General features: G+C 37.7%; 16 protein-coding genes and 1 long non-coding RNA gene across 29 annotated transcripts in view; 7 read left to right on the top strand and 10 right to left on the bottom strand.

Moving 5' to 3' along the window:
- rogdi (rogdi atypical leucine zipper) overlaps window positions 1-474 on the bottom strand; it is a 7184-nt gene extending 6710 nt beyond the window's left edge. The window contains exon 1 of one of the 2 annotated variants that reach the window (XM_081385399.1): window positions 238-474. In XM_081385399.1, the coding sequence (XP_081241525.1) occupies window positions 238-315 (78 nt within the window). In that variant the 5' untranslated portion in view covers window positions 316-474. The remainder of the gene's footprint in view (window positions 1-237) is intronic. The other variant, XM_081385400.1, reaches the window with a different exon arrangement.
- A 910-nt stretch (window positions 475-1384) lies between these two features.
- glyr1 (glyoxylate reductase 1 homolog (Arabidopsis)) lies at window positions 1385-17853 on the bottom strand. 4 transcript variants are annotated; one of them, XM_081382686.1, is made up of 16 exons: window positions 17699-17853; window positions 17184-17220; window positions 16818-16897; window positions 16573-16711; window positions 11557-11667; window positions 11134-11217; window positions 10741-10794; window positions 9272-9322; window positions 9090-9163; window positions 7674-7773; window positions 7464-7574; window positions 7271-7372; window positions 7030-7192; window positions 6764-6946; window positions 5267-5391; window positions 1385-2973 (listed from the first exon to the last, which is right to left on the bottom strand). In XM_081382686.1, the coding sequence occupies exons 1-16, from the start codon at window positions 17734-17736 to the stop codon at window positions 2899-2901; spliced, it is 1527 nt and encodes a 508-aa protein (XP_081238812.1). In that variant the 5' UTR covers window positions 17737-17853; the 3' UTR covers window positions 1385-2898. The 4 variants fall into 4 exon arrangements, with proteins under 4 accessions (XP_081238812.1, XP_081238813.1, XP_081238814.1 ...); XM_081382687.1 differs by having other exon boundaries at window positions 6764-6943; XM_081382688.1 differs by lacking the exon at window positions 11134-11217 and having other exon boundaries at window positions 17699-17808.
- Window positions 17766-82889, top strand: LOC308700840 (syntaxin-binding protein 4; the record flags this gene model as incomplete). 3 transcript variants are annotated; one of them, XM_081382654.1, is made up of 24 exons in its annotated part: window positions 17766-17998; window positions 26895-27049; window positions 38700-38821; window positions 52843-52916; window positions 56809-56904; window positions 60914-60983; window positions 61180-61254; window positions 64074-64153; window positions 65159-65282; window positions 65414-65555; window positions 68770-68876; window positions 68989-69130; window positions 69279-69351; window positions 72133-72221; window positions 74022-74118; window positions 75545-75672; window positions 76053-76145; window positions 78374-78439; window positions 78646-78834; window positions 79813-79929; window positions 80038-80087; window positions 80169-80299; window positions 80514-80571; window positions 81551-82889. In XM_081382654.1, the coding sequence occupies 22 exons, from the start codon at window positions 38772-38774 to the stop codon at window positions 81612-81614; spliced, it is 2115 nt and encodes a 704-aa protein (XP_081238780.1). In that variant the 3' UTR covers window positions 81615-82889. The 3 variants fall into 3 exon arrangements, with proteins under 3 accessions (XP_081238780.1, XP_081238779.1, XP_081238781.1); XM_081382653.1 differs by lacking the exons at window positions 17766-17998; window positions 26895-27049; window positions 38700-38821 and adding an exon at window positions 41730-41794; XM_081382655.1 differs by lacking the exons at window positions 17766-17998; window positions 26895-27049; window positions 38700-38821 and adding an exon at window positions 50787-50925.
- ppl (periplakin) lies at window positions 20512-33234 on the bottom strand. Its single transcript, XM_081382638.1, has 22 exons — window positions 33040-33234; window positions 30861-30960; window positions 29891-30045; window positions 29631-29751; window positions 29414-29533; window positions 29257-29298; window positions 28968-29129; window positions 28713-28820; window positions 28245-28340; window positions 28040-28162; window positions 27766-27912; window positions 27305-27456; window positions 27125-27228; window positions 26880-27037; window positions 25645-25823; window positions 25418-25556; window positions 25080-25273; window positions 24586-24736; window positions 24410-24493; window positions 24201-24317; window positions 23991-24083; window positions 20512-23530 (listed from the first exon to the last, which is right to left on the bottom strand). Exons 1-22 carry the CDS (start codon window positions 33087-33089, stop codon window positions 20861-20863), a joined length of 5265 nt encoding a protein of 1754 aa, XP_081238764.1. The 5' UTR covers window positions 33090-33234; the 3' UTR covers window positions 20512-20860.
- Window positions 82890-83722: 833 nt separating the features above from the next.
- rrn3 (RRN3 homolog, RNA polymerase I transcription factor) lies at window positions 83723-91757 on the bottom strand. The gene is made up of 18 exons (XM_081371950.1): window positions 91642-91757; window positions 91304-91422; window positions 91155-91211; window positions 90753-90842; window positions 90538-90667; window positions 90381-90440; window positions 89107-89170; window positions 88961-89030; window positions 88763-88861; window positions 88556-88648; window positions 87912-88041; window positions 87190-87320; window positions 86980-87110; window positions 86568-86752; window positions 85180-85288; window positions 84937-85089; window positions 84758-84845; window positions 83723-84381 (listed from the first exon to the last, which is right to left on the bottom strand). Exons 2-18 carry the CDS (start codon window positions 91397-91399, stop codon window positions 84229-84231), a joined length of 1839 nt encoding a protein of 612 aa, XP_081228076.1. The 5' UTR covers window positions 91400-91422; window positions 91642-91757; the 3' UTR covers window positions 83723-84228.
- Window positions 91758-94106: 2349 nt separating this feature from the next.
- Window positions 94107-95611, bottom strand: LOC308687637 (transmembrane protein 238). Its single transcript, XM_081360321.1, has 2 exons — window positions 95005-95611; window positions 94107-94350 (listed from the first exon to the last, which is right to left on the bottom strand). The coding sequence occupies exon 1, from the start codon at window positions 95490-95492 to the stop codon at window positions 95025-95027; it is 468 nt and encodes a 155-aa protein (XP_081216447.1). The 5' UTR covers window positions 95493-95611; the 3' UTR covers window positions 94107-94350; window positions 95005-95024.
- A 3806-nt stretch (window positions 95612-99417) lies between these two features.
- On the bottom strand, window positions 99418-103033 carry mpv17l (MPV17 mitochondrial membrane protein like). Its single transcript, XM_081388019.1, has 4 exons — window positions 102257-103033; window positions 102106-102176; window positions 100987-101016; window positions 99418-100866 (listed from the first exon to the last, which is right to left on the bottom strand). Exons 1-4 carry the CDS (start codon window positions 102558-102560, stop codon window positions 100681-100683), a joined length of 591 nt encoding a protein of 196 aa, XP_081244145.1. The 5' UTR covers window positions 102561-103033; the 3' UTR covers window positions 99418-100680.
- A 4768-nt stretch (window positions 103034-107801) lies between these two features.
- On the top strand, window positions 107802-125344 carry pdxdc1 (pyridoxal-dependent decarboxylase domain containing 1). Of its 4 annotated transcripts, none has more exons than XM_081387408.1 (24): window positions 107997-108192; window positions 109008-109081; window positions 109243-109311; window positions 109482-109556; window positions 110224-110370; window positions 112860-113049; window positions 113177-113245; window positions 113801-113879; window positions 113963-114047; window positions 114132-114180; window positions 114270-114371; window positions 114508-114633; window positions 114750-114800; window positions 118405-118485; window positions 120113-120173; window positions 121090-121160; window positions 121346-121451; window positions 121750-121921; window positions 122207-122325; window positions 122410-122531; window positions 122638-122730; window positions 123440-123536; window positions 123626-123724; window positions 123860-125344. In XM_081387408.1, exons 1-24 carry the CDS (start codon window positions 108172-108174, stop codon window positions 124090-124092), a joined length of 2391 nt encoding a protein of 796 aa, XP_081243534.1. In that variant the 5' UTR covers window positions 107997-108171; the 3' UTR covers window positions 124093-125344. The 4 variants fall into 4 exon arrangements, with proteins under 4 accessions (XP_081243536.1, XP_081243535.1, XP_081243534.1 ...); XM_081387407.1 differs by having other exon boundaries at window positions 110221-110370; window positions 123860-125341; XM_081387410.1 differs by lacking the exon at window positions 118405-118485 and having other exon boundaries at window positions 107802-108192; window positions 123860-125341.
- A 213-nt stretch (window positions 125345-125557) lies between these two features.
- Window positions 125558-136714, top strand: gspt1l (G1 to S phase transition 1, like). The gene is made up of 14 exons (XM_081366286.1): window positions 125558-126100; window positions 127558-127599; window positions 130394-130639; window positions 131221-131254; window positions 131346-131423; window positions 131569-131749; window positions 132007-132161; window positions 132245-132385; window positions 134127-134220; window positions 134417-134497; window positions 134581-134754; window positions 135515-135604; window positions 135766-135934; window positions 136056-136714. The coding sequence occupies exons 1-14, from the start codon at window positions 125905-125907 to the stop codon at window positions 136106-136108; spliced, it is 1734 nt and encodes a 577-aa protein (XP_081222412.1). The 5' UTR covers window positions 125558-125904; the 3' UTR covers window positions 136109-136714.
- A 2698-nt stretch (window positions 136715-139412) lies between these two features.
- On the top strand, window positions 139413-148862 carry nde1 (nudE neurodevelopment protein 1). Of its 2 annotated transcripts, XM_081382600.1 has the most exons (10): window positions 139608-139721; window positions 139809-139858; window positions 140706-140810; window positions 140987-141140; window positions 142790-142938; window positions 143043-143179; window positions 143357-143542; window positions 143627-143712; window positions 146446-146579; window positions 146706-148862. In XM_081382600.1, the coding sequence occupies exons 3-10, from the start codon at window positions 140725-140727 to the stop codon at window positions 146752-146754; spliced, it is 981 nt and encodes a 326-aa protein (XP_081238726.1). In that variant the 5' UTR covers window positions 139608-139721; window positions 139809-139858; window positions 140706-140724; the 3' UTR covers window positions 146755-148862. The 2 variants fall into 2 exon arrangements, with proteins under 2 accessions (XP_081238725.1, XP_081238726.1); XM_081382599.1 differs by having other exon boundaries at window positions 139413-139858.
- A 28-nt stretch (window positions 148863-148890) lies between these two features.
- Window positions 148891-163524, bottom strand: myh11b (myosin, heavy chain 11b, smooth muscle; the record flags this gene model as incomplete). Its single annotated transcript, XM_081382586.1, has 41 exons — window positions 148891-149071; window positions 149242-149414; window positions 149500-149608; window positions 149680-149888; window positions 149988-150111; window positions 150196-150284; window positions 150363-150491; window positions 150576-150737; window positions 150889-151101; window positions 151209-151421; window positions 151504-151752; window positions 151880-152032; window positions 152328-152432; window positions 152546-152752; window positions 152955-153099; window positions 153186-153398; window positions 153487-153658; window positions 153739-153862; window positions 153960-154097; window positions 154295-154501; window positions 154608-154739; window positions 154825-154933; window positions 155015-155175; window positions 155269-155338; window positions 155447-155568; window positions 155846-156045; window positions 156204-156318; window positions 156471-156644; window positions 156753-156926; window positions 157018-157170; window positions 158043-158161; window positions 158255-158350; window positions 158433-158576; window positions 158755-158853; window positions 159003-159066; window positions 159161-159253; window positions 161015-161041; window positions 161521-161620; window positions 161972-161999; window positions 162541-162697; window positions 163414-163524. The coding sequence occupies 41 exons, from the start codon at window positions 163522-163524 to the stop codon at window positions 148891-148893; spliced, it is 5763 nt and encodes a 1920-aa protein (XP_081238712.1).
- A 2022-nt stretch (window positions 163525-165546) lies between these two features.
- abcc1 (ATP binding cassette subfamily C member 1 (ABCC1 blood group)) lies at window positions 165547-187639 on the top strand. Of its 2 annotated transcripts, XM_081384584.1 has the most exons (32): window positions 165547-165694; window positions 167787-167963; window positions 168073-168198; window positions 168751-168888; window positions 169465-169590; window positions 169680-169741; window positions 171272-171403; window positions 171534-171761; window positions 172207-172384; window positions 173057-173218; window positions 173326-173418; window positions 173510-173713; window positions 173849-173995; window positions 174210-174297; window positions 174555-174624; window positions 175451-175577; window positions 176066-176242; window positions 177560-177727; window positions 177809-177995; window positions 178221-178262; window positions 179514-179565; window positions 181584-181722; window positions 181901-182108; window positions 182916-183226; window positions 183379-183578; window positions 183695-183821; window positions 183893-183994; window positions 185018-185164; window positions 185293-185451; window positions 185622-185788; window positions 185863-186057; window positions 186207-187639. In XM_081384584.1, exons 1-32 carry the CDS (start codon window positions 165647-165649, stop codon window positions 186313-186315), a joined length of 4596 nt encoding a protein of 1531 aa, XP_081240710.1. In that variant the 5' UTR covers window positions 165547-165646; the 3' UTR covers window positions 186316-187639. The 2 variants fall into 2 exon arrangements, with proteins under 2 accessions (XP_081240710.1, XP_081240711.1); XM_081384585.1 differs by lacking the exon at window positions 178221-178262.
- An 84-nt stretch (window positions 187640-187723) lies between these two features.
- LOC308702029 (multidrug resistance-associated protein 1) lies at window positions 187724-210281 on the bottom strand. The gene is made up of 31 exons (XM_081384609.1): window positions 210112-210281; window positions 205015-205191; window positions 203292-203417; window positions 202602-202739; window positions 198312-198437; window positions 198148-198209; window positions 197918-198049; window positions 197479-197685; window positions 196029-196206; window positions 195792-195953; window positions 195529-195621; window positions 195004-195207; window positions 194759-194905; window positions 194575-194662; window positions 193211-193280; window positions 193008-193134; window positions 192748-192924; window positions 192413-192580; window positions 191762-191945; window positions 191613-191685; window positions 191415-191532; window positions 190919-191126; window positions 190519-190829; window positions 190230-190429; window positions 190017-190143; window positions 189827-189928; window positions 189555-189701; window positions 189314-189472; window positions 189041-189207; window positions 188772-188966; window positions 187724-188679 (listed from the first exon to the last, which is right to left on the bottom strand). The coding sequence occupies exons 1-31, from the start codon at window positions 210151-210153 to the stop codon at window positions 188571-188573; spliced, it is 4524 nt and encodes a 1507-aa protein (XP_081240735.1). The 5' UTR covers window positions 210154-210281; the 3' UTR covers window positions 187724-188570.
- LOC308702034 lies at window positions 192915-198613 on the top strand. Its single transcript, XR_014031557.1, has 6 exons — window positions 192915-193304; window positions 195776-195973; window positions 196087-196154; window positions 197860-198023; window positions 198106-198234; window positions 198326-198613. It is a non-coding gene; the product is annotated as an uncharacterized lncRNA (long non-coding RNA).
- A 14887-nt stretch (window positions 210282-225168) lies between the features above and the next one.
- Window positions 225169-233081, bottom strand: ramp2 (receptor (G protein-coupled) activity modifying protein 2). Of its 2 annotated transcripts, none has more exons than XM_081382619.1 (6): window positions 232902-233081; window positions 232121-232185; window positions 231919-231976; window positions 227258-227287; window positions 226922-227090; window positions 225169-226829 (listed from the first exon to the last, which is right to left on the bottom strand). In XM_081382619.1, the coding sequence occupies exons 1-6, from the start codon at window positions 232954-232956 to the stop codon at window positions 226580-226582; spliced, it is 627 nt and encodes a 208-aa protein (XP_081238745.1). In that variant the 5' UTR covers window positions 232957-233081; the 3' UTR covers window positions 225169-226579. The 2 variants fall into 2 exon arrangements, with proteins under 2 accessions (XP_081238745.1, XP_081238746.1); XM_081382620.1 differs by having other exon boundaries at window positions 232121-232431; window positions 232902-233040.
- Window positions 233082-239300: 6219 nt separating this feature from the next.
- ezh1 (enhancer of zeste 1 polycomb repressive complex 2 subunit) lies at window positions 239301-255530 on the top strand. The gene is made up of 20 exons (XM_081378872.1): window positions 239301-239631; window positions 240972-241119; window positions 243597-243716; window positions 245732-245854; window positions 246257-246374; window positions 246954-247163; window positions 247734-247836; window positions 249488-249651; window positions 249966-250057; window positions 250162-250315; window positions 250848-251029; window positions 251542-251633; window positions 251761-251789; window positions 252281-252406; window positions 252680-252858; window positions 253183-253278; window positions 253369-253450; window positions 253577-253657; window positions 253747-253831; window positions 253914-255530. The coding sequence occupies exons 2-20, from the start codon at window positions 240985-240987 to the stop codon at window positions 253969-253971; spliced, it is 2229 nt and encodes a 742-aa protein (XP_081234998.1). The 5' UTR covers window positions 239301-239631; window positions 240972-240984; the 3' UTR covers window positions 253972-255530.
- A 4518-nt stretch (window positions 255531-260048) lies between these two features.
- cntnap1 (contactin associated protein 1) lies at window positions 260049-280433 on the bottom strand (the record flags this gene model as incomplete). Its single annotated transcript, XM_081386069.1, has 24 exons — window positions 260049-260248; window positions 261583-261627; window positions 262084-262314; window positions 262795-262888; window positions 262975-263102; window positions 263190-263432; window positions 265105-265344; window positions 265439-265657; window positions 265781-265954; window positions 266211-266338; window positions 266925-267081; window positions 268149-268352; window positions 268448-268567; window positions 268678-268784; window positions 269298-269469; window positions 269764-269913; window positions 270079-270340; window positions 270455-270607; window positions 270926-271110; window positions 271326-271529; window positions 272048-272201; window positions 272479-272672; window positions 273343-273444; window positions 280370-280433. The coding sequence occupies 24 exons, from the start codon at window positions 280431-280433 to the stop codon at window positions 260049-260051; spliced, it is 3930 nt and encodes a 1309-aa protein (XP_081242195.1).
- Window positions 280434-288358: the final 7925 nt, after the last annotated feature.

The following is a 288358-nucleotide window of genomic DNA, read 5'->3' as shown; positions in this document are numbered from 1 at the left end:
ATGATAAGGCAGAACAAATCACTGTTTCGATTGTTTAATCATTCACACTGGGATGCATTTAAACTTTGTCCCTGGAGCTACGCTGCAAAATTGCACCAACAATCTCAGTCTGCATCGTAAAGCAATATGCACATAAATCTACAGCTGAATATATGGCTGTTCATAATAAAACCACAACGACTTCGCATGTCTGTAATGCATCTGGTCCATGTATTTAAACACAAATTAATCTCTCACCAGCACAGTCCTCTCTGCTTGACTCGCGGCGGTCATTTTCGCTAATTCAGACATAGAAGATAGCTCTGCTCCGAGCATTACAATTCAATAAAGCTGTCCAAAATCTGTTAAAAATGACATGAGCAGTCAGCTATTTGGTGTGACGGGCTAGATGATCACACATAAACAATTAGGCTTTTGACACCGCCTCCTTTCTCCCAAACTTCCGGTTTGTGTAACCTTGAAATCTTCCGGATTGGTTGGAGCCTGGAGGATTTTCCATTTATTCAAAATGTACTTGAATATTTATTTCTGTAAATTAAAAACAATACATAAATAATATGTAGGCCTAATGGCATTGCAGTTAAAAAAAATCACTGAGTTTTACAGCATTTTTGTGTAGTGTTAATGATTCCAAATGGCGTGACAAAAATTGTAGTTCGTAACGTAATCCATTACATTACACATTTTAGTTAATATAATCTGACTAGTTTTTGATTAATTTTAGATTACTTTTGACCTTATTTATCACACTGAATTGAACAAGATAATCTTGTACCATGTCGATATATAAATACAAAGAGAAAGAAAATATTCCATTATTTGAACAACATGAAGTAGTGCATTAAACATACGTCAGGTTTTCCCAAACTGGGGTTCGTGAAGAAACTGCATACATTTAAAATTGAAATAAACAATTATAATAAAAATGTGTTTGAAACACAAAAGCCTTCCAAAGACATAGCAGTATATGGTTAAAAATGACTTACTGAGTCATTCAAATGTGCTCGTCAGGAGTTGATTCGATATACAATGTTGAGAAAACATTTCTTAAAAGTTAAATGATTTCCGTAAATCCAGTGGTCAAATGCTTTGTGGCCTCTCAATTTTCCATGTAATTATGGCCACATGACTAGTGGCTGGCCTGTGTGTGCAATTTTACAAAACTAGAAGACTTTCTGAATGCATGTACTCCAAGCAATATTTAAATTGAAAACAAATGATTTACTGCCATTGTGTGAATAATATGCAATCAATAAAAAGTATTTCAAATGTAACAATCTGATTAGGAGTACTTTTTTGTAATCCAGATTACATGTAATCAGTTATGTATATATATGGCATGTATTATTGTTGAGTTATTTGTGAACAAAAAACAACAACATAATATGGACATGAAAGTTGGACTTTCGGTTTGTTTATTCAGAGGGTTCAGTTGACCGCACAAACAAAAAAGAAATGAAATTTCACATTTACATGAAATTATAAATAACTCCGATTATAACACTAATACCTTCCTTGCACAACTGGAATCAAGTTGTCAGTATGTCATTACCAACTGTGTTTAAGCCACAAAAATCAAACCATTTACAGTAAATAAACCCATTAGCTAAGACAAAAGAACAGCATACAATATTAAGACACCATGTTTAATAAATTCAGTAGAGTCAAACTGAAAGCATGTCAATCCATGTGTTCGAATAACCCAACCCTTTCATGGGGATATATACAACGTCTTAATCTTACAGAGTCCTTATTAAATCACAAAATTCTCATCTATAATCAAGCATAATCAATTTTTTTTTTTTTGGCAGAACAACAATTTATAGAAAATTAATCACCCTGTATTTGTTTTGAGTTTTAAACAAAATACCAAAATTACCAAATTATACGCCACTGAATTTATCTCTTGTAATATAACTTAAAATAAACTAATGCAGACATAATTTAGGGGTAAAATGCAGCGATAATTGAAACTTTTACATTTTTCTTTCTAATTAGTCACAGCGGAAATTAAAAATTTACAAGAAAATCAAAAGGCAGCATATCAATTTGCCAGATGACTGGCTTGGACAAAATATGAGAAGCCCAATTTAAAAACGTAAAAAAATAATAAAAAATTTCAAATGTCAAATTTTTTTTCACAGCCCAGTTGAAGATCTGTGATACAAATCCAACCCTAAAGTAGTCAAGCTGGAAAACAAGTTGTTCAATTGCGGTCAAGACTCAATCTATTTTTAGGATTAACTTCACTGTAAATGAAAAATAATTACTGTTACTGTTACACACCCAACTTAAAAACACTGCATTTCTGATAAGGCAATAAAAACAAAAATCATTAACTAGTGAACAGGGGACCTCCAAAAATGAGAAAAAATTAAATAAAATGTACAGCCAAATTGCACCTGACATGATCTTTAGAGATAAAATAAATAAATACATCTATCTTATATGGGTATTAAGGCAATGCAGTGGCTTTTATCTTCGTCGTGCTCCTCAAGTCTGTTTGTGATCAGAACTTCATACTTTACAGATTTCTGAACGTCGAAAATTACAACGAGGGAATTAATTTGTAAAGAAATGAATGATAAATAAAAACCTAGCCTCTTCAAACAACACTGCATTGTATGCAGTAGCCTTAACAAAATGCGGATATAATACACTGCACAGTCTATCATAAAAATAATCATTCGCTGGGAGTTTAATAACCTCCCATTGAGTGTACGTGCAGCAATATTACAGTCAGTGCAATGCTCAGATTAGGCTGCTAAAGAGATCCCATTATACATGGGAAAACATATCACTGGTGCCCAACAAAATTCATCAGCAGAGAAGAGAAAGACAGAGGAACAAAGAAGTAGGTGAGGTTTGTGGTCTAGGACATAGAGCACATCTACAGGATTAGTGAATATAAGCTCTGTAGACTGCAGACATGTCATTGTCCGACTGGTCCAATGCTTTTGCTCTCTTGTACACCTGCAGAAGTATGAAATAATACATTATTTTAATGGAAGTATACGCAGAAATTGCATTTGAGAAAACATTTACGGTTTTAATGTTACTGATTATTTACATATAAGCAGAGGTGTAAAAAGTACTAAAAAATGTTACTCAAGTGAAAGTACAAGTACTGAGGGAAAATATTACTCAATTAAAAGTAAAAGTATCTGGCCAGAATCGTACTCGAGTAAAAGTAAAAAAGTACCACATAAAAATTGTACTTGAGTATTAAAGAAGTAAAAGTAATAGCAAGAATGAAAACTAGAGATTCTTGTTTAAGCTTTTAATCTCTAAAATCATGAAGTGAATGAACCACATACAAGGTTTTATCCTGCTTTAGAACTGTTTGTATTTAATTGTATTTATTTATCAAACTATAAGACTACTATCTAATGCCAGTATGCAACATTATTTAAACAATCAACTAAACATGCTTTTACCACTAAAAGAAAAGAATTCGCTAAGGTACAGCCACTGGTGCTCTTGATCCTGTGGCTGATTTTGGACCATAAACAATGGACAAATGGAGTCTTCAAACGCCTCAGATGTAAAGTTATTCGCTTTCAAAGTGACGCCAAAATGTAGGGGTGTAACGATACACGTATTCGTAGAACGGTTCGGTTCGTTGGACCATTTTTCCTGCCGACCAAAATTTTGTTATTTCAAATGTAGGCGTGTTGCACGTGGCAAGCGCACTCATAATGTAAGAGACGCCGGCACGACCACAACATTTCCCAACATCAAATGGCAAACGTAATGCAAGAGGAACGAAACTGCTCGTTATTGTGTGGTTGAAGGACCGTTTATCAGTTTGAATCAAAGCAGCGCGAGCCGATCTTGATCAAGCGACACTGTTATTACACAGCGCTAATAAGATATCCAGTAAAGAAAGCATTTGAATTCGCCACAGAAGTAATAACATCGCTGCGAGATCTAGTGAGAAACATTCACATTTCTCCGTTATTAAAACCAGGAAGAAACCAGGAAGCCAGGAAACCAGGAAGAAACATTGTGCCATGAATGAACTATCCAGTGTCCACAGATCAACAGTTTGACAGGAATAGTAGGCTATAATGCCTTCAATGCCATTGAATGCCAATCAATGCCATTACGTCGGTTTTATTTTGACATTATGAATACAATTGCTGCCCTCAAATGTTAATCTGAACTAAAATAAACCTTTGTTTATAACTACTACAATATTAAATTTCATTTTTTCCAAGGAGCTGTTTTGTTTTATATGCTCCTAAGAGGAGTGAATTATAGCTCTAGAATTGCTCAAAGTAAAAAAAAAATCATACTTTATGATGTTAGTTTTAATAATAAAAAAAAATGTAATCAAGGAAATTTCTCTGGCATTTCTTTCTTTTTGCTGTATCGAACCGTACCGAACCAAACCGAACCGTGAATTTTGTGAACCGTTACACTCCTACCAAAATGAATGGAAGTCAATGGAATGCTAACAGCAGGTGATGGCTTGTTAGCCAATGGCGGCCCCCGGGGGTGGTATGCTCTTCGGCTGCTGGATTGTCCCCCTGAGAATAACTGTTATAATTTCTCTAATTTCTAGGTCAAGGTGCTGTGCATTGTGGTAATAGATGCGACATGACGTCACTTCCAAAGGACCAATGAACATGTCTGACCAATTTGGTGAAATGTGAAAACAAATCTCATTAAATTAGACTAGACACTTAACTTAATTAAACTAGGCATCAGTGCAATTCAATTGGTTTGGTAATAGCAAGGAAAAATAGAATGAAGTGATCTCCAAAAAAGAAGTACTTTTTGACTGTAAATAAAATTGTAAGGAGTAAAAAGTACTTTTTTTTCTTAAAAAATGTAATTAAGTAAAAGTAAAAGTACCGATTTTTAATTGTACTCAAGTAAAGTAAAAATCCCCCAAAATAATACTTAAGTACAGTAATCAAGTAAAATTACTCAAGTATTTTACACCTCTGCATATAAGCTGATAAAGGCCATTTTATGGTCGATATTGATAAACAGCAAAAAATTTAATTCAATATTACAACTACACACCAGATAATATAAAAATAAACCACTAAAAAGATATTCATTTGGAGATTAGCTAATGATTATATTTAAGCGTGTTGTTATATAATTGGTGCTTTTCAATATGAATGTTAGATTACAACAAAAGGTAATCGAATTGTAAAAATAGGGAAAATGAGCAGCACAATAAAATATCCAATAAATTAATTCACAGATGACACTCCAAAATAATCCATTCAGTTACCAAATGTGGTCTTACCTCATTTGCAGCAGCCGCCATTGGTGTTGGATGATTTACCGAATCTCCCATTGAAATGGCTAATCTCAGATCTTTCTGAATATGTTTCAGGTAGTAATCAGGTTTGAAGTTACCCTGCAAGATATCTGCAAAGAAACAAAATCAATGATAAATTAATAAGGTAATTTTTTGTATATTTTATTAGGGCTGTCATAATTCCTTAATTAAATTTGAGTACTCAATGTACGACAATGTCGAGTAACCGCCAAAATACCAGAAGTGGAGCATTCTACAGACGAGAATCCATGAGCCGCATTATTAGGCCATTTTCAAAGGCTGCATGATGTATAAAAAACATTTAAAAACCATACTATAGCATAGTGCAATTGTGAATTCACAAAAGATGGGATTTAATTAAATAAATATGTCCTGCAGGTTTATTATTCATTTACATGCGTCTCAGAGCGGCTTTGTTCACAGTAAATGCTGCTCCACATCAACTGTTATGATTTACATGCGCATTTCTGCATATGCTGTAAGTTTAGGTTGCTTATAATGTTCATCTGGGAATGCAATGTGTGCCATTTCATCATTTTGTAACGTAAATCACTTATAAACTTACACAAACACAGGAGAACACATCAAAAGTTTTCTAAAAATGCTAAATGTTCATCGTGATTTCAAAATAAAAGTTTAAATCTTCGCTCTGAGTTTGCATGTTTAATGTCCACATATTCTTGTTCAGTAAATTACTGTGGTTATAAGTGGAAATTACAATTATCTGCTGGGTAAAGTGCAACAACAACAATAACCCTGGTGCCCTCTGCAGGCATGTGTTATAATACATCATGTACATAAGATGATTGTTAATATGTATATTATGTATTTTAACAGTGTTGCTCTATAAAACCATATGATTACTTGATTTTGATTCCTTATTTGAACCAATTATTATTGCCTCTATTATATATGTAGTTTAAGTCATTTTAAAGGCTTAGGTCTTTGCTTGAGTGGACAGTAGAGAGGGGACAGGATCGGGAAAGGTCCACGAGCCGGGACTCGAACTCAGGTCGCCCGAAGCACAACGGCGCTACATGTCGGCGCACTTGCCCACGAGGCTATCGGCGCCGACATGATTACTTGAGTTATCATCAAAATAATCGACTGATTACCAAAATAATCGTTAGTGACAGCCTAATTTGAATTGTTCCAAAGGTTAAATTGCCATAGTGTTGCATCTAGATTCTAATAGTTACTAATAGTCTAAAAGTTTTGCAATGTTCCTAAATTTTTTCACAATGGATGACTAAATGGCAGAGTTTGACTAAAGGTTACGATCTACGAGCAGCACCATGTTACAGAAAATGGTTAAAGGCAGGAGGATTCAAAGGCAGCAACTTACAACTTGTAACTACTAGTAACTACTATCATAAATGTCCAGCATAAAGATAAACAAAACACTTCATTGTAATCACTTATGTTTAGTAGAATCTTTGAAACATTTACAAGTAAACCTACTCTGGCATTTCTGGTCCACAAACGTGCTTGCCATTTGTCCATGGCAAAGAATATCCAAGAATGTTTGTTGTGACTGTCCTGTGGCCTGCGCCAAGGTCAATCCCTCTGCGATGGTTGCCATGAAACTGCCTTGAACCATGTTAAGGATCAGCATCATTCTTGCAGCATTTCCTGCTTCCCCTGCTTCGTTGGAGAGGACAAAGTTAATATCATCACATAACATCAATCTCATACAGCCACAAGCCACAAATGAAAGGTGGCAGTACCTATGAAGAAAGACGTCTTCCCCATTGCCTGGAAGCAGCTGCTACAATCTTCATAAACACTACGGTCTCCTGCAGCAACAATGACCAGCATACCGTCATTGGAAAGTTGCTGGCTGCCCGAAACTGGGGCTTCTAGGAATCTGCCGCCTCTGGACGTGATGACCTACAGATTCAAACGAACCTTAGTTACAGACTTCCTCCATTCATATCCCGACAGACTCGTCTGGATGATGTTGGTTACCTGTGAGAGCTCTGTGATGGTTTCTGGATCAACCGTGGACATCTCCACGTAACATTTGCCTGGTCTGATTCCCTGTAGGACTCCACTAGGACCTAACACAAGCTGAACAGAAATAACACTGTATATGTAAACCAAAGAAAAGCAGCTTGACAGATTGAAAACAAAGAGAGCCATTTACAAAACATTGACCTACATCTCTGGCAGCTTTTGGGTCTGATACGCAGGAAAATGTGATGTCGCACATGGACACAACCTCTGCAGGCGTTCGTCCTAATCTGGCACCTTCTTGGATGAACAAATCACACTGCAGAATGAAAAACAAAACAAAAAACACAAGTTGAAAAATCATTCAAACTTAGTGTAACTTCAGAAAGCGACTATATTTAAACCCCTTTGTTTGTACCTTTTCTGCAGTGCGATTCCAAACGGTCACAACATGCCCCATCTTCAACAAATTAGAAACCACACCACTTCCCATCAGTCCTAGTCCAAGGAACCCTATCCTGTTGTGAAAACAAATAAACTACATTACAAACATTATAGGTACTGTCAGTATAACAATTTAAGTGAAGTTTAAATAGGAAATTAACTTAAATTTCAGATTCAGGCTACACAGTATTTTCTCTAAAATGAACCTGCTCATTAGAGTTATCTGTTTGTTAATCAAATTACACTGGTTGCGTAGAGCGCTTGTTTTTGCATGCAATCAAAACACAGCTCAGCAGAACACGGTGACATCAGCAGTACAGGAAGCTCTGTGCAAGCTGAAAACAGGTCGGGGATTTTAAGAATGTAGAGTCACTGAAATGAAGATTGCAATCAGTGTTATTGTTAACAAAAACTATTAAATTTTTTACCGAAATAAAGTATAAATATTGAAAGAAAATTTTTATTATTAATTATTATTACAAATGAGAAATATTGCCTTGAAACCTAACTGAAATAAGTTGAAGTTGAAAAAAAGCTAAAAGATTTTACTAAAACTAAATTTTTTAAATAAAAGCTCATTCAAAATATTAATGAACACTATATTAGTGTAGAAATATTAAAACAACAATAGCCGCATTTCCATTACCCTGCAAATTGCGCAAATTGAAAATTAAAAATATGCCAAATGAAAACACGTCAATTTCGCAAAAACTCCCATATATATCGCATAAAAGTTTATACGCTTGCATGAGGTGGCTTTTCAGGGCAATCGAATAAGGAATAGTTTTTTTTCGCATTTACAGGTCACCTGGCGTACGTAAAAGTTGATCATTCTTTAAAGGCGGCGCAGGCAGTATGTTTGGACAGAAGACAAGACAGTTCTTTGTTAAACTCATTTAAAGACAAAAGAATTACGGGAATACTGGATTCTAAACAAAGAAATGCCACAATTTATCAAGACATTGAAGCAGATAGGAGGGAAAAACACTCATAAGTGCTGCTCCCAAGAATAAGGGGCTTTCCTTACCATTAATGTGTGGAAAACACCTTCGATTAAAAATAATGGCTAGTACGGTGGCTGGTATATACGTAAACCTACCAACATCCGTTGCCATGATTTTTGGAAAGACTTATCACGCGAAGAAAAAAAAAAGTTTTTGTTGCAGAACATCAGTTAATGGAAAAGCCGCCATTTCGCGAAAGTTTTTTTATATTGACATTTAGAAAATATCGTAAACCTGTAATGGAAACGCGGCTACTGATCACGATTATTTGGAAAATGAATCAATTGCCTAAAATAGCACAGAATCCTGAATAAACCTTTATTTCTAAGTTTTTCATTTCAATGTGGCCCAATTTTCAGACCACTAAAAATATGATTCTTTATTACCTTTTGTCTGTAGGAGTAATGCTGCCATTGATGGCTGTGCTGTCTGCTGCTTGAATAGAAGTTGATCTTGTGTCCTTTTCAAAAATAAAACAAAATTATTACAATTACTAAGCAATTCTAGCCGGCTAATATATCAGGTTATTGAAGAAACCACAAGCTGTGAATTTCTAGGCAGTGCTCACCTCCTCGATTATCTTTAAACGCTTGGTGATGGGCTCCATTGATGAAGCTGGCTGTAAGGAAAGGGGAGGGGTTTTTTTGTAAATCAAAGTCAATTCAACATTCATTTCAGATTTTCTAGAAAGAGCAAAAAGTCTTGCACTCAAAGGATCCTAGATACAAATTAAGGTGAAAACACCAAGTAGAGAGCCAGGGAAGGAAAACCAGGTGGAAACCCTTTGGCCCAACAGTCACAAATGATCTTAAGTGCATGTTATTTATTACTCTGCCAGCTTCCTGTAAGGATTGCACTTATATTATCCTCTGCTGTCATGTCACGCGGCTCATACTGCCATATCTGATGTGAGAGCCAGGAGCAAAGCCAGTGTTAGGAACTGAAAATCAAGTTAATATGCTCAGTTTCAGTTTAACTGCAACTTATACAGGGCAAGAAAACGGCTGACACAGCCTACATGAACATTTTTTGAGAAAAGCCTCAGGCAATTAAGATCTCAGTGTCTCCGTTTTGGAGATATAAATTTAAGATCAATTTGTTCTGACTGTGGCGCCTGAAAGCAAAAGGGCAGAAGGACAAGCAAGAAAGAAATGTTCCTCTGAAGAGGAAGTGCCAAGAGGAAAGGAAGAGTCATTTCAACAGTTTGCTAGTATAACTGGCACATGAACAGCAGCACAAGAGTAACTTGGCCGGGCGTTTCTGCTGGCTGAAAGCTGCATTTATTTGAGCAAAAATAACAGTAATATTGTGAAATGATTACAATTCAAAATTACTTTTTTTTAAATATAATTTAAAACGTAATTTATTCCTGTGATGCAAAGCTGAATTTTTAGCATCATTACTCCAGTTTCACATGATCCTTCAGAAATCATTATAATATGATGATTTTCTGCTCAAGAAACATCTCTTAAAATTTTTAAAGGATTCTTTAATGAATAGAAACCTCAAAAGAACAGCATTTATTTGGAGTAGAAATCTGTGACATTCTAAATGTTTTACTGTCAATTCTGATCAATTTAAGGTGTTCTTGCTAAATGAAAGCATTTTTAAAAAATCTTAATTCATCTAAATAAATCATTTTTAAAAACCCAAATTGGAAGTGTAAATGTTTAGCCATGTGGAGTTCTGCAGTAAAATAACAAGTGTTCATTTTGGACCCTGACCACAGCCCAGACAAAGACCTTTTACACATGACTTCAAAACCATAGCCAAAAATAGGTTAAGAAGTACACGTCAGCTCATAATTAGAGGGTCAACCAATAAGCTCAACAACAACATACTCTGTTCTGATAAGTAACAAATTCAGTAAAACTGCCATGCTGCAGATTTGGCCAAATAGCATCGCCAGAAGCAGTTTGGGGGAGGGAATTATTCAGAGATTATTAGAGCAGCCATTGTGTGCAATGTGCAAGAGACAGGGGTAAGGTTGCACTAACTAGAAAATCATTTAGCATCCCAGTAAAATTGTCTCCTTACCTTCTCAGACTGGCTGAGCAGAAAGTGATGGAAATGTGGGTCATCCTTTACTGGCTATAATGGAAGAGAGTTAAATTGGAAACTATTCTCCAAAGAGACTTGCTGACCTGAGAGCCGTTTAATCTGCAACTAATTAAAGTGACATGGTGGAAGGTGCAACTATACAGTGAAGGAAAAAATTAGGGTATTTTCACACCAGCTCAATTTAAGTGACTTAAAAAAACCTTATTGGATGTGTTTGTGCAGTTGCTATGAAAATTCACAGCTGTGACTGCACCTAACTCCATCAACCAACCGTGGATAAGTCTTACTGCTAACTAAAAAAAAAAAAAAAAGGGTATTTTATGTGAACAACCCATAAAAGTGCAGAAACAAACTGTGAATGTAACCTACACTGCTCTCCCATTTGAATCCTGATACTGTTCCAGCGACCAGCCGTTGTACAGAGGATGGCTCTGGGTCAGAATCAGTCTGTTCCTTAAGGGAAAGAGAGACACATTCACCTTGTGTACAGAATGGCTTTATCTCATGAAACAAAGCCCTAAAATAGCTGCATCTCTACCCAGTCAAAATTGACAAGGTGGATGCATTGGTCGCACTGCAAAAGATGACATCAGTCTCAATGAATGGGTGGGTCCCACTTGACAATTCCGATACCAAAACATACAATTGTAACCTGACTCCACAGCAGGTGCAACAGCAAATGGCCTTAGCAAAGGACTTTGGTGAAGCTGACCAAAAAAAACAAAGCGTCAGGTTATGATCTAACCCTTGCCCTCCATACTACTGTTTAATGGTAAAGCATTATCTCCCAACCTTGTCCGACGAGCCACCCTTAAAGGCGTCTTCATCATCCTCTTCAATGATCTTCATTGGTTTAGCTGCTTTACGCCCTTTATCTGACTTGCTTTTGTCATCAGAGTGTGTCTGTAAAACAAAAAGTTTTATGCAACAGGAGCAATTATTGCTGAAACACTTCTACTACATACAATTTCAAAGAACCTTTTTACACCTGGTACCAATGTATTCTGGGTGTCAATCATAACAAGTGGACAACATTAAATAAAGGTTTAGGTTTGTGATCTGATCGCTCAGATTCACAGGTAATCATCCTGTTTACAGTGAGATTTATATACTGTTAATTTTTATTTGAAAACAACAGCATACTGTCTCTGTGATGTGCTTTTTAACAGTTACACACTGGTGTTGCGAGTCATGAATCTGATCCTCGAAATCTGCTCACAAGTGGTGACATTTAAAATGCACATTAATATCAGGTGTTAAAAAAAAAGAAAAAAGTTATCCGTCTCATGGTCTTGATGTCCTGTTACTAAGTGAAACCAGGCCCTTTAGAGTAACATTTTGCCCAAAAATGAAAATGTACTCACACTCATGTTGTTCGAAACCTGTATGACTTTCTCAGGGATTAAAGTGAAAAAAATTCTTCTGACTGAAATTTTTTTTTAGGCCAAGTCATATGCCTTTAACTTTTTAAATAGTCGAGACCAATAGCGTTTTAAGGGGAGACGTTTTAAACCGCTTTAATATTGCCAGTAGGCGTATTTTAAAAGCTATATTTTAATCTATGAAAACCAGGCATGGAACATACTAATATAATTAATAATTTGCATATATATATATATATATATATATATATATATATATATATATATATATATATATATATATATATATATATATATATATATATATATATGCAAATTATAACACGTTTACACAAAATTTGTTAACACACAAGTAAGTTACTTTTCCCCTTTACTTAACATAAATTGTAAGAATATGACTAATAGTAAAGACTAGTACTAATAAATACAGTGCTATGCATAAGTTTAGACACCCATGCTAAAGTTGACTAAAAAGAGGAATAAAAAATCATCTTTTGGAAATTGAACGTAAAGGTATAGCGGAGGATCTTTCCGAATTTTAGATAAGTCCCGCCCTCTCCACTTTTTGAAAAGTTTGATTGATTCACCAGAATGATTGACAATTAGGAGGACCAATAGTATAGGGTATCCACCCGGAAGTAAAAAGATCCTCCGCTATACCTTTAATGCCTTAATTTAAAAAATTAGGAATACAACTGAAATACAACCATGCCAATCTCTAGGTATGGTGAAGGCTATTTGATGATGTGGGGCTATTTTAATTCCAAAGGCCAAGGGAACTTTATCAGGATGCATAGTATCCTAAAAAATAAATAAAAAAAAATACTTAAAAATAAAAATCTGCCTGCCTCTATGGGAATTTAACATAGGGGTGTACTCACTTATGCACCATATATTTTAAGGAAGAACATTTATTTATTTACGATACATTATTTATTCACAAAGAAAATTGGTGTCCTTTAAGGTTGGATTTTTCCTAATTTTTCAAATTAAGGCATTAAGTTCAGTTTCCAAAAGATGATTTTTTATTCCTCTTTTTAGTCAACTTTAGTATGGGTGTCTAAACTTATGTATAGCACTGTAAACATTAGGCCTAGGCTAAAGCTATTAAATAGCAGTCCCAAACTAGTTTTTGTTAATACAATGTTGGTATGAGCCACTACAGTCATTTAAAAATATAAAAAATAACACAAAGAAAAATAGTGGCATTTTGGGGTTATATGGAAACGACAGTTACCATGGTGAATACACAATATTAACAATAACTGTTAATGAAACATGGAAACTGGTGAATAGAATGAGAATCATACCTGCATTACTTTTATTTCGTGTAATTTACAACGTAACGGCGTTGCATGCTCGTAGTTTCTTTTGCACTTGATCAGTGAAGCAATACAGCGCGCGCCGCTGAATTTGCGCGTGCAATTGAGTGTGCGCTACGAGAACAGGATAACGACTGACAGGACAAGAAAGTCCGTTTTTCTGAGGTGAAAAACTTTCAGCGTACACTTATGTCACTGCCTGCCTGATAGTTCCTATTGTGCTGGGTTTTCTGAAGTAGTCATGATTCGCCTCTCATAACATAACATGCTCTAAACACGCACGCAGTGTGGAAAAGGAGGAGCGGAGGCGCGGGGAGCAAGGATCACAGCGCAAATTTGAACTATATCGATGTGATATGGTCTAATTCCATATCGCATTTAAAAAATATATCGATATATTTTTTATATCGATATCGCCCAGCCCTACCTGCATTATAAGTGTGTCACTGAAATATAGTTCTACCTCAGCGCTCAGCTGTAGCCTGACATGCACTTTCCGTGAGCGGTAATTGAAAACCCGGAGTGGACTACGAGCGAAGTGATTACAGAGTGCTTAGAGTGGAGAGAGGAACGTGCTTTTGCTCCACTCCAGGCTTTGATCACATCCCCCTCAGCAGGGTGAATACACCTCGTCTTTCCTTAATTTAAGACCTATTCAAGCTAAAATTAAGATATTTATTACACTATTTGAGAAATGAAAGCCTATTTACAGCCTTAAAAATTATGAAAAGTGAATTTAAGACTTTAAGGACAGACTGGAACCCGCAATGACGGAAATCCGTCGTGGACTTGCTGCAATTAACGGAAATTCGTCGTAGCGACGGAGAACTTTAATCCCTGCTTTCTTCTGTGGAACAGAGTTATTCTCAAAAATGTTAGTAATGGTTACCAAACACTTTTGGTGCTCACTGACACCCATTATATGGACAAAAAAAGAGACATCTCTCGAAAGATCTAATTTTACATTCCGCCGATGAAAAAGTCAAAGGTTTGGAACAACATGAGGGTGAGTAAATGGTCACTTTAATTTTAGAGCAAACTACCCCTTTAAAAACAAAAACAGCAGACCATATGGTTCTTATAGGCCTTGTTGACACCTGGTATTAAGATGTGTTTGTCAACCCTATCACAAGAGGGCGGTGCTAAATAAATGAGTCTAAAACGTTTTAAACTTGTCCACTTTCAACAAATTCAACCAGATTGCTTTGGTAGTGTAGAGGCTCATGTGATAGAACGTGTTCAAACAGACTGCCTACTCGCCTGATACGTAATCATTGTGGGACGTGTTGAGAGAAAGCACACTAATTCAAATTTCACTGCATTTACCAAAACATGTTAATTACGGTTGAAATCGTAGCTGCTTTTTTATTATTTTCATCTGTTCCCGATCCTCGTAATCTGCATAACACCGTTCAGCCGTTCAGTCAATAGTAAGTGTGTTTACGTGAAAGTGATGTACAGTGAGATGAAATAAGAGGGGAGCATCTTGAGGATATACGAACAGTGGTCACATTTGAAATTAGGGCTGTCACTTTTGTGAAAAAATCCTATTTGACTTTTGAGACATGTGTGTTCATTGAATCGATTGTAAAATCGATTTTCCATGTCTAAAGACGTTTCCATTTTAAACGCCAAATATGGGCAAATCCACGGACAACGAACAGACATTAGGACGAACGTAAAGAGGGCGCTTGAGACGTGCACAAGTCACCAATATTCCTGTTGATTTATTGGTATTGATTTAAGTTTCGTGCACAATGACAAACAGGAGTGCAACATTCTCGAAAAGCAATAAGCAGAGTGGACTGCCATAACATCAATGAAAAACATTACTGCAGTCTTCAACATGGCTGTGTTTACGGTTAGAAAAGTCAAACAAATGTTGCCTATGTAGGCTATTGTTGACCGTAGCCTGAATCTGTATCTGTATGCATGAGACTGTCTGAATACCGGCAGAATTCACATTTTTGTAGTAAAAATAGAAACATTATGCAGAAGTATAATGTGTGTTTGTCATGGTGCGTTCAGACCGGACGCGAATAGCGCATCAGGCGCGAGTGATTTCAATGTTAAGTCAATGCAAAGACGCGTTACGCGCGTAAAAAATTCCTGCGGCGCGAATGAGGCGTCAGAGTTGCTGTGTGATACGCGTTCGCTTCGGGCGTATCGTGACGAGCTGGACGCGTTCCGAGAAAAGACCGTTAAAATCGATTCCCTATTTTCGTTTTCGAAACTTGTGTTGGTTGGTCCGATCGATTGTGCAATCGATTTTCGAACGTAAAGTGACAGCCCTATTTGAAATGCATTTAATACCAAACAGTGTGTGTCTCACAGACCACTTGTGGTGGAATCACTGAAAACCAATCATGATACAGGTCTTTGCTGGCAGGGTAGTTGATTTGTTCCAGTAACAGTTTTTTTTTTATGCTGGTTGAAAGTCTCTTCACATCCTGATAGCAATAACTAAGTTAAGTGGTCTATATGATTTGCATCTCATCTGTGGAAGGCATAGGACCATAAAATGTTCCTCCAATCATTGTATTCGGTCCGATACGATGCCCTACTTGCCTGTCAACATATGTATTTTCATACCGCCGTGCACCCTCCTTGCGCAGACATCACACGTCATCAGCGCATTTCATGCTATGAGTTAGACAGACGTCAGTCACCAAGCAGCACTGCAACTGAGACAGCAGCCATAGTTCCTCCTGAACCAAAACAACGAGCTTATGCCGAGTTCACACCATAACTACTGTAATTTGGAAGAGACGGAAACCCGTGATGTTATACTCGGAGGGGTTTGTGACTCAAATCTATGCGTTTCAATGGCAACACAACGCCGAAATAAATTTGCAGTACAGGTAAGAGCTCTTTAAGTTGTTTATGTTCATTATTATTGTAATGTTATATGCTTTGAGACATGAGGTAATTTAACGCAGTCTCTCGTGACACTTTTGTTTGCTCCTTGCTGTGTGCGTTCATGTGTTTTGGAGGAGGTGTGGCTTTGTAGAGCGCTCTGAAGGGAGGGTGGGATCGTATGCTTTCAAAACAATCTCTCCAAAAAAAATTACCTACACTACCTTTAAATTTGTGAACATACTAACCTGATCTTTCCCCTTGGCCTTCTTTAGGTACTCCTCAACTGCATCAACAGCCTGTTGGAAGCGCTTGCCTTTGTTTATCTTGATCATCTCCTCTTTGTGGGGGTGGTACGGCTTCAGCTGCTCTACCTTAATCCAGGCGCTAAAATGGCAACGCATATCAAAAGTCAACATCTGCTTGGTTTAAACTCTCAAAACCTCTGCAAGCAAGAGGAAGTGATGGCTATCATCATTTTTTTTTAACTCACTGATCTTCAGTCCCAAAGAACTTGACAAAGAAACATTTTTTGCCTCTTGGCTTTTTCAGATCCTTCGGAGGACTGACAACCTGAAAACACAATGGTTGGGGATTAGTAAATAAACATTAACCACAATAGTCTACTGATTCAGTAACTGTATCTCAAGCTACCTACATAAAACATAATTTATTTACACATTTGAACGTTTAATTTGGAGCATTTTTGCTTTGGTTGGATTAATAGCAACCAAAAACTCTTTTAAGATAGCTAGGTTTTAAACACAGCCGGTTGATTCGAGCTCTATATGCATTATCCAACAGCTGACCACAGGAAAAACAAGTTCAACTCAATCGTTTACATGCACACAGGTCTCACCTTTCCTGGCCAAGGTGGATAGCGTCCAAGCTTACCCCTGAAAATATATTGAGAGGAGAAATTAGTGTTTTAAACGACCGTGGCTCGATTGAGAGGTTTATTAAAATAAAGCTATCGTGCCTCGAAACTAGCTAAGTTAGCTAACGTTAGTGTATAGCGTAACCCGTTTCGATCCCATCAGCAAACAACCATCTTAACTGCACTTAAACTTGTATTATATTCCGTATTCATATAAAAACACAGTTAAAAGTAAGTTGAAACCCCCTTATAGCGTTAAACACATTAAGATCAAGTGTTTTCCTCCCCAAAAGAGCATGGAAAGTAATCGTTAGCGTGCATGCTAAGCTCTCTCGGTGTTTCAGTGTTTGGCTTGACGACACATAAACTGGGCCATATGCTCGATTTTTAACAAAAAAAATTATTGCAGCCACGATAATTTGTCTTCCACGTGCTCGAAAAAGGTATTCAACCTCGACGTGAAATTAAATTGTAAAAAGTTAAATTTGTTATCTCACCAAACCAGATCCCCGATCCTGAGATGCACGGTCGCCATCTTAAACTGTTAGTGAGAAACGTCGCACTGAATGCAGGGAATGAACACACCCACTACACCCATCACCCATCTAACGTTACCAGTACAAGCGACGCGACAATGTAGGGCGCTCTCGTCTCGTAGATGGGGATAGCTGCTCTTTTAATTCATGTAACAGTTACCTCTAAACAGCTGGTCCTGGACATGAGAAGTTATACAAAGTTTAAAGTTCTCCAATGAAAATTCAGATAACCCTCTTGACGAGAAATATGAATTTACTACGGTAAGCTTTGAAAACGGAAACTGTTAAATTTGTTCCCGAGTCAAGTTTATTACACTAGTCAAAAAAAGTTAAAAATAGTTTAATTGGTCCGTGTGTGGGTATTTATTTTTCTTCAAACCTTTAACTAAGAAAAAAAGATTCATGTAAACCAATTAAAAGTTAAATTTAATATTTACATTTAACCCCCCAACATAATCAATTTTGTAGAACACATTTGAGATGTAATGTGTGGTGCAAATCAATGCAAGTATTACTTGTGAATATTATTTTTTTTTTGTCAAATTGTGTAAAAAGTGTGAACATTACTAGCTATTTGTGTTTATTTAGGATAAAATGCTAGCCAAAAATTTAGCATTAGGAAAACGGAGGCCATTTTATTCCAAACATTTTTATAAATGAAACTCCCAATGGCACTAAAACACAATACAATTTGAGATGTTTTGGAAATGGCACTGTGTTGTTATACTGGTGTACACAACAGTTTAACACAAACCTGCTCAGATTTAACTTTTTGCAGGTAAATTCAGACAATATCAGCTTTTGATAAAGCTCATGTGAAATTACAAAACTGCAGTTGTGGTCATAATCCACTTAAAGGTCAGATCATCAGTCTGAATGCTTAATTCATATTTAAATCTACTTTACTGCAGATTATCAACTACCCCGGCTTATAAGACCCCCTGTGGTGAAAATCATGTTTTTAATGTTGTTTATGTTGTCAATGTGGTGTTTTTAATATGCTTTAAAGGGGTGGTTGATTATGATTTCACTTTTCTAACTTTAGTTAGTGTGTAATGTTGCTGTTTGAGCACAAACAACATCAGCGGAGTTCAACGCTCAAAGTTCAAAGCAGAAGAAGATATTTGTTTTGAAAGAAGGACATTTTTAAGGACTACAACGAATGGCTGGTAGGGACAAAAATAACATTCTTCCCAGGTTAGTGACATCACTAACCCTAAAATGTACATAAACCCCGCCCCCAGCTCCATGTTGAGAAGAGGAAGAGTTGTTGTAGTGCTGTACATTTGTGAGTCTGCTCAAGCTGTCGCATCTGTCTTTTCACATGCAATACAGTACGTAACACAAATGCAACTCTGTAGGCATCTTACAACAGTTCCCACACAAGCAATTTTATAGATTATCATGACAGAATATACTAATTAAAGATACTTAACTCCGCATCAGCAACATAAATTCATCAATAACCATTCAGAAACGTCCTGTTGCATTCTACATGTTGTCACTTCTTCTTGAGTCTCTCCATCATTGTCCGACTTTAGTTTAACCATAAAAGGCAGAACAGTTTCTGACATTTTAGTGCATGTCTGCGTGAGGTAATCGGAGCTGCTAACACACAGGAGCTATTGAAGCTCCGCCCTCTGTGCCTGGAGCAGCAGCTCATTTGCATTTAAAGGGACAGACACACAAAACAACGCTTTTTACTGACCCTCAAAAAGGGACAATTTTAACATGCTGTAAAAATTATCCGTGGGGTATTTTGAGCTAAAACTTCACATACACACTCTGGGGACAACATAGACTTATTTTACATATTGTAAATAGGGGTATTGTACCACCCCTTTAAGACAAAACATGTGCAAATTCATGTCAACACCATTGTATTTTCTTCTTAAAACTGCAGTGAAAAAAGACAGTCAAAGAGGTTTGAAATAGCTGGTGTTTCTTACGTCACGAACTACCTTGTAACCAATCACGTCAGGGGAGTCTCAAGAGAGGCTAAGTTAACCCTGTGTATTTTTCTGTTGACACGAAAAATCGTGTACATTTAGCAATATAGCGGGTGTATATGACGTATATTGCACGTTATGATGAACTATATGCCTTTCTCCACTGATGCTCTATGGTGTTCAAAACATTTGAAGGATGCTGATTTTCAGAAGGCAGCTGTGACTCTGAGATGGTGAACGGGAACATGGTTTGTGTAACATTAGCAACACATTATTTGCTGTTTGATAGTCGAGTAAAAGGCTAATCATATAAATTACCGTTACTGTCCAATGTTATAGAGAACGATACATAAAACACGTTACCATGCTGATACATCAACTTGTGGACGACCCTGGAGTGAGTGGAGTTAGGGCTCATTTGCATATTCATGGTTAGGCGTACAGTATAATAAATTAAGCAAGGGTGTAGTTATATTTAAGCTATTTTAAGGCATGAATACTTTTTTTCACAGGAAAAAAACTTTTTGGTGCCTTTTTGGTGATCAAAGATGAGTTTGAATGGATACAATTATTGACTTCAGGGGGGCTTTAAATTCCTGCAAAACAAATGTCAATTTTTTGAATAAAAAAAAATGTTTTACTCTTTTTAAGAGTAATATTTTAAGCTAATTTATTGTGTAATGTTTGGTAATCATTTAAACCATAGATGAAAGACACCCAATGGTTTTGTGATCTAAAAAGTGATTGTAAAGATAGTTTGAGCTTTTATTGCTTTATGATAAAGATGAAGGGAAAGAACACGCAGTACTCAGGTTTATTCACATTTCATTCATGTTTTAATCTCAAATCAAACACATGAAAGGAGAATAGATTCATCTGACTAGCGAAAAGTGCATGAAAAGCGAGACAGGGCTGTAACTTTATCATTAAGGCGCACACTTTATATGCATGTCTTAGATCAGATTACAGTGAAACTGAACTAGATTTCAGTAATACATCCTCAAAGTGCTAATCTTTAATGAAAACACTTCAGGAATAGTGATAGAAACATTAAACCAGATTCAGCACCATGACCATAAAGGAACACCATCTTGCATTGATATAAAAATGCTTTTTTAAAATAAATACATACTGTATTGAGAAAGGGAAAATAAAAAGAGATTTCCGGTGCAATTTATATGCCTCTGCCTGACAGCATGACACCGAACTCCTGGATGCTTATCTCTTTGTTCTGATATTGTTGCAGCTGACGGTTTGTGATGTTTCCTGCCCTCAGAGCTTCATCAATGGCAAACTTCTTGCCTGATTTTCTGTCGTGGAGAACAGAAGACTCGCCATTCGGACCCTTGACGGTGATCTCCTCCCAGTCGCACTCTTGACTCTGAAGGTTGACGAACATTTTCCAGTCGATTAGACCAAGCTTGTAAGCCTCCTCAGGCCTCATCTCCTTTCCAGTGTCTGGGTCGATGACGACAATTGAACGGCGGAGGTGACTTTCTCGCTGCTCCCTCTTCACTCTCGATGCAGAGAGACTCTTCTGAAGCTTTTCAATCTCTTCGTCCTTCTCCATTCTGATGCGTTTAAGGTCAGTGAGTTCTCTCTGCAAGGATTCCAGTCGAATTTCTAGGTTCCTGCTATTCTCCGCCGGAGAAGACTCAGTGATTTGTCTGGTTTCTTTTGATGTGATCTGGATTTCGGATTGAAGCTTCCTTAATTCGTTCTGTAGGCGCTGGTTCTCCTGCTGTAGCTTGTTGCTTTCATCGCGAATGTAGTCGACTTCTTTAGATGATTTTGTATTGGTAAACTCCACCTCAGAAAGCTTAGAGTTTAGGATGATAATCTGTTGGTCCAGCTCACGACGTCGCCTTTCCTCTTCTTCAAGGCTTTTCTTCAGCCTTATAATGTCCATCTCGGCATCTGGGTCTCGCTCGACTTGGACTTTTTCGGTTCGCACAACTTTTTCACGCACTTCCGTTCGCTCAAGTATTTCTTGTTGCTGCAACAAGGCGTTGTACTCCTTCTCCAAGAGCATACGCTTGTGCCTCTCCTCTTCAACCTGAAGACGAAGGATAGAGTGCTCTTTTTCTTGCTGAGGGTCCTGCTGGAGTACAACCTTTTGCTTTACTGTAACCTTTTCTCTGTTTTCCTTGTCCCTAATCTCTAGTTCATTGAGCCGCACTCTCAACCTCTGAATTTCAAGCTCAGCATCTCTGCGTGCTCTGCGTTCACGTTCCAGCTCCTCAAGCTGGAGTTCCAATTCAGCCTTTTGATGCTGCAGCCTTATCAGCTCTTCTTTCAAGATCTCTCTCTGTTTCTGCTCATTGTTGATATTTAAAGTGAAGGTGTCACATTCTGACATCAGGATTGGATCCCTCTCCATCTTCACAACTTCTTGCTGGACAATCTTTTCCCTCACCTGTGACAAGTCGATCTTCTTGAGCCTGATCCTTTCTTCATTTGCAGCCCTTTCGTTTTCCAGGTCCAAACGTTTCCTCTGCTCCTCAGCCAGTTTCCGCTTGAGACTCTCAATCTCCTCCTTGGTTTTAGGATCTTCTCTGTATTGCATGATCTCATTTACGACCTCTTTGGTCTGAATCTGAGGCTTGGTGTCTTTCCATCTTTGAATCTCCTCTTTGAGTTGGAGGATCTCCATCTCGAACTTCTCTGTTTGGTGGGATTTATCCACAATTTCATTCCTGAGTTTCTCCAGTTCTCTTTCTGTTTCTGGGTCAATCTTGTATTTGACGACCTCTTTGATTAACTCTTTGTATTCAATTTGTGGGCCTCTGTTTCTTAGCATTGTCAGTTCATCCTGAAGGGACCTCAGCTGCTGCTCTGAATCTCTGCACCTTCTCTGCTGCTCCACCAGTTCAAGTCGAAGATTTGCCACCTCTGTTTCTGCCTTCGGATCAGGTCGAACAATCTCACGGACTTTCTCCTGAATTATGACCTTTGACTTCTCTTCCTCCAGACTGGTAATCTTGCGGGTAAGGTCTGTTTTCTCTCTCAGTGAGGTGCTGCGCCTTGTTTTTTCATCTTCATACTGTCTTCTCAGATTCTCTACCTCTCTCTCTAAAGCAATATCTTTCTCAACCTTCACGACTTCTTTGATGGAGATCTTTTCCTCAGCCATTGCCTTTTCTTTTTCAAGACGCCTTAATCTCTCCTGCAGGAATCGAAGCTCATCTTCAAGTTCTTTTCGGGTGTTTATTTCTTTTTGTTTCTGGTCAAGCAACAATCTGTACTCACTCTCAAGTCGAGGGTCATTTTGAACCTTAATGACTTCCTCCTCAGTGATTATTTCCTGCTCCTTGCTTTTCTCCTCTGCAAGAATAGTCACTTGCTTTTGAATCTGAATGATTTCATTCTCTCTGACCATCTTTAGCCGCTTGACTTCCTCTAGCTCTTCTCTTAGTCTCCTAAGTTCTTCTTCCTGCCCCCTGTCCTTCTCAATGCGGAGCACCTCTTTGACTGTATACTGCTGAGCTCCCTCTTTCATTTCGGTCTCAATCCCACGCAGCTTTATACGCAGAGTGTCCAGTTCACTCTCTAAGACACGAGTGGTCCTGCTTTCATCTAAGAGCTTCTGCTGGATCCTGTGATATTCTTCATCCAGTTGAGGGTCAGGCACCTGCTTGATGAGCTCTTTCTTGACGATAGTATCCTGCGGTTTCTGGCCCTCTAGTAAATAGATGTCAGTCTGTACACTTTCAATTTCCTTTTCCAGTTGGTCTCTACGCTGAATTTCTTCCTGAAGCTGTTTTCTGATTCTCCAGGGCTCTTCGCCTGGGGCTGATGATCTCACAGTCTGGACTTCTTGCTTGATTATTGAAACTTCTGGTTGCTATAAAGAATTATAAAATATTGAATGTGTGTAATAAGTAAAAAGAATAAAGAAGTGCTGTCAAATCGATTAATCACATAAAACACAAAAGTTTGTTTTCATAATATATGTTTTTGTGTGTATATATATATATATATATATACACATATATATATATATATATATATATATATATATATATATATATATATATGAGGCTCTGGCATAGGTCCAACGCAGAAGTATAAATCAGCCTTAAAACTGATAAGACTTTTTATGACCCCCAAATGAATTTGCAGAGAGTTGTGAATCTCACTTAATTGAATATATATATATATATATATATATATATACATATATTATGTAAACACAAACCTTTATGTTAGATGTGATTAATCGCGAGTAATTGATTTGACAGCACTAAAAGGCCATGCTTATATCATGCTATTGTTATTTTGTAGCATATGATAATGTGTTTTACCTGGTTAAGAAGGCTTTGAGCAAACTCAAGGTTCTGCAGTCTCTGTTTGTTCACAGCATTCACTTCAGTGAATCTAGCCTCAATTGCAGATTCCTTTAGAACACAAGATGTTTAAACTTCAACAGTCAGAAAAACTGTTCTCATTAAAAAGACTATAAAAGGTTCTAATTACTTGATCCAGGAAACTGTTTACTTTTCAAAAATATTCACCTCTCTATTCACTTTTAAGGCAGGAGATTCAAGTCTGGTCCTTTTGTATGTCTGGGGAACCAAGCCATCTTCAAGGTCAAGGATGGATTTAAACCGCTCTGCTTCATTTTCATAGTCCTGAAAGCCACGGCACAAAGGAGTTCACACAGCTTTGCATAAACATGATAGTAGGATAATTCTCTGCAAGTAATACACTGAGATTTTAGTACCTTGACTGCTTGCTGATAAAGCTGTGCATTTCTTGACACATTGTTCAGGTCTGATTCCTTTCTTGTGATGTCAGAGAGCAGAATCTGTACATTTCAAACATGGTTTTGGTAAATAAATATAATTTGTAATATTACAATGCAATTATTATAATGACGGAAATGACTATAGAACTTACTCTTTGATTTTTCAGTTTTGCATCAATCTGTTTGATGTCATCAGTTTCACGTGGCTCATAGTTTGGTACTCGAGAAAGCCAGCTATTGAGGTTGTCATAGTCATTGTGGTAGTTGGCGTAGGCGATTTTGGCTCTTTGCAGACTTTGTGATCTGTAAATTTTTAATAATTCTATTAATTTCAAGTTGTATAAATTAACATTAATGTATGTATTATGAACAAACATGAATTAACAGTGAACAATAGTAAATGTATATATGAAAATGGATTATTAAATGATGTTCATGTTACTAAATTTATCAACTAATATCAACAAATTGCTGTAAAGTGTAACAAACACTAATAGGGAAAACAATCCAATTCATTTTAGATGCAATATAAATAATATAAATCACAGAACGCAGTATACTAAAGACTAATCTGAATTAAATTCTTATCACATTTTTTTAAAAGTACACTCGCATTTGAAATAACTTTGGTTTAATATGAACTCACCTGGCTTCAGTCTGTCTGTTCAGGTTGTCAAAGCGTTTGCTGAGTTTCTGAACATCAGCTTCTTGCCTCTCAATATCAGGGCAATGCTCTTGCACTTTGCTGGCCATATTGCTGCAGCTGGCCTTGGCATCTCTCAGGTTCTGCTCAGACTCTGTGATAATAGCTCTTTTGCTCCTTAGCTCAGATGTAATGTCCTGGAGACAAGAATACATCAGACATCAATCATGAGTAAATCTTGGAAAAAACATCAATCATATAGCAGGGTGTCCGCGGATCCTAGTGAATCTTGGAAAAAAAGATCATGAGAAAAAAAAAGTGGCATGGATTACGAAGCTTACCGCCAACTCGCGCTGGGTCTTCTCCAGTGAGGTGGGGTCGGATGGGGCAACCTCCTCTCTTGCCAGTTTGTTTTCATAGGTGGACAGTAGAGCTTTGCCATTCTGCAGAGAATTCTCCAGCTGATAGGAGTTCTGCAGTCTACAAAAGTAACATTTTTAGGCTCACAATTCAGGTTCTCATTTAGCATGACATTCTTGAAAAAAAAAGAAAAAAGAGGTGCACTTACTTGTCACCTGCACACTTCAACAGCAGATCGACTTTGTTGTATTTTTTGTTAGTCTCATCCACCTTGGAGTAGAGCTGTGGTGCACTTGAACATTTGGGAGATGATCTGAGGAAAGTCTCAGCCTCCTGTAATTTTGCAGACTTTTCTGGCTCTATCTTGCGAACAGCAGAAGTAATTTCCTATGAAGAAAATACTGGATTAAGGCAAGGTCAAAATGCCATTTGCCACTGAAATACAGGGTCAGAGTCATTTCAGATGCTTGCTCACTTTTACACATTTAAGTCTACTGTGTTGATGATAGACAAGAGAACAAATGAGGTGTATGTGCAGTTTATTATTCACATTTTATTGGATTTGAATGCCTGTTATTTTGAATACCACCAAGAATGATAACTATAAAGATAACGGTAAGACTTTAGTTGAGTCCAATTCTCACTTTTAACTATTAGTTTTATTAGTTTCTTATTAGCATGCATATTACTAGGATATTGGCTGTTTATTAGTACTTATAAAGTACATATTAATGCCTTATTCTGCATGACCATATCCTACATCTCTAATCCTATCCAATGTCTAAACTTAACAACTACCTTACAAACTACTAATAAGCAGTAATTTGGAGTTTATTGAGGCAAAAGTCATAGTTAGTTAATCGTGAGAATTGGACCCTAAACTAGTGTGACCAAGATAACTTTAACAATAGCTATATTAGATTCCACACCAGCGGATGATATTGTTCTGTTGTTTCTTAGTGCATGCTGCAGTTTATGTTGTCTGTTGCTTGAACTGTTTGAGGTCTTAAACCAGGATGGATTCTGATTGGCTTTCACTGCTTTTATCGTTCATCAGCTAGAAAAAAATTATTCTGAAAGCGATTCCAATGAAATTGTTTCACTGTGCTGCTAATCGATATAGTGGACTCTGCTATCCTTTTATATTTAAAATGATTTTTAAAAATACATCTTATCCTATGTCGTTAACTTTATAGTTATCGTTCTTAGTGTGAACGAGCCTTATGACCATCAAATGTGCACTCAAGATTCAAACTAACATTTTTATTCTTTAAAAGTGGACGGACATCACCAAAAACAATTGAGAACCACTGTACTAATGTGACTGAAATATAATGATAATGAATATTATTAGATTGTACTTTTTATAATGAGAACATTTAGTCAGACACATGACACTTGTTGTCCACTACAGAATTAACATTAAGACACCAAACTTTGTACCTTTATGTCCTGTAGCCTGTCAGAGCTGTCTTGAACAGGACGTGTTTGCTCCAGTGGGGGGCGCACTCGAGAGTAAATGGCCTTCTCCTGCTTATCCAGATCACTGACCACTTTATCCAGTCCTGCCATCAGCTGACGGCATTGCTGCTCTTGTTTATCTGAGGATGGAGGTAAGAATGAATGAAGTATTTAACTCTCTTTAGGAGAGCTTTGCATCTAAGTTTATCATAACGTAAGAGACAAACCTTGACCTCCTGTACTCTCCTTCCTTAGCTCTGACAGTCGTGCCTGTAGTGCAGATTTGCTACTGGCTACTTTCTGTTTGATGCTTTTGTGCTGGTTTATCAGACTACAAAAAATGTTTTCATATTAGACACAACTGACACATTCACACATGACATACACAGATATCAAGGAATACCCACTTGTCAGCAACGGCCACAGCCTCAGGGTCGGTTGGCGGGATTACGAAGCACACTCCTGGAGCACTCATGGTGCGGCCATTTGCATCCTTCACGTCCCATTTGGGCCCATTGTTCCTGAGCAGGGTGTACCGCTCTCCTCGCAAAATTGAACCCTGTGTCGTTCAAAATAAGCAAAGTAAGCTCTGTTTCAACTTGATATTGCAGCTAAAAAAAACACAAATGTGAAATCCGTACAAAATCCCCTGCACACGTCTCCAGAGGTTTATATGAGATGAATCGTTTGGGTGAAGGCCGTCTTAAGGATTTAAATACATTAGATGGGGGACTCCGAAAACCCGAGCAGAGACAGAGTGTAACGGTTTTCTGTGCTTACTCATGATAATAGCTGATGTTTCACTGACTTGGTATTAGCGGAGCTCTAAGCTGCATGCATACAGTGATCGAGAGCTCAAACTCCATACCTCATTAGCCTCATATTCACACAGAGCCTCGATAGGAAGCAGTTTCTGAGGAGTATCCCTGCGGTACTTCAGAGGGAGCACCAGCAGGCTGCGCTTCTGAAGACCTTTCAGTCGCTCGTCAAAATGACCCATGGCCTTTGCCTGATCCTGGCAATACAAACACAGACAGCCTTAGATAGCGAAGACACCTTTTAATTCATTAATAATTTAATATACACATTATATGAATTAAAAAGGAATTCAATATAGGTGCCAAACTAAACAATATATTTACATCCAGGTCAGCAATGAGCCCCTCCATCTGGTACATGTCTTTAAACTCTGGATTATACTTCTGGTTGATCTCGGTCTCCAGGCGCTTCAACAAATCGTTGGTGTCTCTTGCATCCTTGTGGAACTGTAAAAAAAAAAAGGAATAATGCAACTGATAGCAATATAGAATATGGAACAGGAAATTAGTGTGTAAAATGTAGACTGACTTTGTGATAGTCATCCATGTTCTTGAGGTGGTTCTCTTCACAGATGAGCAGGTTGAGGTACTCCTTCCAATCCGCATGCACGGCATCCATGTGTGCCTAAAACCAAGACATGCTTTAGAATAAGCATTTACAGTACGGCTATACCACAGTAGTATGCGTCTTTTTTTTATTAAATTTAGTTTATATACAGTCATTACAAGTGTAACATATAAAAGACCCATTTGCCACAAGTTGAAATTTCACAGGATTAATTACCCTTATAAACACAACCTCAATGAATTACAAACAATAAAACAGTAAAATACCCTGAAAAAATGTAATTATAAAGAATAATACATAAAAACACAAACACATTTACAAATAAATAATTTTATAAATAATAAAATGAAATAAATTGAAAAAATAAAACTGTCTACAGAGTCAGCAAGTTATCAATTAATCATTATAGCGAACGGCTTGTAATATTACCCCAATGACATTTTTTCCCGGATGGTTCTGCTCAATAAATTCCTCTCCATCTTCGTTCAGCTGGGTGATGGTTTTCTCCTTAGACTCCAGACACTTGCTGATGAAGTTCTGATGAAGATGTCAAGCAGCATGTTAAAAAATATTTATTAGTACTTTATTTATAAAGTAGGAGGTTTGAATAATGAAAGCATATTCGAAAGTCTTAGTGCCATCTAGACTCGTAATACCAATCATTAAATGGCTTCCAAGCCTTACCTCGTACTGCCTCTTTCGGGCAGGGTAGTCCAGGTTGTTGTCGCTCCAGTCATATGTGATTCGCTCTTCAGCTTGCTGGTCCATCCAGTAGAGCTCGTTGGTGCAGCGCTGCATGTAATCTCTCAGACTGAGCAGGTTCTTCTGACGTGCTGCGGAGCTCGCCTGTAATGGACAATTGGTGAAATCCAGTGTTTTTAGACATGTGAATTGACAACTAACTCAGTCTTTTACTAGTACAACTTCAGTGCAATAACTAGGTAGCAAATTCAATCCAGAAAGTGAGTCTCACCAGTAGTCTGTTGTACTTCGCCTGCTGGCCATCCAAACCGTCCTGTTATGCAAGTAAACAAATAAGTCACAGATGCCACTCGCATGACTGTTCAAAACAGTCAAATATTCTTCTTGTATTGCATTTCATTTTAAAACCATCAGTTAAACAAATTTACCCGGTCTGCAGTGATATACGGAGCCAATGCCTCCACTTCACTGTGGAAGATATTGTGCTCCTCCACTTCATTCTCGATGGTGGGCAGATCTTCTCCGAATCCTTTGTTGTTCAGATTTGCCTACATCCAAAAATATTTGACCATGAATCATTTGCATTTGAAATCATTTATTCGAGAAAAAAAAAAGAAACAGAGAGAGGTATGCTTAGATACACACCAGTTTCTCATCAATCATCTTTCCCCAGTTGACGGTGGGAACCTGCTCAGATCGTGTGATGTTGTAAATGCGATCATGATCATCGCGGTGCTTCATCACACGCACCCGCAGCTGTTTCATACTTTTTCATAGAGGAGAAAAAAAATGAGTCAGCCACAATCCCATAGCATAAGCATTCACAGCATATAATTCTGTTTGCATGGCATATAGCATGAGATGCTATCAGATATTTCAGTTTGAAGGTGGCTATAAAAACGTACTCCTTCTCAATCATCTCAGCCTGAGGGTGCTGCAAACGGGTGGCTTGGGATGCATCATCATCCAGGCTTTTCAGGAGCTCCAGTGAGTTCTGGATCCTCTTGTTGGTGTCCTCCTGGTACAGGGGCGGCTTGCCCTCATTGATCTTCTTGATATCCTAGAAACGTCAATGTGCAACACAATTTATGATAGTTATGTAACAATAGTTAAAGGGATAGTTCACACTCATGTCATTCCAAACCTGTATGACTTTCATCTGTGTAACACAAAAGAGGATATTTCTGAAAATGTATAAGATTTTTTGTTTTCCATATCAAGAAAGTCAATGAGGTCCAATGTTGTTTTGAACGCCACTGACTTTCACTGTAGAGAAATTTTTTTTTTTTAACGATTAAAATATCTTCTTTTGTGTTACATAGAAAAAAAAAAGGTTTTGAATTACATGAGGGTAAATGATAACAATTTTGGGTGTACTATTCCTTTAAAGATTATTTTTCCATTGGTATACACCAGTGTTGTTAATGCTAACTAAAACTATTACAAATTGTTTCTTGAATCGTTAATTGAAATAAAGCTGGGATAAAATAAAATATAAATATTAGATGGAAAAACTTTAACAAAAAAAAAAAACTTTAAACCAAATTAAAATGTAGACTTGGCAACTAACTGATATCAAATAAGTTTAAGTTGAAGTACTAAAATAATTTAAACTTAAACTGAAATAATAATGAATTAAAGCCATGTAAAATTATTTATATAAATATATAAAACAAAAACGAATTAAATGACAAAAATACATAACAAAAATCACTTTTTTTAAGATACTGATAGTATATAAATAATACTAAAGTAACACTGGCATAAACTTTCCACTATTTTAACCCAAATAACCCCAATGGACATATTTAAAGATGACATTAACATGCTTAACGGCTTTTATTTGTAATCCACGGACGCGTTTACTGTACCTACCCTATTGAGATTCTGTTCTGTCTCAATGATGTTCTTTTCCACCTTGTCTGCATTCCTCTGCAACTTGTCAATCAGGGTCACCAAATCAGTTTCAGTTGGTCTGAGGTGAAATTAAAGGAAATTAGTTTTTGTTGGTGCAGTTTGATATAGTTACAGTGAGCCAAATGTACAATTTTCGGTCTGCATTTTCCCAAAATACTGCAGCAAATGTAGTAGATTTGTTATGTTGAATCTCTGGATGTAGAACATAACACCTCACTTCACTTATCAGTCATGCTGAGATGCTCTGAAAATAAACACAGGACTTGAAACACTTTCATTCCACATCATCTGGCACAGACTTCAGATCTGTTAAGAGAACCTTGGTGCTATCAAAAAATATTGTCTCAGCTGAACCGTACTGAAAAAAAAGTGCTGTTCAACATAACTCCAGCCTAGCACAGTTTTAGTGCATTCTATGAATTCTAGAAAAATACAGTGTGACAGTGCACGGTGGACATGACTAAACTTGATCAGAAAACAAATTACACACCTAGGGCCGTATTTGCCTTAAGGACAAGGCATGTTATTTGAACATACAATAGCATGAATCATTAATAATAAGGTTAGTGCATGGCAGTTATAAATATCTTAAACTGATTAAATGATAATGTCATGAATAAGAAAACACAACACAGTTTTGTGTTAATTTGAGCTGTAAAACAACAACAACCGTAGAACTGAGTTATGAGTGAGATATGTAAATGAGAATGATAATTACAACAAGAAGGTGGCTTTAATGAGGGCGTTAGAAACTCAAACAGGTCTAACTGGTTTTATTCATACATGCAAGAAGGTTAAAAAGACTGTCTATGTCACCTCAAATAAATGCATTTGTATGTGAAACCCATCAAAAGGTGTGGCAAAACACAGCTGGACTGTTAAAGAAAGAGATTATGCAACCAAATGCTGTTGTAATGTATTTAATCAAAAACAACCATTAAAGCAAAATAGAAAAACAAAGCTCTATCTATCTATTAATTTTTAGCTGTCAAGAGAAAATGATTTAATCTGATTCGAGGAGAAGCTCTGGGTCTGGCAAGTAATTATTTGATGCTCGCTTCCCTTCCCTAGAGGTGTTCCCATATACAAAATATACAAATGCAAAAACATAAACTATGAAATCCGGATATCTTAAGAACAGTGTTATGAAATAGACTAAGGTTTTGTCCTTTTATAGTTCACTGCAAGCAAACGGCCCATATCTCTGTATGTCATGCCTTGTTTCTGTTAAAAGCAGACTGTTAAAAGCAGCACATTTGACACTGAGAGACCCATTGCGCGTAGCACAGTCAAACGACACCAAAAGATGACCTAAACAGAAAACTATGCGTTTAGGAAAACTTGTTTTTTTTTTTTTTTTTTTTTTTTTTTTACATCTGTAACCAATAAAATAATTTTGACTCAAACTGAAAACATATTCCAAGAGTAAAATCTTCCATAGTTGCAGTGAACTACCCTACTATATTAGTGTCCTATATAGAGTCCTGCAGGAACAAAGCTCGAGGCAAGACTCATCTATCAAACCATCAGTAGTTTGTGCTTGTTTGAACTTGAAAGTGTCACTCTGATTAAACTTTTACACTTAATCAATCAACATTCCCTACATATGTTGACTGACTCCAGCCTGTACTGATACAGATGTAATTTGAGAACTATATATGCAACAAGATATAATATAAAATATAATATAGGCCTAATAAAATGTTGTTTAGTGTTAAATAATATATAGCCTATTGATATTAACAATAAATTATAAATAATAATAAAACATAAATAATACATTCAAATGACTACTGTATATTCCTCTAATATCAATTTACATCAGTCTACTCTGTTTAGTACAGAATAATCCCGCAAGTCAAGCAATATGGATCTCAGTGAAAAGTTATCCAACCTGTTACAGCGCCACACCCTTTACTACAGTAACCGCACGTCAAGCAAGACCAAAGCAGAAACTGATATTTTAAATTTCAGGTTATATTGTGCACCGTGGCTAATGTAGCTACTACAAACCAAAGACAATGAAACGTGACAGAGTTAAAACACTCGCGCGCGCCGCTCCGTACGACTCCTCAGTGACGCGAATGAAAGTCCTCATCCCAACAAAAACGTATAAGTGTATCCGGTTGCCACCGACCTTTTTTCAGTGATGGTCACATTGCTCTTTGAAGGCTTTTTCTTGAACATGATGACAGTTGCGGTGTTTCTCCAACACCAGTCTAGCTGTTAAAATGGCTCAGATAGGATCCCACTCTGGTGTCTGTCGTTCAACTACCTGTAGCGTCTTCCAGGACAGCTACACCTCACATACAACGCCCACAATGAACGAAACCGCAACTATCCTCCCACGAACAGGAGCTCTCAAGGTTAGCCGTGCTAAAAGACATCAAGCCCATTTAAAGCACGGGCTGGTGTCCGCCCCTTTCTGAGAGACATACCTGCAGCCTATCGAAACAGAGGCGTCGTCCCTGTTACTTCTGTACTTTCGTGGGATGCATTTAACAGGCTTAAATGAAGACTTAAGTGCAAACTTTTAATCAATAGTAGGCTATGTTGTTTCGTTCAGAAAAGTAAGCAACATCAGCGTTTACTGTGATTATGTGGATAGAAATGGCCATAGGGTGTGTAGCATAACTAAGGCTCAGTCCACAACAATTACGATACTTTTGGGTATCTCATGATTTAAAATAAATAAATAAATTAGAAGCGTGCTTGAGGCCTATTCAATGTTTGATAAACTATCATTTAACATAAACATATTCAAAATTATTAACTAATTTAATACAGTTTTACTTTAGGCAAAAAAGGTAGAATTACAAAAAAAAAAATTGTTTAAAGTCTTGTTTTAATTTAAATATAATATTTTAACATTATAACATAGTTCAAACAGCATTCATCATAACATGATTGAATTGTAACTAAAGAGAGTACCTATCAAAAGGAATTTGATCCAGTTGGATTGCTTGGGTTCCTAACAGATACCCGATTTCAAGGAAGGACCTGATTTTTCACTCGGATGTACATCAAAATAGGGATGAAAAGACTATTGCAACTTCTGTTTCATGGCGACTTTAATTTTGATGTTTATTTAATGTTTAGCTAAAAAAGGGCAAAAAGAAAAAAGAAAAAAAAGAAAGAAAACTTTTTAAAATTCATAATGACTCTTGCTTCTCATGAACACATGCACCACAGTACAAATTAGCATGTCTTATTTATTGATGGCTTTTGTTTTAGCCATAAAGTTTTGGGTGGACATAAATCTTTCTCTCATATAGAGTGTCAGCTAACAGAGAGTTTACATAACCAGACCGACTTTTGTTTGGGATGCAGCTACTTTGTGAGACTTCGTTTCATGAAGAGTTTTAAAAGCCAGACCTTTTGTTAGACTGATTGCTGATGTGCTTGTTAAACTGCAGAGCAGTTTTCATTTTTATAGCCATTGTACATATCTGAAACAGATTTAAAACATCGCAATTGTCTCTGAACATGCAGGCCCTCATGCTAAGAAGTCACTAGGGGACCCTTCTTAATGCCAACAGAGGAACAAGTAATGAGAACCGGGTATTGTTGGGATGGCTAAACAGTGAGTCATCAGGGGAGGTGTGTGTGTGCATTTGTGTGTCTTTTTTTACTGTCTGTTTTTGGATGGAAGCAGATGGAAAAGCAACAGCAATATTAGTTTGGTGTTAAGTATCTCTCTTACTATTCAATTTTCCAGCATGCCTGAAGCCTCACACTGTATAAATAATGTATTTTTCAAAGACCAATTCAACAGGTGTCAGGTGAAGATTGCGGTGTAATCACACGTAAACCATAAAGCACAAACAAGTAAACAGAGCACAGGACAAATTATTTTTGAGGACGTATAATTTCAAGTTGACCCAGGATGCATTTTGGTTATCTGAATTACAGTTAAACATGAATGAAAAACAAGAATAATATTACACAGGGTTAGCTGAATAAGTGCAGTAGACTAAAACAAATAGCAAAATGTCCACCGGTGTCAACAGGCTTTAGCCTTCAAATACATTGATCAGCTGCACTGACCTCAAACCAAATTCAAATATTTGAATATTTTATGCTAATGTTTATGCTGCTATAACTACCTGAATATCGTCAGAGTCAAAGAAGCTTCGAGCCTTTTAAAAACTGTAAAGTGCACATAAACATGTACAAGTGTGAACTAGTGTGTTGTCACAGTTGGTTGCAAAAACGATGACGAGAAGGCTCTAATTGCAGCAGTATCAAAGTTTATTAAACAAACACCAAAGTCCCTTTCAAGGAAAGTCTGTTCACTCGGCCATGTTCATTTTGCCATATTTGCAAGGCCTCCAGGCAGCTATTTCAGGCATCTCAAAAACTGATTGCCGAACTCACAATTAAATAACATATTTCAAATCAGCAACAAAATCTGACATGAACTGTCCCATAGATACTGTTTGTGCTCAAATAGCGCTAAAAATGGGAACTATTTCTATGGGAACCGGAGCTTCTTACAGCAGCTGCAGTGATTCAATGACTTTACCAATCAGCGATTGGCTCTTTTACTTAGAAGCGACGTAATCCGTCATATTGCACGTTGCAGTTTCTCCCATTCATAAGTGATATAATAATCTATAGTCTTGGCAAACATTCAGAAAACTAGGAACTTGAAAACAGAACAACTGGTGTAATCATGACGAGAACTGACAATGAACTGACAGAAACACAGGGCTTAAATACACTAGTAAATGTAACTAAATTAACAACAGGTGTAGCCTAAAACATAAATCAATGAGAAAGCATAGCAATGAACTAAAAACTAGGACACAGAACTTTACACATATAGCAAACCCAGACAATCCCTTACATGTTAAATACTGTCAGAAATAAAATGTGAACTATTAAATTGCTTTTAATTGAAATAAAGCTGAAATAAAATATAAATATTATATTAAAAAATGTAAAGTAAACTTAAATGAAAATATTGCCTCATGGCAACAAACTGAAATAGAATAGGTTTGAGTTAAAATGACAAAAAAATTTAATTTAAAAATAAATTCAAGCTAAATAGAAATAGAAAAAACAACTAATAAAATGACAAAAGCACATAACCAAAATCACTAAAACGTAAATTTAAATGAAAACTGAAAATATAAAACAAAAGCTAATTTCAAATATTATTAAATACTACAATATGTCACTAAAATAACACTAATGTGTATGCAATTAATGTGATCTGGGGTCTGGGTGAAGCAAAGGGGTGCTAGGGGCTCTGTGTAAAATGTAAATGAAAAGAAAACTATTTTTATAATGTATTTTTGGGTCAGTCAAAGTTGAAAAGAGCTTTACAAATAAATCTGAAATTAATTAACAGTGTTTCTCAACAATGGTTTTTACATCAACTATTAATATTGGGGAAAAATAGACAAAGTTGGTATATCAACTTGATACAAAGTAAATATTTTTCAGAGAATATTTTAATAATCGGATTTGCTTTCAGTACAGTGACAATATATTTAATTTGATAATGTTGTTTATGATAAATGGATCTTAACATTTTGCAAAAGTAAGTGAAAAAATATTGAGTATCCTGTAAAAAGAGCCTAAAGCCTGACGCTGCAGAAGTCATTAAATGTGTTATAGCCGCCTATCTTACTATGGATATAATGAATACAGCTGCGATGCACTATTATATCACATCTCTAAAGGAATGCCCGAAGATAAGCTACAACTGTGGAGTCCTTGTGTGAAATTGGCTAAATGTGAACACAGTCCATTCCAAGGGCTTAAATATTAACTTTGACATGTAGTCATACTTCTCAAACAGTGTTTATATAGAACACTTCCTAATGATCTTAATGTGCGAATGGGTATTTGTCTATCATTTACATTTAGATCTGCACCATATTAGAGTCATTTTCATTAGCTGCAGAGTTACTTCTGTACCTGATGTGCTTGTATCAAGTCTCTTTTCAATTGTTGTTGCCACATTCTAGCTGCTACATATTCTACAAGTGAAAAGGGCAAGAAATTAATCTGTCATCACACGTTATATGCAAATGAATAGATATTTGCATGCACTGCTAATGAATAATACTGTAATACTGTGTAAGTGGGTTTGGAACCAGGAATTTATGAAACAGGTGAAAGGCCGGAATTCCCTTACACACCCATAGTGAAGGTGATATTGACGGACGTGTGTGGAACATTATCTGAACACAATTCAGCAGCGAGAGCTGTGCTGCCTGCCAGATTTGAAATACCGTAGTGTATTTATCCTTGTGGGTTTCTTAGCATTCCTCTGCCAGGATGGGCCTTCTTTGGAACTCAACACACATAATTCAAAGTTGTAATGATGAGCTTGTGTGCAATTAGCCATCGTGAAGTAAACTTTTTAGTGGTGGGGGGTACAAATGACCGTTCATTCTCCTCCGGGGGAGACTCTAGTCTGTGATAAATGTGTATGGACTATGGGGTGTGTACTGCATTGCACTGAGCATTTCTTTCAGTGCAAGGTGCATTATCCAAACATGGGTGGAGAGACCAAAGCATTTTAAATATGTAGTTTTGAGCTATCGACCAAAATAGACTGCCCTACCTGACAGTTTAAGAATAAAGCATGAGTCTCATATCAAGGATTTCTTCAAATCCTCCACTAATAGGCAAACCAGTTGATTAAAACATGAAAAACCAAGTCACTTATATTACATTACCATATACATTTATAAAACTCATGTAGAAATTTAATTCATCAATCTTCTGATTTCTAATGAAAGAGGAGTGTCAGTTTTTCCGGGTGTGAAGATTTAAGGTTCAATGGCAGGAGTGTCAGCACCTGCTTTGTTAAATACACAACTGCATTTTCTAGTCGCTAAAGGTGTGTCGCGCAGTTTCTCTTTGCAATATGTCCCAAAAAATGCACCTAGAAACCATAAGATGCAAATATGCTAGCCATCCGCTGAGGTATGTTAGGACATTGTTGGTGACAACATGGCTTTACAACTTTTGTCTCTGAAGGGGATACGCTTTGCAGTCGTAAAGTCTTGCATTACACCTGTTTTTCTTTCAGATAAAGGTGACACTTGGGTTCATAGCCTCATTACTTATCCTCCCTTTCTTTAGGTCAAAGAGGAACATTTACAAAACCACTGAAAATGCTGTTTCAGTGAGAGGCCAAGAAAGATCATTACTTTAAATGTTCTGTTTCAGCTAAAACAGTAATTCACCATGTAAATGCTTTAGTCTGAATTTGTACCAGTTGGATGATTCAGTTTGTGAAGTTGGTCGAACAGACCAAGAGGTGAGGCAGAAGTGGCGCTCAGCATGTATTTCATCCTTAAAACAGTCTTTGTGTCACGTACACTTGAAAAGACGAACAGATGGAGACTGTAGCTTTGAGACTGCACATGTAAACGTACTTATTTATTGACATTGGGATGAATGTCACTCCAAACTTATTATTTCTCTGCATTATTCACCTTTTGGAACGGGCAAAAGAGGTACATTGTCCATTGTCAGCAGTGATGCACAAAGCACAGAAGTCACTTTCAAACCAAGTAGAGTTTTGTTGGTTAACGTGGGGAAAACTTGAACCTGATGCGAAATTCCCAGTCACGTAAATTCCAATTGAAATGACTGGATATCACCCATGAAATTTCACCAAGCAACAGTAAATGTGACCGCACCTTTAGGGTTCAAGTTTTGTTTGGTTATCGTATCGTTATCATATTGTATCGTATCGTTGGGTTATCATTACCAGTACAAGTTTCCAGTTTCTATACTACAAACTAAAGATTCTGTTTAACTGTGTTTTAGGTTTCTCAGTACTGCATTTCCATGCTGTTCGGGAACTCTTTCGGGCATGCAGAGTGAGTCCAGCCTCAGAGAATGGCTGAATCCTCCCTGAGACTGTGGACAAAGCAGGAAGCCAAGGCTCAGTGAGTTTGAAAACCCCCCAAAGACCCTTTGACACACAAAACTGCTGTGTTGCAGCAATCCTGTTATGGCCCAGCCACAGTTCAGCAAACCAGACTGCCCATGGCCTCAAATCCCCAGCAGAAAATCTCAACAGAGCAATAATTTTCAGCCACCATTGGCTAATCACTCTATTTATCCCTTCAGAATTTCCTATTGTTTTTGTCTTTGTAGGATGACAAAATGCCTGATTAGAAAATGTACAGCTGAAAGTGGCTATGTCAGTGTAACAAGTATGTATAAAAGAGTCATGGAGTGGCATTGACACATAGAGTACAGGTGACAACCACACCCAGGTCAAGAATGAGATTCAGAACGAACCTGCTTGGCTGGGTCTGATGACAGACGGTGCAGCCCCACCTACATTCTACTACGGGGAGGGTCTGAGAAAACCAGCCAATCCTGCCTGGGCCAAGCCATTTCATTTATTTAGAAAGAGTGTTAAACATGCTTTTTAAGAAGCCATAAGTGTTCTGTGACCAATATGATGTGTTATTGAAAATGTCACTTTAGGGAATCTGCTGTCGAAAGCTGTAATTCCTCTCTGCTTGCTTAAGACGGACAAGGAACACTGCCTTTCAGATAAGGAGGAATGTTGACAGAATGACTGTGAACGGGCAGTTATGTGCACTGATCTACTGTTATCTAAAAACACGCTCCCACACCCTTTCTGTCACTCTCTCTGTATCTTTACGCCGCACATGATCTCATTCAAAGTATGTCAAGCATTGTAGTCAGCATGGCACTGAACTTAGTGACTCTTTTCTTTCCAAGGCAGGATGTCAATATCGCTAACTCTCAGACCTGCTGAAATGATGGACAGCAGTGTGTAAACATACTGATTAAGTGCCAGTCATCTGCAACTTGCGACACACTTTAAATACTGAGTATAAGTAATGTAAAGTATGTATGCCAGGAGTCTGGAGGATGACATGGCTAACTGCACTGACGTCTCACTAAAGTTGTCTCAGCAATTAGCCTGTAGATGTGCGCTTCCCTGCGTTACCAAACTTCACCACTAGGGGGAGACTTGGAAAAGGTGCATCAGGTACTAACACCTCTAAATTTTGCACCATCATTTAGAAAACAGAATATACAATAATATGCTTGTTTGAAGCTAAATAAGACACATTTAAAGGCAAATTTGCGATCATTTACTTATTCTGGGATAATGTATGATGGCCAGTAAACAGAACTGAATCATTTTTACTTGAAGCAAAAGACTAGTTTTCATTGTAAAACCGTAGTTAAGAGAATACCATATCATACTAAATTATTGTTTCCACAATAAAATAGTGGTAACTTGATACAGTCACCAGTGTCCTCCTCATAGATAGATTCAGCAGCCTCTTTTTTTTATAGTGGCAAGAAAAGAAAGGCCAAACAGAATTTGGTTTGCAAACAGATGCAAGATCAGAATTCTGTATGCAAATTACATTGATCATGAATGTTGAAAATTCTTTCAATGTAGGACAAAGGGATATTTTCTGATTTTAGTTTTGTTAATAAATTTATAATAAATTTAAATTTAAACTTATTTTTTCAAAAGAACAACAACCAACAGAGTTTTAATTTGACCAGGAGTGTTGCTTTGATTCATATCAACCTATTCAAGCTTATTTACACTATTTGAGTCCTTGGCCTCTATTAATTTATTATGATTTTACATTAGTAACAATAACTGCAATAGGTGAAAGTGAATACCATGGTAAATGTGTGTAACGGTTTTTACTATATCAGAGTTTCTCAAGAAAAAGACAGCAAATCCTATTTCGTTAAGACTTGATGAATTTACAGTCACACAAATCACTCTCGTCACTTCTCTGGTTCATATGTACCGGCAGGTCTAAATGAAGGAGGAGTTAGTAGTGTCCTTTATGAGTTTGTCACACAAAAGGTGACTGAGCAATGACTGTGTAGTGTATAAGGCAGAAAATGGCCTCATGGCAGAACTAGTTCTAAAGCACAAAACAAATTGGGACTAGTTGATTTATTTATTTTTCATCATATTTTATACCCATGATCATTCTTGCATGTAAAAGGTATTGCAGTTTCCTTTAAATAACTGAGGGCCTACTGGTTTTGAGTTCTAATTAAGTAATTATAAAGAGTGATGGGTTATGCACCAAAAGAACAAATGTAGACAGGTTTTGATTTGACTTATGAAGCTACAGGGACAGATATTGGTGTTACAAACAAATGTCTATGTGAGGAAATCGGAAACCCTTCTGGTGTTTAGGCTGCAGTGCAGCGATCTCGAACAGGTCAACAGCCGCACTATTCATCTCAATTACCTGAAGCTGAACGGTCATTGGCTTTACCTCATTTTGACTGCACATAGGCCTAGACAAAGTTTATCTCTGTATCAACCAATCAAAGCTTAGTTACCTGATGCCCTAAAATGCTCTCTAGGTAGACAGGTCATGGTTCTTGAGAGGCAGCCAGAGACTCACACATCCTAGTATAACCTACATACACAGACATTAGCCTACCTGTAGTTTGGCAAAGTCAAAGTAATGTGACCAGAGGGCTGTCGACAAGATGTAGATTTTCTAACAGACGACCAGGTCAGCATGAAAACCACGTGTTTTACAGATTAGAAACTGGCATAGTTGAGTCTCTCTCTCTCTCTCTCTCTCTCTCTCTCTCTCTCTCTCTCTCTCTCTCTCTCTCTCTCTCTCCCCTCTGGCAGTTGCTGTATCATTGATTTAATGCTGAATGAACGCTGACTCTTGAGCGAAGCTGCATGCGCGAACCACAAGCATGACATGAAATCGCGGTGATGTGTCTGGTGGTCATATTTGGAGGAGGCAGCATATAATTCCGTTTCCAGAGCAGGCTATTTCAACCTTAACGTTTGAGTTGGATGCAATGTCCTATCTGAACCCCGGGGGAAGACAGCTCGAGCGTTTTGATGGACTTTCGCTCATTTACTGGTAAGAATTGAATTTGGTTTTAAATTAAATTAAACAGTAAAATTAAATTAAACTCTAAACTTTACAAGTATTCATGTAAACGACTTAAGTTTCTAACTGTGTATGTGACAAGTAAAGAGCAGCATTATTAATGAAGAGCATGTAGTACGCTACATACAGTAGGCTACTGTTCACACAATGTTCTTGACGACGAGGTTTCGCTATTTCCACAAAGTAAAGGTAGCTGTGAGCATTTTAAAACATATTCCCGGATTAACAAAGATTAGGTTGGCTACAGATTTGTGGCATTGACATTTTTTGAGTAATGATATTAGATATTTTGGACAGTCTCTTCAAAAACTGAGGCGTCAAGTTCGTGCGCAATGTCTGTAATAGCCTGTAATTATTAAACAAAAAAGTAGGCTACTAGCCTACTGACAAAAACGTGTTGCGTTTATATAGCCTGTACAGATGAAGTTATACGTATCTTCATCTTCTTTTAGACCAGGGTTTTTTTTATGCCAAGGACCCCACAGATAATGATCCCTTTGCGAGAGAACCTGCAGCCGGTTATTATAGGCTATAAAGGCAGATTTATATTTTCATAGGCTCATTTGTACTGAAAACTCTTTTTGTACGGAAAATATTAAGCCTTACATAATAAAGCCAATATGTTGTTATAGCAAAATTAAATAATTGTTGTAAATAACTGATATTGTCAGTGTAATAAAGCAAAAGAGACGATGAAAACAGTATCTGGATGATGTTTTCTATGTAGCCTATATTTTCTACCCACTAAAAATAATGTAAAATGTTAAAACTTGACTTATTACATTTAAAAACCGGGGCTGATAAAAGATTAGTAATTAAAATTGATTTAATCTAATGATTTCAACAAATTTTTTGGAATGCACATGAACCGTATTCAACGTATTTAATCAATTTCTTAAGTTAACACGATAACTTTTACAGTCCTAAAATTACATTTAGGTAAATTGTCTTTTTTTTCCTCTCAGATTTTTCGTGGATGCCCAAGCAACTCCTTGAGCCTTCATGGGGTTCCCAGACCCCAGTTTGAGAACAGTATATGGCAGGGTTTTTTGTTTGTTTGTTTACATCTAAGGCATTACACAAATGTAGAGGTTAAGTAAGGTGAACAAACACTCTGAAAGGATTTGAACACTGTTTGTGATTGTCAGCAGCCTTCAAGTTCAAATGAAAGTCAGTAGTTGCATCACCAGTATCAGGCATCATAGCAGGTGTGTGATTGACAGGTGGAAACATTCTTGAATATTCTACTGAAGGCACATTCATTTAATATTATAGCCATGAAATATAGGAATAGCTGGTTGTGTAGCCTACCTGAGAATGAATCTGCCCAGTGACGTGCTAAATTTAGAGTTTGGTGACCGGTACTTTAGTGATGACCTGAAGAAACAGTCTGAACAACTGAAGCATGTTGTTTGCAAATGTAACAAAATAAAATCTTTTACATATAACAAAAGCTGCATGATATTATAACACAAGTACAAGTACATCCTTTGATTTTCAAGCTTATTTTCCTCAAGATACTACAGTTTAGTTGTCTTTTTTTATTTTATTCTCTTTTGATGTTGTTGTACATTAAATGAGTACTCAAAGAAAAGAAGTCTGTATTTTGATCTTTTTCATTTATTTTTGTCACTTTTCATCACTTTTTTATCAATAACTTCTTATTCTATGCTAAAATCGATGCTAAAAACTTAAATATAATTTCGACTTGAGCATTTATGTATATCTGGAGGAAAAACTTAAACAAATGTACATGTGTAAATAGTCGATCTGATCATGGACATGGTGTCCGAGTCTCAGCATTGTGTCCATGTGAGCGCTGTAAACCCAAATACATGTCCTGGCTGTCACCTGAACACCTAAGAAATTAACCTAATGGCTTTAAGATACTATCAGTGTGTTTGATGCTATATCAGCTCAACCTCACGAATGAGATGACTTTGTATACCAATAGTTTTACCTTTAATCAATCAGTGCATAGTGTTTCACAAACAGGGCATTGTGTCCTCGTGTTCTTAACGTTGTGGATTTGCGCGGATGTTACACTATGAAAATTACTGTGTTTCTATTGACTTTGAATTCCTTATTTGAAACAAATATAAACCAATGCATGTAGTGTACAACATCATGCTTCTGGTTTGAAGTGTCTTTTTACAGACGATGTATGAGGCTTCAGAGAAGATTCTGCAGCATTTATCTCATAGCCAGCATAGAAGTTTTGGATCTGTATAAAAGTTTTACAGGAAAGGGCTCCCTCTACCAGCCTGTGTGTTTTTCAGTGTAACTGCAGGAATCTGTGATTTATGTCAATGTCTGTGGATTAAATGCTCGACAGCATTATAATGGCACACTATGTGCCTTCTACAGTATGCATAAATGAATGAAGCTAGACACAAATAAGGGGTCATTAAGAGTTCAGTGCGATGTTTAAATGCAGTGTAATCAAATTAAATGTGCAATTAATGAGTAGAATAATTTGTATTGGATGCAAACTTTGATTATACAACAGACACAGTCAGCTAACACCTAAGACACAATTATTTTTTTAAAACATTATTTTAAAGCCTTGATTTTATACTTTGACAACACGTCCTATAGCAAATCTTTATCTGCATCGTTGTTTTTTATTGATTTAGTTTTTGCATGTTTTTCGCTAATAACCATTATCAATGGTTGAATCAACATCATAATTTTGCCGACTTTGCTGTTTTGTTATCTTGTTTGTCAGAGTCCTGCCTAATAATGAGGTCTTGTTAACCGGTCTGTTGCGTCAGCTTTTCTGTGGTTTATTGATTTCTACGCTATTTGCAACACTGTTATAGATTCATAAAAAACAGGCATGTTTTTACATTAGTTGTCCTGCAAAGAGTCAGCTTTTGTACTTACCAGAAAAAGAACACAAACATATATGTTATGGTGCACCTATACGTAATACTGACAGTTCATACACCTTATTGTCATTAAAAGTTTTAAAAGTCATATTATCACCTGCAGGTGATAGGTGCGTGGGAAAAAAAGACCATATAAGTAGGTCAAAAAATCTACTAAAAACAAGGAACTCCCGCACACTATCAGTACTTGCAAATGAGTATCAAAATTTTATTCGCAACGTTTGGGTCATGATGATGTGGTGTTAATTATGTATTCAGTCATTGAGCCTAATTGGTTACAAATGGATCTTTACATTGATTGGTCATGTGTTTATTTTAAATGGGATTGAGTTTGAATGTTTGTATATGCCTGATGAAGGTCGTGAGACCGAAACGTTGCTAATACAATTTTGATACTCATTTGCGAGTACTGATAGTGTGTGGGAGTTCCTTGTTTTTTTGTCGATTTTGTCGGTTTAAAATATTCTGTGAATATGTGAATTTTTCTCTTCTCTGATTTGATCAAAAATTAGACCATTAATAGACTTGTTGGTCCAAAGCCGTCTCATTAAATAATAATCTCTGTCCTTCTGTAACATGAGAAAAACAATTTCAACAATCCCTTCATGATTGTTCATCCCATTCAGTGTTGTTTTTATGCTGACAGCATCAAGCATGATTAAAAGTGGATAATGATATGTTGTGACATTTCCTGGGATGCGCTTCTGTTTGTTACCTATGGAGGGCAGTCATGGGCCCAGAATGCAGCTGTTAGTAAACAGGTCAGACTGGCCTGTCAGACTGTTTCAGATTAACCCATTTCACCACACTCGGTGGTCCAGCATGGAAACTTGGCTCCTGAGTAAAGCTGCCACTCTCATTTCCCATTCTTCATTACTGCAAAGGGTGGCACGTTTACTGAGCTTTTCCTAGATGAAAAACAAGAAGCGGGACTGGCCAAAAACGGTTCGCTGTTGTGATTTCTCAATGTGGACTGGATTATCCGATAATCTGATAACAACCCACTGTGCAGATTTGGTGATTAAACTTCTGATGCAATGGGTAGTTGCCATGGCTGCTGGAAGGAGAAGCGATAGTGTTCGTATGTGTATTGTGGTGGTGCATAAATGTATTTGCATACAGAGACATGAATACATTTATTTCTTTTGAGGGGCTGACATGATGTGCTTTTTCGATGTCCTCTGAGTGTAAATGCTCTTTTATAATATAGATTTGTTATTCAAACATTGTTTTGAACAAACATTGCTCGAGCAAATATTTAAAAAATTACAAAGATTTATCTAACTACAAAAAGTGAAATTTTAAAGCTACACTGTGTAGGATTTTCTCCCATCTAGCGGTGAAATTGTTTGTGACTACCAACTGAATATTACTTTCTAGCCCCTCCCATTCCGAGGGCGTTTTAACTCCTGCGGTGGCCATATTATTTCAAATCTGCCGGCAGTCGCGAGTAATCTCCCCCTCGCATTCGTCACGGTGCCACTGAGTGTAAAAACGCCAAAGGCGAAGTTTGAATTTCCAGTTATCTCCCTCTTTGTCTAATGTATTTTCAAGATGGAGGCGCAACATGGCTTCCGCCATTCAAGCGACTCGCTCGTATGTATTCTAAATTGCAGATTCTACGCTTACGAGAATACTTGATTAGTTGGTGGAAGTAATTACACATTAATGAGCACATATCATTTTGAAAGAACAAAGTGTTTTTTGCTAAGAATCAACTTAAAAATATATACAGTGTAGCTTTAAAATTGATTGAAAACTAAATCCTAAAATGAAGACAAACACGTTTTTAACAAAACTATGAACAAATCCAAGAATTTATTTAGAAATCCAAGAAATCCAAATTTATTTATTTAGTAAGTAATGTGTTTTATATTATGTATGTATTTTGTTTTTGAGGACTCTTGTCCTCTGTCTTTCACGCCACAGCTCAGGATTTTAGGACTGTGTGATTTCATCAGTCAATCACTATAAGCCAACAAGCAAAGATGACAGATATCATATAACATTCAAATTATTATCCATGCAGTTTTCATATTACTTGGGATAATATTAACTATGTAGAATATTCATACTTTTAACTGCAGGATCATTGGAATTAAAATAAAATAGCATTATTATATATATATATATACATGTTGGCCTGTATATACATACATATATGCCAATAAATGTAGAAACAGCCCATATGAATTAAGTCTCTGCATCATGAGAAATCACATGGACAATCTGTCATGAATCATCATTCATAGGATTTACAGCTTCAGTGATTTAAGAGGGGTGAAGGGCTGTTGGCTTTCTGAGATTCTTGAGTGGTGAGATAAATGATACTTCGGAGCAAGATTTAGTGAAATTCACAACATTAATTTAATAGTCATCTTCATCCAAAGCTTGAATGGGAAAAAAACTACAGCACAATGTAAGTACTGCAACTGCAACATACTCTTTTACTCACTCGTTTTGTTGTGTTGTCAAATATGTTTGAGCATGTTGCGCTGTAGTGCTATATAATCTGCAAATGCCTGACAGGCAGTGTTTATCAGAAGTGGTTGGAGGGTGTTTTTAGTGCTGGTAGAATATTATATGAAAGACACTGCAGACACAGCATAAGTGAGTTATATATTCCTAAATAGTTTTGTCTGATGAATAAAAGATGATTTCAGTTTTTAAAATGTAGGATTTTTCAGGCTGTTCTCGGTGACATTTCAATAGCTCATCTCAAATTGTCTCAAGCCTTTGCTAAGCCTTCCAGTGCTAAATATCTGCCATTCTGCCTGAGCTTTACTGTTCTGCTATTCTCGGCAATAGCAGATTCTTGAATAAAGAACAGCTGTCTCCTGTATCACAGTGGCTGCTCTGAAAGGATATTTATAGCCTTTTAGTATCAGGCTTTATAAATGTAGGCACATTTTGCCTTTTTAGAGCAAATGAGATGAAAACTGTTCTATTTCAGTCGTCACAGACTCATCGTAATAATACATAGTATACAAATACATCAGTAATACACTAGTCATGATTTCGATCACTCATGAAGTTTGACAGGGTCCCTACGCAGTGTTCACTGCTCCCTACTCCCTGAGCACAGGATATCTGTTAAAGTTCACTTCCCTTAACAAAATGTGTTTATTCAGAACACCCTGCAACGTCATCAAACAGACGAAACTCAAGTCATGCATACTAAAGGAGGTTTGATGCCATAAAACATTTCTGTAAATAAATATATAAGGCTATAAATTACCATACTTTCATTTAATATTGGCATCCTTCTGTCTCGAAAGACAATGGAGACATTTGTTGAGTTACAGCGCCTGACTGTAGAGCCCGTTTCTTGTTCTGTTGCAATTACTGCAATTGAAGATCATGCCTGTCTCATTGGATGTTGGTGTAATAATTTATATAATACATCCATATAAATATTAAAGGGATAGTTCACCCAAATATGAAAATTCTGTCATCATTTACTCACCCTCAAGTTGTTCCAAACCTGTATGAGTTTCTTTCTTCAGTTGAACACAAAAAAAGATCATTTGAAAGAATTTGGGTAACCACCAAACAGTTGATGGGTCAAGTCAAGTCATCTTCATTTATGTAGCGCTTTTAACAATGTAGATTGTTTCAAAGCAGCTTTACAGAGATAAACGTATAATTTAAGGTAACAGAGATTGTTTTGGCTTTATAGCGGTTCTTTAATAAAGTTATTTTCCAGCTGAAGTTAGTTATGATTGATTTGCTTCCGTCGCAACGATCATTTGTTATTAAATTAGGGGCCGCTAAGACGACACAATTCTCTCTACATAGACTTTAAACGCGAATTCAAGGGTGAGTAAATGATTTTTTAAGAAACCATTTTTGGATGAACTATACAATTTTAGAAAAATTTTACTTTCAATGCTGTATCTACTAATCAATCAATGCAAAGGAACCCAACTGTACAACCAATCAAACAGATTGCACACCTGTGTGCACACTAAAATGCTTAAAATTTGTGTAGGCTACTATCTTTTTATTTTTTATAGTCTACAAAAACATACATTTCTTCTGTTTTTTTTTTAGCCAAATCACTCTCTTGTAGTTTAACATTGGATAAGGTGTCTGTGAAGAGGGGCGGTTGAGGGTCGGGGCCCAGGGATCTCGTGGGACCATGAATTGGCCCTGTACGCAGATGCCTGTCCTGCAGAGATTATTTCCAACCTGAATCAGCAGACTTGCCTGTGATTTTCAAGCGACCCTGGCAAGCTTGATTAGCTGGTTCAGGTGTGTTTGATTAGGGATGGAGCTAAACTCTGCAGGACAGTGGTTCTCCAAGAGCAGGGTCGAAGACCTTTGCTGTACGCGGTTGATTGACAGGTTGTCCTTGCAGATTATTGTGCACTATGAAGTACTCTGCCCAGTCATGACTTGATATGTGAATGTGCAAATTACACTTGACATATTAACCTCATGAGAGAGTTCTGTAAGTCAGTGTAGTTTGGTGTGATCATTTTGAAAATATAGCTTATCATGGCTGTGTGTGTAAAAGCTAGTCCACAAATTACATCATTACAGCCTGTGAGTTTGGCACAAGAAAGCTTAAGTCTGGTCACACTGATTGTCATATGGTACTTGACAGATTGTGGACAGCAGCAGATACATTATTTACATTATTAACTAAGACAATAACAATAAATGCACATATTTCCACTTTGCATGATAACATATCCAAGATTCTGTATTGTTACAGGTATGACTCAAACAACAGAAAATCTAAAGCAAACAGTCCTAAGAAGCTTTTTGAACAACCCTGTGTACCTTGTTTTGGACTGTAGCTCATGTCGGACATGTGTCGAGGTAAATGACAGCGAGGAGTTACACAGTGACAATGCATTTAAAGCAAAGTGTCACTCTGACTCTAACTAGGGCGCAAGCAACACTGTTTGTTGAGCACTAAATGACAATGATCTCTTTTAACAGGTTGTCTCTTCATTACATTATGCATGCAGTTAGTCTTTTCAAGGAATGTTTTTTTCAGCCCACTTACTTAACATTGAAAATGTTACACGTATTGTAAGAATACAAAAAGCTGAGTAAATTTGGACAGTGTAATCCACCCATTGTGTAATTTTACCTCTAGTATCCGTGTATAAATCTGATTGCTGCATGAGAGAAAAGCACTCTTGCGTCGCATGGGATGACCATAGACAATAACGCTGGCTAAAAATGGAAACGGTTGAGAGATTAAATATGTCTTTCTGAGTGGACAAGGATTTAGAGTTTTCTGCTTTTGCTCAAATGTTGCCCCCCCCCCCCAAAGCATCAGCATTTCCTATTTTTTTCATGACTCATAAAATAACTAGTGGCAGTGTGATTCCACACCATCAGAGGTTAAGAAACCACAACCATCCTTCAGTAGGATACTGTAAAACTGAAAATATGTCATTAAGGAGCTATTTCTGTCTGACCTGACTCTTACCAATGACGTTTCTTGGTGTAACCAAATGTAGTAAGGTTGATTTAATTATATATTTTTAGATGTTGCCACCTAAGAGGATGCATTCAGCACACTGTTTTTATATACAGTTTATTGTAGTAATAGTATAACATTTATCTACTTCTTCACTAGACTATGGACAGTGTGATTATTTTGTTTCGTTCACCCTGTGTTTTGTCTGGAGACTCTGGATAGATATCGATAGATTAAAGTTGCTTATCAGTTTCAATTCCCAAATCAGGTCTAATTTGATGAAAAATATATCTTTTTATAATAGCCTACATAATAGAAATATATTTCTATAATAGACTTCAGCCCGGTGTCCTTGAAAGACCCCATGGATTGAAATATCTTAATGTCAGTAAGACTTTGCAGCATATATCACGTAAACCTTTAAAGTCCTTTCATAAATGTGGATATTTATTTGGGAACCACCTGTTCAGTGTTAAACAATGGCCAAAAAGAAAATCTCTACCTCTAAACTGCCTGTGTCTATATAAAAAACACGAGCCCCCATTCCTGTTGCATAAGATTTAATCTGTGGGCAAAGTTGGTGATGTTTAGGATCATCTGTATTAGAGCTGCATGTAGCAGTGAATCATGTGGCTCGCGCTGTGTCGGACCTCCGCGAGGCGCTGATCACGAGAGGAATGGGCATACGCTACGCGTTGCTGGATGCGCAAAAACCGCTTCAAAATGCCAACATTTTCGGTCATGTACAAGGGAGCAGTCATGATTAGCAGGTAAAAACGTTTGTTTTGTCATTTTGTGGTTGTTGAGCTCGTTTTTTTCAGCTCATTAGTTCCAGTGAGTGATAAGCGCTCGCGTGTTTTCCAGAGAAGCGTCGACACAAGCGCGCTGCCACTTTTGTCCTCTACTGAAGGTTTCGGTGACTTTTGGGTACTTTGTTTTACATGTGCTGTGCTCAGGTGTGTCACTTATAAAGCGTGCTTGTTTCGTACTTACTAATATAACTGGTGAGAGAATGAAAAACGTTAGTAAAATGCGTTAAACGACGGTTTCTTCACCATTCCTTTTATATGCTAACCTACAAATTTGCACCGACCGTAGAGTGTGAAAAGGGCATATTTGAAATTATTTGCCCGCTATATTTTGAAGAATTCAAAACACTTTAAAGGATGTACTAATAATGTGCTCTAATCACCCGGAGATTATAATGTGTTTGTGCGTACTCACTAAATCCATGCATACATGCCTCATGGAATTCATAAAACTTCCTTTTATGTGCTTTTAGCTGCCTATTGATCAGAGGTTGGTATCAAACTTATTGATGCTTATGCTGCCTTCACATGCTATCAAAATGATTGTACTAGTTTACTAGTAAAAAAAAATTAGATATGAACGCCCTCAAGTCAAAATTTGAAGAGGATGAGCTCACAATCACGACTTGGCAAAGTCGTGCCTCAGAAGTAGCAAATTTCCGATAGCACCTGAAGGCAGCATAAGGCATGATGTTAGGCATGAAGTTTGCTAAATTAAATGATTGGCTTTTATATTTTCATTAGCCTACACTAAAACTAAAAGAAATCATTAAAATATTATGAATATTTACTCAAGGTATTAGGGTGACTGTGACAGTGTTTTTTTTTTATTATTATTATTACCATTTATGGTAACGATTCTTGATATATAAATGCTATATGCGACTTTTTTTTTTCTTACTGTCAACAAACAAGAATTATTATTAGAATAAAGTAACCATAATTAGTTTCAGGATTTCTGAATTCTTTGAATTAGAAATAATATAAAAAAGTATGTGATACATTATTGCATTAAGCATATTTATTTAATATATTTAAATGATTGCAATAGCCATTTTATTAAAATCACAAGTTAACTTTAACAACCCTAAAAAGTACAATTTATATATTTATTGATTTCCACAGACCCCCTATCATTTTAAAAGGCTGTTTTAGAGGGTGCTGTGTTGGGGACAGCGGACACTCTTTGTTTATGGTTAGCTTTAATTTGAGCCTCAGACGAAGTCTTAGGTTCTGACAATCAAAAGTACAGTTTCAAGGACAGTGCATCGAGCCTGCAGGAAATACTGGAATGGATGCTTGTAATCTTTCTGGTGTAGTGCTGGTGAACAACATAACGCCCTGTTAGTGTCCTGATATACTGTATTTCCTACAAAAAGACAATATTTTGTTCTTTCAATTGCATAGTAACAGTGTTTCCATTGCCAACCAGGTTGAGTTCCTTTAATTAATAACATCATTTTACGTAATGATTTAAGCATGTAAGTAAAACTTAATCCCTGTTATGTGACTGAAAAACTTAATCACTGTTATGTTCTCAAAAATCAGAATCATACACAGATTCTGAGTTCATTTGAAAGGGTAAATTTTTAGGAGCCTGTCCAAAGCAGGACATTCATGCTAAATAATTAATACTGATTCCCCACTGGAAATAACTGGTCTTGATGCTAAGAACAGTCCACAAGCACAGCACGTACAGTGATATTTTGTTTACAATATTTAGATATGAACTGAATGTTACCTGCTTCAAATTGAACTGAATTCAGAGAGAAGTTTGATTCTTAAAAAAAGACTTATCTGAATCGAACAGGTCTCACTATGTTACTAAGTTTTTTTTTTTCTTTCCATGTTTCCACTTCTTTTCTCTGTGCTGCACAGGACACTTATGGGTCCGTATGGAGTAGATCGAGCAGTGCATTCTATGGAGTTTTCAGACTGTGAGAATGGATTAGGTAAGTGCCTCACAAGATGTGCCTCTCTTTTAACATTTGTGTGTTTGTATAATTTACTAAATATCCTGTCATATCTTGATATAATTTAAAACACTGTCTTCAGTCTGTGCAGACCACCTCAGAAGGCATTTTATTATAAATACTCTTAGAATGGTGTGGATTGAGACTGAAGGATTACTAAAATTTATTCAAGACCCTTTCACACAGCAATCCTGGTAAATTACCGTAAAATTACCAGAATGACTTTTTCGGTAAATACACAAATGTGCTGTCAACGTCATTCCAACTTTTTCCCCGGTAAGATACCATTTACACATCAGTACCAGAGTACAGGTAAACTCTGTGATGTCAATCATCGGAAATGACCTTTAAACGCTGAGCTGTTTTCTTCTTCCTCCTGGATGAGTAGAAGTGCCTTAGATTTATTTTAGTTACTATTTTTTCCTTTTTATCTGAGTGACAGTTGTAAGGGGATGAGTTCACAGAACGCGGTTTGGCTCTTAAAAACACGAGACACATAATAGTTACCATAGTAAGTAAGCACTGATGAATGGAAAAGAAGGCAGGGTCTCGAGCACAAGACGCAGAGCAATGTTCAGATGTTCGTCTAGTGCATGTTTACATAGAAAAACAGTTAAAAGCAGCAGAATTTACCATAAACCGCTCTGACAGAACTTTATGGGCCTGTCCAAATACCCACACTTAACCACTTGTCTACATACAAGACTTATTTCCTATATTTGGCCCAAGTGGGCATGAAGACCGCAAGTGTGTGTAGAACTTTTGATTACCCAATGGGACACACTTATAGTGTTGTAAAGTTCCAAGGGTTTACAGAGTAAATATCTTGATTTCAATACTTTGCAATTTAAAATAAACGTCTAAATATCTGTTCAGTAGTCCCTATGTCCATTTAGTAATGGTGGTGCTTCTAAATAAGTGATACAAAGCAGTTGCAATTGTTGCACAAAATACACATACTCATCTTTGCACCAATAGAATGTGCAACACTTTGGTTTACTACCAAATTATATGTAATATATAATTAATTTTACCTACAGTGGAATGTTTTTCTCGATATCTCGCGATTTCGGGGCACGTGAGTTCCTGAACGTGATCTCTTAACGGTAATTTACTAGTAAAGACTGTATGTGTGAAAGGGGCTGTAGACTCTTCTTTATTAGCATCTGTGGTTCCATGTAGAACTTTTAACATCCATTGAACCATTCCATTGCACAAAAGATGCTTTATAGTGGAAAAAGGCTCTTTAGATTATTAAAATATTCTTCATATTAAGAATGGTTATTTTAAGATGTTTAATGTTCTTTGAAGAACCAATGGTTCTATTATGGCATCACTGCAAAAGAAAACCTTTCAGAACCTTTGTCTTTTAAAACGTATGGCGAAGTCTGGAAGCAAACATAGGCATAGGTTTAGGGTACGGTTGTTTTCCAGTCTTTTAAGTCTTGCGCTGTCTTCATTATATTTATACCGCAGCCTGATCTCCCTCTTCACAATAGATCAAAAACATTATTTGAAGGCAGCTCTAAGCTCCTTAAACCTGTCCTTCTTACATCCCAACTTGCACAGTCAACAATCCATTGTGTTACTAGACGATTCTCTTTTAGGAGACATTTTCATGAATACAGACTCAGGAGTGGTGCTCTGAATAAAAACGTCACCGCTAAATCAAATATTTTACAACGCATTTTTGCAATTCTATCAGGTACAGAGTTAAAAGTGTGACACTGTGTTTTTTTCTGGACACAGTCCTTACTTTGCATTTACTGAGTATATGAAAAATGTTGAGTTTAAGTTTAGCACGTGTTTTGGGGATAACCGGGTTGCAGTTCTTCTCATTAAAGATTCATCTTAAAGTGAATCCATTAATATGCAATATCAGCTCAAAACTCAATTAGTGCCAATACATTGTCTTTCTATTAATAACAGATAAGCCTGAAGCAAAAAGAGGATATTTATTATTCCATGAGTGTGACTAAAATGCGCGACCAAAGCGAATCTAAAGAATCTGTACTGTCCATCAAGGGAAGTGTATTCTGCTTCTGAACTGCCTGCAAATGAACGTTTTAGTGCTGGCAGGAGGTCAATATTGTATATTTCAGTGTCTATGGAAATGTAAATAACTGTACGTGTGATAAAACCACACTTTACGTAAAATACTTTCAAATACTCATGAGATTACGTTGGGTGTGAAAGATGCTCATCTCATTAAAGGCTTTCATGCTTTGTTGGCGTCAAAGCTTATTCCTGTTGTATCAACAATTAATGACCTGACAACACTGTCCAATTTGCTGTTGGTCTCTCAAATAAGGGATCTGCCATCCTTTCATGTTGGCATTTAGACAATGACTCTATTCAATATATTGTTTTTTACAGTCAACATGAAATGTGATCTTTTTTTCTAAATGCTTCTTTAAAAAATAAGAATTTAACCTCATTATGTTCAACCTCAATGGAGTAAAACAGAATTCCTGTGTTTTTAATGGATTCAGTGCTAAGCGCTCGTCTCAGAATGCTGACTGTTTCCATAGCAAACCAGAGCGATGACTTTACCAATCAGCGAATGGCTATTTTATTTAGAAGGTGGGACTTATTCCACCATATTGATCCTTTTCACATTTCCAGGTTTCTCAGAAGCGGAAGGAGTCATAGTTGGGTAAACTTCTGTAGCAGGGAATGAGAGAAAACATTAAATATAATTTTTGTGTTCCCATTTGCTCAAATATCAAAAGAAAAACTCCCTGCAGGGGGATTCAAGCCTCACAGCATTTACCTGCAACTCTGAAAGTTGAAGTTTCTATGTATGTAATGCTTAGAAGTAAATACTGACCAGAGTCAGTTGTAAATCCTAATTTTAGGGAGACCGGTTTGAACATAAGCTGTTTAAAACCTCATTTATCTGACTTGAAATCAGACACAAATGGGAACACACTACAGCAGCTGGGCTGCACTATTTAGTCATCATGCATTTATTTGGATTACCAAAGTGAAAAATAACCAAAAGTAAACTACCGTACTATACCTTTCTTAAAATAAGTCTCTTATGCTCACTAAGGCTGCATTATTTGACTAAAGAAAGTTCAAAACAACAGTATTTAATTGAAATCTATTTGATATCTATTATATATCTTTTGTATTATAATAAATGCCTTTACTGTCAGTTTTGATTAATTTAACGCATTCTTTCTGAATAGAAGTATTAATTTTAAAAACTCTTACAAGCCCCAAACTTTTGGACAATATTGTATGTTACAATTTACACAATACAAAGTACATTAAATTTTGAACATTTCTCTGAAATATTTTGTTCAGATCATAACCCAGTAGAATATTGAAGCTTTGTCTGTTATATCACAAAGTGCACTCTTAAGAAATTGGTCCTATAATCAAGCAATTGTCTATAATCAGTTCCCATAAAAAAGTCAAAGTTAAGTAAGGTTTCTAACTATTAAAATGGCTTTTGGAGTCTCTCAGAACACAAATAAAACTTTAGAGCTAAAGTTCTTTCAGCATGCATCAGATAAAGCTGTCTAATGTTCATGGTAAACATGATAGATCTGATTTATCTGCTCTTGTTTGGATAGAGAAAGAAGGAATCATAGTCTGTTTTGTCAGAATAACATAAGTGAATGTTTAGATCTTTCATTTCACAATCACCTGTCATCAAATTGTCAGTGAGTACTGGCAATGCAATCAGAATGGCCATAAAATCCTGTTGTCGGGGACTGTGGTATGATTTCTGGGTTTTGTTTAAATTGTTTGATTTATAAATAATAAATTTGATTGATAAATACAATATCAACAGCAATATTAATGTAAGAATAATATTTTACAGCGTCTTACTTTGAGTGATGCTTTGTCTCTTCTAAAGGAATCAAAGTGATCGGTGGTGTGAAAGAACAAACAGGAGAGGAATATGGCGTTTATGTCAAGAGGATCTTACCTGGTGGCCTTGCTTCCAGTGATGGTAAGTTTTGTCATAGATATTTTATCACAGATTGAAAGTTTTTTTTTTTTTGTCTTAAAGGGATAGTTCACTTTGAAATTAAATGTTGGTATGTTTTAGCTTACCTCAAGGGCATCCAAGATGTAGGTGTCTTTTTTTCTGCAGTAGTTTCAATTTTGATATTTTTAGGTCAAACCGTTCTTGTCTGTCGGTCATATAATGCAGGTCTATGGTCACTGTCTCAAAGAGCATGCACAGAGAACACATTGATGGCCTAAGACACGAAACGAGCGGTTTGTGTGAGAAAACGAACAGTATTTATATTGTTTTTACCTCTACACAACCACGTCCAAGTGATCTGAGGGCGCGTGCGCTTCCTGGTGTGTGACGTGTGCGCGCGTTCTGGCTTAGTCTGCGCAAGCGCCGGAAAGTGTACAAGAGGTAAAAACGATATAAATACTGTTCGTTTTCTCTCACAAACCACTCGTTTCGTGTCTTAGGCCATCAATGTGTACTTACGATGGGGAATTGTTTAATTTGGACTTCTCTGTGCATGCTCTTTGAGACAGTGACCATAGACCTACATTATATGACTGACAGACAAGAACGGTTTGACCTAAAAATAGCAAAATTGAAACTACTGCGGAAACAAAGACACCTACATCTTGGATGCCCTTGAGGTAAGCTAAAACATACCAGAATTTAATTTCAAAGTGAACTATCCCTTTAAAGTGTGTCCTCACGTAATGACGTCAGCGGATAAAAATACATTCAAATAAAGGCATTTGTAATCATAACTTCAGTTAAATAATAGTAATCATCATCATAATCATCTTGGATAAGTTTCTTACATTTACGTTTTGCAAATGAACCCTACAGGCTATGAGAAAACGCAGATGTTTCACATGTCTTAAAGATATAAAGTGAATAAACTGGTCTTCATCAATTTTATTTTATTTGTTATTAAATAAACTTACATTTCGCCGAATTCGGCCCCTCATTTAAGTCCAGTTGGCCGAAACAAAGTTTGGTTCAGAGACGTGCTATCAAGCATGCTCAGTATCTCCAGCTCATCGGTTCTCTGTATCGAACGTGTCCGAAAGAAACAGTTCTCGGTTCTGTACTGGTGATTCGAGAACCGCTGCAGCAACCAGTTCTTGTCTTGACTCGAGAAACTCTGTTGCAGTAGGTCGGTATGTGCTGAGCTGAGAACTGCTGAAACCTTACTGTACAATCGACAAAACTAACAAGTCGATGCATGTCTCCAGTATGTTTAATACGTTATATTTTGATGAACACATTATAAACATTTACTAAGCACCCTTAAAACCTTGGCAAGAGTTTACGTCAAAGTTTTATATCAACTTAGAAATGAAATGAGCTGTTCCTGAAAATGATGTTTTAGTATAATAATAAATGTTTAGTTTTACAATCCATTCATTGTGTTTCCAATCTTTAAAATAATACAGAGATAAGACAGCAATTATGTGATAAACATGTTTCATTTTGTTACACTTATTGATGTTCAACAATTAAGAAACATGCATTTCGTCCCTCTGAAAAAATTGCACGCATACTCAGCTCATCAGTTCTCAGTATGTCGAACATGTCTGAAAGAAACAGTTCTCGGTTCTGTACTGGTGATCCGAGAACCGCTGTACCTGTACGTTCGGTAGTGCGCGCATGCTCAGTATCAGCTGCTCGTGCTCATCACTTCGCTCAGCACAACATGTCTCAGTTCAGTGAACTGCTGGAGTTACTGCAGTAACATATACTCCGGGATATTGTTTATTTCGAGGGACTGTGTCAGGCATGTCCAAAAGTGAGTAACTTTAGTAACTTGTGGATCAGCGCTGACACACAAACTGTTTTGAACGATTCAGTCCGATTTAGTGTACTGGTTTGACCGGTTCACTAAAAAGAACCGGTTCAAAAGAACGATTCATTCACGAACCGGACATCACTACTTTATCAAGCTATTTTAGACACTGTGAGAAAACAGGTGATGAGCATGCAAGTGTTTTTTGACCTTGGATGCATATAAACCTATTGTAGGAGACCTACAGAATTAGTAACCTTTAAAGTAGCATAATAGGGGAACTTTATACATTTATCCAGGTGGTCTCCTAAAAGTTTTAAACAATGTAATTTATAGTCTCTCAAAACCTAAAAAAAAAAAGCAGCTCAGAAAGGCATGAATTTTCCATGCTGGTTTAGCTTTTAGACTGGCATAATCACATTGTTACCAGCAAAACCTAGGTGGTGAGGCTCAGGCTAGTCAACAATGGGAGGTTGAAATCTGCTCTGACCAGCGAGCTTGATTAAATTGCTTTGATCCACATTATAGTCAACAGCTTTTGCTAATGAACAAAGTGAATCAATCTTGTTATTATGAATCAAATAATTTACTGTAATTGGAGATAAGCTTTACATTTAAACCAAAATCAGAATTTGAATGTGAAACAGAAATTCAAAAGTTAAGGCATAAATTTAGAAAGGAAACTGTGTCAGTGCAGCTGTTTACATTTCTATGAAACAGATTGTCTGTCTCACTGCGTATACCTCTGCTTAAGTCTCTCACGTGTGAAGGGGAGTTTAGCATCATCCCTCTGCTTAGAGTTAATGCCCCTGACGGACTGGAATTAGAGTCTGTCTCCCATTCTGCTGCTACAGAGCACGGGGTGTGGGAGCTTATATGGGCGCATGCGCTCTGCGGGGTCTTTGCTTGTTTTTAGCCGTCTCACACGATTGCTGTTAGCTCGCCATTCAGAGAACTTTGCTAGCTTTCTGGCTGCTCTCTTTGGTTTAGTGGAAAGACATTATAAACATGCTGGTATTTAACTGGGAGACGGATATTCTGAGGGAATCTAGACAGATTTTCACAGTACTGATGATAATCCAGGGTGACTGTAAAATCGGATATCCGAAAAGTGGTATTTGGCTAAAGTGCTCTGACACAAAGTAAGACATAGGTGACCCCTTTGAGACTTTGCAGCTTGTTCCATTCCGGATTTGATTTGCTCTGACAAGATATCACTGAAGTGAAGGTAGAAGACATAACCCTGACCTACATCTGAGAGAGATGTTCTTAATATGTCCTACGGAAAGGTTTGAGGGCCGTATGCTGTCTCTTCTGCTGCCACAATTTGCTAAAACACACGAGAAGTTGCTAAATTATGAAAATAAAAAAATTTAACACTTGAATGATAACCATCTCTTAAATCAAAATGCAGTTTGGACTTTTTCTGGGCTTTTTACACTTTTTATGTTGTATAAAGCTGTGAAACGTTATCGTTTTGACAAAATTCGAGTTTATGGTCACAGCTAACAGAGTAGTCAACAACATTAAAGTCATGGTAAATTTACAAGAACCCTAGTGTGACAAAACAAAAGTATATATTTCATTTATTTAGGTGATCAACATTAGCTGCTTATGTTTTTAGTTCTTAAATGCCTGTACTTTTGAATCTTTCATAGTGGACTACAGATTTAATGAGTACATATATTATCTTTCAAAAGTTTGGGGTCAGTAAGAAATATATTTGAATATATTTTAAAATGTAATTCATTCCTGTGACGGTAAAACTCATCATTACTATAGTCTTCAGTGTCACATGATCCTTCAGGAATCATTCTAGTATAATGATTTGATGCTCAAGAATCATGTATTATTGTTATCAGTGTTGAAAACAGTTGTGCTGCTTGATATTTTTGTTGAAACTGCTACATTTTATTCAGGATACTTTGATGACTAGAAAGTTCTAAAGAACAATATTTATCTGAAATCTTATGGAATATATTTTTAAATGTCTTTACTGTCACTTTTGATCAATTTAATGAATCTATGCTGAATATACATACATTGGAAGTTTACATTTCTTTAGAAGGAAAAAAAAGTACAGACCCCAAACCTTTTGATGATAGAAATGGAAAAAGATTAAGAATATTATAATGTAGTATGTAATAGTAATATATTTGTCAAGTCATTTTATGGGTCTTAATAGTTTTTATTTTGCAAATGTTTCAATAGGAAGCCTGCAGCCTGGAGACCAAATATTGGAGGTGAATGGCGAAAGCTTGATTGGCGTGACAAGTGAACGGTACATACTACACTCTCTTTATTTTTTTAATTAATTTGTTCTTCTATTCTTCATGTATGTACTTATTGTGATAACTTCAAAATAAATTAAGTCTTAAAATACCTCAAGGACTGTTTATTAAGCTTGTGTTCACTTTTACCTATGAAACTGCAAACTGTTAAAACACTTGATGCCTGATATTGTTCTTTGATTGTAGAGCGGTGGACATTCTTAGATCAGCATCCTCAACCAATCACATGCGCCTTCTCATTGCCAGAGATGAGGAAGCCAGGTAAGCCCCTGATCCATCCATTATAACATCTGCTCTGAAGATCACAAACTTCATGTCCATTTAGACATTTAAAAAGTTGCTTTTAAATGTTGCTTCAAAAAACAAAAACAAAAAGAACATTAGATTCAAAGCACATTGATAATCATTATCAAAGAATACTGAAAAAAACACATCATGGTTTTCCCCAAAAAAAATGTTAACCTGCACAATTGTTTTTAACATTGATGATAATAATAAATGTTTCTTAAGTTTAAAATCATCTTGTTAGAGTGATTTGCGACAATTCAGTGAAAATTCAGCTTTGGAATAAATGACATTTTAAAATATATTCTAAAATAGAAAAAGTTATTTTAAATTGTAATAATATTTCATAATATTACTGTTTTTACTGTATATCAAATAAAGGCAGCCTTGGTGAGCATAAGAGACTTCTTTAAAAAAACATTTTTAAAATCCTTTTGAGCCCACACAAGTGTATATGTAAAAAATAATTGGAAAGAAAAAAGGAATGTTTTTTGGTTTTCCTTTCCATCTCTACTGCTGATAGTCAATTTCATTGCCAACCTGCCACTTACTTGGTGACATTTAATCAACCTAAACACTTGCCATCACTTAAACACACTCATCCACTGATATTGATCTATGGTTGTCTGACCTGAGTACATTTCATTTGAATGTCCACCCCTTAGAAGACACGTTAAATAATTCAATAAAAGATGAATAATTTTGTTCATAAACTAGATCTGACTGAGTTTTGGCAGTGCCTGTGAGTCTCTTGGCGAGCTATTCAAAGACGAGTCTCTGGCCCGCACGGCTCCCATATACTGTTCATTTCGCTCACTAGAAAAAACTATCAATGGAAAATCAGTATCACTGCGTATGGCAATGCTAGTAGTGACTTTTCACTTTCTAAAACTTCAGTTAAATTAGGTCTATTGCCTTTTAGTAATGAGCAATCATTTTTCAGTCATGAGCATTTTTAATGCTCTAATGTTTTTAATTTATTTGAAATAGAAATCTTTTGTAACATTATAAATGGCTTTACTGTCACTTTTGATCAATTTAATGCATGTTTCATGAATAGAAATATACATTTCTTTTAAAAAAAACGTATAGACCCCAAAATATTTAAAAAACTTTTGAACAGATTAGTGCAAACACTAATAAATTTTACATTGCTGAATGTAATCTTTAGCAAATCTCAAAATAAATATGAGTCTGTGAGAGTCAGTGGCATGACCGCAGTGTACTTTTGAACTTTACACATAGACAGATTGGCAGGAGATTCAGTCCCATGGCTCTGGACTGGCAGCCCAGGGATTGTATGAATGAAGGAAAAAGCCATTCCATGCATGGAGATATGGAGGGAGCGAGTGCGAGGGAGAATGGGAACAGACTCACATTTTAAGCCATGATGAGATGAGTCCTTGCGTCTCCATGCTTTAATCTGCGTTCTGCCCTTAACCAATGCGCACTGAGGGGATTACGCCTCTGCCTCCATGCAAAGACCTCCGCTGCCTTCACTCGCATATCAACAACCTGGAAGTCTTCAGGGACCGAAAGACTGAGCACAGCATTTCTGGGCTTTTTGTTTGTGTGTATTTATGAGGAAGATGGTTTAGAATGTGCATGTACACACAGTGGTTTATTGAGACGGCATCATGCCTTTTAGAGTCAGCTCCTTACCATATGCATCACAACCTTGTGTGACCTGCTTCCCTTTAATCCGCACTGATAACCTGTCCTGAGGACGGAGGAAAAAGAGGAAAAAGCTCTTTTTGCATTGAATCACTCACTTCGAAAGCTGTCACTTTGAGTACACCTAGATATTTTAGGCTTAGAGTAAATATGATTCGGCTCTGATAAGGAGGAATGCAAAGAATTATGGGTCTAGTTATTGAAGGCTTGGCTGTGTTTATATAGTCTTCTGAACCCACATAGTCTTTGTATTGTGGTTAAAACAAGCAAAGATCTGGGATCACTCAGGGACACCTGCATGTAGGTAAAGAGGCCAGTGGCTGAGCCTGTGCACCAGTGCGTAATGAACACGTCCATAACTGAATAAGGTTTGAGTCCAGTGACAGGACATTTCTGTTGACCTATATCTGACATTCAAGAGGTGTCTGGTGGAAAAATGGCTTGGGAACTAAAGAGAACTCAGCATGTTTATTTTTACTCAATAGGCTGATCACAAAATCCATTTACATTGCTTTATCTTTCAGTAACAGAACAATGATATATCTATCTATCTATCTATCTATCTATCTATATATCTATCTATTTTCTAAAGAAAATATGTTTCTGGGACATATAATAATACATTTCTAAAAGTAAAATGTAATTATTATTATTTTTTACTTTTTTTTGTGGTTGAACCAATGAAAACTTTGGCAGGGAAAGTACAATTTTGAATTATTGGCCTTATTGTTGAGCCCTATATTGCCATTGGCAGTCAATCAGACTACTTGCAGCAGAATGAAAAGTTTAGAGTAGATTTATAACATTGGTCATGCTTTTTCCTTCTAGTAATGATGGGGAATAATTTTAATCACTGTATTCAGCCCTCTAGAGAGTACCTGTATCTGCTTAGAGCATATTTGGATTGTGTAGATAGATAACATGTGAACATAATTACATTCCGTCCTAAACTAATTAACTGATGTGTTATTATTTTGGAATAGTGCAAGCTGTTACTGAAGTAAGGACTGTTATGTCATTTAGGTGTCTACATTTTTTTTTTATTATTATGTTTTTGAAGGTTTAAATTTTTTTTCTTGGACGGTTGCATTATTGTTATTTATTCTTTTGTCTTTGTGTAGTCGAGAATTTGCAGAGCTCCTTGAAAAATATGGCTCGAACGGAAGCACAGGATCTACCAGGAATTCTCCTATTCAGCAAAGTATGTATATTCTCTCAAGTTTACATGAAATGCACATAATATAAATCCTTTTTATTCATTCATTTTTTGTGCTCGTGTTTAGAATATCTCTCTTTCATAACCTCACTACTTCCTGACATGACAAAGGTTATGAAATGCTGATTCATGCAATATGATCCTCACAACTGGCTAACAAACGGGAGGAATAGAGAAAGAAATTCACATCATCATCCCTAACCATTTTAACTTCTACATTCATACTCTTTCTCAAATATAAATGAAAAACAGGAGACAAACAAACTGTGTTTTCAAAAAACAGTCTCTTTTTTTGAGGGGCTCAAGTCAATTATAATTATAATGTTTGGGGGAGAAACAAATCAGCCCTTGAAAATGGCTTAAGACAGCGCATTTGTCCATTATGCAATTTTGAACATCTGTTTCTGCCGGAGGAAAGACGCTTCACAGGAAAAGTTCTTGAGAACGGAGCGTGTGCTCAGTCTTATCCCTTCTCTCCCCTCTGTGTAGAATATTCTAATGATGTAACTTGCTTTAAGCACAGCAAAGAGTTTCATTTGAGTCTTTAATTTAAAAGTGCAAATGAGAGATTTACAGGAGTTATGTTCAGATGGCTTCGTCTGGACATTTTGTGTTTGTTTTGGCGAATGAAGTTTCAATGAAGTTTCCGAGATTGGCAAAACTTGCAAACTCAAAAAAACTTTGTATTCACTCAAAGAATTATATACATAGTCTTTGAAAAGAATTTTCCGTTTGTTAATTTTTTCAGTTTTTGCTACATTATACAACAGTTAGCTCAGACAAACAGCCTTCCAAGAGTTCCAATATTAACTTTTATTAAAATTGTGGATTAAACAAGCCAGTGTTTTTGAAATGGATAACTTTATGGATTGTGTCACTGCCCTCTGGTGGTTATCATATAAGCTTGCATAATTACTAACTACGTAGTGTTATGTCAAGTTTGATTGGGTATTTTGTAATTATAACCAAATCTCACTTTTTGTGCCACAGCAGGCAGATACTTGGACAGCATATCATCGGGGTCTTCGTCCAGATCTCAGAGTCCTCTATTGCTTAGTCCTGCTGGATCTCAGAGCAATTACAACAACACAGGACCCATGCTACGCTCCCTAAGGTACTGATAACAAATTATTTAGTCTAGTAAAGTTTACATACTGACTTATTTAACAGTTTATTTTGATTCAGTACCACGCTGTACTTCACTAGTCATTTTGAGTATGTGTGTGTGTGTGTGTTTGGTTTCAGTCACCCAGGTGAAGGGGTGATTCAGCTGATATCAATCGCTCGCTCCTGCAGTCTGGGTATTACCATTGGAGGTGGCTCCAACAGAACTGATGGCCCTGCAGTTTTCATCCAGGAAGTGCTGTCTGGAGGAGACTGTCATCGGGTGAGAGATTGGCTCCCTTTAACAAACTGTGTGCCTGCGTGTATTTGTGCATAAAGTGTTAGTGTTTTCACGCAGAAATCATTGATCAAGGATCAGTAATTTATTTGCACTGCAGATTTTGAGTGGTCTGATTCCCGGACAAATGACTTTCAGTTAATAGAAAACATAAGGTGGGTTCCATTTGACTGTAAGTGAAGTTTGCTTCGGCATAAGGAATAAGGGAACATCGATACATCACTTCACAGGATGTGGAGAGGGAAATTTAACCACCAGTCATTGCATGTCAGTCCAGTATTAAAGAAGTTTGTATAAAATAATGGTGGTGAAAATGAGTTGAGGCTCCTACATTTTGACTGAGTGCAAATCTCATGATTACTTTAAAAAAAAGATTAAATATAACCAAATCTAATATAACCAAATGTTTATTTTCATAATAAACAATGCAACAGACATTTATCACTCAGTGTAACACTTTCAAAAATGACAGTATGTATTAATTAAATTATTAATGACTTTATAGTTATAAATGCACATGAGTGTATTACATACACGTGTATTAAATGAAATTACGGTCATTTATATTGCATTCATTTACTGAAGCATACCTCAGTCTCGTTGAATATGCGCAACACAAGTTTCGTAAATCAAACACATACAACTACAAATTCGTGAGACTTAAAACAGTATTTTCACTGACTGATTTATATGACGATGTGTAGTTAAAGATACACATTATACATTTTGTAACAAGTGTAATTTTTTTAAAATGTTACCACATTTCATTTGTTTAATATTGTTGTTAAATACACAATTAACAGCAATTGCATTAATGCCATCTCTAAAGAGACAACTGATTAACTTGTTAAATGAGTCTAGAGGTCAACTCTAGAGGTCTAAAAAACAAAACCAAATACATTTTGCGGAAGAACAAATTTCTTGGCTGTGCTTTGGCTCTGCGTGGCTGTGTGAATTTATATGTTTATCCTACTGATCATAAAACATTCACTACTAGGCTATCACCAGTTTAGATGTAAAGGACCTCAAGCTGACTAGCTGAAGACATTACTTAAGCTATAATAATAGACACGGTACTTCCTTGAAAATAAATTTCAGCACTGCGCTACAACAACCATGGTGAAATGACCCTTCACAATAGATGATGCTTTACAATGAACTCTGTTAGAGAGCTACATATGGCAGTCTATCTGTTCAATAAAATACCTTACTATCTCCGCGTTGCTTTAACAACATTTCAAATTCCTTAGTTCTCGCCATCTCTGAAAAGCCAAGCCAATGTTGATTCTTGTTTTATTACGAGCTCTGTCGCGTTCTCTTTTTGCCTGCAGACTCTCCTTTGTGTGCAATTTCCCTTGAAAACCATCCTGCTAGGTCTAAAATATAAACACTTAAAATAGGCTTACCATAGTGAATCAGAGTAAGACAAGTACATGTTTTGGAAGAAGGATTGATGATGTATTTACTAATTGTTTAAAGTTTGTTAATTTTGAACAACAATAATGAGAACAACAAACACAAATGAGATGCCCAGCTCAGACTACATTAGTCCCCATATCCCGCATATGTCACACAATTCGTGGAAGTGTTTAGTCTGAGCTGGAGAAATAAACAGATTATAAACCTCTGGGAATCTTGCCCCCAATGCAAGGATAACTCAGCTTTTTACACCTTACCAATAAGCTTCAACACATTTAGCCATCTTTATCACTGAGGGGGTCAGGATTTAAGTGAGGATAACATCCTAGAATGTCCGACTACTACGTTATAGCCTGAGCCAGTGCAAAGTTTTCCTCTTAAAGTAGGTAGGTAGTAGGTAGTAAGTAGGTATCTCCTGGAAATTATCTGAACAATTTATCCCCTGCTTTACATTGTTTTCCCCAGTAAGTGCTTTTCCTGAAAGACAAAATAGGTTTAGACTCCGCTGGGCTGTTTTGGACATGGACAGTGCTGTCGCAGCAGACTGCAGAGGTCAGGTGCACCCCGTCTAGGGCATCGCCCTCCCTGTGGAATATAAAACTCCACAACGGGGAGGGGAGCTGTACTATTCACCTACAGGACTATTGTGCTGAAACTCAGATATTCAATATCGCTTAGATTTTCAGCGTCAGATTGTTGGCCGTCTGTAACATCTATTAAATAAGGTCCCATGTCCGTTTTGAATCTTTTAGCCAGAATCAATGATCATAACTCGGAGCTTCCAATCTGAAATATTGTTACCATGTTTTTGGTTTGGTAGCCAGTCATTGGAATTCTTCTTTTTTTTTTTTTTTTTTTTTTTTTTTTTTGAGAATCACTTTGTCTAGCCCTTAGTTTTATTGTTTACTTGCATATATTGGTGTCTCCAAATGCTAGCCTCACTTTTATTGTTGCTCATAGGAGACTTAGGAGAGGAATGCTGCAGTAAGTAACTGAATTGGTATTTAATCTTACTCAATATTCTTGTTGTGTCCTCAAGTAAAAATGTTCAAAAGTTTGGGGTGGGTACCATTTTTTGTCTACAAAAAATCATACAGGGAGTAATCATTTGATTTAACTAACCAGTAGGACTTCAAAAAGTAACAATTACTTGCCGATATTGATACGACTCTGATATCCACCTTAGTTTTAACGTAGGAGACATTTTTAACTTGAGTGTGCAAGACTTTCAGTTATTTTAGCTGTACAAAACAGCTTGTTATGCTACTTGATATTGGAAACATGGTTTTACAAACAAACAATTGCAAACAATTTTATTTTAACGGATTATCATAATTATAAACACACTGGTTTGTAGTGCAAATTGTTCCACTGTTAACTGCAGTTGTTGTATTTATTTACCTATAGTGGCAAATGAATCAGAACTCTCACACATTCACAGAACATAGCTTACTTCTGTGTTGCAAAATAAGGTGGATTTAGTGCATCCCTAAACCATCAAGCTGTGGAAATGGTTTGGAAGCGGATTGGATTCACTCGAATATGAGACTTTTGGCACAGTTGTGTAGTTTTAGTGACTTTGGTGTCTCTGGGGGGATGGAGTTGCTGTAGTGGTGTCCTCTGTAAAGACATGAGAGAGGTCTCCACCTGGTGATGAGTAGTGCAGTAGGTTATGTTCCTGCTGATGCTGTTGGTGCAGCTTTCTCAAACTGAACGTCTGCCAAGAATTGTGACTGATCAGCAACATTTAGTAAGGATCTTCATTCCTTTGGCCTTATAGGATGGACGGCTCAGACCTGGAGATCAGCTTATCGCCGTTAACAAGGAGTCGTTGATAGGAGTCACCTATGAGGAGGCCAAAAGTGTGCTCAATAAAGTGAAATTCAGGTTCGTGTATAGCTTTACGTCTTTTGAACAATATTTAATAATTAATCAGTATCATTGTACGTATTTCTTTTATATAATTTATTTCTTTTCTCCCTGTTCTTTACCTTTGAAGTCAGGAACAAGTGGTGGATATTGCCTTCATTCCAGGAAAAGGACCTTTTTCCAACAGCCCGTTGTTGCATAATGGGGTTCAGAGGGGGGTTGGAAATGGATACAACCCCAGCCGGTTAAAGGTTCATGTCCGATCTCCTGAGGTGAGTGTTTAATAGTGTACAAATCATGTCATGTCTCTGTATAATTAGTATGACACCAATATCTTGTTGTGTACATTGTTCACAGGCAATTTCCTTGTTATGTTTTTTTTTACTAAGCATGCAATGCTTCATAACTTTCTTCTCATAGATGCGACAAGAGGAAACAGTTCCAGTCCTTTCATCCTCCCCAGAAATCTGCCCTCCAGACATACAGGTTTCAGGTACATGTCTCAAAGGTTGGCTCATAACACCCTTAACTCTATATTAATGAGCTTTACTGCCAGTTTCCACCCTTTCTCATCACCCACACGAACAGTGCAGATTTTGTTATTCATAAGGCTAGTATTTCCATTTTGAAAGGAGTACTCTAATTTCATAACATTTATATCATATTATGTTAGTGTTTTACAGCAAACAAATTTACATTAAAATATCTAATATATAAATATAAATATCTAAATATGTGCTAAAAAGTTTGGGTTCATTAAGATTTTTAAGAAATCATCTTTATTCAACAAAGATGCATTAAATTGAATGAATACTGGAAGTAGTTGCTCTCTTAGTTTCTGTACCTTGCAGATTGCACCTTGTGTCTCAGTGAAAGTAGCATCCAAAATGAACCAGTGCACGGAGAAACAGGATTTATTGCAAAGCAATTATTTATTTTGAGAGAGAAAGATTGGGGATTAGTCAGTAGCAGTGTTTGGATTTTAATCAACGGCTAGTTGCAAAGTAATCTCTCTGTGCTCCGGGGGTCGGGCATGTATGTGAGGTGTTGAAATTACACAATCAAATTCTAGAAGACATAATCAAATAAAGGAAGAAGGGCCTCTTTCATGTTGAGTCAGATTGTGCTCTTATCTCAGTTCACAGCAGCTGGGTAGCTGTTTAATACAGATTGATTTGCTGTGCGTAATGTGTAATCCTTTCTTGGGGCACAAAATGGGATTGATAAATTGTTATAGAAACCATACAGAGATAGCCCCTTAGGTCCATTTTATGCTATTAGATACTTTGAAGAAGCTATCTGTGTGGATGTTAACATGTCAAGTCACTTCTCCAGACACTGAGATCTTTGTATGCTTAAATAATGCCCCAAAATGCTCTGTATTTCTCTGCATAGAGGACCAAAAAGTATTTTGACACCTGTGGACATATCCAAAACATCGGAAGGTTGTGTATTAGATACAAAAAATCAAATCCAGTGGAATCTGCAAACAAATAATGCAAGACCTTCGAATTTCTATCCATTTTTTTATCATTTGAAACCATTGAAACCATCAAGAAACCTTTTTTTTTTTTTTTTTAATGTGTGCTGTCTTTAAAAAAAAATGCCTTTTGGTTTGATATTTTGACATTTGACATTCAGACATTTTAAAGTATGGCTTCAGTGTCCAAATGCATTGTGGCTCCACTGTATTTCACGTTCACACTATGAATGCATGTCAGGCCTGAGATGTGCACCACGCACCTGTCCGTCAGGCTATCCCTGACTCGCCCTTGAACCCTGGTGTTTACGAGCACAGTGTTCTAATCATTCATGACATCTATGAAGTGTATAGTGCTTAATTACCCATTTATCCAGACTAGCTGAAAAAATCTTAGAAGAATAATGGGCACTGTAATCCTGCAAAAGCCCTTCTGCGAGTCCTTCCTGGAAAGGAAGACTGATTGTGCTCAGACTCAGACACATGCTTATCTTCATTCATTGTCATTCTTTAATAATTGTGATTTGTAGAGATGTGGAGAATGTTATAGAATTCTGCTATCCAATGGAAACTGATGTTTACAACTGGTTTGCACCTAACATAAAGGCTGACTGTTATTTAGTTAAATTAATGTACTACACTAGGCTAAACATGAAACTATTTGAAAGTTGATTTAAGTGCTTATGTTGTCAAATTTTGAGCTTGGACAGTGGATAGTTGAATTTCTGATGCCACCCATATCACTTGAAACCTGTATCACTTGACGAATTTTTGGAAGAATATCTAGGCTGCTCTGTCCCAAAGTGATTGGGTACTGTCAAGAAGTGAAAATGCAAAAAAGCACCAAAAAGCATCATAACAGTTGTCTAAATTAATCATATGCTATATCCCAAGTCTTCCAAAGTCATATAATAGCTTTCTGTGATAATCTTCCCCTCCATGATGCTCTGAAATGGACTACAAAAGTGACAAAATGTGATTTGTGTTAGGACCCCAAATCTAATGTTGCCATATGTAGTTTGAGAGTACTTAGGAAAATGGTGCTCAAGTTAAATGGTCAGTTTTATTGTAGTTTTTTGTGATTTTTGAGCTTGATAGCTCACCATTCACTTTCATGATAAGGAAAACTGGCCAGAGAATTCACCTTTTGTAATTTCTCTGTATGTAAGAAAGGAATTGATATGCATTTGAACAACATTTGGGTGATTTGACAGAATTCATATTTAGATTAACTATCCCTTTGATTAATAGTTACGCTACAAACATATTTGGCTATCCACATGCTTGCAATTCCGGTGGAACATTCGTAGAAGCACCATTAATCTGGATTGTTTTAGTTGTCCTGGATTGTGTACAATCAGTTCCACCTGTTAAATCCACTCCCCCTGTCCGAGCTCCCTGCTGTGCGTGTTGGTCCTGAATTACCAGCATTGAACCTGTCTGAGTCTGCGTGAGTCTGACGTGTCTGAGCTCAACCTGTCAGTCATGAGCGTCAGAAGGCAGCTAAATCCCCTGCGTTGCTTAACAATACACACGCCACTGAAAGCACTGGCATTAAAACCTCTCTTTCTCTATCGCTATCTCTCTCGCCCCCTAGATTCAAATCCCTCACACAGTTCATAATCTTTATTGTATTAATATAATACCCATTCATTTGTTCTCCTACCTAGACAATGAAAAAAACACATTAAGGCCATGTTTTCCAAAGCAGCTAACTAGCTCTCACCACTAAATGCTGTAATGTGAGTATGACTCTTAAAGTTGGTGTTTTTTACGTCCCTTTTCCCCCCTCAGCCTCCACCGCACAGAGACCAGCCACTGTTTCCAAACCCAAGATCTCGCTGGACCCCCACATACGGCTCAAATCAGAGAAGCTTGATCTGGTAAGCCTGGGTTTACACAAACAGTGATTTTCAACCTTCTTTTTATTGTTACAATGTAAATGAACAATGTATACTCATTCTCCATGTTACCTGGACCAAGAAATTCACATTTATTTGTCATCAAAAGTATTTTGACAATTCCAAGGCTTTCGTGAAAACTACAGATTACACTCCCGCCCACGGACAGTCAGATCAACAGAGGGTTATTATAAAACAGTTATTGTAAGGTTAATGTATTATCACTAAAAATTATATCGTGCTTTGCCTACTCTTTAACCAGCGTTATGGTAAAAATGGTCCACTATGGCTACAGCTTTTGCACCTGTATGCTGTGGTGGGTAGGGCAGAACTGACAGAAGGCCATTTCTTTCAGTTTCGCCCCCTCCATTTGGCATAAAACAGTTTTCTTGGCCAAATGTTGACTACGTTTGGGTAGGATGTTTTTTTTTTTTTATAATTTAGGGATAAATGTTTTATTAATATAAATGTATGAGCGCAAATGTAATTCTCTTTATATATATATTTTTGCATTATTCATGACTGCAATGACATTATGCTTGTACCTGTACTTTTAGTAATGATTGGGAAAATGTGGTGAATTTAAAGGGTTAATCCCCCATTGGAATCTGTACGATTGACTTCAAAAGGAGCCTGTATCTCAGTGCAAAGTAACTGACAGAGTGCTTATGTAGATAACCTCTAGTATCTCAGTGTCACTTTCCTCATAGATATCTGTCTCTGCTCTTTGTTATGGTGCAGTTGTTTAGCAGAGATTTAATTTAATCCTTCTGATCCTGGGGCTGACCCTAATCTACCGGCCCATTAATAGGATTAGGTCTCAATGGACGAGAGCACTTAAATGTGGACTAAAGGCACAATGCACACTATGTTAAGTGTTGCACGAACAGGTATTTGACATGGTGCAAAGTTTTCTGTGACTTTATACTGTTCATTGCACTGTCCATCACGTTTTTCAAGCAGATATTTTATCTGGTACAGGACAGTTTTCTTGCCATTGGTGGTTGAACCGTATATATCTTATTTTTGTGGTAGTATCAGATTGTTGGTTCGACCTTAATCTGATTAGCCTTATTAATGCCTTTTGAACTCTTATGGACCATAAGCCTGGATTTATTGTACGCCACTGACTTGACCTCTGTTACCACACTGCCATCTTGTGTATGTAGCAGTAGCATGACTCTTTTCAAGCTTGACTAGATACTATACAGTTGAAATCATAGTTATCTGTCAACTCTTAAAATATACTATACTAAATATTTAAGGTTCAGTGTTCATAGTTATTTTTCCTTTTTTGTTTTTATAGTTTTTTCGGTAACACTTTACAGTAAGGTTCATTAGTTAACATTAGTTAATGTATTACTAACAATGAGCAATCCATTTGTTACAGTATTTATTAATGTTAGTTAATAAAAATACTGCTATTCATTGTTTGTTCATGTTAGTTCACAGTGCATTTACTAATGTTAACAAATACAACCTTTGATTTTAATAACGTATTAGTAAATGCTGAAATTAATATTAACTAAGATTAATAAATGCTGAAGAAGTATTGTTCATTCTTAGTTCATCATAACTAAGGTAGTTAACTAATGTTAACTAATGAACCTTATTGTGAAGCGTTACCGTTTTTTCTTCTTTTTTTAAAGAAACATTTCGCACTCGTTTTGTAGTCAATTAATAAAATATTGGAAAATTGAAGTGAATAAATTAAAAGAATTTGTAGCACAGGCTTGTAGCACTATAATGATGAAGGTTTTTGACCATTTGATCATTTTGCAGGCTCTGTCGTACCTGGGTCTGGATTTAACAGAAGAGATGAGACGGCAGCTCAGAGAGAGTCTCACTACAGACCCTCAGGGAACGGTCTCATATGGAGGTATAGACACATTCTTAACATGATCCTCAGTCTGTCAACTACTGTAGATGCAGGAAATTTTCCTCATTTTCACAATCATTTTGATGTGGACTTATATCCCCATATTCATCACATATTTCAATATTGGAGATGAATCCGAAACAGGGGTCAGCAACCCTTTTGATCTGAGGTGCCATTTTTTATATTTCCTCACTTTTGAATCACCAGTATGAGCACATGAGACCCACTTGATAGGCAGTTTACTTGCACTGTTCACTGTTAGAGTGTTAGGCTTCCATAGTGCTTATAACTAAATTAAACAGGTTGCATGATGAAGAAAAAAGGATTACTGCAGTTTATCGGAAAAAAATCTGTAGTTTAGCACGCAATGCGTTGGATTTCAACATTACTGAAATAACTGAAAAAAAAACATTTAATATTAATCTCTCTCGTATTCATCTTTGGATGCCAATGATTACTGGTTCGGCTTGCGTGCCTAAGATAAGGTTACCATCCTCCTGAAATAACCACAGGAAATAATCACATTTTGACATGAACGGAAATACCCCTTTTGAAAAGGGAATCACATTCCGTATTTGGATATTGGGCTTGAGTTTGTGCTCTGAAACACTTAGAATGGGTTTTTAGAGACAGATTGTCAGGGAAAAAAAAATTGGGTTCAGTACAAACTTAGACAGCTAAGTATATTTCCAGGCTGCTCTTGACAGGGAGTTACGCTTCACTCCTGAACTCCTCAGCAGGAAGATGTCACCTCGGCAAATCCTGATCAAAGTGTGTGTGGTGGAGCAAGAGTTCTGCCTGTTTTCTTGTACTTCAGCTGTGCACTTACAGCAAGGGCACCTGAACATAAATATTCCCTCTAGATGCTCTTTCTCCTATTATGAGGAACAATCTGGATATATTTAGCTGAGTGACAGGAGAAGAGACTATATGGCACCCACTTTTCTGTTTAGAAAGCAAATGTTGACCTGAAATCACATTTTCAAATCTACACTCAGACTGGTTAAAAGTTTCGAATAACTGCATTTATTTGATCAAACGCACAGTAATATTGTTAATATTACTACAATTTAAAATAATTTCTATTTTAAAATGTAATTTGTTCTTGTTATTTTCTTTTTCTTTTGTTATATCTTACTTTCCAAATTTTTGAAAGGTTGTGTATCACAGTTTTCACAAACATATAAAGCAGCACAAATCATCATATTAGAATGATTTCTGAAGGATCATGTGACACTGAATATCTGACAATGAGTAATGATGCTGAAAATTTAGCTTTTTAGCTGTTTTTACTGTATTTTTGATCAAATAAATGCAGCCTCTGAGTTCTTAATGATTTTGATACTGTAATTGTTATAATCTAAATTTCTATATTTCTAGTGTACTTCTTGGCTATTTCTAAATATGCCTCTGTTTCCTTAATAAGACTTTGTGGAAGCCACCCGCAGTGTGTATCAAGAGAAGCTGGAGGAGGCGGGACTGGGACAGGGACCCTTTATGTTCTCGTATCAGGAAGCAGCTAGTTTGATGGACACCTCTGCCTTTCATTCCCCTGTAAGTAGACCCGCAGGATTTAGTATCGGAGTGCTTGACTTTGATTTGGGCTAAACTTCGGCACAATCCTCAGAGCACCTCCTCACATTTGAGACTTCACTTTCTCCTGAAGCTGAGCATGTCGGGAGATTTACTCAGGGATCTTAAAGGAGCTTTTCTCCCGCTCAGAAAAATTATCAAAGCTGTCTTTTGAAGCTCTTAAACGCTTCGATTGTCAGAGTTTGCCTGTTTTGTGGCCTTGTGCCTTTGGATTTGTCTCACATAGATGTATGAGCACTGAATTGGTACTGGTTTTATTGTTTTTTTTAACTTTCAGATCCCAGAGGTAGGGTCACACACTTATGAAAGAGTTGTTTTAACAGTGTCACTCTCTCTTTCAGACCTATGAGTCAGAGTGCAGCTACAGCAGTGAGGAGCTGGAGGAGTTTCAGACGGAAGTCAAACAACTCCAGCTGCAAATGAAACAACTCAAGGTGAGTACTGAAATAAACAGAGGTAGCTAGATTGTGTTGCTTCCTTCAATCAATATATAAGTATAGGACTATAATTGCTGACTGCAGGGTCCAAAATGAACATTCGCTAAGTGCCAAATTCAAGTCAAAATTAGCTTTAGTGAGTAAATAAACCAACAATTGTCCAGTAAATTAATTAGTCAAATTGTAAGAATGATAGTCTTGACCAGAGGTGGACAGTAACAAAGTACACTTAAGTACACTTTTTGAGTATCTGTACTTTACTTGAGTATTATTTTTTCTGGAAACTTTTTACTTTAACTTCACTACATTTGAAAGACAAATATCGTACTTTTTACTCCACTACAAATCTGTCAAGGTCCTTAAATAGAAAGTAACATCAGTCAGTGTTGATGAGATATTGATTGAAAATAAAAGTCGTGTTGACGTCAGAACCCGACTGATATTGGTTTCTGACGTCAACCCGATTTTCATTTGCAACCACAATACAACGTCTGTCCAACGTTGGAGATCAACGTCAATCTGACATTGGATTCTGACATAAACCTGATTTTCATTTTCAACGTTGAGTTTGGTTTTCTAAATGCAAATTTTGTCACTTTTTTGGAGCACACTAGCTTATAGATAACAGTAAGGCTAACATATTCATACTAAAAGCCAAAAAAATTTAAATAGGGCACTATTTGAGGGAACAGCCATTTGGGTGTCCGAAACCATTGTGGACATTATTGAGTGCACTTATTCAATCTCACATTCAATCCCACTACTGGAACTGTGTTTTGGAAATACATTTGATATTGATATGAGGGTAGGCAGGCATAGATTCAGAGGCATACGGTACTTTAAGTATTACATACAACAATGCAACAATAATAAAACAATGCATTGACATTTACTTTTTACTTTTGATACTTAATTACTTTTAAAAACGAGTACTTCTGTACTTTTACTTAAAAATAGGTCTTTACAACTTTTACTTGTAACGGAGTAATATTTGACCAGTAGCATCTGTACTTTCACTCAAGTAAGGAAGTTGTGTACTTCGTCCACCTCTGGTCTTGACTGATTCACTTAAGAAACACCTGTCGCAGCTCGTACAACTTTTCCCTCAGTGGAAAACCTACCATCATGTTTAACTCCATGTTTCAACACGTGGAATAGTCCTCACCAAAACCCACAAAATAACAACAAAAAATATATAGAATATGGAATAAATAGAATAGACAGAAAATAAATAGTAAAAAGAAAAAAAAAAGAAAAATTATGGAAGCTCATTTTCGCCAATAAGAAAAAAAGACTCATGCTTTGGTAAATAATAATTATGACATACTAAGTCATAATTATGATAGACTAAATCATAATAATGAGAGAAAAGTCATAATTATGACATAAAAAGTTGAAATTGACCTAAGTCAGAATTTTGACAAATGGAATTTGAGATAAAGTCCAAATTATGACATACAAAGTCAAAATTGATTTAAAATTTTAAAAAAATGATGACAGTTGAAATTGACAGAAAATCTAAATGATGCTTGAATGTCATAATTTCAACTTTTTGTGTCATAATTATGATATACAAAAACATGATACATTTTCTTATGTGGCAGAAATGGGCTCCCATACAAAATAAAGCTTCATAACCTATAAGAAATATTTTTAGTCAGTACATTTTGCACATTTACATTTAATTTACATTTGCATTACATTTACATTTATGCATTTAGAAGACGCTTTTATCCAAAGCGACTTACAAGAAAGGAACAAAGCAATATGTCAAGGAGTCAACACTATTCATAGAAAACAATGCCAGGTTTTCTGACAACTAAATAGAAAGAAGCTAGAGAAGAGAAGAAATGCAAAGAATATTTTGTGTGAGTGTGTAAGTTGTGCATTGTGTTAAGGGTGTGTGGGGTAGTTAATTCACACATCATTGGTGTGGCAGAAAGTTCATTTTGGATCCTGGTTGACTTTCAATCAAATTTTGCTAGACTATGAGGTCCCACACATGACATGCAAGGGGAAAAACAAGTTATTGTTGCCACAAATTAATGTATTCCCTCATTTTAGGTAAATTGTGGCCACAAATGAATAAGTTGTGGGATCAAATATCCATTGGCCACAATATCTGTTTTTCTCCCACGTGTCATGTACGAGGCTCTGTACAAGACTGAGCTGAACATTTGTGCAAAGAGCTTTTGTGACATGAACATCCCTGACATTGCTCTCAGGTGTTACTGAAAGACACAGAAGACAGTAAGAAGACTCTGGAGGAGGAACTGCAGAAGACGGCTGAGGTAAAGCCTGGAAATAAACACAACTTCTTCTATGTGACTAATCTTAAATGTCTCAAAATATGGCATCCAAATATAAAGAGGCATGAGAGCTGATTTAATATATATATAATATATTCAAATATATACTATCACAACATAAGCATCTGAACATTTGTCCACCCGTCAATTTGTGTGTTCCCTTATTTCAATGTGCGTGGATGAAACAGAAGGCCACGGCCACAGTGGAAGAGAATAAGTGTCTGAAGAGTAAGCTCCAGGTAGCAGAGGCTGTTCAGAGACAGACTAACAGTGCCGAACAAGACTACGAGCAGGTCATTCAGCTCCTGGAGGCTGAAATCAAAGATCTGAAGAACCAGGTAGCCGGAAAGAAACAGAGAGGACTTGAGGCTACCAAGGTAATTGTTCCTCTTTCATCACATCTCTTTGTTCTCTGAAACATTACTCATATAATTTATATGAAATTTACAAGATGAAAACTTGTTGGAATTAGTTGCAAGGTGATTGTTATCTAATTAAACACTGTCCAGTCCAGACAAACACTTGAAACAGTGTTATTTTAGTATTATTATAGTATTTGTTTGTGCTTTTTTGTCAGTTTTTGTCAGTTTTTTTTAAACATTTCTGTTTAGCTTTAATTTGGTTTTATTTCACTTTTAGTTTTAGTCATTTTAATACTTCAGCTAAAATTGATTGTATTTTGCGTTAGTTGCCATGCAACATTTCAGTTTTTAGTTTTTTGTCTAATAATTATATTTTATATGTATTAATTAATTTCAAGTTTAAGGTTACGTATACATGACCACAATGTACCAAAAATGGAAACGTTTTTCCTTCGCGTTTTCGCAAGTTTCACGTACAGGCGACAACGTTGTCAAAATGATCCCCGTTCTCACGGATCTGTGAAAACGACTAAAAACGCTGCATTATGCAGGCCAGTAGTTGACGATGCCAAGAAATACTACGCACCTGTGCACGTACACATTTTTCTACACAGCGGTGAATACAATTCTTTGCTGGAGAAGTGTTAATAAACTCAGTGTCTTGAGCAGCACAAACACAGTCCTGTAGTCCGCTATTGTTGTTTTGGTTGTCAAGTACTCACGCATGCCTATAGACTAAACGTAGTGTGCATGTGGATGACGTCACCGTTCTCACAAATTCATGGAGAAGATAACGATATTGTTTTCAAAAATGTGCTCTTTGAAACCTGTTTTTGAACGTTTGCATTTCAGGCCCCTAAAACGCCACTGTCGTGTAAATGAACAGCCAAAACGCATAAAAGGTTTTCTTTTTTTAGTTGGAAAACGGTGTTGTGTAAACATCCTCTTAGTTCACTTTAACAACACTGATATTAAAGGCCATTTTTTTCACAGGAGGATGTGATGGATCTGAACAGAAAGTTCAATGTCATTGACAGCCAGCTGAGAAGGTCTGAACTCACACGGAAACACCTGGAGATTTCCAACAAGAAACTCCTTGGCTTTGCCCAGGTAAAAAGAAAACCACTTTTTGACTTAAAATCAGTTGTAATCTGTTGTATTTAGGTATCAGTGGTCCTTCAAGAACATCCAAGTTTATAATTTGCACTATTTTTACAGAATGTCCACAAAGTTCTCACCAACACCAGCTTATTTGGGATTGAAAATGGGTAAGTTTCTCAAGCCAAACACATTGAAAGTTGCAGTGGTCCCCCTATCAGTGATCATGACATTTCCTTCTCATCCTAAAGGAGCGCACGGGCGTCTCCGGCGACTGACAGCCCCGACACACCTTCCCCGATCCCCGACCCCGCCTGCCAGCTCGCAGCTGAGGCCAAAGAGCTTGTGGATGGCGTCTGCTCACTTTGCACTGAGGATCACAGTAAGTGAGAAATGTGCACTAGATCATCACCAGTTCTGGGTGTCTAATCTGAGTGGCTGCTTCAAAGCTCTTTCAGTCCGACTCTGTTTGAGTGCAGTGTGGCTTCGTATGGTAGAATGGGACAGTTTCTGGACTTTTTGTTCTAATGAACTCATTTGAACTTGTGTTGTTGTCACATCTGTGTTGTCACACAAAATGTTCGGTTGTTTTGCAGCATTACCGCAGTACGTAGAGGGATGCGTTGTGACGGCCGAAGAGGACTGTGATTCAAAGTGAGTAGCCGTTATTGTGTTATGAAGCAATCAGCATTTTTCCCTTCAACTGCTGCTGTCAGCTGAGTTCAGCTCAGGCCAAATCCCACTTATCACACTGCTACTTGCCACATAAATAAGTGATTAGACACGAAATATTGACTTGCGCTGAAATATTTTATTAGCTCTTTAAACGCAAAGCTTTCACTTGGAAAGCAGTTGCTAGCGTGGCAAGTTCAAACTAGACGGGACATTTAAGGGATACGGTACAGTCATACCACTTATTACACGGTATTTCGCCACATAAATAATTATGGAGATAAGAGATATTGATCTGAGATGAAACTGTTTTAAAATCGTACCTGTTTATTATCTTATAACCCATTAATAATAAACAATATGCACCTGCAAACACACACAGATTCTGGAAATTAAAAGGCTGTAAAGACCCTTCACTTCTAGTTTTTTTTTATAGTCTTGAATTGATATGATAATAATGATATTTGATTCATACGTTATGCTAATGTATTCTGGGGGCAACATGTAATAAAAAAAAGAAGTGTAATAATGGGAGTAGTAATTGGCGACATTTTCATAATATCAAATATTTCATAGGAATATTAATATATAATCTCTTTCCCTATTCACTTGCTGTGTCTCTCAAAATGCCTGATAAACATGCTTTAAGTCCCGTTGTCCACTACAGGGGACATGTATGAAATCCCCAAAACATTTTCCTGAAATGTTGATTTGACAATTTGAAAATTAGTCTTTTTCTTCACTCAAGTCTAACAGTAAAAAAAAAAATGTTTACATTATGTAAAAGTACAACTGATGTCCAATAGTGTCAGCTCTCACCATGGAAGCTGTGTCCTCTGAAGGGAATATGACATAGGCATAAACAACATTTTTCAGATTCAGTATCATATTTACAGTAGAATATTACAGATTTACGTAATACCACACATGATCTACAATCATGCTCTCTTTTTTCCTGTAGCCTCGTTCACTGGCCACAACCTCCTGTCCTCGGCGGTCCTGCAGTGGAGCGGAGAGGTCAGTAGAGCGTCTAGGACGGACAGACAAAACCCGGCTCATTCAGAACATCAAGGCTGAACTGAAACTATACTGTGGAAAATAAGAGACTGTGAAGTTCTGCAGTGTGGTCTGTAACTCAGTTACAGTTCATAGTTCGAGTGGAATCAGAGGCCTGCGCTCTACTGATCAAACTGATAACCATTTTTTAAAGCAGTCCATGTACTTATTTAACATGTAGCATTACTCGGTGTCATAATGTAAAGGCAGAAACCAACCAAGGGGATTGAAATCTGAAACACAAACGGCACTATTAACAGCAGAGGCGACTTTGAGACGCTCAAATGCGATTTCGAGCGTGTGCCGTGCAAAACACGAAGAGTTAGGAAGACGATCTCTTCAGAATGAGAAAGAGAGCATTCAGACGTATATCTCCCCACTGTAATGAACACACATGTGGCTGAGCAGCTGACCTCTCTTTTAGAGTTAGCTATATTATACAGTACATGTATTACATTTCATTTAGGGATTTTTGGGACAGTCCCCACTTTTCATCATTTGATATGATGCTTATTTGTATCTGTTCTGAGAAGTGCTATGACGTTTTGAAGATTTTATATTTTTGGTCCGAATCTTTTATTATGCAGACACACATAGACATGCTCGCTTCTAAGTACGTGGGCGCTTGCCGTCATAAAGCTTGTAAATCTTGCCGTCAAACCCTTCGATGTCCTCTTCATGTATTTGCCGATCGCGCCAGTCTGTGCTCGGACGCATTTGCGGTACAGGTCGGTCCAGTGTCACCCAGCATCCACCGCACTACTATCAGGTATGGTCTGTTAAGTGCTTTAGGGGGGATCCTTCGTGGCTTGCTTCTGAGATGGACGGTAACTTTGCTCCGTCTCAGTGTCCTCGTCACTGTGCTGATAGTTCTGAGGGGGATTTTGGTTGTCATGGCACTAGAATCAAGTAATGGGGGTCATATTGCAGCGTTCCACCCCGAATGCATCCATTCAGCTGAACAATGCACATGGTTCAGGTTACTGTTTTCATAAGCTCGCTGTATTCGGCTGTTTTGTCTTGGCGTGTAGGATCTACCATCACCTATATCAATGTGTAATAAGCTGGTATCATACATTTCCTGAGGATAGAGGTGTACGGTTATGGAGGTGGTTTGTTGATATTAATAACAGCACATGCTCTACAAATGCTGACATGTAGTCCTGTGATTTAACTAGATTGCATCATATGTGTGGCCTAAATATCTTTCTTGTAATGTTTTTATTAAAGTCAGAACAAATGTGTCATGTGTGTTTTTGTATATGTAGTGGAATTCTGTAGTTTTGGACACTTAAAATACTAGATGGTTTGTCTGTTATTTTGAAATCCACTCATGCTTATGTGCCAGTATACATTGTTGTGCCACAGCTGGCTCATGATAACATTTTTTAACATTTTTATTTGGCAACCAAGGGTTGCATGCGGACACAGTTTTAATGCTTGTGTAATCTGCAACAGCTTGCGTGGGTCTGCTTTTTTTAAAGATATGAATATGCACATCTGTACAGTTTCTGTTAAGGATGCATCACTGAATTTGACCTTCCAGTAACCTTTATATATATATATATATATATATATATATATATATAAAAATCACAGTTGCTGATTCTTTTTTTAAAAGATTCTTAGATGAAAAGCGAGTTCAAAAGAACCGCATTTGTAACACTATAAATGTCCTTCTCACTTTTAATCAATTTAATGCATCCTTGCTGAATTTTTTTATTTTCTTTAAAAAAAGAAATAAAATCCTGACCCTAAACTTGAACAGTAATATATATCTAGCGTAAGGATAAAAATGCAATTATTGACCTTTATATTGTATTACTCAAAATATACTAAACATTTGGATTTTTGGTGGGAGAAATTTATATATAAAAAAATTAACAGAGTAATATACCTTTAGGAAAACAGTCATTATTTACATATTTCTACCATTTTAATAAAATAGCATGACCACTTCATTATTTCATGTTAATTATTTTACAGAGTACAAATTTCAAAACTCTTGAGTGTTGCACAAACACAACATTCAGAACATATTCACTGTGCATGTGAAATTTGTACAGAACAATATGACAACAAGTCCAAAAATTCCAATAACTTTTTAACAGATAACAGAACTCCATCTTTAAATGATGGTCAGTTTCCTACAAAATATTTTGTACAAACAGACACCAATTTAGTCATACCTCAAACTTATAACATGGAAAGTGATGCCCATTTACCAATGAAACACACCACCAGTTAATTACAAACTCTCCAATCCTTTCAGAACAAGCTGAAAATTTTACTAAAAATTGCTAATTATCTCAGTGATAATTTAATTACAATAGTCTCGACTGTCAACTTGAGAACCAATGTTTCTTTCATTTTACTACTAATATAGCTAAAATATGCAACAAACACATATTTGTATCATATGATGCAGTCTTAAGGTGTAGTAGAGAGTAAAACTACTGACAAACACTGGGGTCAGTAATGCTGGTGTGTCTAGAGAAAGATCTGCGCCAACACAAGCATTCCTTGAGCGCCCCCTCGTGGCGTGAAGTCTGTGAGCAGCTGTTCACGACAGCAGTGGATCGTTCAGAAAGGCCGCTGCAGGAAAGAGATGGGGGGCGAGCCCACACTCCGCGGACTGTGCAGATTGGAGTCGTAAGAGCCCGGAGTCATGCCCATTATTGAGTCTCCATGAGGTGTTTCTCCATGCAGAAAGTCATCTTCCTCCTCCATAGACCCCTATGAGACCAGATCAAAGTGTTATTAGATATTCTCTGAGAATAGTTCATGAAAAATCTATTTGACACCCATCATTCAGTTTGTTTTAGTTTATGGAAAATTGATGTATTTTTATCCGTGCACATATTTTGTGCGCCCACGTAATCTTTAATTAAAATAACATCTCTTCTCTGATAAGGTGTTTACTGGGACAACCTGTCACTCACATGACATCACAACAACAACAACAAGCCATAACCATCTAATCAATTCCCAATGAACAAAATCAAGTCCCTCCCAGCATTTTTTTCTTGTTCGAGAAGCCATTTCACTTGTATATTTTAAGTATCCAAATGAAATCCTCTTTGTGGCCACTTTGAATGCAGGTCAGGGTCACCTTTCTCGCTTCCTTTTTGGGCACTTGAATCATACAGTCGGATGGCTCCTCCCACACCTGGTAGATTGGCTCAATGAATTTTCCAGAGCTGTTGTAAAAATGAACAAATAAATAAACAAACATCCAGTGAACTATTATTCCAGCACTGAGACAGATCGAAATGGACATGATTTTCATACCTTTTCAGGAGATATGGATCAAAGGGGAAGAAGGTATCCAGGGGGTTTGTGTTAGTGTACACAGAGTTGCCGCCCACTGAACTCCTCACCACTGGCAACAAGTGGCGGTTGTTCCGCTCAATGATGGTGTAACAGAACACGAGCTGGTACTTCCTGCCAACAGACGGGTGAAATCGCCCTCATTTGTCATGCATTCATTTCATAAAGCTTTGTTACCTGATGAACCTCTCTCTTGTGCTGTACCTGGTGATGGCTGCAAACATGTTGGTGACAGCAGGTAGACAGACCCTCAGAGGGTTGAGCTGACACATCACTATACGCTCGAGATTCAAACCCTGAAGATACGCCAACCCTGCAGAATGATCCGTGTTCACCATAAAGAAAAGCAAACACATTTGTCAAGGTCTTAGATATGTACTCTTCATATTCATGTTGATTCTTACAATTAAATATATAAACAAAACATCATGTGGTGCAAATAAAAAAGTAATAACATGCTTGTATTAATTCTACTATCATTTTATTTTTTTTTTTACAACCTGAACTGACCTTGTTTTGCTGTAAAAAATATCTGATATTTTAAGAGGCTTATTGACCTTGTCATGAGAGGGTCCTCTTTATATCACTTGCCTTTTTTTCTGCATGTTGGTTGGACCACACGAGTTTGATTTGGCAGACAAACGTCACAATGAAGCACTTTTGTTAAAATACTTTAATAAAGAAAGGACTTTGATCTTTGAGGGCGCTTTCACACTTGATTCGATTGCCTGGTCCGAACCATAGACAGTATAAGAAGTGGACAGAGCCATCTCATTGGAACTCATTTGAGACAAGTGAAGCCCATTTTTAGCGATTTTTTAGGACTTCCGTTCCTGACGCGCAGACTCAAACTGACTCGAACTGAGTTTGACGACGTAGATGTGACGTGAGCAACCTGTCTGTCTTCTAGTAGCTGTGCCGAGAGAAATCTGAATCATTCCCTTCCGAATCTTGCAGAGACTGAGAGAGTCCTGCACAGTTTAGCTCCAACCCTGATCAAACACACCTAGCTGTGAGTTTCTAGTGATCCTGAAGACATTGATTAGCTTGCTCAGGTGTGTTTGATCAGGGTTGGAGCTAAACTATGCAGGACAGTGGCCCTCTAGGACCAAGTTTGAGAAACCCTGATCCAAACGAACCAACCCCTGACGTCAGTTGAACCCGGGTGCAATCCAGGTTCTCTTTATGAAAACGATCTCTTTATGAACTTTTTGAAGCGGCAAAGTGGTAGTTGCGTAGACTGTCAATCTCTCAGATTTCATCAAAAATATCTTAATTTGTGTTCCAAAGTTGAACGAAAGTCTTATGGGTTTGGAACGAGATGAGGGTGAGTAAATTAATGACAGAATTTTCATTTTTGGGTGAACTAACCCTTTGAAGAGGCTTTTTTTCTTCATTATGTTATCAGGTTATTTTTTTACTCTACAATTTTGACTTCCTCTATTTTTACCCTCAAAATATCTAAATGAATTTGAAATTCAAAATAAATGTCATGCTTAAAAGTGGTCATGGTTTGTGCATGCAGTTTTTGATAAATTAATAAAAAAAGAAAAAAAACACTTACAAATGATTTAAACTCCACATGTACTGACCTTTCTTCAGACTGCCCTCCAGAATGACGTTGTGCCTGAAGATCAGTGTGTAAAACACAGCCTGGCAGGCTGCATAAAAGGGGCCGTGGAGATTGATGTCACAGAATGCTTTGGATCCCGTGTCCTGACTGTCAATGTAAAGGTGCAGCCAGGGAACTAACAGGTCCAGACAGGCCTTGACTGTCCTGTGGAAGAGAGAGGAAACTCTATTTTGACATGTAGGTTTCAAATTATGTTTTGACAACTAAAGGTACCCGTGTCCAATCAAACCCCTTTTCTTTCTCAGACACCAACATGGAGGCATTAATGTTTAATTCCCTAATCGAGGTAACAAACCACTGCCAAGAAAGAGGATTAAATATTGAACTCCAATGTATTAGATAAGATAAAACTGCATGATAAAGTCACTTACGACACTGGCAGAAACTTGGCTCTTGCCATGAAGCTGCCCATGTACCCAGCAGCGGCCTGTCTCAGGATGGGGGGCTGGTTGGGGCCTTGTAACAGCTTCCATAAGTGATCCAAAAAAGCTTCAGCCAAACCCTGAAAAAAAAAAAAAAAGTTTTAGATGTCTAGGTGTGCTTTTTGATTGGTTGTGAATGAGAGAGAAGTGGGACCTTACCAGATGGAAGCTGCACAGGTAGAAGATGTAGTACTGCACGTGACAGGAGGCATGAGTGGGAAGCACCACCTTATCAAACACACACACCAGGTCTCTGTACAGAGCTTTGGTTTTCTCAATATCTAAAGAGCCTAATGAGATTGGAACAAAAAAAAAGAAAAATGTTATAATATTAATGCACATATTAATAATGCATGTCATTAGTTATATATTAATGCTGGTGTATTTTAACACTCTTCTTTAAATGTATTTATATTCTGCATTGTGGCTCACACAATTACACATATATTACCATTCAAAAGTTTTGGGCTGGAGATTTTTTAATGTTTTTGTCTCCAAGTCTCTTATGCTCACCAGTACTGCATTTATTTAATCAAAAATACAGCAAACACAGTAAAATATTATTACAATTTAAAATAAGTGTTTTCTATTTAAATATATGTACTTTATTCCTGTGATGCAAAGCTGAATTTTCAGCATCATTAGTCCAGTCTTTTTTTTTTTTTTTCAGGATTCTTTGATGAATAGAAAGTTCATTTGTTTTAAACAAAAATCTTTTGTAAGATTAAAAATGCCTTTACTGACCCCAAACTTTTGAAAGGTAAAATTTCTTGTTTTCATTGCTAAAAAAAAAGGACGGAAGTTGCGATTAAACATTCTTCTTGACTAACATCCCTTAAAAAAACAACACTATTGAGTTAATAAAATGGTAATTCCCTGACCATTAACATGGCACATGTCTTTAATAAAAGCCAGCAGGACAGTCATCATTGTGTCCAGTCTCTCTGCCATGGGATGGACCATTGCAGCTCCATCAGGTGTTGAATTCAGTGGAGAGTCCTCTTCCTCATCCTGAATCAACCATATCAAAAGAGTAGATTTTTGACTATTCAAACATTAAAAGAAAGACTATGATATGAATGAGTTAGCCCATTCCCTCATACAAACCTGCTGTGTTGCTTTCAAAATAATGTATAGCCCAGAGGTCTTCAACTCTGCTCCTAGAGACCCATTGCCCTGCAAAGTTTACATCCAACCTGCTTCAGCTTGTGATTTTCAAGCGATCCTGAAGAGCTTGAGCAGCTGGTTCAGGTGTGTTTGAAGGAGCAGGGTTAAAGACCTCTGGTATAGACTACTTTTACGATAATCTTGCCTCTTTTTTAAGCGTGAAAGCTCCTGCTCACATTCACTACAAGTATAACAGTGACTACACAACATTCTTCAAGATTTCACAGAAGAAAGTCAGTCATACATGTTTAAAACGACTGAAAATGAGGTTAAGTAAATGATACATTTTCATTTCTTGGTGAACTATCACTTTAAATTAGTCTCATTGAGTGTGAGTGTTATAGTGTTTTGGACTCACCATATTGAAGAGGCACTCATCCTGCGATGCTCCACTGGCATCTTGCTGAGCTCCACTTTCCACTTCTTCAATCTCACTCCGTGGTGCACTCACCTAAATGTAAAAAAAAAGGTCATGCTTTTTTGTAAGAAAATGAATGCAAAAAATGTAAAAAGCAGCAGTCAAACATCTGCACGGATGCAAAGACATCAGTACAGTGCCGCTTACATCTAGTGTGAGCATCTTGCTGATGATGAGCTCTAAGATGTCTCTCCTCAGGTCAGGGATGTAGACCGAAACCCTCAACAGGTTGTGCACATAACACTCCTGAGTGGAAAGGTAGCACAGCCTCAGTACAATCACATTCACACATGTAATCACATTACTTTACTCAAGTACTGGATTTAAATGCTGTGAATAACTCACAAGGGTTCTGGTGGACTTCTGCACAAAAGGGAACTTGTCAGAGAGGATTGGCATCAGGAATCGACTGGTTCTGAAAGAGCGAGGCAGTTTATTAGGGACTGCTAAATATTTAAAAGAAGCTTTGGGGGATTTTGTGAGACACTTACGATGGAACATATCTCGTAATCAGCTGTAAGGCTTGATGACACTGATCAAAGGTCCTCGGCAGATCTGTGTGAATTTGAAAAGAAATAGTGAATTATGGAGTGGAGTAGAAGGGCGATTAGTGGCCCAGTGCGAGCCAGTGCTTTCAACGGGCCGGGCTGGGCTAATAGCCTTGGACCTATAGCAGCGAGCCCAAAACCATGCTGCGTTTCCACATTCGGGCCAGAAGCTCCACAGCGCTTCACTAAAACACGCCCGTAACACGCCTATCTGGAACAACGTCACACAAACCCATCATTTCACCAACAAATGGAAGTTTTTTCAGAAAACTAATCAGAAAGTAATCACTGGATATGATAAAAGTGGCCGTTTTTAAACCTAAGCATCAATGTTTTACCACAGTTTTACAATAGTAAGTGATACATTGATCATAATGAATTCATTTGTGTCAAGATTGTGAATTTTCAGTCAGAGAAACAGAGGAAGCTCCCGAAAAACCAAACTTGCTTAATTTTATGACGCATGCTGAGCTAAATATGGATATCAGACAGTCCGGTATAAAGAGACGAGACGTACTGAAAGATAAAATAAATACACAATTGTGATAGCCTATATGATTTGTCTGAATTCTTCAAGCAGTCGTATTTACCATGTTTACTATGGTAATGGTTAGCGCACATAGTCACGGGTTAAGGTTAGGTTTAGGTGTAGGTTCTGGGTTATTACCGAGTTATTGCAATTACTATAATAAGTACATAATGTGTACATGGGAAACAGGACTGTAAAATAAAGTGCTACCATAGTATTAATAAAATGGTACATCAACAAAAACAATAGTCAATAGGCCTGTCACGATCACAAATTTTGTGCTGACGATTAATTATACAAATAATTGCGATTGACGATTTAATTCTGTTTTGTTCATGTCACTTAGAGTGTAAATTATTTTTTGTAATATGTATATAACATTTTCAATAATATTAATAATATATAATGCAGTCTGATTAAACACACAAGCCTTCATTTCATATGAAGGAAGACCTTTGACAATCTTTTGTACTTTATAACAGTGTTCTTTTGATGGCATTTTTCATTATTTGGATGGAAAAATGTCATTGAAATTTAAACTGCACAACCACTGCAGTTATCTCAAATAATTGTGATTAGGTAGAATAACCACAACCATACGATTAATTAATAATCGTGACAGGTCTAATAGTCAATATCACAAATTGAATCACAAACCACAAGAAGTTATATAATGAAATGCACCAACTTTCATCTTCGTCATCAGAATCTGAAATATCCACATTTCCCTCTTGTATTCTTATTCTCTCTGGAAAAAAGGCAAAACAACAACGTGATTTAAAGTGATCTGAACAGAGTGAATGGAGTGAAGCATTATCAAGGAATAATAATAATAATAATCTTACTTGGTGCAAAATTAGAGACGACCATTCTGAGACAGGGTCTGAGATACACCGTCTGGGCCGACACTAGATTACTCAGAAAAGCCAGATATTCTTCCACGACAGCCTGACTGCGGCCGAGCCATGGCAGCTTCTGTTTGGGGAAACATGTCATATGTTACAGCTAAAGTGATCTGACTGTATTTGATTCACATTTGACATATTGCGGTTTCACTCACCAAAACAACATATATTAATTGCTCATGATCCTTTCCAAGTTGAGTGACACAAACCCTGAATTCCTGCAACCAGCTGATAATTTGAGCATCCTACAATGAGAAATATAACAATGAGAAAGCAAATTTCAAATGTGCATTTAAAAATTCCAACACCAATCATTTGTGCTTACTAAATTAGGATTTGTATACATCATTTTGATTCAGACAGGCTCGAGAGAATAAATAAAAGAATATCAAACTGAACATCACTTTAACTTGAAATTGCTTATTAATAACTGATGAACTTTGCAACACTGCCACTATTATTGACCTGAAAGGAGTCAACATTGACCTAAACTAAAACGAGGTGAACACAATACTGAGCATGGGAACTCTGAAATATCCATTAAAAGCTATACTTGCCTTAATATCAGGATCTGAGAGTTGATGTTTGATCAGTTCATAGTCACTTGAGTCGCCCTGTAGACGTCACATCAGACATGTCAGGGCATGTTTCACAGACACTGATATGTATTAGCATTATATTGTATTTATAATCTGGCCCTACTCGCCTGTTGTAGTTTAGCTAAAGTGTTGGCAACATTGCCTCCAAAACGCACAGTTTTCATCGGAGGTGAATTGAGGAAATCTCTGCCAGGACATTCCATTATTTATCGCAAAAACTCTTAATCTGAGAACACAAAACATCAACGACACATGACAACAAAATCCACTTCACAATTCATTCAGTAAACTATAACCGCTGCCTCCATGTAACGTTACACATGGTAATGGTAAAGATAATCAATAATAAGACAAACGCTGTATGAAGATTCTAAGCATCTTTAAAGACTGCGCCTAGTTATTAAAACGACTACACCACGCGAGTCAATAGATCACAATAACTTACCAAAAATAAAACGTTTGTTCAAAACAAGCTATAAATAAAGCCGGCATTATAGGTGAAATATCGAAATAATCACATGCGCAACCATGCCGAGCTCTTCTTTTTCTGACTTTAATGGCGGTTGGCAAACCAGGTTTGGTGCATTTCCGCCACCTACTGGGGTGGAGTCAGTGAGAAGCGTTGAAGGAAAATAAATAAATAAAAATAAAAATGACCATTCTCCTACTCAAATGTGTTTTCTTAAAATATTCTTATAAAGCAGTAGTCGCTTTTCAGCAAGTTCTTTAAACCAGCACACTTTAGAAGATCATGTTCGACAGTTTGTAATCCATATGCTGCTGCACAATCCTGTATTGTTTAGGCTACCAGTTTTAAAAAGTGATCGATTCAAAGTTGTGTGTCCAATACTAAGAATAGACATTCCAGACTGATGAATTCTTAACGGAGTCTGAAGATATATGAAGAACATATCCTATGTTCTATATATTTTACATTTTTCAGACTTATAAGGGATAAAGAATCAGAACAGATTGAACGAGGCAAATGTAGGCTACCTCTTCCAAGTTCCACCCATTGAAGGGCCAATTGAATATCAATTCTGAGGAGTAAACAGATAAGAAATTAGATGTTCTTTCACCTATTTTAAAGTCCAGCTGTGATTCAGGATATTTTGAGCCATTAGTATATATTTGAGTAGCTACTCTTGATGTAAATATTGTTTCACCAACAAATCTTCAGAAATCTTTCTCTGAGGGTCATTTATTTCTTCCAGTAAGTGTAGATTGACCAACGGCATTGGACATAGCTGATATTGCCAACATCGGACTAATTTCATTAGAAATTATATATTTCATTATACTGGCTACTTGTGAATATTCATATTCCCAACAGTTCATAAAAAAAATCTTTAACAATGGTGACTATTTTTGTGTCCTTTTACTGATATCCAGTAAACCATTTTCAATTGTTGCCACCAAAGGCATTTCTCCCATTTCCATCTGTAAGGGCGCGGCTACTGGTGATAAAAAAAGCCCCACAGCAAATTCTTAAAGCCTGTGATTGTATACTTCCCACCTTTTTTATCTGTGATGCTGATGCAGAAGAATAAACAATGCATAGGTTTTATAGATCTTAATACTGCACTATATATTCTTATTGATGAGGTCCGGTTAGCTCCCCAATCTCTCCCAGCCAAGCATCGGAGCATACTAGTTCCCTTCCTTCATTTATTTACTATATTTTGAATATGTAATCCAAATGATGCCTTTGAGTCCATCCATGTTCCTAAGAACTTGATTTCTGAAACTTGTTCTAAAACCTGTTTGTACAACCTAAGACTTATTAAAAAATCTTTTTTTTTTCTTTCTTGAAAAACATACTACATGAGTTTTGTTTATAAAGAATCTGAATCCCCAGATGTTAGCCCATGCCGAGCTCTGCACACCCGGAAGCTCTCATACAGCTGTAATATTGTTATTACGGAAGTAGCCTGGCCCTGTTCAGTTCAGTTGTGATCTAGAAATGAAAGTTCTGCCACCTAGTGGTTTGAAGTGTGATAACTCGATAAATGCTCCCTCTGTATCCTCATTAGCTGTTAGAAAGAACTGAGACAGTACATAGATATAAAATGGTGTGTCGCATTTTAGTCTGGCATATTATAACGTGTTATCATTGACTTGCATGTGAAACCTATAAAACCTATAAAAAATAAATAAAACAAATTACTGACACATTTCTCAAAATGTCTTCTATGTTCCACAGAAGAAAGAAAGTCATATTAAGGTTTGAAACGACATGAAAGTGAGTAAATAATGACATTTTAGGGGTGACCTATTCCTTAATATTGTATTTTTTTTTGTGTGTGTGTACAATTTGTGTGAGATCTAACAATAATTGGTGGACCTCTTACTGAAGACCCCTGACATATAGGTTTGAAAACTGTCGCACTTAAAAGCTACAAAATATAATTCTTCGGAAGATTCACTCAAGATTTCAATATTAACCCACGGTTTCACAGACAAGGCTTAAGTTAGTCACAGACTAAAATGCATGTTTGCACTGGCATATCTTAAAATTGTCAAAGTTTAGGAAGAAATACAACAAAGTTTAGGAATAAATCACCTTTCTCAATAAACATAATGTCAAGATTGAGAAATAAAGCTGTAAATCCACCTGAAAGCTGAACGTACGTAAATATCTAGTAAACTGTTGTGAAAAAGAGAGGCCCGTCGTTGAGTTAACGATCAAATTGCCTGCCGCCCATCTGCTTCATTTACACCTGCTGATTCTAAATTGGTATGAGCAAACAAAGATAAGAGCGGAAGCAAACCTAATAACACTTCTCACTGTCCAAAGGTTGTATACAGTACAGATGTATGAGATTCAATAAAAGCAGGAGACTAGAAAAGGTCTGGATTTCAATCATATGTTGGTTGAAACCTTTAGATCCAGATACAAAATACACAATTAAATGTAGGAAAGTACACAATTGTATTTCTTTTGTCATACAGCCATTTTTTTTTTGTCAGTGCATAATCTCAGTGTATAGTACAAAGTACAAAACACAAAATCAGTCAAATCAACAAATAATACAAAATGCCATTCAATTGTAAACATTTTCAATAAAAGTAAAAAAAAAAATGATTGTTTCAACAGGAGAGAAAAACCAAACTCTGCTTCAATGCCATATGGTTGAATATCCTCTTCTGTAACCTGTCAAAATAAAAAAAGAAAATGTTAAAGCATTTTCATTTTTATTTAAAAAGTCTCTCTCTTGTTTGTTCTATATTATTTTCACTTACAGTCTACCAATATATTTATCCTCGCTGAACCCACTTAAATACAAAATACTTTTTTTGTGCTTTTATAAATTTTTCATACACAATTTTTAAATACTTTGCTTTGCTATTTTATTCATTTATATATTATTTTATTGTCCTTCATTCTTTACAACATTTGCAGTCACACTCAAATAAATAAGTCTTCATATCGTGCAGAAAGAATATGAATAAAGTCTTAAACATGCAAATAAATCTGTCATATTTTTCATTGCAGGTCTCCACTGTTGAACTGAGCTATTGTTGGTTTCATGGTTAATGTTTAACAGAGTGATATGCCCTTACTTATGATGCAAATACTTCCTCAAAGTCATTTCTTTAACGTTTTCTATGCCATGTCCAATTTTCATACCATGCCAATTATTAAATCAAGAATAAGGGATGACACATTCATAAAACATTTACAAACACTGTGAGTATAGCTTAAAACAATTAATTTCAACAAAGAATTGATAAACTGGTGAAGTTGGTCTATTATGTCTATTATTGATAGAATGCAGACAACCAAACGTAATTAAAGTGTATTAACCTGTAGCTATTCCTGATGGTTCATATGACCTGTGTTTCTGTCACGGCCGCAGACACAGTGCTCACATTATCCTGAGAGGTCATTGCAAAAGCCACTGGTACTTGACCGCCTTCTCTTCTGTGCTTTGCTTGACGGGGAGCTGACCCTTGACCTCGGGTTCCCTCATTTCTCCTGAAAGAGTTTCTGATTCCGCTCGAGAGGCGACTGGAGAACCTCCTGACAACCCCTGCCAAACCTCTGCCCTTCTTCAGCAAACCCACATCATCCTCAAGCTCCTCGGGGGGCACCTCAATATTACCCGTGTACCAGAAAACCCACCAGATGAGACTCAGGAAAATGATGATGGCGCCTGCATATATCAAAAAGTCATAGTAAAACAAATCTCCAAACACGCCAAGCAATAAAATGATGAGTCCAAATACGTCGAAAGCCACCGCGAGCCAGAACGCGCAAGAGCAGCGCCCGAGACCGCCCGGCGCTGCCTCCATCTCCAAGCTGTTTTTATAGTTATTTCGGTCGTTTGGGACTGTTCGGTCGTAACAGCCGTCTAAATGAAGCGTTTGGAAGGATTTTAAAGTGTTTTCGTTTGTTTCATAGGTAAGCAGCGCGAAGGAAGGAGCTTTCTGTTACAACTTCACCTGGAAGGGAGTGGCATAGACCGGTGGGTGCGTCTTAACTAAACAGGCACAGACTCACCTAGACACGAGCCCGGTGCTGCCCCGAGTGTACGACACAACACTCCTCCATATAGACGACTGTCTTCAGGTATGGAAACACTTTCAAGTAGGCGTACTATAGTAAAGTATCTGAATCCTTCTCTGATCTTTTTTGGATGGCAGTGGTGTTTTTTTTTGTTTTTTTTTTTAAGATACCAGATTTTTTGTCAAATGTTATTATATAGGCTATTAACCATTTATAATATGATTATATTTGATATACTAATAAAATAATAATACAATTTTTTTATTATTATAAATAATTCTAAAGTACTACAACAATGTGAAAAGTTTCAGAATCTTTCTGCCATTTAGTTTAATCTCTTTGATTTGTTTAACATTTGTGTGTTTATTCATTTATTTATTTTTTATAGTTGAGGTTATACCAATTGCTTGTCAAAAAGCATCATACTTCATGAGCCTGGTGGCAACATGATCAACTTAGGCTCCAGATGCTTTTGGGAAATGCATCCCAGGACTGTTTTGCTGTGCCCAGACAGCTATAATAAATGCTTTAAAAAATCCAGAAACATACTCACATTTAGAAACATAGAAATTTAAATGTTTAGAAACATAAACAGATTTAACACGTTTAGAAATAGGGAAAAAAATTCTGTAATCCTTCATTTTAAATAAAATATCCTTTCAAAGTCCTGAGCAGTGTTGGAGAATGTTACTTTTTAAAGTAATGCATTACAATATTGCGTTCCCTAAAAAAGAAACTAACCGGGTTATTTAGTTAGCCTATACTTTTTAGGCAAAGTTGCAAAGTAATGCGCTTTTGCGTTACTTTTTCTCATCTGGGCTGGGCTTGCTTGATTGTCTTTCTAATAACAAAAAAAGTTAATTTTTTTGGCAAAAAGGCCCTTTCACACCAAAAGTTAAATGAATAAGCCTCAGGCTGAAAGAAGTGCAAATTCACATCTGTTCAGTGGAGTCTAGTATTTATTGTAAATATACATAAATTGTGTACATAAATTCAAAACCTATGCAACAGTACACATTCAAAACCTATATTTAAATACCAGCACCAGCACAAAAATGTACATACAAATACATAAAATGTATATACAGCACACACAAATAAAAAAAAGAACACTAAATTTAACACATAATATTCAAAACCTACACAAATATGGACAGAATACACAAATTCATAACATTAAATCCTTTAAGAAATAAACACAACTTTATTAAAAAGTCTTCACTATACACTGTATGCACTGATGTGTTGTTGTAAACATACCTTAAGTAATAAAACTACAAATACATATGTTGGCTACTGGACCTAATGATGATGATCAACGTTCTTAATGAGGCAGTAATGTGTTGAAGGAACTCCTCCGGATATATTAAAGTTTGCATGCTACAAAAACTCCCAAATGGGTGCAGAGGTCTTTAAATAGTTTATGTCATTGATATAAATGTTTTTAAAGGTCCCGTTGCATGCGATTCCATGTTTAAAACTTTAGTTAGTGTGTAATGTTGCTGTTAGAGCATAAATAATATCTGTAAAATTATAAAGCTCAAAGTTCAATGCCAAGCGAGATATTTTATTTAACAGAAGTTGACTACAAAAAACGGCTCGATTGGACTACACCCCTCTACTTCCTGCATTAGTGACATCACCAGAACCGTTTCTTGACTAACCTCCGCCCACAGGAATGCTCCCTCAACTCTACTGGCTACTTGCGCACTTCTTATAACTTAGGCTACTGTGTTTACTCAGCTCTTACGGTGATTTTCTGAAGTAAAACTGACGCTTCATCTTTTGTGTGATGTACAATAAACTTTATTAAACTCATCAGTACATGTTTGATCATCATTCAGACAGCAGACTTGTAGGCTATTAATAAATAATGGATACATAGCCTACAAGCAGATGACAAATACGTTATAATAACCGTAATTAAACTACTAAACCATACCTGTTTCATCTCTATACAGCAATCTGACTCTGTAGGCATTATTGTCCGACTCGAAATGAACGCCGTTACTGAGTTTCTGATATTATCATCATTCCGTGAGATGAATGTTTCCTGACAGACTGAGCGCGAGCTCATGAAGCTCCGCCCCCTGTGTCGTCCAGCAGCACCTCATTTGCATTTAAAGGGGACACACTGAAACGGCTCGTTTTTCTGAGCCCCAAAAAATGTCAATTTAAACATGCTGTAAAAAATGATCTGTTGGGTATTTTGAGCTCAAACTTCACATACACACTCTGGGGACATCAGAGACTTATTTTACATCTTGTGAAAAGGGGCATAGAACGGGACCTTTAAACACATCCATTGCTTGAAATAAAATCTTCTGTTCAACTGCTTCCACTGAATATGATAAAAACTTCACTAAAACTTTGTATGCATCAAGTCATGTGGATCCTGGCTTGTCTCACTGTTCAGTTGCACCATGTTAGTTCCAACCTTAAAAAAAATAAAGAAAGTTCATGGCATGCACTGTGATAACATCAACAGTGTTAAATTACGTAAAATATACACCAAATCAGTGCTATATTGAATTAAATTATGGTCACTCTAATCAATCATTACACCTGCTGTTAAAGGGTTAGTTCACCCAAAAACGAATATTCTGTCATTAATCACTCAGCCTCATGTTGTTCCAAACCCGTAAGACTTTCGTTCATCTTCGGAACACAAATTAAAATTTTTTAGATGAAATCTGAGAGCTTTCTGTCCCTCCATTGACAGTCACGCAATACCACTTTTAAGCCCCAGAGAGGTAGCAGACATAATTAAGGTAATACATGTTACAGTAGTTCAACCTCAATTTTATGGAGCGACATGAGTATATTCTATCCCTTAACCATAATTTACAAAATATTAATCTCCAACGCATGTTCACAAGAGCCCCTCGATGCATGCGTGTTGTGTTGATGCGAGAGCACGTTTGTTGTTTGAACGCAACAATTATGTTTTTTTTGCACAAAGCACTCGCGTCAGTCCATAAAATTGAGGTTAAACCATTCACATGGATTACTTTTATGATGTCTTTACTGCCTTTCTGGGGCTTGAAAGTGGTAGTTGCGTAGATTGTCAGTGGAGGGACAGAAAGCTCTCAGATTTCATCAAAAATGTCTTCCTTTGTCTTCTGAAGATGAACGAATGTCTTACAGGTTTAGAACGACATGAGAGTAAGTAATTAATTACATAATTAAAAAAAATTGGGTGAACTATCCTATTAACAAGCAGAATCACTGAAGAAAATAAGAAATTGATGCATATGAGCTGCAGAGCAGTGTAATTTATCAAAGCTAATTTGATAGTGTTGCTTTTACTTACAGGCTGAATGTCTTTTAAGCTACGCTTCATTTCAGCATATGTTGGACACACCAGTTTTACATTTGTGACGTATGGCGATGACGGAAGGATGTCAGAAAGGGTTTTAAAGGCAATTTCTTCATGATCATCTTTGAAAGACAAGTTTACAGAAAAAAAAAAACAGTTTTCATCTATCCACACGCGTATGAATCTACAGTATTTCATATGCACTTAGACGCGAGTAAAACAAACGATTATCAGTTTAAACTAAAAGGTCAGTATAGTGTTACTTACAACTTACCAAGTGACCCAATATGTGTAACCCAACGTTTTTTACTGTGTATGTTTGAATTTGATCATCAAAGGTCAGCAGCAAAGACATTGGTTCATAAAATGAGATTAAATACATATGTATATTTGTGTAATTTCACATTTAATTAATTATTGCAAGTTTGCTTACTATTGCAAGTTTGCATTACACCGTTTTTATTCATTTTGAGGAATACTGAATCTTTGTGTGCAAGTGAGATGAGTCAATGCATGCTCACATTTAGTCTAGATCTATAACCATCATGTTTACACAACACCTCTGTACCTATACTCCAAATTTCTGTACAGGTCAGTCAATAAAAGGAAAAACAAAGTAACTTACATTAATTATTTGAAAAAGTTACTTTATAGTTAAGTAATCTGATTACATAACTCACAATACTTGTAATGTGTAACCCCCAATATAGTCCTGTGCAAAAATACCACTAAAAGTATTTGATCTATGGCAACATCCTTCTTAATTTGTCTAAAATATCACACATTTCAAAACCAAAATAAAAAAGCATTTTTGAAACTAATATGCTACATGTACACATTTTTTTTGTCTACTGTTATCAGAGGTCATGTATAGCAGAGAGAAAGCACACAGCAGACATTTTTGCTCTTCTAAGATTAGCAAGCGTGTGATCCTGCCTAATCCAACACAGGCAATCAGTACCGGAAAAGCTGTTTATCTGTTACCCAGCATCACCCTCAATATCTCAAAAATACTACATTAAGCTGTCGCGTTTCACAATTCTGCACGGTTAAACACCTCACCTCTCACATACACTTCCATAAAACAGAAACTTTACAGCTCATCTACAAACACTGAATTCACTAAAATACATTTTGTTAACCGCACAAAGCAATATATAATCACATTAAAGATTTTTTTTAATAAGATACAAATATTTTGATGAGTAAATGTGCATGTTATGTAAACCTTATGAGTTTGTCTTTAGAAAGATAGTCATGTTTGGACGAAACACTGCATAGTATGTCCATTTTTGTATTTTTTGATAAATTAATAAGGTATTTGGGTAAAATGGCAACCTAATGTCAGAGCTGAATCAGGGCACACCTCTAAAACACCCAGCAACACCATACAATGTACCATACCATAAAGACACAATTTCACTTCTGTAAACAAACTGAATCACATCAAACGTAAAACTATACAAAATAAAATGTTTGTTTTTTTCAGCATAAATATAAATGAAATCTGTGCACACGTTAATTATAAGTTAATTTAATATCACTTTTAATAAGATCATAAGTGACAAGATTTATAAACTGCCTCAATACAGTACTGTGGGACAGAACTATCCATCCGAAAAGGCACAAAGTTGTTCATGTGCGCCACTGTATTTCTACTTCTCCTCGTCGTTACTGCGAGGTAGAAGCCGTTTTTTGGGGGCCATGACCCAAGCGAAGGCCACTGCTGCTGTCCCATCCCCACTCTGTCGTGAGAAACATAAGAACGTGGCCCACAGGAATGCTGAACAGCCCATAAACGCTGTCCTCAGATAAAGAGGCATCAGAACAAAATTCAGAAACTGCAAGAAAAGACAGATTATTCCACATGAATGGTCATTGACAATGCAAAGGATCAAGAAGTATTTATGGCACAGTTATCTGTGTATATGTGGTTTGTGGTGACAGAATGTAGCTCTTACCTGCATGAATGGCCAGTACATTAGTCCAGTCTGAAATGTGAAAAAACATATTTAGAGTATTTGCCATACAAAGCTAGATGTTCTCAGTAACCTAAATTTAGAACATTATCATGTTAACTTGATCACCCTTTTGAACACAAACCCAAGAAATGACACACACATACATACATATACATACCGGTATGTATGTATGTATACATACAATTATATATATATACAATATATATATATATATATATATATATATATATATATATATATATATATATATATATATATATATATATATATATATATACTATATATATATATATATAAATATATATATATATACTATATATATATATATATATATATATATATATATATATATATATATATATATATATATATATATACACACAATATATATATACACACATATATATATATATATTATATACACATACATACATACAATATATATATATTTTTTTGTTGATTAATGTTGATTAATCTTGTTGTTACTTTAAAAATTTAAAAGGTAAAGTTTTTTAAATAAAAATTATTACAGTTTATGAATACTTTATATACTTTGCTCTCTTTTAAAGATGACACTTATGTCCGGAGTTTAACACATTAACACATAATGCTTAATCATAAGTTATTGTATCACATATAGAAATGTACACTCTCAAAAATAAAGGTTCCAATTAAAAGAACCAATTATGGTTCCCCAAAGAACCTTTCAGTGAACAGTTCTTAAAAGAACCAATTTTTTTCTTAGTGTGAAGAACATTTTAATAATCTAAAGAACTCTTTTCCACTTTAAAGAAGTTTGTGTGCGACAGAAAGGTTCAATGGATGTTTGCGGTTCTTCATGGATCCACAGATGCTAATAAATAACCTTCATTTTTAATAACAAAAAACATTCTTTTAACATTTTAGAAGAAATGAATGCATGTTTATATACCTTGACATGGACCCCCAAAAGAAAATCTTGGCTCTACAAACACTCAAAGTTGAACCTTAGATGGATTTTTCAACTACTGGACATATTCGATTTAGACATTAATGAATTATCCTCTGTAAAAGAGGTTGATGATGGGCTAGCTGGTAAAATATGACATATGGACCTACCTTGTATGTATTAAAAAACTTTTCTCGCCAGTCAGCAAATATGTCCTCTTTGCCCTCCAAGAAACTCACACCTGTAAAGACAAAGAACTGAGGTAAATAGAACAAATAAACATGTGCAATATATGTGACAAAGTTGGTATAGCCTATTTACCTGTGTAGAAGACACTGGTCGCCAAAGGTGAAGCAAAAGTTTGGTCAAAAAGCAGTTTGCGGAAAATCATACCAGCCGACCTTCCAGGGAAACGATGCTCTAAGGCTCGTAACCAGAAGTAATTGAAGTTACCGTGGAAACTCAGAGCCACAATCCCCACGTTTCTCGTGTGTCTCCAGTCCATCTCATCTCTCTGCGCGATGCACTGATGGACGAAATCCCCTCCGGCGAACAAGCATCCGTACAGAGTCACATTACTGAGCCAAGGCAATACCTTTGCCCGTTTGAAAAAAGATTTTCTCATGTTCAACAAAACGACAAACGGTTGTATTTTGCAACCTTTGTAAATGATGTCGAAGGGCACGAAACAAAACGGTGACCTGACATTGACAGACGCCCGCAGCTAAGCTCATAAAATGACCTTTTGCTTAGAAGCTACAAGTCAAATATTCAATTAATCCCTTTTGTTTCTAGTCAGTTTGGGTCAACATATTTAAAAGGCACGGTAAATTAGAGAATAATAGTTTGACAGCTCATAATTGTGACTCTTGGCGAACATCTCAGAAACATTAGAAGATCATTACAAAGCACTGCCAAATAAAACAGATCAATCGAGAAGGCTACTTTTGCTTCAGTCCATCTTCGTTTACTTTAAAAGGGTCAGCAAGGCAAAAATAAGAATTGCGGTTCATTTATCCATTTAGCAATTAAATGACAAGGTTCCAGCGCGCGTTCATACAGTGATCAGCAGTTTCCCGTACTTAGTGCTCAAATCCTGTGTTAATCTGCCTGCGCGCTCTCGCGTGTTCAGCGGTGGCGCGCTTTGACCTGATCTGCATGTAATAAAGATCGACCACCCACACTCAGTAAAACCAGTTACCTGATGTTTACATTCGTGCTATCAACGCTCACTGAGACTTTTAATGTTTGAAATGTAAACATAGTTCACCCTTAGAGGAAAACTGAAAACTTAGATAACACGCTATGTTTTTTTTTTTTTTTGGCATTGAGATGATCTCATTTACAGGTCTATAGGCTACAACTTCACAATCATGCAGCACTTAATAGCCTATGCATAAGCTTCCCAAAATGTTGTTTATTTTCAAATATCTGCTCAATGTCTCAGGTTATAAGCACAGTGTGTTTTAGCATTGTCTCCGATTCTTGAACAGATGGTTAGTTTGTGTCGGATCTTTTCAATGAATCACCTGAAGCGGTTTACCAAAATGGCTGCAGTCGAAATCACATAGGCCTACTTCCCTACAATGTAGCAGGGTTGCCAACTTTTGAGTTTAGCTCGGAGTGACACTTCTCCAACGGGGGGGGGGGGGGGGGGGGATATATTTCAATGGGGGGGGGGGGTATTCCAACCCAATTTTTTTGGGGTATTTTTATTTAAAGGAATTAATTATAAAAGCGATTTAAGGGAATAAAGAAAAAAAAGCTTATTGTATTAGTGAAATAATTGTAACTATTTGCAAATAACATCAAAGAAATTATAGCATATTTTCAATTCAAAAAGGCTAAATTTAGTAACGTAAATAAATAAAAATTTGAGTAATTCGCGTCACCGGATACTGTCGGTAGTTGAACATTTCTATTGTAAAACAGTCAAATATTAAATGTTTTCCACTTACATTTTGCCAGGCATTCGTTCACTTCTTTAATCATTCTGACATTGAAGAGCTAGACCGCTGAACTTTTAGTCATCCTAACACCAAACAGAGCGGTGCGTAATGGAGCGCATCAGAACAGCATCAAGAATATCAAATACATTGCAGTGAATCTTTTATTTGCATCTTAAGTTTATAGGCAATAATAATGACTGGTTTGCGAAAGTGTAGAACTCGGTGAGCTCGCGCAAAACACATCTTCAGGACAGCGACTCATTTAAACGCCTCTGATTGGCCAATGCGTTCAACAGACATGTCAGTGATTGGCTACAATGCTCAACGCTGCCGTACGCCGTGCGTGCGCTACAGTTTCTGTCTCGCATGCGTGCTCGCTCTAGATTCCGGGAGATTTTAACTAATTTGCGCCATAAATAGTGGTCCATCCAGTAGTTAAGAGCCTGAATTGTTTATAGTAATTCTGAAATTTAGTGCACACGAGTGAAAAAAAATACAGCACAGAAGAATGTCTAATTTAGCGTGAGATTTCTTTGTTAAGCGTGAGAGCGTGAGATTGAGGCTGAATGCGTGACTGTCACGCCAGATGCGTGAGAGTTGGCAACCCTGATGTAGTACAGGCGAAGAACAGTAGGCTATCTGACAAAAGAAGTAGGCCTATGTCCGAATGGAACCGTTTTTGTAAAAAGTTTTTTTATATTTTCATTTTTTTTTTTTTATATAGGCCTACATTTATAACACTACACTTAGTATTAGGCCTATATTACCTTTGCATCAAATTGCAAAAATAGTTAATGGCGCTGCTGTGAGGGTGTTTCAATCACAGCGGCTATGGGAGTGATGGTAAAGTTGACATCTTTCTCTCTTCTAAATGCCATTATCAGTCTCTCTATTTTTTTTCCCTTTTTTGAAAGTTGTAAAAACACAATTGTGGAGTTTTTCTTTTGCTATTTGAGCAAATGGGAGCACAAATTATATATATAGCCTATTTAATGTAGTCTCTCATTCAACGCTATTGAGGTTTACCCAACTGACGACTTACGCTTCTGAGAAATCCAGAAATGTGAAAACGGTCAATCCACAGTATTCGTAAAATTGTCTGCATCCAAAATCGCATAGCCTGCTTCCCTACTATATAGTAAAACAGTATGTGACAAAAGAAGTATGTCCGAATTCACAGTATTCCTAAAAGAACTGTCAAAAGTACCCAGATAACCTACTTCCGGCAATATTTTGAAGTGTGCATACATCTTTTTTTACAGTCTATGGTGCATACGATTAACACTTTACTATCCCATGAGGCCAGGGGAGAGGATTTAAGAATGGCAGTGAAGTGACGTAACTGACGCTGGTATGTCATAATAATGACAACATGGCGAATGTAGTAGGCTACGTCTGGTTTACATTCATACTACACACATTCATATATAGAACATACACTATATTGCCAAAAGTTTTGGGACGTTTGCCTTGTCATGCACATTAACTTTACTGACATCCCATTCTTAATCTGTAGGGTTTAATATGGAGTTAGCCCACCCTTTGCATCTACAACAGCTTCAACTTTTCTGGGACGGCTTTCCACAAGGTTTAGGAGTGTGTTTATGGGAATGTTTGACCATAGAAGCGCATTTGTGAGGTCAGGCACTGATGTTGGACGAGAAGGCCTATAGCTCGCAGTCTCCGCTCTAATTCATCCCAAAGCTGTTCTATCGGGGTGAGGTCAGGACTCTGTGCAGGCCAGTCAAGTTCCTCCACACCAAACTCGCTCATCCATGTCTGTATGGACCTTGTTTTGTGCACTGGTGCGCAGTCATGTTGGAACAGGAAGGGACTATCCCCAAACTGTCCCCACAAAGTTGGGAGCAGATTGTCCAAAATGTCTTGGACAATCTGCTGAAGCATTTAGAGTTCCTTTCACTGGAACTAAGGGGCCAAGCCCAACCCCTGAAAAACAACCCCGGACCATAACCCCCCCTCCACCAAACTTTACACTTGGCACAATGCAGTCAGGCAAGTACCATTCTCCTGGCAACCGCCAATCCCAGACTCGTCCATCAGATTGCCAGACAGAGAAGCGTGATTTGTCACTCCAGAGAACACGTCTCCACTGCTCTAGAGTCCAGCTTTACACCACTGCATCCGACACTTTGCATTGCACTTGGTGATGTAAGGGTTGGATGCAGCTGCTCGGCCATGGAAACCCATTCCATGAAGCTCTCTACGCACTGTTCTTGAGTTAATCTCAAGGTCATACAAAGTTTGGAGGTCTGTAGCTACTGACTCTGCAGAAAGTTGGCGACTTCTGTGCACTGTGCGCCTCCGCATGCGCTGACCCCACTCTGTGATTTTACGTGGCCTACCACTTCGTGGCTGAGTTGCTGTTGTTCCCAATTGCTTCCACTTTGTTATAATACCACTAACAGTTGACCGTGAAATATTTAGTAGTGAGGAAATTTCACGAATGGACTTACTGCACAGGTGGCAACGTATCACGGTACCACGCTTGAATTCACTGAGCTCCTGAGAGTGGCCCCTTCTTTCACAAATGTTTGTAGAAGCAGTCTGCATGCCTAGGTGCTTGATTTTATACAACTGTAGCCCTGGAAGTGATTGGAACACCTGAATTCAATGATTTGGAGGGGTGTCCCAATACTTTTGGCAATATAGGCTAGTAACGGTTGTGAAGTTATTAGTACTTATTTAAAATAAGTCTACTCAAGACTATGCAATTTTGGATGGAGCCAATCAGTTTGAATAAATCGGAGAAGAGAACCGTCTGTTCCGAACATCACCTATTAGTATTGAAAAATGGGTTATTAAAAACCCAAATAACAGCAATTTTACAAATAAAACTCATTGGAAATATATTTTTACAATAGTTTTATCACACATAAATTTGTTTTTGGTAAATACTATTTAATAAATCCTGCAAATGCTTTTCTTAACACGAATCTGGTTTGGTTTTGGTAAACAGTATTTTAAAAAACAGTTAGCAATAACCTTTCAACCAAGAAGATGTAAATTAATTTGAATGCAAATCATATTTTGGTTTTAAATTACTATAGTTTTGATGAGCTCAATCATGGCTACAACAAAGTGAATTTGGACACGTTAAATGTATTTATTTAAACGTAATCATAAAAGCATGTGATTTCCACGCCGTGATGTCAGAGACCACGTGATGATGTAAAAGAATAGGCTTGTTTGAGATGAGCAAAATCTGCGCAGAATCGATCACCGGTGATCAGCGCGAGATGCATGCCGGTTAGAAATGTGTCCGAGTGCGGTCCGCCTTGCTCTGATGTCATGCTGACGTATGTCAAAAATCTCTCGCGAGCGCAAGGCGCACGTGTCGGATTCTGCAGTCGGGCGCAGTTGCTCTCCACCGACTGCGCTGATCAAAAGCATGATGGGAAACGACTTGCTGACGACACAGCTTAATGTTCATTGGTTTAAACAACCGTGATGTATTGTTCTCTTTTAAAATGTTTGATTTTAAAACTCTGATAGGCTATCATGTTTTATGTGTATACGTTATGTGATAATATTCCCAAACTATCTCAGTGCGATCTCTATGGGTTATGCAATGTAATTTTTATGTAAAAAAAAGAAAGAAAAAAAAAACACGTCTGTATTAAAGAAAAAAGACTGATAAACATGTATTATATAAGTAGGCTACTTTGGGTGTCTTGTTCATTATATTTATTTTCATATAAAAGCAACAGAACTTAAATTCCATCCATGATCCAGTTTATTAGCAACACTGTGAACGAGCGTGAATCCAGTGAATCCCGCGATATCCGCCTTTGATCTCACAGGTGTCAGATCCACTGCGAGAAGAGAGATCTGTCCGGCTTGCCTGCGCTTTTTTCACTCCTCCCCTCACTGCAGCCGCCTACTCTCGCCTACATTTCAGGCGAGGCGAGGCGCATCTCAAACAAGCCTAATAACTGAATCAGGTTTTTCGAATATTTTCTAATCGAAAGAACCGATTTGCGTCCTCGCACTATACTGTACTGCATCATTTTACATGTCTTTGCGTTAAGGGGGTTAACCAAAGAGCTCACGTACACCGTAAAGGGGGCGTATGTTTAGGCTACGTCAGCGCTGCCAGCGTGGAGCGGCATGACACCAGGAAGTAACACAATTCAATTGACTATCCAAATAACCAAGAGAAAGGGTGCCCGACGTGGATTCTTGTGCTTTTTGGGTTTGCTTCCGTAAAATACACAGCAAGCGACAACGCACAGGGACTAGTCCCTGCGACTGGGTTTTCAACATTGCATGGATAAACCGCTCGTGAAGGTAATGTAGAACAGTGCGTATCATTCGTTCCCTGAAGGACTCGCTCATTTGATTAAAGTGCAGGAAGCTTATTCACTGTCATTGACTCAGGGAAGATGATGCGGAGATCTACTGGATTCATTTAAAGCCTCAATCGAGTATTTGCTATTAGTGCATAAAGCTTGATTCTCGCTGTCCTTTTTTATTTATTAATGTGAAAATGAAATTCAGGCTTTAATAGATGGTGGTCCGGCAAAACACACAAAAAAATGGTGGTCTGCAAACCACTTTCGTGTGCAGAGTATCTCAATATCTCAAAACTGACACAAATTCATGCGTTGTGTTAGAGCAGGATGCGCAGGAGGATAAGGCATGACATTATCTCACCAGATGAGTTCCCGAGTAATGGAATGAGCCTTGTCATCCGACAGGTTTTCATATCCTGTATATCAGGAATTATACATGTAGAACAGAGAAAGCTGGAATTAAGAGCCCAAGAAGACTAATTTTATACAAGTTAGCACAATTCACAAAAGGCATTTATCAAGTCAACTAATAGTATTTTTTATTATTTAGTCAGTGTTTAAATGTATTGTAATGTTAAAAACGCTCCATTATCACAAATGGACATAGGCCTTAATGTTTTATTTTGTCTCACATGCAGTGAAAGTGCCCTACAGGTGAAATATGAGTTTGGTTAAAGCTTCAGGAATCATTTTATTTGATGTGACAAGAAATGTGATATGCAGCCATCGCCATCAAGTTAGAAATTTATCCAGTTTTTCAATGCAATGTCCTTCACGGGAAACCATATACCCTTTACTGTGTAATTTTAGATGATGGACCCTACACTTGCTGAGATGGGGAACCATCTTTCTGGTGCCATGAAGATTTTAGAAAGTGGAAAATTGTAAGACCTTTTGCATTACAACATTTTCAGTAATTGTTGTTATTACATTTAAATTGCTGTTCCCTACAAAGCTATCCTTATGACATGTTGACAGTATGTCCAGGGTTTTGTTTTACGTATAGTACCGCTGTATAACCATAATGTTGTGTGGATTTATTCAGGGAATCTGAACAGGGCAAAGAAAGAAGAAAGTTGAGTTGGAAAGACATTCCTGGACCCTTACAAGGAGAGTGAGTGGGACTCTACTACTGTAGATCACATTTTACATTGATAATGTTTCTTGTCTTGCTCGTATTTATAAGGTATTTCATGGGGTTTCAAGCCAGTGCATATCAGCTATATTTACAAAACATTTCAAAGTCTTTCTTTTCTTCTTTCTTTTTCCATATATTTCCGACAGTGGACAGGATGTTGTTAGCATACTCCAGCTAGTCCAGAACCTGATGCATGGAGATGATGACCAGCAGGGTCATCGGTAGGTCACAGCATTATGGAGCTGTTTGGTTTGTAGACCTAAAACCAAGAAACAAATTCCTTAGGAATTTTGAATGTGTTTTTGACAATAGCAGTTTTCAATTTATACACTACTGTTTCAAAGTGTGGGATCAGTAAGATTTATATCTGCTCAGTTGCTTCACTATGTTCTTAAACTAATGCTTAAACTATGCTCAATATTAAAAAAAGTAACTCATACTTTTGTTCAGCAAGGATGCATTCAATTTCTCAAAAGTAACAGTAAAGACTTTTATAATGTTACAAAAGATTTGTATTACTGAAAATTCAGCTTTGACATCACAGGAATAAGTTCTACCGTAATTTATATTAAAATGGAAAACGGTTCTTTTAAATTAATAATATTTTACAATATTACTGTTTTACAGTATTTTGGATGAAATAAATGCAGCATTGGTGAGCAATAAGACTTCTTCAAAACATAAAATGATCTTAAAGACTTTATACAGACAAACTTCAAATAAAATACAAGGCAGAAAAGTCTCTTAGAGTATTGTTATTCAAAGGCTTTTTTTACTCATTAACCAAACCTGTTGACGCCACAACAGGACAGCTCCATTATATTGCACCGAGAGCATATGTAAACCCCTCCGTGTGGTGTGATAAAACTATAAATGTCTGTTTAGCAGGATGCAGTATGTCGGAGAGCAGGGACACATGGCTCTGTTGGGACACAGTCTGGCCGCATATATCTCTGTCCTGGAACGAGAAAGATTGAGAAAGCTGACCACCCGCATCCTGTCGGACACCACTCTCTGGCTCTGCAGGCTTTTCAGGTACGTTCAAGTTCTCTCTGTAATCTCATGTGGTTTCGGGTGGATTTTCTTCTCCTTGTCATACAAACACATTTAAGTGATGTATAGAGATTTGTGTTAAATAGCATTAATAAAACCATCTTTGGTTCATCTTAGCAAATTGAATAGGCTGTGTCTTTCACTTAAAAAAGAGTTTAAGTATAAAAAACATCGAGCTTTTTATTATAACAGTGACCCAGAAATTAAAATTCTGTCATTAATAATTAATTTAATTAATTAATTACTCACCCTCATGTCTTTCTAAACTCACTTTCGTTCATCTTCGGAACACAAATGAAGATCATTTTGATGAAATCTGACAGCTTTCTGTCTCTCCATTGACAGCAACTAAAACTGTGACGCTTCAAAAAGTTCATAAAGAGATCGTAAAACTAATCCATATGAACTGAGCGGTTTAGTCCAAATTTTCCGAAGAGACTCGATCGCTTTATATGATGAACAGATTGGATTTAGGCTTTTATTTTGGACAATTTAGGCTTCTTTGACTTAGGGGATTCTTTGACTTTATTTATCAGCAGAATTGACATCTGACAGGAGTTACCACATCCTGACGCCATGTGTCTTTACTGGATCTTTACGGGATGTGTGTGAACGCACTCACAGATTCCGGAAAATCACTGGCAGTGTGAATGAACCAAAATCAAACAATCCGTGTATTTTCTGGAATCTCTGTGTGAAGGAGGCTTTAGTCTATTTTTTCCAGGGTGGATCTATTATCACTTTACACAGATTAAAGGGGTGGTTGAGTGTGATTTCACTTTTCTAACTTTAGTTAGTGAGTAATGTTGCTGTTTGAGCATAAACAACATCTGCAAAGTTACAATGCTCAAAGTTCAAAGCAAAGGAAGATATTTGCTTTTAAAGAAAAGGACTACAACAAACGGCTGGAAGGGACTACATGACATTCCTCTCGGGTTAGTGACATCACTAACCCTAGAATTTACATAAACCCCGCCCCCGGGAACACGCAGTCCATGTTGAGAAGAGGAAAAGTTGTTGTATAAGAGTACATTTGTGAGTCAGCTCAAACTTTAGCATCCATCTTTTCACATGCAATAGAAAGTCACTCTGTGTGCATCTCACAACAGTTCATATATGAGCAATTTTATAGATTTATCATGACAGAATATCCTAATTGAAGATAGTTAACTCCACATCAGCAACATAAATTCATCAACTAACCATTCAGAGACGTCCTGTTGCATTCTACATGTTGTCACTTCTTCTTGAGTCTCTCCATCCTTATCTGACTCCGTTTAACATTAAAGGCAGAACAGTTTCTGTCATTTTAGTGTGTCTGCGAGAGGTAATAGCAGCTGCTAACAGACACAAGCTCTTGAAACCCTGCCCTCTACAGCAGCTCATTTGCATTTAAAGGGCCAGGCACAAAACGGTGCTTTTTCGCAAACCCTCAAAAAGTGACAACTTTAACTTGCTATTTAAAAATATCTGTGGGTATTTTGCACTAAAACTTCACACACACACTCTGGGGACATCATAGATATATTTTACATCTTGTGAAAAGGGCATTATACCACCCCTTTAAAGTCATGCTTTGAACTTTGGTGATTTTTGAAGAAATGTATGGTTTTAAATCTTCAGCAAATAATTATAATATATTGTAATATTAAAAATGTTAAAAAGAGACACTCTACCAACAAAAGAGGAGGTGCAACCGAAAATCTAAATCTAAATATTAAAGGGGTCATCGGATGCAAAATTCACTTTGATATGGTGTTTGCATATAAATGTGTCTTTGCAGTGTGTGGACACAACCACCATACAATGAAAAAAATTAATTCACTCATTTTTTTTAAATCCTCAAATCTGAACACTCTCAATAATCAAGCCGTTTGGATTTTCTGAGCAATATGATGTCATATTGCTCATGCTCCACCCACGACTACTGACGAACTGTCCCGTATTAGCATATTTCCGCCCTCAGCCATTTGTATACTGTCTGCCAAAGCTGCACTTTACGTGTCTTGTGCGACAGCCCCCATGGAAGAGAGGGGTGGGGTGAGCAGTTGCTCATTATCATTTAAAGAGACATGCACCGAAACGGGTCGCTGTCAACAGAGCTGTTTTTGAGGAGGTAAAAAGGGTGTTGTTTTACACAACCATTGAGGAATTTTAACCAAAGTATGTTACAAACTTTACATGAAGACCCTAAAGCAGGGATCAGCAACTCCGGTCCTGGAGGGCCACTGTCCTGCAGAGTTTAGCTTCAGCCCTGATAAAAACTCACCTGCCTGTATCTATCTAGTAATCCTGAAAACACTGATTGCCTTGTTCAGGTGTGTTTAATTAGGGTTGGAGCTAAACTCTGCAGGACAGTGGCCCTCCAGGACCGGAGTTGCTGATCCCTGCCCTAAAGAATCATACCAGCTTGTGGAAAATGGGGCATCCGATGACCCCTTTAAAATATTTGAATTAATTATTTTTCATAGATATGAAAATGGCTCTGCATATTACCATGAAGATGATCGTGAGGGGCTGCTGAAGGTGTGTCGGCTAGTTATTAATGCTCATTATGAGGAGTACGCTACAGAGGGCTTTACAGTGCTGAGCTCCAAACATCCTGTGATTTACCAAAGTGCTGCATGCAGACCTGGCCTGGGACAACATCTCTGCAGTCAGGTACAATGTCACCTCCACTTCACTTGTCTATGCTACATGATCTGAAATGTTTCACATTACCACCACACTATATTAAAAAAAATGTGTGTGTTTGTTTAGTGGTGGATACTATGTGTTTTCTTTTCAGCTAGGACTGCCTCTGTCAAGCCTTTGTATTGTGCCCTGTAACACCATGTTTGGCTCCTTGCATCAAATGGTAAGAATTTGTCTTAAAAAAATACAGTAAAAACAGTAAAATATTTATATTTTAATATATTTTAAAATGTAATTCATTCCAGCGACGAAAAAGCTGAATTTTCAGCATCATTACTCCAGTCTTCAGTGTCACATGATCCTTCAGAAATCATTCTAATATGACGATTTGCTGCTCAAGAAACATTTATTATTGTTATTATCACTGTTGAAAACAGTTGTGCTGATTAATATTTCTATGGAAGCCGTGATGCATTTGATCAGGATTCTTTGATGAATAGAAAGTTCAAAAGAACAGCATTTATTTAAAATAGAAATCTTTTGTAACTCTATAAATGTCTTTACTGTCACCTTTATTCAGTTTAATGTATCCTTGCTGAATAAAAAAAAATCTCTCTGATCCCCAAACTTTTGAACGATAGTGTACATTTAAGAACAAATTAAATCAAGTAAAAGGAATTTGCATTAGTGTATATGCGAAACATTAAATAGAAAGACAAATGGAATTGAAACTCTTTGTTCAGAAATGGTGTGTTTTTCTGTAAATTGTCTTTTACAGGATGTTGCATTGCTTGACAAGCTCATCAAAGATGATCGCGAATCAGGGAAAGTTCCACTGCTGTTGATAGCGAATGCTGGTCGGTTTGCTATAGGACCTTATTTATTCAAGCAACTTAGTGTTTTGTTTTTGGTGATCATTAATGTTTAGTTAATCTCTCAGGAACGCCAGGTGCAGGTCACACAGACAAACTCGGGCGTCTGAAAGAGCTCTGTGTTCAGTACAACATGTGGCTCCATGTGGAGGGGTTGGTATCAGCTGGTTATATGTTTATATGTGTGTGTGTGTGTGTAAATGAACAGATTTTGACTTTCTGTGGCATTCTTTTCAGGGTTAATTTGGCAACGCTTGCTCTTGGTCAGATCTCCTCCACTGTCACGGTATGTTGTGGGTTTTTTAGCACTCAAATGCCTGCATTTTCTTCCTGTTGTCAAGAATGCGCTCTAATTTTCTCCCTCTCACTATCAAGGCGGCCACCAAGTGTGATAGTATGACTTTGACTCCAGGCCCGTGGTTGGGCCTGCCCGCTGTGCCCGCTGTCACTCTTTACAGACATGAGGATCCGGCCCTGGTAAGTTGGACCATTAATATAAGTACCAATTAGCATTATAGAGCACATCATATGGAAATGTAATCCAGAGTTGTGATCATACAGTGTGCAAATACCTCATGCTGTTTGTCTTGTCCTCCCTGCCGGTTGGGGGCAGTCTCTCACAGCAGGTCTGACATCCAGCCAACCCGTGGAGAAGCTTCGGGCTTTGCCTCTCTGGCTGTCCCTTCAGTACCTTGGGCATGATGGGATTGTTGAGAGGATTAAGCATGCCTCTCAGCTAGTGAGTACCCTGCCAACTTCATTTAGATAATCCCATGCACTGTAGTGGGCGTAAAGTACTATAAACACTGCAAGATTTACTCTGACCTTGTTGGGAATTGTTCTGTTTCTTTCTAGAGTGAACAGCTTTTGGAGCATTTGAAGACACTGGCTTCAATAAAAACCTCGGTAGGTCAACTTGTCTTGATCCATTCAGCTACAGAGTATTTTACGGTTACACCACAGTCCTCACAAATAAGTATGTGAATTGAAAAGTATTTGAAGCTTTTGTGTATCAGTATTTCCTCTACCCGGAGTTGGTGTTGCTCCATCTATTTAATGATAGCTCTATCTTCACTCGCCCCATGTTGTTCCAAACTCAAATTAATTAATCTTCCATGTAACAAACACTAAATTTAAAAGTATCACAAAAGTAGTCCATGTGACCAATATTCTAAAGGCATATGATAGTTTCTGTGAGGAACAGATTCACAGGCATGAAAACTCCTCACCTTTCGGCGAAATTCGCCGTTTTAAAACCTAAAAGGGTCACCTACGTGATTTGTGCAGATCCGATGAGAAAATATTTAGAGGGGGGGGGGGGGTCGAGGTCGAGGCCAGCATTTATCCCCTATAAAGTTACCATAAACTTCGCAGCTTTAAAAAACAATCATCATTCCTAATGCCGAAACATGACAGCCAATACGAGTCAGAGTAACGGGCAGAAATGTTTTCTAAGTCTTACACCGCGAGTCTGACAACTGGACACACTGCCGAACATAGAACCGCACGTCGGAAAGCAAGCCTGAGGTAAGTTAGCTTACAATGTTAACTGTCCTGTCAGATACAGACAGCGATGTTGCCAATGTCATTATTTTTACATTTTGACATAGAAGTGGGCGAGATAATATCGCGAGCGGGCGCGGGCGCCGTGAGCGCTGAGCGAGCAGGAAACAAGTAACAGTTAGTGCAGTGTTATTCATTGCGCGGCTCGCGAGCCTCATGTGGCTCGCCAAGCTTTAATTTGTGGCTCGCATGGCGGTAAATAATACGGTGATATGATAATGCATTCACTAGAGATATTTCATAAAAACATTAATAACAAGTAGGGCTTTAACATAACCCGTTAAAAACTCAAAGTGTCAGCTCTATTACAAATAATTTCGATTGGATTGAAAGGGGTGGTTTATCGAGAGAACGTGAAAAAACTTGATCGATTGAAAACCGAAACTGAAAGGACGACGTATGACGAGCTGAACGAGCTGTTCTCGTGATGAAGTGTCATATAAATGAGTATCCTTTCATTCTATAATTCTCCTTTCACTCAGCATCTGTGAAGTGAAGCAGGACAGTCCTTGTTTCAGATTATCATACAGACGACTGGTTTGGGGCATTTTTAATGCGTGATAAATAGTATAGTAAATAGTTTTTTTTCCTCTGACACCCGATGAAATTAGTAGATCAGCGGCCCATTGGTTCTTTTCTTGATTAAGTTAGTATAGAAATTAGTACAAAACTAATTATGAAAGTTTCCTTTATTTTTCAGTGCATTTGTTTTACAATATATGGCTATTACTATCATGGGATTAATATTATAACTATTATTGTAGTAGTAGACAGACACTGTAACTAAAAGAGTTTTGAATTTTTCTTTGTTTAATTTGCACCAGATTGATGAATTTAACATTTAAAAAGCACAAAATTTTCTTACGGGGGAGCATGCCCCCGAACCCCCCTAGAGTGGCAGAGGTCCACTCATCACAGTGATCCAAAAATCCGGTGAGAAACACTGGTAGCCTAATACTATGTCAATGCAGCTTACATGTTTTTTGGGGGGGTGTTCATCACTGTGGAGTACACTGTAAAAAAAATCCCGTTGTTTTTACGGAAAAAAACTGGCAGCTGTGGTTACCAGAACAATACTGTAAAAAACACATCAAACCGTAAACATACTTACGGAGTTACATGTAAATTTAACATTTTAAACATGTATATTTAACATTGGATTTCAGTAATATGATATAATGTTATACGACCTATTGAAGTATTAATATCTGTTTTGTACCATAGTATTACACTTACAAACCAACAATCTCAGCAGTAATGAGAGTTACATGATTAATCAAAGCTCATCACAAGTAGTACTTCCACAAGTAAATTAATTTTAATATACAGAAGGTGCACAGTGTCATTCAAACAAACATTAAACACCATAATGGTAACACACATGAAATTTTAAAAATACAATAAACATTAATTTAACAACATTAAATGTAAAATAAAACCCTAATGTACATAACTGATTATAAAAAAAACTAAGAAAACTATGATGAAATATAGTTATTTCAACAAAAAATAACTTCCAAAAACTGTAAATTTAACGGTATTTTACAGTAAAATGACATTAAATGTACCATTAGATCTATCACAGTTATTTACCGTATATAGTACGGAAACTTTCTGTTAACCAATTAACAGTTTTTCACTGTAGCATTTTTACAGTCTTTTACTGTTAAAATCACGATCATTTTTTACAGTGTATAGTTCAATTCTATTAATAAATGAGAAATTTGTACTAATTTCATCTGTTCGTGTTAACTGTCACGCGTTACACACTCATTACATTTATTAAAAAAAAAAATTGTGTGTGTGTGGGGGGGGGGGGGTGGGTTGGGCTGGGTATGGGCTGGGTATGCCGCCTTCTCACCTTTTTTACCCCTGACCTGTTTTCATGCCTGGATTCACTTGACAGCTTCGCTCAAATTCGCATTCACAGAAAATGTTTGGTGAATAATTACTTATTTTATGGTCTGTTGTCACATAAAACTATTGTGTTGTTATTGTTAACTAAACGTAAAACTAAAAATCATTTTAATTAATTGAAATAAAGCTATAAATATAAGAAACACTTAACCTTAAAACACTTAAATTAAAAGTAGAAATGTTGCTTTGCAAACTACCTGAAATAAATAAGGTATTGTACTAGAAGCAGAAAATAAAAAATAAAAATGACAAGCATATAAAATTACTAAAACTTAAACTAAAATTAAAACTAAAAAGCTAATTTAAAATATTAATAAATGCTATAATTGTATATAAATAAAATTATCATAACAATGCTGTATGGCTTCCAAAGGCATAAAATTATAGTACACGAGTCGACTACTTTCAAGATACATTTGTTGTGCTTTTTTCATTTTGGAGTTCGACAGCCCCAGTTCCCATTTACTTTCATTATATGGGAAAGAGCTGTCACGATATGCTTTAAAAATTCACCTATTGTGTTCCACGGAAGAAAGAAAGTCGAACGGGTTGGGAATGACTTGAAAGTGAGTATATAACCCAACTTTTCATTTACTAGTGACCTTTTTCTTAAAACATTGATGATATCATCAGCACTGGCAGACATTTCTGCCATTTAAAACCATACTCCATATCACAGTGCTGAAATATGTCAGCTGAAAATGAATATATCAGCTACCATTGGTAGATATTATTTACACTTTTTATTTGAAGCTTTGTGAAATTTTGCTTCTATTATATCAGTGGCCCACTTTTTCCTTTCAGTCAGAGAATCTAGGCTTAAACCTTAAAAGCAAACACCTCTGTTCTGTGTCACCACCATTAGGATATCCTTGACAGCGAGGTGTCTCTCCTCGAGGCTTTGCGCATGGTAAAGAGCAGAGTGTTTTTCATATGTATGTTTGCGATGTGGTTTGTGACCGTCAGCAATGTGTGCAGCTCTTATTCTGTATACATAGTGTGTTAGTGAGCGTGGGTACCTTGGTTTCAGGATGTGGTGTCTCATTCCCGGGTCCCTCCCATCTCCGGGGGCTCGCTGCGGGACGTGCTGGGCTCTCTTATACTCTCTATTGTAGGTGGGACCAACCCTCTGCTTGCTTGATCCCACTCCACTCCTCCCTTTCACCTGCGCTGTTTCTCCACTGTTCCCTCCCTCACCATGTCCACCCATAAGTGCTGGTGCTCAGTTTAAAGGCTTTTACTCATGTAAAGGCCTGCCAGTGCTACAGGCATGTGCAAACAACATTTAGGAAATGTCACTTCACAGAGCCTGATGACTTGTTGGGTATCAATGCTGAACCTCGCTTTAGAGCAACGATGAGCCATGATGGGAAATAAGCAGAATTCTTTAAAAGGGGGGTGAAACACTCAGTTTCAGTCAATCTCATGTTAATCTTGAGTACCTATAAAGTAGTATTGCATCCTTCATATCTCCAAAAAGTCTTTAGTTTTATTATATTTATAAAAGAAAGATAGGCTGTACCGAGTCTTTCCGGAAAAAACCGAGCGTCTGGAGGCGTGCTGTGTGGGCGGAGCTAAAGAATCACGAGCGCTGTTCACTGTTTACTTGCTGTGCTTACGCGCCGATAGCTAACAACACACAGACATTTGAAGCAGTTTTACTCACCGCCTGCGGTTCCAACGCACGACCGTGAACCTTTATTGTTGGGACTGCTCCATCCTTAAGCATTAGACGATCTGCAAATCCGGCAAATACTTCCCTAAAGCCGAGCACAACGCTTTGATGGGCGTACTGCTTTCGCTCTCTCGCTCTGGTCTACGGGTGCGCGCGCGCCCTTCCGGGAGAAGTGCCCTTAGGACCAGTATAAGGAAATTACGCCCCATCTGACGTCACACATACCCATACTCGAAAAAAACTTTCCGAAACTTGTGACAAACCGGAAGGAGTATTTTTGCCACAGAAATACTCCTTCAAACGTACAACTTTATTTTTGAAACTTTGTCCATGTTTAGCATGGGAATCCAACTCTTTAACAGTGTAAAAAACTCAGTATGCATGAAATAGCATTTCACCCCCCCTTTAAAATGGCCTTTGTGAGAGATGGAGCAAATTTGATGTTCCTGTGTGTAATACTAACAATCGAGTTGGTTCAGAATAAAGTTAATCATACGTTAGATGCGACTATATACGTAGCTATTACAGGAACCACATTACAACATTTATTTAATGTTTTTGAGAGGCTCAGTGAAGTCATTTGTTCATAAAACAAATCTTATATTTGTTAAAAGAGCTTAGACAGGAAAGAGTCACTTGGATGATATTTTTAAGGTTTTATTTCCTTTATTATCCTTTATTTATCTGTTAATTTACGTATGTGATGGTTAGACTTTTATTTATGAAAATGTCCATTAATCATGTAAGAAGCATAATTTAATTAATTATATGCTTTTCTTAGTTGTAGCAAAGGTTCCAGCAACACAGAGACATTCCAGCAGCACTAATGCATGACTTTAGGTCACGTGCCACATTGTCCAGATTGACCTGTCAAACCTGTAGCTAGCAAACAAAAAGCCTCTCCATGACATTGCCTCACAGCATTTAAATACTTAACCAATTGTCACAATAACATGTTAGTGCTCACAGCATGACATTAAGGCCTCCTGTAATAAATGCTCAGATGTGTCACAGGTGTTTTGAGACCCCGTCCCCACCCTCTGTGTCTCTCTGATGTTTGTAGGTGGAGGATGAACTGAATTCTCCCGTGGTGGTGTTCAGGTTTTCACAAGACAACAGCGCACGTAAGTTTCCTTTCCTTGGTTGTGTCTATGTGGTTCTGTGTGTGTGTATGTATGTGTGTATATGTATATGTATATGTATGTGTATGTGTATGTATGTATATGTATGTGTATGTATATATGTATATGTATATATACATATATATACATACATATATATATATATATATATATATATATATATATATATATATACACACACATATATATACACATACATATACATATATACATATACACATACATATATATGTATATATATATATGTATGTATGTATGTATGTATATGTGTGTATATATATATGTGTATATATATATATATATGTGTATATCTCGTAACAAAGACACATTAAAATAAGATGCAACCATACACACAACCTATGTATGTATATATATATATATATATATATATATATATATATATATATATATATATATATATATATATATATATATATATATATATATATATATATATATATAGGTTGTGTGTATGGTTGCACTTTATTTTAATGTGTCTTTGTTACACTGTATTTATACATTTAAGTACTGAGTATTTTTTATTAATTAACTACATGTACATACTATAGGGTTAGGGTTAGTTGCATGTAGTTATGCATCATTTATAGTTATTAGTATTATTATTATAGTTACTGCATGTAACGTAACAAGGACACTGTAAAATAAAGTGTTACCCTTTTAATCAGCAAGGATGGATTAAATTCAAAATTAAAGTGACATTAAATACATTTATAATGTTACAAAAGATTTAATAATATTTCATAATATTATTGTTTTTACTATTATTTTTGACCAAGTAAATGCAGCCTTGGTAAACATAAGAGACTACTTTCAAACTTCTGAATAGTGGTGTGTGTGTGTATATATATCTCTAACAGCCAAAAACTCTCATTTTCAGCCTCGAGTGGCGGCTCAGTAGAAGGATATTTTGCAGGAGAGAGAGATATCATTGATGCCCTTAACAGATGGGTAAATGCTTCTCTCACTAACAGTATATTACAGGAAATAAGTAAGCTGTGAAATAAGTAAGCTGTGAAATAAGTAAGCTGAGAGCATGTATAATAGAATGCAGTGCGACATATATATATATATATACACCGTAGATGCTTTTCTTACAAACGAGTGACCCCGACTGCTTTGATCTGATTTGACAGTTGGGTGAGCAGTTGGCGCAGCAGGTTCCCCTCAGTGGCGTAGATGTGGTTGAGCTGGAAGATGAAGGCACATGTGTTCGTTTCAGCCCCCTCATGACCGCTGCAGGTCAGACATTTGAGAGATAATTAAAAATCTGGAATGCTAACACACTGACTAAGAAACTGAAGACAAACTGGGCGGAGCTTTTCCTATAATTATGCGGGTTATACTAAGAAGAATTGGCCTATATAATGTTATTTAAAAACGTTTGAATGGCTGGGCAAACAAGCATATGTATTTATTCTGAGCATGGCAAGTAAAAGCTGTTTTCTTTGCCCAAAATTTCTCACACATTTTTAACGTGTTTTTTAACGCATTTCTCACATGTTCATTCTTACAATGATGGTGATATATGTGTGTGTAGCCCTTGGGACTCAGGAGAATGATGTGGCGGCACTGGTGGAGAAGCTGGGAGAGATGATTCCAGTGCTGTGCTGCACCCTACGCTTCAGACAGGACTTCAAGGACGAGGTGCTACAGCAAGCTTCACTCTCATACATTGAGGACCTGAGCTGGCCTGGTCTTGGAGTTGTGAGGTGAGACTCTGGAGTCAAACCTCAATCAATTTACAGCACATTTTACATTGCATTCATGCATTTGACAGACGCTTTTATATAAATTGCATTTAATACATTTAGTGAGTTTTGTGTTCTCTGGGAATCGAAAGCATAACCTAATCTGCCAGCTGAGTTACAGGAACAAGCTACAGGATACATTCACCCTAATATCAGATGTTCCCTCGTTCCGAGGAGGAAGGAAACTTTCCTTATTGCACGTTTCCACAGCGCCTGACAGGTTCTTTTGTTTGTTTGTTTCATCAGGTATGAGCCCAGAAACACAGACCTTGATGAGGATAAGAGACAACAAAGGGTGGAGAAGATCAACAGTGAATTGCTTAATAAACTGATGGAGCTTGATACAGACCTGGAGTTCTCTTGTGGTAAATGACTAATGGTCCCATGACTGACAGCATTGCTTTTAAATTCACAATTCTGTGACCTCAAAACTGCTGTCTTGTGTCCAGGTCCTGAGTTCTGTGAAGAAACTAATTGCATATTTATTGGAATGGCAACTGAAGACCTGGATGTGGCAGAGTTGGTGGAAACTATAGGATCTGTTGGAAGAGACATTGAGGAAAGTGGAAAGGTATGCATTCTTTTTTTTTTTCTTCTTTTGGACAGGTGTTTAATCATTTGAGTAGACACGGAATATCAGATAAATAATTAGAAATAAAGCATCTGTTTGTGCCTAGTTGTTTGAGAACATGACTGAGGTCGTGAGAAGAGGCATTCAGGAAGCTGAGCTGCAGCTTCAGAAAGCAAATGAAGAGAAACTTATTGAGGAGGTGAGTGCATATGTGTAAGTAGACAGTGGACTCCAAAATTCTGAGACCAAAGAAACTTCTTTAACCCTGAAAATAAACAAATTTCAGGATTCTGAAATAGTTAAACCAAAGAAAGTTTATTGCAAGTTTCTGCACTTCATTTCTAGGAAAAATAAGTCAATATTACCGTTTCAAACACGTTTGACTACATGAGCGTCTACACTATGAAAGCAATCCAGTCGAATGAATTTTCAACTAACTCTGGAATTGGTCGAAAGTGGACAAGCTCAAAACGTTTTGGACCCCGTTTACACCTGTATCTAACGTCGTCTACTTGTGATCCGATGGACCAAAACGCATCTTAATACCAGGTGTAAACAGGGCCTGTGTGACATTGATCATGTGACTCCTTGTTCAGATGGTCAAATGTTCTTGTTTCCGTTGAAGATGCTCTTTATATCATTCTCAAATCATGATGGAGAACATGATCATTGTGTTTTACAATAAACAATAGAGAGACAAACCAAATAGACATTTAGAAATTAAGTTCAACTTCTCAAATTGTAGTTCTGATTATATAATGTTTAATAAATGTTAGTAATTATTACATGTATACAATAAAAAAATAAAGGAAAATATTTTCGTGAAATTCCTTTTCTGATTAAATAGACATTAAATCATTCCAATAGAGATTATGTTGATGTGTCATTTTTCTGCATTTATTTTTCAGGGCGTACTTCGACAAATTCCTCTAGTTGGCTCTGTGCTTAACTGGTTCTCCCCGGTTCAGGCCTCTGTCAAAGGAAGAACTTTTAACCTAGCTGAAGGTATATATGTGCTAAAAATGTTTTCTGATGAAATTGTCAAGAGAACTAGTTGTTTTCAGGTTTGTATAGCATCTATTTTTTCTCCATAGGTTGTCTGGACAGCACCGAGCCTGTTTATTCCATAAAAGCCCAGATGAATACAGAAGCTTCCCCTGATTCCCCCAAGTCCAGCACCAAACGGTTTCCAGGTAACATCTTGATCTAAGATCAGCATGACCCTAATTACACTGAATTACTCCGCATCCACAAAATAATGAAATCACTTTTGGTCTTTCATTGATGTTCACAGAACTCTCAGGTTAATCATACCATGTGATTCACAGGCCAAAAACTCTTCCGGCGGCATGGAGCAGGCTCAGACTCTATCAGTGATACCAGCTCTGTCAGCCATCTCGAAGAATCGTTCAGGGAAACGGCACAGGTGCAGCAGGTCACTGATGTGGAGGAGGCGGAGGTCCCTCAGGAGAATCCTGCGCACATACCGGAGGATACAGCTTCATCCGACCAGCGTGTGCCAGAGGGACAAGAGACAGAGAGCGTAGACAACCTTAGATAAGACCACTCTGAAATGGTTGCTCATGAGGTTTGCTCTATATAACAGAGGAATATGCCTCCATGACCTTGATGCCTTTGAGCAAACCACTTTTGAAATTAAGAAAAGAAGCAGCTTTAAATGCAAATAACAAAACACTGGAATTTCATGAAAAAAATGTCTGAATATATGTCTAAATCTCACATCCCTTATTAGTTATTAAATAATCAATTGCACTTTTTTAAAAGTTTGGTTAATCATATGTTATAGGGTCTGCTCACAGTTCTTTATGTGCACTGCCAGTATATTCTACCATTATGGGTGGCAGTACTTATGTTTTGATTTTGAACGCTTATCTTTGTCATCTACAGGCCTGTCTGACAGGTTTTCTGATCCGTTTCCACACAATATTTACACAACGAAAGGGCTATTGTGGCCTTACCGTCATGATTATTAATGTCAAAATGTCTTGTTTGCCAAAAGCTGGTCTTGCTTTACGTGCTCTCTAAAGGCAGACGTATAAGAAGGAAAGTTGATGCTTGAAGACTCTGTTTCTTGCAGCTGTTTCTAATCAAACGATAGCCTTATTGCACTTTTATGTACAGAATGTCACACTTTAATCAGAACAGCAGAATATTTATTTATCCTATAAATAATTATCTTGGAGAACATTAGGCTATTTAGAGACACGAGTAACATTTGCTATGTCTAAAATAAGTTCAAATCAAACAGATACCCATCCAGCACTTTTGGTTTTACCAATAGTGAAATGATTATTAGACTGTTCTCACTGTGAAGAATGTTTCAGAGATGTCTCTTTGAGTAATTGTTACATTTTATTTTGGATGTTTATGAAGGCTACACATAATGTACTAAAATGAAGATCCTTATTTGTTGTTTACACCAATGTTAATGGTTTTAGCACACAAAAAAAGCATTGCTATTGGGGAAATGTAGTTTCATTTAGTGTATGAATATTGTGAGAAGAAATTCACTACAATTATATCACATCCATCCATATTTTTGAGGGGCATAAAGTGCTCTCTCCGTAACTGTGCTTCCTTACTGAATAATGTAATTGTAGATCTGCTCATCTTTTTTCAAAATGATTCTGTCTTAACTGGTGCAATAAATAAATGGGATTTTCTTTGGGGGGAATGAGTACGGACTTATTGTGTCAAACGTAAGAAAAGTGATTTTTTTTTTATAATTACAATTTTATTTTACAATGAGCGGTTATGTAAATGACAATAAAAAAGATGCTAAAATACGACTTAAGAGTGTTTTTTTTTTTAAACTGCCCTTAAGTTGTGATGGTATTTTTACATAAATAATGCATCGGCTAAAATGGCTGTTTTATTACATTAAAAGCCCATGAAAGTGACTTTAAAGTTAAGCTTCGAATATATTTTTAAATATAGTTTCATAAGTAAGGCGAACGGAAATTGGTTATTAGCTAGTAAAAGAGGTAGTCGGGTTCATCCATAATGCGGACATGTAGTTTTCTCATCGATACCGCTCCGAAGCCTTTCGTGTTTTGCCAGAAGCTAAACCACTACATTTCCCAGAATTCAACTCGCTGTTGCTCCGCGAGGTCAGGGGAGTCGTCAGCGCACACGAGGACTCATTCCGAGCTCTTAGTCAAACCTCCCTTTCTCTCGCCCCTCGCTGAGAGACACCGGCTGTTTGATTTCAACCAAACGGGGGGAAGGCCATACGCCACTAACAGAAAGTTTTAACAACGCACGGGGTGACCTTAACAGCGGCTAAGGCCGGACAAAAAAGTGATCAAGTCAGTGGCTTTAAAGCGCGCGTGTGTGGAACAGCTGTGTGGCGATGGAAGCGATAGACACTGCCCCTGATTCCTGGGATCAGGAGGACGATGGCGAGGCCCAGGTCGACGTGCAACTTTCCAATGCTCTTACTACCACCCTTAACGTGGACGCCAAGCCGTTTGTCCCCAATGTGCACGCCGCAGAATTCATCCCGACCTTCCTGCCGAAGGGCTCCACGGAAACTGTGGAGTCAGCGGGTGAGTTCCCGGTGTTTTCACGTCTGTTAACCGCTTTAGCTGTTAGCCTCACACACGCTTGTTCGCATGAGCTTAGCATGGATGCTACATGAGAGTTACCGTCAACGGCTCGAAGCGGAAACGTGGCCAACGTGTTATATGGAAGTTAACAATCAGAAGAACTTGCTTGACGTGAATAATAAGCGTTTGCTAACACGATAATAACACTGTAACAGCGGTTCGTGCTAGAAAGTGAGTCGTTTGGGTGGAGACTGTGCTTGTGAAGCATTTTTAGCCTTATAATAATATATACCTGGCTTTAAAGAAAGAGTTAAAAGTGTGTTCAAGTAGTTCTTTGGTTAACTAGACAGTTAGCTGAAGCTTTAGTCATGTTATTGCCATTTTATTGATACACGTGAACATGCCGTTTGTTAGCATGGCAATAATCAATACTGATGATCAGAGGCCCTGGCGCTTCGTAATCAAACAGATTCTTTCATTGCTTGATTGTTTGAGGGGTCTCTTTTGGCTGGGGTTTGTTTAATGGTGAGGTTTGCCCCCAACCCCCCATGCTGTCTTATTGCAAACATGATGTGTCCTTATGCGCTGTGCTGTTGTGGTGGAACAATGAAAGTCAATTGTTGCCCTTAATCCCCTTAGATTATGGCACGAGAAGTGTTTCACCTCCTAGTTTTAGATTGAATACTTTTATACAGAGTATTATCTACCAGAAAAGATGGATGATGTCAAAGCAGCTGAATGTTGCCCCTACAGCCAAGACTCAAACTCTTACCTGAAGCCTTCGTGTGTGTTACCTGTTGTGTGTTTATAAGGTACACACTGGAGGTCTTCTTGGAAAGATCAGTGTAGCGTGTAATGGAGGTAAACGTGGTGATATGATCTGATCTGATCTGCTTGTTTAACTTTTCTCAAGCTTATTTGCATAAAAATAACCTCTGTAGAGACAGGGTGTTGTTGAAGTATTCTAAGCGATATGAAAAGGATTGTAAGAGATTTGAGAGCATTAAATTTGACCGTGGGACTCAAATTCATGATCTTGTCATAAAATAACTAATTTGGATTCACAAAGCCCCCCGGATTCACAGACCAGGCTTAAGTTAGACTCACTGAAAGCAATTTGCACTGACATATCATAAGATATGTCAGTGCCATTGTTTGTTTCAAGATGCACACCAAGGCACGTTTATAAAAACTATTTAAATGCCCTAATTGAACTAAGGACTAATCCTGGTTTAGTCTAAGCCCTGTCTGTGAAACCGGGGCTATAACTCATCTCTGTCTTACCACAAGTGGAAGATATGCTGTTCACATACTATTATTACATGCATAGCGCAGTTTGTTGTCCTCAAATGTATTTAATGTTGACAAGCAATTTCCATTTTAAGATAAGTATTCTTAGTAACTAGACTGTTCTGTATAATTACAGCTATAAAAATAAGCATTTTATATTCCTGCAGGTCCTGATACGGATGCCAGTGTGGAAGTATCAGAGCCCGAGGGTAAGTAAATGCTGAGAGACACCACCACATTGTTTTTCACATCCTCATAATGATGATAATCATACAGATGAGTCGGCAGCTAAACTGGTCAACCAATAAGAATTGTGCTTTTGGTCACATGCCCAGAGCCGCTGCTGTAACAAATCCACGATTTGGTAGTGCGCACAAACAGTATTTTGCTAAGGGATGATGCAGTCTTGTATTTTTTGATAAACATCATGGCGATTTAAAACAATTCTGAATACTTGTGTGGAAAAATTATAAATATTGTTTGACTTCCTTTCTTTTCTGACAAGCAGAGATCAGAAATGGAAAGCAGGCTAGCGTAGCACTTTTAGAATCGCAGTATTTCTGCTTTTCTATTCCAGCGCCACCTACTGTCAAAGAGTGAGTTTTAAGGGTGCTTAGATTGATCGGCGGCCGGTCAATATCGACTGATAATTGTTTTAAATAGTTTCATCGATGGTCGAACAGATGACGCAAAACCCGCAAGACAATTTTTCTTTGCACAGCTGAAATTGTTTCACTACTTTCGCCAGTCTTGTCTGGTAGTTCTACCAGGCATCTGATAATAAATTTGAAACTCCTTGCAGAGACATTGCAACGACAACAACCCTACAGTAATGACAGCAAGAAACTTGTGCTGTGCGATTCTACTGCATTTCTTTCCTTCATAGCGGTGTGCTTTCGTTCCTCCCGAAAAGCCCAAACTTAACATCCAAATCTGCTAAATCAGTGATTGTCGTAAAATGCATTATACTGTTACTAAACTGCAGGACGTGCTCTAATGAAAAGTGAATCAAACTGCATTAAGCATGAAAGAGTTACTGTTCCCCAAGCAGCTTTCTCTGTGTGCGCTCTAAAGGCCCGTTCACACCAAGGACGATAACTATAAAGATAACGATAAAGATATAATTCTAAAAATCGTTCTCCATATTAAAGAATAACAGAGTTCACACCACAACTATAACGATAAAGATATGAGGAACGATATCGTTGGGATCACTTTCAGAAAGATTTTTTTCCAGCTGTCGAACGATAAAACACTGACAGCCAATCAGAATCCATTCTAATTTAAAGGTCTCGCGCATTTAAAATGGATCTGGATCATCCGGGCGCGCGCGTGCTTAGAAAAAAAAGACCGTTATCGGTCGCTGGTGTGGACACATATATAGTTATCTTTCTCGTTATCTTTATAGTTATCGTGCTTGGTGTGAACGGGCCTTAAAGGAGAACTCCGGTCAATTTTAACATTGAGCTCATTTTTTTGTAAATTTGGAGTGCTGTCAATACAGAGAACAAGACAAAAATCGGTGTTGCCTACACCGTGTTATCCTCTTTTTAAAATTTGCACCCTGTTGACTTCAATGGGGCAAGTTTTAAACCTGCAAGTTTTAAACCTGCTTTTAGCCTCTTAACATCCTTGATGTGTCATTACAAGTGCACAGCTAATGTGAGTGATTCAATCGGAGTAAACACGAGTGAATCTGACTGCAGTAGATGTGAAAGATATGAATAAAAATGATGTTATTTCAGCCAGCGCACATACATGTATTTTCTTCCTGTTTTCGGTCGAAGTCCGAAGGTATGTGCGCTGGCTGAAATAACATAATTTTTATTAATATCTTTCACATCTACTGCAGTCAGATTCACCTGTGATCACTCTGAAGGAATCACTCACATTAGCTGTGCACTTGTAATGACACATCAAGGATGTTAAGAGGCTAAAAGCAGGTTTAAAACTTGCAGGTTTAAAACTTGCCCCATTGAAGTCAACAGGGTGCAAATTTTAAAAAGAGAATAACACGGTGTAGGCAACACCGATTTTTGTCTTGTTCTCTGTATTGACAGCACTCCAAATTTACAAAAAAATGAGCTCAATGTTAAAATTGACCGGAGTTCTCCTTTAAGGCCGGCGACACACTGGCTGTGTGCTGTGTCCGTTTTTATTTCGGCTCCCGTGTTAACAGGTTAAAACGTGTGCATGCTAGAAATAGAACCAACGCCTATTTTTCATGCGACACGGAAGCGTGTTGGAAGCGTTCCAGGCTAAATAGTATAGGAAAAGATGTTTGTCATTTTGACACGAATACATGACAATAAATGACATTTTGATGTTTGAAAGTCTCTAGGTTTTGACAAATGTTATTAAGAAAATATTATTGATTTTCAAATATTGCACCTGTCAATACAGAACAAAATATTCTGTAGCCTATTTTGCCGTCAACACTGCCGACGTTGTCTTTGCTGCTATATATTTATGTTTAACATGAAGTATAGGCCTTTCACAACTCTCCCCATATGTCAAATATATCACCAATGAGGCTTATATGTCACCTAGCAGCAGCAGCGCCGCGTCAGACACGTCTCTGGTGTGCAAAGACAGAAAACGCCACGCTCACGCCACGCTGCCAGTGTGTCGCCAGCCTAAGACTGAGTGGACCAAGGGCTTCGATTTTGCACCTAAATGATCAAATACACACAGAAATATGTCAATGCCCGGCTTAGTGAGTATTCACTTAAACAATTGGTAATATATTAGGTGAACATAAACAGTTGGGAAATAAATCGTATGTGTATTAGTAAATTGATCCGTGCATTAGGTCCTAATCTCCTCTTAGAGAGGGAATTAGGATACAATACTTAATACAGTGCCACATATTGCACATGTGGCATTGTGTCCTAATATCAAACTGCAGTATTAGTCAAAAAGGAAATGGCTGAAGTTGTTGACATACAACCAACTGTGAGTGGTCAAACGGTGTAAAATGATAATGTTGGTTTTTGACTTCAGCTCCACCCATGGAGAACGGTGATGCAGAGATGACAACAGATGACACCTGGGAGCAGAAAGGGAGTGAGCCCAGTGAGGCTGAGGCAGAGCCAGGAGGCCCTGGAGGAGACGCGGGTCAAGCTGAAGAAGACTCCCCTCAAGAGGAAGGAATGGAGGAAGAAGAAGTGCCAACACCTAAAGTAGCCCCCACACAGCCAAATGCCCCCAAGAAGGAACATGTTAACGTGGTCTTCATTGGTCATGTCGGTTAGTTTTTGCATATTGCATTTACATGAATGATTGATGCTGGAGTCTAGTGTCCTGTTTTGATTGACTTTGAAGGTTTTAAATACTCTAGGACTCTTTACTTTTCGGTTGATTCTTATGAAAAGATTTTTAATGAATTGAGACCATTAATTAGTTTGACTTTTTTTAAAAAATATTTTATTTGTTGTTTATATTTAGTTTTTTCTTTCTATTATTCACTTGTTTCATGCCATGAATATAGCAGTGGTAAATTATAAAACAAACAAGCATGATTGCATAGTAACTTAATACAATTTCTTTGGTTTGTTGCATTAACTTTTTGTCTTTAGCATCCATTTCAATTTCTTAAAGTGAGTAATTCTAGTAACTTGCTGGAATAGTTTTTGCACTTGGCTCTAAATTGGTTGGATTTGTTATATAACCACTTTATTATTAATCACTTACCATCAAGGCAGCTCGGTTCATGCATTTCAGAAGCATCATGGGGAACATTTTTAAAAATGTCTTTGGAGAACTGTGAATTGGCTATCTTTATCTGTCCTGGCCTCACACTGAATTTTTCTTATCTCGTATTCCTCCAGATGCTGGCAAGTCAACTATTGGAGGGCAAATCATGTGAGTTGTTGATTTTTACACTGTTTTAGCCGAAGTAGTTGGGTTTTCCATCCCGTTTCTGAAAGCCCTGCTTTCTGCCCATCCTCCACAGGTATTTAACAGGAATGGTGGACAAACGAACTCTGGAGAAGTATGAAAAAGAAGCCAAGGAGAAGAACAGGGAAACTTGGTAATTAGCTTAGTTGAGTTAATTTACCAGAACATCGAGTGGGTAATCAAACAGATTCCCTCCAAACATAGCTAAAACTTGTAACACTTCAGTAGTTTTTGTGCCTAGAGGTGGAGTGATTTTTTATAGTAAATGTTTTTCTCAGGTACCTCTCTTGGGCTCTTGACACAAACCAGGAGGAAAGAGACAAAGGAAAGACTGTGGAAGTCGGACGTGCGTACTTCGAAACAGAGAAAAAGCACTTTACCATTCTGGATGCACCAGGCCACAAAAGCTTTGTGCCCAACATGATTGGTGGTGCTTCACAGGCTGATTTGGCAGTGCTGGTGAGTCATAATTTTGAATAGGCACTGAAGGATTGCCCTGAGAAATATCCACTCATGCTACCTAAAATTCAGAAAATCCATGGAAAAACCTGAGCTATGAGCAGGGCGATGTGGTCATGGTACAGAAGAGGGCGCTGTTTGAATACAGATGTCAGACTCAACAGGCATTGACTGTCACTCAGAAAACAGAAAAGTTTGTTTTTTGTTTTTCCATTCACTTTAGTCCCTGTATTAATTGTCACTTTCTCTCTCTGAAGGTAATCTCTGCAAGGAAAGGAGAGTTTGAAACAGGCTTTGAGAAAGGAGGCCAGACGCGAGAGCATGCCATGTTGGCCAAAACTGCTGGAGTAAAGCATTTGATTGTACTTGTAAACAAAATGGATGACCCAACAGTCAACTGGAGTCTGGAGAGGTCAGTGAATGAACATCTATATACAAAGGGGGCTGTTGTTGTTGTATATTACTTCATTAATATTATTCACTGTTTGCACATAGGTACGAAGAATGTAAGGAGAAACTTGTTCCATTTTTGAAGAAAGTTGGGTTTAACCCCAGGAAAGATATTCATTTTATGCCATGTTCGGGACTTAATGGGGCCAACCTAAAGGAGCCGGCGGATTACTGCCCTTGGTATACGTAAGTGTGCTGAGCTTGCTAATTGCTACTTTTTTTTTTTGTTTGAAGTAGAGATGCACCAAGTTCAATTTTCTTGACCGATTCCGTTTTTTTTTTTTTTTTTTTTTTTTTGGTGTTCAAGTGTGACCTGCCGATACCAATTTTTGCCAAATCTGATTTCCTTCTAAGAACTGTAATTGACAGCATATACAAAAAAAAAATCTACTTTTCTTCAATGTGCAATTTTATTTTCATAAAAAAACCACAAGTAAAAAGTCAGTAATAAAATAAGAACAAATAAACAGTGCAAACAACAGCACAAGCAAATGCAATAGAATAAAGAGAGATATGAAATAAACACTGCTTAAAGTCCCTGTAAAGTCAAAATTAAGTATGTGTTCTGAGTTTGTCACACCACAGAAAAATGTGTTATTAGCCACCCAGCCAAATTTGAATGATAAAAAAAGCCGGCAAGTACATAAAATAAGCTATCAAAATCTTGAAAAAATGAGCAGTAGTCTCTGCTCTCAAACGCTGGGGGCGTGTCCGCTGGCAGCGCTGAAACCACGCCCACTCGCAGGAAAGCTCGCTCCCGTCGACTCGCCACACTCAACTGTCACCGCTACAGCCGGAAAGGATGCTCCTAGCAGCTTAATTTGTTTTACAAAGCCATACATGTTTGAGCCTGGACTACCTACTATAATTATAACATAAGCACACAAGGCAACTTACACTCATTGGTGGGCACGCACTGCCGATGATGGCACCAGTTGTCGGCACGACGGGAGGATGAAGGTCGAGGCGGGAGATAATCGGTTCGGCCACATTCACCAGTAACAGCGGATTATCAGTGAATGAATCCCAGTTACCTCCGACAAAAGTTTATAAAACTATCCCTTATAAAATGATCACAACAGAGGCGGGTTTTGGCGGTGATCCTCAGCTCTCCATCAAGGTGGCTCTTCACAAAATGAATCCACCTCTTGTTGATATGATAGTTTTTTTTAAATTTAAATAAGGACACCGATCTGTTTTGTACGTGATCGCATCCAGGTAATACGCATTTCCGTGACGAAGGTATAGCTAGCTAGCAAACTGTAGGATGTAGTAAATAATAGTACTGACAGTAACTCGCGATTGAGTTGCAAACTGATGCAAATGGGCTCCAGTGCGTCATCGAGTAGGGGAGTGTCCAGGAGATCAGGGGCTCCAGTGCGTCATCGAGTAGGGGCGTGTCCAGGAGATCAGGGGCTCCAGTGCGTCATCGAGTAGGGGCGTGTCCAGGAGATCAGGGGCTCCAGTGCGTCATCGAATAGGGGCGTGTCCAGGAGCTCAGGGGCTCCAGTGCGTCATCGAGCCCCCATTTAAGCCCCGCCCAAAAAATCCGGAACACAGCAACGGTGAAAACCTGTTTAACGGTCTAACTCCATAATTCATACAGTCTTTGTAATATGATTTAGCAATACATTTCTAACATTTATAATGTGTTTAGAATTTTTAGAATTGCCTTTACAGGGACTTTAAAGTTTTGGTCTAAAAGTAGGTTAGTATTCAGCATTAGGTGGCTGTCACTTTAAGAGTTTATACATTGATCCAATATATATTTTTTCTCAACCATTTTCGTTCCAAAACTTGTTGTTTAACTGAATACTCGCCAAGACGGACATTTTAACATACTTTTGTATGTGTGACACTGCAATAAAAAGTGCATGAATATTGTGTCTCACTGTTTTTGTGAAATGTGTTTGTGTACTATGGACAGAGGGTTACCATTCATTCCACATCTGGACAGTTTGCCAAACTTCAACAGATCAAGTGATGGACCAGTCAGGTTACCCATTGTAGACAAATATAAGGCAAGTAAAGTGCATGAATGTGTTTCGTTTTAAATTATGTTCTTTGACAACAAAATATAAACATTTGGGGACGGGGTTGGGGGGTTAAATGGTGAAATGTTTTTTTTCTTTATTTCTTAGTAATTATTTTGCATTGTACTACTTTGTATGAATGCTTTGAAGTTCATATGTCATGTATTGATGTGTGTTTTTGCAGGACATGGGCACTGTGATATTGGGGAAATTGGAGTCGGGATCAATCAGTAAAGCTCAGCAACTTGTGATGATGCCCAACAGGGTAAGAGTATGGTAACGTAACACTTTAAAGCGTCAGGTTTTATGTCTGAATGACGTATCAGTGCCTACCTCATCTGTGTGCAGCACACTGTGGAGGTGCTGAGTCTGCTTTCTGATGACGTCGAAACCGATGATGCTGGACCAGGAGAGAACTTGAAGTTGCGACTCAAAGGCATTGAAGAGGAGGAGATCCTGCCCGGCTTTATCCTCTGCAATGCTGAGAACCTTTGCCACACTGGGCGCACCTTTGATGCCCAGGTCAGTGAAAACTCATTTTACCTGAATTTAAAAAAATACAAGCCAAACATTTTATTTAAAGTAACACCAAATAGACCGAGAATATATTCAAATAATATTAAAATATCAATATTTTTCTTCATTCAGTTCTTTGCAACAGAATCAGATTTAACAGATTTTTTTTTTTAACCAATTCTAAAAATAATTTTTTGAGGGTAGCGTAATTTTACCAGTGATTCCCAGCACAGCTAAACCACTGTTTGCAATAGTTACAGCACAGTCCGGCTATTGCAAACAGAAACAAGTCTACCACAGAAAAATTTCATGTCGGCACGTTATTTGAGCAGACATTGCTTTTCCGGTGAGTGTGAGCGGTACATGAGTGGAGCGTTCGCTTGGGCCGTAAGCGACTGAGCAGATAGCGCAGACACGGAGCAGAACATTGAGCAGAACAAACTTGGTCCCGGTACAGACTTACTGACTCGACCTGAGTCGCTACAAAGTTGTGTGCCTTTGCAAGCGGAGCCGCTCGCCAAGTTACAAAAAAGGCTGCGAGAGAGTGAAACCTGAGCGCTGAACACTGAGGGGCGGCATATATTTTCTGCCTTTTTTCTCTTTTGGCTAAAAACCAAAAATGCTGTTTTCGGCCGAAAATTTTCGGTGGCTAAAATTTTGGTCCATCCTTAGTTCTATCAACAGTATTTCTGATTGCTCCATTTTTCTTTGCGTTTTGCTTTGCAATTCCCCATAATAATTGTGCTTCTGTCTCTGCCATTTTCAGATAGTCATCATTGAACACAAGTCAATCATCTGCCCAGGTTACAATGCAGTTCTTCATATCCACACCTGCATTGAAGAAGTGCAAATTTCGGTAATGGGTTGAGAATGTTACTCCACATTTTCAGTTCTTACATTGACTTAATATTTGTGTGGAAATTCTCTTGTGAAAGCCTGTTGACTTGAGGTGAGCACCCTCATTTACAGCTAGTTCTTTACCAAAGTGGTTTAAATGTACCTCTGGCCACTTTACAGGCCTTAATTTGTCTGGTAGACAAAAAGACGGGGGACAAGAGCAAAACACGACCCCGCTTCGTCAAACAGGACCAGGTGTGCATTGCTCGTTTGAGAACAGCTGGGACCATCTGCCTTGAGACCTTCAAAGATTTCCCTCAGATGGGACGCTTCACCTTACGAGATGAAGGTGAGTGGATATTTTCACCAAAATCAAGTGTGATTTTAACTTGCCTTCAACTCGGATTTGTAGTTTATTTCTGTTCTGTGAATTTGAGTTCTTTGAATATTTACTTTTTTTTGTATTTCAGGGAAAACCATTGCCATTGGAAAAGTGTTAAAACTTGTTGCCGAGAAGGACTGAAAAGAACGTTAAGTGGATCTGAAACGACTGACCGAGGCGGAGGTAGATGCTGCTACGGCCGCAGCACACTTCATAGCCCTCCTGTTCTTTCTCCCCTTCGCCTCTTGAAGACCAGCTTAAAAAACTTCTCTTAAAGAAATCTGTTTTTAAGCAAATGAAAATGAAATCAAGTCCACGTGTCAGCTTTCTCATATTGAGAGCTCAGCGATGCCATTGTTTTAGGTTCTCCCCCATGACCTGTTCCTCATCAATCTGCACACGTTAAATGGCAAGAGATCTAGCTCTCTTCCAAACTTTTTTTTATTGTTTTTTTTTTTTTTTTTATAATTTTTCTTTTTGCTTCCATCAGAGAAATATAATGGCAGCATATACAGTAACCGTATGGTGGACCAAGATTTGCTTGTTAACATAAAATGATTTATGAGCAGTAAAGTTTGAATGATTAACCAATTGAAACCAAAATGTTAAAATCTTGGTTATACATGTCTCCCATTGCTTATTCCCATTTTGGTTTCTGTTCACAACGTTCTTGCAAAGTGCATGAGCGTGTTCACGTTATTAAAGCATCTTCTATGACAATAAAATATAAAATTGGGGAAAAATTTGTATTGTTGAATTTTTTTTTTCCCCCTCTTCCTCCACAAGATATGTTGTGCTATATGCCTGAATGTTTTCTTTTTAAAAAAGTGTGATGGAAATATTTGATCTCGGCCTTGTTAATTGAAGATGTTTTGGTGAAGTTTTGTCTTGTTTAAAGGGGTGGTATAATGCCCTTTTCACAAGATGTAAAATAAGTCTTTGACATCCCCAGAGTGTGTATGTGAAGGTTTAGCTCAAAAGCTTAGGGGCGGGGTTTATGTAAATTCTAGGGTTCGTGGTGTCACCAACCCGAGAGGAATGTCGTGTAGTCCCTACCAGCCGTTTGTTGTGGTCCTTAAAAAAGCAATTTCTTTAAAAGAAAATATCTCCCTTTGCTTTGAACTTTGAGCGTTGTAACTTTGCAGATCTTGTTTATGCTCAAACAGCAACATTACACACTAAAGTTAGAAAGGTGAAATCATAATCAACCACCCCTTTAAAAAAAAGTGTTGATCTGTGTTTTTTTTTTTATGATTTGGATTCCATCTAATTCTGCGTAAAAAGGTGTTAAAATGATTTAGCACTGTACATTACTAAATCCTATATCACTAAATAGCTTGCGTGTGCGAGCTGCAGTGATATTTTCAGTGTTTGCAGATGGTATAAACCCCATGTCTTGTAAAACAGGGGCTTGTTACCAACTATGTTTAGCAAATTGCTTAAAGCAGATGCAATGTGTTTTTTGTATTTGTGGGCGAAACTGTTCTGAGACCTAAATAGGGCAGTGTAGTCCTGCTCCAGATGTTCATACTGACGCACCCACAGGGAGTGGCTTTCCCTCCACTGTATTTTGTGGGTAAATACAGTAACTGACAGACAGAAGTGGAACAAGAGCTTCTGTATAACCTTTGAGCTTTCTGAGTAAGTGTACTTAATTTCTTTTCATTTTGATGTTTATAGTATTAGTTGCGTGGTAAGTTACTGAAATGACATTATTTTTGTATGAAAGCAATATTTGTAGTTTTTTTTTTAAATGTGGTTTTCATGCTCCAAGGCTGAGAGTAGATCGAAATGCACTCCAACGTATCTTCTGTCCGGACTGAGACTGATGAAGCTGGTTCGTACCCTGAAAAGACTTCGCACAAAGGAGTGAAATGTGGATGGAGTCACTTTCAAAAGCCAGCCCTGGCCATCTTCATTGGGAGTCTTCTCTTTGGCACAGGCACTGCACTGTCCTTGTTGTACTTCACGCAGGTGGGCAATGTGCCCTATTTAGTAGGACCTATATTCTTGTCTGTGGGGCTGATGTTTTTGGTCACTGGACTTGTCTGGGTGCCGGTCATTAAGCAGAAGATGATCCATACAGCCATGACCCAAATGAGCCATGGCAGACCTCTGCTACTTGAGCAAGGAGTTCATGCACAGTCCTGTGTTACCATTTCATAGAGACTGAGTTGTGGCTGTTGTTAGGAAAGAACTATTGTTTTATTTATGGGATGGCATGTAAATCATGTATCTTTATCCTGTCAAATGAGAATTTTTGTGAGTGTGTGTGTGTGCAATCTATAGATGTGTCTTCCATTGTGTGTGTGTTTTTTTTGTGTGTGTTCCTAGCAAATCCCTATAACTGGATTAAAATGGCTTCAAATGCTCACCGCTGGGGTCATCAGAGGTCAGAATTAATTCAGCTCTCGGGGCCTCACAGAAAAAGCACAAATATGTAGGTCAGCTCCAGGAAAAACCTTTAGATTAAAAGCACGAAGCACTGTTTTTGTCTACCATTCATTAATTTATTGATTGATTACGATTTAATGTATTCAATTATTGAACAGAATTAATGTTAAGCACATGCTGGTTGTCACCATGTTCATAGTGACTATTGTGTATCTGACTTGTATTTCTCCAGGTTACGTTCTCACTTAATTTTGGGAAATAGTACTAATAATTATGTATGATTCATAAAGAAATTGTTTTTGGGGTGTTTTCAATTTATTCAATTAACCTGTTCACAAAAGGATTCGTTCACGAACACGACTGAATCGGTTTGAGCGATCAACAATTCACCGAAAACCGTTTGTAACAGCAACTGACGATTTGACTGATTGGGCAAAAAGTTATTCAGAATAGCAGACATTTTTTTATAAATAGACAGCATTGCAAATATGTCCACGACATGATTGTGACACTGCTTTGTCAACGCATTAACGTAATGCAAATATTTAGGTTATAAATGGCTGTTTATAAGAGCTGAATCATTGCTGCTACTAACTGAACTGCCACATTAAATTACAATTATTGTAAAACAAAAAAACGTAATGCAATAAATACCAAATAAATATAAAAATTAGTTTATATGCCATGTCGTGATTTAAAGGGATAACGTTAGTTCACCCAAAAATGAAAATGTTGTTGCTCACCCTCATGTTGTCCCAAACCTGTATGAATTTCTTTTTTCTGCTGAACACAAAAGAAGATATTTTGAAATAATGTTGGTAATCAAACAGTGGACGGCACCCATTGACTTAAGGTTACATAGTTGTTGTTTTTTGTTGTTGTTGTTTTAATTAAATGGGTGCCGTCAACTGTCTGGTTACAAACATTCCTTATTAACTGAAGAAAGAAACTCATACTGGTTTGGAACAACTTAGGGGTGAGTAAATGATGACAGAATTTTCATTTTTGGGTGAACTATTCCTTTAAGATATCGCGTGATGACGTAAACTATGCAATGGCGTAAAAGAATCACGAAACGAATCGTCTGGGAAAAAAAATCGATACAATGAAACTTCTCATCGCTACAGTGTCAGTTGTAAATATTTTAAAGGTTTCGTGCAGCATTTTTTAGCGCCGTCTAGTGCCCGACGAAGATAAGGGAGGCTCGCTTAGACTTTATAAAAACGTAACCAAACAACCAACCGTTGGCTTACAAAATAATGGCATCATTACAAATTGGCCAATCAGAAGAAGGCATGAAACAAACCACGAGCTGAGAGTTTTTACACACAACAGAAGGGAGAATTCTATTGTCACGAGTGTAACGTGCCAGAACATATTTTTTTCAGTTATTTTATTTTCAAGAATCTGAAACATATTTTTTTTAGCTCAATATTGTTTCTCACAGGAAATAGATATTTGGAAGAAAGCAACTTTGAGCATTAACGTTACCCGAAGGTAAGTTGCTAGCTAGCGTGATGACTCTTGATAATGGTAACAATAACGTTAATAGTTTCATCAGTTCGGCTCAGTATGAGATGTGTTAGTCATCTAAAACGCTCGTCGCCATACTCTCAATAATATCGTTATTGTAATATACATCCTTTTAATCTAGTTTACATGTCAACATCTTCTTCATCCGTTGTCGACGTAACGTGAACTGTTAGCTTCTAGTATCAGCGCATGAATCCACCGACAGTTGTTAGTAAAACTTTGAGTGGCTGGTTTGCTGTTAGCCAGTTAGCAGATAAGACTGCTGTCTTTACATGTTGAGAGGAAGTTGATGTATTCTACGTCTATTAAGAATCTTAACTCTAGCTTAACATGTTGATAATTTTATAGTAAACAGAACTGCATATCACTTTATTGCACCGTCTGGGGAATTTTTTTTTTTTTTGTCGTTAGCTTAGCTTGGGTTGTAAATCGTTAAGACGTCTTCAGGTAGTCTAGTCACTCTGTCCTTAAATACTGACATATTGCTGCTGTTAAAAATGGTAGAACAACAGTGAATTGTACGCCTGAGGGGAAATATCTCTAGTGTTAGTAACGTTAGTTTTTCAAAATCATCACAAGTCACGCCCTTCCTCTTCTGTTTTTCCTCGCTATTACAATAAACTGTGACTCGTACAAGAGGAAACTATTTCAGTGGTAAAGCAGCTTTGTCTAGTCTCTTCTCAGTGAATGGTTTATGTACATAGATTGTGCTCATGTCTTATTGCTATTGTTATAATTTATTATTTTTATATATTCTTGATACATTTGTAAATCATATATACTGATATATTGATGGTTATTATTTTGCCAGTAAACCTGACTGAACAGCAATGAGTGAGCCTGAGCCAGCAACATTTGCATCTGTTGAACAAGAGAGGGACTACTGGAAGGAGCAGGCTGCCAAATACCAGCAGAGGTACATCAGTCTTGTTTTTTTTTTTTTATTCAGACTGAAATTTGATCTACAACGGACGTAAAGTAACTTTAGGAAAAGCAAGGCAGTTTTGCAGTGCACATGTTTGCGAAATAGAAACAAGTGTAAGATTTTGCTTTACAACCCACACTCATGTTATCGAATGACTGTGTGTTCAGGGCTGAGGAGACGCAGGAGGAGCTGCAGGAGTTTCAGCAGATGAGTCGAGACTATGAGGTGGAGCTGGAGACAGAGCTGAAGCAGTCTGATGCCCGTAACCGCGAACTCCTTACAGCCAACAACAGACTACGCATGGAGTTAGAGAACTACAAGGTACCGTGGAGCAACATAGACACATGGTTAATACATTGCTCTTTTAGAAGATTTATGGTAAACGACAGTCTCTTTAAATATCTGCATTGAGTGATTTAAAAGATTATGGGTCCATGGTACAGTTTGCAAACATGATAGAGCTGTTATTGTTTGCAAAAGGTGGCTCAGTGAAATATTATATGGAAATTTTTTTACTTTTTCTTGTTTTTGTAATGAATCAAATTGATCCATTACCTCAAACATGTATGTAAATAACAGTAAAAAGCTGAATTGCTTTCTTCTTTCCCTTTTGGAGATGCTGTGTCACTGATGTCTCATGAAGCATGTTAATTGTGTTTTATCTGTAATGTTTGAATACAAATTTTATTATCTACAATTGGCTTTCTTTCATAAGCATATAATCACAGATAAAAGCCATTTAAATCTTCTGTGACAGAGCGTGAACATCCAGAATGTCTGTCTGTTTTTTCCCCAGTATTTAGTGAATAAACAATCGCACATTCACAGACAAACAACAGAGATCCGATTCAGGATGAGGAAAGCAGCTGATGCTTATTTCTGCATCAGTGTCTGGAGGGCATGGAGGCTCACTCATGATTTTACTTGCTGCTTATTGCAGAAACATGGTTGTAAAACCATATTGTTGATTGGGTTTCAGTCAAATTACATCACATGCCAGTTAATTCCTCTGAAGTAATTGCCTATATCAATATTTGCTGATAAAAGTCCCCAAATGTTGATAATTTAAGGACATCATATTAGAATGATTTCTGAAGGATCATTTGACACTATAGCTATGTTTCCATCCAAAGTGGAGAATTTAACTTGTGCGCAAGATTGGAATATTGCATGAAAGATTTGCGAATAAAGCGTCCATCCAGTGAGTCAAATAAAACAAAATCTTCATTCCTGATAACTGGCGATAAATGTATCGAACAAAAATCGAAGTTGATACAGTAGAAGAAGCCACTGTATATAATATAGGTCTATAATATATTCTATATCTCAGTATAATAATATAATGCAATAAACACGATCATGTTATCTTTCTTTCTGATGCTGTTTGGGAACGTAGTGGACGTTTCTGGCAGGTAAGTTATTGTGAACCACTTTGACGACAGACTTTGTTCAGGCTTTTCAGAATGACTAAAACAGCATTTCAGATGCTGTGCAACGAGATCAGTCCGCTGGTTGGTCCATTTATGCCTTCCCATCGTGCATTCTCGTGACTTTTTAATGCGCATCAAGGAATTTATTCGGTAAATGTCCATCGTAGTTTATGCACATGTTTTCTTATAAGTTAAAAAAATTAATCCGTCTCTGTTGAGCGCATATTTTCTGATGTGCATTTTTAGAATTTCTGCGCATCTTGAAACATAACTATTGAAGACTGGAGAAATGATAGTGAAAATTCAACTATGACATCACTGGAATAAATTCCATTTTAAAATATATTCAAATAGTAACATTGTTTTAAATTGTAATATTTCACAATATTATTGTTTTTTTTTTCTGCATTTTCGGTCAAATAAATGCAGCTTTGGTGAGCATGAGAGACTTAAAAAAAAAGTACTTTGTTAAAACTAGAGTTCATTTTTCTTTCTCATTAAATGTTTTATCTCCTCTTGTGTGGTCTTGTTTACTAACAGGAGAAGTATGAAACACAACATTCGGAGGCAGTCAGGCAGATCTCGTCTCTAGAAGGAGACCTGGCAGAAACCACAGCCATCAAGGACCAACTACACAAGTATATCCGGGAGTTAGAGCAGGCTAATGATGACCTTGAAAGAGCTAAGAGGTGTGTTCGGTGCTTTTGCCAGTAAAAAAGAAAAATAATAATCGGTTATACATTCAAGATTTTCATGATTTTAACAATTTATTCCTAAAATCCTGCTCTTACAGGGCTACTATAATGTCACTTGAGGACTTTGAGCAGAGAATGAATCATGTTATAGAGAGAAATGCCTTCCTTGAGAGTGAGCTTGACGAAAAAGAGAATCTTCTAGAATCAGTACAGAGGTTAAAAGATGAAGCCAGAGGTAAACTCAATGGAAACCTGTTTGTATATACACCATTCACTCTTAACTGATGAACTTCTATTAACTGATGAACTTCTTTGATAGTCAGTAGTATAATCACCTGATTTGTCAGTCTCAGATGTTTGAACAGATTCAGTGTTTGTGAGCTGGTTGTTTGCTATCTTTCTCCGCGGGCAGATTTAAGACAGGAGCTGGCTGTTCAGGAGAAACAGGAGCGCAAGTCATCGATCAGCCTCTCTAAAGATGCAGAGAAGCCAGAGGCCACACCCGCAAGATCTGCCCTCCCATCTCTCCTCGCCACACCCTCCAGACCTCCAGGCTCAGGGAGTGCATTCAATACACCCTCAGCTTCCTACAGCAGAAGTGAGCTCATACACAGCACTGCCACTCATTTTGAACTTTTAAGAGGTAAAATGTTAAAGTTAAAATTGTTCCTGTCATGTCCAGTTGAAGGTCTGACTGGAACTCCGCTTACCACATCTGCACGGATATCTGCCCTCAACATTGTTGGAGAGTTGTTGAGGAAAGTCGGGGTGAGTCCAGCTGTAACTGAACATTATATCACCAAATAACACACACTCTTTCAGGTGAGATGGGTCTGTAGTAGGGCTAGGCGATATGGCCAAAAAAAAAAATCACGATAATTTTTTTTTATATCAGTCGATATCGATAATTATCACGATAAAAGTCAAATCTTTATTTCTTTCAAGTTTAAAGGCAGATTTTTGCTCCTAAGTGAAAGTTGTAGAAACCAGAGCGTTAATTGTGGTTTTAAACTACTCTTTATTGTTAGAACATATCAGGACCAACACTTGCCAAACAGGTGAACATTTCACAAATCTGAGGTAGAACATTCAAACATTTGTCATTTTTCCTTAACAAAATAAATATATTTATTGGACAATTTCTTAGTTTCTGCATGTGCTAATTTTTTTGGTAAAATGTAATATTCTGACTGTTTGAGTTTTATTAAAGGGGGGGTGAAATTAGTGCTGGGCGGTTTACCGGTTCATACCGAATACCGGTGTTTATTTTTGTTACGATATGAATTTTTAATATACCGCAATACCGGTGTATGTCGCTTTAATCGGAACGCGGCGCTGCGCGACAGTTGTCTCACCCCTCATTTACAACACACGTCTGCGGCGCATTACAGCTGCGACAAGGTTTTATTCCGTCCTCCACGCGGTGCGTCAAAATAGACTAGGCGCCTATATTTAGCGAAGCGGCGCGGAGAGCCGCTTCTGGGAAGCTTCGATCTGAAACACAAGCATTGACTAGAATGGGCACGAGACGTGTGGGGGTGAGAGTGTCTTTTTTCTCGCGGCGCGCGTGTTTTTAACGTATCTGAAGTGAACTGACGGTCTTTAGAAAAGTTTCTTTGTTATTACGATTGAATCTTTCTTTATCTTTCCTGATAAAGCAGTGTTTATGAGCGTTGCTGCTTTGTGTACAGCCGTTACCGGGGAAACCACTGTTTCTGCCGCTCCTAAAGCGCGTCCTGCTGGCACCTCTTTGTAAACAGCCTTGCAAACCTGTATTATTAATATTAGTGTGGATTTTTTCTATAATATTCACTCATGACAATAAAATAGGGCATTATAAGTAAATCTACTGCAGTATTTCCTCTCTCACTCAGTAGAAAATGTGGTTAACACCCATCATGCTTGAAAAAAAAAAAAAAAAAAAACGGTAAAAACCGTGAAACCGGTATAATTTAGAAAAAAACCGTGATGTTGATTTTTGGTCAAACCGCCCAGCACTAGGTGAAATGCTCATTTTCACTCAATCTCCTGTTAATCTTGAGTACCTATAGAGTAATATTGCATCCTTCATATCTCCAAAAAGTCTTTTGTTTTATTATATTTTTAATTGAAAGATTGGCTGTACCGAGACTTTCCGAAAAAAACGAGCGGCTGGGGGCGGGCCGTGAGGGGAACTTAGCTGTGCTAACGCGCCAAGCTAGTGACAACACACAGAGACATTTGTTCAACAGTTTTACTCACCGTTCCAACGCACGACCGCGAACCTTTATCATTGTGACTGCTCGATCCTTAAGCATTAGATGATCTGGGCTTTGTTTATAAAACAATCATCGTCGAAATGCAGGGAACAACAGCCTTACACAACTCCGTTTATGCTCAGGAAAACAAACTCCATCCACGGGTGCCTTAACGCCGGGTTCTTTGGGAATCTGTGCAGGGTTGTCTTGCCCTGGCAACCAAAAACACACTTCTTTGGTGACATTGACTTCCCAAAAGTCGGGCAGGGCGCTTTGATGGCGAACTGCTTTCACTCTCTTGCTCTGTTTTACGAGTGCGCGCGCGCGCCCGCGATCTTACCGGAGAAGTGCCCTTAGGACCCATATAAGGAAATTCCACCCTCTCTTACGTAAGACAGAGCCATACTCGAAAAAAACTTTCCGAAACTTGTGACAAACCGGAAGGACAATTTTTGGAACAAAAATACTCCTTCAAACGTACAACTTAACTTTTGAAACTTTGACCATGTTTAGCATAGGAATCCAACTCTTTAACAGTGTAAAAAACTCAGTATGCATGAAACAGTAATTCACCCCCCCTTTAAACTTAACCATTGGTCATCCAGTATCATGCATTTAGATCATGATAACCTCACTATCATGGCAAAATGTAACTTTATGGTTTCTATGGTATTTGTATGAAAAACAGTAGCCTAAATACATTATTAAATACTGTAATTATATTCCATTAGGCCTTTAATACATTGTCTACATTAATAATATAATACAATTCAATATGTATATCCCACATTTCATGGTGCAGTTAATATTACTAGGGTAACATTACAGTAAATCCATGGTAAATGATGGGAATTTGTAGACGGAAAAGCCTTGACTGTATCGTTGCGCAGTGTTTCTCCTGTTTGTCAGCGCTGTTTCATCTGCCTTTAAACTGATTTAAATCACTGAGACATTTGTGTTCCTCGCTGAATTCTGAAAGAGCTTCTCACTGGATTTCGTGACCGAGACCGATCAGTAAACGCATCTGCTCTAGTGAGCTCGCGCTGCGCTGCCGTTTGGACTTTGACCCGAGCGGATAATTGTCCGTGTGGCGCGCGGTTCAAATGAGTTTCGTTACGTTTTTGGCGCATAAACATTATCGAACATTTATCGACCTCTTGATATCGTTTTATCGAGAGAAATTATATCGCGATAATTATCGTTATCGTTTTATCGCCCAGCCCTAGTCTGTAGTTTTGATAAGAATGTTTTGTTCCTGTTTCAGAACCTCGAATCAAAGCTGGCGTCATGCAGAGAGTTACACATCCTTGAGAAAACACCCAGCCGTGCAGCAATTGGCCAGAGTACACCAAGCATTTCACGGGAAACCTCTGAAATCCCATCCAACACAAATGGCCTGTATGATGAGTCTCATAGTCTCACTATTAATTTCAGAACATCTCAATAATCAACCAGAATTATGTAGATTGTACCATATCTGGCTTGTTGCAATCATTTTTCTTATTTCTGTGTTATGTGTTGCAGGATGGTGAAACGGTTGGACTTTGGTACAGGATCCAAAATAATGCTCTGAATAAAGTGCATAAGCTTGTCTTTCGTTCCCACGTCATTGGGAAAACCAGTATTCCCAATACATTACTATTGAAAAGCTTTATTTTCAGGAGCTAAAGCATATCTTATGCCTCAAGTCTTCCACTATCTGAGAAGGGTTCTGCTTGTACACTCATATCAACCCTGCTATTGTGTCTATAATAACTGTTCACCAGCTTTCTGGTTCGTGGTCTGAAACTTTTACCTGTTGTTTTGCTATTGTGTTGGAGATTTGCATTGTGTTTTGCAGATGTAGCCTACTAACTCTTTATTTCACACTTGTTTGTTTGTTTTTTTATTTTTGTTTGTGTTGTTTTTAGGTAATGTTTTGAAATGTATAATCTGCACTGTAATCTTGATTTGCTCTCTTTGGGACCATAAATTGGGAGAAGTGACTGAAAGTGAGTCCATAGATTCACCTCTGCAACCCCATTATATTTGGCACTAAACTACTGATCAATGTCCAGTGAAACATCTACTGCACGTACTTATTGTTGGTCGCTGGACTGGAGAAATGTTGACTGCTGTTTTTTTTTTTTTTATGCAGAAATACCTGGTTTTATTTTTTTTAAACTAGCATTTTGATGAAATATGAGTTTGTTACTAATGGAATGTCATGTCTTTAGTGTTTAGAGATGCAAATGATGTTACAAGGAGGTGGGTGAGATGTTGTGAGCTGAAGCTGCTGTGAGCTATTGTTGCCTCATAAGGGCTGATGTAAGTAACCAACGTTAGTGTTTATGCATGATGAAAACCTTTTTCTTTCTAGTAATAGCTATTGAACTCCTCGTTTAAAAAGTTAGTGCCATCTTTGAATTCAAAGAATTCTTTTTCTCTACAGTACTGGAGAGTAATTGCTTATCATATCATGCACTGAACGTGAATTTAATGTGCCTTAATTTTGTGGCCATAATGAGCTTTGCCTCAAAGTTAACTTGTGTATTGGGGAACTTACTAGCCCGAAAGGGACTTGCAGCTTCTCTCGCTATTCTTCCCAATGTATTAATTCTCTGATATTTCAGGGATTTGGGGATGAAGAGAAATTGAATTCTGAGAGGAGTTTAATCCCTTAGTTTTCACATTTTTCTCATTTTTGAGTTGTAGATTTATTTGAGTAACAAGCAATATGAATACTTCAGTGAAGGGTACAGATATTTTTATGTTAAAAATAGAAATGTAAGGAAGAACTGATACATTATACATATATCCACTTTGCCTAGAGGTACTAATGAACAATTATAGAAATAGAGAATGATGGTTGATGGGAAGATTTAGCACACTTGATTGCATCATCTCAGGGCCTCGTGTAAGCAATAACCTCAGTAAAGGTATCATTACTGTCCAAATTCTGTATTTGTCTCTATATGCACAAGGCATGCACAGTTGCCACTTGTATAATTGTCAACATGACTTTTCTTTGCTATTAATGAACCTAAACATCTGCAATATCCATGCATTCCTCAGCAAGGGCAATGCTTGTCTGTAAAATCATTTTGTTGGTTAATCCATAACCTACAAAATAAATGTCTAGTTAACAGGACTGATTATTTGACTCTTTCTTTTCAGAAATATTATTGTTACAGAACGGACAGAACTCTTGGTTAATATGGTATTACCTGATACCCCCAGTTAGTTGTCAGCAGCAGCACTGCAAAAGTTGGCATGTTGCACAGATTTAAATCTTTTTTTAAAAAATGTTCTACTATAAAGAGAGCCAAGTTTATTAAGAGCCCATCTTGCCAGCAGTGAATTACCCCTTTAAACCTTAAAACATAAAAAAACTTGACCATGGTACAGTGTGGTATCACTTTTTGGATCACTTTGTGGCATTTGGATATATACTATAGTACCTAAGTGTTAATGAAACATGGTATTGCTATTGTACATGTCCAAAAACCGTGGCGGTATGATACCATGAATTTTGTTAGTGATAGAAATCTGGTTGCTTGTAAAATCCTGGTTTCATACACCCCATTACTGTTAGTCAGTTTGAATGAGTGAAGAACATAAGTACCAAATATAATTGTTAGGAGATAGTCAAGATTAAATTAGTTTAAATTATCATTCAAAAATTACACACAAAAAAAAAAGATAGTGAGAGGCTTTGGGAATGATTTCTTCAGTTGTCATCCTGGGTGCCGTTGATTGGCTCCATTTGAGGTTCCTCGTGTTGACCCACAGGAGTAGCAGAAGGATATTCTGGCACCTCAGAAGTTTCCATCATGCTCCTGCGTGCTTTTCTGAAGCTCCCGCCTCCACTACGCCTTAATGGACTGCTGAAAGATGAATCACTGCCACGCCTGAGGAACATACGAGGAGATAAGAAACCACACATCTCCAAACATACCTCCTTCAAACGTGCAACCCTATGTCTCTGAATGTGCATTACTGCAGAACGCAAAACGGAGGATGTCAAAGAATGTGATTCTGACTTCACATACATTACAGAAAGGGGTCACTGCAGAACAACCTGAGTTTGCTCCTGAGTGAAGACACTTCTCTGCTCAGGGCATTATTGGTCTCGATGGCCTCATTCAGCTCTTTCTGAAGTTTACGGCGAGCAGCAGTGGCACGCTGAGACTCCTCGTCGCTCTCCTCCACCTGTATCTTCAGCTGCCTTGCTCGCAGATTTGCTTTCTCAGCCTACAATGTGGATGACGTCAGTCAGAGTTTTCAGTGTCATGAAGAAGAAATAGGACCTCAAATGCTTTACATGAATCCTTCATACCTGGTCCTTATACTGCTCCATCTGTTTTCGTTCATCCTCTATCTGATTCATCAGTTCCTTTAGTTTCTTGTCCTTCTGCCGCATGGCCTTGGCAATGGCCTGTCTCTCCCTGGTGAAAGAAACTAGTTGAAAATCCATCTGTCTTTATAGCCAAATCTATATTAACACTGATGATCTCACCTGCTCTCATGGTCCAGTTGATCCTCCATTTGTTGTAACTTGGTGTCTAGGACAGCTACAGAGGCCCGTTGTTTGGACTTGACCTGTCCCTCCATCTCCAGCAGCTTGGCCCTCAGCTCTTTGTTCTGCCTCTCCATCTGCTGCCAGCCACTCTCGTTCCTCTGAGCATTGGAGCGTTCAATTTGCAGCTCATTGGTCAGTTGATCCACCTAGTTATAGATAAAATGATCTGTGGTCTGGTATCACCTTGAAAGAACACATTCACTACAGCATCGAAGTGGATGAATGGCACAATAACACCCAATTACCTCCTGCACACTTCTCCGCAGTCTCTCACTGAGCGTCTCCGTATTTGCCTGTTCCTCATCAAGCTCCTCTTCCAACTGTTGGATCTTGGCTTCCAGGCGACGTCTCTCATCAGACATGCCGGATCTACCAGTGGACAATCATTGCATATGGTGTTATTCCAGTTTAAGCATCATTTTTCCATTTTGCAAATGCTAATTCCCAACTTACTTTCCAAACGAGCCGCTTGCTATCTCCCCTGCTATCTCATCTCTCTCTCTATCAGCTTGTTTGCGAGCTCTCTCTGCTGTAGCCAGTTCCTACAAAGGCATTGACATTACAGTTGTATGGCAAGATATTTAAACTCATTTCCATCAACCACTTGATATCATGTATACCTCATGTAAGTGTAAGATTTCTGTCTCCATGGCTCTGGCCTTTCTCTCATATTCTCTTGCATCAGAAAGAACCTCCTTGTGGGATGCTCGCGCATCTTCCAGCTCCCTCTGGGAATCTTTTATCTGTGTCTGTCATGGGGAAGACAACTAACATAGATGAATGTTGACAAAGGCTTGGGAAACTAAAATAATTTGAAGGTTTGACCCTCTGACCTGAGTCTTGCGGAGTTGTTTAATGGCCTCGTCCCTCGCCCTGTTGATTGCGTCAACTTGGTCTTCAAGGTCCTGCAAATCCCCCTCAAGTTTCTTCTTGGCAGCTGCCAGTGAAGTTCTCATCTTCTGCTCATCTTCTAGCTCAGTCTCAAGCTCACGTACCTGCGTGCCAAGTGGGTAAATATAAGAGAATAATTACTATTGCTGATTGGGGGAGGGGGATGAGTCTACAACAAGTACCATGCAGTTCAGATTCAGGAAAATCTACAAAGCATCGATCAACAAAAATCAAAACAAAGAAATCCATCTTCACCTGCTTGAGCAGTTGTTTCCTCTTCTCTTCATTTTGCTCCTCCCTGCCCTGCAGGTCTCTTTGAAATTGGACTTTGAAGGCCTGCATATTGACTTCCAGATGGAGTTTAGCATCCTCTGCAGTCTGTAATTCATCCTCAAGTTCCTCCATCTGAATTGTCATCTCTTCCACTTGAGCCTCCAATCCACGTTTGGCCTTCTCCAGCTCATGGACCTTTCATAGTATATGCAACCTTTAGTAATCTAATTTCAGACAACAGCATCTCTAAGTTGATTAAGAACTACTGTCCAACTTCCATGTTACTATAAATCACAACTCACATTTCTGCCCACGTCATCCTTTGAACTGATCAGATCTTCCATCTCAGTCCGAAGTGCCTTATTAAGTTTCTCTAATTCTCTTAAGGAACTCTGGGATTCTTCCAGTGCTCGATTCAGGACCAAACATTTGGTCTCCTTCTCCCGTGCCTCTGCCTCTGCACTATCACGCTCTTGAGCATACTTGCTGGAGATGGTTTTCTCGTCAGAAAGCATCTTAATGAGGAAAAAAAAAATTAAGTTGCAGAAATTCTACTGTGGAATTTAGAACAAATTAGTTGAAATACAGAAGTGAAACCTGGTCAAATTTCCGTTGTTTCTTCTCTAGATTTGAAACCAGCTGTCTCTGGTTGTCCAGGTCCACAAGCACATCCTCCAACTCTTGCTGAAGATGATTCTTGTTCTTCTCCAGCTTGTCATAGGCTGCAGTTTTCTCTTCGAACTCTCCATTTGTGGCCTCCAGATCCCTCTGTATTCGTCTCTTGCTTTCTTCAAGCATATGGAAATTGCTGGAGTACTCATCCAACTTCTTCTTTGCATCTGACAACTATAGCAGAAACAAACTTATTTAAACTCCTTCATTTGTACATTTTTATTTTGGCACAACTGATTGCCATATGCAGAGATGCTTTATGAAATTATCTTGGTGTTATTTGCAATTATGCAAGACTGACCTGCGTGTTAAGGCTGGAGACCTGTCTCTCCACGTTCCTTCTGGCTTCTGCCTCTTCCTCCATTTGTTCCAGCAGACTGTTTCGTTCATCCTCCATTTGACGTAGCCGAGTGGAAAAATTAAGTTTTTGACGGGTCTCCTCACCAAGTAACTCCTAAATAGGCAGACAGACTAAACATTAAGTGTCAAGTGCTTCTCAAAATAGGTATTACAACTTGATGGCTGTCATAATTCTTTAGATCTGGGGCTTTTTTAAACCCCAATTATGATGACCCCCTTCCCAAAATATGAAGGCAGCTATATATTTTCATGTAAAAGAAGCATTTAAGTGAAAAATAAAAATGTTATAAATATGTGTAAAATATCTTGCTTTATTTGACTTTCTATTTGTTTGTTTTTTTGTATCTTATCTGACAATAAAATAGAAATAAAAAATTTGATAATACAACCTGTGTATCCTTGAGCTGTGAGTTGAGGCTGGCAACATCCTTACTCAGCTTGATGTTCTTGCCCTCTGCCTCATTGAGGATGCTATTCACATTGTTATACTCCATCTGAGAGATTGTACAAAAGACATCCATCAGGAAGTTCTGTACAGAAACCTTGCATTGTTTCTATAGTAATATTTTCAAAGTGTTTATTCAGAGAATGAAGGAATAAAACGCACAGTCAGTTTAGACACTGCATCTCCAAGCTCTTCCCTCTTCCTCTCGCTGTCATTGAAGCGAGTCTGAAGGTCAGCAAGCTGGTTCTCCACCTTCTTCTTCTTCTGTTCCACATCCTGCTTTGCATTGCCCACCGAGCGAAGGTCTCCATTCAGATCTACAACCTCCTTATCTAGAGCCTGTTTCGCCTTCTCCAGACTGGCCTTGGCCTGTGTTTCAGGTTCAGTTTCGGAAATAGAAATGTATTTACCTTTAATCATTTTGCAGACCCTTATATCCAAAGGATTTACAAACGAAGAAACCAATATGAGATAGAAAACTGTATTAACAATGTTAAAAGTACCAAAACAGTTATTGTCTGTGCACTGCAATTGTCTTAAGTTATATGTCAACGTTAAGCAGTTTTCTTACCCTTTTGGATTGCTCTAGCTGTTCGCTAAGTTCATTAACAGCCTGAGCATGTTTTTGTTTCATTTCTTGCACTTGAGCCTCATGGCTTCGGCCTTCATCTTCTATCAACTTTTTCAGCATGGCCACCTCCTGCTCTCTTTTAGCCCTGTCCAAGAAAGATACTAAGATCTAGTCTATCATATCTTGATTTGTAAATGGTAAAAAGGAAATAAATGACTATTTGAAAATCACCGTAGCTCTTGTTGCACTGCAGTGGTGTCTAGTGTGTCCTCCAGTTCAGTCCTCAAGGCCGACAGCTCTTCTTCCAGCTCCTTTCTGGCCTTTTCTGACTTTCTACAAGCATCCTGTCCAGCATCAAGTTCATCTTGAAGCTCTGAGACAAATCCTTCCATTTCCCGTATCTTTTTCAGAGCATTGCTCTTCTGAGCTGATTCTTGTTCCACGCTGGTCAATATACAGATGGTCTGGTTACAATTTACAATGAGCAGTAATGCAATGTCTTTAAACAGTCATTTATGATGTAACAATATACCATGCTTGAAGTTCCTGAATTTCCCCTTCACTTCTGGCTTGTTGCGTCTTGAACTCTGCTATCTGGGTCTGCAGGTCCTTTAGTTGTTCCTGTACATCATTATACTCAGTCTCCAGTTTACGTTTGGCTTTCTCTACGTCCTGTCGACTCTTTTCTTCCTTCTTCATTCGAACTGTATAGACACACAGAATACTGCTTGACAGTGTTTACTACATTATTTGATTTGACAGATTCAAAGTGACCATGAAAAACCTTCAAGATCTGAAATCATAGATTCATGTTTAGCCTTCAGCTTAGCCAAATTGTTGGATTTTTCTTCCTCCTCAGCAAGGTTGGAGCAAAAGTCAGCTAACCGATCCTCCAACTGTTGCTTCTCCTAAATACACAGAAGCAGCAGCCATTACTCAGATCTGATATTCGTTTTTCACCAAAAAAAAACAAGTATAATGATCCAAATAATCATCTGGTCAAACCTTCTGCAACTTGCTGTTTTGATCCTCCACAATGAGGAGATCTTCCTCAAGTTTCTTAATCTTCCCATCCGTAGCGCCACTTTCCAGTTGAAGCTTCTGTCTGGCATCTTCTTCTTTAGACAGTTGGTTCTCTAAATCCTACACATAGCAAAAGATGAGTACAGGTTTCTTATTTTCTTTACCCAAATCTTATGAGAGAGAAAATATAGAAAAAAAAGAAAAAAAAAAAACTATTTTCAATAAGATTATAACAATCTTATTTTTGTGACAAATTACAGTGTCATTATTGTTATTCCACTTGTTAATTAGTCTGTGATAATTGATCACTGCTCAACCTTGAGTTGCTGTTGCAAATTCGCCTTCTCTTGCTGAACGACTTGGCTTCGCTCCTCCTCCTCTTCAAGTCGAGCCTCCATCTCATGCAGCACGTCCTCCAGCTCTTGCTTCTTAGCCTCCAGCCGTATTCTCACCTCCTCAGATTCTGCATACAGCTCCGCCTCCTCCTGGAGCTTGATCTGTAGCTGGTTCCTCTCCTCCACCACCTATTAAACATAAAATACACATACACATTCCAGTCATTCGTGAATCAGGATGAATGAATGTTGCATCGTAGTTGAGTTTGGATCACATATGCTTCCGCTCTTGTACCTGGCTGTGTTTCTGTGTGATCTCCTTTAGTTCAGTTTCAGACTTCTGGGCAATTTCTTTGGCTCTCTGAAGCTCCTCCTCCTTTTGATTCATCTCCTCGTCTTGACGAGTCACCTGAAGCAGGGGTTTGACCTAAACGAAAGTGTAAATTGATCACAAAGTGACCACAATGGTATTTAAATTTACATGGATATGTGATGTTCTGTTTTGCACGCACTTTAGTGAAAAGTCTCCACCACTGCCAGTTCCTGAGTGTCAGATAAACAGCGCAGTTCCTCTGAATCACTTTCATGGCTGTTAGCTGCTTTTGTTTCCTGCTGAATGCCCTGTAAAATTTGGATTTTAGGTAAATACAGTGCATGAAGATTCAAAGGTAGACGGTGTGCAATTATTTTGCAAGAACTCACTTTCTGCTAAGAAAGCCACGGGCCTGGGCCTGAAAGGCAATTATGATAATGGTCAGTTTCAGGTCACGTTCTTCCTCCAGCTGTGCCAACACTCCTGTACGGAAAAATATCTTGCTCAGACCAATCCGGTACAGGTTGGGGTCCAAGTCTAGATGTTTGATCTGATGATTAAAAAGTAGGAAGAAGTTGTCATAAAGGTACGATAGGTTATAAAAAATGTAAGTACAGAATAAGAAGATATTTGCTCAACTCACCATAAGGGTACTGGCTTGTTTTCCATCCATGAACCCTTTAGGAATAGCGCCTGCAGCTAGGACCTCATAGCTAGAAAATGATCAATAATTTTAATCGATATTCTGCTTCATTAGAAACATCCAAATGTACGAACTCTATATTTGAAATGATCAAGCATGTGTTTCAGAAATTACTCACCGCTGGCGGAACTCATGAAAGACGATGCGATTGGGGAAGCCCTGGCGACAGATGCGGATCCCTTCCAGTACACCATTACAGCTCAGCTGCTCAAGAACCAGGTTGGCATCTATCTTGCCAGCCTTAAGACAAAAACAGTGAAAAACAGACTCTATTTTTCCATTACTTTTACTGTATATATAAAATTCTCTTTTAATTTTTACTTACTATACTTCTGAACTTTTAACTGGATTAAATATATTACTAGTTTAAAGCATACTCTCGGCATAAAGATGATAATCCATGTTTGAATCCCATATTACACACAAATCACTTGAAAGCTGCTCTTGTCTACATTATTTAGTTGTACCAGTAAATACAGATTTGAATATCAATATTATGATATTTGCTGTGGCATACCCTTTTTTCGTGGTTGGGAATGATGCAGCGTACAAAGTTTGGTTGAGTGTTATGGAGAGTCGTCATGAGCTTGCCAAGAGACTCTTTATACAGCTGTCCTACGGTGCGGAACATGCCTTTCTTGGACTTGGAAGCAGTAGGACCTGCGCTATCAGACTTAGCTATTTTAGCCATGGTTTCCAAACCCACCACACGGTCCACTATATGGGAACAAAGGGATTTCTTTCAAAATGCGATTTAAAATCATGTGAGAAATGTAAAGCTTCCTTTATAGAGCATACATTATTCTCTTTCTGCTTAAACAGACAAACAGATGTGAATCATGTTAGTAGGCCTATTTTTCCCAACAAAGACTCACCCTCCTTCCAGACATCCTGCACAAAAGCACTGGAAGAGTTACTCAGTAGGGCTGTAACATTGTCATTGAGTGGGTCCATGTTTTTTGTCAACCAAGATGTGCCATTATAATCCACCTAATTCAAATTAAACATACTATTAGATTAGTCATAACTATATATTTTTTCCCCATAATGGTCTCATGTTAAGCACTTCTACTGCTGCTTTACAATTGCTCTGTTCAGATAGATAGATAGATAGATAGATAGATAGTTTTTGAAAACAGTACCTTGCCAGCATAGTGTTGCACCGTAAAGAAAGTCTTCTCCTTTAGATTTTTGGGTTTGGAGAATTTGCAGTGGCTTGAGTGGGTGTTTGTGAGTTTTTCGACAAAAGAAACATCGGTTGCCTTCGGAAACCAGCACTCCTCGTCTAGCAGAGCTAGGATACCTGGAGGATTGTTCTATAAGGGAGAACCAAAAGAAATGACACAACTGAGTAACTTTTACAGGTGATCAAAGATTATTAGCTTACACTTAAAATCTATGAATGGTGTTGTTAATAAACTGACTGGTCTCTCAATGAGCTCAATGCAGGGCTGGAGGTCCAGGCCAAAGTCAATAAAATTCCACTCAATGCCTTCCTTCTTGTACTCCTCCTGCTCCAGGACGAACATTGTGTGATTGAAGAGCTGTTGCAGTTTCTCATTGGTGTAGTTGATGCACAGCTGCTCAAATGAGTTATCCTGGGAGAAAGGGGGGGTGGGGGGAATGAAAGCCTCAAGTTTTGAAAGTTCATGTTTGGGTTTTATAAGACTTTTACCATGTCAGACTCACCTCAAAAATCTCAAACCCAGCTATGTCTAAGATTCCCAGAAAAGAGGCTCCCTGGCGCTTTGTCTTATCTAGAGCCTTGTTGACACGTGCCAAGATCCAGCGAAACAGACGATCATACATGGCCTTGGCCAAGGCTTCAACTGCAAAGTCAGCCTGATAAATGGACATATTATTATATCATATAAATTCACATATATATTACAAAAATGTGTCCATCTTTTGTATTACCATTTCACAAATAATTGTCTTTTTGTTCACACTTTAGATTAGGGTCCAATTCTCACAGTTAATTAACAATTAACTATGTCTTTTGCCTCAAACTACTGTTAATTAATAATAAGTAAGGTAGTTGTTAAGTTTAGGTATTGGGTAGGATTAAGGGATGAAGAATATGGTCATGCAGAATAAGGCATTAATATGTTAACAGGCAATATCCTAGTAAAATGCATGCAAATAAGCAACTAGTTTATAGTGAGAATTGGACCATAAACTAAAGTGTTACTATATTTTTGATTACTAGTATGTACATTATTATAGTATAATTACAATACCCAAACAGAACAAGTAAAATATCTAGTCACATGATCCTATAACAGTAATGTATTATAACTATGGTAATACTGGCAGTGTTGCTCAAGATAAATATTACTTTGTTCAGAAAATTTACTCGCAATTGCTGTCCTGTGTCAAAACATGAGTGGAATTGTGTTTTAGACCAGACGTGGAATGCCGTTTGAGTGTGACCTGGTACAAGTCACAAGTGACAAGTGGTGAAATACTTTGATAATGATATGATCGTGCCTGAAGAATAGGGTGACCGCTTTATTATGTCTGGTCTCTCTGTAACATCTCAGGGAGCTTTTATTACATTTTACACATGCACAGTAAAATGATTCAAGCTTTTTCTGACGTATCAGCGTGGACAAGAATCTTTAGGAAAATGTTAGTGTGGGCGGAGAGTGTTTTGAAACGCCATTTTCAACTGTATCCGGGTTAATGTAGACAGCCACAGTGTGTTAATGCACCTGTTCTTTGGTCTGTGCCTTCTGTACCAACTCTCGCCCTACTTTAATGCGAGGAGTGAGGATGGCTTTGGTGAAGTCAATCACATTAATCCCCTGCAGATGGCACACTTTCTGTGCAGCTGGTGGATACATTAAACACAACATATAAGCATTGTGTTTCAGCCTGGTAAAGGATAAGAGCAACATTACAGATTAATCCTGTGATTGTTTACCTGTGTTGTCTGGCATGCTGGCCTGCTCCTGGTTTTTCTCTGCTTTGAACTCAATGTTCCCTAGCTGCAGCACAGTAGAACATACTTTCAACATGCCTAAAAGAAACGCAACACTTCATGTAAAACAGCACGAAAAGATTGGAGGTAATGTTATAATTGGCAAAGTTTAGTTAAATACCCATTCTTTCCTCCTCACTGAAGCCCAGGACCTCCATGGCCTCCAGAGTCTCAACCAACATCTCATCATCTTGCTGGTTTTGTACCTGCACGTGCCCAGCCACCAGGAAACGGTAGTTACCAAAGTCTTCTAGCAAGAGCTCGTCTGTGGAAGAGAATGATCGCTAGTGGTACAGTATGTCTGAAATTATGCAGACAACACTCCAACTGTCACAAACTCATTTTCTGCTTTTTGCTGAAATCTGTATTCTTGAATGTAATCACACACGATTTAATAGGCAGTTGTTAAAAATACACAGCAAGTAGAAATTCTTGGTCCTCACCTCGCATTTTTTCCACGGCTCCAGCCACCATGTAGTAGAAGATGTGGAAGGATCTTTCGATTTTGGCCTGTCGGATACACCGAGACTTTTCCAGGAGGTCTGGATTCATTAAGACATTAAGGTGAAAATGAATGTGCTTAAATTTATGGTGTAAAATCTGCATATTTTTACAAATGTTTGTTCTAATTGATTTTGATATCAAACTCTTCATAAAGTTGAAGATTCATTGGAAGGGCTTATTAGGATACAGGTTTCAATGTATGCTCCAACGATGTAGCCAGTGTTGTCAAAGTTGATTTTAATAAATTTACCCTGAGAAGTTAAAAACAAAAGTTTTTTATACTAATGTTGATTATAATGATAATCAAGAAACATTCAATACCAAAACAATGAACTATTAACTCACAAATCTTGAGGAATTATCATTTTTGATGGTCTTTGCATTTCCAAATGCCTCCAGAATGGGATTGGCCTGCAGAAGCTGCTTCTCTAGCTCCCCCTGGACAAACAAAATGTAATTTATTGCCCTTCAGTGCTGTCAAACCAAGAACTACTGAGCTTAACATATACCAAAAAGCTATTCTAATGTACTTTACATATTATGTAGTAAAATTGTAAGTGAAATTATTCAACCCCCATTGCAAATCAGGTTTATTGACAAAATGTACAGCTTTTTGCAATGAACAAATCAAACTAAAATAATTAAAATAGCTCGACACAACAAATGTTTCAAGTGATTTCCCCAAATTTAACAAAACAAAAATGCAACTTTTAATGACTTCCACAGTCTCAAAATTATTCAACCCCTTCATGGCAAGCATCTTTAGTACTTACCAGAACATCCTTTTGCTGTTATGACCTGCTACAAATGAGATGAATAACCAGACACCAGCTTCTGGCAGCGTTTCTGAGGAATCTTAGCCCATTCCTTCTTCAAATCCCACCAGAGATTTTCTTTGGGATTCAAGTCAGGTGACTGTGATGGCCACTGTAGAATATTCCAGGACTTCTTCTGCAACCAAGCCTTAGTGGAATTTGAGGTATGCTTGGAATAATTTTCCTGTTGGAAGGTCCAATGACTCCCAAGCTTCAGCTTCCTCATTGATGGCATGACGTTTTCTCTTAGGATTTCCTGATACTTCAATGAATCCATCTTGCCTTCCACACGCTGTAAGTTTCCAGTGCCAGAGAATGCAAAGCAGCCCCAGAGCATCACCGAGCGCCACCATGCTAAACTGTAGACAGTGTTCTTTTCAGCATATGCTTCATTCTTCTTCATCCAGACATACATCTGATCCAAAGGGCCAAAAAGTTTTGTTTCATTGCTCCACAGAACACAAATCCAAAACATCTGTGGCTTATTTATATGATTTTGAGCAAATTGGATCCAACTTTTCTTGTGCTTTTCTTGTGGTGTACATCTTTGTCTTGGAGTTCTGATATGGTTTAATACACGACTTCCTGTGCAAGCTGAAACCTGTTGCCTGTTGCCACCAAGTCTTGCTGCAGGTCTTTTGCAGTCATTCGAGGGTTTTTCTGAACCTGCCTTCTGAGAAATCTGGTTGCAGCCGTTGATAGCTTTCTTTTTCTGCCCTGTCCAGGTAGCGTTATCACGTTTCCTTTAACTTTGAACTTGCAAACTATGCTTCCAACTGTTCCTCTAAGAACATTTAGTGCCTTCGCTATATTTTTGTATCCTGTTCCTTGTTTGTGAAGGGTGATGATATCTTCTCTTAACTTTTTGGACCATTCTTTTGACTTGCCATATTTCTAACATGCAGTCAAACGTGACACTCAAAAAACAGTTCAGGTATTTCATGTGTTTAGCTCAAGCACATCTGGTGCGACTAATGAAGCCCTTGATTATTGCATCAGATGTGCTTGAGACAACACCTGTTTTGCAAATTTGTGCTGTTTTGAGGGATTCTATTCAGGGGGGTTGAATCATTTTGAGACTGTGTCATTAAAAGTTGCATTTTCAGTTGAATTTGGGAAAACCACTTGAATTATTTGTTGTCTTCTATTTCAATTACATTTGTTTGATTTGTTCATTGCAAACAGCTGAAATTCTGTCAATATACCTGATTTGCAATGGGAAATAATTTTGATTAAAACTGTATGCATTCTGTGCTATTTATGAAAGTAAAATACCATTTCAGGTATTGGTTATGTTTAATGCTTATTGATTGACGTGTAAAATGAGACAAGGACAAAGACACCGACATCCAAAATGTATATGACAAGAAGCTCAGATACTCACATATGCTAACTGGGATCCTTTTTGTTGCTAAATGGAAGCAAATAATAAGTTAAGTTAAGATGGAAAAGTGCAGAGTATGACTCCAGTTTGAAGGTTCTAGGAATTATTGTAGGAATTGTCTCGACAGCAATTAAATTAATTATTGTGTCTTTGATGTCCAGTGATTGAAAAAGAGAATCCAACAGTTGTGTTTTGTTTGATAAATGCACACCCACTAAAAATCACAAAGCACATGCTGAAGCACATCTATTATAGACAAACTGTAAATGAAACCACCACCCATATATATACTGTATAGTAGCATTAATGTACTGCACCATGAAACATTTAAACACCCTGTTTAGTGCTGAAGAGTTTTATCCTATCACAAAGATGTGACTATTATTCTAATAGTGTTTTCAAATTCTCAACATTAATGAAGATAAGCAAAAATACTGTAATCATAACAGATAATGTATGAAGTATTAAATGTCAGTGGGTTAAATGATAACAAAATTTGAACTCACAGAGCCGGTGTCTCTCTTCCCTTTGTGTGATGATGCCACAATAGCGAGGTACTGGATTACTTTTTTGGTATTTTCCGTTTTGCCTGCACCTGACTCGCCACTATTAAATATACATAAAGAATGCTGTCATGCTTCACATAATCATTAGCATAATAATTTACATATCAGACTGGTTTGCAAATATAATGATATTGTGCATATAACTCTATTATTTTATGGCCCATGTGATATTTGAGCAGTCAAACTCAAGCTTGCAAATTCTTTCAAATCTATCTGCTGACCACATCTTTACTGAATGGTGCCTCACATACACAATGGAAGGGCTGCCAGTGAAAATGAGTGGATGAGCCTAAATGCTTTACCACTAGAGAACTCGTCTTATTAGGCCTCTAAATATCACAGTAATGGATAAAATTTGAAACATAAAACATGTTGGATATTTAGAACTCACGTGCAGAGAATAGACTGGTCCTCACGCTCTGTGGAGAAAAAAAAACCCAGAAACATTTGAACTCAGTACAAGGTCAGGGCAAGAAATGCATGAATTGTCACAGTTAAGAACCTGAACGAGATTAACAAGGGGCCAGGCTGTCTAAACACAAACTCCACAATTGTTCACTGAAGGTCCCCACCTCTAAAATCTAACATATTCTAAATTGAGTACAGGGTGAGATTAACTTCAGCTCTTCTTTCCAAAAATAGCTGTTAAAAAATTCAGTGAGAAAGGGAAAGGCCCCATGTATGGCAATTTTGATGGCTGTAATCCGCAGCCTGTGAGACGCAGAGCCCGACACACGTCCTCCAATACACAGCTGCCTGAGCTGGACTGAATAACTATAAAACATGAATCATCTTCATTCTTCATTGCTGTGTGCAAATACACAACATAGAAAGCATTACGTGTGGCAAGAAAAACATGATTTTTGTATCTTGGATGAGAGACCAAAATGAATGTTGCTAGTATTAAGCCTGTTCATTTTACTAACTGTTTGTATTCAGTGAGTTCAGACTAGTGGTCACCTTGCAGCATGTTTCTATAGGCATTATCAGCAACGGAATAGATGTGGGGAGGAACCTCATGACGCTTCTTCCCCTTGTACATCTCAATGATCTTCTCAGAGTAGATGGGCAACATCTTATAGGGGTTCACCACCACACAGAAGAGGCCTGAGTACGTCTGAAGAGTTAACAATAGAAATATCAAATATATGTTCAAGATATATGCCAGGAAGCTGCAATATTTTATATAAACTGGTACAAATGTGTTTCATACTATCAGGGGTTTCAATCTTTTTGAAAGGGACCCCCACATATGAAATTATAAAGGCACCTACTGCATATATGGTCATGTATAAAGACTCATATGCTACCGTTTGGGGTCAGTAAGATTTTTTTAAAGAAATTCATTCTTTTATTAAGTAAAGATAAAGAAATGCTACAAAAGATTTATATTTTAATTAAATGCTGTTCATTTCAACTTTCTATTTATCAAAGAATCCTGAAAAAATATATATATATATCACGGTTTCCACAAAATATGGAGCAACACTACTGTTTTCAACATTGATAATAATAAGAAATGTTTATTGAGCTCCAAATCTGTTTATTAGAATGGTTTCTGAAGGATCATGTGACTCTGAAGACAGTTAACCATTTATTAAAATATATAAAATCTGGATATTTTGTATTAAAATATTTACTTATTGCACTGTTAAATGTATTTACATAAAGAGAAACATTAAATTAGGTTTGTCTATAGCTCTTCACTGATGTTTTCTGCAGACGCCCTCACTTGTACCCTATTTTGAAAACACTTATGACAAAGATACGATCAAGAATAAAAACTTGTGTGGTTTCTACCAACTGAATAAGGTGAAGTTTGAATGCACTTACATAAATGAGACCTGAGAAATACCTCTCCCTGAGGTTGTGCAGCACTGAGGCCTCATTCAAGCAGGTCAGTGCAGCCATGTCTTCAACCTTGTTGAACTTTGGTGGATTCATTTTCTGGATGTCATCTTTTTTGACGGTCACCTTCCGTCCATTGTCGAGCTCAACCACCACCTCATTCTCAGTCTCTTCTTTGATGCTGGCGGACTGAAAACCTTCCTTTTCTGACGGTATCCACACCATCTTTTTGGTCGACCAATCGGCCTGGGCGACCCCAGTGTTTTTGAATTCACTGTCAAGGAACAGGAACTTGCTGCTGTCTTCGTTGTCTGGTTGCGTGGTCATCTTGAAGTATTTCTGTAAGTTATTCTGTGAAGTAATAAGAACTGTGTTTTATCTGTCTGTATTGGCTCCTTTGACACTGTGATGGATGTGCAAACATAGCCTCATTTTATAGGCAAACCACACAGCCATATCTTTGCCACTCACGGTCCACTTGTTCTATACAGCTATAAAGGTGATAATAAATGCCCCATGATCATCCCTTATATGGAGTGTGTCCAGTAAAAGCTTCCTCACACACCATTGACATACTATAGTGTCAATTTATATTAGCCGTTTTGTATTAAGGTATCTGATTAGCATGACACATTTTCAGGTCATTTTACAGTCAGTACATCAAAGACATTTATAATCTTCTTAGAAAATATTTATACTGTTAAATCTAATAAAATTATGGATGTTCTACTGATCTCTGCAATTTTCAATAACCCAAACATTACAAAACTCTTTTTGTCTTTTCTAATTTCTACTGTTCCAACCTGCCAACTTAAAATATGGCAAATGTAAAATTATACTGATCAATAAAAAAAAAAAAATGCCTTTCTTTTTTGAAGATAAAGTAAAAGATGAATAAAACTAAATATACAGTAGGCCTATGTAATATATATTCACACACATATAAAATAAATTGATACTTACATGCTATGGTAACCTTTTCTTGGTTTTGCAGTGTCAGTGCATGCATAGAGCAGTAACCAAAAAATGAGTTCCTTGGATGAACTTTATTAATTTTGGAGTCTTAATTTATGGACAGCCTTAGCTTTGGTGGGTGGAGCAAGTCATTTGGACCATCCTACAGCTGAATTTATCTGAATAAACTACATGAGCTATTGGCCTATGCAAATTATGAGGCTTTTCCTCTGAAAGGCATGTTCTGTAAAGGTCATTAAACACTAAATGACTATCTGCCTCTGTCAAAGTGCCTTCACTGAAGTCATTATTAAATATTTCTGTTTAACCTGGTGAGTGTACCTGGTAATTGTAGCTCTTATCCAATGGACAAAGTCAGCCATTAAACTCACCAAGATCATGTTTATAATTGGTATATTATGGTTCAATTTCATAACTCAAACAGTTTCGCTGACCCATAGTTGTCTAGAATGGCAAGCCGTTTTAACATTTAAACCCGAGCACTTACCAGTATCTATTTTCAAGGTGCGTTCATTCAAAATTACCATAAATACGAGATTCCGACTTGTAAAAAAAATAAATAAATAAATTGTAAACTCTGAATTTTCTGAGAGCTCTGACTTGTATCATGTGATCGCTGTACCATTTGACCTCTGCATATTAATTTTGTAGTTGATATGTTGCATAAACACATAATTCCGAGAATGTGGACACAGCTCGAGTCCAAGTAGGACTTCACAGTATTACGACATGCGGTGAAGGCAGCAAAATGCTGCTAGTACTTTTTTTTAGCTACTTTTATATTAGTCAAAGTAAAAAAAAAAAAAAGTAATAGTAGCCTATATACAGTAGGTTCAGGATATCCTTTGTCTAGAAATTACTTGTAACTAATTTAGGCCTACTATTTTTTTTTTTATTTAGTCAAGTATAATCAAATTGACTAAAGTCACTATTGGAATAAGGATCTAAGAACTATTTAGCCTATCTAGTATCAGCCGCTGTTTAAATAGGACAGAACACATTTGAGTTAACCTTACCCAGCAGATTAAATTAGTTTATTTTTTTTACAAAGAATACTATTTTTTTCTTGCCACATTTGACGGTGACTCCTGTTACGTCAGTTATTAAATTGATACAGTAACGGCGCCCTCTATGCTTCAACTCACACATCACAGGTCTCTATCATCACCATAACACACAGCAGTGGTTATGAAACGGAGGCAGTGTAAACCCAGCACGCTATAACAGATCCTTCTTGCGGCGAATGGGTATTGATAGTTTCTGCAGTTTGGACGGTTCTGATCCGTTTTGGGTAAGTAAATAAACAATTCTACCGTCATGAACTATGTTTTACCGACGATATTGTTTTTAACAGATTGCCAAGGTTTGCCGGTTTGGGTTCCACAGCATGAGACCCTGGCTGTGTCTCAAAACATAGTCAACTGTCTACATATACAGCATTTTCTGTGCGTCTTAGGCGCGTTTGAACGACCGTTTCGAGGGTCAGATAATTTCTGGACATCAAATGCGCTCGTGAAGAGTTCACTTCGGATTGAATGCGCATATAATGCCGAATAATGCTGTCAAGGTAACTTAGTAGGCACTAGGCAGCTCACTAGGTTTTGAGACGCAGCCACTGTTGCTAAGCTAACCGGTTAGCCACACAGCAAACTACCATACGCATAACTCCCCGGAGACTTCCATTCTGTAGTGTTGATATTCCTCTATGCCAATCTAACCGTCGCTTATAAAAGCGATTTATAACACTGACTCCTGCTCAGTGTGTGTCTTTATCGCCATGTGAAGCTTAAGAGTTGACTTGTCACTGCTCTGACTTGTTTTTGTTTAGCTTATACCAGACAGTATCCTTTTAACTAGAGAACTTGTGTCATTATTTGTCATATTTAGAAACAATTAAGTTTTTTTTTTTTTGTGTGTGTTCCAGTTTGTGGAAGGTCTGACTGGAGAGTGGATTAACAGTATTAATTGTAGTCTGACAGGTTTAGACAGTCAAGTTTGCCCTTCGCGATCAGAGGGCCAAAACATTAAATAGTAAATCACTCTGACAGATAACACATGCATGCCAAGAAAGCGTGTTGCTTCTTTTGAAATGCTCTCAGCTGTTATGTTTACAAAGTCCTTTGTTTGTCCAAGGATTTAATGCAATGAAAGATTTCCAAGTTTGTAAATGTATTAGGCTACAACTTGCATTAAAATGTATTTAAACTATTTAAGTCATAGGGCGAAATAGTAATAATAGAGTAAATATAATTACATATTTTACATACACAAATTAAAGAATTTTAGAAACAAATGATCACAACCCTATGACATTATTTTAATGGCAAGGCAGCACATTTGAACTCTTGTTTTGTTTTACGTACAGTTCCCCCCCATTTTTGCATTTCGTAAGTTGATTTTTTATTTAATTTATTTTTTACCATAATTGAAAAATAATAATAGTACAGCTAATACTGCTATGTGGTATTTAAATAATTTACAACTTAAATAACACATTGCAATTTTTATTATTCATTTTGCACATTTTTCCTTGTCATAGTACTTGGAAATTGAGGGGGAAATGTGTTCAAGTGTAGCTTTTTTGTTTTGCTTATTGTTTTTTCCATATTATTTATTCAGTAAAATTATTTTTTTTCTTGTTAAAGTGCTGTGTTCAGTTCTTATTAAAGTATATTTATGTAGCTTTTTTGTTATACTTTCTGGAATAACTATAATTCAGTAAATTCAAATATATTATCATTTACTTTAATCAAAAATATGTTTTTTCTGGTTACAGTAATGTGAATTTGGGGGTGAAATATGTTCTTGACAGGTTTTGAAAGAGTCACATGATTGCTGTCATTACAGATGATGATGGCAATGCTGTTCAAATGCATTTAGTTCAATAGCTCAAATGTCAAGAAAATCACATTTCATGTCCTGTTCTTGAGAATTTAGCAGAGAAGCCTTTTATTTATTGATCTGTTATTCTCTTGCACATATTGATCTATTTTTCCTCCTCAGAGACAGGTTTATGGGAAGAGATGCTCCCTACAGAGAACAAGATTAGATTTTCTTTGTAAGAAAAGGTTCAGTAAATTTTTTTAGGCATGTTTTGGATGTCACTTCTTAAAGGAGACTTTTTTGTCAAGAGGCTGAAGACTTTCCTCCCTGCTCTATTGCGCAGAAAAGATCCTTGACTTTGGTTCTCTGAAAGATCTGCTCAAGAGTTCTGGAGTGTTTGTTCCTTGCACACATCATTGGGTCTTTGTGTGCTTTACCATTCGGCCAAGAGCTCTCTGCCTACTCCAGTTGTTACTTTGTTTCTAAGTTTCGTCCAAAGAATCTCCAAAGATGTAGAATAGAATGAAACCCCCCCCCCCTTTATACTCTCATGTTTTCAGGATTGGAACCGGACATGGCAAACACACAATCCAGACCTGACACCATGTTTCCAGAACACACTGCTGGTTTGGATACCCTGCCTCTACCTCTGGCTGTTTGCACCGTTCTACATCCTATACATCAAAAGCCATGACCGTGGATACATATGCATGACCCACTTCAACAGAGCCAAAACAGTGAGTTTTAACAAACAGGATTCCAGTACAACAGTAAACAACTTGCTTTTATCTAGCAGCGTGCTTTATGACTGAGCTGTTTGAAGGTCATGTGACTCTCCTCCAACAGGTTATTGGGTTCACCCTATGGCTTATCTGCTGGGCAGATGTTTTCTACTCTTTCTGGGAAAGAAGCTGTGGGGCTACAATAGCCCCAGTCTACCTAGTCAGCCCCACAATGCTTGGCATTACAATGGTGAGATCCATATTCCATATCCTTTTATTTTTCATATATATATATATATATATATATATATATATATATATGTATATACATATACATATACATATACTAAGGCTGTCAAAAGATTAACCGCGATTAATCGCATCCAAAATAAAAGTTTGTGTTTACATAATATATGTGTGTGTAATTTTAATGTGTAATAATAATTTTTTTATATATAAATTACACATTTTTCTTAAATATATACAAGCATGTGTGTGTATTTATATATACAAATTTAATTATACAGAGTACACACATATATTATTTAAACACAAACTTTTATTTTGAATGCGATTAATCGCGATTAATCTTTTGACAGCCCTAACATATACATATACATACATACATACATACATACATAGAATTATACTACTTTGCTTGTAATTTACTATTTGCTTTGCATTTATTTCATATTCAAATGACATGAATGTGTTCCTCTTTTCTTGCCTCAAGGAATTTTATTTGCCTGATGTTTACAAAGTTGAAGTGTTGTGTAATTGAATGTTTTATTATATGTTTTAGTTGCTGGCTACGTTCTTGATCCAGTATGAGCGGATGAAGGGGGTCCAGTCCTCAGGGGTGATGCTCAATTTCTGGCTGATCGCCATAGTGTGCGCTACAGTCACCTTTCGCTCCAAGATCCTGCTTGCGTTGAATGAAGTAAATATGACTTTTGTGTTAAAACTGACAGTTTCTGCAGTCAGTCCACATTCATATGTGATATGTCAGATTTTTTTGGTAGTAGTTTCTTTTGTCGTTCGAAATACAGTGTGTGTTACATATGTAATATCGCACAAATTGCATAGCGTCTGAATACACTCATTTTGGTTAATTCTATCCTCATAAATTTCCTCATGTGATGTTCACAATGTCAAGAATTGTGCATGAGTGAATGAATCAGCAGTTTTGAGTCCAGTATATTCACAAATGTGTAAATGTGTTGCTTATGATCTCTCATGTGTCATATGGGTTCTCACCGCAGCAGAGGCCAAACTTCCTGTTTCTTCCTACACTGACAACTAACTACTCTTCAGTTTCTGTAGAAGAAAGTCTCTCAGTATTACGCTGACTGTTACATCATTACTATAGCAACCAACACATAATTAATGATATACAGGATGTTGAATAAACTGGACAAATGGATCATAGTTCACCAATTTAAAAAACAAATCAGATTTGTCTGTAATGCGAGCAAAGCCTTAAAGTGTTGTTTGATCCAACAGTCTTTCTTTTCAGCCTGCCAGTGTGGATGTGTTCAAATATACCACATTCTACATATATTACACCATGCTGCTCATCTCTCTGATCCTGGCCTGCTTCTCCGACCAGCCTCCGCTCTTTTCACAGGCTGTCAAAGATTCGGTTTGTGAACTTTACTTAATGAAGGTAAAGGAATGCTTCATTATACGGATGTTGAATAGTTGGCCAATACTGTGAATGTTTGTGTACAGAATCCATGTCCAGAGTTGGGAGCTTCGTTCCTGTCCAGAATCACTTTCTGGTGGATCACAGGGTAAATAAATAAAAATAATAACAAACAAATTACTGCGCTTCTAGAATTGCCTAGTGGTTAGTGCATTGCCTCTGACGCATGGAGGTATCTAGAAGTTGTAGTCTGACTCATGTAATTACTTGATCCCATTTGTCCTATAATTTTCTGTATTATTATTGTTAGTATTATCTATATCAGAAAATAATTTCTTCCGAGTATCCTTTTTGAAGGATCCTTCATTTTGCTGATGTTTTAAAGGGTTAGTTCACCCAAAAGCCCTCATGTCATTCCAAACCCGTAAGACCTTCGTTCATCTTCGGAACACAACCAATGAAGATATTTTTGATGAAATCCAAGAGCTTTCTGACCCTCCATCAACCAGCAGCCATATCACCCTGTAGCCCAAGACTGGTAGCCCACTGAAGCTAAGCAGGGCTGAGCCTGGTTAGTACCTGGATGGGAGACCTCCTGAGAAAAACCAGGTTGCTGCTGGAGGAGGTGTTAGTGAGGCCAGCAGGGGGTGCTCACCCTGTGGTCTGTGTGGGTCCTAACACCCTAGTGTAGTGACGGGGACACTATACTATCAAAGAGCACCGTCCTTCGGATGAGACGTAAAACCGAGGTCCTGACTCTCTGTGGTCATTAAAAATCCCATGGCATTTCTCGTAAAGAGTAGGGGTGTAACCCCGGTGTCCTGGCCACATTCCACACATTGGCCCTTACCAATCATGGCCTCCTAATAATCCCCTTACATTGAATTGGCTCTATCACTCTCTCTCCTCTCTCCACCTATAGCTGGTGTGTGGTGAGCGCACTGGCGCCGTTGTACTGTGGCTGCCGTCACATCATCCAAGTGGATGCTGCACACTGGTGGTGGTTGAGGAGAGACCCCTGATATGATTGTAAAGCGCTTTGGGTGTACAGTAGTACATATGAAAGCGCTATATAAATGCCTCATTCTATTCATTCATTCTATTCTCCATAGACTGCAATGTTATTACCACTTTCAAGGCCCAGAAAGGTAGTAAAGACATAGTTAAAATAGTCCATGTGACTACAGTCTTTGACGCTGTTCACGTTGTAAACACAGTGTAGCTCTTCTGGGTTCTACGTCTGAACGCTGGCTAGGTATTGGCTGGCTCCCTCGTCAGCATCACACACATGTGATAAAAGATAATCTATAATTAGAAATAAAGTATTTATTTTTGGGGGGGCTTGCGCACAAAAAGTATTCTCGTCGCTTCATAACATTAACAGTTTGAGCCACTGTTTTCACATGGACTATTTTAACAATGTCTTTACTACCTTTCTGGACTTTGAAAGTGGCAATTACATCGCAGTCTATGGGGGGGTCAGAACGCTCTTGGATTTCATCAAAAATATATTAATATGTTCCGAAGATGAACGAAGGTCTCACGGGTTTGGAACGAAATGAGGGTGTGTAATTGATGACAGAAATTAATTTTTTTGGTGAACCAACCCTTTAAGCTTGTATTCAAGCTGGATGTTGTTTCTTGATAGTTAATTCACGTCCCATACTTTTCCTCACAGATTGATGGTGAAAGGTTATAAAAGGCCTCTGGAGGAGAAGGATCTGTGGTCGCTCAACGTGGAGGATAAATCTCAGAGAGTTGTGCCACAGCTAGTGCGGCGCTGGGACCAAGAATGCAACAAGGTCAAAAGGTTAGACTCAAGGAGTTACCTTTTTTTGTATTACCTCCTCAAGGAGGTACATCGCTATTTTTTAAATGAAGTGTGTGGGTTTGCTGCTCAAATTACTAATCATCTGGTTTGTTTATGGTTTTTGTGCTAGGCCAGTAGATAAGACACTCTACTCCCCAAAACGAGCAGCAAGGGGAGAAAAGAAGGATGGACAACCAATAGAAGAGTCCGAGATTTTGCTTGCGAAAACCCTTCTGAAAACTGGCGATCCGTCCCTCTTCTGTGCTCTCTGCCGAACCTTTGGACCCTACTTTCTTGTCAGCTCTCTTTATAAGATTATTCATGACATCCTGATGTTTGTTGGACCAGAGATTCTCAGGTATGAATCTACAGCATCAAAATGAGCTATTTATGTTTTCCAGGCGTAATTATTCCCATCTGTGTTGTGTTCAGGAACAATAGTACTCTGCAGGGGAAAGTGCAAGCCTTCCCCCTTTGTTTTCACAGTCATGTGGTTAGAAATTACTTTAACTCTGTGGGAACGACACAGTCAAAACAACAGCTGTGGCTCTTAAAAAGAGCTCCAGTGAAGAGTTAGTTTTGGCATGCTGGAAGTCGTGCCATCAGATTGTGCACTGGACCATGTTCAAATCCTCTCTAATCTTCTTAATATATCACCTGAACTCTCGGCAGTAAGCCTTTAACCAGTTTGCCCACTTTCCTCACTTTCCTTTCGCTTGAATCCAGAAGAACTGCATTCTGCTGCATGAAACATAATTGACTATCAATTTTTACTCACGTGAGTTCTGTCTTTTGTATCTTAGGCTGCTTATCCAGTTTGTGAATGATTCAAGTGCCCCTACTTGGCTTGGCTACTTCTACACCACCCTGCTGTTCGTTTGTACCTGTTTTCAAACCCTCATTCTGCAAAAATATTTTCACGTTTGCTTTGTGACTGGCATGAGGTTACGTACGGCCATCGTTGGTGCCGTATATAGGAAAGTAAGTGGACTCTTATTTGATAAAATGTGCATAACATGGTGTAATAAGGTGTTTATGCACATTTGGTGTGTATTTGTTACATCACATTTAGACTTCAAATAATGCATTGTCTAATGTGAATGTGTCATACTTTAACTCTCAGAACACAAAACATTTTATTTATTGAAATAAAAGAAAAAAAAGAAATGCAATACAAAATCTGACTTTTAAATTGCATATACACTGCAGTTCAGAAGTTTGGGATTGGCAAGATTTTTTTTTAAGTTTTTGAAATAAGTCTCTTATTCTCACCTAGGCTGCATTTATTTGAACAAAAATACATTCAACAACTTATACCTGTGATACAAAGCTGAATTTTCAGCATCATTACTCCAGTCTTCAGTGTCACGTTGTCCTTCAGAAATCATTCTAATATGATGATTTGCTGCTCAAGAAACCTTTATTAATAATGTTAAAAACATTTGTGCTGCTTAATATTTTTGTGGATAATTTATTTTTCAGGATTCTTTGGTGAATAGAAAATTCTAAACAGCATTTATTTGAGTTAGAAATTGTTTATAACACCATACATGTCTTTAATGTTACTTTTGATCAATTCAATGCATCTTTGCTGAATAAAATTCCTTTTTAATGGTAGTGTAGATTTATAATGTTTTCCTTAATTTTGTCTAGGCCTTGGTTATTACCAATGCTGCCCGTCGAACATCCACGGTCGGAGAGATAGTGAATCTGATGTCTGTAGATGCACAGCGGTTTATGGACCTCATCACCTATATCAACATGATTTGGTCAGCACCTTTGCAGGTTATCCTGGCCCTGTACTTCTTGTGGCAGGTATGTGCCCAAACAAAGGGTATTGGCATGTTTAATTTGTTTGCTTATTTCATTAAACATCAGTAATACCTGGTTTTTTTTTTTTTGCTCTCTTTTTTTATTATTAGAATCTGGGTCCTTCTGTGCTTGCTGGAGTTGCTGTGATGGTGCTGATGGTTCCCATAAATGCAGTCATTGCCATGAAAACTAAAACCTACCAGGTTTTTAACCTCTTTTCCTGCTCAGCAGGTTTATTTGCTTCCATTTCATTAATCAAATCATCATTGTTTAATCTGATACACTCACCCACAGGTTGCTCAAATGAAAAGCAAAGACAATAGGATCAAGCTTATGAACGAGGTGCTAAATGGCATTAAAGTGCTTAAACTCTACGCATGGGAACTGGCGTTCAAAGACAAAGTGTCTGCCATCCGGGAGAGTGAATTGCAGGTGTTGAAGAAGACCGCTTACCTTGGTGCCGTGTCCACCTTTACTTGGGTCTGCGCACCATTTTTGGTAAGTGGTGCCTTTGAGTGAGTCATTTGACCAGACTTCCAATCTTACATGGGCTCTTTCATTATGCCCATTGTTTTTGATGCTACCTTATGGTTGTAAGACATTCACTCATGTGATCTTGTTTCTTTCACAAAGGTTGCCCTCTCCACATTCGCAGTATACGTGTTAGTGGATGAACATAATATTCTGGATGCGCAGAAGGCGTTTGTTTCTCTGGCTCTGTTCAACATCCTGCGCTTCCCTCTTAATATGTTGCCCATGGTCATCAGCAGCATGGTGCAGGTATTCCTGACTTTCCCCTTCTTTCTCTCTCTGTTTCTCTGTTTTTTTTTAAAGCTGCATGTAAACCTTATAATAAGAATGTGGTTTATGTTATGAGAACTCAAAAGGTTTTGGACCCCGAACACAGAGCACTTGTGATCTTCTCAAGCAAGACCCAGGAAATTGTTGTCTGCCTAATTTTGAATTATGACCATAAAACCTATTGTTTCTTTAGGCCAGTGTGTCTTTGAAACGTCTGCGTGTGTTTCTGTCCCATGAAGAGTTGGATGAAGACAGTGTGGACCGGCCAGCCATCACTGGATGTAAGTTCAGTGATTCACAAGCAGTTCAAATCTACAAAAGACCCAATGTGCGGTGTCCTGTGTTGTGCTTTTTCTAGGATGCTGTGCATGTTTGACTCTCAAAACTCTGCACTCCCCAAACTGTTTCAACCGACAGGGGGAAAAAAGGATTGTATGAGAGAGTAGCACAGCTGTTCGATGAATCTGTGGGTTTAAAGTCATCTAATGTGTTTTGATGTTCACTTAAGAGACTTCATTGTTGTTTCCTGCTCATTCAGCTCCTGACTGCATCAGGATTGCAGACGGAGCTTTCAGCTGGTCTAAAGGCGACCCCCCTACTTTGAAGAGGTAACATCATTTTGCAAGTACTATATGGTACAATGAATAGCATATTGTTTAATGTTATAGAGTACTAGGGATGGGAATTGAATGGAATTTTAAAATCCTGCTTCCGATGAACAATTCCATGAATTTTTTATTATTTTCGAAGAAGCACCACCCTCCACAATTAGTTCTAACTAAACAAATACAATATTTTTTTTATACTATTTGTTACAATAAAGAACTGTTAACGTAATAATGTCATGAAATTCATTTGATTTTGGTTCTTTTTATTTGGTTCTCAATTCCCAGCCCTATGTAGTACTCTACATAAATGTAGTTATACTATATTCACTGCATCAAAATGACTTTTAGCATTGACTTGAATATTGCGGTTACATAGAGCAGAACTGGTGAAACGGGCTTCTGAGGACATGACAGGCAAGTACATGTGCATGAACCCCGATACAGGAGAGCGTCAATGGCCAGAGGAATTGTAATCTGGTGAATCTCCATCGATATTAATGAGAATGATGAAATTTGGGTTGCCGAATTCCTTTTAATCTTAGCTTGATTTCTACCTCATCTACTTCAAATCATGGATTGAACGGTTTAATTTGTCTTGCATTATTGTTCACTGTAAATTCAGGTGTTAATATCAGTACACTAAAGGATTTGCCCATAATCTTCAATCAACAATGAAGTGAATTAAGAAATCCTAATGAATGAATGAAACTCCTTTATACCGTTTTGACACAATGCCGCCTGTGTCCACATGATGTTTGAACTGTTTGTTGTTCATTGTATCTGCTCTTGTGTCAGCGTGTCTCTCTCTCTCTCTCTCTCTCTTCAGGATTAATGTGCGTATCCCTGAGGGGGCGCTGGTTGCTGTGGTAGGGCATGTGGGTTCGGGGAAATCCTCTCTGCTTTCAGCTTTGCTGGGGGAGATGGAGAAGCAAGAAGGAAATGTGTCAATCAAGGTACAGACTCAAGCTACATATCTGAAAACAGTGTTTATAAATTTATATTTCATAATATTTTATTACGTCATTACATTAAATTAGCTTCACATAAATGTAATGAAAGTTGAACTTGAATTTCATAATGTCTCAGTATTTGATTTCTTCCCTTCTAATGACAGCAGCCCTTTAGCTGCATAAACTCCACATGATTTGAAAATGATCCAAAAAGCATCTCAACTTCAATGGAAGCAAGAACATCTCACTGTCACATAATCAATGTCCCAAATATACTTATTTGATTTAGAATGGTGCAGAATCGGAAATACTTGTTATTCATTGTATGTCATACATTTCTTTGTTTTGATTTCTTAAAGACAATGTCTTAATGTCTTTTAAGGTTTAAATAAAAGATAAGAGCCAAGGCTTTTGGAACCCTCTGTGTATTTGGATAACTGTAATAATGGGATAATAAAGAGACACATTGAGTGTCTGACTGTGTTTTTCAGGGCTCTGTGGCTTACGTGCCTCAGCAAGCATGGATCCAGAATGCCACCCTCAAAGACAACATCTTGTTTGGACGGGAAACCAAAGACAGCTGGTACCAGAAAGTGGTGGAGGCCTGTGCTCTCCTACCTGACCTGGAGGTCCTACCTGGAGGAGACTCAACGGAGATTGGAGAGAAGGTAAACAGATTTTAGAATGATTCTTACATTTTCTCTTAACCAAGTACGATAGAAAAGTGATTGAAGCTATATACCATCAAAGGCTGATTTTAATGCAACAGTCAAGATTATATACACAATACATGCAGTATGCACGTTTAAGTGTTTGTTTTATTACTCTTCATCTTCTAGATTTAAATTACAACACATCATTTATAGGTCATTTTATCCACCTTATTCCAGACGAGCTTACTGCATTTTGCATTATGGGTGGAACCTCCTTTCAAAAATGCTGAAACGAATCATTTTAAATCATAAGGTTGCCCTACAAATAAAGCTGATCCGTCAGTTTTCCTTCATGATTTATTTTCAGACATCATGAGAATAACATAACACTTGGCATTTTAACATGACATGTTATAACAAGAATATTGCCAATAGCTCTTTTCAGTCACTGCATTCTTTTCTTTTTTTCCTTTTGCATTCCACTGTAATATGTAATTAATGAAAAATGACAACATCTACTTGCACATTTGTGGTCTGTTCTCCCGATTTAATTTACGATATATCCCATTAATAATTCACTGGAATGCACAATGAATCTCTCGTTTTTCTCCTCAAATCCTCACTTCTCTTTCCTGGTTTGTTTTCACAGGTAAATGCAATTTTGTCAAAATGACGGAAATCACTTTGAAATAGTATCTCGCAATGCTGAAGTTAATGAACATTTTTGATTAAGGCAACGTATGTTACATAATACAGGTATATATTACTATAGTGATATTTAACCCGTCCGTTATTGCTGTGGAAAGAATCGCGCTTTTGGGATTATTCATGGTCTGTTGAAAGTACCTTGTTGATGCCTGTTGAAACATTTTTCGTGCAAAGGTCATTTTCTTCCTGCATCGAGCCAGAAATCCCCAGTTCAGTAGCACTTGCATATCTGGTCACATTGTATTCCTAAAAACATTGTGAACATTGTGCCTGTTGACAGTATTTTCTGATTTATGGAGTGATAAAAATGGACATCCAAAATCCAAAACTTTTACTTCTAATATTTCAGCAAAATGAAACAAGAATTTTAAACCTGGCTTTATACAAAGCTCAGATTTCTGTACTAGAAATATATGCAAATTAGTGCATATTTATTTAGATAATGCATCATATGCATATTAAAACTTGGAAAACAAAACAATTGTCTTAATGTATTGCGATTAATGAATTGGGAAGTATGGTGATTTCTTTTAATTAACATTTTTACTCTATTCACCTGTGGTGTCTTGCCTTAAAAATATAATAACAGATAATTGGGTTAATCATGTGACACTGTGATCTTAGGGTGTGAATCTGTCTGGAGGTCAGAAACAGCGGGTGAGTGTGGCCAGGGCTGTGTACTGCAACTGTGCTGTGTATCTGTTGGATGACCCGCTCTCCGCCGTGGACGCTCATGTAGGAAAGCACATCTTTGAGAAGGTCATCGGACCTCAGGGCTTGCTACAGGGCAGAGTAAGGCCATTTCCCATGCATTATCCAAATATGTATACATCTCTTATAGACATTTCACATCACGCATGGTGCTTTTTTCAGACTCGGGTTCTGGTGACCCACGGGCTGAGCTTCCTGCCCCAGGCTGACCTGATCCTGGTGATGGTGGATGGAGAAATCACAGAGATGGGCTCTTATGCCGAGCTTTTGAGCAGACAGGGCGCCTTCGCCGAGTTCCTGCATATCTACTCCAACAAAGAGCAGGAGGAGGAGGAGTCGTCAGGGGGAGGTGAGGCTAGCCTCCTCATGTCTGAACTTTTATGCTTTCATGCATCTGTCCTTTCACAAAGCCATTTCCTCTGAATGATTACCATTGTTCACATTGCGTGTGATCTTTCCCCCCCCCCCCCTAAGTAATCCATGTCTAGAGATAAATCTCCTTTTGTCTGTGTGTATATATGTCTTCATCTCCTTGTGTTCCTATTTTTTTGTGTCCCCTCTGTTGGCTCTTCAGAAGAGGGAGGGGAGACAGAGGACGAAAAAGGGAAATCTGAAGGTTTGAGGGTGTAATTGGTCCCCGGGCCATATAAATTGAATAGGTTTGCACGTACTGCATGTTAGAGTAGGGCTTATTATGCAGGTCTGAAATATTTGAGGTTTAGACTGAGTTAGATTCCTTAGTAATTTCCAACTTCATTACCATTGGATTATAGCTCACAACCATTACATATTTGATTGAAAATAGAGGAAAAAAGCAATATTGTGAGATAGTATTACAATTTTAAATGAATATTTTAATATATTTTAAAATGTAATTCATTCCTGTGATGGCAAAATTTACAAAGCTGAATTAACATCCGTCTGAAATCATTCTAATACGCTGGTTCGTTGCTCAAGAAACATTTCTTATTATTATCAATGTTGAAAACAGTTGTGCGTCTTAATATTTTTGTGGAAAGTATGATAATGTATTTTTTGATGAATAGAAATAGAAATATTTGAATAATCTAAATATTTTGTACTATCATTTTTGATCTATTTAATGTGTCCTTGCTGAATAAAAGTATTAATTTCTTTATAATCTTTCTGACCCCGAACATTTATACATTTGTATTTTAACATCAAAAGACATTTAATTCAACATCGTATTGCCTTCACATGCTGCTTTTAATGAAATGTTCGGAAGTAATTTAAATATATAAAATACAAAGTATATAAGTTACTATATTTGATGCACACGATATTTGTAAATAAGCTAATTTCATTTCAGACACTCAGGGTAAGCTCTTATAGTATGTGTAGGACATTTACACTCATCACTCGGCTAGAATGGAGCACTGTTAATGTGCTTCAACCTTTGACCTTCACCAGTCTTGTGTCTGTCTTGTGTCTGAGATGCTCGGCACTGTTACAGCGCAACCTGCTGGTGATTCTTCTAACTGTGACCCACACCTCTGAGCCTAAAAACATTGCTTTAGCATTTGTGTTTTTGTTAGACTGTCTCTCGTTTCAACTGGCCTTAGAGGTGTGGTTGCTTAGAAGCAAATTATTATAGTCTTTTACTGCTATTTTAAATATAGACGTTTGTACTCAAGGGCACACTGATGCTCTAGTTGCTGCTTGATTACAAACAGTCTTGCAAACAATTGTGTTGTTGCATAGGCGCTTTTGAATTACATGACTTATAGATAATAGTAAGAAAGGTTGAGTTTTGTTAGTGGTATAGGTATGGACATGGAATGGCATGAAGCATGCAGGAAGATGTATGTAATTCTATCTGATTTAGTCAATATTTTCTCATCCACAGATGCAGTCCCACGGAAAGGACTCGAAAATGGGGGCCCTGCTGCCCTGTTGGGGTAAGGAATCGCTGATGTCTTTTCTAACTCATTTCTTTGTTCTGAATAAACTCTGTGTCCAGACCATAGATGGACGACGCCCCTTCGCTCTCTTCCATTGATGAGAACTGAAGCCGCCAGCGTCCCGATATGGCGCTGACATATTGGAACTTGAGTCTGCGCAGTAGCGATCTCGGGACCAGACCTGCGCAGTAGCGAGCAGGAAGTAAGGCCGCGAAATCAGCGCTCCGCCCTCACTCTCGCAGAATACACTCAGGGAGAGTGGATTCTGCACACTTTTTTAAAAATTGATTGCAGTACGACAAGAGGCTTGTTAAAATAAATAAAATACAATCTCCTCAGTCCTCCGAAGATCCCGAAAAAAATGTCCGTTGGTGCTTCAGTGACTACTTTGCTCAGAGAACCTGTCAATCACAGCTGTCAATCATGACGTTACACCACCGCATCACGTAACTAACTAAAAAACAACTTATTTTTGAAACAGACACTTGAACTTACATCAGCGTGATCAAAACGACAGCAAATGAAAGAAACCGCATTTGGAAAAAAGATATTTGAAGTGTAATTTAATTGTTTAGTTGGTCTCACGTCCCGTTGAATAACACGGGGAGGCGGGGCTTATGACCTATACTAGGACCAGTCACTGGGGGGCGATCGAGACGTTTTGGCTTTACTTTTCAGGGCTTGTGCGGCACGCTTGGTCCAGACCTGTTGCGATGGGACCTGCAGCGAGTCAATTTTTCTGTCTTTGATTTGTACGCTTTTGTCCACTGTAGTGGCCATTACATTTTAGTGAATTTCTCTGACACCATACATGTCACATTGTATGTCTGGATGTCCTGTAAAGAGCACATTCAGGGCTTTTCAAAGATACCAAATGTTTGGAGGTTTTACCATGAAAACAACTTCTCTTTGGTCTTCAGAAATGACTGACAATAATTTAGTGATCAAAATTTTGTACTCTTATGGAAATATGAGAATATTTTGTAATTATCATTTAAATCTGACTAATTTTCAAATTGTTTGCCCATAACATTTTCCTGAAATGCTGATTTATGACAATCAAAATATGACTTTCTGTTACAAAACAGGGCATTGATTTCATACATGTCCACTGTAGAGGACATCAGGACTTAAAGCATGTTTATCAGGCATTTTTAGACACACAACAAGTGAATAGGGAATGAAATTATACATCAATATTCCTATGAAGTATTAGATAATATTATAAAAATGTTGCCAATTATTACTCGCATTATTACACCTTTTTTATTACATGTTGCCCCAAGAACAGATTAATATGCAAATTAGATACAGTGTATAGATACATTGTATTGAATGGCACTACACAATTATGCCCATTTTACTCACATATTGCATAAAGTAAAATGGTATATCAATTCATTCCATAATATCTTTCATAACAGTTTAGAATCATCTTTATAAAAAGTTTGGTTAAAAAAAAATCCTGAAACCTAAAAATTGATTGGTGAATGAAAAAAAAACAAATCCTATTGACTTTTTATTTTTTAAACAACTGAGTCCTGGTGGACATAGCATAACATATGAATAAAATATTAATTTTTTTCTCCAATTGTTTCTTATGTTCTAAACAATGTAATGACGAAAAACTTTCCTTGGTCTCAGAAGAATAAGTCTTTCGAAGTCATATGACAGCTTTGTGTGGGAAACAGATTGAATTGCAACTAGTTACTCACTGATAATTTCATTCTCCGTGAGAAGAACTGTTGTGGCCAGATCAGAGTCTGTGAATAAGTCGTTGCTACATCTCTCATGAATTCCAAATTCTGTCCATCAGAATGAAAACCAAGAACGAAACCATGTAAACCAATGCATCAGATGTGCGCACTCGCTCATTTGTGCTAGATTCTAAAATAACTTGTGTTAAGGTTGATTAGGACACCGTATATTATGTAACAAACATTTAACGTTTAAATCAAGTACTAATAATATTTTTGACATTATTGACTAGCCTGGTGTTTCTCTGTGTCATGTAGAGAGAGTCTGAACTCTCTAAATGCAGCCGGGACAGGTAAAACACAGAAGACTGAACCAAACGATGCTGATGCTGCAAAGAAGACCAAATCTGCAGAATCTGCCCGACTGACTGAGGCAGACAAAGCCAACACTGGCAGGGTATGAATCTACCTTCTCTATGTCAGGATGTGAGAGCATGATTCCCTGAGGACATGTTATTTGTTTTTGGTTATGGTCAATAGTTTCTCTCAAAATCATGTCAAGCCTTAGTTTGTGTCACTTGAGCTGATTGGTTCCTTTTGATTCTGAGATTTAGTGAATGATGTTTGTTGTGCAGGTGAAGCTAGCTGTGTTTTGGGAGTACATGAAGGCTATCGGCTTGCCCCTGTCCATCTTCAGTATCTTTCTGTTCTTCTGTCATCATTTGTCCTCTCTGGGCTCAAACTACTGGCTCAGTCTCTGGACAGATGACCCTGTTATCAACAACACCCAGCCCAACAGAGAGATGCGTTTAGGGGTTTACGGAGGCCTGGGACTCTCACAAGGTGATTTTAAAAGAACTGACTTGCAGTTGATTGCATTTGATTGTATAAATTCACATTTTAAATTCCTGAAAACTGTTATTAATTTGGCTACTTGTACTCAAGGTCCAAGTGCATTACACAACTTCTTAAAAAGTTTTACCAAAGTAAAGCTTTTAGATGTAGATATATATGCATATATGGATATATGCATATACCATAGCTATTTGGAATACTAGGATACAAGTCTTTGAGACCAAAGACCATATTGAATTGTTCTAATTGAATTGAATATATATATATATATATATATATATATATATATATATATATATATATATATATATCATATATATATATATATATATAGACATTTAGCCAACCAATTTGGAGGTTGCAGTTTAACGTGAATATTTCAGTTCAAGAATTTCGTTTAAAAAGTCAATAAAAAATGTAAAATATAAACGTTTTTTACAAATTTCTATTTCATCAGCACTGCCAATTAATAATGATAGTATTTTGTACAATTTTTGAATTCATTTTTAATGATAAAATTGTGTAAGAAATGTTTTCAATTACATTTTTTACCAGTGGTCAAATTAAAAATACAAACATGTTAAATTGCAGCCCCTAATATTAATGCAATTAAACATCCTTATTGTATCCAATAGGTTTTGTTTTGTTTTACTTCAATAAAATACACATTTACATAAAAATTACCTATACAGCTATATAGATTATTGTTTTAGTAAATTGGTCCAGAAACTAGTTTGATTCTGAAAAGCCAGCTTTTTATACTTTTTTTTTCTTCTTCTTTTCTCTCTGTGGCAGGCATTGCAGTGTTCTGCTATTCTGTGTCAGTGTCTATTGGTGGGATCTTAGCCTCCCGCTACCTGCACCAGACAATGCTCTACAATGTCCTGAGATCGCCCATGTCTTTCTTCGAACGCACACCCAGCGGCAACCTGGTCAATCGATTTGCCAAAGAGACAGACACCATTGACTCGGTCATCCCTAGCATCATAAAAATGTTCATGGGCTCACTGTTTAATGTGCTGGGCTCATGTGCTGTCATCCTCATCGCCACGCCGCTGGTAGCCACCATCATCCCCCCACTGGGTCTGCTGTACTTCTTTGTACAGGTCAGTCAGTTATTTTACATTCTGAATGCTTGTTAGAATAGGCTAGCAACTCTTTACGGTAAAATACAATGTTGTAGCAGTAGTATACATTTAATTAGAAAAGATTTGAGATAGAGAGTTGCTGCTCTAATGTGTCTTTCCGTCTTTGTTAGCGTTTCTACGTGGCGTCTTCCCGGCAGCTGAAACGACTGGAGTCTGTGAGCCGCTCTCCGGTCTACACACACTTCAATGAAACTCTGCTGGGCACCAGTGTGATCCGAGCGTTTGGAGAGCAGCAGCGCTTCATCAGGGAGAGTGACGGCAGAGTGGACCACAACCAAAAAGCTTATTTCCCCAGCATTGTAGCTAACCGGTGAGAACTCACAGAACCTCACTAGGTTTTAGGTCTCGTTTACTTCGGTATATTAGTGTTTTGTTGTTTGGAAAGTTGAAGTTTTCTGTGTGTCTTTGTGCCTCTGTGTCCTGGAGATGGCTGGCGGTGAGGTTGGAGTTTGTGGGGAACTGTATTGTGACATTTGCAGCTCTTTTTGCTGTGATGGCCAGGGACAGTCTGAGTCCAGGAATCATGGGGCTTTCCATCTCCTATGCGCTGCAGGTCAGTCTGACATCTACAAATGCTGAGATACAAGGCAGATGAAGTTCTTACTACTCTTGTATTTCACACAGGTCACAGCATCTCTGAACTGGTTGGTGCGGATGTCCTCTGAGCTGGAGACTAACATAGTAGCGGTGGAGAGGGTGAAGGAATATGGAGACACGGAGAAAGAGGTCAGTGCACCAGCAGGCGGATTGTGTGTGATCATTCTGTACTTCTGTAGAGTCCAATCTGTGATTAGCCTGGTTTCCTTATCTCACACTGTACTAGAGAGATAAGGACAGTTAGCACACTGGGAGGGGCGGGGACTAGTTTATGTCTACAAGATGAGACACTCGTTTCCAGAAAGAATTTGGTCTCCATGGATTTTTTCTTTGCCATTATGAGGATTTTTGGTTAAAATGTGGTAAAAAGGTGAATGTATAAAGGGAATGTGTATATCTGAGATCTTGTAACTGTTCATTTTTTACCATTTGTCTTTTTTTTAAGTACAAATATGCTATCTTCCTTTATAATTATTACATACAATTATTAAACTTTACATTAATTGTATACACTACCATTCAAAAGTTTGGGGTCAGTAATTTTTTTTTAATTAATTTATTCAGCAAGGATGCATTAAATTGAGCAAAAGTGACAGCAAATAAATACATCTAAATGTCACAAAAGCATTCTTTTTCAAATAAATACTTGTCTTTTGAACTTTCTATCCATCAAAGAATCCTGAAACAAAAATGTATCACGTTTTCCACAAAAAAAATTAAGCAGCACAACTGTTTTCAAAATTTGATAATAATAAATGTTTCTTGAGCATCAAATCGGCATATTATAATGATTTCTGAAGGATCATGTGACACTGAAGACTGGAGTAATGAAGCATAAATTAAATTTTAAAATATATTAAATTAGAAAAGTTATTTTAAATTGTAATTTCAAAATATTACTTTTTTACTGTAAAATAAAGGCAACCTTGGTGAGCATAAGAGACTTTAAAAAACATCTAAGAATCGTGCCAACCCCAAATGTTCGAATGGTAGTGTAATTAGCAGATTAAAATAGTATTAGATGTCTGCTATGAAATCTTATAGTTCATGTCAAAGTTAACTTTATTTACTTTCAATCATTTATTTCAGTGTTAAAGATGGATTGTTGAGATGTGATTGGTCTGTGTGCTGTATTGATGTCCCTGTTCACAGGCTGAATGGAGGTTGGAGAATTCAACTCTTCCTGCTGGCTGGCCGACCGTTGGTCACATTGAAATCCGCAACTTTGGCTTGAGATACAGAGAGGACTTAGAGCTGGCTATTAGTGATATCTCGGTCAACATTGAGGGAGGAGAAAAAGTGTGTGAAACCATTTCAATATCCAAAATCTGTTCATGCTTTGACTTTATCAGTAAACAATGTTCATTTAGGAATCTTTTCACCTACAAAGTCAATCATGTATGTATGGTTTTGTGTGTTTTTCTTAGGTGGGAATTGTGGGTAGGACCGGAGCAGGAAAGTCCTCTCTGACATTAGGGCTCTTCCGCATCATTGAGGCATCTCAGGGAGAGATGTTTATAGATGGAGTGAACATTGCTGAGCTGGGCTTGCATGAGCTACGATCCAGAATCACAATCATTCCTCAGGTATTGCGCTTGAATAGACCTAAACACTCATTTAAGTCACTCATTTGCTGTTATCAATAATACAGTTGTCACATTGTTGGTTTCCTTTCAGAATATATATTTTTTTCTCTGTTTACTTGCCAATGACAATTGAACTATGCTATTTTTGTTTGTCTTTTGTTTTTTCTCAGGATCCCGTGCTGTTCTCAGGTTCCTTGCGTATGAATCTGGATCCCTTTGATGGCTACTCTGATGAGGAGGTGTGGAGATCTCTGGAACTCGCACACCTCAAGAACTTTGTGTCTGGCCTTCCTGACAAACTCAACCATGAGTGTTCAGAGGGTGGAGAGAATCTCAGGTAAGATTCCTCCCTCTTTATCACTTGACTAATACCTGATCTGATTGTTTCTGACTGGATATTCTGGGCTTCAGTTTGGGTCAGCGGCAGCTGGTTTGCCTGGCTCGAGCTCTCCTCAGGAAAACCAAGATTCTGGTTTTGGATGAAGCCACTGCAGCTGTGGATCTGGAGACGGACAATCTGATACAGTCCACCATCCGAACTCAATTTGAGGACTGCACCGTTCTGACCATCGCACATCGCCTCAACACCATCATGGACTACACAAGGTAATCTGCATACTTATTCTTTGTTTTTGTTCTATGAATCTGCAAAAATATCAAATAAAAAATACATAATTTAAAACAACAGCGTTTTGTTATTATATAATAATATTTAAGAAATATTTATGCAAATAAATACTTTTTTTTCCCTCAAGGGTGCTGGTTCTCGATAAAGGCAAGATGGCAGAATTTGATTCTCCATCCAGTTTAATTGCCAAGAAGGGAATTTTCTACAAGATGGCCAAAGACTCAGGTTTGGTCTAATAATTAGAGGGGCTGAAGAGCCCTCTGTTCAACTAGGACATTTCACTGGGTAGAGTCCATGGAGAGTGGACCTGGTGAGAGGTGGACTCTGAAGGTACCTCTTCTGTGAGCCTGGAGCTCTTACACACACACACACACACACACAGTGTGAATATGACACCACTCCCTTCTTCCGCTCCTCAGCTACTGTAGCCCTCCGTTTTTCAGTCGCATTTGAAAGGTTTCGCAGCTTTTGAAGTTTGTTTGATGCCAGCATTTGGGATGTTTGAAACTAGTTTGATTCCTCATCACTGTATTTGTTGTCAGTTTTCATTTTGAAGACTTCTAATTTGAACTCTAAACCACGCTTTTTCTGGTAGTTGTTTACTGGTGGAAACCTTTGTTTGCAACATTGTTTCACTTGAAGGAGTAAAGAACAAAGTTTCTCTGTGCAGTGTACCTTTGATGCAATGGTCAGTTGTATACTGACCAAACAGCTGCTGTGAAATCCCTCCATGAGCATGAGGGGCTTCATCCCACGCCAAAGTTCATATTTGAAGCTATTCTCATCATCAAAGTTAAGTTCTGTAAAAAGAGACATTTGAGTTTTATCTCCAGATAGCCATTGTTTTCTCTCAATTAAACTTTATTTATACTTTAAGAATATCTGTTACAATATATTTCTTTTCTTTCATATAATATTATTTTATCATATAACATATTTATTACTGGGTATTACCCAATGATGGTGACTTAAACCTCTTCTTACCATTATCATGCAGTAGAGGCTACATTGGCCTTCTGCTTTCGTTGGTGAATGTATTTAGCTGCCGTATTTTATTTATGATCCTTGTTTACTGTTATTGTTTTTCAGTGATCATTTTACCAAAAACAATGAATGCACTTATTGTTCTGTGTAAAAAAGGTCAAAACCAATTTAAGGTCAGATACCCAAATTGTAGTAGTTCTGTAAGGACAGGTTGTCTTGCAGATTGCTGTACCTGAGCTGTGTGCTGTGTGCTTCACTCGGTGTGCTGTATACCATATATCTGTTGAATGTACGCTTGAGTGCGCCATGTTGTTTCATTCATCAGTTCCTCCACTCTAGATCATTTAAACCTTTTGAGTTTTTTTTCAAGGCCAATTTTGTTTTTTAAAAAGAACTGATAAAGACAGACTTTAAATGAAAAATAAAATAAAAATGTTACATACTTGTATGATTTGTATGTAAGCATAAAGGTAATTATTTGATATTTGTATACATGCACTAGTTTTAAGTGTACTTAGTTTCCTAAATCAAGCTGTGTAAAGGGGAAATATGAATACATTTTTGTAAAGAGCCCATAGTCTGTTTTTCTTCTCTTTTATCTCATTGTACTTAACCGTTTAAGAACCTGTTCTTCTGAGAGAGAAAGAAAACAATTACTTTAATCAATACTACCAACTTTTATTTTTCTGAAGCGGTCCAGAGAATACAAATAGCATTTTCAAGTCTGACAATCACACATGAAGTGTGCATGGTAAGGTTATAAATATATAAAAATACAGTTATCATACAGTACAAAATACATAAATACTGACGTAAAGTTTTAGAGTATGGAAAACGTAATAGTATTAAAACAGACAAATTCTTTATAAGGATGACTGTTGCATTGTTTTTAACATGAATCGATGTTTCTCACATCATAAATAGCTTGCGTCTTTCACCTTTATAAGAATTTAGGGTTTAATGTGCTGACATGATGATTAATAAGCTCCTTCAAGTAGAATTGTGACTAGTTCTATAGCTGTGTCTTTTCAGGATCTTCTACAAAACTTAAATTTGACAGCAATGAGAGATGGTGGACATGGCTATGCATGCATACTGTCTGACCATCTGAAGTGTGCATTATTTTGACCTCTGCAGTACATTAATGTTACTCAAGTCATTTTCTGAGATGAGAATGTTGACGACATGAGAGAATCAGTCTGTTCCTTTAGCATCTCAGATGTCAGTTAAAGATTCAGCAGGATAATGCTGAAGCACACCGCTTCTGGAATACTGGAGAAAATGTGGACACCTGCTCTTGTAGAACGGCTATTACGGACAATACCTCTTCATCCTGAGCTTTGTGCTTCTCTTGATTGAGAAGGCAAGACGTGCCCTTTGGTAAGTACTGTGATGAAAAGTTTCAGGTAGTCTCAGAAGGTGTATTGGTGAGATGTGCTGCACCATTATTTTCATAGTCTCTCACGAGTGAAGAGTTGATTCTGTCACCGGTGGTTCTTTTACAGGATCACACTAGCCCAGCCTCGCAGCACATTCGGTAGAACTGACCACGCTGAGAGATCAGATTGGATGGAGAGTCCATCTCTGTGATGTGCCCTCTGTCCATCACAATCACCCTGTTGGGAACAGTTGAATAGGACTGGGTTAGAACATTGTCATTAATCATAACAGTATTCTACTTAGAAATACATGTGCACTTTTTTTGCACCTTGTGTAGTCCATGATGGTGTTGAGGCGATGTGCGATGGTCAGAACGGTGCAGTCCTCAAATTGAGTTCGGATGGTGGACTGTATCAGATTGTCCGTCTCCAGATCCACAGCTGCAGTGGCTTCATCCAAAACCAGAATCTTGGTTTTCCTGAGGAGAGCTCGAGCCAGGCAAACCAGCTGCCGCTGACCCAAACTGAAGCCCAGAATATCCAGTCAGAAACAATCAGATCAGGTATTAGTCAAGTGATAAAGAGGGAGGAATCTTACCTGAGATTCTCTCCACCCTCTGAACACTCATGGTTGAGTTTGTCAGGAAGGCCAGACACAAAGTTCTTGAGGTGTGCGAGTTCCAGAGATCTCCACACCTCCTCATCAGAGTAGCCATCAAAGGGATCCAGATTCATACGCAAGGAACCTGAGAACAGCACGGGATCCTTGGGCAAAAAGGTGTGGTTGTAATTAAAGCACTCAATCATTGAATCTTTTTTTGAAAGTCTGTCATTGCTTTGCTATTAAATATTTTTCCATTTTCAGCTGTACCTGTGGGATGATGGTGATACGAGATCTCAGTTCATGCAATCCAATCTCTGCAATGTTTATCCCATCTATGTAGATCTTTCCTTTTGCTGCCTCAAGGATCCGGAATATTCCGAGAGCTAGGGATGATTTTCCAGCCCCCGTTCTTCCCACAATTCCAACCTGAGTGGATTAGATGAACGGCTTAGTACGTAATAAAAAGGAAAAACACAAAATGTGTTTGTTTCCTCCAGATGTTATTTACTTTTTCTTTCTCATTAACACTGAGGGAAATTTCTTTCAAGGCCCAGTCAAGACCCCTGCGGTACTGAAGTCCATATTCCTGGAATCCAATGGATCCTGATCTGGGCCAGTGTGACGGGAGAGGACTGTCCTCGAAGGTCCACGGTGCCTGCGACAACCCAAGACAGACTTAGTGACCTCAAGAATGAATGTAAAAATATACTTTTTGCTTTTTTAAATATACTTTGCATAAAGCAATTTATGTGAAAAACAAAGCATTTAAACCAACATTACCTCCTTTTTTGTTTCGGCATATTCCTTCACTCGCTCAACAGACACAATGTTGTTTTCTACATCAGTCCATGCCCTCACAATCCAGCTCAGGATCCCAGTTACCTGAAATGTATTTTTTCTTGAGAACTTCTTCCCTAATAGGCAGAAAATAACATGCATGGCTTATTGACTTGCTTAATGAGTTCCTTACCTGGAGAGAGTGGGACACAGCTAGCCCTACGATTCCAGGGCTTAAAGTCGCCCTTCCCAAAACAGAGAGGATAGCTGCAGCAAGGACCAGCAAGTTACCCAGAAACTCTAGATTTACTGCCAGCCACCTATTGGAATAACATTGAAGATATTGTACAGAGTTAGATTGAAGGGCCAGGTCTAGTAACAAAGAAGGAATAAGACTGAATCTGACCTGGTGGCCACAAATCTTGGGAAATAAGACGTTTGATTGTGGTCCACTCGGCTGTTAGCCACTAGGATGAACCTAGGCTGTTCACCAAAGGCCCGGATCACGCTGGCTCCTTGAACGGTCTCGTTGAAATGAGTATAGATGGGTGAACGGCTCACCGACTCTAGTCTACGCAACTGACAGGACGTGGCCACGTAGAAGCTCTGAAAACACAGGAGAACAGATGTCAGATAAATGACTGGCGCTCCTTGTTATGATACTCTTGCCTGCTGAGCAATCTGTAGTAGCATACCTGGATAAAGACATAGAAGAGAGTCAGTGGCAGTATGATCACTCCTGCAAAAGGAGTTGCCATCAGCACGATAATGCAAACCTCCAGAAGTTTGAACACATAGCCCAGCATCATCTTTAGACCATCAGGGATCATGCAGTCAATGGCGTCTATCTCTTTCGAGAAACGATTGAGAAGATTACCACTGGGTGTACTCTCAAAGAATGACATGGGAGAGTGAAGTACATTGTTGAGAAGGTCCAAATGAAGATGCCGGGACGCAATTATTCCTCCAAGTGAAATGGCCACAGTAGTCCCAAAAATTGCAGTGCCTGCAATACGACATCACAGTTAATCATCAAGAACAATACAAAGCCCAAGGATACTCCATGAAGGTTGAGAAATATAAAGGATATTTAACCCTGTGCAAAGCCGAGAGCTCCAAAAACACCAAGCTTCAGATCTGTGTTGACCTGAGTTCCATTTACAACCGGCTCATCTGCCCACAGGCTTAGCCAGTAGTTGTAGGCCAGGGAGGCAGCCTGCTGAAACGCATAGAGGAAGATGATGGGGATGATGAGGGCCAGGCCAATGGTCCTGAGGTACTCCACATACAGCTCCAGTTTCACCTGTGTGACCCATTATGAAGAATGTGTGAGGAACAGTACTCTGGATTATATAGTGCACTTTCAAGCTATATTATGGTGTTCGGAACAATGAAGGCCAAAGGCCTGTAATCAGGGGTTGAAATTAGATCTTTGTGGTGACACGAGAGCATCTGAAACGCTTGACGCTGTAGCTGAACTTTAAAATTGACCTTCCAATCCAATTCTCTGGCTGTTGGTTACATATGAAGGTATATTTTGATGTGTTTACCCATTGTTTGCAATGACTGTGGATGTGTCTCTATAACTTACTCGGCCTGTATGGGCTTTGTCAGCCTGGGTCAGTCTCCCAGGTTCCTCTTGGTCCTGCTCCTGTTCTGTGTCAGATATGGCCTCCATGGTTTGTACACTGGCACTTCCCATGTCTCCACTTCATTAAATAAAATTGACAGAGAGGTGGATATGTATTCTTCAATAACGGTTGCATTTGCATTTTCAAAACTTGGTTACCTGATGAGTTGCTCCTGGGAGAGGTCAATTGAGAAGTCTGTCATGCTGAGACGAGAGACTGATTTCCTGGTCCCTAAAACAAAGTCAATCTGCATTTTTAACCGTGTTTTAATCATTTGTTAAGCTGCACTCAATCTTTTTTATCTTACCTCTGTGGGTGGCACTTTCCTTGCGTTCGCTAACAGAAAAGGCTTGAACGAAGTCAGCAAAGGCGTTTTGCCTGCTCAAAAGCTCGGCATAAGAGCCCATCTCTGTGATTTCTCCATCAGCCATCACCAGGATCAGGTCAGCCTGGGGCAAGAAGCTCAGCCCGTGGGTCACCAGGATACGAGTCTGTTTTAGGGAGCATTATTAAATAAGCTAGTTAGTTTATTTTAAGCCTGTTCATGTCTGTTGCAGGGTTGGACAAAATTCAGAATTCAAGAACGTTCCCTTTTCATTTAAGAGTTGGAATTCAAGTTAAATTGTCCACATCCACATAAAGTTTAATTGGAATGACAGGACGAGAAATTGGCTAAACTACAATTCAAAGAAATTCAGGACAGTAATCCTGTCTTTGTCTGTCTAGCATGTCAACCTTTAAAGCTTTTTATTTTATTTTATTTTTATCTAAACTTGCTTTTCTAGTTTAAAATCACACTTTGCATTTTGAATTTCAGTTTATTTTAATTCTACTTGCATTTCACCATAAATCAAATTGCGATTCACCATATTTTCCTACTTCAATTTAGAATCTAGCATTTCACATATTAGTTTTTAGGGTCACATATTTTGTTGTACTCATATTATTTTAATTGTACCTTATGTTTAAGAACTCCATTAGGTCCAATGACCTTTTTGAAGAGGTGCTGACCCACATGTGCATCCACAGCTGACAAGGGATCATCCATCAGATAGATATCAGCCTTCTTGTAGACTGCGCGTGCCAGACTCACTCTCTGTTTCTGACCTCCTGACAGATTCAGCCCCTGCGAACATTGTAGAAATGTAGTGGGAGTTTTACTCTGCTGGTATCCCTGCATATTTGAAATTTAAAATAAATGTTTTTTTTTTTGTTTTTTTTTATAGCTTTACACTTTATTCTATCATGTCTGGTTCAGAGACGGTGTAACAGTCATTCTCAATCTATGTTCACCTTCTCTCCAATCTCTGTCGAGTCTCCTCCGGGTAGGATCTCCAGGTCTGGTAAGAGAGCACAGGCCTCCACCACTTTCTGGTACCAGCTGTCTTTCTTTTCATGTCCAAACAAAATGTTGCCTTTCAGAGTGGCGTTCTGGATCCATGCTTGCTGAGGCACGTAAGCCACAGAGCCCTGAAAGAAAGTGCTACTAAAATTATATGTGGAATATGTGAATGATGCCAATATATTTTTAATAATGTTCCTGAATGATTTACTGTAACTGTGACGTGGCCACTTTTCTTTTCCATCTCTCCCAACATCGCAGACAGAAGAGAGGATTTTCCACTGCCCACATGACCTACCACCGCCACCAGTGAACCACGTGGCACTTTGACATTGATCCTGCAGAAATGAATCGTTGCCAGATTATTGTCTTCAGAAATGGTGGATCAACAAATATATATTCAAAGTCACCTACCTCCTGAGACATGGTGTGCTATCTTTAGACCAGCTGAAAGTGCCGTTATCAATAACAACACCATCGACATCTGACAAAAGAAGGAAATGAAGAGGTGAGCTCATGTTGTTCCAAACCTGTATGACTTTCTCTACTCTGCAGAATATTTGAATACATTTGGAAGATTTTTCCATGCCCTTTTCAGTTGCAGTGAATGAGAGTTTTCAAGCTTCAAAATACAAAGATACCATAATAAAAGTGTTCTATACAACTCTTGCACAATCACATTATATTTAAAATATTTTGAAGACATTTGAGTTTCATGGACTGCTTGAAGTCTATGAAACTTTGTGAGAGGCATAGACTAAAATTATTTTCACTGAAACCATGAAAATTCTAAAAATCCATGAGAGAAAAAGTCAAATTTATAATGCAATAAATATATTAAGTCAGGTCTTTTCTAAGAATCAGCTAACCAGTTAACCAGAAATTAACTGAATCTGAATTTTTATCACGAATCAGACTGATTCGGTTCTCAAGTTCAACTCACTGATTAAAAAAGTTAATTCTTATAAAGCCTGTTGCTGATTCTGATTATTCAGAATATTTCCTTTTGGTTATATGGAAGAAAGAAAGCCATACAGCCCATGAAGGTGAGTAAATTGACAAATTTCATTTTTGGGTAAACTATCCCTTTAAGTGTGCATTGCATTTGAGGCTCATAAAACTATACCACAAGTTAATGAGGGAACAGGATGATGATAATTATTTTGCTTTATACATTTACATAATTTTTTACCATCATCCATGGTATATTATTGGCTTGTCTTCAATATTCGGATGAAGTAGAGAGAAAGCATTCTCACAAAAACTTCTCTTTGACCTTTGATATAAAAAAAGTTGTATTTTAAAATGTGTCTTTAACACACAAAAATGTGGAAAAAGTAATATAAATATAATTACAGCTCCAAAGCTGAAAATCCCCTTCCAGTGACCACTGCATGAAATCATCATACGCATTTCAGCCACTACCAACACCCACCTCCTAGCCGCACAATTTCCTTGTAGTGTTTGCAGAATTACAGCATTTAAATGAATGTTTCTGACTGACTGACTAACTGCCTGCACAAATGGCCATGTCTTGTATTAGAACTGCAAAAATATTCTTCAAGGTGGGTCTTTTTGGCAGATCAGTAACTCATTATTTTTGCTTTTTGAATGTCGGGTTTTGTTATGGCTTCCTGCATTAGGATTCCACCATCACATTGATAGGGAAAAATCTCTTTACTGCTCAACATGTATAACAATGTTGGTCATCTAAGGCATATAAAGCATTTTATAAGCTTCAGGAAAGTTTGAAAACAATGACAAGCTAATGCACTCACCAGGATTGTAGGGAGCTCTCTCCACACTATCTGGTTTCAGCTCGTCTTGACAGAGAAACTTTCCGAGACGTTTGAGAGAAACCACAGCCTTAGAAACAAGAAGAAACAAAGATAACTTCTTTTTGATAATTGACTTGAAAATACATAAAAGTTCAAAAATTTGAATTGCAGTAATGCTGCTCACCTGCATGGTAGTGCTCATTGCGAAGGGCAGTTGACTGAGTGGAGCTTTGAGAATATTGATGAGAGCCATGGACACAAAGACCTTCTGAGCATCCAGAACATGCCTATCATCTATCAACACGTACACTCCAAACATGGCGAATGCAATCTGAAGGCAAAGTGGTGTACAAGGTTACAATTTTCCAGTTGTTAGGACTATATTCATTTGTTAAGATGATGAAATCATCCAGGAATTATGAAATGTACCAAGAAAGTTGAGGAGTTGAAGGAGGCGATCGATATTGAGTAAAGGATCTGAGACTTCTTCAAAGCATTTAGCTCTTTTTCCCTGTAGCCAAGAACACGTTCTCTGAAAGCATTCTCCCAGGCATAAAACTTCAGGATCTTTATTCCGCTCAAAATCTCATTCATAAGCTTAATGCGGCCGTCCATGTACTTCATCTGGACCTCCTGAGAGCAGAAAACAGGTTAAAACGTGTGTGAATTGAGAATCATGCAAGCAAAGTTGTTTACAAAACCAGAAAGAAACCAATATGGCCAAGTTTCAATTCTTTAGATGTTTCAGTCAAAGCTAATAAAGACATTTCAGTTTTACAGCAATACTGTGGTTTATGTTTATGGACAGAACTGGACTGACTGGCCTCATGCTCATGTTTTAAATTATCAGAAGACATGAAGTTCCTGGGATGACGCTGTGTACCGACACGACCTCGCCGCTGCCCGATTATTATGGAAATGTTATTTGACTCCATGGAAAAACATGGATGATACCTGGAGCTTGCTTCTCATTTTGGCAATTAACCCATTTAAAGGGAAGATGAGAATCACAGTGGCGATGCCAGCCAACGCAGATGGGCCGAGATGCTGTACAGAGATGACACATTGAAATGAATGAATTTTACATCTGTACTCTTAGAAAAACTGTGCAAATATTTTAGGACATCTTTATACCTTATTTATCCCCGAAACATTAGTAGTAGCTTACATATGAACACATCTTTACTGCTTCTCTTCGTAGAAGCATCACTTCTCACCTGCCAGAGGAAGAAAAGGCATAAGGCGATTTCAATCGGGGCCACCCAGACTGCATTGAAGTACACCACGAAATCCATGAGTTTCTGGGTGTCAGCCGAAACCAAGTTCACTATCTCTCCGACTGTACATGTTCTACGGGCTGCGCTGTTGATGACCAGAGACTGTGGAGACAAAAATGAATGTGAGAACCATTATATGCATCTTTGCATTTCTTAGTAAACAGTTCAAAAACCTACCTTCCTGTACACTAGGCCCATAACTGCAGTTTTAACCCTCATGCCCACCGTGAAGCAGGTATACATGTACTGATGGTTGAACAGGGACTGCAGACAAGACAACAGGAACATCAGAAAGGCAAAGAGGTAACCCTTCCACAAGGGGGCATCTTCATCCCTCACAAAGCCGAGCAGCAGGCTGAAGAACAAGAAACAGACATTGTTATGATTTACTGACAGCCAAACAGTAGCACACCATTTTTGCTAGTTAAGTTAAATTTAATTTAATTTTGTCTTTATTTAACTTGAAATACAGCAAACCCAAGCCAAACCTAAAAAAAAACTGGGACTGAACAAATACGGCTGAGCCTAAACAACAACCCCGGGCACACGCATCAACGTTTCTCAGAGTGCACAAATTGTAAAGGGGTGTTTTGATGGCCACGGTTCCTGTGGTTCTGGAGCAGTGAACCCGCCACACTGCTCTTGGCTAGTTATATGCCAAATGAAGTGGCTTAATTTGATGATCCAACTGCCGTTTCTTTGCATTTTTAGGGCTAAAACTCAGCCACAAACAATATGATGCTGCAGAGAGCAGACTCTTCTTAGCGTCGTGGTGCATGGGACAAAATTAACAGTGTGTGGCTGTACCACAGCAGGATGTGGGGGGTGTTGGGGGGCTGGCTGAGTGTGAACTCAGTATTGAGTTCACACTCAATACTGAGAAAGGGCAACAAGTTCATAGACATTTAAGTTTCCCCTTACAAATTTCTGTTTTTGCTGCACAACACTTTAAAATGATGTGCCAAAGTTCTTGCTCTACATTTTCACATTGGCCTTACATGTAGATGTTTTGGTTTTGCACACAAAGAAATGAATAGCAATGAAAAATATTTTTAAAAGTCTTGTGCAGTAAAGTTTTGTAGTACAGCAGTCAACACATTCTAAACATTCACATTCTTTTTTTTTAAATAAATGAATACTTTTATTCAGCAAGAATGCGCTAAATTGAATTTTTATGAATGTCTTTACTGTCACTTTTAATCTATTTCAAATAATGCTGTTCTTTTGAACTTTCTATCCATCAAGGAATCTTATAAAAATGGTTTCCACAAAAAAACTAAGCAGCACAACTATTTTCAACATTGATAATAATAAGAAATGTTTACTGAGCATCGAATCATCATATTAAAATTATTTCTGAAGGATCATGTGACACTGAAGACTGGAGTTATGATGCTTTGACTTCACAGCAGTAAATTACATTTTAATATATATTGTAATAGAAAACTAATATTTTTACAATGTTGCTGTTTTACTGTATTGATCAAATAAATGCAGCCTTGGTGAGCAGAAGAGACTTCTAAAAACATAAAAAAATCGTTCAGACCCCAAACATTTGTACAGTGTATGTTTTGCACTATATACAGTATCACTGTATATGCCATGACAGAATTACTGCCTCTCTCACCTTAACACTTGTGGTATGGAGAACATGAAAGCATCCTGAATGACCAAACAGAGAGTCCCAGTCAGAAAGTAGGGGCCAAAGTTTTTGGCTAGTGTGCGTAGCAGACAGAAGCCTGAGCTTTGTTCTGTATGGAGTTTTCTGAGCAGCTGCTTCTGCTCGCTCAGCTTATAACCAAGAGCTTGTGATCCGTTCAGAGAGCTCCCTTGGCTGTGTTTGAAGGAGAGAACACAACATTTGTAACCGTGCTTACTGCTTTCTGGAATGGCATTGCTAGCATTGTTGCAACTTTGTTAACTAATAATACAAATAAATCAGCAGTTATGAGCAGGCAGATTATGGATGTTACATATTTTACTGACTAAATCTCATACGTGTGCACAGTATAAATCATAATCCCAGGATGGAAAACATGCAGTTAAGGAAATAGCAGGTGTCTTACTGTTGCAGTTTGGCTCGTTGCTTGGCCCACTCTTTCTCTAGATCACAGATGATTTTTTCAGATGTATCCTCTTCACGTAGAGACCAGAGGTCTTCAGCTTTTAAAGGTGAGCGGTAGCCCTTTACCACCAATCTGTGGAGCACAAATATGTGTTTCTCTCTATATCTCAGTGGGTTTTTATTCCCCAGACCTTCACAAGAATGTAATGAGAGACAAAAAGTTGACTCTACCTGCCGTACCACCAGAAAAGTATTTTTGAAAGGAAAGAAGCATCCTCAACTGGACATGGATTCTAGTGCAAAAAGCAATATTTCCAGGTATTATTTTTTAACCGTTTTCCAAATAATAGTTTACTCATAAAAATAAAAGGAAATCAACATTGATGACACTCTACCTTTACATATACAGGTTTAAAAGTTGCTGGGCGTTTATCAGCAAAACAGCTGAGGATGAGCTGAGCCAGCTGGAGAGAGAAGAATGTGAAAAATGCCACGAATCTCATCGCATCCGCAGAGAAACCCTGAAACACACATGACTGGATATCAGTAGAATGTAGACAACAGTGTGGAGAACAATACGGTCGGTGCACTGATTTTAAATTGGAAGCATAAATGTTTATTTTTTCCATGCTTTTTTGTGTGATGATTTTAGATAAACTAGTATAAAACATAACATTTCATAATGAAAACTTATATTGAATTTGTTGTGGTAAAAGTCATTTTTAATCAGCTAATAATTCATCTGTAAAATAAGTACTTTTCATGCTAAGTATATATATAATTGCTTATATTAATATATTATAATAATATATACATATTTTGTTTAATGCATGTTTTCATTTCTTCATGAAAATTTGATCAAACAATAATTTTTAGATCCCCTGTAGACCTGCCAGGCAGTACTGAACAAAAAAAACACTTGATTTCTTAGGACAAATTGAATTATATGACGATACGATGAATTATTAAATAACTCTGCATGTTTTCATTCTCCCCTTCTGTGGAGATGCCATACCCGGCACATAAGTGATGCATACACATTTGCCAGGGATTTCCCAAGGAGTCATTCGCCACATAACCTGAATGCTTCCTGTGGGACTATAGCCTGCCCTAGTACCAGGGCTGATCTGAGATCAGCCGCCCACTTTGTCTCACCGCAGTGTGCAGAGGCGGGACTGGTGGCTGATGTGGGGAGTGTTCTTTTGGGGATGATGCCTGCTGTTCCCCGCCCTTCCTTTCAAAGACCTCAGCTTATTATAATGACCTAAATGTTCCATCAAACTAGGATTAATGACTCAACAAATCTATTTATGAACACCTCTAAATCATGGTATAAAAATACAGACCACAGAAAGATCTTCATGCCAACAGTCTGAGACTCTTCATTCACAACCTCTAATAGTAGAAAGTTATTGGTAATGGTGTTCAGTGAGTATTCAATCGCACACTGGCCTATGAAGCTATCTTGTCATTTTTCTCCTGGTATCCATGCTCTTGTCATATTTGTGCACCCTATAGGAAAAATTGAACATTTTATTCAAATATTAACTTGTTGAAGATTTTGTTTGCATATTGCATATTGAAACATGCCAGATTGTGCAGACAGTTTTTGGGCAGGCTATCATACAAAGGAATTATGAACAAGTATATTTATTTAATTAAAGGGGTGGTTGATTATGATTTATTTATGATTTATGATTTATGATAACTTTTTTAACTTTAGCTAGTTTGTAATGTTGCTGTTTGAGCATAAACAACATCTGCAAAGTTACAACGCTCAAAGTTCAAAGCAAAGGAAGATATTTTCTTTTAAAGAAATCACTTTTTAAGGACTACAATAAATGGCTGGTAGGGACTACATGACATTCCTCCCTGTTTAGTGACATCACCAACCCTAAAATGTACATAAACCCCCCCGCCCCCTGTAGGCTACACGATTTATAGATTATCAAGACAAAATATGCTAATCAGTGACTAGAAGATAACTACACATAAGCTACATAAATTCATCAACTAACCATTCAGAAACTTCCTGTTGCACTCTACATGTTGTCACTTCTTCTTGAGTCTCTCCATCATTGTCTGAATCCGGTTTGAACATAAAAGGCAAAAAGTTTTAGAAATTTTCAGTGCATGTCTGTGTGAGTGCAAGCTGTTGAAGCTCCGCCCCCTGTGCCGGGAGCAGCAGCTCATTTGCATTTAAAGGAACAGACACAAAATGGTGCGTTTTTGCTCGCCCTCAAAAATGTACAATTTTAACATGCTATATAAAAATATCTGTGGGGTATTTTGAGCTAAAACTTCACATACACACTCTGGGGACATCAGAGACTTATTTTACATCTTAAGAAAAGGCCATTATACCACCCCTTTAAAGATAATATTTATGAATTATAAAACGCTTTTGCTTATAATGCTGATGTTTGTATCATTGTAATACAGTTTTCGCATTTGTTGTTTGGGACAAAGTTTAACCACCCAGCACTTGATCTATGTGTGTAGACAGTGCATAATGCAAGGTTCAAGATTTGTTTGAGAGAAAATATGCTGAGGCCTGGATCTGCTGCTGAAAGTTTTACAGGGGCCACAGAAGGCATCCATTCCCATGGACTTCTGACAGAAATGGTGTCAAATGGCCAAGCTACAAGAGAAAGTGGCAGCGCAGGCCTCTTTAAGAGTATGTAAACACAAGCTTCACTCAAATGGTCACAGTCCAAACTCTGGACACAACAGATCCCACCACAAACCAAGCTTCAGTTCCTATGTAAACGATGTCATCACTGAGCTGTACGCGACTTCATTACTTTTTTTTTTTTTACTTCCTTACAGTATGTTTACTTCCTTACTGTACTCAAGCAACCTAGATTTTACAAGTATCTGTTATCAAAAGTCAGTATTTTAATTTTGGGAAACTCACTTTTACTACATGTAAAGAGGGAGACCTGATCTGACGGCAGGATGGCGCTGGCTCTGACACACACACACACACACACACACACACACACACACACACACACACACACACACACACACACACACACACACACACACACATTCTAATTGCCGGTCTCCCTCTTTATACTACAATACATTCCAAAGCATAATATCTTTGAAAGCGTAAATTTATTATATTTTAAAATCTTGCAGTTTTGGGCCATTAGACTGTTGTAAAGTGGCATATGGGTTGAGCCTGTTTTGTTGCCATACTTTCATCACTTTTGTTGAGGGGGCCCCACGGTGAAACGGACCAAAGAGGACCCCACCCAAATTAACCCCACTATCAGACCGAGGGAGGACCCCTCTTCCGCTACCTCACACTGGGCCCCGTCCCATGCTTGGAATGGCCCTGCTGGTAGCCACATAAATAATATAAATATATAACAAAATATAGCCCTAAAGATTATACATTCCAAACTCAATATACTGCCTTGGCATGTGAGCTACATATATATTTCCCCTTCCAGTGTCAAGCTATTTATTGCTAGTCTGAGACGAGATGCAATGACATAATTATGGATCATCACAGCAGACGAGATACAGAGAGACCGATGAACACAGTAACAGCATCCGCAGACGTATGCGGCTTCTCCTATCTGTCCCGGAAAAACACCAGCGGCGATTGTGGCTGCTCTCGCCACTGCCTCAGCTTCTGACAAAAAGGGCATTGAGGGAAGTGGAAAGGGAAAACCGACAGGCCTGCCCAGAGAAGAGCACCATCTGTAAGCACTCTGTTTACACACCGCTGTGTTAGGCTCTCAGACACAACACAGTTAAATTTAGAGAGTGAGATTGAGTAACATTCATTTGAAAAAAACATTCGAGGGCCCGTGTTACGCATACGTAAAGGGTGAACAACAAAGTTTGTCATGATTCCTGTCTTGTGTTCTTGTGCGGACTTTTATGTTATTTTCCTGTTCTGTGCCATGTTTTGTGGTCGTTTGTAGTTTTTCTTGTTGATTAGTTCCTGATTGTTCCCAGGTGTGTCTTGTTTTCCGATCTCCCCTTGAGTGTATATATACCCAAGTGTTTCTTTGTCTGGAGTTATTTGTCTGGTGTTGTCCTTAGTGGATGTTTTGTGTGAGTTGGTTTCAGTTCTGTTTTACACCGGCTGTGTTTGGATTTACTCTGGTTTTTGCCTGCCCCCTGTTGCCTGGATGTTTTTGTGTAATTTTTTTAATAAACTGCCATACTGCACTTGCACACCTCTTCCTTGTTTCTGAAACACTCCGTGTTACAAAAGTATAGACATTTTGTATTGCCAGAAATTCAGAGATTAAGGCAACAAGTCAAATTAACTCATTTCTCAAAGCACCATTAATGGCTTTTATATTAGAAACCCTACAAAAAGGGGTCCAAAAGTTTGTGACCACAAGTATAAATGCTTATTTTTTTGTATTTTTCCAATTTAATCTGTTTTATTGCTATTATTATTAGTAATACAATTATATTGTCAGCAGCACTCCTAAAATAGTGCAGAATCTTTTTTAGAATCCTAAAACTCTCTGGGGTTTAAATTAGATTTCAAATTCGAGATTTTTGATGTACTATCAGACATTTGAGCCCCTTAGTACATATTGGGTGAACTCAGGTAAACTGAGATTACAAAATATCTCTAACTAAATTAAAATATATGCTAATAATATATATTTTTATACAGTCGTTTGGTATACTAGGGATATACAAACCTCGTCTATGATGGCTTGTATGTTGGCTCTGAGAGGCACAAGCGAGCAGACGATTGCCAGCGTCCAAAACAGGAAGAGAAAGACAGAGGACCGAAAGCCCCTCAGCCTCTCCAAGTGAATCACCAACACTGCCAGTATCTGAGGACACAGTTTATTTCAGTCAGTGTGCTAGTTGAGGTCAATAGAGAAATCCAACACTCACTAGAAGAAGAGGATTGAATACCATTAGATAGCTTAGACGTGGAGTTTTTGTTGATACATTTTGTATTGATTCTATGCAGGTAAGCATAGACTACTGTGAATGTTTAGTCTGTGTCAGGACTTTAAAATGGATTTATCTTGTTGGGCAGATCTGGGGGGGTGGGGGGGTGGGGGGGTGGGGGAGGGGAGTCATTTACTACAACCACTATTGACACTGCTGTCTGCTGTGACCAGAGGTAAAAGAAGCTTATTTATCCTGACCCCTTCAGGAATCTTCTGCCAGACGTCTAGCCACAAAGAGATTTCTTCATTCAAGCTTAAATATAACAGATCATAAATCTTAACTATCCTCTAAAAGAGTTCATTGAAAAAAGAAATAGAATTCCAAACATATATTTGGACACTTATATTTCTGAAATCAACATGGTATTTCATAACAGTCCTAAATGGAAAGGGGAGGTTCAGGAGAATAGTAATATTATGATTTACCATGGTAAGGCTGCGAATTATAGGGCTCAGGAGAAAGACCATGTGATGCTCGATATCTCTGCTCCTTTCCACCAGCAGATAGACCATCTCCAGGAAACCAAAGGAAGCCAGACAGAGACCCAAACCCTACAAGACATGAACACAGACTTGTAAGCATTAACTGCAACGTTGTGGTGTCATGCCCCCAAAAATTGTTATTAACTTGCATTACCGATCACAAGTTTTTAAAAGTCTCTTATGCTCATCTAGGCTGCATTTATTTGATAAAAAAAATCAGTAAAACAGTATTATTGTTAATAAAAATAACTTTTCTACTTGAATCCATTTTAAAAGTAATTTATTTCTGTGATGTCAAAGCTGAATTTTCAGCATCATTCAGTCTTCAGTGTCACTTGATCCTTAAGAAATCATTCTAAAATGAAGATTTGCTGCTCAAGAAACATTTCTAATTATCATCAATCTTGAACAGAGTTATGCTGCTTCATAGTTTTTGTAAAACAATCTTTTGTAATATTATAAAGGTCTTTACTTTCAATTTTGAGCAATTTAATGTGTCCTTGAATAAAAAAACTTTCTTGAAAAAAAAAGAAAAAAAAGAAATCTTCTTACCCCGAACTTTTGAAAGGTATGTGTGCTCTATTAGAATTGATTTACATGTCAACTGGGTCAAAGTGTATGATATGATATGATCTGTTTTTCTTACTGTAGAATCATTTTCCTGCCTTTTACATGCTTGTTAATAATGCCACTTATTTCCAGTGTTGGGATAACTCATTACAAGTAACTTGAGTTACGTAATCAGATTACTTTTTCAAGTAACTAAAGTAACTCATTACTTTTAAAATTTACAACAAAATACCTGAGTTACTTTTTCAAATAAGTAACGCAAGTTACTTTGTTTTCCCATTTAGTGACTGACAGCTCTCTTGTCACTCATGTTGAGACAAATCGAAGTGCAGAGGCGTTGTGTGTAAACATGATGGTTATTGTAGTAGACTAAATGTGAGCATGCATTTACTCATCTCACTTGCACAAAAAAAAGATTCAATATTCCTCAAAATGAATAAAATCATTGAAATGCAGAATCAGAATACTATGCAAACCTCCAATAACCAAATATGTTAAACAAAACATTCATTTTTATGCATTTAATCTAACTTTATTGACCAATGTACTCACTGCTGACCTTCGATGATTCAATTAAACCATAAGCAAAAATGCCTATAGATTTTTTTGTTTTTATTGGTAAAGTAAGTGTTAAACTTTTTTCTTCTGCATCCTATTAATAGGATGTTATCCAGGTTTGTTTGAACTGCTCCCTCTACAACCGTGAATTTCCTTCAGCCTGAGGCTTATTATTTCACTTTATGTGTGAAAGGGTCTTTACATTTGCCCAAAAATATAACTTTTTTGTTATAAAAAAACAAGCCCAGCCCAGGTGAAAAAAGTTATGCAAAAGTAACGTAACGTTGCTTTTCTAAAAAAGTAACTTAGTTTTTCTAAAAAAGTAACTTAGTAATGCAATTAGTTACTTTTTAAGGGAGTAACGCACTATCGTAATGCATTACTTTTCATAGTAACTTTCCCCCAACACTGCTTATTTCTACATTGCCATGCACATAACAATAACCTGTGGGTTTTTCAGGTGACTGATGCTATATTCAAGTCAGGGTCTTAGAGAGGTGGTAACTAGATTTTAGTCTCGATGACCGGTATGACTCACCGTCTTGGCACAGCAGAGGCTGGATATAGATATGCGTCTATTGTCGTAGAATTTGAGGTACAAGCAGTAGAAAGGGGCACAAACCCAGAGATAGAAACAGGGGAACCACACCAGTATTGTGTGCTGGAAACACTGGGTGAGGTCTGGATGTAGTGTGTACCATGTGACGTTCCAGTCCTGAAAACACAATGTTAAACCATTAGTCCTCTTTAACTTGTTACATGAGTGATTCTATAATTATTAATAACTAGGTGCAGTTTACAACTTATTCGATTTTATTCACTCACAGTGAATTACTTGGTGAACAAAATACAATTCATCAGATTGCTGAATGTTCATTGATGTTCCCCAGTATTTGTTCAGTCCAAATGGCTCTGTGTATTTGTAATTTATATTAGTTGTCTTGCAGTGTTTGCAACAGAGAAAATGTGTGAAATTGCAGAGAGGTGAAAGGTAAAGCTCCTGTAATAAATCTTCACTGTTTGCCAAGTGGGTTTATGATGAGTATAGCTGGATTTGTCTTGGTTGTTATAAGTCATGATAGGAAAAAAACCTCTATGAAAGTGCACTGATCCTTTTTGAGGCAGTGACTTGGCATGTCGTTCAAAGTGCATTGAATATTTTTTCTTTGTTTTAGCCCTAGGAATTGAATAGAACTTTTACGAAATATGTTTAAAATATTATAGTCATATCAGCATAAAAGCTGCTTTATATTACAACACATGAACAGTCAAATACAAATTTTGTAGATACCAACACAACCAGCACTTTTAATCTGCAGCATGTATTATCCTAGTTTTAGTTTCACAGCTTGTTTACCTGTAAAGATAATGAGGACAAAGTGAGGTACTATTCATTTTCCCCTATTCTGATTGTAGAAAACCACCAATTTCCACAAATGTAACGTACCATTAAACAAATTAATTTAGAGATTTCACTGTTGTAGGCAGATATTGTTTCCACTCAGAAGCATTGCAGCAGAACAAAAAGCATGTAGTGTGTACAAATATTGACATTGCAGAACAGTTTGTACACATTTGATAGATTGATAGTCTGCAGTGAGTGTTGCTTTCTTTAAACTGCATTATTTAAAGTAAATGCAAAAGTATTTCACAGTTGAAAACAAGCAGGCTTTGATATGTGACAAAAATGCTGTTCTGTGCATTTCGATTACATCAAAGTTGGACAAACTCAGTTTGAAATCATTGCCAACACTTCTCTCTCAAGCTGAATTTCACAGGCTCGTTCTATTCAGACATCAGTAATTCACACAGTATCTCTTCAGTTATTTCTGGCTTTTCTATGTTGGAAAATAGGCTGATGTCCAAACGTAGCTGTAGAGCTGTTATGTTACGTTTTATTTTCTTTCTTTTTTTTTCTTCAAACTTTCTCTTGACTAATGAGAACTTGTTTGGCTGTGCCTTATGCTGTGGTTATTCCAGCAATGGCACAGTTCTGATAAATACTGCATGCTGGTTGGAAGGATGGTCTTGTGGTATGGCAGTATATAAGAAATGCACCTTTGGCAAGCCACAATGTAAACCTCATATACACCATGAGAACGGCCTTGAGCACCAGGCTCAGCTTTGTTTAAGCTTGTTTGTTCATGTACATACAATTGGCTGATGGAGAAGTTCAACAGATTTCTGAACATTCACAAGGTGCATTATCTGAACATATTTTCTCAGCCTTATGTTGTTCCCAACCCCATTTTTCCATGAAACACAAAAATAAGATTTTTAAAGCTTTTACACTTCGAAAAGGATGCAAAACCACCATAAATATTCTAAAGTCATGCAAAAACTTTTTATGATGAATAGACCAAAATTTAACTTGTTCTTATAATCTCTTCCTCCATTGATCTGTTCACTGTTGCAACCATTTTTGAGTTATTGAAGGCTGGATCAGATTCATACTGGTTATGTGAACTGGATGACCTGATTCTATTAAAGTCTGAATCAAAAGTATGATTCCTTCACAAATAAAACGTCTTAAAATTTTTTGCTCATGAATGCGCTAAGGAGAGTTGTCAAGATTTTCCGTTTTGGTCTTTATTTCACATCAAGTTTTGAATGATTTCAGGAATGTGGAATATAGCGCAGAAGTCAAATGGACCACTTTTATGATGCTTTCTTGGTGTATGATATGATACTCATGATACTCTTGCATGATATGATATCTATTTATTTAGACCAGTATCTATAACCCTGCAAGTGCAATCCAAACACATGCTGCAGGTTCAAGATGAGACTCTCTGTTCATTACATTGTTGTTTTGGCCAGGATATGTCCTCATCTATGAGGGGGTGTACTGTGGTCTGGGCCCAGGAAGGGAAAGAGATTCTCATTCATGTGGCAGCGCACAGCACAGTCACAGTTTTCCACAGAGAGTTCAATGGACACCGTCTTCTACCCATCCTACATCCTCTAAGACTATGTTTGCACTGGTCTAAACCCAATGACAACCACAGTCTCAGGAAGTGATTCAGAGCGGTGTGTGTACCCTTCCTGCAAGTGTAGGAGTACAGACTGCCAGTCTGCACAAAAAAAAAATGCTTTTTTGTTTAAAATTTTTACCGCTGATGTTTGGATTTATGTAGAGGAAATTTGTAAGGGTGGCTTGTAGTGTAATCTCAAGTTATTTCTTTTGGAAATGGCCATCAATAAATGTTATTTTGATTGTGCACAAGCAGGTCAAACAGTGATGCTGTCAGACATTCTTCAATAGACATGAGCTTATAGCCTTGACCTCTTCATCTCATTTCACAAGCTTTCCCAGCTAAAAATGTAATGTTCTAAGAATGTTGTTCTTATGTTCCCATTACATTATGAAAACACTATTTCAAAAAGTTCTGAGAATGTTCACAATGTTGTTTTAGAAACAATTTTTTTCTAGGTTATATGAACGTTCTGAATAATGTTCCATTGAGTCAAACAGGATTGCACAAAATTATATTCTAACAACAGTAAAACAAAATAAGTAACAGAACTAATGAAACACTGTAGACTGTAAGGCAAAGTCCCATTCAAGGAAAGTCAGTTCATCCACGGCCATAATTGCAACTCTTATCTACTTGAATGGGGAAATAATCACAAACTGTTTTCCAAACTCACTAGTACTAACATATTTCAAGTCAGCAACAAACTCGGACATGAACTGCCACAAAAACATTGTTACTTCATACACTCAAATAAGATTTAATAAATCATGTTTCAGGTTGGTCCAGCCAAGTGTGAGTCTGGACACTAGCTGTTTTTATGGCAAGCTGAGTTTATACCAACTCTTTTATTTATAAGGTATGACTTATTCTGCCAAACTGTGTGTTGTATTTTCTCCCATTCATAGTATTCATAGTGTGCACCTTGGTACAGTATATATACAGTCTTCTGATCTCAGTCGCTTTGGTGCATTTCTCAGATCAGAAATGAAATTCTCAAAACTACTTGTTCGACCTCCACATCATCTAGTCACTTGTGCACATCATAAAAGCAGTTTCTCATTCTTTTGAACAAGTTGCGATTGCTTTGGTACATTCATGCAATTGATTATGTACAGTTGTCTGCGGTTTCCTACATTATCAGTTGCAAATGCCATGTTGCTCAAATGTATTAAATAGTTCTCTGTGCAATAGTCTTACCACTCAAAACATCTAGTCATTAGTTCATCGTATAAGTCAAGCGTATTTTCTACACATTTCTATTAGACTTTTTGTAAATGTGCCATGAATTGATGAATTGTGCAGGCGATTCTTGACTTTCACTAATGAAGAGAATGTAGATCAATCAATGAGAAACCAGTTCTCTGAAATAGCTCAAAGTTGCATCTCATGAACCTTCTACAGTGCTGCATGCAAAAGCAAAGTTTTGCCTAAGGGATCTTTCCTGTGTTTACCTTTCTAATGTTGTATTTTTGCCTTTGTGCCCCTATTTCTTTTTCTTTTCTATATCACAATAATATTTGAATGTTTTTTTTTTTTTTGTCAGACCACTAGTAAAAGTTTAACTATGAATCCTATCCAGTCTCTTTCAGTAAATAACTTTTGAAATGGATATATGCTTTTGAGAGATGAACTAAAGATTTTGCGTAAGTTACAGGCTTTTGCAGGTAATCCAATGTGTGGTGCTGTTTGTACGAATTGTTTTGAGAATGCACATACTTCTTTGCAAATATTAAGGATGATTTGACAAATGCACCAAAGCGACTGAGAAAAACTCTAAACTAAACTTGATTCATTAACTGTTGATTCGTTATTATAAAACAACAATGGTCAAACTTTTCCCATAGTGACTTTGAAAGAACGGTGCATTAATAATGTATTAATAAAGCCAAATATAGCGTTAAAAGTTTGGTCTGTTAATGTTACTGCAAGAACATTTTGTTTGTAAATTTTGGCAACTTTCTGAGATTGTTAGAATTGTTAGAACTCTAGAATTTTAAAATCATCTACAAAATGTGGCCTGTTACTTATTTAGTGTACATCATCTGGTCCGCCATCATTGTGCAATGGTAAATATTGCTTAATGATTAGTGTGTACCATGAAGACCCTAATAACCTCCCTCATCACAGGACCTGGGACGAAATTCTCTTTGGCTCTGTCACATTCACACACACCAATATCATTACATCTGATTTTAAAAGAGCCTTGTATATTCATTAATCTTTTATTTATTAACCTGAATTTCAACACTGGACATCTGTAAACACCGTTAAAAATATAGTTTAAAGTCCAGTTACATCATGCACTGCACACTTGCTGATACCAGCTGTTTGAATGTAAACACACATTTAAAGCATGTCAAAAAAAGTTGTACAAATATTTTCACACATTTAACAAATGTTATGTGTGAGCGAGACTGAATAACCATATAACTGAAGATTAAAGTTTTGAATTCTGTCCTGCATTCAATCTCAGTCAATTCACGTCCCCAAATGTCAGTTACAGTGTCAAAAACAATGATTTTTCCAAGAATAAAGGGGCATAAATAGCAAAAACTGATGACTGGATACAGTTCTTTTTAAGCAACCTTCATATATATTTTATCTCTGTTTTAATTGGCTGTTGAAGTGAGTGAGTTTATTATTCATCTGAGACTCACCCAGAGAGGGTCCAGGCCACTGAGACTGCAGAGGGTGTCCATCCAGGTTCCTCTCTTCTTCACTTCCTGTAGTAAATCCCTGCTCCCTGGACTCAGCAGTGTCCCACTCTCCTCTCTATGTAGTCTCTGTTGGCAGAGTAAGTGTTTTTGGTAGTAACTGTGCCTGTGTGTGTGCGTGTTTCAGCCCCTTTTTTGTAAGCCAGCCTCCCTTCTCCTGACTTGCGTCTCGTCAAAACTACAGTCTGAGGCCAGGTTTGTGTAACTGTCCTGTTTATGAGTGCTGGCCTGCGAGGTGGGTGGAAGATTTGGACTCTGTAAAACTATCTTCCCTGCTCTCTTTCGTCGCTCTGGCCCACGTGTGCCGAGGCACAGTACCACAAACACTCCCCTGGAGGAGATGAGAGCGCCGTGGCCACACCCCGCTCTCCTTTAGGTTTTGCCTCTGTAAACTCCCCCAATCACACCCTCCACCCTGGTTTTCAATAGAAAGGGAAAATGTTTAATAGCAAGTGTGATTTGTATTCTTCAAGGAATGTGTGTAGTTTTTTAACAGGTGGTGTTAATTGCATTTTATGTGGGGTTTAGTGGGGCTACAGGTCTCCTTGAAGGAAAATGTGATTATTTATTTCTTTATTGTTATTATTCATTCGGGTGGCACAGTGGGTAGCACTGTTGGCTCACAGCAAGAAGGTCCATGGTTTGAGTCACGGCTGAGACAGGAGTCCTTTCGGTGTGGAGTTTGCATGTTCTCCCGGTCCAAATACATGCAGGTAAGGTGGATTGGATATACCAAATTGGTGATATGGCTTTTTATTTTTAATCACAAAAGTCTTGTGTCTAAACAGATGTGTATTATTTTTAGGGATTTATTAGCTACATAAATCTGTATCGTTTAAAAAAATGATTATAATAAATTTTAAAGGGGTGGTTGATTATGATTTCACTTTTCTGACTTTAGTTAGTGTGTAATGTTGCTGTTTGATCATAAACAACATCTGCAAAGTTACAACATTTATTCATTTACATTTATTCATTTAGCTGACGCTTTTATCCAAAGCGACATACAATTGCTATATATGTCAGAGGTCGCACGCCTCTGGAGCAACTAGGGGTTAAGTGTCTTGCTCAGGGACACATTGGTGTCTCACAGTGGATTCGAACCCGGGTCTCTCACACCAAAGGCATGTGTCTTATCCACTGCGCCACACCACCCCCCAAAGCAATGCCCAAAGCTCAAAGCAAAGGGAGATATTTGCTTTAAAAGAAATAACTTTTTAAGGATTACAACAAACGGCTGGTAGGGACTACACAAACTTCCTCCTGGGTTAGTGACATCACTAACCCTAAAATGTACATAAACCCCCCCGCCCCCTGTACACGATTTATAGATTATCAAGACAGAATATGCTAATCAATGACTAGAAGATAACTACACATAAGCTACATAAATTCATCAACTAACCATTCAGAAACGTCCTGTTGCTTCTACATGTTGTCACTTCTTCTTGAGTCTCTCCATCATTGTCTGAATCCGGTTTGAACATAAACATTGACATTTCCAGTGCATGTCTGTGTGAGGTAAAAGGACAGGAGCTCTTGAAGCTCCGCCCCCTGTGCTGGGAGCAGTAGCTCATTTGCATTTAAAGGGACACACATAAAAACGGTGCGTTTTTGCTCACCCTCCCAATAGTGACAACTTTAACATGCTATATAAGAATATCTGTGGGGTATTTTGAGCTAAAACTTCACATACACACTCTGGGGACATCAGAGACTTATTTTACTTCTTGTGAAAAGGGCATTATACCACTCCTTTAAGTAATTTTACAAAAAAAAAACTTAATTATCCATCATTTTACATAAGGACTGCATAGTAACAAATAAGAATATTGATTTTGGAGAAAATAAATTAAAAGGGCCTTTAAAGGGTTAGTTCACCCAAAAATGAAATTTCTGTCATTAATTACTCGCCCTCATGTCGTTCCAAACCCGTAAGACATTCGTTCATCTTTGGAACACAAATGAAGATATTTTTGATGAAATCCGAGAGCTTTCTGAACCAACCATAGGCAGCAACGTCATTTTAACTTTCAAGGCCCAGAAAGGTAGTAAAGACATAGTTAAAATAGTCCATGTGACTCCAGTGGTTCAACCTTAATGTTATGAAGCGACGAGAATATTTTTATGCGCAAAAAAACTAACAAAAATAACGACTTTATTCAACAATTTCTTCTCAGTGCAGCACTTCTGGGTGCCAGCTCATGCGTGTGATGCTGATGCAGGAGATGGCCAAATGAGCCGGCGTTCTGACGTAGAACCCAGAAAAGCTGCACTGTGTTTACAATGCTATCAGCGTCGGAGACTGACAGGAACTAACCCTTTAAGGGAGTCTTCAAATTCTATCTTTTCAGTATTGTTGGCTGTAGGTGAAGATAAATAATGAATAAAGAAAATATTTGTTTTGCTTATTATGTTGTGTATAGTGAACATGTGAAGTATTATCTTCTCCAGCACAGAGATGAGAATGACTCAGATGAGGTGAGTGTGTCCAGAGGTTCTGCAGCCCATCCCTACACACACAGACACACAGACACACACACACACACACACACAGACACACACACACACAGACACACACACACACACACACACACACACACACACACACACACACACACACACACACACACACACACACACACACACACACACACACACACACAGTTCCCTTATTCCTGTACATATGGTGGAATTATGACATAAGCTTCTGTCTTTATTTTTCATTCAACTCCGACTTCACTGTACAGACAGTCTTCAAAACAAACACAGGGATGTTAATGGTACGTTGGAAAAATCATTTACAAATGAGAGTAGCGAACATTTGGTTGGTAGTAACATTTTATATTTGTCTAAACATGTTGATGTGGAGCAAATAACCACAAAAACATTTAATTTTCAGTGGAACTTATTGCTCATAAGTGTTTTTACAGTAAGACATTGCTCACTATTTCTGTTTTCATTAATGGTTACTGTCACAGTTTCCACGCTTAATGAATGCTCATTTCAGATGACAATGGAAACTTTCTTTTGCAATCATTTTCAGAAAGCAATGGATTTATAGGCTAAAAATGTGTGAACTGATAATTCTTTCCAGAATGCCCCAAAAATATGCAGATTGTCATAAACACGACTAGCCAGTGACTTTTCATATGCAGTCACTGGAATTTTCCTCATGATTTATTGTGATGAATACTTAATTGTATGGCAGGGTAACTATACTGCGTTATGTTTATAGTCTGGGATGCATACATTTACAGCCAAAGCTCGAGGAGATGATTGTTTGCTGAGGCACTGGCCAGTGCTTTTGGCACTGTCCACTGAAAATGAAAATCACAACAGTGAAATTTGGCTGAAAAATTGCTTTGTGTCTTGAAGTAAACTGCAATTTCTCCTGCTGATTTTCTTTACAAGTAGAGTCTGTTTTACAGGTAAACAGGGATAATTGCAGGCTTTCTGACAATTTTTCAGGTCAAAAGAGTCAACAATAGGCGAGTCTATTTAGCTTTTTGTCTGGTTTTCTAGTTTTTCTGAACTACTTGTAAAAGTCTATGCAGCCCCATACAATGTTGCACAACCAATTTCTTTTAACCATAAACAGGCCTGGAAAGTGCTGTATGGTTGTCAGCTGAATGGCATGCATTCTTAGGATGCTTGCTTTGAAAACCTCATTACTGAACATCCCTACAGGCCAGAGGGCAGTCACTTTACTTAAAGCTTGAATATTTAGTTATCGTAAATGATCATTTCTTGGTTTTTGCATTCACTTTATGGAAAAGAGCAACTTAAATATTCTTCAAAGTAACACAAGTCTTGAATAACATGAAGGTGAGTAAATGATCTTCATTCTGTCCAAATTTTTGTTTTGGGTTGAACTATCCCTTTTAACACTTACAATGCTGAAGTCTTCTTATGGTTATACTTTCAAAACGGTGTATTTCCATGTTTATTCTGGAGGAATGCCTTGCCTTAAAAATTTCCATTGTAAGTGGAATACTGCAAACATGTTTTTTGTTTATTTTTACAAAATGAGGGGCAAATCAAACGTGCGTATAAGAGCTTGTATCAGACATTTCTTTAAAAATAACTTTATAATGTACAATATACAAACATAATTCAGGCTTGAAGTAAAGTGTTACTTAATTTTTGTTAAATGAGCTCCATGACCCTCGTGCTCTTTCTGTCCTGTTGTTGGACCCCTCTAATGGAACGTAATGCATGAGCACTTCCCAAACCAAAACAGAAGTAGGGAGCAGACAGAGGAAGTGTCAGAAACATACAGACAGCTGCCTCGGAGGCCTCAAACGCGAGCTCCGCTGAGGATAACATAAGCGGCCTGTTTGCATAAGATGCTGTGGGAGGACTCACTGACTCTGGGGATGCAATGAGGAGATAGACTGTTTGGATCCCTGCCACCTCCACACTTTCAATTACAGCGTTTGGCTGCGCCACTTCTGGCTGGCCGCGAAAACAGCGGCCTCCGCCAGACGGTCTGGAAGCAGCAGCCATGCAGTGGTAAACCAGACGCAGATCACCTACACTTCCTCTGGCTTCTCGCGCTGCAGCAAACACCGTCTAGTCAAAATAATAGCGTACGTTTCTTTTTGAGTTCTCAGACAAAGTGTAAATATACTCACATCAGATAGAGACAGAAAGACAATAATTCTTCTCATGAACAGAAAAAATACTCATGTCAGAAAACATTGTGGTCTTTTAGACCTCCGTTACACGGCAGTCATTCCCGATTAAGCAATATTGTACTGAACATTAGACTGCAAGTAATCAGCCAATGTATTGATATTCACAGACCAACAGCACAATTGCTGCAAATGTGATTTTGACAGTTCATTAAACAAACAAATTTATGTTGAGTGAATAGATCCGTTTGTATATTTTTCTCTGGCCCACCAATGAAAATAGTTTGGGGCCGTTCTCACAAAATACATTGCTTTTCTGTGCTGTGTTTGTTTGACCATTACACTCCTCTTGTTGAGTAAAATCTCTCTAGACCTTGCGTTCTTCTTTTTTTTTATTACACTTAAATGCAAAATGCGTTCTGTGTGAATTGAACCTGAACCTGAATTGAATCTATTGGCCTGCTTGAAGACCAATACTAAAAGTCACATAATGTAGGACAAAGCACATGAGATGATGAAATATAATGTTGCTCAACTACACAAGCACATCATCATGAATGTAGTGTCTTTTATTGTTCCCATTTGTGCTAGCTTACTGTAAGTACTCCAGAGTTCATTTCATTACTCATCCTGTGGTTTTCACCGATTTGCCTGCCAGGAAGAGGTTTAAAGTGGGGGATGTAAAAAAAAAAAAGTAAGTTGGACTTGAAGGATAAATCCTAAAGTACTTCAAAAGATTTACTCCTTCATTTGGACCTATATTCATTTATATTCTTGGTAAACAATAGTTACGTTTAACTCAAAATTCAGAGTAGTGGTAAACTGGTTTGTTCTTTAAATGTGGGCTCTTGAATTATTGCAGTAGTTCCCCCTTCATTTTGAACATGATTAAATGATTGATATTAAACACTTCTGTTTCACTGCTAGTAATCAAAATATTTCTGTCTCCAAATCTTTATATCACCATAGGACATTTTCTGCTTTCTGACCGATTGTTCCACTAACAAAATATGCCCTTAAGAGTAAATGTCCTCACAGTTCATGCTGTGGTGCATTTTATATAGTTTGACAACTGTTAAATGAGCTCTGAATGCTAAAGGTGGAAAATTATTCTCTAGCTAATCAGTGGTCTTGAGACTTTGTTTCTCTCATTACTCCTAATGTAAGACAATCTCATCTCCTCAAAGAACACCAAAAGTATCTTTCATTCTGAATCTGGAGCCCAAAGGCAAAAGATGATGATGCTCTTGTTCTTTTCAGAGGGTTTCAGAGGTTCAGACTAAATTTCCCTGAAGCTTTTAAGACAGTGCCAGTAACTGACTGTACTACAAAAGCTATTTCATATGAATTTATGTCCAGTATTCTACACACTGTATTAAGCGGTACATTTATATGAGGTGTCTTTGATTTGCTTCTTGTTAAATTAGTTCTTGTTTGACTGATTGGTCATTATTTTGAATAAAAAAGCAAATATAACTAAGGTTATTATATTATTTGCTATATGCTTTTGAGCTGGTATTTTAAAGGTAGGGTAGGCAATTTCGGAGAGGCTAGCAATAGCAAGTTAGCTTTGAAAGAATAAAATCCCACCCTCCCTTTAGAGCACTCATAAATGCACATGGCATAGTCTGCAAAGCGTCACGAGACGAGAGACGGCGTTAAATTACCACATGTCTGAAAGCACATAAGATTACAATAATAATGAACATAACAACTTCAGGGTTGCCAATTCTCACGCATCTGGCGTGACACTCACGCTTTCAGCATCAATCTCACGCTCTCACGCACACACAAGAAATGTCACGCCAAAATCCATTTTCTCCCCTCTCAATCCGTTAGTTTTCTGTTGATGACTAGACCACAGCGTATTAATGACAGGAGAGGAGTTTAAGGCCCACAGCTGTAACATCTCCCTACAACGTTCTCGCAGCAGTATTCTCTGATCGTTGATTCGCTGAAAACCTTGCACCTGATACGTCAGTTGCGTGTGAAAAATTCAGAGAGAGTTCAGAGCATAGGTTTGGAGTCCGAGTCGGAGCCACTGATGCGCGTTTGAAAGTTTGGATGACAATCAAGGTAAGTAGATAATAAAATCACTACAGACGTAGCCTTGCCTAATCAGTCTGTGTGCCGAGAGTACAGACTTCAACTATAGTTGCGAACGTTGTCTGACGTGCGTTATGTGGGCTAGCTAATTGCTCAATAAAAATAGGCTCATGGTACAAATTACGTTTTGGCAAATCGGGCAAGTGGCATTTTAAAATTCCCCAAATGATCAAAGGTTGCCCAGATTGTGTTGTGCCTGCCACAGTCAAATGCGGATGCTGAGCGAACCTTTTCAGTTATTGGCCTAAACAAGACTGACACCAGGAACAGACTGTCACTTGATGGCACCCTGTGAGTGATGGGAAGTTCGGATCATTTTACTGACTCGCTTGTTCGATCTCGTTCATTAAAATGAACAAATCTTTTTTCGGGTCATTTCATTCATTTAAGGGGCTTTAAATGTTATACTTTTAACAGCCAAATTCCCCGAACACATCCACCTACGCAGTCTTTATCATATTCTGAATTAAGAAATCATTATAATGCAGTCAAAAATAATGTACAGGGAACCGGAACATAAACTAGATGTACCGCATCGCGGTACAAAATATGACCGCCGCTCAGGCCTGCACTGGCTTTCCACAAAAATAAATGACGTTGAGTAATTTGGCTGTATTGCATGTTTATGTATATACCTAAAAAAAGTAGTAGTATGTGCATGTCTGTCTGTGTGTGTGTGTGTGTGTGTGTGTGTGTGTGTGTGTGTGTGTATGTGTGTGTGTTTGTGTATGTGTGTGTCTTTGTATGTGTGTGTCTGTGCGTGTATGTATGTGTGCGTACATGTGTGCGCGTGTGTGTTTGTGTGTGTGTGTCTGTGCATGTGGATTTGTATGTGTGTGTATGGGTGTGTGTCTGTGCGTGTGGATGTCAGTGTGTGTGCATGCTTGTGTTTGTTTGTATTCCTGCATGTGTGTGTGTGACAGTATCATCCTAAACCAGCAACCCTTCGCTCAACAGCACCATCTACAGGCCGATGAGTGTACAGTCACTAAATGTGCACATAAATGAATTTATTTTATACCCCCCCATGGATGAAATTCTACGAAACTTAGCAGAGGATACCCCCAGAGGATGTCAAGTTAATCATACACATGAAATATGGTGCAGTTCTGAACATCTCCACTGAAGATAGGGGCGATTAAAGCAGAATAATATTGCATTTTCATTTTTTATGGGAGGGGCGCAAATCACAAATGAGTGATTATGGGCTAGGTTGATGTGGGCCCTTAAGAGCAACATACCATAAAAATTTCTTCATCCTCAGTGCCACGGTTCAGGTAGTTATTTAGGAAAAACTGCATTTTTGGGTTTGGGGGGGGGGGATAGTGGCCCCCGGGGACCAAATGAAATTTTTCCTTAGAAGTCTAGTGGGGCTACATGCCCACCAAATTTCATGTTCCCCGGTGTTTCAGTGTCCCTGGTATCGTTGACGAAAAATTTACGGGGGCCCCAGCGCAGGGGGGGAAGTGGCCCCCGGGGACCAAACGAAATTTTTCCGTAAAAGTCTAGTAGACCAACATACCATAAAAATGTCTTCATCCTCGGTGCCACGGTTCAGGTAGTTATTTAGGAAAAACTGCATTTTTTGGGGTTTGGGGGGGCCCAGCGCGGGGGGGGAGTGGCCCCCAGGGACCAAACGAAATTTTTCCGTAGAAGTGTAGTGGGGCTACATGCCCACCAAATTTCATGTTCCCCGGTGTTTCGGTGTCCCTGGTATCGTTGACGAAAAATTTACGGGGGCCCCAGCGCGGGGGGGAAAGTGGCCCTCGGGGACCAAACAAAATTTTTCCGTAAAAGTCTAATAGACCAACATACCATAAAAATTTCTACATCCTCGGTGCCACGGTTCAGGTAGTTATTTAGGAAAAACTGCATTTTTTTGGGTTTGGGGGGGCCCAGCGCGGGGGGGGAGTGGCCCCCGGGGACCAAACGAAAATTTTCCTTAGAAGTCTAGTGGGGCTACATGCCCACCAAATTTCATGTTCCCCGGTGCTTTCGGTGTCCCTGGTATCGTTGACGAAAAATTTACGGGGGCCCCAGCGCGGGGGGGGGGAAGTGGCCCCCGGGGACCAAACGAAATTTTTCCGTAAAAGTCTAGTAGACCAACATACCATAAAAATTTCTTCATCCTCGGTGCCACGGTTCAGTTAGTTATTTAGGAAAAACTGCATTTTTTGGGGTTTGGGGGGGCCGAGCGGGGGGGGAGTGGCCCCCGGGGACCAAACGAAATTTTTCCTTAGAAGTCTAGTGGGGCTACATGCCCACCAAATTTCATGTTCCCCGGTGCTTCGGTGTCCCTGGTATCGTTGACGAAAAATTCAGTAAGGTGACGGAAAAAAAAAAAAAAAAAAACTTTGACAATCCCTATATGACCGCTTTCGCTAGCTACGCTAGCGGCGGTCATAATAATTACTTTACCTTCTGAGTCTTTCGTTCATTTGTCACGTGACAGACGCAATGAACGTTCATGAATGGATTGAACCCTGCTTCAGATACGAGCTCCTGAAGAGGTAGTGAAGCAGGCCAACTCTGCCACTGTGGCACAACAGGCCTAATGTGTGAAACTTGTGTTGTGGTTTTCTGGGGAGGTGGAGTAACTATGTGTCCCTTTTGTTTTGCGATTTTTTATTGTTTTAATGTTGTTGTTTTACATGTTTGTTATTTAATCACCTCTATCTTTATTTTTTATAGTGCAATCAATAAATTAATTGTACATTTTGAAAAAACTTTTCCATTCTATTAGTTTTTTTCTTCTTTTTTTCATAAATCAGAGTTTATACTAAGTAAACAAGGACTAGGGTTAGGGTTACGCGCACGCACTGATGTTTTACAGAGTCTCACTCCAGCCAAAGTCCCAAAGTTGGCAACCCTGCAACTTACAGAGTTTTTACTTGTACCACCTGACTGCTGCAGTTTCATTTCGACATTGATAGTACTGACATAGAAACACATAAATTCGAGGCTGAGGACATGAACAGCTCCAGGTTGTCCCGAGAACATCACGGGTTGCCATCTTGTAATTACAATTAGGCCATCCTTAAAAATATTCTTGTTTGCCGTAACCCGACCGACCCTGTCAATTTAGTACCGACCCAATTATTTTTTTTTTTTCCCTTTCAGTCCGACCGACTTGCCGGTTGTAAACTTGCGTTTAGACCGACCGATTTTTTTTTTTAACTCTTCAAACAACTAATATAACTGCAATAAAATAATATTAGTTATTAAGTATTGTGAATATAAATTGCCTAGACCTACATACAAACATAAGCTACGTTCTTTCTTTTAAATAAAAACCCGTGGCGCGTCATCTATGATTATGTTTACACCATTGGTTAACCGTAAACGCATGTCACACTACGGCCTGCAAGCTAAGTTTGCTTCGTTTCATTCACTGTCAATGGTTCGCGCTTGGTAATGATGGCTGCGGCTTTACTCTAAAGATTATTTCATTTTTATATGTTGTTGAATATGGTTTATTAAAAATAAACATGCGAGAGCATGTTATAGGCTATATGTCATGTTTTAGTCAGATATGACGACGACGCTACTGCAACACGCATCGCCGCAGATGAGAAGCTGAGCATCAACGTGCAAACTATCGCAAATCAAAGTGAAAGTAAGTCGCTGACGCTTAACACACAATCATCATCATTAAATGTAAAGAAACGAAATGATCTTACCAGGGCTGTTTCCGCTTTCTCTTATTGCGGGCTTTGATTCAGAAATTTTAGCTGATGATAAATAAAATAATGTAGTCATAACTGTTGCTTTCGGTGACGTGCACTCCATTAAATCTACATATAGCGGTAATTGAAGATCGGATTTATATCCGCAAAAAAACAACACACATTTAGCCTATGTAACCAGGTGTAAATGGAATCGTTTTGATAAATCAGATTGCAATCCGATCTGAGAAAACGCATGAAGTGGCTTGGTGTAAACAGCCCTTAGACATAGGTGAAAAATGTCCCCCCCCCCCCCCCACCGACCCTGATTTTTTTTTTAAAAATGAAAAAATATATACTTTTTTATATTATTTTTTATATATATAAAAAAATATAGACCGACCTACCGACCCTTTTTTTCTTTTTTTTTGCTGTTACTGCAAACCAAAATATTTTTAAGGATGGCCTTATGATATGGTGTGAATGCAGCATAAGCTTGTTGTTTTGGTTCAGGAGGAACTGTAAAATATTTTACTGTTTGTTTGTGGCGCTCACTGTGTGTCTACAAATCTGCATAGTCTCATGAAATGCGCTGATGATGTGTGATGTCTGTGTGAGCAGGGTGAGTGTAGGTATGCAAATACATATGTTAAAAGGCAGGTAGGACGTAGTATCATTGCATTTGGACCGAATGCAATGATTGGATTAAATTGTTTTGGGTTTTTTGTCCAAAGATTTCCACAGAAGATATACATATTTTAATATTTAGACAACATCTATCATCAATTGCAATCAGGATGTGAAGAAAGTTTCAACCAGTATAACTAAAAATGTGTTTATAAAAAAATTACCTACCCTACCTCTAACTAAACTCGTGATTTATATGACAGCTGAAAAATTGTGTTAGTGGCGTGTGTAATTATATATAATTATCATAACAGCAAAATGACTGCAGGCATTTACGTGTTTTTACAGGTTACACCACTCGTATAAGAAAATTGTGATAATTTATGTATTTAGCTCACTTTAGCAACTTGCAGAAGAAAAAGAACAATACTTTCGTAGTTTTAGACAAATTTCTGTTTATAAATGAGTAGCTTTTATTTTTCAGCTAATCTTTTCATTCATATGTGCATAGGCCTACCTGTACTTCGTTTTGTGCCTCTTCTGTTTGTTTTCTTGTGCTCTCACGTCACAAAAGTGGGAAGACATATTGTGTAACACCAGGACCATCAACAAATAGTTCCTAGCATGCCATTGGTGAAAGACATTTTCGCGATGTGGCATCCCACACTCCCCCTCTGACCACTGCTGTCTGTCTGAAACCACCACGCCATGGTCATTGTCCAAATGAAATACACAGGCTGACCTCAAGCCAGACCACATTTCACACCAGCAAAGCCGACAACACTCTTGGCCTCTCAATGGGTAATTGCAAAAACAGTTTAGTTTAACACAGTGAAACACTGAACTCTGAGTGTCTTTATAGACCTTGGTCTGACATACAGAACTTGAGCATTCTTCCGCTTTTTAGTGTCTGAACTCTGACTGTGCATTGCTGACAAAGTGTGATCCGGTTTTCTGCCAAATAATGCAACCTATGAGATTGTGCTACACCAACACAATGCATTGAGACTGCTCTTCCACTTTTTGAATTAGAAATATAATTAGTTATACAATGAATACATATGGCTATAATTGGCTGCATATTTCTGTATTATTAAAACAAACAACAAGCAAATGCAATATAGAGCTATAACAAAACTAAGTTTTGCTGCCATCTATTGGCACAATAGCTACATCCTAAGCATTAAAGAGCTGCTCAAAAATCCTAATGATTTTCAATCCTACAACTACATCAGTAAAAACACTTAGTTGCATGTTTTTCCACAAACCTTCATATCTTTCAAACTATTTGATATAATCTATGCCATTTGGATATATTGAGGATACTGTTTATAATAGCTTTTATTTACTGTTGTTGTGTGTTGTTTTACTTTAATTTGACACAACAACTGTCAATTGTAGTCCATTCCCCAGGCTAGGGGTCAGCTTAGCCAGCCATGCAGAGGGGTAAGATTAACCATCAGCTCCTTGTTTTCCATATGTAGTAACGTTTAGGATGTTTAAAAATGAAATGGGGATTGAGGATGGCAATAACAATTATTTCAAACAAATAAATTACCACTCTAAATTCATGCAAAACATTTTAAATGCCCATGTTGTCTATTTATACTCCTTGTGTATATTTATACACAAGTTTAATGTGAGTTGGGTTAGTCCAGTAAACAGCGGGTTGCTTCATCAGATACTATGTATGGCATTACTGTTATATATAACTGCAAATTTGTGGATAAAAAATGAATCACATAAACTGGGTTAATATAAACAAACTGTTTCTATTTGCAGACCATAACATCCACAAAATTTACACAAAACATGTTTGGACTATATAGGTTATACATACACACACAAAGTCCACATCCTTTTACATCTGTCCAGATATGTATGCTGAAATGGGAACGCAAGCAGGAGAACAAGAATGACAATTCCTCTGGTAAGTGTTAGAAAATGTATTTTCAAGATGTGCCGTTTTAGGTGACATTGCAAAAAATACAACAGCACTTACAACACAACCATGCTGGGGATTCATCAATACATTCCCTTCATCTATTCCTCATAAACCTTTTTGAATTTAATTACATTTCAAATTCTTCTTCATTGTGTCTATCTTCACTTCATGTTTTTTGAGTATGCTTTAATCATTCTCTCCGTTCCTCATTTTTACTTAACTTTGAGTAGCCTACTTAAATACTGTTGAGCTATGAAAGTTTTACGAAGAGCTCCCCAAATATCGAATACCACGGTAAAAAAACATGGCCCTAATAATAATAATAATAATAATAGAAATAGAAATGAAAAGCTGCTAATGCTAAACACTCTTTTAGATTGCCTTGCATCTCAGCAACATCAAACAGAAGACATCAATTATTTTGGTTGTGACCTTGTGCCTTTATTAATAACATAAATTGTGAAACAGTTTAGAAGCAAAGATCAGCATTAAATAATTGCAGCAGTCTGAATGAAGTTACTCATTCAAATGAACACTTTTGGCGAGATAACATTTTGATAGTAGCCTAGAAATCTAGACGCACCCTAGCGGCAGCAAAATTAATTTTGCAGCCAGGGTAGTCTAGCAACTCTCCATTGACTTTCGGAGCTGTAAAAACCTAAATTGGTTTTAAATGGGTCAGGCCAATCACATCGCGTATAGAGTAGGCGGGGCGTGCTTGACATAATGACGACAGAGTGGTTCCCTGCCACTTGAAAACAAAGAATGGCGGAGCTGCTGGAGAACAGTCTTTCGAATCGGCTTTGGCGCGACTCTGGAGGACTTGGAGTTAAGTTTCTCTTTGAGAAAAGAGCAAAGAACGGTACTTAAGGTATTCTTAAAAAAGGAAGATGTGTTCGTAGTTTTGCTGGCCAGATTCAAAAGTTGAATCTATCAACTAGCTCCGCTGACCGCTGTTGGGAAAACGCTCTGGTTGGTTGAAGCGCTGTCCTATTGCGCGCAGAGGGAATTTGAAAGACAGCCGTTTATCCCGCCCCTCGGATTGAGCCGTGTCTATGGAGAGTTGCCAGACCCAACATCTTGATGTAGGTCTGGCTTGCCAGGCTATTTTGATAGGATATTGAACATAACTTTTTATTGGATTTGGATAACTCCAGTTTAAACCACTGGGTGGCAGTAATGTCACATAAATCTTCTCTATTAACTCATTTTTAGAGACGTTTGTGTACAGAGAAACAAACAAACAAGTTAGGTCTTATTGTCCATAGCCGGTATTCAAATTTGATAGACATGTTATTTTAATATGCATTCAAATTAAATTAATAAAATTTTAAAAAAAGAACCCGTAATGTGAATCCTGTATGTAAGACCGCTAACAGAATAAAACGGGTTAGCCAGAAACTCGTGAGTAGTGCTGTATGCACTGCAACTGTACGATCGCTGGCCAGGGGAGGGTAGGCTACAGATGTGAATCTGTGTTTTGGATCAGTGCCGGGGATTTGGCAGTAATGAAGGCCAGGAGCATCTGGCCGGCTGTGAATGGCTGATTGCTGAAGATGTGAGGTGTGTCCTCTCTCCCGAGACACGTGAGAGTGACGCCGGATTGGGTGATCTGTTTGCGGAGGGCGTGGCCTGTGCCTGATCTGAGCCGGAGGAGGACGAGGACGAGGAGCAGAGCCGAAGAACGAGACAGAGGAGGAGGAGGAGGGTGATCACTCTCGTTCCCACCACACCCTGCCAGGCCGAGTCCCGACAAACACATAATGTTTCACACAAGACTTTGAGGTTGTGTGTGTTTTACAGTGGATTACTAACTACTCTAACAAAACATTGTAGTGAGCAGCTATATACCTGCAGAAAAAAATGGTTTGAGAGAGGTTTAGCAAAATAGTTTTTAGGCTGACCACCAGGCTGGGAGACCATCTTAAACAAGTAGGGGTGGTTTAAGTTGTTTTTACAGCAGTGATTTCATCTGAAATTCCGTTGTTTATACTATGAACAAATAAGACCTTGTATTTTTAATTAACTTTAATAGAGTTCACTGGAACATGATGTAAGACTATAAACAGCTTCTTCTTCTCATTCCAGCATTTTCCTCTCCAACATCAACCCTTCTGTCTGAGGTGTGAGGGTAATTTAGAATATTTGAGCTCTCTGTCACACATCCTTTTCCATGTAGAGGCAGCACAAAACATGATATTTTATTAATATGGAAGGTTGCAAAAAGGACACTTTTACTAAAATCACAATGATAGACTCCAGGTAAAGCGTGTGGTTTAATTATATAAAAATATTTTCAATCAAAGTAAAAGGTGAAGTATAAAATTATTCACAGGCTCTTAAAGTGGTTCTGTGAAGTACATTATGTCCATTAACACATCTGTAGACATACACAATATTTTTTGTATAAGTATAAGTGATGTGAAAACATAGATTTAGAGAGAAAACATGCTCTCCTTCACTTAAAATAATCCATTATTGAAATAATTATAAAACACAAACAGAAATCTCATTCATGTGGCCACATTGATATAGTAATTATATTGCTAAGTAAATTACAATGCAGTTCTGTGTAAAGGGCAGAGTAAAATTAGCATGGACAATGCAAGTGGACATTACAATCTATATAAACCTCCATTTTCTGACATCCCCTTCCCTTTTTTTTTGATTTCTTCCGAGACATTAACTTATATAAATAAACAGATATTCAATAAGCTGCCTGTTGAAATAGACACTTTCATTTGGCTTTGTTTTGTCATGCATTTGACTCATTTATGCTTAATTCTTCAATGATTGTCACAATAAATTTAAAAAGTCAATCTTTATGACTTGTGTCAAAATAGAAACGAAATCACAAAGACACTATGCTTAGAGTCAGCTAAACAGCTCTTGTCACCAAACTAACAACGAAATCTACATTAAAACATGGGTTAAATATTTCATACAGTGCATAAGGTGGACACTCAGTTTCACAATCAGTTTATGTTCTTTGTTGTGATGTTTTGTTCACCTGGTTACGTATGCAGTACATTTGACTGCTTCAAATGAACCTTTTTTCCATTGCCATTTCACATTTTATATTTCATTAGATTATGCATTTACATCCTGAAAACCTATATGTGCAGTTTGTAGATGTGATTGTCTTGAATTATCTGAAATGCACATCAGCATAGGTTAATGATAAATACACTTTTCTAACCACCAATTATTTCATTAAAGTACAGTAACATTTTCCAGTCAGAAGTCATCCCCAGAACAAATGCTCATCCTGCATGCTGGTTTATTTGAACCTGGAGTCGACCAGGTGCACATTCACTGCAGGGGAGTGTTGGGCCAGGACATTATCCCGGAGTGGGATACCATCCCGAATGAAGAAAAAACGAAGCAGAATAAGGAATAAGAACAAAATCTTCTTGCATCTGGAATCTTCTCTAGGACCTCCTGTCTCCATTTTTAGTCTTGAGAACAACTAGGACCACCATGGCAGGGATTAGGCATATGGGGGTCATGACAAGGGCAAGGATAATGCCGGGAGGGGGGTCCCTCAGTGCCTCTGTGGGGCATTCTTGAAAATAGGTGGTGTGGATATCCACAAATATGCTTTCAACAAACTTATTCGGCCAGGGAATCAGCAGACATTCAGCAACGATCTCAGTACACACAGTGAAATTGTTGTATGCACTGCCAGAGAAACAGACAAAAAGAAAGCCACCAATAACTATCAAGCACATACATTAATATATGGCATTTGATAATGAATCCTTAGAAAGTACCTTTTTACCCTCTCCAAAGAACACCAGTTAGTACTGTTCATAGACATCATAGCCATATCAAAGCTATATGCACAGACCTGCACCAACACTTCATAGCATTGCTGAGTTCTCCAGGAATTGCTCAAACAAACTGAACAGTATGTGTCACAGATGCTCTTGTTAGCACAGCCTGTGATGTAAATGAAAATAATAATAATGAGTGATATAAGTCACTTACAGTGAATTATCCTGTCGTACATAATGTCGTTTTTGCATAATGTAGGCTATCTTTTAGGTGTCACAGTCAAGTTGATATAAAAACGGTCGGTTATTTGACAAGTAATGTAGGCTACATACCAAATGTTCCTCCATCTCCACGGCCAGGATCTAAAAAATATAAGTAAATCTTAAATCATCATTAAGTTCATCCTACATCATATTCATCTTATTAGATAACCGATTTGTGACATCTTCATCCTGCAAGTAGGCTATAGATTTCTCATGCACTGCATATTGTCTAATTTAGGTTAAATGAAAGCTGTAGTTGTATATCGACGCACACAAAACTTACCACACAGAAAAGACAGAAAGACGCCAAAGAAGCTTAAGGATACCCTCATATCAGAGCAAACGAGCGCTGGCGAGATGGTCGAAACCCGCCACTGAATGTGCCTGAACTTTTACACCAAAGAGCGCGAGGCATAACAGGAAACGCTACGGGTGGAAGCGTGATGCGCCGTATCCACATGTGGAACCGGGGTTACCAGATGTTCAGATTTAGAAAGCTGCTGACCGAAAACGCTTTAATTTTCCCACGTAACAATGCTCCACCTCTGGCCGCCTCTCTCTCTCTCTCTCTCTCTCTCTCTCTCTCTCTCTCTCTCTCTCTCTCTCTCTCTCTCTCTCTCTCTCTCTCTCTCTCTCTCAGACTTGAACAGAAAAAGACTAAAACTTTTGAATGCATTTTCAATTACTTTTAAAGGAGGCATAAATACAATCCATAACTAAATATTTAAATATTAAACAGAGACGTACGTTTCAGTCATACATTTGTTCATTTGTTGTTGTTTTTTAAATACTATTAATTACAAAACTCTTAATGTCTATATTAACTATGTTAGGTGAATTAGCGCTATTTCAAAAAAACGGTTGAGTGTTCCTTTAACATTAGTTGCTTACTGTGCTTGTCATGGCCAGAACAATAAGAGAAAATGTGATCAGATGATGTTGCCTACTTATTGGTGATACAGCTATAATCATCAATTCACTGATCTCATCCAGAAGCTAATCTTTGATTATGTAGATGTTATTAAAGGAACATGCCACCGTTTATTGAAATAGGGGTTATTCACCGTCTCCCCTACATTTAAATAGGTGGGCAAACGCATTCTTGTCTCAGTGCATGCATTGCCTTAGTCTGGCAGCGCCGCCGCTAGCTTAGCATAATGAATGAAATCCTTTGTTGCCGGATAGCATGTCATGAGTAAAGCACAGGTGTTATATCTCTGTGCCCAAGTAGCAGTGCTTTGCCTGTGCTTCACCTCAATATAGTCCCATGTCAATATCCGCCTAGGAAATCGCCTAGTCTTAATGTGCATTGCTATTTGTACTCGTTGTTAATACGCAGGCCAAAAGAAGTAATTTGTTTTTTTTTGGATCACTTTTACTCACGACATGCTATCCGGCAACAAAGGATTCCATTCATTATGCTAAGCTAAGCTAGTGGCGGCGCTGCCAGACTAAGACAATGCATGCACTGAGACAAAAATGCGTTTGCCCACCTATCTAATGTAGGAAACGGTGAATAACCCCTATTTCAATAAACGGGGGTGTGTTCCTTTAAATTCATGTGATTGATTATAATAAACCTGCGAAAGTAGTCCAGCATGAGATCCAGCAGTTCTTTAATCATAATCTGAAGCATTAAAAAAAGCCTGGTTGTCATCTGTCGTCGTCTTTTCATAGCAGCACGCATACTACGCAAAACAATGCTGACAAGGTGCACAAACTACAAGATATTTGGTCAAGAGGCCAACAGCGCAAAAAACTCTTTCTCACATAAATTCACAAGAGAAATTCATGCGATTACGAGATTTTTGATTGGCTGGATTTGTTCCACCTTGTCGTTGTATAGAGTGGTGCAGGTATGAAATCAAGCTGAAGGCCAAAACACGGAAATGAGTTAGCATTTTAGATCTTCCGGTTCCATTGTCCCGAAGTCAATGGGTTTTTTGGTTAAATGGCTGAAATAAGTTATGTGGTGAACACAAGCTCAAGACACTTTCACGTATTATTCTATGATATAAAATACATCAGTATTACCCCACTCGCGATTTTTTGTTGCCAAGTGGCTAAATGGGACTACAGAGGCTGTCGAGGAGATTAAATGTAATCACGCCGAAAAGGTAAGCTCAGTCTGCTTTTACAGCGTTATCATTGTGCTCTTACACTTGATCTGTTGATTGTGCAATACTACAAGTTGGAACTAATCTAGCCAATCACAGTGCAGATGGTATAAACGGAAAAACTTTGTAATCATATACATGAATTTCTCACGTCTCACGTTGCTTTGGACTGCCTCTTGACCAAGGCTAGCTGCATCTGAAATCGCATACTTCCCTACTAGTTGGTGAAAAACAGTATGTCAAAAGACAAAAGATGTATGTCCAAATTCACAGTACTCATAAATGAGTAGGCAGAAGGTACCGGACGCAGCCCTAATGTCTTGTAGTTTGTGCACCTTGCAGCGCACTGCTATGGTAAGATTACGACAGATGACAAGAATCCTTGTTGTGTAGCGTGAGCTCCACAGCAATTCAGGTAGTCCACAGTCCTGTAGTGTGAGCTTGCTCTTAGTAGTTGTGTTGTGGTGAGTAGTAGAGGGAACTTTAAGAAAGAGGAAAAGTTAACTGAGCTTCATGAAAGTCCTTCTTGTTTTAATGGAAATGTTTCTGCATAAGAACTGGTTCTCAGTTCTAGTCTCGACTCATGATAAAGCACTGTTGTGTTTAAAGGATCGCTGTTTCCCCGAGGCGCGGATCTTTTCTGAGCCGAGCACACTCAGGCCAGATGCACATCTGCAAACGGGTCTCCCCCTTTAAAAAAACACTCTGTTTCTCTCAGGTTGATTCCTCGTCGGCTCAGTGGTTTTGATTTATTTGCATTTTTCGCATCTGTTTCCAAACAGGAAACATCAGAGCAGGGCGGCTTGATGGAACGGACACTTTTAAGAATAACTGGGTCATATTAAACAGATCGAGTTCGGGAAACGATATAATCAGAGTTTGCCATCTGTGCTTGAAGGGCCGTACTTTTGGTTTAAGACCAGCTGTGATTGAAACAAACTCTCAGCTCACTCACTTCAAAGTAAGAGAAAGAGGCGAATCCAGGGCCGAGGGAGGGCTGGAACAGTTTATGTAACACTTCTGTGTTTGTGGATCTCATGTTGACCATGTCAGTTTGTCTTCAATCGGTACCAATAGATTAAGTCTACAGGAAACCATTTAGTGTAGCACTGATTTTTTTTAAATAAAGTTTTGATCTTTCAGATTTTTTTTTTACCAACCCTATTACTTTCAGATTTTGGACGATATATCACCAATCATTTTTTTAGCATTGATTTTTTACTCTTTTCCCTGTCATTGATGGAAATTTCCATCATTTATGAGACAACACTTCCCCGCCATTGACGGAATTTTCCGGCTTTCCGTGTTTTCACTGTTATACGGTAAGGGGGCGCTATGAAACATCTTCTGAAAGAGTACTGAATCTCCTGATCAAAACAGAGGTGAAAAAAAGAAGAAACAAGCAATATCATATGCATATAAATATGTAGATCGTCAACATTAAACAGCATAAATCAAAACTGCCTAACATTACTGAATGAAATGTTGACCCAGGATGAGCTACAGGACCGTGAAGCTTTGGGGTGTTGATGGACTCGATCTAGGCTACTCCATGTTTTTTATCATGGTTCTGAATCCGATCTGTACAACGGCTTTGACAAAAACGTTATTTTCTCAGCTTTTTGCTCAAAACGTCCTTTTAAACGTCCTACAATACCGTAGGACTCCCATTGCAAAAAGAGTGGATCACTCCTGTGAAGCATTGCAAATGACATGACAATCTCCCTACAACTTCAAACAAGATGTTTTAATTGTTAAATTAAAGATGTTAAATTATATTTTTGGAATAAGCGTCCCTTTTTAGAGCTTTAGATTTTAAGGTAGAATAAAATATGTATTTATATATATATATATATATATATATATATATATATTTATATATATATATATATATATATATATATATATATATATATATATATATATATATATATATATATATAAGCTTTACTCAAATGAATATATATAAAAAAATAAAGGGTATGAAATTAACTCTTTAAGAGGTGAGAATAAAGACCAAAAAAGTGAGGAGAAATAAGGACTTTCCTTTGTATGTGTGTTAACAAAAGCAAACAACAGAGAAAGACAACATTTATTTATGTGAATATGCTTTATAGGTAGCATGCCGTATGCTGTATGTGTTGTTAAACGTCATATGTGTGCGACACTCGCAGAACAATGCAGTCTTTGTTTCTGTTTTTGGATCCTTACAACAGGCCAATCTAAATCTCCCCTGAGCCCATGTGTTTATCCAAATATCAAACTGAAGCAGTTGGTTTATTCTTCGTTCCAGAGACTCTCCCGTGAATATAAATATTAGGGGAAAAAATCTGATTGAAAGTGTCAACAAAATCTCTCACCGCTGTGTAGAATTGCGACACAATATTCTTTACACCATTATTATGCTGTTACCTTCCTAGCACTGATTGTCTGCTATTCTTTGTTATATGTGCTTATACCATATACATTGCAGCACATCAGCTGCTCAAAATGGACTCAATTCAATCCATACACTGAAAACAACTTCACAGTATGGTTTATTTGGACATACAACTCAGAAAAACAAAAAATTAGCCAACATGTCTGTCATATTTATACAGCTGTATCCCTCACCTGCTCTGGTGTAGGCAGTGGTTTGTACTTCGGTCGGTGGGGTTGATGCAGTCGGCCTCTATAGGGCACAGAAGAAAAATACATTTTAATAAGAGACAGAGCATGGGTTTACAAAAATAATTTTTTGATAGCCAATAGAATTCTTAAATAGAACTTTTAAAATGTGCATATTTTTATCAGGAAAATTTTCAACACAACTCACCACAGCGTGTTTCTGTTCGTTTTGTACAAGGGTCTGCAGAGTTGAGACCATTAGACACAGACAGACTATCATGAAAAATAAACTTTGTATTATACACATGAATCACACTTAAATTCAGAAACACACTGGGATTTATTCGTCATTATAAGACAGTGAATTCCAGCAGTTAGGGGAATATTGACAGGCATGGAAAAAGATACAGGAAGGGAGGAGATGAAGGGAGATGAAGTGCACATCCTCCCTTTGTCTTGTCCAGTTGGATCATGACAGTCATTTCCTCAGAAGTGTTCTAATCCCTTATTTATCTATATCTACCAAAATAGAAACTTAAAGCATAATTTTGAAGAGGTCAACAGTATAATTTATCTACATGATATTCCATTATATTTTCTTTATGGTCACAAGGGCAAAAATGTAAAATAAGAATAGGCTACATTTAAAATACAAGTCAATATGATATATATTTTCCATTGAACTGTTTCTAATGAAAAATTTAGAACAATAATTCCAATGTGTTCTCTAGTGGAATATATTTCTGATGTACATTATATTTTCTTTATGGTCATGAGGGCAAAAAAGTTTAAAATATTGATACATTTAGAATACAGTATAATATTTGAATATATATATTCCACTAGAGTTCACACCAGAATTGTTAAAAATATATTGAAGATAGCTATACAGTACTTCTTTTTAAGACCATTTTCTCTTGGAGAATGCCTCTGATTTTAAGTTTCAAGCACATAAAGCCAAACTTTTATTCTGAAGGTTCAGATCTTACCCCAAAACAGAAGAGTCCCTTGTGGTTTTGAAGTAGCTATAGATATGTGCGCCATTATGCTTTAATCCTGGGATAATTCTGTCTGTCTGTCCACCTCAGCTTGCACACATCACATGTATGAACTCTTCAACAGGAAGACTCTATTAAAACAACAGGATGTGCTCATTTCCTTAAAGGGGTGGTGGATTCATAGACATTACAGATAGAGTGGGCTGTCTAATATATCCCAATGTTGTCACCATTTGTCTCTCTGGATTTCTATCTCCACCAAACATTTCTGGCTCTTCCAAACATGTATTGATGTATATACTAAAATATGTATCATACTACATAAAGTCAGTGCGTTTGTCACTGCACACCTTTGTTTAACAGCATTTTTGTTGTTTGTGTACATTAATTTGAGGATGTTGTATGTTTTTCCTCTAACACTATACTCTCAATCAATTTGAGAAGGAGAGTGGAAGGACTGAAGCTTAGAAATCAACAAAGCATGAGCCTGATTTTGCTTTTACTTAAGTTTAGTTCATTTGTTTATCGTGTAGTGTAGAGTGTATATATATATATATGATGAAGAATGATGTTTTGGTCAAAGACCATGGCATTTATTCAGAACTGAGGAAACGGAAGAATCTGGTGTACAGGATGCTTTACATATTGCTGTTTACACATATTTCACTTATTAGTTTCATTAAAAAGTTTTATTTACAAACTCTCTCTCTCTCTCTCTCTCTCTCTGTCTCTCTCTCTCTCTCTCTCTCTCTCTCTCTATATATATATATATATATATATAGATATAGATATAGATATATATATAAAACAATTTAGGAATTGCATCCTACTCGCCACAATATACAAAGCTCATATCTTCCTCATATTGCTTCTGTATGGACAACTACAGGCAACACATCATTACATTTTTATAATGACATTTCTTTCAAATGTTGAACCACAACTGGCTTCTGTGGTAGGTCTCACAGTGTTTATTATTGTAGAGTTGAGTAAGCAGCCTCAATCCAAACAGATTGTTTCTTTGAATGTTTCTGGCTGGGATTCGGTTAACCTCATCGGGCTCTACAGGGGGTCTTACCCCAGGTGCTTTGGAGAGTGAACTGTGCTTCAGTGAGGAGGGGAAAGATAAAGACTGATGACAAATCCACCCCCTGAGCATTGGCTCAGAGGAGTGTCTACCCTCGCTATTGACGTACATAGAGCTACACCACTGCCATTGACGCATGTACACTATGACCACCAGTGGCGTGCACTCGGTACAGCTCAGGAGTGATGCAAGAGGAGAAAGTATCATTCCCTTAGAGTTTATGCACACACACACACACACACACACACACACAGAACCACAGATGTACAAGTCAACGTCATCTGGCAATCCCCCCTCTCTCACTCAGCTGGACTTGGTCTGGTGCCTTGTGAAGTTCTGACGACCTAAATTACTTCCACATTTGATTCACATTAGTAAGGAGAGGCTTGTTTTTCACCCTTAATTGGTTTGTTCTGTTTGTAAAACAGATTAAGTTAGAGGGACAGAAAACACAGGGTTTATTTACCATGTTCAGGACACTTACATTTCACAAAATTGGAGCTCCAAAAGGCAAAATCTGAAGACATGCTTCCTGATGTATACAATAATGAATTTTACACATAAGAATAAAGCTGATTCGAATTCATGCAAATGAAGTTTAATAAATTCAAAAGTCATTTTTCCCCTATAGAAACACATGAAAATGCCCCTCAAGTCTATTGTCCTGCAATGGGATAGGTCAGTTGTTTTCAAATGGGTCACGACCTGTGTAGTCCGATACATGAGACAAATTACTCTTATTAGTCTGTTATTTTAATGAATCTTTCAAAAAGACAATCTCAGGAGTTTAGTTTGAATCCTTTACTGAATGAACTCTGAATCGGTGAATATTTCCTAAATTGTTTTTTCCCCCATCTTTTTTTCCAAAAGTTATTTGTTTGTTTGTCATTTTCTTTGTTAAAAGTTTAAGTGGGTCCTATGAATCAGTTTGGGAACCTCTGTCTTAGGTCATTGAAGAGAGAAAATAATTATAGAGGAATTTAATGGTAATAATGCCACACTATTATAGGCTAATATAAGATTTTCCTTTTGTTTTCATATATCATTCTCATACAGAAAGCTCATACACTTTTGCATTTACATGCTTTAAAGCCCCTGTATCTGGAGCTGTAAATGTCACAGCCCCTCTGATATTTCATCTCATCCTCTAAACTACGACCTCAGAGCAAAGAGGCCATCCCTCACCCTCAGTACCTCACACACCGGCTGATACTAATCTTTATTTGACGAGCCAAAACCAACATCCAGGGTTTACACTGCACATAATTAAAAACTTTCCATAGATAAGACCTCCCTCTTATGTCTATCTTTCTGCCTGTGCTTGCTTCTGTTGTGAGGTCCAAGGTAAACACCGGACTGGACTGAGAAAACCCCGTTAGGATGGGCCCATTACTGAGATAAGGGTGAGAGGAAAAATTGTGTTACCACTCTATCTATCACATACTGAACTGATGAGCAATTCCACCTCAACCCTACACCAACAAAAGAAGTTAAAACACCTGCACAATGCCAGTCTTTAGCCAAGTCTGCATAAGCTCAAACCAACACACACACAATGTCAGTATCGGAAAGTTTTAATTGTAAGAGAAAAGAAAAAAAATCTGTAAACAGCACAAAAACTAAAAGTTCATTACAAATGTTCAGAATGTATCCTTACTTAAAGGGACAGTTCACCCCAAAATGAAAATTTACTCCCCTTTATGTTCGAAACCTGCATGACTTTCTTCTGTGGAACACAAAATAGTTTTCTGAAGAAACAGTTTGGGCACTGACTTCCACTGTATGGACAAAAAACCCTGAGACAAAATCTGTTAATCTCTTATGTTCCTCAAGAAAAAAAGTCATACATTTTTAGAATGACAATTATTATTATAATCATTATTTTTTTTGGTGAACTTGTCTACATCTACACTATGTCTTTTCTAGATGTAGGCCTATGAGTGTCACGGTATCACGTGCACTAAGCATGCAGTTTAAAGTGCATGCTCTACTGTCTGTTTAAAAAAACTTTTTCCTAAAGCTATTGATCTGCGAAACCAAACCAAATACCAATTGTTCCTGCAACCATGACAACATTTTTTTTCTTCTTAGTAGCCTAATGCTATATAGGCAGGGAACTTATACAGTCAATGGGATATTAAGGCAAAAAAATATTGAAAATAAAAATCCCTATGTTTCAAACTTGACTTTCGTGAAACACAAAAGGAGTCCCCATTCACTTTCATTGCATAGCCTATATGGCTATTTTTCCATACAAAGAATGGTGAATGAGACCGTCCGTCTGCCTAACATCTCCTTTTGTGTTTCACGAACGAAAGAAAGCCAGACAGGTTTGGAACAACTTGGAACTTGAGTAAGACTTTTTATTTTTGGGTAAACTATCGCTTTAAAAAATAGGACCAAGATTTAACAATAAATGGCTATATGGCGACATCTAGCGGAAAATATCACAACATCTGTCTGTCAAAAACCTTCTTTTATGAATCACACGTGAGCCAACAAGAACGCCCTCGAGAGATAGCAACGCAGTTTAATAGTAGGCCCTATATTGCTACTGCTATTAAACAATAAAATAAATAAATAAACAATAGTATAGTGAAAGCGTAGTAATGCAACAGCTACACATGCAACTATACACACACACACACACACACTCCTTATAAGTTGCATGTGTAGCAGTTGCATTACTACACTATCACTCTACTATTCTTTTTTAAATTTGATTTTTTAATAGCAGTAGCCTATATAGGGCCTAGCCTACTATTAAACTGCGTTGCTATCTTTCGAGCGCGTTCTCGTTGGCTCGCGTGTGACTTGCAGAGAAGGGCAGAGTCTTCAGTGTAGCGCGGCGGGCGGACCTCACGCAGTATGGCAGGTGGGATTGGCATGTAAAACTACGGTTTGATTAACCATAAACATATTTTAGATATTTACAATTGTATTTCGACAAGTCATCGTTATATTTTGACTAGTCAGAATGATAATTAGAGATATCGGCAATTATAATTGCACTAGTAAGAAATTCAATTTGAGACATCATTTGAGAAATGTCTTTCTAGTCAAAAATCAGATTGAGATATCCATAATTACATTGCTGATGTATTTAGATGAGGAAGAATTCCAATTCAAGATATCTCTTTAAGTTATGCCTAATCAAAAATCCAATTCAAGATATCTACAATTTAGTGGCCTGCAGTATCTAGGCTAGTGTTCTGAGATGAGTAGGCAAAGTCCTCACAGTTAAATTAATTATTTTAAATAAATCAAATCAAATCTAAATTCATGTCCCAGACACTTAATATTGTCACATTTTCCTGGTTAAATATTCCTTTACATTAAAAAGATACAATACGATTCTATTTTGTATTCAACTATGTAATTCTTTTTATTAGAACCAAGTAGGCCTATAAATCTCACCAAGTTAGTGTTTTAAGCATTTTTATATTTATTCCAAAATAATAAAACAATATATTTTATTTGTGAACTGATGTTCAGCTGTTCTAAGACCCCCTTTTTTCAGATCATCAGTCATGCTCAGTAAACACTGGTCACAGACACGAAGATGTAGGCCTATCTTTAATTTCCCCAAGCTGATTGCTCACTAAAAACCCGCACAGTCATCATGTTTTCAGACCATTTCAAGTTTGATTTCGGCATGACATAAAGCAGTGATATCTAAGTGAAAGAGCTGTTAACTTACTTTTTCATTAGACTTCCCATTAACACCATCATTTTGTTCGTTCAGACTGATTCACGAACGCAGAACACGCTCGAAAACAAGAGGTGTGATTTATCGCGTGAACCAATCCAATCATAACCAATCATAACGCTATGGAGGCATTGCCTCCTCTCAAGTGACTTCCCCCATTCATTTTTTCATCTTTATTTTTGATAACGTCTTTATTACTCACACCCATAAACGATTTGGGAGTTGAGCGCGCCTGCTCTCAATACTATTCTCCCATTCATTCTCAATTACCCCCATCGAATCCACCGCAGACTTCAGGGGGTCTGTTAAAAGTCAACGGGCTCAGGGGAACCAAGAGAGACGCCGGCTCCAGCTGTAACTTCACCTGCTGGTTTCGCTGTTAGACAGTGTTACTTTAGAAAAACAAGTGATTAAACAGTCTTTAATGTCACACTTTGTTATATTTGCATTGTTTTATTTTTGCAATATGGATTATTTTCTCATCCAATGTTTTTGAGGAGGCACTGTCCCTTGACTCTTCGGAGGAAACGCCCCTGCTACAATTGTAATTTGACTAGTAATACATTACTTTGAGATAAAGTTAAGATATCTTTAAATTAGAATGATTCCTAGTAAAAAAACAGCAATTATAGATATCTTTAATTACAATTTTTACTAGTTAAAACCAATTTCAGCCAATTGGAGAATATGACTATAGTGAGAATAACATTGTCGATATCTCAAATGTAGGCCTATTATGACTTGTCAGAATCATGTAGATATCTTAATTCCAATTACGACAAGTCAAAATTGCAGAATAGATATCTGGATTTGGAATTTTTCCTGAATTACAACTAGTAGAGCCAGGAATATTAGGGATATCTTAAAAATAAGATATTAAAGAATGTCAGTAACCTAACAGTTGATGGACCCCATTGACTTCCACAGTATGGGAAAAACATAGCCTAGGCCTACTAGGGCACATCAACCGTCTGATTCTTCAAAATATCTTCATTGGTTTTCAGCAGAAGAAAGAAACTCACACAGGTTTGGAACAACTTGAAGGTGAGTAAATGACAGAATTTTCTTTTTTTGGGTGAACTATCCCTTTAATGCTAAAACGGCTTGCCATACTCGCTGCCCTCGCTCGCTCTCTGGAGGAAAACAGTACATGCTATGCTGCGGATCTCAAAGGAACCGTGTCAAAACAACAAGCATTGGATCCTCAAGCCAAGCCCCTTTGCGCGGAGACTTCTGTCTCTGCATATATTAACATCCACGTGTACATATCACGTCTACATATGATTAGGTATTGCTATAAAGCACACTACTTACTTAAATGGTTTATATGGCAGACGTTTTTTTTTGTCACCAGAACTTTCATATTTAAAATACTTAAAAAATAAAAAATAAATAGTATTGTAATAAAGCACGCTTTTAGGGACTACTACTACTACTAATAATAATAATAAACATATAGGCTATAATCATTATTATCATTCGGTTAATTATCATTTTTAATTCTGACAATTAAATGTCAGAGCTCATGCACATGTTTGTATTTAGTATTTTAATTATTCAGAAAATAAGTTGCATTATTAATTTCCTCCACAGTGCACTCGCAGCCTGTGGTCCAGCCAAAGAGAGCTGGAGTATGTTCATAATAAAGACGTCACCCTGTGCTTTGACCGTGCCAACCAAGTGCGCAGCTCTTAACTGTACAACTACAATCTCGACATGCTCACGGACGACCGAGGAATCCTCACATCCCCTGCGCTCGTCAACACACACATTCTGGCACCGATATCTGCAGTGGGTCGGTAGCCAGGACACCGTTTTTCACTATAGGACGTTTGTTTTTGGGCACGCGGACTTCTTTGCTGCATACTTGAAGCCGAAGCTGATTCGCGAGGATTTAAAGGAAGGAGAAGCCAGGGACTCTTAAGGTATTTCAAACTGCGACAGCGATAATAAGTATCGTTGTCCAGCATGTGCGAGAGAGAAAGAGCACGTGCGTACGACATGTTTAAATCGTCTCAGCGTGTATCGTTTGCTTCATAGCGTCTCGTGCAAATATTTTCAACGTGTGGCGTTGTTGACGCTTAGCGTCCTTCATTATGAACGCTTTCGTTCGTGGCCCGTGTAGTCTTACGCTATTCATTTTCAAACCTTTCACATTTCATTTTAGTTTCTCGAAAGTTCGAGAAAACAGTATTTGAAGGTTAAGAAATGGTGAAAAGTGTACTACGCACTTATCCGCACCGTGGTGAAATGAGCTCGCGAGAGAGACACGCCCACTTCCAGTGTGTACGCTCGAGGAGCGCGTGTTTTCCAGTGCAGTGTCACTTGGATGCTGTTTGCATAACCAGTTTTGCTCTCTGACAGCCAACGCGTTTTTGCCATTTCAATTTAGTGATTATCGAGTTTCGTTAATCTTAAGTACTAATCTGAATTGGAGACCTTTAAATGGTGTATAATGCGGAATGATAGTTGTGTTTTGTGAACTGCAGGGGGCAGTGAGTGAGTCCTATGTCGAGTCACTACTGAATGATAAAGTTTGAGTCATGAATGCGATTTATAGGTCCCTTGAGTGTGTGTGTCTGTGAAAGAGAATGAGTCACTTCTGACGGGAACCCTTCTGGAAGGTGCTGTTTATCACATCCCAGAGAATATGTTTCACATGAAGATGATATAGAATCATACGAATAAATGTAAATACATTTTATGCACAATTATTATATGTATTTACAATTTATATTTTTTAGACTGAAATTTCTGGTAACACTTTGTTTAGGATCCATTTATCACTATTAACTGGTTGCTTATTTGCATAAATATTACTAGGATATTGGCTGTTTATTAGTACTTAAAAAGCACATATTAATGCCTTATTCTGCATGATCATATTCTACATCCCTTAATCCTACCCAATACCTAAATATAACAATTACCTTACTAACTCTTAATAAGTGACCACATTTCAAATATATATAGGCTATGAATTAATTAAACACACACACACACACACACACACACACACACACACACACACACACACACACACACACACACACACACACACACACACACACACACATTGTGTAATGTATTATACATTTTGGACAGAAAGTTTAGACAGTAATGAATTTGAAATATTTTATTTTATATCCTTACTTGTCTTTGTTGTACATTTTATAAAATCCTTAAACATTCAGTTTTTTCCCCAGCTTTATGTCAGTGTTTTCTGAATGTGAGCTAAACTATGTTTTTTTATTACATGCATAAGCATTGCTCCTGCGATGGAGGAGGTGTCAGGTCCCCGGTCCTGCACTGCAAAGCCTCCCCGCAGTCTGCTGGAATGGAAGAAGAGAGTCAAGTCTGAGTACATGAGATTAAGACAGTTGAAACGCTTCCGCAAAGCTGAGGAGGTCAAGGTAGAAGGCCTTTTGCAGTTGCTTTTTTTTTTACTCTTCTTACTTTTACTCTGTTAGACCTCTCACTATATTTTATTCTGTATTTTTCTTTTCTCACTTCTCACAAAGTTTTTTTATACACTACTGTTCATAAAGAAATTACTGTGAATTTTTTTTAAAGAAATTAATACTTTTATTCAGCATAGATGCATTAAATAGATAAAAAGTGACAGTAAAGACATCTATAATGTTACAAAAGATTTCTATTTCAATAAATTCCTTTAAACAAACAACAACACTCTATTCATCAAAGATTCTAAAAAAATGTATCACAGCTTTAAAAAAATATACAGATTGTCACCATTCCATTCAGTTTATTTCGTTTCATGGACGTTCAGTTTGTTTTTATTTGTCACGTGTCTTTGTTCAGATTACCGCCACTCATCCGTCTCCTTGGTTACCGTCCTTATTAGTTCATATGTGTCAGCTGTGTTTGATTTATTATCCTCGTTTGAGTTTACTACTTAAGTTGTTCCTTTACCTGCACCTACCTGTTGGGGATTATATGAAAAGTAAACTTTGTGTTGAAACCTCATTCTTCGGTGTCTTCTTCTTCCTGCCTACATACACCGTAACAGAATATGACCGGACCAAACATGGATTGGAACGCTATGTTCCTCAAGGTGGCTCAGGAGAGCACAGGCTTTCTTTCTTTTTCTTCTCGTTTTTTCCGTCTTGCCGTCATCTGCCCTCTTAACGACGAGAACCTGAAGACCACGGAGAATGCACGAGAGCCCCCCGCAAACGTTGAGGGACCACCCGCCGTGACGTGTGAGCCAGAGCCTGATGCTAAGAGGACAGAGTTCACCATCGCCTAGAAAGTTGAGTCCTCCAGCCCTATCACTGCTTGAAGCTTGCAGCCCTACGCCATCTCTGGAGATGCCCTACCGGGACGTCAAGCCGCAGGTCGAGCAACCATCAGCAGCGCCAGCACTAGAGGATCCTGCGGCTCTGCCTCCGGCCTCGGATCCCTTCGCTCCATCTCGGTCTGGTGACCTGTCGGCTCCGTCCTGGCTCCTTCCACCTTCGGCTCCACTAGGGACACTCGGCCTAGTGACTCCACCGGGTTCCCTCGTCTCACCCGCTCCCCCTTGGTCAGTCATCGCCCTACCTACGCCACGGACATACGGGCCATCCGTTGCGCTCCGTCCCTTCTCCCCTACGGCTGCAGTGGGCTCCTTCCTCCCATCAGCATCACCTCTGTCCTCAGTCTCAACGGCATCACCCCAGTCCTCGGGTACTCTGGCTCAACCTATGATGCTCGTCGCCGTGACATTGCCTGGGTCTCTAGCACCAGCGATGTCGCTCAGCTCCTCCAGCGGCCCTCCGTCTGCACCTTCGGATCCGGGGCACTCATCTTCGTTGGTCATCGGCAGCCACAACTCCCAGAAATCGACAGCCACAACTCCCACATCTTGGCTCCTTCCGCCTTCGTCTCTGCCATGGACTGTCGGCTATGTAGAACTCTGGCTCAGACTTCCTCCACCTGTACCATCTGGGTCTCGTTGTCCTGCCATCACCAGCCCTTTGTATGGTCGTCCTGCTATCATCAGCCCTTCGCCACATCCTCTGGAACTCCCCATTCACCCCCACATACCTCCCTCTGTCTTCGTTCCGTTACGGTACGAGGTCGCACCTTGCCGGAGGGGGCTTTCTGTCACCATTCAGTATAGTTTAGTTTCGTTTTCATGGACTTTCAGTTTGTTTTTATTTGTCACGTGTCTTCCTTGTTCAGATTCCCGCCACTCATCCATCTACTTGGTTACCGTCATTATTAGTTCAAATGCGTCAGCTGTGTTTGATTAATTATCCTCGTTTAAGTTTACTACTTAAGTTGTTCCTTCACCTACACTCCTTGTCCGGTCACCGTTATAGTGAGTGTGAGTGTGAGTGTGAGTGTGAGTGTCCTGCTACCTGTTCTGATGTTACCTTTTGGGGATTAGATGAAAAGTGAACTTTTGTGTTGGAACCTTATTCTTCGGTGTCTTCGTCTTCCTGGCTACATACACCGTAACACAGATGTTTTCACCATTGATAATAATACTAAATGTTTCTTGAGCAGCAAATCCTCATATTTAGACTGATTTCTGAAGGATCGTGTGACACTGAAGACTGGAGTAATGATGCCGAAAATTTAGCTTTGCCATCACAGGAATAAATTACATTTTAAAATGTATTCAAATAGAAAACAGTTATTTTACATTGTAATAATATTACTGTTTTTAAAGTATTTTTGATTTAATAAATAAATTTTTTTTTACATACCACAAACTTGGACGGTAGTGCATATCTTTTAGATTTTTTCACCATTCTACTTTCTTTTATTTTTCTCGATATTTTTCTATGCCATTCTAATTTCTTAAATGTATCTTCCAATGCATGTAATTCAGTCTTTATAACTATTAGGCTGAGTCTTTGTGTGTGTGTGTTTTTCTCAGGCTCTATTCCAGTCGAATCGCCTTAAGATTGAAGGAAGAACTGAGCTGCTGAATGAGGAATGGTCCAAGCTCCGAATCCAGTCCATTCCTCTGTCCACAACTTCTCTGCCCAACAAAAAGGCAAGAATGACACAGCCGGGGACCTTGACTACCACTAACCGCTGTCAGTCATCCTGCATCTGCTCTATGACACTAGATCGCTTTACAGTGAATTGAACCTGCTGCTAATTCAGCACAAGACTGTCCCCTCTAGCTGATTTATGAGCTGAATCAATACATAGTCAGCTTTGCCTTGCCATTTTCCAAACCTAATTTATTCAAACAAAATGCCAGTAATGACTCAAGATCAGGTGCCACAGTTTGCCTTCTTATTTCCTGCAGAACCCACTTTATCATATCCTACCTGACAAGTGTTTAGATCAACTTAATGATGTTATTAATGGACTTACTGTGGCACAGTTAACCTCTAATTAATTAGTCCGGGCAAATATTACCAGTAGACCGGTAAAAATGCAGCAAAGTGGGATTTTCTTTTCACTTTATAAAATTGCTCTGTTGCCAAAAATGTATTTGTATGTTTGCCAAGTGAGCGCTCAATATCTAAAACTCCTGTGATATCCACAATAAAAGCAGCCGGCAGGCACAGCAAAGCTTAGTTCTCTGTGGAAAACAGAGAGACTGCTCCACATACCAGCACAGCTGGATCCTGCATGCAACAGCTCTGCAAAACAATACCATACTTTAAGTTCTTTAGATACACCAAACCAAATATTTTTTTGATTAGTGGATTATGATCACAAATCACAATTGCAAATGTATATCCTCTAGTACACATTTGTACCCAATTTGATTCTTCTATCTAGTAGTTTGTATCACTGATTTGGTGTAATATTTTAAAGGGATAGTTCACCCCCAAAATTTAAACACTTTCATTATTTACTCACCTTCACCTTAATTTACTCACCTTCATTATTTACCCCCCCCCCCCCCCCCCCAATGCAATTACAGTAAAGCGGGACTGATGCTTTCAAGCTTCAAAAAGGACACAAGAAAGTTATGTAGGTATCATAAATGGTCTGTATGATTAGTGAATTATTTTCCCTCTGAAGCCATACAAGCTTTGAGTGATGAACAGACAAAAAATATAAGTCTCTAACACTTTTGATATCCACCTTTGATCTCATTACCATGTTTATGAGAGAAACATTTATGAATTGTGAATCTTTTCAATGAATCAGTTGATCTAGTGCACAAAACTGGTCTAAATACATAGTTAAGTCATGAAACTCTTATCGTGCACTGATTTGTTCCTCTAGCCTAGCGGACTAGCGCAGTGGCATTAGCCAACCAGGCGTACTTCCTAATCCACATAACCACATATATTTCATACCCTAGCCTGCGATCTCCATGCTGCACGATTATGAAAACCTCTGTTTGCCCCTCCTCCTCCCCAGTTCCACCTGTAGAGATCTGCTATAGGGGTTTTAATATATTCTTGCAGCAACAGCACTTTATGCATGTTATTTTGACTAAGGTGAACAAATTCTTGTATTTGCTCAGCAGCGCAGCAGATTTTGTCCGCCAAAATCAAGCATATGTATATTCCATGCCCCATGCCAATAAATGCTGTTTAAATAATTCACTCATGATTGAAATGATTTTGCAACAAATTAGCCTCATCAGTTCAACTTGACTCAGAAAATTCAGACTTGGATTACAGTGCATGCATTGAAAATACTACTTTTATTATGTTTGTACATCCTTTTTGAAAGCCTCAGTCCATATATTTATTGTAAAATGCATGGAAAGGAGTGACAAATTTAGAAATTTAACATTTCTTCTTTTGTTTTCTTGATAAAGTAAGTAATTTCGGTTTGCATTAGCATGATGGTAAATTATTACAGAATAAAATTTTTTGGGTGAAAATTTCCTTTAATAGTAGATAATTATTTATTTTTATTCAGTGATCTGTTTGTAATCTGAGAAATTCAAATTCAACTAATATCAAATTAATATTTTCAAATTACATTGGCTAATTACTATATATAACAGTATATAACAGTTCTCTAATAGTTTTGTGTGACACTTTGACTTATCATCTGTTTTCCTGTGTTCCTTTTCTTTTCCGATCACAGTTGTGCATGGTAGAGTTTGGCTTTCCGTCCTTTCCGAACCAGGCAGTTGCCATGCGTCCCTTGACAACTGTTGCTGGGATACCATTCATGTACTCCTGGTCCCCTTTGCAGCAGAACTTCATGGTACTGGATGTGGACAATAAACACACACACACATTACCACATTAAAAGCACTCAATCGTGATCACCATTAGCAGCCTGCGTCTGCAGAATAAGAAGGAGAGAGAAAAGCATCATTTTATGGCACTGGTCATTTTGAAAGTAGGTCACCCTGCAGCAGCGCATTCACATGTTCTGACAGCCCTAAGCATGTGTTTTTGAAATCATCTCTCAGGTAGAGGAGGATGTGCGTCTTTAAACGCCTACACTCGCTTACAGGCACAAATATAGGCATATACAAAAACACCCACTCGCAATACACATTTACAATATCGTGCATTTCTCTCTCATTTAAAAAACTCACTAATGCAGTGAAAAATCACAGCCTTCTTCCTAACGTCTTTTCCCCCTCTTTTTGTTTCTGAGGTGGAAGATGAGACGTTTCTGCATAATATCCCCTACATGGGAGACGAGGTGTTGGAACAGGATGAGGCTTTCCTGGAAGAGCTTATTGACAATTATGACGGGGTGCATGGTGACAGAGGTGAGCATCACAAAATACTGTACGTATTCACACCCATTACCAGAGGCGTCACTAGAACTGGACTGAATCTCTTCTAGAAAGACCTGAACGTTTTAAAGACGCAAGAGTAAAGAAAGTGAATAAGTTTCAGTAAAAATGGCTATAAAATTATTTGACAGTTATTACCATTACCACTTAATCCTAACATATACTACCATCAAAAGTTTGGGCTGCATTTTTTGATGGAAAATACAATAAAAACAGTCATATTGTGAAATATTATTACACTTTAAATGAACTGTTTTCGATTAAAATACAGTTTATTCTTGTGAATCAAAGCTCAATTTTTAGCATCATTACTCCAGTCATCATAAATCAGTCTAATATTTCTTATTATTATCAATTTTGAAAACAGTTGTGCTGCGTAACATTTTTTCAGGATTCTTTGATGAATAAAAAGTTTAGCATTTTTTTCAATAGTAACCTAAACTTTTCAGTAGTAATGTAATGCTGTTCCAGTTGTGATATCAATATATCATATGTTTGTGAATGTTAGAGCGGCAGTGTGGTGTACATAAGTATCTTGTACCTTGATAACAGAGGGAGGATTCATAAATGATGAGATCTTTAAGGAGCTGGTGGAGGCATTGAGCCAATACTCAGACCCAGAGGAAGAAGAGGAGGAAGAGCCCAGAGAGAGAGCAGAGAATAAGGAGGAGGAGGATGAGCAAGGCATGCAGAAAAGTGCTGCAGAAGGACCAGAGGAGTCAATTGTTGGCTTCTTCAAGAGAAAGAGGAGCACTGCTGAAGGTGAGTTGGTTTTGAACAGAAAAAATAAATAAAATAAAATTGGATAAAGCTATTATTTGTTTGTTTAAATTATTTCATTTAATTGTATTCATTTTTAAAGGAAGGTTGAGTTTACTGACTAATAACCTGAATTGTGTAATGGTATTGTGTTTTTTGTATTTTGTACAAAACCAATTGTATTTTGATCTTTAAACCAATAAATAAATTAAGTTTAATGGCCATATGTTGTGTCAAATTACCATAGAATTAGGGCTTTTAAAAGACAATTTGCAGTTGAATTTCACTGGTTGAACAACAAATAGACTAGAACGCACATGTGTTGCCCATCAGTGTGTCTGTGTCTGCGTGCAATTGTTTGCTCTGAGCGTCACCTCTATTCCCTGTGAGAGCTGGGTAAACCTGTTTGTTCACTCAGTTTGTTTTAGGCCAGAATCCCATTACAGTACACACTAACCCTTACTCCACAGCAGGGGAAACATGCACACACACACACTTAAACACTAGTCTGCTTTTACTTTATATGTCAAATTCCGGACAATGCTGATTTTATTAATGCTTTTCCATCACCAGGAAGAGAGCTGTCCACCAATAAGAAGATTCCTCACGACAAGATTTTCACAGCTATTGCGTCCATGTTTCCATACAAAGGCACCATGGAGGAGCTGAAGAACAAGTAGGCCACACTATTGAACATCTGAACTCTTTGTTTGTGTGTGTGTGTGTGTTTAGACTTCCCTTTTAGAAAGGAATGAGATTAGAATGTGAAGCAGGCCGGATTCAAACCTGGCTCTCCCAAATGTGCAACATGTAGAGCATGTGCGTCGATCCCACGACATCTGTCAACATCTGATCTCTTTAATAGTGAAACTTTAGTATATGTAAATGTGAACTGTGTATTTTAATAACTCTTTTCAAATGTTTCTTTCTTTTCTGATTCTGAACACTCACCTGTCTTCCATTATTTGGACAAACAGGAGAGCTTGTTTTAGATGGATTTTCAGTTCAGTCCAGTTAAATCCAATTCATTTCGGTTGAACTTATTTTGATTTAATCTCAAAGTTGCACACACTGTGAACAATGCAGTCCCCACAAATAAGCTTTATTCAACAATCTTATACAACCATAATGGCAAACCTAACATGCATGCACATTCTCCACTTGAGTAGGAAAGAATATGTCATGCCAATTTAAAGCCGTGGTAAATGAAGGTTCATGGGAAGCTCCTCTGGCTCTGCTGTCAGCTGGCTGTGCAGCCCTCGCAGCAGCAGTGGAAACAAAAACCCGTCACAGTCTGCATTATCATCCAACTGTTTACTGTTTCATGTCATCATTGTTCGTTCCACCAGCTGTGCTCATTTTATTTCTTTCCGCTGGCTGGGGGAAATCTGTGGGCGAGAGTTGTATTAAATGCCCTGATTTGTTATTGTAAAACTAATTCAGTACTTTAAAGGGACAGGTCATCCATAACAGAATATTCAGTCATCATTTTATTCACCCCAAACTTTTTCTTTTTTTTCTTGGAACAAAAAATACATTGAATACACATACAAAATATAAATTACACACAAAATTACAGTTCATACTAGTGACCACGGCTGTTAATAATGTTTTTTGAACAACACGAGGGTCAGTAAGTAGGCTTTAAGGAAAGTGTCACCCTTCATTTTTTGGGTGAACTAATGCTAAAAGTATCTACTGATCTTTGACACCATAAAAATAGGACACTTAGACAAATTGATTCACATACTATAAATCCTCATATAATGCACTGTTCTCCCACATACACTACCATTCAAAGATTAGGGGTCAGTAAGTCTTTATTTCGTGAATAATTTTATTGACAAATGATCAATGATACATACAATTATCAAAAGTGACAGTAAAGACATTTATAATGATACAGATTTATACTTCAATTAAATGCTGTTCTTTTGAACTTGCTATTCATCAAATAATCCTTAAAATACGAATCATGGTTTCCATAATAATATTAAGCAGCACAACTGTTTTCAACATTGATGATAAATAATAATAAAGTTTTTTTGAGTAATGCTGAAAATAAATTACATTTTAAAATATATTCAAATAGAAAACGGTTATCTTAAGTTGTAATAATATTTTACAATATTATTTACTGTATTTTTCAAATCACATGAGACCCCAAACTTTTGAACAGTCTAAAGGCAGATTAGCATTTCTCATTTCATGATGCTCATGACGTCCTGATGCTCTGAATATCACGCGTTCATACAGTTTTAGATTTGCAATTTTGTTTTGCTGCTATTGCAAGTAATAATGTAACTGTATTTTTCTCTCTCTTGCAGGTATAAGGATCTCCTGGAGCCATCCAGCCCTGTGAAGTTGCCTCCTCTCTGCACGCCCAGCATAGACGGCCCCTTTGCCAAATCTGTTCAGAGAGAGCAAAGTCTGCACTCTTTTCATACACTTTTCTGTCGCCGCTGCTTTAAATACGACTGCTTCTTGCACCGTAAGACATTATAATGTTCTTCTCTAGTCTGCAGTGCAAATTATTTTGATGTTTTATTGTCATATTGTACAGTCTTGATCAGTGAATCAAACATACAGATAGCTGTTTAAAACAGCCATTAAAGTTAGTCTCAAATGATCTGATCACAAGTGGTCAGCCAAGATTTATACTACAAATGTGATGTAGTCACACATGTTTTTACTGCCTCCAAATGGGGTTTTGGGCCTTATTTACCACTGTATTTAGTGCTGACCACTTGTGATCGAATCTCTCAGAATGGACGTAAATGAAACGCTCATGTTGTTTGTGCTCAGCTTTTCATGCATCTCCTAATGTATATAAGAGGAAGAATAAAGAGATCCGAATGGAGACAGAGCCCTGTGGACTGGACTGCTTCCTGCTGCAGGTACAGTTTTCTAACAATTTCAAGACTTTATTGTCAATTTATAATTGAATTAGAACCTATTTACTTATTAATAATCTTTATCTTTCACCCTTCTTTGGTCACAGAAAGGGGCAAAAGAGTTTGCTGATCTAAACATACTGAGGTCTCAAAGGCCCCGGCATCGACGCCGACAGCCCCGCCCCTCAAGTTCATGTGGCCGCACAGGCTCCGGTGAGGAGGGAAAAGAAGGAGACAGCGACCACGATACCAGCTCCTCAGGTACACACACACCAATGTGCATAAACACAAACATACAAAACAAAATGTGCATATCCACACCTTAATGTACAGTCACAGTGGATAAAGGGTTAATAAAGACCAAAATAGCAAACATTCCATTGATAAAAATAGACTTGCCATAATAAAAAAAAGAACTCTTGTCCCATTGAGGTGAGTTGTAAATGGAAGTTTGTTTCCGCCACAGAATAAAAGAAAAAAGGTTATTGCAACTTTTTATGTCACAATTCTGACTTTTTTTTCTCAGAATTGAGAGTTAATATCTCGCAATTCTGACTTTATAAGACACAATTGCGACTTTATATCACGCAATTCTGAATAAAGATGTAAACTCGCAATTGTGAGATGAAAAAGTCGCAGTTATCTTTTAAAATGTTTTTTTCTGTGGTGGAAACAAGCTTCCATAGTTGTTTGACTGTATTGCACCAGAGCATTTATAATGATACAGATTTCTACTTCAAATAAATGCTGGATAAAAACCTCACATTTACCTGTGTGAATGTTCGTGTGTCAGAGAGTAACTCTCAGTGTCCCAGTCCCACCAAACTGAGACCAGGAGAGGAAGGAGCAGAGGAGTCCAAGCCACCTCCTCAGTGGGGCGGAGCAGAGGAGTCTCTGTTTAGAGTCCTGCGCGGCACATATTACAACAACTTCTGCTCTATTGCACGACTGATTGGCACCAAGACGTGTAGAGAGGTATGTTCAAAAATGACAAAGAACAGGTGGTCAAATATGTAACTTTTGCTATGAGTTTTAAAAGCAAATCATGCTTGTTTGATGATGTACCTTTGTAAAGGAGTACAATACTGCAGATTTAAAGTGAATGCAATTATATTGAAAGTGCAGAAAGTTCTACAGAATTTACTCAAAAGCAAAGACTGTTTAAATGTAAGGCTGTGTGCATGTGTGGCTGTGAGTTTTTCCCAGAAAGACATGTGGTTTGGCTGACTGGAAATGTGATTACCTCAAATCGTGTGTTTTTCTTTTATTTAGGGAATCGTCCAAATCTTTTTCTAGAAGAGCCTTGTTTTGAGTGTGTGTGTGTGCGAGCTCATATGGCAAAGATCAACATGATAATGAGTGGTTACGTCTCAGTTGGGTTTCAAAGTACTGACTAACGCCCATTAAGTGTTGCGGTGTGTGTGGGGGAATGTACATGTTGCAATGCTCTGTCTGTGCTTGCTTATGTCTCTGTGTGTTTGTGTCAGGTCTACGAGTTTGCAGTGAAAGAGATGCTGGTTCACCGTGTTCCCCTGGAGGATGGTGGGATCTCACCTCAGAAGAAAAAACGAAAGCACAGGCAAGATGTTCACACACTCTCCACCTTCACCCGCCAATCAGATTCATGCTGTAGTAAGATACGAACATACAAAGATTCAAAATACGAACACTAGAGTTCAACAGCGTTTTTTTTTTTTTTTTGGTAGATTATGGGCAAAGATACAGCTGAAGAAAGGTAAGACTCTCAACTGAAACACCAGGCTGAGACGTGGTTTCAGTGGCTTGGCAGGTTCAGGAATGGACAAACACAAGGAAAAGTCATGGAGACTTGGGGCGATTATGATGTTATGGCTGGCGATTAGTAGTCAGACAAATTATTGAAATTATTAAATGAATGGTCTGTTTTGTTTATGTGCATTACATTGTAAGCTTATACAACATGGCAAAAGGCCTATTATCTGTAGTCAATATAATTCAGTTCTAAAATATTAAATTCTACTACATATACTTATTGAATATACAAAATTGCAGTAACGTTTTACAATAGGTTAAAAAAATGTAACAGTTATTAGTTAATGCATTAGGTATTATGAAATAACAGTGAACAACAATTTACAGCATTTATTTATCTCTGTTAATGTTAGAAATGTTTTTATTTATTTAATCTTTATGCAGCAATCACAAATGACTGGATTACTCTTCTTTATCTCCCTGTTTGTTGTGCAGACAACTCATCCAATCAAGTGTACAATTATCAGCCATGTGACCACCCTGAGCACCCGTGTGATAGCTCCTGTCCATGTGTGGTGACACAAAACTTTTGTGAGAAATTCTGCATGTGCAATCGAGAGTGTGAGTTCAACACAAATGAACATGCAAATACATGAAGTATAGACATGAGTAATGAGTTCCTTAATATCTGCACACCACTAGGGGGCGACAACAAAACAACATCAGATGATGCATTGCGGTGAAGAAATTAAACACTTTCTTTAAAAAGTCCCCATACCATTTTGACCTCCGCTCAAATGATGTCATTTTGAACATTTATTTATTTTATTATAGTTAAATCTCAGAGCAAAACTAGGTCAGAGTGACCTGTGAATGTTTGTGTTTTGGTTCTAGGTCAGAATCGGTTTCCTGGCTGTCGCTGCAAGACTCAATGTAACACCAAGCAGTGTCCGTGTTACCTGGCGGTGCGGGAGTGTGACCCTGACCTCTGCATGACCTGTGGGGCCGCAGACCACTGGGATAGCAAACAGGTCTCCTGCAAGAACTGCAGCATCCAGAGAGGACTCAAGAAGGTATGAATTAACTACTTTTCAGAGACACTGAATAATCAACACGTGTGTGTGTCTGTCTGTCTGTCTGTGGTGGACAGTAACAAATGTATGTTCTTATTAGTGCTGACTTCTGACTAGTGCTGGCTAGAAAATATATGTGTGGTGCATCAGTCAGTACTTTTTACTTTTACTTTTATTACTCGAAGTACTTGATTTGTTTACTTTGTCCACCACTGCTATCTATCTTTCAGTGTAGTTTTCATCCAGTATGGTATATGCTGACAATCAAAGTGAAATAACTGAAGATGCTTTAGTCATGTGAATGTTGTTTAACCTGTTTGCCAGCACCTGCTCCTGGCTCCATCTGATGTTGCAGGGTGGGGTACATTTATCAAAGAGCCAGCCCAGAAGAACGAGTTAATCTCTGAGTACTGTGGAGAGGTGTGTGGAAATAAGCATTAGATTCCGTGATTCTTCTGTTACATTCTTAGTGATCTGATTAATGCATTGTGTGTGTGCGTGTGTGTGTAGCTTATTTCCCAGGATGAAGCAGACCGGAGGGGCAGAATCTATGACAAGTACATGTCCAGCTTTCTGTTCAACTTGAACAATGGTACTGGCTTGATTCATTATATTATATTATATTATATTATATTATATTATATTATATTATATTATATTATATTATATTATATTATATTATAAATTGGTTTTCACAAGTGTTTTCATTTTATTCCAGACTTTGTAGTGGATGCCACTCGAAAAGGGAATAAAATACGATTCGCCAACCACTCTGTCAACCCCAACTGTTACGCAAAAGGTACTTTATTTCATCATATAATTATCAATGTGCAAAGACAACACTGAGTTGAAGCTATTAATCATGTCTGACACTGGTTATTATTGCAGTTGTCATGGTTAACGGTGATCACCGCATCGGAATCTTTGCCAAGCGCTCCATACAACAAGGAGAAGAGCTCTTTTTTGATTACAGGTAGGTTTTGTTAAACACTCATATATGCATTCTAATGAGATTGATGATTTTGTGACGTTACTTTATTTTTCCTGTTTCTTAGGTACAGTCAAGCGGATGCATTGAAGTATGTGGGCATTGAGAGGGAAACCGACGTGTAGATATGCATCTTGAGCGTGTCCGCATTTAGCTGGTAACATGTTTGCCTACCCACAATGCTTTGCACTTCACTGAGGGTGAGATTTAAGAATTCCCATGAGGCATGATTTTGTAACGACATCACAGATCTGATGATGCATTCAGAGGGTGATGTCACTATCTTAACCTGTGGTTTAACTGAATTGTCTGAACAAGCGTTTTTGTGTACTTTTTTTGTGATGATGTTTGTAATGACATTGAAGAAACCAAAAGGCGTCCTCAAATCGACAAATCCACTCCTCCACATTTGCACTATATCGCCAATTCCACAGGACATTGATAGGTGGCATCATTTTCTCTGTCATGGAAGGAAGAATGCCAGTTCAGACAATTGTTTTGAAGTTTTTTTGTTTTGTCATACATTCAATCTCTCCGTTCAAAAGGCTCTGTAAACCGTTTTTTTTTTTTAAATAGCTATAACCTCTATATGCTCAATATATATTAACTGAAAACTGAATGCATCACACCTAGCCGTCGTTGTTGTTTCTGGTCAAAATATTCAGTAGTGCAAAACATCAAGCAATATTTCATTGTTACATTTGCACTTATAGTCAGTCAGGTCAGTATCTTCTCTTTCTAGAATAAACTTCAGTAAACTTGTCTGCAACCTGATGTCATTTGATGTTAGCCTGTTACTGTAATGTGCATTGCTCTTGCAGTCCCTATCTATCTATCTATCTATCTATCTATCTATCTATCTATCTATCTATCTATCTATCTATCTATCTATCTATCTATCTATCTATCTATCTATCTATCTATCTATCTATCTATCTATCTATCTATCTATCTATCTATCTATCTATCTATCTATCTATCTATCTATCTATCTATCTATCTATCTATCTATCTATCTATCTATCTATCTCTACTGTAAGCTGCTTGCTGTATTGCACAAAGCTGGCTCATGTTGTCAGATTACTATTCTAACTAACATAGCACTAAGGCAGTTAATCTTCATTTCTGCTTAAACTGTATGAGGTTAAATATTGTTAATGTTGTGTAGAAATAAACAAAACAAGTAACCATATAAACCGACAGACTGAATGTGAACTGTGAGCTAAAGGATATTGTTTAGCAGGCTTTTTTAAGAGTGAGTGTACAAAATAGGCCTAACAAGTGTTAGGGTTTTGGTTTCATTGTACCATTTTATGTAAAATAAAGAGCTAAACCAAATTACCACATTTGTTTAATATGCCCTAGATTGTAACGGCACTTCACGTGTCCACTAAATGGAAATATGGACAATATGCTGAGAAAATAATTCCTAGTGTCTTTAGTTGCATTTTTATCTGAACTATTTTGTGCTTCATATTTATCCCAAAACATTGAAGCCCACAGAAAAGAGCTTTCTGAAAAAGTCGAGTGCAATCGAATTTACAGATGTGTTTAAAAGCAGAAAATGCAGTGATGTGTTTGACACGTTTAACTCAAGACATGCATTATGTCTGCGTCTGCCTGAAATGATTCATTATAGAAAGAGTCCGTTTCCTTCAGACTTTTTATTAAAGTGTCATTTGGGATGTGTTGTTTCTACAGTCATGGTCATTTACAGTGAGAATGACAATCAAAACCAGAACTAAAGAATGAAGAAAACTCAAAATGAACACCTTGTCACACCTGACCACAAAGCTGAAATTACCTCCTTGTAAGACTTTGAGGGATAGCATTATAATGATTTTGTCTGATCTCACAAAGCTAGTTGATCTTTTGCCTTGGGCGTTATCACAGGAATAATTTCGGCAGATGTTTCACATTCACAGGACCTACAATTACCCTGAATCAACCTCATGGGCACAGTGGTAATAAAAGATGATTGCGATCACCTCAACATAAGACTGAATCTGCAACCTTTGTGTTAGTAGCTCTAAAGTCGAAGGTAGCATGAATCCTAGAAAGGAAATAATATCAGAAGCATTCATTTACTCTCAGCAGATGCCATTTTCTCTATCCATCAAGAGTTCAGGGTCTTTGAGATTCTTTGAGTCTCTTATTCTCACAAAGACTGCATTAATTTGATCCAAAATTCTGTAAAACAGTAATAATGTGAAATATTACATTAAAAATAACTTGCATTGTAAGATATTTTAAAATTTGCTGAATTTTCACTCTTCAGTGTCACATGATCTGTCAGAAATCATTCTAACATGATGATTTGCTGCTCAAGAAACATTTATTATTATTATCAATGTTCAAAACTATTGTGCTGCTTCGTGATGCACTTTTTCTTTTATGAATAGAAAGTTCAAAAGGACATCATTTATTTGAAATATAAATCTTTTGTAACAATATAAATGTCTTTTCTGTCACTTTAGATCAATTTAATGGATCCTTGAAAACACAATCTTACTGAGCCTAAACTTTTGAATGGTGATGTACTGAGAAGTAAATAATGGTATATACTGTTTGCGCCAAGTACAAATATCAACAAATATAATTTCCGATTTGGTCAAAACGGGAGTGTATGTATGTATGTATGTATGTATGTATGTATGTATGTATGTATGTATGTGCATTTGGAAAAGATGAGAAAGAAAATATTTCACAGTGAATTAGTGAAATGAAAAATGTATTACATGTAAAATGGATCCCTATGGAGAATGTCACGAATTTATTGATACATTTCTCCAAATGAAGCAAACAGACCTCCACATGCTGATCACTGATGTGGTTTTCTTCAAACATCCAGTTAAATGTATGTCAATGAGGTAACATTCATTTTAGCTGCAGCTGGTTAAAGCATTGACAGAGACCTCATTTACACAAACACTCATCACAAAAACTAGTGCTAAACACCATCCATTTACACCGGCCGCTGTCTTCTCATATCACATGGACATTCATTTGAAAAATACCAGTCTGGTGTAATTATTTATACTCACTTTTTAAAGAAATATCAAGTATGAGGAGACTTTGAAAGGTGTTCATCCCTGTGCAATTTAATAGCATTTCATTCTTCATTCAAGACTCTTTTTCAAAGTAAAAATGAATTGAAAGTCTATATTCCACTGGTTTAGGGGATGATAGAAGGGAAGTAGTAAAAGAATGATGGATACATAAAGAAAAAAGATTAACAGAAGAGACAAAAGAGGTTTAGAAACCTGGCAGAGGTCATGAGGTTAAAGCTGAACTTATTCAACACTCATCTATTCAAAATAGTCTCACTTGCCTGCCTTTTTATACAAAGTAGAATGATAAAAAGAGAAGTACACTTTATTTATACATATACATTAACAGCATAATCTGTGGGTGAATATTTAGCAATCTCTTTGATAAAAGCTCTTATGGCTCTGTTAAAGAAACAGACTAAAGAACATGTGCCTGGCACTGGAAGCAGCGGATTCTTCTTTTTCTTATTGCATTTCGATGAAAAGTGCAGTAGTCATGCAAAATGCATAGCATCTAAAGATAATATGTGTTCTACCTTATTTGCTCTTTTTTTGTTTTGTTTTAATAGCTCATTTTACATCCTGAAAGACGATGAAAGTGATCTAAGCTCTGGGTAAGACCGCCATCAAAACAGCTAAGAAGCAGCAGCAGCAATAATGGTGTCCTACAGCAAATGCATGAATGAATTTATAATAAACCATGACTTTATACATGGGAGTCTTCCATCCACGGACTTCAGTCTGGGATGTGTGAAAGCCTCTCGAGCACAATAACCAGATTTGTGCTGAACTTGTCAGTCTTTCGATCATGACCTTGTGCAAACATATCAGCTGTTTCTGTCCAAAATCTAGATGGTCTCGTTTTGAACTTCCTTAAACAACCAGATTGCAATTTATGATATTAGAACATCCACCATAACATGCTAAGTTTGCTGTTCCTCTATATTCTAAAGATGTCATTTTAGGGTTTCTGTCACTCCATTATTGATCCAAAGCTAAAACAGGAACAGTCCGTTTACTTTTTTTTTTTTCAGATCAATATATAGGCCCTATAGATTGTAGACTCCACAACTACAAGTAAACACATTAAGCCAGCAGAAGATCCACACTATAAAAGTGCAGTCTGTCCAGAAAAGTTCCCAAACTTTAGTCTTGTGTACCTGATAGGCCCATCAATAAGGCTAAAGTACCCCATTACCATTTTTACTGAAGAAAAAAAAGTTGGAAGAAAATAAAAGTATTATGAATGCAAACTGACCACATAAATATAAAACTTGCACGCATTACAAAATGTTTTCTTTCCTTGAAAAATAAACTGGGGAAAAATCCCCCCCCTGTTTTTCCTGGTTGGGAATCACTGGTCTAAAATACTTTTTTTTTAATCATGAATATTATGTAGACTGAACAGAATGGTACACTAATATAAAAATCTATAGCAGATTGCTTTGGCCCACAGGAAGAATTCTCTTGAACAGGAAAACAGCTTAAACAATCTCTGATCGCTGAAAACGTATTCCTGCCTGCATTGGGTTTGTAAAATATAAAGATAGGTCATTTTGAAGAAGTTCAGTGTCGAAATGCCTATAGAATGGCTTGAAAAGGCTGGTGTGTGTTGCTGTAGCAGCAGTGAGAAGAACACGTAACTCTCTATCCAATGCCAACATGATCAGTGTTACCAACTCTGAGACATACAGTACAACACACCACGTTCATGTCTGACGCTTGGAAAGATGGCTAGACATCGCTCATTGGCCTTCAGTCAAGAAACTTTTCCTTGTAAACCTTTCAAGGATCCAATTTTACAAAAATGTCCTAATCTTTATGAATGTTATACCTCAATGTTGTTCGCAAGCAATATGGCTACTATCACAAAAACACCTTTCTGCAGTTTTTGATATGCCACAGAAACAATATTTCCCCAGACAGATTATTGTTCAGCACATTAAAGTCATTGTGCTCTAAAGAAGCTGAAGCCATTCAATGCCATTTGACTCTCCATTTCTTATAAGCGCCGCAACCGAATTTAGGCAGTAGTATAACATACTTAAATACCATTAGCATATTCCTCCATACTATATGATAAAGTAGTTTCAGTGATGATAAAACAGATATGTGTAAACATATCTACATCTTCAAAACTTTGTACTCTGAAGGTTGTTGTGCATTTTGTGCAGATTATCTTATTAACACAACAGCATGACTATGAAACACTTAAATCTACACTACTTTTGCCAGTACACAATAATGAGCCAAAAAGATTTCACATAGAATATACAGGGCTCCCACATCATTAGACGAATGCATTTTACATTTTTCCAGTCATTTATGATATTATAATACAGATTTTTTATTATATTATTTATTTTAGTTGTATTATTTATTTTTAAATCATTGAAAAGTGAATTTTCAACCAATAAAATATTTTTGAGATGGACACAGCTAGAAAGATTTATAATGACTACAGAAATTTCCATAACCTTTTTTTTGATATCGCACTCACAAAAAGTGAATTTTCTAACCAATAAAACTGTGTGAAATTGGCATAACTATACAGATTTACATTGGGTATACAGAATTTTTTTGTTCATTTTCATGACTTTTCCAGTCATTCTTGATTTTTAAAAATATGCATTTTGTAAAAATAATAATATCGAGATTGAATGCAAAAAAGAGAATTTATAACCAATGAAACACTGCTGAGATGGGCATAATTATAAAGAATATTACTTTTCAACACAAATTTACATGATTGTATTCATTTCCAATACGTTTTTTTATAGGCCTGGAAATCACAATTCTAAAATTCCCTGATATTTCCAAGTCTCTGTAACCGTGGGAACCCTGGATCAGTTTCCTGTAAAGTTGCTGAGGCACTTCAGTCGGCCTGCACTGCCAATGCTCATTGATCAGATGGTAAATTGACTCTAGCCTGCTTATTTTGAACCCTGCCAAAAGCACCAAATATCAGATTACACTGTAAAAATAATGGGACAGAAAAATAAATATACGGTAACATTACCATAAAGGCGAAAGATACATAAAAAAAAAATCACATTTGCAACTCATTCGTCAGTCTCCGCCATTTTACCTCCCTCATAATCCCCAGTACTTCTCTTTTTTCTTCCAGACATCCCTCAGTCTGTAGTTGTGTGTTATTCATTGGGACTTTCCTCCTGTATTTCCGGCATGTTCTTTCTATCCTTGCGCAGAGTATCAGTGAGGGGCCGAGCGGAGCTGGGCGACTCGAGCTGCTTCGGTTCATTCGTGTGGTAACTGCCTTTATACCTGTACAGGTAAATGTAGAGGCCGTACAGGATCAGGAAGAGCAACATCAGAGACACGGTCACGATTACTGTGGAGAAACACACACGCACGCACACAGAGAGAGAGAGAGAGCAGTCGTTAGCATTAAGCTTAATACTCTTATGGTGCCCTAGCTGAGCTGTCTGCAAATGATGGATTAAACATAATTTGTATCATGTTGCAGAATTCACAGGAGAGACTGCTGACTGTCAGCCCACATGTACTCACAAGCTTTAAAGGGATAGTTCACCCAAAAATTAAAATACTATATACATGCTTTTCTGTGAAACATAAATGGAGAATTTTAATGCAACTCAATTCATATATTACTTCTTTTTTTGTGAGTGTGATTGTTCTAGTCACAGTGACATGTTTGTTATTATGGAAAAGAGCTGCATGAAGATTCTTCTATTTTTTCTTCTATTTCTATTTTTCTGTGAGATCTGGACCCGCTGGCAAAGAGGATTAAGTGTGTGTGTGTGTGTGTGTGTGTGCGTGCGTGTGGGAGAAAAAAGTCTTGTTTGTCCTGGAAAAGAGATGACAATCAGACAGTTAGAGAAGAAGAGGATTTGAGTTAAGCAACAAAGGGTGACTGCAAAAAAAGAGCAAGGACACTGATAAAACTTTTTATGAAAATTGAAGTGTTCAATTTGAAAAATGGTCTTGTTGCATTGTTCTGATGGGTCTTTAATCTCAAAATGATCTTGTTAGTATTATAAAGAGGTTCTGTAACATTTACAGCAAAAAATGAACACACTGTAAAAAAATTCTAACCCTCCCAAATCAAAAATTTCAGGTGACCGATAACATCTAAATTTTTCAATTGGCCCAAGTGAAATTCTGTAAATTATAAAATTAAATTTACAGAATTTCACTTGGGCCAATTGAAAAATTTAGATGTTATCGGTCACTTGAAATTTTTGATTTGGGAGGGTTAGAAATTTAGCATATTGTCCAGAATATGGTCATTTGTAAAGATCTGAAGCTTATTACACCTTCATTTATACCATATACAGTATATTATCGTTTTATCACTGATGATACCAAGTTTCTGTCATTTGCAGAAGCTCGGCTTTATGCAGAAGCTTATATTCCCATGAATGTTCGCTAATCCCGTGTTCTGCAAATTAAGAGGATTTTAAAAATAGGTTTTAGCTTCCCAAAGAGAGAAGATCAGCAAAAATTGCAGTTCTGGATGAAATGGAGTAAAAGACAAAAACAAAACAAAACAAGGAGAACAGAATATAGAATTGTACTTACATTGAACAAAAATAGTTTTTTTGTCACTTTTATTGAGAGGATGGTGGGAATGTGACAGGAAGCATCAGGTATAAGAGGTGTTCGGGAAATATTATTTAAAATGAAGTGTGACTGTAAACTTACATGTCATCCAAGGTGGGGTGACATCATCATGAATGTAATAAAAGACTAAAAAAAAGAGAAATACATTACTTGAGGGTTAAAAACAACATTCAATCACAGTTCAAAGTTTTTTAAATAAATCTCTTATGCTCACCAAGGCAACATTTATTTGATCAAAATACAGTAATATTATGAAATATGAATAGAATTTTATCAATAGAACTGGTTTCTATTTGAATATATTTTAAAATGTAATGTATTACTGTGATGGCAAAGCTGAATTTTCAGCAGTTTTGAAAACCATAATACATTTCTGACAGGATTCTTTGATGACTCGAACATTTAAAGGAACAGCACTTCTTTGAAATAATTTTTTGCTAAAAATATAAATGGCTTTATTGTTCCTTTTGATCAATTTAATGCATCCTAGCTGAATCCAAAAAAAATATCTTACTGACCACAAATATGAATAGTATAGTGTATGTTAGGCATTCATGTGAATGTCAGAATATGTAGTCTTACACAGGCCAGTGAACCAGGGGTCATCCTCCCAAGGAACATATCCTAAGACGGGGGGAAACGCCCCACAGTTAGACTCCACCACATAGCCTTGAGTCGTTACCGGTGGATTGGTTACATTGGGTCGGAAGTAGGCCTTCAGTGGGGCAAAGATATTATAGCGGACCCCTGATATACAGCCCATAAAACCTGGACTGTTGTGCCTCTGAATTTCGTAGTCTACACCTCCCACCTCTACGAAGAAGAGCAGAAAACAAATCAATGCACTGTTCATCTAGTAAATGCAACTTTTCATTCACATGCAACAAGTTAAAGGTACACCATGTAACTTTTTTTTTCTTCAAAATTGACAATACATGATCAATCCTTCTTCTAAAATGTGTATTTGCCTTACCCTAATTCACTATGGTAAGCTTATTATAAGTGTTTATATTTTATACCTGATACATATATATATACAGTATATATACAGTATATATATATATATATCATCATATCCGTAAAGTCAAGTCACCTTTATTTATATAGTGCTTTGACGCTACAGTTGTAAACAGTAAATAGAGAAAAGTTGCTCTGGCTTTAACGTGTGAATGGTGTGGTAAAGGTTAGTTGTTAGAAAGGTTGACACGGAGCAGCAAAATGGCAGTTTTGTTTTCTAACAGCAACAGGGCCAAAAGTTACATAATACCTTCAAGATAAAAATGCTTGTCTTACCCATGACTCTACCCAAGAATATAGACTTTGGTGAGTCAAATCTGGGAATCTCTCCTGGTATTAACTTCTCAATCCACGGATCCATGTAGTCCACCTAGATCCAGGTACAAATCCATATACAAACAGTGTGCTTTGGGTAAGCTAATAACAGTGAAAAACATGTCAGATCTAGTTTCCTACCTGTGTCCATACTGTGTAGTTGTGTCGAGTGATGTTGACAAAATGAGGAAAGCCATCGGCCATGTTTCTGTCAGTCAACTTAAATTTGTAGCTTATTATACCAAGCCGATATCTCAGTGACAGAGTACCTGCAAAAGAAGTGACATCAATGCTAAAGCTAATGTTTTGTATGCTCTGGTGTGATTGTGTGTGTGTGTGTGTGTGTGTGTGTTTACCATCTTTCTTGAGCAGGACGGCGATGTAATCATTGCCGAAGGAGCTGATATAGAGGAGCACAGCTGGAGCCTGTAAAGTGCTGAAGCTGAACTCTATGTCATCAGTTGTCGTGTTGTAGCCGAGGGTGAAGTTGTGCCAATGAGGCTCTATCCAGAAGTTCGCCCACCATGCGTCAAAGGAAATGGGCTCTTTGCGGATGTCATACCGCAGCCACGCTCCAACATCAAAGAACGCCCCGATATCTAAAAGGATGTGACACAAGCAGAGATCATATTCTTGTTTATGGTACCCCTCACACATGCTGATTTAACGTTTAAAAAAAAAATTTGAATAGACATGATGGACAAATCTTTATAAAACATCATAAGACTTGAATAGTCTCATCATTGGCAATCCATCATACGTAGAACTGTAACAGTTTATAATATTAATAAAGATATTATTATTTGGTCTTTATATTGTAACATTAGGACAGTCAAACAATTCAAATAGCAATTAATATAATACTTTTGGTGTTTCAGTTACTTTTTAAGAAAAAAATAACACAAGAGTAAAACTAAATAATGTATGCAATTGCACATGTATATCCATATTTCTTAAATCTAAAAAATCCAGTCCTCGAATCTGATTGGTCAAACCCATTCTAGTTCAACAGCCCTTTTACCGTTTTACTTGTCAGACTATTAGTCTTTGCATTAAGTGGGGTGCACACTGCGATTTTGGCCATGATTTGGCCGTCTGAGACAATATTTGCAAATCCTAACAGATTCCTCTGATCTTTGATCGTTAGTTTGGCATGTTCACCGACAGCCATTTAATGACCGTTGCAATCACATTTTTACCACCGACGATCTGACTCACAGTCCTGCAGTGTGACTTCTCCTACGACGACCGTCAAATTGTCTTCGTTTTTCAAGACAAGCCATGACCAAAATGAACTTTAGAGATTTCTTTGTAGCCACCATTTCAATCCTGCGTGTAATGCAGCTCACTGTCACCGAACGCGTCACTGATGGATGATGTAAAACTCTGGACGAGTTTTCTTGCGTGTGTCCGTTTTTAAACGCATCTTGACTGACGTACAGTCTGAGTGACATTTATAACAACTGAGATCTTACAGTGTGACGTGGCTTACAGCGATGATCATGTTCGTACAGTCTGACAGGCCACAATCGTCAAGGATTATTATAAATTGCGCACCCGGCTTTAGTTGTGGGGATTTTACAGTGCTTCTTTCTGCAGGTTAAATTTTTTTATGTTTTATGAGTGAGTCATTTAAACGATTCATTCAGTCGATTCAGACTCAATCGTTCTTCGGCAAAAAGTCATTGAATCATTTACTCAACCGGTTTCCTTCATTCATTCATTCATTCATTTGCCAAATAAACATGACTTGACTTTTTTTATGAATGATTATGAATCCTGCTGGTGAGTATATTAGGTGTATAGATATAAGTTTGTTGTAAATCACAATTCAGCTCTATGCCAAAGTTTTAAATATTCTCACACAGATCATCAAAAAAGAGCAGTTTAATTCACAGATCAGACAAATCCCTTTTAGTCTAAATCAGCTCTGGATTTAGAGGCTTGAAAGTGGAAACTAAAGCCAAAGTCTGTCACTCTCTTCTCAGGCAGTGCCTCTCACTTTAACAGGTTCTCAGAGGCATCAGTTTATTTGTTACTCCCATTTATTATCCTAACTAGATTCTGTTTTAATCTTTTAAATCTCCTAAGTCTCATAAAATTAAAATGCGTTTGTAATAATTAGTCTTTCCCCAGCTAAAGTTGAAAAGATATCACTTTAAATATGCATATGTTTATTAGGAAACAGCTGTAGTCTGTATTGCACCATGTCAATTTGAGTCAGCGTGAGTGTGAGAGGGCATATGCATATGCAAATGTGTGTTAACTCACCTAAATGACAGTAATAGCCATCGAAGGCTGTGTTATTGCAGTCACAGACGTATGAAGCGTATCCATCAATGCACTGGCCTCCGTTTCGACACGGTATAGAGGCATTCAGACATGCTCCGGTGCAGTTCCTACGTATCCCAGCACTCTCGTCAACCTTCCCCTCCAAATCCACAGGCACCCCGTTCATCCTCAGCCCACGCAGACAACCCAGGAAAGGCCTTAAGGTGTGATTGGCCGCACCTGAATTCAGATGCATGGTATGTTTTTGTATCAACTGCTTGAAGCAATGTTTTCATATTATCTCTGCTTGAAACTCCAGCTCTATGATTCTTACCTACGAGCAGGGGTTGTGTAAACTTCATTGTGATGTAGGTCTGGCCTGGGAACTTGTGTAAGGCCGGAGGAAGGAAATCAACTTTGAGCCGAGCCATTTTTACATTGATTTCAGCTTCTACATAGTGCCATTCATTATCATTGAGAGGTTTAGGTGAGCGGAGGGTGACGTTTCTAATTCCATCACCCACCATGAAAATAAATACCACCTCAGTTGTAGCTGTGAAAATTTAAGGAGAAACTGATGAAGGAGGTATCAGAATCAATATATACTGTATATGGCATATATTTTTAAGATTTGCAATGGTATTCACAATGCCACTGCCATGGAAACGACACTCACAATTGAGTTCAATTCGCAAGAAATTACGGAGGTGGTCATCTGAGCTCTCTACAAACACTCCGTAAGTGCGGTAGGTCCTGAAGTGGAATGTAATGTCGGCACTGGTGCCGGGCTTGAAGGTGGGGAACTTCAGATAGGTGGGCTTGGTGAAAGCTATGGTGTTCCAGATACTCCCTAAGAGAAGGATTTCTCATGAACAAATAACAATAACATTATATGGTAAAAGTAAATATGTGTATTATGGAGGAAAATGTACAGTCAGCCATCAAAATAAACCCTTTCAGGGTCATAGGCCGCTCTGCTTTGTGTTTATTTGTTTTAATAAACCAAAAGACTGTATATTTCCCTTTACGTACATGTCAGGAAGGATCTTCTTATTATATAAGAAAAACTTTTCCTCCATTGTATCTTTGTAATGTTCATTACTCACTGTCTCCATGGCAGTACAGCGCGCCAACACTGTAGCGAACTTCTGAACTGGTGCGGTTAGTGTCCCCTATGACAATCCTCCTGACAGGCAGATGATCACGGAACGACAGGTAGCCTTTATCTGAGTGCCTAGTAAATGTGAAGAGTGAAGTGTGAAATAAGAGTGAAACTAGCCTTTAAAATAAATCAATGAATATTTAGCTTGTAGTTATACTGCATACATACTGTACTACCGTTCAAAAGTTTGAGGTCGGTAAGATTTTTTTAATGCTCACCAAAAGATTAAAATTACTGTTTTCTATTAATATACTGTAGCCTATATTATAAAATGTCAAAGCTGAATTTTCAGCATCATTACTCTAGTATTCAGTGTCACATGATCCTTCAGAAATCATTCTAATATGCTGATTTGGTGCTCAGAAATAAAAATGTGTGTGTCAGTGTTGAAAAGAACAGCATTTTTAAAATAGTTTTAACATTATAAATGGCTTTTCTATCTTGATCAATGCATTCTCACTGAATAATTTATTATATAAATTACAAAACTCACTGAATAAAATTTCCCAAAAACACCCAAACTTTTGAACAGCAGTGTATATATACCCAGTTTTTCTGTAATAACATCAAACACTATCATTCAGACAAAGTTTAAAATGTATATTTAGATGACATAAAATTGTTTTTATTTATTCATTCTTTCTCATCTCAGTCTCACCATTGGCGGTAGTCGGCGTCACAGTTGCACCAGTACTTGGAGTCGGTGCAGGTTTGATTGACAGCACATCCACATTTTCCACTTTCAGGAAAAGCTCCTCCCCAGTATTCATGACTCTCATTATGCCGACCAATCCAGTAAGTGTAAGGCCTTCCATCTGTTAACAATAATAAGTAAAATCAAAGAAAGACTCAATGGGGTGCAGTGGCAAACTACTGGTAATGTAGACAAGCCAGTCTCATTGGGGTCAGCAGAGCAGGGGGCCATAATGACTGGGCCTTACTATAGCTTTGCAAAAATACTCAGTGGTAAATGGTGACTGAGAAGATTCCTATAAGTGTTACTCAGCAGAGAAACGGGCTGAGAAGGACATTGACACTAATTATACTCAAGCTCTGGGCAGTTCAGCTGAGTCAGACTAGTCAGACTCTTCTAGTGCGCTGAGATCAATGCTTCAACAGCCATTTATAAACTCACAGCTGAGGTTCCTTTACACACGATTTTTTTCCTATGCTATACAATTCAGATACACAGTGATGGCTGCAGATACATACCACACAGTAAAATAACATTCAAATAGGTTCAATTATTTGAAGGGATTGTTCACTCAAAAATGAAAATCACAAACCTGTGTGATCTTTCTTCTGTGAATTTTTGAAGAACACCTATCCACATTTTTTATATAATTAAAGTGAATGAGAATTGGGGACATCAAGCACCAAAAACAAAAAAACATCATAATGGATAATAAAAGGATTTATTCCCTGTCTCTCAAAGCATACTGTAAGTCATTACTAACTCAAATACTCTACCATATACTGTACCTATAATGAGCCGTTAACTGCTGTGACTATCTTTGATTAGTGAGCTGAAATCAAGACCTGGATCAGTTTGATTTGTCTTGTTGTCTGGATCAGTTTGATCAGTTTGAACAAATCATTCAGACCAGTTTTGTGAACTGAATCAACCGATTCATTGAAAAGATCCAACTCAAAGTAGGATTTGTCATGAATTTGGTCATTACGGATTGCCTCATGTCTTTAAAAATTTAAAGTTAAAGTCATACAGTCATTCAGGTTTGGAAGAACATGAAGGTAAATATGACAAAATGATGACAAAATAAAAAATTTTGGGTGAACTATCCCTTTAACTTCATTCATGCATTAAATGACCAAGAATATTCAACGTACTAAGTTCCACACATCATTGTGAAAGCTAACTTACGCGGAGTATTGAGGAGGCGTGCCTTGTAGCATGAGAACTCAATCCACTGTTCGCAGTATAAGGAGGTGTTTGCTAGGGCAGTGACTTCATCCCAGGATGCGTTTACATACTGGACGTCCCCAATATACGGTTGATCCACAGTGGAGCCGCTCACCTTGGTGCTTTTCATGCGGTTGTGCTCGATGACGGTCCATGATTTTTGCACTAAAATGTGACGTGATCAATCTTAACTCACCAAAATCATGTAAAACCCTTCGAAATTGATTTCAACATGTCAATCTCTTCCACTTCATACATACACATATTGCAGTAGACCGTGAAAGGTTTCAGTGGTCCGCTCAGATCTGGATCTATAGTGTAGTTGCCTGACCAGTACTTCCCATTCAGTCTGTAGGCCTCGCAAGACTCCCTGTAGACGGCTGGGATGGAGGGAGAGAGACACAGAGAGAGAGACTTAAAATAGAGTGATTCTCATATTTCACCAACAAAAAGTCAATATAGAGGAATCTCCTCAGTGAAAGACACTTACAGTTATGACAAACCTCCCCCTTGTAGCCAGTGTTGTTACACACACACAAGAAGTCATTCCAGGACTGTATACACCTGCCTTCATGTTCACACGGGTTTGGAGAGCACCTGAAAAAAATAAGAGAAGGCTGACACTTTAATAATGCACGTCACAAGATATTACATTCTTGGGCATGTCTTGTTTTTCTCCTTTGCGAGGCTTTGTTTCTCCTTCATGAGCTTTATATGATTATATATTTATATTATATTATTGATATTGATGTTATACTGGAAAACAAGACAAAAATCTGCAGTGCATTTTTCCAATTTTTTGTTCGTCCTGATTACAGACAATGACATTAAGGTAATAAATGAACACTACACTTGTATCTTACACACACGTTAGTTTATATATCATGATGGTAACTTTACGTTGACTTTTATTATTTTTATAGAGCTGAGCTCATATGTTTTATCTCCTTTCACATTTTCATTTTCAAGACTTTTAATCATTTTCAGTTTATTAAGCAGTTTCCCTGATAAAGACTGTTTGCTTGGATACTATCATTGTGAGGACATTTAGTCCTTCAGTGTTGGCAAAAACCCACACACACAAACTCAATGAGTTGCACACACACACACCTATCAGTGATACCGCAGGTGCCCAGCAGGATTTCAGCGTATCTGCCCCATTTCCTCTGCAGCATGACATCTATATCCACCGGCTCATCATCTATAAAGATCTGCTGCATGCAGCCGTGGAAGCGAGACAGCTTGGTCACACAGCGAGCCGTGTTATTGGTCTTAGGACAACCTGCAACACAGCAGATATTAAATATTCCTCTAATTATCTGCTATACAACTATAAGACACTAAATATATATCTCATTTAGCATAGTTTATGAACATTAAGTCAGCATTTATGGCATTAGATGTGCCATAAATTTATGAATAATAGATCAATTGTATTGTAAAGCATTCTTGTTTACATTAACACTGATTTACAGACATTTTTGTGGCAGTTTTAGAGAAGAGTGGCACTCGGTTTTAGCCATGAGGCACTTAAACATAACAGACTACTTCTCATATTCTGTAATCTGTTACTTACCCCCGAAGAAGTAGCGATCTCCTGTACGAACCGTGAAGGGGTTGGTGATCTTCAGTGGTGAGCTTTCATCTTCATCTATAGTGATAGTTAGTAAGTTGTCTTTGGCGGTCAGGTCTACTGTGTGCCAGAAGCCGTCATTGAGACGGTACCCTTAAACACACACAAAAAAGTCAAATATTTACTGTATATAATCTTAGACTGGACCAGATTTGGTCCTGCTAAACTCTTGGTCTATAGGTGTTCCATTCAGTCCTCTCTTACAGAAATATAGTTCAAAATGTCATAACTAATGTTATGGACACAATCATGCCATACCTGCAGCAAAGCGTAATCTCTTGTTTCCAGGCTGCATGAGAGTGACGTTGACCTGTCCTTCACTGAGGCCAAGCTCCAGAGAGCCCAATTCATCTGCAAACCTGGTGAACATCAGTAGCCCTGTGTAGTCCCATGAGCGGAACTTAAACTTTACCGCCAGACGGTTCTTCCGGAAAAACCCGGGCAGCTGCAGGTAGTTGTTGGGTCCTGCAAAGGTCATGGGCTTCCAGAGGAGGTCACGGCAGGTATAATGCATCTTTTTCTGAAATATACAAATAATATCTCAAATATTTTGCAATACAATGAACATCCAAATGTGATTTCATAAGTGATTATAAGTTTCATATTAATTCACACCACACTACACTCTACATACCTTTTTAGGAGCTAGTCGAATTTCAGGCTCCTGGTATTGTGTCATGTAGATGATATTGATTCCATTGATAAAGACGTTCTCCATGCAGCCACGGAAGTTCACCTTACCAGGCAGGTGGGGTGTGTCTTTCTCAATCACACCGCCAATATACATCTAAAGAGAAATGGATAATTGTTATGATCAGATTGCAGGGAACATTCACCAATGGCATGAGTTTGGGGCGGGACTATCTTATTGACTGACCAATGGCAGACAGGAGTAGTGTTTGTGATACCTGCTTGAAAACGGTAATTATTTTACTCCATTTGGTGATCCTAATGGCACAGAAATTACACCCTTCACTTTTAAGAGAGGCACCAATTATTTTTGTGTTCTTCATTTGTTCAGAACAAATGTGAGTCATATGTAATTTATCACTGAAGTGTGATACAGTGTGCGTTTATAGTTCATGCGTTTGATCTAGCATGTCACCTGTTTGTCCAGATCAAGGTACTTGAACTCTCCGTTGAGGACAGCAGTCTCAGTCTGGCCATCCAAGGTGAAGTTAACCTCTCGCCCGTAACGCTTGATGGTGACGTAGTGCCAGTGCTGGGTGTCCAGTAGGTTTCCGAGCATCATTGTGGTCATCCCATTGGTGTTATGGACTGTGCTGCTCCCTTAAATAGATAATGCAAACATGTCCTCATGATTATAGATAGAAAGTTAGACAGATAGATAGATAGATAGATAGATAGATAGATAGATAGATAGATAGATAGATAGATAGATAGATAGATAGATAGATAGATAGATAGATAGATAGATAGATAGATAGATAGATAGATAGATAGATAGATAGATAGATAGATAGATAGATAGATAGATTGATTACCCAGGCTGATATGAAAGTAGAGGCGTCCAGTCTTTAGTTCCAGAGTGACAGAGTCTCCCTGCAGACCCTCACTGTGCAGGAGAATACCATCCTTCTCCAACGTCTTAAAATTCAAAGCGTAGTGGTCCTGAAGTGTCCTCATCCTGCCCCGTGGGAAGGAGTATGCCACCATGTCATCCGCCTCAAACTGCATCACATATGAATCTGTTAGGGTTAAAGGTCAAGAGAATGGAGAGGATTGTTAAAAACTATATTACAAGATTTTATTTATGCTAAACCAAACACAACATAGACATGCCACTTTGTCTATCTGTTTTCTTTCTAGCCACGAAATCAATGACCTTGGCCTACGCTGATGCCCAGATCATTAAGGAGTTCACATTGTTCATTGAATTTACACATACGTTTTAAAGGCAGTATGTGTTGTACCTGGAAAAAGTATTGGTATTTTTTGCAATGCAAAAACTTGATTGATACACTGCATGGCAAACTGCAAAAACCTCATTTTTTTATTTCTCTGAAAACAACTTATGAGATATATTTACTGGAAAACAAGATCAAAATACTGATTAAAAACAGATTTTACTGCAGTGCAACTCAAAGGACCGGTTAACATTACAAGGCACTGAGGAGATTTTCCGTATCATGATATGCTAAAGTTCTTGGCTGCTGATAAAACACAAACAGTTGGCAGTGCCTCAGTCCAGACATGCGCCGTTTACCGTAAGGACAGCCGTAGAGCTCTACTCGAAGGCCGATTTTGCCTCCGTTCTCAGTATTCCAGCCCATGGGATAGATGCGCAGATGTTTGGCAGTGATCGCATAATGAAAGACGTTCCTCTTCACCTGGTAGTAATTCCAGTTGCCAGGCAACGTCTGAGAGACACAAAAATCTGATATTAAATCTGATATTAAAGGTTCTATGAATGTTCCACACCATTTAACAAACCAACAACTTCTCTCAGCTACAACTAATCATACATCAACAATGTATTTATAAAAGGTTGAACTCAAATTCTGATTGAATGAGTCATGTTCAAGGTCAAATAAGATAAAAAAAGATGCCTGTCCTGAACCTCTGCTTCAAAACATCAGGACTTGATCAACACAAATTATACTTTCCAAACACTAATAAAACATAGATCATTTTTACCATATTGCCTCCTGTCATGACATATGGAGTCCATGCGTCGAATCGATCCCCGTACAGCAGCATGTATTTGGTGATCCAGTCATAAGAGTTGAAGGTACCCTGAGTAGCAATGGCCATGATACGATACTTCCTCCCTAGGTCAATCTGCATCCATGGCTGCCTGTCCCGAGGGGACGGAGACCAGCCACTGCTCCCTACATCAGCACACACATATTTGAAAATCAGCTGAGAAAATACATGCATGCAGACATTTAGTGCTTCAGATTTCTTGTCATGGGCTAGCCAGCAGTCCTACTTATTTTGGCCATATGTAAAATGACAGATATTGTCATAAAAATCCAAATAATCTACATTATTAAAAAGGGAAAATTAAGACACACTTCTGAAAAAATTAAATAAAATAAAATAAAATTTAATTAAACATTTGGTTCAATGTGATTGTTTCTCCACCACATTTATGTTTCAGACTCTTCTAATGGATATAAAATATAATAAATCATTTTGATAGCCTAATTTAACACTAGAGGACAATATGCACTATACTGAACCATAAAAAAAAGTAACAAAAGTGCAGCATTTCAATGGAACAATGGAATGGAATTGCGTTTCAATGGAACAAAGTAATCTTGTGACTTTTACATATTATTTCTCATATTTTAATTGAAATTTTGTATCCGTGGCTCAGTTGTCACATCCACTTTTATTCACAAAATCAAGACTTTTTTTTGCTTCAAAAGGGCAAATGTATTGTCCAAATCAAAAATGGGAATAGGAGGTCGATATTGTTTCTCATTAGCATTCTCAGCCAGAGACCTATTCAAAATGCAAAGTGCAACCCATAGCTCTTGTGGCCAAGTAACTTACCATACAGTTTGGCAAAGTGTGCAGAGTAAAAAAAGTTATATCTGGAAGAAGCATGGAAAGAGGATGCATAGAGAGGAGAAATCAGCGGATCTAAGCATGGCCCTGAACAGAGAGAAAGAAAAAAAGAATTATAGAGAATATTCAATGACATTTTCATAAAAGCAAGATTACTTTTTTTTTTCTTTCTTTTTTTTCAGTTTATTGAAAATAGGATAACACAATGAAACTGTCAATTCATGGGAAAAGTTATGTACATACATTATCTGATATAAATACTTTAAGTTACTGTTATTATGTATAATATTTCCAACCAAAACTGCAGCTCTTAAAATGATAAATTGTGCTTTAAAGGTATACAATGTAACTTTTGGGCTTTAGCGGTTAATAAACAAAACGACTGTATGTGCGTCTTGCGGAAGAGCATTGTAGCCAGAGCTATACTTCTCCTTGTTTATGTATATGACTGGGCTATTCCTCAGCGGATTTCTAACATAGCCAAAATATAAACACTTATAACAGGCGTATACTGTCGTGATTCAGGATAAGACAAAAACATGGTTTGGAAGACGGATTCATGATGAACTCTTTCATTGTATAACTTTTGGGGAAAAAAAGTTACATAGTGTACCTTTAACTGGTAAATGATATACACAAACAGTATAATAATAATAATAATTTGTTACATTTATATAGCGCTTTTCTAGGTACTCAAAGCACTTTAGATAGAAGAGGGAATCTCCTCGACCACCACCAATGTGCAGCATCCACCTGGATGATGCGACGGCAGCCATAATGCGCCAGAACGCCCACCACACACCAGCTTACTGGTGGAGAGGAGACAGTGATGAAGCCAATCAGTATATGGGGATGATTAGGAGGCCATGATGGACAGAGGCCAATGGGCAAATTTGGCCAGGATGCCGGGGTTACACCCCTACTCTTTTTCCGAAGGACATTTGGGGATTTTTAATGACCACAGAGAGTCAGAACCTCGGTTTAACGCCTCATCCGAAGGACGGTTCGTAGTTTGTAGTTTATCCAGTTCATTGAACCACCACAAATGCAATTAAACCCATCATGTGTTCTAAGTACCTGTGATTTCAAATATCCATTTTTCCAAAGTGTAAATATTATTTAATGGAACATCCATTGGTCAACATAAAGGACTACTGTGGCTGGCTCTAGCTGAGATTATTACTAGGCCGAATAAACAACAATAACATTTGACACTGCACTAAAACATGCATCTAATCTACCATGGCAAAGCAAACAACAAAACATGTACATCTGTCAGAGCAAATTACAGTATGTTCAGATCTTTAGGTCTCATTTATACTTTATCAAACATTGCCAAACAAAACCAGGCTCTACAGGCACATTTTGTGGGTTGATGTTGTTAGAGTCTCATTTGCACAATGAGCATATGAACAGATCATGTGCGAAACGAGCCTTACAGTCGTATATTTTATACTGTACAAAATGTATGTCGTAGTGGATCTGGTACACAATATAAATCAGGCCCATTTAGCAAGGTCTTGCCATGGCATTTCATCAGTACCTCTGTTAGACAAATCCCTGCTTCAATTAGACCTGGCAACATTTCAGCCTAATCTAAATGGCAGAGTCTGATAAACCCACCTCAATCTCACCCTCTCACAGAGCTCTAATAAAGCCATCTGCCCAAATGGCATCACATCTCACAGCCCATCCACATCACCTCTCTAACTACAGCCGACACACTTTCACACAGCCGGTTCATTTCAGAAATACTGAATGTGCCTTTTTGGAGATGATTCTGAAGTGCCTTCGGGGTCTTTTTTTGAAGATTGTGAGGGACAAAATTGATAGAATGGAGTTGTAACAGAAGGTGTTAAGGATCTGGAAAGTGACTTTGTGCATTGTTGTGATACCGAAAAAAGTGTTTGCAAGCAAGGATTGTGGCCCTATGCCTCATAGGTCCTATATGTGTTTGAGAAAACATCTTGTAACTGTGATATAAATCACTGAATTTTTACTTTATATCTTAAAATTATGCCTTGCTTCATAAGCAAGCAGCTGAAAAAAAAAAAAAAAAAAAACACAATTACATTGCAACAATGACAACAACAAACTGCTAAAAATGTTCCCAGAAGTTTGATAGATCTTAAAAAAACAACATTGGGGATGTCCTCAAAAGGATGGTTCATACTGTAAATAAACTAAATAAAGCCTTATAATCTTTTGGGGGTAAGGTTACTGATTGGGTAAGTTAAATTTTTAGTATTTATAATTTGCTTTCTTTAAAAACAACAGAAGTCCACTTTGTTATGTTCTCAATTGTATTTCTCAATGAAGTATTAACATGTCCTGTAGCTGCCTCAAAGAGACTGCAGGGGTCAGACACAACAGAGGTCATTAGTATTCTGACCACTGCAACTGCCAGTGAGGGAACAGAGGGGAAAAAGGAAACCGTTTAAAGGAGAGAGAGAGAGAGAGAGAGAGAGAGAGAGAGAGAGAGAGAGAGAGAGAGAGAGAAGAGAGAGAGAGAGAGAGAGAGAGAGAGAGAGAGAGAGAGAGAAGAGAGAGAGAGAGAGAGAGAGAGAGAGAGAGAGAGAGAGAGAGAAAGCAAGGAATGTGACAGAATATTGCATGAGTCATCTAGTTCATTCTCAAGAGATTTTAATTCCCATCTGATTCACAGTTCTCTGCTCAGTCATCTTATATATAGCTGGATTTATCAAGCCATGAACTCCATTATGAAAGTCTTCTGAAAGAAATGTCTTTTTGGTGGAAACAGGTCGTCGTGATTTTGCCAAGTTAGACATGTTCCTGGATCAACATCTTCTGTTGATGCTGGAACAACATTCCTGTCCACTAACCCTATCCCTACCCATAAACCTAATTCAACCCGTAAATTATCCCTAAAATCAGAGGGAAATGATGGATGAATAACACTAATGTAGAAGCCCCTAATCCTTGATTTAAGCCTAAAATTGACATTAACTGTAAGCCTATCCCTCAAATCTGATTGGTTAATTGGAATGTTGTTGCAGGATCAACAAGGATGTTTATCCACGAACATGTTCTACTTAGTGAAATCACATTCACCGGTGGAATGTCCTGTGATTACAGGTGATTCCTTGGGAGAAACTGCACGTCTGTTCACTGAGATATCAGTGAAAGACATGCCGACCGAAATTGACCTTGGCTGGTCAAAGGAGAGGTTGGTGTGTGTGTGTGTGTGTGTGTGTGTGTGTGGAACCACCACCAGCTGCCTGAACCATTGATATAAGGCAGGATGGATCCATGCGTTCCTGTTGTTTATGCCAAATTCTGACCCTACCATTGTATCCTCGGTTGTAAGTGGTTATTTGAGTTACTGTTGCCTTTCTATCAGCTTGAACCAGTCTGGCCATTCTCCCTTGACCTTTGGCATCAGCAAGGCCTTTTTGCCCACAAAACTTGCCCCTTCACTGGATATTTTCTCTTTTTCTGACCATTCTCTGTAAAACCTAGAGATTATGAGGCTATGAAAATCCCAGTTAATCATCTTGACCATGTCTACATGCCAAAATGAATTGAGTTGCTGCTATGTGATTGGGTGATTAGATATTTGCATTAACAAGCAGTTGAACAGGTATAGTGTGTGTACTGTATGTGTGTGTGTGTGTGTGTGTGTGTGTGTGTGTGTGTGTGTGTGTGTGTGTGTGTGTGTGTGTGTGTGTGTACAAGTGCACAGATACCTACATCTTTAGGAACCCATTATTAATGCATTTTATTAATTAATAATCCATTATTAATGAGTATTTGAATGGATTTGCTAATTAAGCATCATAATAAGTAAATACATGAATATGGTACTATAAGCGTAAGCTTGAAGATTCATGCAACACAGGGTCCATGCTCAGTCTTTCTATGCATTAAAGTCCAAAAGTGGTCCTTTTCCTGAAAAGGGTTGATGACCCTCGTCTAAGATTAGAAATCCATATCATCCCGTTAGCAACAGCTGCAGTGCAATATTCTGATTCACATTAGGCAGATAAATGAATCGATTGAATGTGACCCAGCCTCATCTATCTTTGTAAAATATAAGCTGCAGAGATTGTCTGTCTCTCTTCACCAGCTCTGAGATAAATGATTTTCACCCTGTGCTGTTCTGTTCTCTTAGCAGCTGTGCAGAGCAGAGAGGAGTTCCTGCCCTGCAGGAGAAGCATTACAGTTATTAAAGCACTCAGTGCAGAAGAGCTGCAGGGGAAACTGAGAATAAGCAATGAAAGCCTCATGAAGATGAATGCAGAGACTTACAAATACGCCCGTGCAAAACATGTCCATCTAAATTCAAAAGTTCTGTTCCAAAACCTACCAGTGAGCTTCCTTGCTTTCCACAGCCCACATAGGCATGACTGTTATAAGTGACAGATTCTGAATTCTCAACTGTGAAACAGCACAGGAGACTCATCTCACAGTTGGTTTCAATAGTGTTAGATGTTAGCATGTAGCTAAGCTAACAGCACAATCCTTTAATAAGCATAAAAACAGCATACATAAATATTGTGTGAACACTAAACTATTTTTAATTGATTATTTCCAGTATTTTATAAAATATTACATCCCTATCTTGCTTTGTTTATTATCTTTTCTTCATTTTTTGCATTCTGGGATTGTCTTCTCTGTGAAGGACACAAGAAATTCTATGGAAGCGATATTATTTGCAATAATTGCGACATTTTACCTCACAATTCTGACTTTATTTTTCTCACAATTGTGAGTTTATATCATACAATTCTGAGAAAAAAAAAACTATAGGACATAGGAGAATATGGAGCTCACACACAAAAATATGCCATTTGTTGCAGTTGATGATATTCATAGCCAAAAAGTAAGATGAAATTCAGGTAGCATTTCCAATTTTTGCAAAATACCCAATAGTTGCAATTTTAAACTATTCAATTTCATTCCCCTTTGACTTTTTTCGCTCTCTTTTTGTCCAATGCCTTCAATGTCCTTGGCTGCTTTCCACTCACAGATAAGGGAGAACAGCGACACATATGAAGGAGCACCTTGAACACACACACTCTCTCTCTCTCTCTCTCTCTCTCTCTAACACATGTGTTGAATTACAGGCACTCCCCCAGTCTCTGCAGGCTGACACAGCACTTCTGCTCAAGGAGAATTGAGTGCATATCATGTGAGCTATCTTTCATATGAGAAAGCAGCGATGCACTTGGGTCTAGACTAAGACTGCTTGTCAGATCAATCTCTTTGGGCTGGTTAGGATTTTAACTATCATCTACGGGGAGAGGCTGTGGTTAGCATTTTTAGCATGGACGAATGCAGAATAGAGGGTCACGTTGGTATAAATTATTTAGAACAGGACTGCAGGCACAGTAGGTGGCTGTCTTTGAATGAAACAAAAGATAAGCTCAAAGGGACTTTAAAATACAGAGCCAATCCAAGACGCCACAGCACGTCATAGACAAGCATACACACAAGCATCATCTCTTAATCTTTCACACCTTCCTCAACAGGATCAGACAGACAGGGCATCGTAAATCTCACTAAAATGACATTTTCAAACAGTTTTTCTGTATCGTCAGAGCACCCATTTTCAGTTTGGATGCAGGTTTCCGCTCCTTCCCAAAGATTTATGCTAAATTAATTCTTAAAGCGAGAGTGCTGAGTTCATGCTGTCTCATTTCTCTTCTCAGAGCTGAGAACTGGATTATCTTCTTTACACAATACATCTTCAGCTCTCATTGTTGTCAAAGAATTTGTAGTGAAGTGGGAGCCTAGAAAAACCCCTCTTTTGGGATTCCACAAAACCTCATTGTTTCAAGATACAATGTGCTATTATGGTTTCAACATTACACTGCATTGACAAACAATCACTAATTAATACTATTTAGCAATAGAGCTCACACTTATTAATATAAATAGAGATATCCAGACAGGACCTAAATATGTTATTCAGTATTTGTTAAGTATTTACATTTTCGAAATTTAATATAGATATTGACTGTATTCATTATTTATTCATTATTTTGAACTTGAGACCCACTCACTTCAAAAAGAGACTGTGCAAGAAACTGTGCAATTTCAAACATAGAGTGCACATAATATTTGTGAGAGATTATTATATGCTTTGCCTTAATAGATAAAACAATATTTTTATGAAGAAATCATTGTTATCATCATGAGTGGACCTTGTACAGTACCTTGAGTTATAGAAGGACTCATATGCACTTGTCAGAACAAAATCATCTTAAAATCATGGCACACAATCAGGTTATTTTAAGTCGATTAAGCTTTCTTCTAGCACCTTGTTTACTTGAATGAGCAGTGTGATTTCGTTAGGATATATTTTGTATCATTTTGATGTTTTGAAGATTGCAATACAGTCTTAAAGGTAACCTTACGTCAGGATTCGCATGCAGTGTTCTACGTCATATAAATTTGGGAGTTCGGTGAGTTAATGCGCCCGCCCTCCGTCTCCGCATAGGGCTGCTCCCACAAGCAACTTCACGGAATAGGATTTTTTCACCACGCCATTTCAAATACACCGACAATCTCAACTTTTCACCCTTAAGACACTAAAGACACTAAAGACACTGCTAAATCTGCAAATAGATGCTTTCAGCAGTCTCTGTTTGACAGCAGGAGAGTGTGTCCTTCCCGCGTGTCCCCTGCGCAAGACGCACCTTTCCATGCAGAAACTTGCCCAAGTGAGCGCGCGGAAGCACTGCAATGCAGAAAGAGCCCGTAGACACACAGGCACAGTGGCGAGTGCAGAATCAAGACTATATTAGCGCCTTACTTTCAGCCCAAACCTTCTAGACTGAATACTCTAAATATAGAATAACAAAAACATTTAACAAATTCGCGCTGTTTTAAAACAATGCAAGCTTATAAATATCGCAATTTTGAGATTAAAATCATTATGTCATGGCTTTGCTGATGCACTTGTTCTGATGAAGAATAACAGTCACCTATGCGGAAAATAAGTATACATTGTATTTTCATTGCATCTTGCATCTGCAGTTTCACTTACGTGACGAGCAATGTTGAAAGGCGAGAAAGAGTAAAAGGCTTGGGGCAAGAATTTTGATAGCCATCCTCTCCGGGAGACGGAGTCGCTTTTAGATTAGTAAATCAAATGTTATCCTCTCCTCGTCACCGGACAGTACAGCATCGTTTAGCCGTCCTTTCGGCCAACTTTAACTCTCTCGGCCGGGATGGTGATAGACTCGCTCGCTAGAGGCGCGCGCGCGCGACATAGTGGTGCTGATGCTGCGTTTTGGCGGGAGCGCGCATACTTTCATTAAACCAAATTCCTTGAAATTTGGAAAGTTGTGACAATCTGGTTGAAATCCTACATAAACTCTCTTTTATTTGATATAGAGGGAGAGTGGAGTCGTATGGTTTGGGTAGACAGTGGACAGCATCGACTTTAGTGTAAGGGTTCTCAGTCAGGGAGGGGGCGCAAGATGAGAACAGGAAAAAAAAGTTTTGGACTCGTCATAATGATGGGAAGTGCGAATCATTTCCGCGAATCGGTTCTTTCGAACATTACGTTAAAGAACCGGTTAATACGATTCTTTTACGTAGGCCTATAGTGACGCGCTCACGTTGTCCCTGACAACCTGGTGTAGAGTCGGCACATGTATGTTTATCATGTATCCCAGTTCAGTTTGTTCCAGACTTGATATGTCTTTTAAAGCTTAAATATGTTTTTTATTTTTTATTAAAAATAACTTTTTACCCAATTAGCCAAATCCGCGGTTCACTCCAAATGCTCAAATCGACTTACGCTTTGGTTATCAGGTTATTGTGACAAGACGTTTTAATGAATTGGTGAGATGTTAAGTTGATGATCATAGTTGAAAATGTCTGAATGTTCTCGATTCAATCAGCTCAGAATAGTAAAAGAATGATATTCTTTATTCTGAAAGTGAGTTGTTAACTAGAGAACTGATCTATCCGATTCATTCGTTCACTATCCAGATATCACTCACTGTGAAGTAGGCCTATGTGCAATGTTTCAACTATATATATTTTTTATTTGTGTCATGTGAGAAATATAATAGTTTAGTCCAGTTACCCTATGCATAAATCTAACATCATGCTCTTTAAAATTCACAGGTCTGCATTTCTGGTGCCTCCCTTCCCTGGTTTGCCCGGAGAGCACCAGTTCATTACTACAATCAATCCAACTGGATACAATCAGATTTGTTTGTGGGGGTCGTTTGTACAAGGTGGGTGGAAAAGCCGGATTTATGTTGGAAGAGGCGGTCTGTCCATGATTCTGTGATATAAAAAGGCTTTGGGATTAAGAAGTGGGTTTGTAGGGCAGCCGCAGAGCAGGGTGGGAGAAGGGGCTACAGGGTCAGAGAGGGATTTGCAGTGTTTCAAATCAGATTGAAGTTCCTCCCTGGTCTTACAATCATCTTGCACACATCAATACTCATTCATATGACTATGCACCAGGACGAAATCTCTTAAGATGTCTTTTTATTTAAGAAAGATCACTATCCTCATGCACACACACAATTCAAGCCAAAATCGCTCTACTTTTGAGGAAAGTTTATAAGAAACATGGTTTGTGAATATATGTAATTATCTGGTCATCTGGGTGGGCAGAAGAAAGGTGAAGAGCATTTCAATCATAACAACTCTCAAAATAGTTTTAGTATGTTAATGAATATATTGCAATGCTGAACTTGGCAGACTAGATGAGCTACGCTACTGCTGCTGCAGAGCGGTGGAAGAAGTACACAAAAAAGTACAGATACTCTTAAAAAATAGTACTCCATAAAAAGTATTAGCTACTCCTTTTAGTATTAGCTACAATTTTACTTGAGTAAAAGTACAAAAGTGCTTGATTTTTAATGCCCTTAAATTTTAAAAGTAGCCTACTGATTGATGAATGTTCATTTATTTTGCAGTTTTACTCCATCCTATTGCTCAAAATATGTTTGGGTATAATGTACTAGACAAACAGATAGAGCTTAAATAGATTACAGCTAAGTCTGACATCATTATGAATTATTGACTTTCATGAAGCCAGCACTAGTCAATAAGGAAGATTATAAATAAAAATAGTTTTATTTATTGCCAAATCTTGTCATACGAACTCATAACTACCCTACTGACAAATGCTGATAATTCAAGTGTGCAAACAAGTCAGAGAAACAAGTGATCATCGAAAAACGAAGCCTCACTTTTTTCCAGTGACGTGAATGCTTCACTTTGCGTGTCGGAATGTTTGAACCCAGACCACTACTCTACAGGTTTTTGGAAGTTTAAGTCCATTTACTAACATAGCCTATGCTACATTATCATATATTCTGACACATAAACAGCATAGAAACCATTAAATAATTAGACCAACATTTACTTGCATCAAGCAACTCTGTTGGTAATTTTATAATTAGTATTAATATAATTGTTACATTTATTATTTATTATTTATTTTATTGCCACACTTTAATATGTGAATAATACTATCAGAAAACTGAACGTTGTTAGGCTTTTATTTGTGCTTAATGGATAAAACAATGGCGCTGCGCACTCAGCTGCTCATAAACATGGCTGCTATTAATTTGTTTTCGACACGCTTGATGCTTCGAATCTTTTCCCGAAGCATTCCAGGGAAAGCTTCAGTGCTTCATGAGGCTTAATTTGCCCATCCATGCACATTTATTTGCGTAATTTAATGTTATTATCATGTCTTGGTTGCAGCAGAGAAGAAACAGGATTGAGATGCAGCAGTCTTTATTAATCAAAAACTAAAAATAACAGAAATACTCAAGATAATACATGGAACAAAACTACGGAACAGACAAGACAGGATTAAATACACTTGTTAATGAGACTTATTAACAAGACACACCTGAACTCAACTAACACAATCAGTAACCATAGAAACAAACAGGGAGAGAACAAAGGAGACCTGAAGTAATTAACAGATTAGAAGATTAACTGAGAGAAACTCAAACCTGAAAAGAACTTAAAACATGACAGTTGTTTAATTTTTACCTAAAACCTAGCCTGTTTAGATGGTAATACAATGGCTCACACTTTTACAGCAGATTTAGTTCACATTCACAAACAACTTGACCTAGGCTATGCAGTAAATAGGATTTTCATTTCATACATCCTAAAATTCCGCATTAGTAACTTGTAACATTAGTAACTGACGCCATCAGTCACACACACACACACGCTCCCAGGGGCCTGTTTCAATAAGGAGGTTCAACCAACCCTGAGTTAAAACTTGAACTCTGAGTTGACTTACCCTGAGATGGGAAACTCTGAGTTTTCGGTTACAGAACAGCTGAAATGAGTTAGTTCAATCAACTCTGAGTTAAGCGCGTGCACCACAACTATTAAAAGCCATTATCAATGGAGGGCAGATACTATGAGTCACCATGGCAACAGCGCCAGACAAAAAGAGGTATTTCTCTTATTATTTTATATTTCTCACCAGCACAACTGGATGTGCTTCTGCAAGCATATGGAGCGTACGAACACATATTATTATTATTATTTTTTAAATGTCGGCTGCAGCAGCGAAGGAGGACAGAGAGTTAGCTAGGGAGAAAATAGTTGCTCGAGTCAATGCGCAAGTTTACATTTTAATTACTGTTATACAGTGATGGGTGTAATTAATTACCAAGTAATCTAAATACTGTCATTTAATTAAAGGGATTACTCTTAATTCTTCTGTAATTTAAAGTAAAATGTGATGTAATTGCATTAGACTATAGAACAATTTAGTATATTTTACATACATTTTTAAAAGGTATATTTTTAATGTAACCTTCTCCCTCTACACACTTTGGTTAATTCAAGAATAATTCATGCAATTGTATATTGTTTATTTGAAAGCATTAAAAGTGCAGTTTCTTGTCTCTCCTTGTATTTTTTTTATTAGTAATAAGTAGACAAATACTTTATAAAGATAGTCATTATTACATTTATCTAATTATACTGTTGAAGATGTCATTTGTAGTTAGTAACTAATGACTATTTTAGAGTAGCCTAACTTACCCAACTGTTATAATATCATAGGTGAAACTGGAAGAACAGTATGTTATTCAATAATTCTAATGTTCATGTAGGTGCAATCCTGCAGGTATTAAAAGAACATGGCAGCAGCTGAAAAATTAAATATAAAAACATAATTCAATCAGGTAAGGCTTGAGCATATCATGGGTGTAGGTTACCTGACTTTACAAACATTTGACATATTAAATAATTAAATAGCATCCAGTGTCTAACAGTGCAGCAGCATTTTTGGCTGAGGGAATTCCTGGAGGGACTTCAGAGCCAGTCACTCCCAAAGATCCAAGGGCCTTCATAAAATGTAAGAGGTTTATGTGTTATTTTTTTTGGCTATTTTTGATATTTCCATTTATTTTACTTTGGGTTGGGTTTTTCGTTGGTCCCAACAGATTCTGATGGTAATATCTGTCTTTTGGAGCCTCCTGTCCCAACAGAACCCCAGGCAGTTGTAAGTCGCCTACTCAATACACCAGAAATTATGACAAATAGTGTTATAAAGTGCACTCAACCAAATGCTCATCTTCACAGGACGATGGGGATAAAGAGTTTCTGCTGCCACAGAGAGGCCTACAGAGGTAATGTTAATATTATGTGTCTACACATCAAACAATCTACACATTCAGATTTTTTCACATTTTTATGTGGAGTAGCCTATAGAATCAAAGTTTAAATCTAAGTATAAACGGGTATTATTATCTCTCCCCGCACCCTGAGTGTGGAAGAACAGCAGGAGGACGGTCCACCAGCTTCTGTTGCACAGATGAACACAGTTCAGTGATTTTCAGTAAATGCCACAGTTTAATTCTGTAGAATTTGTTTAGAACTACATTATGTAACTCTAATCTACTACTGTGTTTTCAGTTGCCAGTTAAGGAGTTATATAGACTTCATCTTATTAAAAAAATAGAAAAAAACAGCAGTAAAAATAGCATTATTTTATTTATTAATAAAAGATAAATTTTATTAATAAAAATGTACTGAAAGAATGAATGAGGTGTTTAAACACCGCTTCCCCTTTAAAAAAGGGGAGGAGACCGAAAGAAACTCTGGGTTTACCGAAGAAAATCTGCTCCCGACCAGGTTAGGTTCACAGAGTTAGTTACCATGGTAACTGACTCTGAGTATAAGTTACCCCCTTTCAGAAACGGGCTTGACTTACTCTGCTTTCTCAGGTTTGACATACCTCCCATTCTGAAACAGAAAACTCAGAGTTTCCCTCATTTCAGGGTTAACATACTCAGAGTTTTCACTTAAAGGATAATTCCGGTATTTAGCACTTTGAGTCTATTTTCTAGTTTGTTTTGGATGAACTAGAGTGGTGGACACAGAAATTTTGACGATGGGTCCTGTCTCGACTTTTTGACTCGCTTAGAATCGCCTTTGACCGCTTCAGAGTGGCTGGCTACGGGCATGCACAAACATGTCCTTAAAACAACCCTTAACGTTCGTTTTCAAAACTGTGCAACTCACAGTGGTTAGTGATGTTCGTTGATGATTAAAAACAAATATATCAGCGCAATGTATGATTTCAATCCGTGTTATTTGCTATAGTTGAACTATTTTTTCAGATACCTCACAACCGCGTATAAACTTTCGCTCGGTATTTGAGTCTGAAGCGCAGTAATATCAACGAGCAATGAGTCCTCCAACAGAAATCAATGGGATTTTACAAATTGCCAAATAAAACACCACAGAAACTGTATTTCGCTACGCTACTTGTTTTGGAACATCACTAACCACTGCGAGTTGCACAGTTTTGAAAACGAACGTTAAGGGTTGTTTTAAGGACATGTTTGTGCATGCCCGTAGCCAGCCACTCTGAAGCGGTCAAAGGCGATTCTAAGCGAGTCAAAAAGTCGAGACAGGACCTATCGTCAAAATTTCTGTGTCCACCACTCTAGTTCATCCAAAACAAACTAGAAAATAGACTCAAAGTGCTAAATACCGGAATTATCCTTTAACCTCTATCATTCTACCATTGTTGGTCAGACTTGTGGATTCAATTAACTGTTAACTCGCTCTGATCGGATCAGTTCAATCAGTGAGTTGTTGACTCGAGAAAAGGTGCAGTCGTATTGGTCCAATTCACAAATTGACCGTTCAGTGCGATTTGTGTACCGATTTAACAGGTTAATTTAAAAGAATCAGCTCATTTACGAATCGGACGTGCTATCGCGTCTTGGACTGGATGACAATTTCTTCTGTTGGAACAACATGTTTTTATTAAATGTAGTGGAGTAAAAAGTATGATATTATGCTTTGGAATTTAGTGAAGTAAAAGTTTCCCCAAAATAACTCCGCTACTGCTAATAGATATACAGATGTGCATAAAGCCCTTAGCATATCTAGGCACGTGGAGCTGGGGAAGTGAAGGGTTTCAGAGGAACTCTGATAGCACGCTTCAGGATTAGCTGATAGCAAACAACAAACCAGACTATTTAAATGTTAAGCAAGCAATCACCTTGGATGCAGGATCAGCAGAGGCCAATCAGCTTGATCCATGCAGTAATAATGTGACTGCTCGCTGGATGTAAAGGACCTATCAGCCTGTGCCATCTCGAGTTTCATAACTGAACTAGATATTTATTTTACAGCATATTGTTATTTACAGAAAATTAATGGAATAGATTCAGTAAAGGATTAAGTGATAAAACCATGCATACTGTAAAACCTCCATTGATTTCTTTCCCTGAATTTCACTTATACACACAGACAACATCTAGGCTACTATCGTTGTAATACTAACCTCTTCCCTAAATTAAGTCCATCTAATCACTGTTTCAACTAAGTCCAAAACACAACGTGTCGATTTGTAATAATTTATTTAATGGTTCTCAGAACAAGGTCCTGAATTTATCACATACAGTAAACTATAAAAACACTGCCAGTTAACCTAAAAGGTTGATTATCTAAGTCATCTCTTACAGCAATAAAAATATGGGTCAGATCAGGTAGTTCACCAAAAAATGAACATTCTGTCATCATTTACTCACCCTAATGCCGTTCCAAACCTAGGACTTTGTTTCTTCTGTGAAATATAAAAGAAGATATTTTGAGATGTCTTTTTTGTCCATACAGTGGAAGTCAAGAGCAACCAGAACAGTTTGGTTACCAATATTTTTTCAAAATATCTTCTTTTGAAATGAGGTTTTCTTTTATCCTTCCTGCATTTAGACTTTGTTTATAGTCTCTGTGTATCTACAGTAAAGACAAGTGCTACAAAATGAACTGATAAAATGCCTCATGTGAGCACCAGATGGCGCAAACAAGTCATTGCGTCTTGCGTGAGGTTTCCAGTGTAACAAATGCCAGTGAGCAACCTCAAAACATATCGAAAAAAGGCACTGGTCAAACAAACAGTTGGGATTGGCCATTAGATCCACTTCCCTTTTCTGTTCCAACCAGTGACTTTTCCAAAAAAAAGAGGAAATAATTCTGTTCGTGTGACTCAGTGAGGAACAGAGCTTTGTCTTTGGATTTCTACACGTGAGGGAAGTTTCACGTTGAGACATACGCACAGCTGTCTGCTTTTCTTTGGTCTCAAGGTAGTCATTCGTCAGGTTAAAGCTTAGCTGGTTCTGATTCAGTTCTCCTTCTCAGGCTGTGAAACACCGTTTTGCTAGACAGTGAAACTACTGATCGAACAAATTGTGCTGCTTTATCTCAGGTTAAAGAATCATGCAAATAGTGACAGTAGGAACTATACATTCAAATGTAAATGCACTTCTTCTTCATCTCTTCCCCTTTGTCAAGTTTTTCCCTTGTCTCTGTATTGCTCAGACACACACTCTGTACTCAGAAATGCACATAAATATAAAACATAAAACCACACATGGGATGCCCCTAAAGATTTCTCTTCTATACTGTTTCCTCCATTCAACGGGATTTTCTTTTGATCTGATGGTTAGCCTACTTCTGTGTTTATCATACGATCTGTGTACTTATGCATATTTGTGTGGTTGTCACTACCCAG

The sequence above is a fragment of the Scardinius erythrophthalmus genome, assembly GCF_964197995.2.
Source record: "Scardinius erythrophthalmus genome assembly, chromosome: 1".
In the NCBI taxonomy this organism is placed as follows: domain Eukaryota; kingdom Metazoa; phylum Chordata; class Actinopteri; order Cypriniformes; family Leuciscidae; genus Scardinius; species Scardinius erythrophthalmus.
This window is presented reverse-complemented; position numbering and strand designations above follow the sequence as displayed.

What these genes read in the sequence shown, in the direction of transcription:
- abcc1 (XM_081384584.1), top strand. Translation starts at nt 165,647, where the DNA reads ATGGGTATTGATAGTTTCTGCAGTTTGGACGGTTCTGATCCGTTTTGG. An exon ending in AGGGCTTGCTACAGGGCAGA is followed by an intron (nt 177,728 to 177,808) that starts GTAAGGCCATTT and finishes TGCTTTTTTCAG; the next exon opens with ACTCGGGTTCTGGTGACCCA. An exon ending in TGCTGTACTTCTTTGTACAG is followed by an intron (nt 183,227 to 183,378) that starts GTCAGTCAGTTA and finishes CGTCTTTGTTAG; the next exon opens with CGTTTCTACGTGGCGTCTTC.
- gspt1l (XM_081366286.1), top strand. Translation starts at nt 125,905, where the DNA reads ATGGAAGCGATAGACACTGCCCCTGATTCCTGGGATCAGGAGGACGAT. An exon ending in GTCAACTGGAGTCTGGAGAG is followed by an intron (nt 132,162 to 132,244) that starts GTCAGTGAATGA and finishes GTTTGCACATAG; the next exon opens with GTACGAAGAATGTAAGGAGA. An exon ending in GATTACTGCCCTTGGTATAC is followed by an intron (nt 132,386 to 134,126) that starts GTAAGTGTGCTG and finishes TACTATGGACAG; the next exon opens with AGGGTTACCATTCATTCCAC.
- ppl (XM_081382638.1), bottom strand. Translation starts at nt 33,089, where the DNA reads ATGTTCAAGAAAAAGCCTTCAAAGAGCAATGTGACCATCACTGAAAAA. An exon ending in CCCGAAAGAGGCAGTACGAG is followed by an intron (nt 28,821 to 28,967) that starts GTAAGGCTTGGA and finishes CATCTTCATCAG; the next exon opens with AACTTCATCAGCAAGTGTCT. An exon ending in GGCTCATTGCTGACCTGGAT is followed by an intron (nt 27,913 to 28,039) that starts GTAAATATATTG and finishes TTGTATTGCCAG; the next exon opens with GATCAGGCAAAGGCCATGGG.
- ezh1 (XM_081378872.1), top strand. Translation starts at nt 240,985, where the DNA reads ATGGAGGAGGTGTCAGGTCCCCGGTCCTGCACTGCAAAGCCTCCCCGC. An exon ending in ATGGAGGAGCTGAAGAACAA is followed by an intron (nt 247,837 to 249,487) that starts GTAGGCCACACT and finishes TCTCTCTTGCAG; the next exon opens with GTATAAGGATCTCCTGGAGC. An exon ending in ATACGACTGCTTCTTGCACC is followed by an intron (nt 249,652 to 249,965) that starts GTAAGACATTAT and finishes GTTTGTGCTCAG; the next exon opens with CTTTTCATGCATCTCCTAAT.
- rrn3 (XM_081371950.1), bottom strand. Translation starts at nt 91,399, where the DNA reads ATGGAATGTCCTGGCAGAGATTTCCTCAATTCACCTCCGATGAAAACT. An exon ending in AATTAATATATGTTGTTTTG is followed by an intron (nt 90,668 to 90,752) that starts GTGAGTGAAACC and finishes TTCCCCAAACAG; the next exon opens with AAGCTGCCATGGCTCGGCCG. An exon ending in ATGAGTGCCTCTTCAATATG is followed by an intron (nt 88,042 to 88,555) that starts GTGAGTCCAAAA and finishes TGGTTGATTCAG; the next exon opens with GATGAGGAAGAGGACTCTCC.
- ramp2 (XM_081382619.1), bottom strand. Translation starts at nt 232,956, where the DNA reads ATGGCGCACATATCTATAGCTACTTCAAAACCACAAGGGACTCTTCTG. An exon ending in CACTGCCTACACCAGAGCAG is followed by an intron (nt 227,288 to 231,918) that starts GTGAGGGATACA and finishes TATATTTTTTAG; the next exon opens with ATCCTGGCCGTGGAGATGGA. An exon ending in TGGAGATGGAGGAACATTTG is followed by an intron (nt 227,091 to 227,257) that starts GTATGTAGCCTA and finishes TTTACATCACAG; the next exon opens with GCTGTGCTAACAAGAGCATC.
- glyr1 (XM_081382686.1), bottom strand. Translation starts at nt 17,736, where the DNA reads ATGGCGACCGTGCATCTCAGGATCGGGGATCTGGTTTG. An exon ending in GATTCAAATGGGAGAGCAGT is followed by an intron (nt 10,795 to 11,133) that starts GTAGGTTACATT and finishes CTTCCATTATAG; the next exon opens with CCAGTAAAGGATGACCCACA. An exon ending in ATTACTCCTACAGACAAAAG is followed by an intron (nt 7,774 to 9,089) that starts GTAATAAAGAAT and finishes TTTTCACAACAG; the next exon opens with GATAGGGTTCCTTGGACTAG.
- mpv17l (XM_081388019.1), bottom strand. Translation starts at nt 102,560, where the DNA reads ATGAGAAAATCTTTTTTCAAACGGGCAAAGGTATTGCCTTGGCTCAGT. An exon ending in GACCAGTGTCTTCTACACAG is followed by an intron (nt 102,177 to 102,256) that starts GTAAATAGGCTA and finishes TTGTCTTTACAG; the next exon opens with GTGTGAGTTTCTTGGAGGGC. An exon ending in TGTACTGGCCATTCATGCAG is followed by an intron (nt 100,867 to 100,986) that starts GTAAGAGCTACA and finishes CTTTTCTTGCAG; the next exon opens with TTTCTGAATTTTGTTCTGAT.
- pdxdc1 (XM_081387407.1), top strand. Translation starts at nt 108,172, where the DNA reads ATGGATAAACCGCTCGTGAAG. An exon ending in AGATCTCCTCCACTGTCACG is followed by an intron (nt 114,181 to 114,269) that starts GTATGTTGTGGG and finishes CTCACTATCAAG; the next exon opens with GCGGCCACCAAGTGTGATAG. An exon ending in CCCCCTCATGACCGCTGCAG is followed by an intron (nt 121,452 to 121,749) that starts GTCAGACATTTG and finishes ATGTGTGTGTAG; the next exon opens with CCCTTGGGACTCAGGAGAAT.
- nde1 (XM_081382599.1), top strand. Translation starts at nt 140,725, where the DNA reads ATGAGTGAGCCTGAGCCAGCAACATTTGCATCTGTTGAACAAGAGAGG. An exon ending in TGGAGTTAGAGAACTACAAG is followed by an intron (nt 141,141 to 142,789) that starts GTACCGTGGAGC and finishes GTTTACTAACAG; the next exon opens with GAGAAGTATGAAACACAACA. An exon ending in CCATCCAACACAAATGGCCT is followed by an intron (nt 146,580 to 146,705) that starts GTATGATGAGTC and finishes TATGTGTTGCAG; the next exon opens with GATGGTGAAACGGTTGGACT.
- LOC308702029 (XM_081384609.1), bottom strand. Translation starts at nt 210,153, where the DNA reads ATGGACACCCTCTGCAGTCTCAGTGGCCTGGACCCTCTCTGG. An exon ending in GGAAAGTGCCACCCACAGAG is followed by an intron (nt 191,686 to 191,761) that starts GTAAGATAAAAA and finishes ACTTTGTTTTAG; the next exon opens with GGACCAGGAAATCAGTCTCT. An exon ending in CCAAGATTTGTGGCCACCAG is followed by an intron (nt 190,144 to 190,229) that starts GTCAGATTCAGT and finishes TTATTCCAATAG; the next exon opens with GTGGCTGGCAGTAAATCTAG.
- LOC308687637 (XM_081360321.1), bottom strand. Translation starts at nt 95,492, where the DNA reads ATGGAGGCAGCGCCGGGCGGTCTCGGGCGCTGCTCTTGCGCGTTCTGG.